Source organism: Macaca thibetana, chromosome 6 (assembly GCF_024542745.1).
Source record: "Macaca thibetana thibetana isolate TM-01 chromosome 6, ASM2454274v1, whole genome shotgun sequence".
Taxonomy (NCBI): domain Eukaryota; kingdom Metazoa; phylum Chordata; class Mammalia; order Primates; family Cercopithecidae; genus Macaca; species Macaca thibetana.
In genome coordinates this window covers 158,912,053-159,200,410 of record NC_065583.1, presented here as the reverse complement: position 1 = coordinate 159,200,410, position 288,358 = coordinate 158,912,053, and the positions used below count along the sequence as shown (strand labels likewise).

Here is a 288,358-nt window from a genome sequence, read left to right as displayed (position 1 = left end):
AGTTCTTACATTTTTAAGCTTGCTAGTTTTTCTGACTGCATAACCCTCATTCTTCGTTTGTTTGGGAAGAACAAATATAATTTACTTGGAACTTTACTTTACTCATCTTCCTCCTCCACTTCCCCCCGCCCCTCATTTATCTATAAGAATAATAAAGATTAAGAGAGACCATATTCAGGATCCAAGGTAATTTGAAATAGTCCTTGATGTACAGTGCTTATTAAAAGAGAATCTTGAAGATTCTACCAGTAGAAACTCTGTTTCAGAAAACAAGGCATCAGCTCCTAAATGTCATACAAATTGACTACATAAGAATTTTCTTGGATGTCTAAATAAAGAGATCCCAGCCCCAAGCTGTGATCCTGATTTTTGTTGTTGCTGTTGTTGTTTTTTGAGACAGGGAGTCTTGCTCTGTTGCCCAGGCTGGAGTACAGTGGTACAATCTTGGCTGACCACAACCTCCGCCTCCTGGTTCAAGCAATTCTCTGCTCAGCCTCCCAAGTAGCTGGGACTGCAGGCGTGTGCCACCACACCTAGCTAATTTTTGTATTTTTAGTGGAGACAAGGTTTCACCATGTTGGCCAGGCTGGTCTCGCACTCCTGGCCTCAAGTGATCCACCTGCCTCGTCCTCTCAAAGTGCTGTCAGAGGCATGAGTCACTGCGTCTGGCCTGATTCAGTAGTTCTTAAGGAAGGTAGAGGGACAGGGCAAGGGTTTCATGAAGCTCCTCTCTGGGAATCTACTGGGATAGTGTGACTCACAAGATTTGAACAAAAAAGCTTGGACTAGAATCAGGGTCTGGTGGATCATACTTTGATTTTAAGTTTACCTCATTAGAAAAAAAAAATGGTAATAATAACAACAGAGTTGCTGTGAGGATTTTCAATAAGACCTGGAAGTAATTGCTTGTGATATACACTCAGTGAACTGCAGCTATTCCAATGGAGGCTTCAGTTCCAAAAAAAAAAAAAGCTGGGGTCATAAGCTCTGGCCTGTCTGTCTACTTCAATTGGGAAGGAATTTCTTAAGGTTTCCTTGGAAATAGAGTCACAAGGACCACAGAATTGAGATCCAAATTTTCCTACAGAGAACAACCCCTCTTTGTAGGAGAAAAAGAAAACACAAATGTATGGCAATCTTTTTAGGGGGAGAGGGGGAGTCAAAATCCAAGATAGTTTTCCTGAGAATATTCAAATTAGATTATGGAGATAACAAGATGTGAACCGGAAAAAGAACGAATTGCCTTTATGTATGGGAGGCGAAGTAGTTGGAACCCCACCTTCGTATCTTAGTTACCTCTGTAACCTGGTGACAGATTTCTTCTCAGAGCCTCGGTGTGTTTACTCAAGAACTGGAGAGCCCAGGCTCAGTGCCTCATGCCTGTAATCCCAGCACTTTGAGCGGCTGAGGCGGGCGGATCACTTGAGGTCAGGAGTTCGAGACCAGCCTGGCCAACATGGTGGAAGCCTGACTCTACTAAAAATACAAAAATTAGCCGGACCCAGTGGCATGCGCCTGTAATCCCAGCTATTCGGGAGGCTGAGGCAGGACAATCGCTTGAACCCGGGAGGCGGAGGTTGTAGCGAGCCGAGATCATGCCACTGCACTCCAGCCTGGGTGACAAGAGCGAAGCTCCGTATCGAAAAACAAACAAACAAAAAAACTGGAGAATATATCTGCCTCGGGGGCTGTGGAGAGGATAGAAGGCTGTGTTTAGCACACAGCCTAGTACACAAGCATTCATTAAATGGATGCAAGACCAAGACGTTCATTTCCTTCTGAAACAAGAGAGCAATCATGAGTGATGCAATCTCATCTTTTCCCTCACCAATTTTTATGAGCAATTTCTCTTAAAGGAACATTCTGATGTTACGGATTAACTGTGGTTTAGTTTTTATTCACTCTGTATATATGACACTTTCCCATATGTCAACTCTCCTGGTGTGTTCTACATTGCTTCATTCATTCATTCACCAAATATTTATTAAGCATCTGCTATCTTCCAGGCACTATATTCCCACAGAAGGTAGGAATATGTTGAGCATAAAAACAGAGCCGGCCGGGCTCAGGGGCTCATGCCTGTAATCCCAGCATTTTGGGAGGCTAAAGTAGGAAGAGCCCTTAAATCCAGAAGTTCAAGACTAGCTGAGGCAACACAGTGAGACCCCATCTCTATTTAAAAATCAAAAAGCAAAAACAGAGCTCATGAGGGAGATGCAAATTAAAACCACAATGAGATATCACCTCACACCTGTCAGCATGGCTATTAGTAGAGAGACAAAAGATAACAAGTGTTAGTGAGAATGTGGAGGAAGGGAACCCTTGTACACTGCTTGTGTGAGTGTAAATTAGTACAGCCATTATGGAAAATTGCATGGAGGTTTCTCAAAAAACTAAAAATAAAATTATCATATAATCCAGCAATCCCACTTCTGGGTTACCCACAAAATTTGAAATCAGCATGTTGAAGAGAAGTCTGTATGCCCATGTTCATTGCAGCACTAGTCACAATAGCCAAGATATGGAATTAGCCTAAGGGTCCATCAGTGGATGAATGAATGGATAAAGAAAATGTGGCAGGCCAGGTGCGGTGGCTCACGCCTATAATCCTAGCACTTTCGGAGGCCAAGGTGGGCGGATCGCTTGAGCTCAGGAGTTTGAGACCAGCCTGGGCAACATGGCAAAATCCCGTCTCTACAAAAAATGCAAAAAACTTAGCTCCATGTGGTGGCGCATGCCTGTGGTCCTAGCTACTTGGGGAGCTGAGGTGGGAGGATGACTTGAGCCTAGGAGGTGGAGGTTACAGTGAACTGAGATCGTGCCACTACAGTGGAAAAAAAAAGTGAGACCCTATCTCCAAAAAAAAAAAAAAAAAAAAAAGGAAAGAAAAAGAAAATATGGCATATATGTGATGGAATACTAGTCAGCCTTATAAAAGGAAGAAGTTCTGTCATTTGTGATGATATGGATAGAATTGGAGAACGTTGGCCGGGCGCGGTGGCTCAAGCCTGTAATCCCAGCACTTTGGGAGGCCGAGACGGGCGGATCACAAGGTCAGGAGATTGAGACCAGCCTGGCTAATACGGTGAAACCCCGTCTCTACTAAAAAATACAAAAAACTAGCCGGGTGAGGTGGCGGGCGCCTGTAGTCCCAGCTACTCGGGAGGCTGAGGCAGGAGAATGGCGTAGACCCCGGGAGGCGGAGCTTGCATGAGCTGAGATGCGGCCACTGCACTCCAGCCTGGGGACAGAGCGAGACTCCGTCTCAAAAAAAAAAAAAAAAAAGAATTGGAGAACATTATGCTAAGTGGAATAAGCAAAACACAGAAAGACAAACACCACGTGCTCTCACTTATACATGAAAACTAAAACAACTGTTCTCAGAAGCAGAGAGTAGAACAATGGTGATCAGAGACTAGCGGGTGGGGGGAACAGGGAGGTGATAATCAATGGATTCAAAGCGTCACTTAGGCAGAATAAGTTTGATTTTTTTTTAGATCTATTGCAGAGCGTGGTGACTATCCCTAACAACTGAGTACTGCACATTTCCATCCGTTAAAAGAGTAAATCTCAAATGCTCTCATTCCAAAAAAGAGTCAAATACTGGAAGTGATGGATAAATTAAGTCACTCATTAATAATTTCATATTATATTTAAAAATCATAACATTGTTTTGTACTCAGTAAATATGTACAACTATAATTCGTCTATTAAAAGACCCAGAGCCCACAACTCTCACTTCAACTCTGGACTCCAAAACATTACCTGCCTCTTGGCCGATGCCCTTGGGTGACCCACAGGCATCTCAGAGGTAATATATCCTGACATGAACTTCTGATTTGCCCAGACCTTGCTCCTTCACCCTTTCAGGGTTCATCTGAGGGTAAATTCATCCTCCAGATACTCACCCCAAGTCATTAACTCCACCCTCGACTCATCTTTTCTTATACTTGATAGTCCACGTGTCAGGAAAGGTTGTTCACTCTATATGTCCCCCATAACCAGGATACAAGCAGTCTTGCCACCCTGGCCCAGGCCAAACGAATCTCTTATTCTTTATTTTTCTGAGGAAGAGTCTCACTCTGTCGCCCAGGCTGCAGTGCAGTGGCGCCATCTTGGCTAACTGCAACCTCTGTCTCCTAGGTTCAAGCAATTCTCCTGCCTCAGCCTCTTGAGTAGTTGGAATTACAGGTGTGTGCCACCACGCCCAGCTAATTTTTTTTTTTTTTTTTTTAAGATGGAATCTTGCTCTGTTGCCCAGGCTGGAGCGCAGTGGTGCGATCTTGGATCACTGCAACCTCCACCTCCCAGGTTCAAGCGATTCTCCTGCCTCAGCCTCCCGAGTAGCTGAGATTACAAGAGCGTCACCATGCCTGGCTAATTTTTGTCTTTTTAGTAGAGACGAGGTTTCACCCTATTGGCCAGGCTGGTCTCTAACTCCTGATCTCGTGTTCTGCCCACCTCAACCTCCCAAAGTGCTAGGATTACAGGCATGAGCCACCGCGCCAGGTCTTGTTTTATTTTTAATAGAGATGGGGTTTCACCATGTTGGCCAGGCTGGTCTTGAACTCCTGACCTCAGGTGATCCACTCTCCTCGGCCTCCTAAATTGCTGGGATTAGAGATGTGAGCCACTGGAATCTCTTAATCCGATTATTTGCAAGAGTTTTCTCACCAACTTCTCTGTTCCTACCCTTGCTACTAAAACTCAACTCTTCTCATTAGAGCAGCCAGAAGGACCTTGCTAAGGTGTAAGTGGGATCATGCCACTCCTCAGCTCAAAACCTTAAATGGGCTCTCTGTCTTGCTCAGAGGGAGAGCCAAGGTCTCCACTAGATTAGACCTGGCAGAAGGAACAGTGACTCACTAGGTCCTACAGGCAGGACTGACTGCAAAATGTGCTGGGCCTTGCTTAAACTCTTAAGAATTTCAAGGGAGCAGAGCATTAGATCCAACACAGGACTGAGTGTGGGGTCCATTGTGACTGTCCAGGTGAAACGCCCATGAAGCTGCTCCTCCCTGCAAGATCTCCACGGGGTCTCCTTCCCATACCTCCCTCTGCTATCTCTGACTCCATCTTCTTCCTTTCTTTCTGCTTAACCAGGCGGGCCAGCAGACTGGTCCTCCAAGAGGAAATCAGGCATCTTGCCACCTTTGGGCCTTTGTGCTTGCTAGTCCCTCTGCCTGGAGCTTTTCCAAATTCCCTCCCTCCTCTCATGACTTTGCTCCAATGTCACAGTCTCACAAGGCCATCCCGATCATCCTATTTTAAATTGCAACCCACTGTACACCCCTTCTCACATACACACCTTGCTCTCCTCCCCATTCCCTAATTATTTCTTTTATAGTGCTAGTCATCAAGATATGAGACCTTTTTCTTAAATAATTAGTTATTCTGTCTCTTTCCATAGACTATAAACTCCAGAGGACAGTGATTTTTGTCTTTTTCATTCAATGTTACTTCCAGCGCCTAGGATGGAGTAATTGTCAATACATCTTATTTGAAGAGATGAGTAGGTCAGTAGCAGAGGATGTAACAATTAGACAAACAATCATCCAACAATACACAATTAAACCAGAATTATGTACTTAGAAGGAAGGTAACTGTATTAGTCTGTTTCCATGCTGCTAATAAAGATATACCCAAGTCTGGGTAATTTAAACAGGAAAATGTTTTAATGGACTTACAGTTCCACATGGCTGGGGAGGTCTCACAATCATGGCAGAAGGCAAGGAGCAAGTCACATCTTACATGGATAGCAGCAAGTAAAAAGAGAGCTCATGCAGGAAACTGCTGTTTTTAAAACCATCAGATCTCATGAAACTTATTCACTATCATGAGAACCAAATCATGGGAAAGACCTGCCCTCATGATTCAATTACCTCCCATCACGTTCCTCCCATGACATGTGGGAATTGTGGGTGTTACAATTCAAGATGAGATTTGGGTGGGAACACAGCCAAACCATATCAGTAACCTTGTTCCACAAAAGACACAACCCCAACCAGCAGCCACCTGGGGAGGGGGAAAGGTGTCCAGGCAGAGGGAACAGCTGGACAAAGGGCCTGTGTGCTGAGGAAACAAGGGAACACTTGATGAACTGAGAGAGGCCACAGTAGCAGGAATGCACAGAGAAAAAACAAAGTTGGAAAAGATGAGTGTGGGCACCTGGCTGAGGTTTGAGCCAGCAGACCCTTGCAAGCCATGCTGAGGATGCCGCCCTTCATCCTTGGGATGATTAGAAGTGACAGGAGGGCTGCAGACAGAAAGGGCATATAAGAGAAAAGAAAAGATAATTCTAGGTTCAATGTAGAGAACAGATGGGGGTGGCCTCAGGGAGACTGGAGAGAAAGTTATTTGCAGACTGCTGGGTGACAGTTGCTTGGATGGCAGAGGGGGCAGAAAAGATAGAGAAAACCAGGCTGTTGAAGCTTTTATTTAGGTGGTAAAAAACACAGAATTGGCTCATTCCTGTAATCCCAGCACTTCGGGAGGCTGAGGCGGGTGGATCACCTGAGGTCAGAAGTTTGAGACCAGCCTGGCCAACATGGCAAAACCCTGACTCTACTAAAAATACAAAAATTAGCTGGGCATGGTGACACGTGCCCGTCATCCCAGCTACTTGGGGGGCTGAGGCAGCATAATTGCTTGAACCTAGGAGGTGGAGATTGCAGTGAGCCAAGAATGTGCCATTGCACGCCAGCCTGGGTGACAGAGCGAGACTCCATCTCAAAAAAAAAAAAAAAAAGAGAAAAGCCTGTTGCAAAGTGATGTCCTCAGGGGCTTCAGTTAAGGCAAGGAGGTGGGAAGGATCCTCCAAAAACAAGGTTGAGGGTAAAAAGGAGTTTGCACGTGATGAGGCAGCAGTTTTAGAGGGCGATGTGGCAGCACTCAGGAGGTCAGCAGAGAACTCAGCTGAATCTGGGGCAAGGAACCATATGATACCTTGTGGATTTGCTGGTATTGCAGCATGAAGTATTTGTTCATGTCAGTTTACTCCGGATGTTTGGTGATGGGAGATAAGGGACACAGAGATTCGATTTCCGCAGTCCCTTGGGGGATGGTGAGCCCTTGGCCTAATGGCTAAAGGTTTTGAATCACAAGACCCAGGGAGAGGTCCTTCTAAGCTTCTGGGTAGGGAAGTGCATTCCACCCCCGCACAGCTCTGGGTCATAACTTCTTGGAGGTTGATGCTATCTTCATGAGCGCAAAGGAGGAAGCCCTGAATTTTCTCTAAGTTGTCCCCTACTTTGTGTCAATCCACCCAGTAGGCTGCCCTCAAACCAAGCACGAGTGGGCAGGTGTACTTTACACTCGGGTTGGCACACATTGTTCTGTCACCTCAAATCTCTTTGAAGAATTCCGTGGCTTTATGCTTCTTGACCCTCCCTCTCTCATGACTAGAAGATGCTAGCAGACCCCTGGCTTGAAGCCTGGCCCTGAGACTCTGGGGCAAGTTATATAACCTCTTTGTGCTTTATCTTCCTTATCTGTAAACTGGGAGTAATAATCTGGCTCAACTCACAGCATTGTCACCAGGATCAAATGACGTCATTGGTCTAAAGCACAGTATCTAAAACCTAGTAAGAGATCAAAGAAAAAGTGCAGCCCCATCTCTTCTCACTTCCTGGTTTGTTCCCTTGATTCCAATGGTACGGGACACTTTCCAGCCCATCGTCCAATTCTCCCTGCTATGCTTTTGAACATGCCTGGAATTCTTTTCCTTCATGAGTCTCCTCTGCCTTCTCCACTTCACTATGGCTCACTGTGTGTCTATAAGTTTCTACTTGTTCTACCCATTCCCGACTCGGGAGTGCTGACACGTAACTACTCTGGTGCTCCTCTGTCGCTCACTCCAGTTTCTTCCTAGCAACCATCAACTTACCAACATCGACTCATGAGCACGAGGGTCTCCTCACTAGGCTGTGCCTGACCTGTGGGCAGGGACCCTCCTCATTCTCTTATGCCCAGTACCTTGAACATTGCCTCATGCTCAGAGTTTCAAAATATCTGTTGAGATGTAAATACTTAAGTAACAGGACTGTCTTTTCTCTTCAGATCTATTTGTCTTTTACAAGGAGACAAAAACTTTAAGTAAAAATGACCTTTGGCCAGGCTAGGTGGCTCATGCTTATAATCCCAGCACTTTGGGAGACTGAGGCAGGAGGATTGCTTGAGTTCGGGAAATTTGAGATCAGCCTGGGTGAGACCCCCATCTCCTCAAAAAACTAAAAAATTAGCCAGGCTTAGTGTCACATACCTGTAGTCCCAGCTCCTCAGGAGGCTGAGGCAGGAGAATCAATTGAGCCCAGGAGGTCAAGGCTACAGTGAGTCGTGATCGTGCCATTGTACTTCAGCCTTGGCGACAGTGTAAGATCTTGTCTCGGAAAAAGAAAAGACACTCAATTGTCCAATTTCAGGCAACGGTTGGGCAGAGGAGAAAGTATTTATCTGGGGAAGAATAGGGTGATTTGCTGAGAAGGGAGAGTTATATTGGTGGGAGTCACCCTAGAATCACTGAAATTGCATTATTACTTATGAACGCTTCTGACTCCTCTCTTAATAAGGCCAATTCTGTATTTGGTAGCAACACAATTTGTTATTTTATGTGAATATGTTTTAAAAATAAAACAATCATATTTTATAAACTTATGCAGATTATTTTCTTTGTATCATAAATTATACTATTGAGCATGCTTATGTAAAATAATGGGATTCTTTCTTTTTAGTAATTAAAAATTGTTATTCTTCATTTACACAACACATACAAAAAGATGCTACAAGAACGTTGTACTTTTTAAAAGACATTTCCAGTGAGACTGGCTTCATTTAAACTGGGAGTATGATTTTAGGGAGACATTCTGGGCAGTTGGGCTATCTACCTAGCTTGATTTGTACTTTCTTATAAACTTGGTCTTCCAGGAAACATTTGCATCTGGCAGGGGTCTGTAATTCTCAGTGGGCTAGATTTGGTCTTGGTTGATTTTTTTGAGGCCACCATCTTGTTGGTTGGTTATTTATACCTGCCCAACCATCTCACTGCCCAACCAGTGAGTTCAGGTGCACTCACTCAAAGTCCTTCTGACATTAGAATCACAATTCTTCCTGTAGATTTCCCCCATCATCTGATTCTCTAAAGCAGGCACAAATTCATACTTAGGAGAGACTTCACACCACCTGTAAGCCTCTCTCAAATGCAAGAGGAGGCCACAAAGTATTGCTGTTGAATCAGACACAGCTTTGTTGTGTTGAGTCTAAAGATACTTTTAACTTGAATTTTGCTTTTTTGTTTTGTTTTGTTTTGTTTTGAGACAGAACTTCCCTCTGTTGCCCAGGCTGGAATACAGTGGTGCAATCTCGGCTCACTGCAGCCTCCACCTCCCGGGTTCAAGCGATTCTCCTGTCTCGGCTTCCTGAGTAGCTGGGACTAAAGGCACGTGGCACCACGCATGGCTAATTTTTGTATTTTCATAGAGACAGGATTTCACCTGTTGGTCAGACTGGTCTTGAACTCCTGACCTCAGGTGATCCACTTGCACTGGCCTCCCAAAGTGCTGGGATTACAGGTGTGAGCCACCGCACCTGACCTCCTTTTTTGTCTTAGATAATGACTCCATGTTGTTCCTTGAGATGGTTTTGGGTTTACGGGAAGAGTTAAAAGAGAGTCTTGTGTGGTCTTTGAGGACTCAGGAAGATCAGGGTCCTGGGGCAATAGTTTCTTGACAGGATAGATGCTGAAAACCAGCAGGGCCCAGAAAGGAGCATACCCCCAGGGAACCAGCAACGCAGAAACTGGTAACCCATGTGAGCACCCTGTCAACAGGCAAGGTCAGAAATCAGAGATCTTTATGATTTGTGAGGCAGAACAGCCAACTACATGTGCATTTGATGTAAATACTCAGTACATTCAACTTTTCCCCAGTGTAGCTCTGCCTTCAGGCTTCTCCCCAGTCCTCCAGGGCTTCTCTTGAACATGTGGGCTGCCCACTGCTGCCTGCACCATTCCTCATTCCAGCTGTGTTTGTCCTAACAGGTTTGCCAAGTATAAAATAATTTTTGTCTGGGCACGTGGCTCACGCCTGTAATCCCAGTTCTTTGGGAGGCTGAGACGGACAGATCACCTGACATCACGAGTTCGAGACCAGCGTGGTCAACAAGGCGAAATCCCGTCTCTATTAAAAATACAAAATTAGCTGTTTGTGGTGGCACGCACCTGTAATCCCGGCTACTCAGGAGGCTGAGGCAGGAGAATCGCTTGAACCCAGGAGGCGGAGGTTGTAGTGAGGCGAGATTGCACCACTGCACTCTAGCCTGGGCAACAGAGCAAGAGACTCTGTCTAAAAAAAAAAAAAAAAAAAAAAAAAAAAATTTCATCTTTTTGAGATGAGAGGGCTGCTGGAGGGTAGAGATAGGGATTAGTGGCTTAGTATACTTACCTTCATTTAATAACTATATTTAAAGGGAACTAATGAGAACTATGATGGAGAGTTTTCTGCAATAGAAGTAAATGTAATTTTCAAAAGTTCTTCATCATTACTGAGTACACTGAAGAGGCAAATGGACTGGCGTATAGCTTAGAGTATTCACTTAATATGTATACAAATCACCTGCAGCTCTTGTTAAATTGCAGCTTTTGTAGGTTTGGATTAAGCTTTGCTTCTAAAAAAGCTCCCAAGGGACATTCATGCTGCTGGTCCTTGATCCATACATTAAGTAGCAAGGTTTTAGGGGACTTCAAATTATTATTATTATTCTATGTAATTGGAAGTTATTTGTTTCTTAAAATATATGTCATAGGTATGTATCTAATTTCTTCCAGCCTGGTAATTAAAAATTATTTCTAGGGCTGGGCGTGGTGGCTCACGCTTGTAATCCCAGCACTTTGAGAGGCCGAGGCAGGTGGATCACTACAGCCAGGAGTTCAAGACCAGCCTGGCCAACACAGTGAAACATAGTTTCTACCAAAAAATACAAAAGTAAGCTGGGTGTGGTGATGCACGCCTGTAGCTCCAGCTAGTCAGGAGGCTGAGGCAGGAGAATCACTTGAACCTGGGATCTGGAGGTTGCAGTGAGCCGAGATCATGCCACTGCACTCCAGCCTGGGCGACAGAGTGAGATCCTGTCTCAAAAAAAAAAACAAAAAAAACAAAAAAACACAAATATATATTTCTAGGCTTTATACTTTGCTGTGTATATTTGAATAATGGTAGGCTTAAGTGGTGAAATGTTGAATGGATATTACTTGGCCTCCAAAAATAAAGCTAAATGACAGCTTTTGTATCTTTAGGTGCTTTTAGAGTTGTTTTCTTTTTCCCAAAGAATGGTTGATAATTCCCTCTGTCTCCCTCTATTCACATAGGACTGAGATAGAAATAGGTTTAAATTAAGGCTGCACAACTTTGATTTGCTCATAAGGAAGAACTTACAGAATGCTGGGGTATGTGCGAATCTTCATCACTTTGAAAAGAGTTATCTTTTCAAAGAGAAGAAATTCTAATGTAATCCCTGCCCTTGAAGAATAACCTAGATTCAGAGCAGAACCCACTGATTTAGACATAGAACGTTGGATCACTGGACCTTACAAGGATATGGCTCCATGTAAGAATGGGAAGATGGCACTGTCATTGTCCATTGCATAGACAGCCCCTGCCCAGTTCTCATCCTGTGAATCCTGCTCTATCTGCCTCTGGGAACACTTTGTTTTCACATAAAGATTCATCTTTGCCCCCAGGATAGAGGACCATTCTTGATCTCAGAGAGTTTGAGGACCTAGGAAGCCCTAGCTCAACACTGAAGTTAATAATGGCATGGTGGGCTGGGTACGGTGGCTCACGCCTGTAATCCCAGCACTTTGGGAGATTGAGGTGGGCAGTTTGCTTGAGCTCAAAGTTTGAGACCGGCCTGGCCAACATGGCAAAACCCCATCTCTACAAAAAATACACTAGACATGGTGGTGTATGCCTGTAGTACCAGTTACTCAGGGGGCTGAGGCAGGATAATCTCTTGAACCTTGGAGGCCAACAAACTCGGGTAATTTTTGTATTTTTAGTAGAGATGGGGTTTTGCCATGTTGGTCAGGCTGGTCTTGAACTCCTGACGTGAAGTTATCCTCCTGCCTCGGCCTCCCAAAGTGTTGTGATTACAGGCATGAGCCACTGTGCCTGGCCTATGCTGCTGTTTTCTAATGTCCTTTCTATGGATTTATGGCTATACATAAACATGTCTCAGTTTAAATCTGACTTAAAACCTTTCTTGGGCCGGGTGTGGTGGCTCATGCCTGTAATTCCAGCACTTAGGGAGGCCCAGGCGAGTGGATCACCTGAGGTCAGGAGTTCGAGGCTAGCCTGGCCAACATGGCGAAACCCTGTCTCTACTAAAAATACAAAAATTAGCTGGGCATAGTGGCAGGTGCCTGTAATCCCAGCTACGCAGGAGGCTGAGGCAGGAGAATTGCTTGAACTGGGAGGTAGAGGTTGCAGTGAGCTGAGATTGCACCATTGCACGCCAGCCTGGGCGACAAGAGCAAAACTCCATCTCAAAAAACAAACAAACAAACAAAACACCAAAACAAAAACAAAACCCTTTCTTGTTCTTGACTGGGTAGCCATTTTATTGAAAAGTAATTTTTCTCTTCCCTGATTTACTTCAAGGGGGAAAGCCATGAGTTCTGGGCATAAATGTGCCCAGTATGCACTCAGCAAGCAGCTGAGAATGTGAGTGTGATGCCTTCTGACTTAATAATCCTTTGACGTTTCCATACTAATGCCTAACTCACTTCTGCATTCATATCTGTGTTCAAGATGGCTTATGCTTCCAGAATAAGATGCTACCAAATCACTGTCTTGAGGAATGCTTTTGGTCTTCATACATTACATTCATTATTCTCAAAGGCAAAAGTCATAATTCAGAAAAAACGGCTACTGTTTGTGTTGGAAATATGGGCTGAAGTTCTGTGCCTTGTTTGTCTAGTTAATCAGACCTCTGAGAGGGTAACATTCCTAGGGAAGTACTAATATGGTTTGGGAGGGGCTATTATCGGTAGATAATGGATTCAGATAAGGGCATGGCTGATACGTCCACATTTATTAGAGATAGAAAGTGGAAAGAGAAATTGGTTGGAGACGTTGCTGATTCAGACACACACACTTTAGATTAAGTTCATATGAGGACAAACAAATGACAATGAGTGGAAAGCATATGTACATTTGCATGTGCATGGATGTGCATGTAAGTATTAATAGGTAGAAAGCAAATGAACATACTGGAGATGTAGACAATTAACATGAGACGGCAGCAATCCTATCAAAGAACTGATAGTGCAGGGCAGGAAGATATTCACAGCTGCTGTCACTCTCTTCCCTTCCTTTCTGAGGGCCCAGTCTAAGAAGTCTAAGAAGTGCCACCTCTTAGAAGTCAGTCGTGACTCTGCCTTCATCCCTAGATTGCCTCTATCGCTAGCTCTGATTCACCCTCACACTCCCTCACTAGGGGTGGGGTGTGGAGATTTCAGGTGCCTGCTGGAGCCAGGTAGGGCAGTCTAAGAAGTATTGCCATGCTAAGGGGAGTTTGGACAAGAACGAGTTTACATTTTTTCCATTAAAAAAAAGAGTAGAAGAAAGAATGGAAATAGGATTGAATCTTCTAAGTTGTTTTTATTACAAATTCGCCTAGCCCTTAAAGAAAATGTATTTGTTATCTTGAATTATTCATAAACTGGGGAAGCATCTTTCATAAGTAGATATTTGGAGTTAAAATTGTAAACACTTATGAACTGAAGCATTTTGGTAGCCATAGCCATGCACATTTCCAATAGTAAAAATTTGCTTTTTAGGCCGGGTGTGGTGGCTCATGCCTGTAATCCTAGTACTCTGGGAGGCCGAGGCTGGTCAATCACTTGAGATCAGGAGTTTGAGACTAGCCTGGCCAACATGGTGAAACCCAATCTTTACCAAAAATACCAAAATTAGCTGGGCGTGGTGGCACATGGCAGTAATCCCAGCTACTTGGGAGGCTGAGGCAGAAGAATTGCTAGAGCCTGGGAGGAGGAGGTTGCAGTGAGCTGAGATCACACCACTGTGCTCCAGCCTGGGTGACAAGAGCGAAATTCTATCTCAAAAAAAGCTTTTTGTTTTCAAAAATACAAAATATATATATATATTTTTTTATGACCAGTGCTACAGGGTAAGTATAGTTTTTGAAGACCAAAGAGCACCCTTCATGGATACACTGGGTACCATGTAGTTTCCTTCTTATCTGGGAATGGAGGTTGGGGATGGAGACTAGGTTGATGGAAACTCATGAGATGTGAACCCAGGAACAAGTCAAAGAAAACAAGGTGCAACAAGCAAAGAAAATCCCTGCCATGGAGCCTAGGTGCTGCTCTCCAGGAGTTCCCAGACCTTCCTTAGACAAATGCCTGTCAGTAAGGGAGTGGTTGAGAAAGACAGTGAGCTGATCGCACGGTAGTGGTTGTCATGGAGAGAGGAGACAGGACGGAGTCTGAGTCCATCAAGCACAGGCGAGAGGTGCCACAGGTCTCAGGAACTCTTGAAAACATCCTTGCGCGGAGGTGCACAGTAAAATATCTGACATGCATAAAAATGACCAAATCACAAAGAGAAGCTTAAATTATGCTCAAGGTCATTCACAGGTCAATGTCTTTTCATTTCACCCACCAGACACTCATTGTTCTCCTTGGTCATGCTGCTATGAGTGCCTTCTTCCTCTCCCTTTGATCATCCTTGAGTTCCCAGATACCGGGGCAAAGCCCCGAGCGGTCTTTGACATTAAGCAGAACCTTCTGGTGCTGCCTCAAATGGTAACATCACGGTGCTATGCACAGTGTATACATGCACAGAACCCTCAGCCATGACTCTGCCTTCATCCCCAGATCGCCTCCATCGCTAGCTCTGATTCGCCCTCACACTCCCTCACTAGGGGTGGGGTGTGGAGATTTCCAGTGCCTGCCGGAGCTAGGTAGGGCTGTGTGGGGACTGGGGCAAAGTGCTCTGGGCCAGCTGCGGCTCCCTTCCCATTCTGCCTGTTGTAAGTGAATGCAGGACTGTAGTCTCCAGACCTTCTACCTAAAAGAAGTCCCCAATTTGAATTTTTATGTGAAATTTCTAATTTTTTTTTTGAGACGTCGCCCAGGCTGGAGTGCGATGATACGATCTTGGTTCACTGCAACCTCCACCTCCCCGGTTCAAGCAATTCTCCTGTCTCAGGCTCCTGAGTAGCTGGAATAACAGGCACCCACCACCATGCCTGGCTGATTTTTTGGATTTTTAGTAGAGGGGGAGTTTCATCATGTTGGCCAGGATGGTCTTGAACTCCTGACCTCAAGGGATCTACCTGGCTCCACCTTCCAAAGTGGTGGGATTACAGGCATGAGCCACCGCCCCAGGCCTGAAACTTATACATTTTTATATGTATGTTAATGTAATACTTAAAAATATGTGGGTCAAATGTGACACTCTGTAGGACCAATCTAGCCCATAGGTTTGAGTCTGCCATATCAGCCTTATCTATCTTTAAAATTCATCCCATCTCTGAGTCTCTCCCATGCCTGAACTGTGTCCAATCAAGTATGTATTAAGGACAAAGACGTGTATTAAGACATAACTTCAAGCTCAATTACAATAATAGTATTATATAATCACATATCATATATAATAGAACAGTAATATAATCTATAATGTGACAATATACCATAATAATAGAACCCTGGACAGCAATGTATTTCTCAAAAGGATTATATAGTCTTCAGTTATAAAGGACATATTAGGGGAAAGAAAGTTTATACATAATTTATTTTTAAAAAGTTGAATTCATAATGAACAAAATAAAGCTCTAGTTAGTATTCTTCAGGGGTTGGAAATCTCTTTAAACTGTTCAGATGTAGCTGGGGGCACATTTAGGATGGAAGAAAGAGAATTCTGTTCAAGTAAAATATAACTACTATCGTGTGCACAGCAAACATGCATTTTAATCAAACCATGGAAATAGGAAAGTCAGAACGGATTCTATTAATCATGAGGATTATATTAATCACGAGAATTTTATAGGCAATTTTGTTTGGTCTATCAAGTTTCTTTTTCAAAGAGTTATTTATTTATTTTTAAAAATTGTATATATTTATGATGTACAACATGATTTAATACATCAACAGTTTCTATTGGTAAAAATGAATGTATCAGTCTCATAGGAAGTCCTTTGTGAAGTTCCTGGCTCCAAAAAACCCTGGAAGAGTCCCATAGTCATCCTGGCTACTAATAACTTCCTTTTATCCCCTTTGATGTATACCTCAAGAACCCCAAATTTACCCTTGGGTAGCCTCAAATTCTTAGGTTGAGATTGTTTTGGGATCCTTTAACAGCTTTGAGTGGGCATTGTGGCATGAGCTTTATGCCAATCTAGTCTAACTGTACAGACTGGGGGAGGGTGGAGGAACTCAAAATACCTTATTCCTAGATGTCAACCCCAGGCTACCCTGATGACTGTCCCCACCTTGAGTCACTGCATGGCATCTGGGTGTGCCATCCCAGGAGGCCCTTGCTCACTGCTGTCACACTCTCTTGACTTGTCCTTGGATCCCTCTCAGCTTTGGGTCATCACTTCTTCACCAGCCTTGCAACTCTGGGTATTTCAAATGATTCACCATAGGCCTGAGACAAATTTGCCATGCTCTTAGCGGAGCAGCCAGTTGTCAGCTTGAGCCACAGGCTTGAGGTCGCCATTGGTACTGCCATTTAAAAACTGAGATCCACACTTCTGCTCTGGCCCCACGGTTTCTGCGTAGACTTGTGTACACTTGCTCTTCTTCTCTGCTGCATCTCAAAACCCTGAATTGTTTGTCTGTAGTGGGGCTGAGAAGTCCTCTTATCATTATCCTACGGCACCTACCTGGAGTAAATTACTCCACGTAGAAGTTCTATGTGGAAGGCCTCTCATTCAGGAGACAGAGTCCAGACTTGCAGAGAGCTGCTCCAAAAGCAATACTGAGTGATTTTCACAGCCTTGTAGCTTGGCTGGGTGGGAGGGTGGAGCAGAGGAGCTACTGCGGATTCTAGTTCAGCTTACAGGAGGCAAGCCTCCTGTTCTCCCCTGGGAACTTTGGGTGAATACTGTGCAGGCTGTTATGCATCATGCTTATTTTACACTTAACAGTGTATCTTGGAGATCGTGCCATATGAGGGCACGTCAAACTGTCTCATATTTTTAGAGACTATGTATTATAATTTATTTAGCCATTTCCTTATTGAGAAATGTTCAAACTTTTGATCACAGACACTGCTACATCAAATGTCCCTGCACACAGGCTATTTCACCCGTGTGCCAATAAATCTTTTTCAGAAACTTTCAACTGACACAATTAAGTAAAACGAAGAAAGAAAGATGCTGTAGTATTCGTAGCAGAAAGGCCACGGGACCAGGAATCAGAAGACCTGGGTTCAAGTCTCAGCTCTACTAATTTGTGAGATTTGGACAAAACAACTTGTCTGCAGCTCAATTTCCTCATAAGTAAAATGGAAATCAAATCTCTTGCTTTGCTTTACTTATGAGGGTTTTATCACTGTTAGATCTCCAAACACCCCTCCCTCGCTCCCTCCTCTCCTCTTTCGCTTCCTTCCTCCCTCCTTTCTTTCTCACCCAGTGTTCTTTCTACTATTCCACAACTTTAGGAAAATTTAATTTTTTATCTTCCAGAAACTACTCAGTAGCATACCCCAAAGGAGCTCTCCTCCCTTTCTGGGGTCTCCGGTGTGGGATGGGCCCATGTGCTCTCTCTGTAGCTCTTATCCATTTTCAGTAGGCCCAGAGGGACTAGACTACCTTGAGACGGGTCTAATATGCTCACCTGAGAATGGCTGAAGGGGTGAGTTGGTGTCTGAAAACATTTCAGCAGGCAGCATTCTTTGCTCCAGAAATTTTAGCAGATCCTCTCGCACTTGAAAGAAATGTGATTATTTCAAAGGCAATTGTTGGAATTCCAATGAAGAACTTTCATACCATTGAAAAACTAATATAGGACATAATGACTCTGAGTTTGCATGTCATGGGGACAGGACTCGGGAAAGACTTTCACTATTTCTAAATTGGGGTGGCCCAAATCTCCCTGGTCCTCTCCATTTCACTTACACTGGGTGGGAAAGAGTGACTTCAACTAAGGATTTGAAAGGAATGAAGCCTCCTTCGTGCAAAACTGTCCGTCGGGAGGTCATTACGTGTCTTTTTTCTTTTTTTGAGACGGAATCTTGCTCGGTCACCCAGGCTGGAGTGGTGGTGCAATCTTGGCTCACTGCAACCTTCGCCTCCCAGGTTCAAGCAATTTTCCTGCCTCAGCCTCCAGAGTAGCTGGGACTACATGTGTGCACCACCACACCTGGCTAATTTTTATATTTTTAGTAGAGACGGGGTTTTACCATGTTGGCCAGGCTGGTTTCAAATTCCTGACCTCAAGTGATCTGCCTCTGTCGGCCTCCCAAAGTGCTGGGATTACAGGCGTGAGCCACCACATCCTGCCTGGTAATTACCTTTCGTAGTAGAGCCCTCATCCCACTTCATTTATTTCATGATTAACTCCTTAAAGATTTGACTTAACAATGACAAAACAGTTTTATAAATTATTATGGAACTAGGTACTTTACTAGCCAGTACAGTTATATAAATGGATAAGATGTACAATAGTTCCCCTTAATCAACAGGGGATATATTCCAAGACCCCAGTGGGTGCCTGAAACCATGGATAGTACCAAACCCTATGTATACTATGTTTTTTCAATCTGATAACTGAGCTGGCTAAGTGAGAAACCAGTGGGTAGCATAGACAGCTTGAAAACATAGGACAAAGGGATGAGTCATGTCCCTGTTGGGACAGAGTGGAATGGCGTGAGATTTTACATTACTCAGAACGGTGTGTGTGAAAATTCCAGCATAAAGATAGAAACATAACTGGAATTTTCACGCATACCATTCTGAGTGTAATTTTGTTCCACTGCGTGGAAGTTTGTTTCACACACACCATTCTCAGTGGAATTATTATTTATGTCTGGAATTTTCCATGTAATATTTTTGGATTGTTGTTGACTGTGAGTAACAAGTAGCAGAAAGTAAAAATATGGATAAGGGGGTACTACCGTAGTTTCTTCCTGGAAACAACTTGTTGTTCAGTGGAGAAGAAAGACAGACTTGTTTTTTTTCCCAGAACAAATCCACTCAATACTCACAATACATTAAAATACTCCTGGTAGTCTGGGCAATACTGGTAACTACTTGTTCCTAGAGTTTTCAAGTTCCAGAAAGGGGAATATATCAAACCTCGTTACTTAGCAGCTAACATGAATCGTGCAACTGATCATTTCCATATTCATTCAGCATCAGACTATGAATTACTAGGCACCAGAGATACAAATCCTTGCCCTTAAACACCTTCTAATGGCAAGCTGGAAATTGTAGCATCACAGACTTGTGTGAAAGACTGCATGCTTGTCTGTATGATACAGTGTCCTGTGTCAAGTTCAACAAGGCTGCAAGGTTAGGAAATATTTTCTTGTAAAGAAATGTTGCTTATAATGGTATTTGTTTTGTTTAAAGTTTGACCTAAGCTGTGACGATAACTCAGTTGGGTCACTCAGCTTTGAGATAACGAAGATCTCTTGTTGCCGTGTTTATCTTTTACCATTCAGGAAAATTTTCTAAAAGGTTTCATCTGTCTGGAAAATGATACATTGAGAAGGTAGAGCTATACAGTGAGTAAAAACAGAGTTTGAATTAGTTTTTGACAAGTGGAGGAGCCCTAATTATACATACATGAATAAGGATCTTGTTTATTATAAAGAGGAATGTTTTGTTTGTTTAAGGAAGACAACATGTCTTTCTTAAAACTGCCACTTCAGCGAGAGTATTAGATTGGCATTTGGTAGGAACAAGAAGTAGCAGAGTTAATTCAGTTGTCACAATTCTCTCTCACCAACATAATTAATATTGTAATAAATGAAAGACCCCTTCGTAGAATTTTTAAAAAAGGTATGGTTAACGGTAGAAACCTAACATCAACATCAACCTTAGTTGTGACTAAGTAGTGACTCATAACCATTTTGACTCAATTGACAGTAATAACATAAATAAATACAGGCTACATTTTGCAACCTTTGTTGAGGTACACAGTATCAGGAAAAATAACCTCCATGTAATGAGGAAGTAGAATGAAGCCTGGGGTTTGTGCTCTTGGAAGTCACAAAAGAAGTCACAGCAAGATTAGGAATATCTCAAGATCTCCTAAACTCCATCTCAGTGCATCCCCCACATCCACATACTTCGTATGATTTGAGCAGCTATTTGGCTCTAGATAGAAATGGAATTTTTATTGTCACAATTCATTTAAATGGTGTTGACTTTGGGTGGCGAACAAGCTGGGATCAGACCAGCTTGATAGTGCTTCAGGCAATGATGTCAGCAGTTGCGTGTTAAACAAATAAATTAGAGATTCCTTTAATGCCAAGTTATGCAATCAGAAAGACAACAATCTCCTTCCATTTGCTTTTTACAACGTTTGTGTAATTTCAGGGCAAAACCCAGAGCAAGTCCACTGGCAAACCTGGGGAGCGGGGACTAGTGATTATTTTCTAACATGGCAGATAAATGAGACAAATGCTCCGACCTACCACCTACCGTAAGTCCCTGAGCCTGGCAGTGGAATGCTCCCCTGAGACCAGGGCCGCCACCCACAGACCACACTCCTGGTGCGCCTGACTTCCCAGCTGTTCAGGGCTGTTTCCTGGGCAGGCTGCAGTTGGCCCTGGCCTGTCTCTGGAGTGCCGGGCGGCCTCGCCTGCAGGCCCCATGAAAGCACACAGCCAACTGGCTTAGGTAGGGCTGCCTCACTCCCTGGCAAGGGAACCCAGCTGGAGCTCGAGGAGATGCTGGTCCCCAGGAAGATGTCCATCAGTCTCCGGGAGAGCTGGCTCACAGCCCGCTGCCTCCTGCCCAGACTGGATGTCCAGACCCCAGGGACTGCGGCTCCAGCCCAATTCTATGAGTGCCTCCCTAGCCAGATGGGGGAAAGGGTCAGGCAGGAGGATGAGAAGGCCTGGGATACATCTCAGATGCAGCACAAAAACGTGTTGAAAACCCGCCAGCGGAAGATGAACCACCACACGCACCGGAAGCGGGGAGGCCGCTGTTCCTGCGGCAGAAGGTCCGGGCAGGACCCCTGAAACGGAAGCCGATCAAGCTCAAGAGAGACCCGAGGCGCATCTGGGAGAAGGCGGGTCTGAAGGAAACCCCTGGAGGCTGGCAGACCCCAAGATCTACCTGAGGGGCAGGTGAGTCTGGTGCCTCCCTTCCTGCCCCGTTGCTGCTGGTGATCCATGGTAATAAGTGCTCAGAGGACTCAGCTGTTAAAAAAAGAAAAAAAAAAAAAAAAAAAAAAAAGAGAGACAAACGCTGAGAAAAACTTCCAGCCTATTTCGTCAACCACCAGGAAGTGTGTGAGGTGAACAGTTGGTTGTAGGGCGAAGGCTGTACGAATCTTCATTCAAGGGACCAGTCCCCACTGACACCTGCCTCCAGATTGCAACAATTCTCTATGAAGTGTGCATTCACATGTATGCTATTTAGCGCTGTGTTAACTGTTATTGTTGGTAATAACAACTATCGTCTATTGAGGGGCTCTTTTTTTTAACTTTTATTTTAGGTTTGGGGGTACAAGTGATATTCCATAGGTAAACAGGTGTCACAGGGTTTGTTGTACAGATTATTTCATCACCCAGGTATTAAGCCCAGTACCCAGTAGTTATCTTTTCTGCTGCTCTCGCTCCTCCCACCCTTCACACTCAAGTAGACCCCAGGGTCTGTCGTTTCCTTCTTTGTGTTCGTAAGTTCTTATCATTTAGCTCCCACTTATAAGTGAGAACATGCGGTATTTGGTTTTCTGTTGCTGCATTAGTTTGCTAAGGATAATGGCCTCCAGCTCCATCCATGTTTCCACAAAAGACATGATCTCATTTTTTTTTAATGGCTGCATAGTATTCCACGGTGTACATGTACCACATTTTCTTTATCCAGTCTATCCTTGATGGGCATTTAGGTTGATTCCATGTCTTTGCTATTGTGAATAGTCCTGCAATGAACATTCGCATGCATGTGTCTTTATAGTAGAGTGATTTGTATTCCTCTGGGTATGTACCCAGTAATGGGATTCCTGGGTCGAATGACAGTTCTGCTTTTGGCTCTTTGAGGAATCGTCATACTGCTTATGTACCAGGCACTCATTTAGGGGCTTGAATATATTTGATTCTTCACCACTGTGGGCTCATCTAAAACATCTTTTAAAATTTCAAAGATGACTTATAAACAGATCCAGAAATGGATTAAGGAGGGGGAGCAAAAAGAATAAACTTGAAAACAGGTACTCAGATAAATAGCTGTACATGACTTTTCATAGGAGCATTGAAAACAGGTACCCAGATAAATACCTGTACATGACTTTTCACAGGAGCATTATTCACAATAGCCAAAACGTGAAAACAGTCTAATGTTCATCAATGGATGAATTGATAAGCAAACTTTGGTATATCTGTGCAACTGAATATTATTTAGTAGTAAATAAAAGAAGTACTGATACATGCTACAACATGGGTGAACTTGGAAAACATCATTCTGAGTGAAAAAAATGCAACACAAAAGGTCTCATATTGCATGCTTTTCTTTATTGCCAGTGGGTACTTGGTTTTCTTTTGGGGCAATGAAAATATTTTAGAACTAGAGAGGGGGGTAGTTGAATGACATTGTGAATTTACCAAATGCCACTGAATTGCACACTTTAAAACTAATTGTATGTTATATGAATTTTACCTAAATAATAGTAACAGGCCGGGCGTGGTGGCTTATGCCTGTAATCCCAGCACTTTAGGAGGCCGAGGCAGGTGAGTCATGAGGTCAGGAGTTAGAGACCAGCCTGGCCAACATGGTGAAACTTTTAGTCTCTACTAAAAATACAAAAAATTAGCTGGGCGTAGTGGTCAGCACCTGTAATCCCAGCTACTCGAAAGGCTGAGGCAGGAGAATCGCTTGAACCCAGGAGGTGGAGGTTGCAGAGAGCTGAGATCGTGCCACTGCACTCCAGCCTGGATGACAGAGTGAGACTCCATCTCAAACAAACAAACAAACAAAAAACAAAACAAAAAGAAAGAACAAACCTAGAATAAAAGTCTCTCTCTCTCTCTCTTTCTGTCTCTGTCTCTCTTTCTCTCTTTCTTTCTTTTCTTGACAGGGTCTCACTCTGTCCTCCAGGCTAGAGTGTAGTGGTGCAATCTGGCCTCACTGTAGTCTCAGCCTTCTGGGCGCAAGTGATCCTCCCACAACAGCCTCTCTAGTAGCTGGCACTACAGGCTAATTTTTGGTTGGTTGTTTTGTAGAGACAGGGTTTTGCTATGTTGCCTAGGCTGGTCTGAAACTCCTGGGCTCAAGTGATCCTCCCACTTTGGCTTCCAAAACTGCTGGGATTACAGACATGAGCCACTGCACCTAACCCAGAAATTTTATTATTTTTATTCGCTGCTGTGCCTTAAACAATGCCCTACACAGGGCGAGGGTGCGGTGCATATTTGGTGAATCAATGTATGGATGAACATCAGTATTGAGTCTTAGTTTTTTTTCAACATCAGGCATCATGGGTACTATATTAGCCAGGGTTCTCCAGGGAAACAGAACATATAAATATAAAGAGATTTGTTATAAGGTATTGGCTCATGTGACTATGCGGGCTGAGAAGACCAAGATCTGCTGTCTGCAAGCCGGAGGCCGAGGAAAGCCAGAGGTGTAGTTCAAAGGCCTGAGGACCAGAAGCACTGCAAGCAGATCAGTGTCCCAGCTCAATCAGGAAGGAAGAGAGGGAGTCCAATCTTCCTCCACCCTTTGATTCTGTTCAGGTCATTAGTGGACTGGATGAGGCCCACCACATTGGGGAGGATTATCTGCTTTACTCAGCCGACCAATTTAAATGGTAATCTCTTCAGGAAACATCCTCACAGATGTGCCAGAAATAATATTCAGTCAGCTATCTGGGCATCCCATGGCCAAATCAAATTGACTCATAAAATTAACCATCAGAGATACCATAAAGGCATAGAATTTTCTAAAGAAAAGGAGTTTTTTTTTTTTTTCCAATGGAGTCTCGCTTTGTTGCCCAAGCTGGAGTGCAATGGCATGATCTCGGCACACTGCACCCCTCCACCTCCTGGGTTCAAGTGATTCCCCTGCCTAAGCTTCCCGAGTAGCTGGGATTACAGGCACCTGCCACCACTCCCAGCTAATTTTTGTATTTTTAGTAGAAATGGGGTTTCACCAGGTTGGCCAGCCTGGTCTCGAATTCCTGACCTCAGGTGATCCACCCACCTCAGCCTCCCAAAGTGTTGGGATTACAGGTGTGAGCCACTGTGCCCAGCCAGGAGGTACTTTTTAATCTTCTACTGCCAACTGGAAATGGATGATGCCGTTTAGATAGTTTTGGAAGGAAACTAAAGACAATCTGGTTGGCAAGATGAGACAGGTAAACAAAAAGATGAGAGTGCAGGAGAATAATATGATGTTATAGGGCAAGAAAAAAACCATCTGAGAATCATTAGATTTCCTTTCTGATTCTGACTGTTTTACTCAGGAGAGGATTTCCATCTCTGTGGGCCTCAATTTTCTCATTGGTAAATTTAGAAGGTGAGACCAGATGGTTTCTCTGACCCATTCTAAACTTTACTTATTATGTACATTTGTTTGGCAAAGGGCAAGAACTCTATGCATTTAAATAAATAGAAAATCCTCCTAGGTCGGGTTAGTTAACTCTTCCTCCACCCTGATCATGTGACAGGTCAAAAGAAGAAGAAAGCTGAGAAAATCTCTTCTAAGCGTGAAATTCTGTTGCTTAGTATAATTTTGTGAAATGTGGACGAGAGTGAGTCCTAAGATATATCCCAAGCTTTTTGAGAAAACAATTCTTATTTAGGAAAGTGGTGAGTACGTGAAATTTGACTTATTGTTGTAAACTTTTTTTTTTTTTTTTTTGAGACAGAGTCTCACTCTGTCACCCAGGTTGGAGTACAGTGGCGTGATCTTGGCTCACTGCAACCTCCGTCTCCTGGGTTCAAGTGACTCTCCTGCCTTAGCCTCCCAAATAGCTGGGATTATAGGCATATGCTACCACACCCAGCTAAGTTTTGTGTTTTTAGTAGAGACAAGGTTTCACCATGTTGGCCAGGCTGGTCTCGAACTCCTGACCTCAAATTATCCCCGCATCTCGGTCTTCCAAAGTTCTAGGATTATAGGCATGAGCCACTGCGCCCAGCCTGCTGTAAACTTTTGAGGAAACTTAATACTGTATTTAAAAAAAATTCTAAAGGCGAATAAGATCGTAAGTGCATCGTTAAGCCTACACATCAGTGAAAGATCTAATTGCAATGATTTCTCCAACTGGAGTTCTAAAGAATGATTTGTTTCTAAAGGTGAGTAAGGCATTTGCAAACTCCACATAAACACAAACACAGAATTGAAGTCTAAGCAAGAACTCTGCTCCTCTTTGCCTGGGGTGTTTGAAATGAAACAACAGCAACATCATACTAACAAAGATCAAGGTTCAGCTGGCTTCTTAAAGAAGCTAGTGGAATTCAAGACACTTGACATGTTTGCTGTAGTCTTTGGAATGTGATGGTAGGATTTAGCAGGTCTGTTTGTTTGCAGTGTTAGTATAGGAGCCGAAAAGGGAGCTATAATAGAGAAAAGCAAAACATAATAATCTTGCAAAGAAAAAAATCAACTGGGGCAGCACTATGAAGACACTTATGAAACGCAGAATAAAAATCTATTTAATGATTTTCCCTCTGAGCACTATGAAAAAGAAATAACCTTGCCAAAGTAAAATAATTTAAATTCAATTCAACAAACATTTATTGAGTGTATACTGCAGGACACATACTATTTTTCAGTGAAAACAAAAATGGGGTTGGCTTTTTAAAAAAGTGTAAAAGTTACTGTATAAATGTGACCAATATATGAGTAATTTCTCCCTCTTAGTTTTTTCTCCTTTTGGGGAATATTTCTGCTTTATTCTCATAGAGAATGTAATTTTCTCTCCACTTCCTGTATTTTTTTGAAATGTGCATGATTATTTTTCTCCATACTTACTTTTTCTTGTGTTCCATAATATTTAAAATTATGTATATTCTTTATATATAAAAATACGATTTACAATTATATATATATCTGTATTATTCTTTTCCCTCTCTCCTTGGTACTAATATTTACTTCCTACTTCCTCCCACCCCAACCTAGAGGAACTGTGGGTGAATATTGGATAAGTGTTCTTCGCCTGGATCAAATAAGCAGAATGAGAGTGAGAACTGGATTATAATCTTTGCAACTATTATTCTGTTGTGCAAATTAAATTCTCTAGGCCTCATTTTTTTTTTTTCTATAGAATATACAGGGAGTAAAATGTGAAAAGGGAACCTTCTAGATTCATTACTGGAATCGTTAGTTGAGTTTGTAATTCAGAGATGTCAGGAAGAATGATGGCATATGACACAGCTGGCCGAGTGGTGGTAGTCTATTAAGCGGGCCCTATATTAGCATATATGGAATGTTTATTCAGTTGCTGGGTGGGCATGCAAGATATAGCTGCTGAGGCTGGGTTTGCGCCTGTAATCCCAGCACTCTGGAAGGCCGAGGTGGGCAGATCACCTGAGGTCAGGAATTTGACAAGCCTGGTCAACATGGCAAAACCTGGTCTCTACTAAAAATACAAAAATTAGCCGAGAGTGGTGGCATGTGCCTATATTCCCGCTACTTGGGAGGCTGAGGCATGAGAATCACTTGAACCCTGGAGGGGGAGGTTGCAGTAAGCTGAGATCGCCTGGGCAACAGAGCAACAGAGACTGATAGGGTTTGGCTCTGTGTCCCCACCCAAATCTCATTTTGTAGCTCCCCTGTGTTGTGGGAGGCACCCAGTGGGAGACGATTGAATCATGGGGGCCGGTCTTTCCCATGCTGTTCTTGTGATAGTCAATGGGTCTCACGAGATCTGATAGTTTTAAAAATCAGAGTTTCAGCCGGTCGCGGTGGCTCATGCCTGTAATCCCAGCACTTTGGGAGTCCGAGGCAGGTGGATTACCTGAGGTCAGAAGTTTGAGACCAGCCTCTAACATGGTGAATCCCTGTTTCTACTAAAAATACAAAAAAGTAGCTGGGCGTGGTGGCACACACCTGTAATCCAGTTACTTGGGAGGCTGAGACAGGAGAATTGCTTGAACCTGGGAAGTGGTTTCAGTGAGCCGAGATCACGCCATTGCACTCCAACTTGGGCAAAAAGAGCAAAACTTTGTCTGAAAAACAAAGAAAACAAAACAACAGACCTTCTTCTTTTGTAAATTGCCCAGTCTTGGGGATGTCTTTTTTTTGTTTGTTTGTTTTTGTTTTTGTTTTTTTTGAGACAGAGTCTGTTGCCAGGCTGAAGTGCAGTGGTGTGATCTTGGCTCACTGCAACCTCCACCTCCTGGGTTCAAGCGATTCTCCTGCCTCAGCCTCCCAAGTAGCTGAGACTACAGGTGCCCACCACACCCAGCTAATTTTTGTATTTTTAGTAGAAAGGGGGTTTCATCACGTTGGCCAGGATGGTCTCGATCTCTTGACCTTGTGATCTGCCTGCCTTGGCCTCCCAAAGTGTTGGGATTACAGGCGTGAGCCGCCCCCATGCTTGACTCTCAGGTATGTCTTTATCAGCATGGTGAAAAGGGACTAATACAGATATCCTGCCTCCAAAAAAAAAAAAAAAAAAAAAAAAAAGAGATATAACTGCTAAATTGTAAAAGGGATCTTGAATTAATAATAAGTCTGAGATAGCTTAAGATAAAATATTTAACTGGGAAGTATTTTTATATCTTATCAAGTAATAAGGCATTAAGGATGCCTGCCTGCTAGCCTGGATAGTCCCTAAAAATCACTGATGATTTGCATTAATCCAGAAGACTCCGGCACGTCTATTGGGAGATTGTCAGAGAGGATGCCTGCTACTAGCGATTGAATTGGAGATCAGATTACACTTGTAAGGACAGGATTAGTATTCTGTATTTTATCATCGATGTGACTTCTGAAATGGAACTGTCGCAAACACATTGAAAGATCCTAGAATAGTAGAGAGTGTCACCTGGATGACACCAAACACAAATCAAGACCACTTAGAATATAAGAAACTGGAAGAAAAAAAAAAACCCGAAACAAAAACCCCCGCACATAACATCCTTCATTGAGGTCATGTTTGTTCTAATCATGCTCACTTGAGAAGCTTGTAAATGAAAAGACAAGAGACTTCCTACTAAACAGCTGTTGTGGTTGAATTGAGGAGCTAAGTGGTGACAAGCAACACTCAATTGCCATGAGAGCAATACACAGATAGGGGTAAAACAGCCAGAATTAGGGTGTTTCCTTAGGAAGGGTGTCAGATTACCTCTGAGTAAAACCAATTCCCAGGAGAACTTTAAATCTGTTTATGTGGAAAACCTGGTGACTTAAGTAGTCTATACCTACCAGCGCCAGCTTTTCTAGTAGATGAAGTGTCTTTGACTAAAAGTTTTACTCATTATTTACCTAAAGAAGTCTTACCCAGATGGAGGAAAAATTAATTTACTTCACCTAGATTTTTACTACTCTGACATTGATGATGGGTGCCCCATCTGAAGATGCATTTGGCTAAATGCTCATGTGTGTCTGTGCAAAAGGCACTATAAATAGGGTTTTTCATATTTCTGTGCCAACGAGAATCAACTATGAAGGAAGAGCTATTTATTTATGTTTATACAAGGCAAGCTGTTTTTAATGAAATCTCTCTTGGGGGTCATGAAACAGCTGTACGTGGCCCAAACAAATGATTATTGCTGACTTATCCTGGCCAGTGTGGGCCCTTCTTTTTTTTTTTTTTTTCTCTGTCATCCAGGTTGGAGTGCAATGGCACAATCTTGGCTCCCTGCAACCTCCATCTCCTGAGTTTAAGTGATTCTCCTGCCTCAGCCTTCCGAGTAGCTGGACTACAGGCATGCACCACCATACCCGACTAATTTTTGTGTTTTCAGTAGAGCCGGCATTTCACCGTGTTGGCCAGGCTTGTCTCGAACTCCTGGCCTCAAGCGATCCGCCCACTTTGGCCTCCCAAAGTGCTGAAATTACAGGCATGAGTCATCACACCCGGCCGTGAGCACTTCTTTCCTCCCTTCTCCATCTTGTTGCTTTGTCTCTAAACCATAGTTCTCCATTTGTGTTCTTTGTAGCATGAGTATCACCTGGGAACTTGTAAGAAATGCATATGGATAGGCTCATCCGAGACCTGTGGGATCAGGAACTCTGGGGTGGGGCCCAAGGATTTGTGTTTGCTCTCATCCTGTCCATGACGGATGCATGCTCAAGTCTGAGAATCGATGCTCTAAATCAGGGGTCTGCAAACTGTGGCTATGGGCCAAGTCAGCTTCTTGACTGATATGGTACAGTTGGTGAGCAAGAAATTATTTTTATATTTTTAAACGTTAGAAAAAGGGGAATAGTATTTCATGACGTATGAAAATTATATAAAATTTATGTTTTAGTGTTTGTCCATCAATACCGTTTCGTTGGAACATGATTACACCCATTCTCTTATAGCTTTGCACTACAACAGCAAAATAGGGTTGTTGCAACAGACACCATATGGCCCAAAGGCCTAAAATGCTTATTATCTGCCCCTTTACAGAAAGAGTTTGCTGACCCAGCTCAAAATCCTTTGTACCTTCGTCCTCCTCCTCTATCTCCACGCCCATCACTCCCCACACCCATTCCCATCTGAGGCCAGGACTCAGTCTGTATCATTCATTGTCACTGATAGTCTCCTATCTTCTTGGAACTCAGGGTCAAAGAGATTGTTGACCTTCACTTTAGCATCTTGTGCAGGGAAGCAAAGCAGCCTCGATTTTCATATGCAAACTGGATTTACTGGTGTCTGTCCAGAGGGAACATTACCCCGTGTAGTTTGCATTCACATTTTTTTGTTTCAGGGTTTAGGACATATATTTTCTTAGCATTTGATTATGGATCTGTTTTTAGAGGAACGTGCTGTGGGGCAAAGACCGGCCTGCTACTGTTTGTTTTGTCTAGAATGCTTTGGCATGCACACGGTAGATTGTTGCAAATTGTTGAAATGAATATTTGTGGTTTAGGAACTCGTTAGTTGTCATTCTAGATGAGGTTATGTGTCTGTCAACTTCGGGTTCTCACTTCCTGAAAAAGATCCTCTCCTAATGTTTCATGAATTAAAGGCTCATAGGCACACTGCAAACTGAAGCAAGAAGTATGAATGCAATTGTACTGCCTGTGGCAAGACAAGGTGCTTCTGCCCTGCAACCATCAGCTTCTTTCCGGGACAGTATGCTTATTTGCTTAATGCTAGCATAATAACCACGGAAACTGTGATCTGTGTTAAAATTAATCTTTTAAATCACTTAATAATGAGCTGCAGGAGCAGCCAATTGTACATGGACTACTTAAGTGAACTACTTCTAACATGAAGAGGAATATTTCATTTTGATTTTAATTTCACATTAATTTAATTATGCGAGTGTCTGAGAATGACACAATTTCACTTATTTTTCCCTGGAGAGATGTCAATGAATTCTCAATTTCCTTCCAAGGAGCCAGTCTTAGAATATTTGTGTGGTCTGTTGCATTGCTTTTCTGTTCCGTTCTAATAGGGCCAGCTGGGCTTTGACTCCGTGTAGCCGAGTGGGGGTGGAGGAGGGGGAACTGAGTGTGTGTGTTTCTGTGTGTGCACGAACGTGTGTCTTATAAGGAGGGAAGGACTGGCTTGAGTTCTGGATTCAGCAATAAAGGGTGTAGAAGAAACAGCACTATGGAAATTTCAAATGGCAACGAATACAAGCGGAGGTCTACATTTCAACAAAAATCATGGTTGATTATTATTAAAAATTTTGTTGTAGACAACCCAGTTCTCTCTACAGAGAACAACTTTCTGAATGTGCACAGTGAGAGGCAGGAAACTGTTTTACTTCCTTGTTGCCTTGTTGCCTGGGCAGAGAAGAAGAAGTAGTATCAGGTGAAGAGACGGCGGGAAGGTGTGAGTAGTGTGGAAGGAGAAAAGACAACAATACTGTGAAAAAGGTCTTTGTTATGTTTATACTAATGACCTTTTTTTCTTGCAACTTTTTAACGAAAATTTTAAAGATACACAGAATTGAAAGAATAGTCCAATGAATACCTGTATATGCACCCAACTGGATTTAACAAATTCTTAACATTTTCTTACTTTTGCTTTATCCACCCATCAACGTATCCATCCGTCCATCCATCCCTTGTCCATCTGGTATGTCTCTCTATCTCTTCATCCATCCCATTCCATCCATCCAAATTAGGGAGACTGAGTAGTGCCCTGATTGAGAACCAGAAGAATGGCTTCTGCTCTTGATCTTCAGAGCAGAAGGATTTTTTTTTTAGACCCACTAAAAGGGGGTTCCATAAAGGAAGTGAAAGATGAAGGTTACTTTTGTGTTGTGATCTTTGTAATAGATTCAATGGGAAGCTACATGTCTGGCAGTGATGATTACTGAGATGAAGGAAGGCAAGGGCTTTCATTTGACTGAATGACCATTACCATGAACCAACCTGAAAATTCGTTGGTGTTAGAAAGCAGGTAGATAATTTTATCTTAAATTGTTGAATTTTATTACCAGGTAATATAGAAAATATTAGCCATCTTTTTTTTTTCTTTTTTTTGGTGGGGGGGATGTGGACAAGGTCTCGCTCTGTTGTCCAGGCTGGAATATAGTGCAGTGATCTCAGCTCCCTGCAGCCTCTGCCTCCTGGGTTCAAGCAATTATGCCTTAGCCTCCAGAGTCGCTGGGATCACAGGTATGCACCACCACGTCGGGCTAATTTAGTAGAGACCGGGTTTCACCATGTTGGCCAGGCTGGTCTTGAACTCCTGACCTCAAGTAATCTGCCTACCTTGGCCTCCCAAAGTGCTGGGATTATAGGCGTGAGTCACTGCGCCCAGCCAGAAAATAATATCTTTCTTTTTTATGTTTGTTTCCTCAGTTTGGTTTACTAGTACAATCCAAACCTCAGGGTTTTTATGTATTCAAGTAAGAAAATGGAATATTAAGACAGATTTCCAAGTACACTTCCCCCAGAGTGATTCCATAGTGACAACAGGAATACATGAATGGAAAATTTGCTTAAAAAAGAAGATGTTGGAATTATCCCGTTTATTTCAATCTCTTATATATCACTTCCATGTGCATGCTGAAAACGCAGGTCTCAGGATCCTGGAAAGAACATGGCCCTGATTCTTCCCGAGTGGCTGAAGACAATTGTAAGCCACAACACTCTCAAGTTCAAATCACGGGATTATATGGATCTTTTAATTCTTACTTGAATCTTCCTTACAAAATTTCTTAAATATGAATGGAGAGAAAGTCCCTGTTTCAAATGAATGTGATTTTGTTTACCACTTAAAAACAATTAGAGACATGTCCTTCGATTCTTTCCTCTGCCTCTTTAAAAGTGCTGTTGAGAAGCAAGGAAGCAGGACAGGACAGGCAAGCATGCACAGTTAAAGAGGATGGAGGATGGCCAGGCACGGTGGCTCATGGCTGTAATCCTAGTACTTTGGGAGGCCGAGGTGGGCAGATCGCTTGAGCCCAGGAATTCGAGACCAACCTGAGCAACATGGCAAAACTCCGTCTCTATTAAAAAAAAAAAAAAAAAAAAAATTTAGCCGGGCGTGGCGGCAGGTGCCTGTCATCCTAGCTTCTCAGGAAGCTGAGGTGAGAGGATCACCTGAGCCCAGGAGGTTGAGGCTGTAGTGAGCCCTGATTGTGCCACTGTACTCCAGCCTGGGAGACAAAGTGAGACCCTGTCCCCCAAATAAATAAATAAGTAAGTAAATAAAGAAAGAGGATGGAGCAGCTCCTAGCCTTGGGCTGCTCTGAAGCCCTCCACCACACATCTAGCTTAGCTCAGTCCAGTGGAGCATTAGCTTATCTTTGTGCACTTCAGTGGAATATGCCCTGTGTCTGGCCTGGTGTTGGAGAGTCTTTGGCATCAGAATTTACAGACTCCTCCATCCCCATCGACCATCTGTAAATTCTTTGCTTTCGACTGTGCTCTTGCTTCTATTCTCCCTGCTGCCATCTTGGTCAGGGCCCTCAATTTCAGCCTGCTCTGGTTTAGTATTCTGTTAAAATTCCAACAAGTTAGAATACTGCCTCTCAGCTCTCCCTACACTTGTCTATGCTGTGTGTGGCACTCCATCAATCCCCCTGGAAACCACATAGCTCAGATGGCCTTGTACTCAAAAGCATAGAATGGCCTCTATGGTGGGTACAGAGAAAAAGTCCTAACTCTCTATTTTTTTAATCTATGGCCTTCAATTCCCCATCCAACTTTATCTGTCTCTTATAACTCACTAATAATAACCCCTCTGCCTTAGTTATATTCATTTATTGTTTGTAACTTGCTGCATGTATCACATTGTAAACATCAAAGCCAACAGAAATCATTATTTTTGTAATGAAATCTCAGGGAAAGGGTTAAAGACAAACACCACTGGATGTAGCAAGCTTACTTAAAGTTTTAATAGCTGTTATAACTCCAGATGAACCTGGCATAGTCCTTATTATAATGAACTTTTTGTTACCACAATAGGTGGTAAGACAGAGTATGTGACTAAATCCCTCTCACCTGGAAGCAGATCATATTATATAGGAAGCTTCATCTTCATATGATGCCTTCCTTCAATTTTTCTGTCTCTGTCTTCTTCTTTTGAACTCTCCTTGTTGACATGTATTTTTAAGAGGGTCTGCAGTCCCATGTTCCTGAATATTTGTCGTCCTCAGAACAGCTGGGTTTATTTCAATTGATGTCCATTGCTCATCATGCAAACACAGCATCTCTTTGAACATGATTTTCAATTTGATGAATATTCTGAGGGTTGATTATGCATGGGTGGTCTTGTCCGTATCGTTTCTGGTGGCTTCCCACATTCACATGCTTATTACTCTGGGGTTCACTTTGCTCACTAATTCTAATCCCTACATTCTTTTATTCTTAAAATCCTTGTGATCAAATCAATACTTTTGAATTCAAATATTATCTATTTATATGTTTGAAATTAATTTTACTGACTGGGCATGGTGGCTCATGCCTGTAATCCCAGGCCGAGGCGGGCGGATCATGAGGTCAGGAGATCGAGACCATCCTGGCTAACACGGTGAAACCCCGTCTCTACTAAAAATACAAAAAATTAGCCGGGCGTGGTGGCGGGCGCCTGTAGTCCCAGCTACTCGGGAGGCTGAGGCAGGAGAATGGCGTGAATCTGGGAGGCGGAGCTTGCAGTGAGCTGAGATTGCACCACTGCACTCCAGCCTGGGTGACAGAGTGAGACTCTGTCTCAAAAAAAAAAAAAAAAAACATTTTTACTTTTGGAGTCTACTTTAGCTGTATATGAGGTACTAATACATTAGTTCATGTTATTATTTGTGAAGAAATAAATGCACACATATATTAAAGATGAACTCTTATCTTTTTTTTTGGCAGTCTAATTTAGTCTGTTGCCCAGGCTGGAGTGCAGTGGTGTGCAGTCTCAGCTCACTGCAACCTCTGCCTCCTGGGTTCAAGTGATTCTCCTGCCTCAGCCTCCCGAGTAGCTGGGATTATAGGCATGCACTCCCACACCTGGTTAACTTTTGTATTTTTAGAAGAGATGGAATTTCACCATGTTGGCCAGACTGGTCTTAAACTCCTGATCTTAAGTGATCCACCCTCCTTGGACTCCCAAAGTGCTGAGATTATAGGTGTTAGCCACTGCGCTTGGCCAACCCTCACATTTTTAATGAGGGGTACATAATATGATATTAAAAACTTGGATACCATTTAATTTATTGATTGATTGATTTTTTTGAGACAGCATGTCACTCTTGTTGCCCAGGCTGGAGTGCAGTGGCATGATCATGGCTCACTGCAGTCTCGACTTCCTGGGCTCAGGTGATCCTCCTACCTCAGCCTCCCAAGTCGCTGAGACTACAAGCATATGCCACCACACCCAGTTAAACTTTTTTGTATTCTTTTATAGAGATAAGGTTTCGCCATGTTGCTTAGGCTGGTCTTGAACTCCTGGGTTCAAGCAATCCACCCATCTCAGCCTCCCAAAGTGCTGGGATTACAGGCATGAACCACTGTGCCCAACCATTTTATAATTTTTTACCATTGGTTTGACATTTATCATGTTTCACAGTATGTAATTATCTTTTTTAAAGAAAACAGCTTTATTGAGATATAATTTGTATTTCATAAAATTCTTTTACTTTATGTATACAATTAAATTATTTTTAGTCAATATGCAGAGTTATGCAGCCTTCAGCACAATCGAATTTGAAAACATTGTTATTGTCTCCCAAACATCCTCTGTGTCCATCTGCAGTCACTCTCTGTTCCCATGCCCAGCCTCAGGCAACTGATGGTCTACTTTCTGTCTCTATAGATTGATTTGCCTCTTCTGAACTTTGCATAGAAATGCAATTATACAATATGTGGTTTTGTGACTGCCTTCTTTCACTTGGTATGTGTTTTTGAGGTTCTTCCATGTTGTAATGTGTCTAAATAGTTCATTTGTGTATGCTTCTGAACAGTGTTCCATTGTATGGATATACCACATTCTGTTCATCTGTTCACCTGTTGCTGGCCTTTGAATTATTTCCAAATGGCTATTACGAATTATGAATAACGTTGCTATGCATGTTCATGTGGACATATGTTTTTATTTCTCTTGGATAAATTCCTATGAGTAGAATAGGTGGGTGTTATGGTAACTTCATCTTTAACTTTTTTTTTTTTGAGATGGAGCCTTCCTCTTGTACCCGGGCTGGAGTGCAGTGGCATGATTTCGACTCACTGCAACCTCCTCCTGGGTTCAAGTGATTCTCCTGCCTCAACCTCCTGAGTATCTGGTATTACAGGCGCCTACGACCATGTCTAGCTGATTTTTTGTATTTTTAGTAGAGACAGGTTTTCACCATGTTGGTCAAACTCGTCTTGAACTCCTGACCTCAGGTGATCCACTCGCCGAGGCCTCCCAAAGTGCTGGGATTACAGGCATAAGCCACCATGCCTGGCTTTTACTTTTAAGAAGTGGCAAAGCTGTTTTCTTTCAATTGCTGATAAGGGTAGAAATATTTACTACCAAGCAGGTACTGAACAGTCATGAGACCTATTCTCATAGCTCAGAAAAGTCTCCTCTCTGGCATTCTGACCGGCGCCATGCCTAAAAGTTACACTCTTAGGCAGATTAAAGGATATTTTGCAGACAGGACCTGGTCCTGGTGAGTTGTCAGCATCCTCCATGAAACAGAGCAAGGCCGGACTAATATGACTCTAGACTTTAAACGCTACACTGACTGTGTCAGCCTCCTGGGCTTCCTGGGTCCTATCCTTAAGACACTGGGTCCCGTCCAATGTTTCTAACCCGTCACTGACTTTGAAAAACACTCATTTCACCACTGAAAAAGTATTCCCTACATCCCAATTGCTACTTAATACATCTCTTAATTGCAAGAGACGTGAAGTAATAAGTAAATGAAGAGTTGGTTCCTTACTGTGATACTTTAAAGGCTAACTGTTCACCCTAGAATATCCATTCTGACCATGGTGCTTCAACTGCCTTTAAGGTGTACAGTTAATTTTAACCAGACGTATTACATTATGTGTACACAAGGAAACATTATCATAATAGCCGACCATAGTTTCCATGGGATATAGTGAGAGGAAAACCGAAGAGTAAGAGTCCATGTATCAGTATCAATGTATCAGTTGCTATAACAAATCATCAATACATTGTATCATTGATAAAAGAACTCAAGAACTACTCAGAAAAACAGTTCTGATAGCCACTACTGCCTACCTGTGTAGAAATATTTGTAGAGTACAAAAGATAATTTGCCAAGCTATAGTAGTACAGTTTCTTGTCCGTATCTATTGGTATAATTCTGTGCTCACCAAGCAAGTTCTTATTCGGTATCCTCACTTTCCGCAGCAGGAGAGTGTCCTAAGGAAAAAAGGCAGTTACAGTTATTCTACTAGATATCTTGAAATTATTACTTAAAAATTGCCATTCTGGTTTTTAAATCAGCACATTGTTAGTGTGAGAGGCTGAATAATGCCCCCCTCCCCTGACCCCTTGACAAAGAGGCCCATATCCTACTCCTAGAATCTGTGAGTATGTTACCTTATAGGGCAAAAGGGATTTTTCAGGTGCGATTAAATTAAGGATCTTGAGATGGGTGGATTATCCTGGATTATTGGCTTGGGCTCAAAGTAATTACTGCCGCCTTTACAAGAGGGAGCCAGGAGTCTCAAAGTCAGGGAAGAAGACGGGATGATGGAAGCAGGGGTCAGATAGTTGGAGAGGATCTGAAGATGCTGCAATGCTGGCTTTGAAGATGGAGGAAGGGGTCCTGAGCCTCCAGAAGGAGCCAGCCCTGCAGATACCTTCATTTTAGCCCAGTGAGTCCGATTTTGGACTTTTAACCTCTAGAACTGTAAGACAATAAATGTGTGGGTATTTTTTTAAAGTCATTATGTTTGTGATAATTTGTCACAGCAGCAGTGGGAAACTAATACAGTTAGTGTGATTTAATTTTCCAAAATTTAATAACCTTTGGATAAACTAAAAGATTAAATTTCTGAAAGATGAAACTGAGCCCTGGGATTGTGATGAAGCCCTATGGCATTTACTCTCTCTCTCTCTCTCTCTCTCATCATGATCATCCTCACAGCCTGAAAAAGTAGAAAGTAGGGATTCATTCTAGAATTGTATTCCTTGAGCATTCAGAGATGACAAAAGAACACATTACTTCAGTAGAGTTTACGTAATATTTTCAATTGCCTGTAACAGAAAACAAAAAGTCCAGAATTGCAACAACTGGCCAAATTAGATATAACATGTTCCATTCACTGAACTGCTTCTACTTGACCCCAGGAGAGTACCTCTGTGCCTACTCACTAAGTTCTAACAAGCTTGGTGATCTATTTGTCCAGCCCATTGTAAGATGGGCTTCCAGATCTGAAGCCACAGATCAGAAAGTGGGGATGGGGAGTGAATTACTAAAAGAGGTCTCATTTCAGCAAAAAGAAGAGAGAGATCCAAACCTGACAGCAGGAATGAGGGAGAAGAATCCTTAAAATATAGACCTCAGAATTTAGAAAGAAAAATAAATAAGGCAGCAGTCTGGTGCAGCCATTTAGTGAAGGACCAGCTAGCCCTACCCACCTCAGTAGGAGGCCCTGGGCACATCAATGTGTTTAATAACAATGCAAAATTTGGGGTTCTTCATGATAAATCTGTCATCAATATAGCATTAGATTGTGGTTTTTACAAAATCCTAATAAGGCAGAGAAGTAAAGATAAATATGTATTTTATTGCTTATTGGCACAAGATGACCTAACGATTTACAAAATGAGAAGCCTCTCACTCCTTAACTATGCCAAATAAAGCAATAAAATATTATTAAAGGCCAGGCATGATGGCTCACGCCTGTAATCCCACCACTTTGGGAGGCCGAAGCAGGCAGATTACTTGAGGTCAGGAGTTTGAGACCAGCCTGGCCAACATGGTGAAACTCCATCTCTACAAAAATAGAAAAATTAGCGAGGTGTGGTGGTACATACCTGTATTCCCAGCTGCTCGGGAGGTTGAGGCAGGAGAGAATCATTTGAACCCAGGAGGCAGAGGTTGCAGTGAGCCAAGATTGAGCCACTGTACTCCAGCCTGGGCAACATAGTGAGACTCAATCTCAAAAACAAACAAACAAACAAAAAATATATTAAAAACTTTAGCCCTAAGCATAGACTTTTTTTCCAAATAAAAGTAAGGTGAATTTATATGACCCTACCAGTTTACAGATGACCCTAAGCCCTTTAAAACAAGAAGATGAAGTCAAATTTTTGGCATATACGGATCTTCACCACTACTAGCCCTGAGTTTCCTTAGGCAAGGATTAAGTTCCATAAACTGATTTGGTAATCGTCACTTTGCATATCATAAAAAGTAGTATGTCAGGTAAGTATTTAATGCTCCCTGGGGACTCTGTTGGAGGAAGTAAATGGATAACCAGGCACAGCCATAAAACAGAGCGAAAAGACCTGTCAGACAACGTGCCTGATGGCTCCACAGCTTGGAGCTTTATCTCCAGATTCCAGATAATATCTCACCGAGCTACTCTAGTAACCCTAATTCCAGAAAAAATGTTAAACTTTTCCCAAGCTTCAAACTCAGAGGAGAATATGAGTGAAAATCATATATCAACCCGGTGGGCCAGTAGATGGGGATTTTATTACATCCTTGCTTGTCAGGCTTAGTGGCTCTTCACCATAATGCCATTCCTCAAGATGATACTATAGAGTCCCTTATAGATCTTTCTCTCCGTGGCCAGAGGCTCTGTTCACTGAGAATATACCAATATATATTGGTATACCAGAATATACCAATAGATAATATCCCCGTAGTCCTCATGCTCAAATAGCAGAGAAACAACGAGAAAAGATGAAATTACAATAAAATGTGAAATATACTCTGGCAAGAGTAATATGAGATCGTATGGGGGTTTTTAGGAGGTTGCATCATATGAGAGCACAGAAGGCTAAGTGGGAGTTACCAACTGAAGGTGTCAGCGAGGGGGTGAGGAATCTTACAGAAGCTGAAACTGCAGGAGCGAAGAGCTAGTGTTGACAATGTGAGCTGGGCATTAACACAACCCAAAAAGGCTCAGGTCAATTCCCCTTAGAGGCCATGTTAGAGCATTCAGAGTTGATCCAAAGAGCAATAGGAGTCTTTGAAGGGTTTTAAGTGTAGCAGATATCAAGAGGGTTGCACTCAGAAAGATGTCCCTGGCTTTGGAACTATGAAAGCTTGAGAAGAGAAGACCTATAAGAAGACTGAAGAATCTCTCCTAGAAGATCCTCATGGCACCAGAGTGAGAAAGAAACACACCCTTGCTAGTGTCTTGACTTCTCCTGAATTAGGTTCAAGGGATGGGTCTGGCGACATCTAACCAAGGGATATCAATCTGACATCTCTACAGGTCAAATCCAATGGCAAATGCATTTTCTTGGCCTGCACAGTGATGATTTTTAAAATAACTTAGATGCCTTTTTAAAGTAGGGCATGCACTCTCCACCACTCTCTATTTTTTTAAAGTTGAGCCAAGTTGCATATTTATCTTACCAGCATGGCCTCTGTGGGCATTTGAGTGTGTGAGCCTATGAGATAAGATATTAAATTCTTTTTTTACATTTAATCTATTAAATCATCATCATCCTTTTAGGCATGTGGACCACTATTACAGGAACAACCCTATCACCTACCAGGAAGCCACATGGAGTTCAAAGAAGTATAAAAACATCATTCCTTTCCTCATGGAGGGTTCACATTTTTGTTTTTGGAAAGGGTATAAAAAAGATAATTAGCAAAAGATCTGAATGAACATTTCACTATTTAAGGTATACATTGAAAAGAGGTTCAATAACATGTGTCGTCAGAGAAAAGCAAATAAAAACAACAATGAAATACGACTCCACACCCACCAGAATGGCTACAATAAAAAAAAACACAGGGATAAATGTTGATGAGCATGATGGGGAGAAACTGGAACCCTCACACATTGTTGATGGGATGTAAAATGGTGAAGCCACTTTCTTTGTAATCTACCACCCGGTATTGGCAGCAGGAACATGTAGCTCCAGAAGGATGAATGACTAGGTCCTTGGCTCTCCAGCTTTAGCCACCAGCATCAGTATCACCTGGGGTTGCTGGTTAGCACACAGGTGGCTCAGCCCCAACCCCCGAGTTTCTGAGTCAATCTGTCTTGGGTGAGAGGTTGAGACTTTGCATTGTTCAGGCCCAGGTGATGCTGCTGCTGCTGGTTGAGGACCACTCTTTGAGAATTGCTGAGGTAGGTTTTGCTGTGGGTTAAAGCAACAAAGTGTTATTTTTTGGCTCGCACAACATGTCCACCATGGGTTGGCTGGAGGCTCTGCTCTGTATCATGGCTGATCTTGCTTTGTGACCCAGGCCGATGGAACAACCACAGTCTGGAGCATTACTATTTGCAGTGCACATGTGGAAGAGTGCTGGCAGGTATGGCCTCGGTCATGTAAAAAGATTCCTCACAACTCAACGTGAGCTGGCCACGTAACTCAACCCAGCAAGTGAGCGCCAGGATGTACAGTGTGAACATGTGTCTCAGAGGATGATAATCTGAATATTTGTAAACAGCACTAATGATTATCACAGGTATCACCCAACTTTAACCAAAAGAACCTGATAACAGCTTAGCAGCCAAATTGATTTGAGAAAGCTCACAATACTTGGGTATGATACAGTGGATGTTACTGTGGCTCAATCATGTTTACTGTTTGGTCTTCCCAAGCAGAGTCAGAAACTATACTAACCTCATTGGTCCCATACTTACAAAACATGTCTAACTTGGTTCCTCTTAGATAAATGGTTAATCTTTCTCTCCTTCCACCCATATCACCTTCACTACCACCTTTTTTGATTTTTAGATTTTGTTGCAGATGTGACCTTTCCTGACTTTCTTGTTAAATTCTGGAGATAGACTTGGCTTTGGAGGCTCACTGCCTCAATGTGCTGATTATAACCATGATGGGAATAAAGTCTGAGAATTCTGGTCATCAGCAACCCTCATTTTGTGAGGCCCTTCCTCCGTCCTTCCCTCCCTCTCTACTCCCTCCTCCCTCCCTTTTCTCTTCTTTCCCAATGCAACTTTGCCATCAGTTTAACCATCCAGAAAATTGACAACATAATGTACAATTTAACCATAAACTTAAATATTTGCTCTAAAATTGTATCTCAAGACCTCTCCCTGAGTCATCACTTCAACCAGTATTCCTGTTAGACAGTCCTATTACAGGTTCTTACTTTCAAGCCGGGCAGAGAGAATAGTTATATTTTCACCCAAGGACGGACTGTGAGGGGAAACATCAGGGTCAATGAAGTCTGCTTGTTTTGCATTCTTTGGTTCAATCACTTCAGTTCATCAGGGAAATAAAACTGTCAGCACAACATCTCTGAGTGCAGAGGATGATGGCACAGTGTACGATTCAAAGGATTGCCCAAGGCTAACGCCACTGTGTAAGCTTTAATTAACTAAGACAGTCAGGGGCAGGTGCTGTGGGAGGGAACACTATCACTATTAATGTTAATTTTTTATGTGAATATAGAGGAACTCCTAGATGGATTATTTCATAATTAATTATCTTATAAGTTATGAATGTCCTAGACATCCCCTCAAGAAGGATTAGAGAGATCAATTCATTTAATGCAGCTAATTTTTTAGAGGCTTTTCTGCCAACCATATATTATGGCTACCATTTTGCTTCACTTTCTCTGTGTGTTTTTTCTGGAGCCTAAAATAGTTCCATCTTTAAGATGGAAATGGTTAATGATTACTACTATGCTTTTTGGAATATTCTAAGTTCCTTATGTGCATTTTAGGGAATAGGTCAAAGTGAGATGAGCAAAAATGATGGCTTTGGAGTTCCTGATATAATCTGGTATTGCAGGAAATAGACAGGTATTTTTCAACCAAATAAATGTTTGCTTTTTTTTTAAGTTGAGGTTATCCTGGCAGTTGGTTTTATTGAATCAAAATAGTTTGCCTTATGCAAAATGTTTTGTATATTTTAGTGTTTTATTATCTTAAACGTTGAGGTTTTCTACCTACCTTTTGTTAATATTGATATTTTTGTGTTCTTTACCACAAACTTAAATGGGAACAGGCAGGACTCAGCTATTTGCATTTGCCCCAAGGTTTAGAAACAAGACTGATAAGACAGTGGTTGAGGTGGTTCAAATCAGTTAAACCAGATTTTCAGGTAGGGCAGAACTGCCAGGATTCATCAGAAGCCTGAACTCAACCCTGGGGGTGGGTGGGGTAATGGGGAGGAATCAGTGGGGTAGAGAAGAAAATTTTTCTTGGAGAACATGCTTCCTTTTGAACACCGGTAGGTTTCTCAAACCACAGCATGCCTGAGATATTTGTTGTGTGGGGGTCGAAAACTCATCAAAACAATTATCTGTACCAACCTGTAGCTGTTAGGCATATGGTGCTAGGGTCAATTGTTTGGCTGAGTTCAAATGCTCCCCCACTGACTAGCTGCAGGACCAGACCACGGTGGGCATGTTCCACCCCTCAGTGCCTTATATCCTTCATATGCAAGATAAAGATAGTAAGAATATCTGCTCTCATAGAATATGGAGATTGAGTGGTACAATATATGTAATCCCAGCACTTTGGGAGGCTGAGGCGGGCAGATCACGAGGTCAGGAGTTCAAGACCAGCCTGGCAAACATGGTGAAACCCCATCTCTACTAAAAATGTGCCTGTAATCCCAGCTACTTGAGAGGCTGAGGCAGGATAATTGCTTGAACCGGGACCTAGGAGGTTGCGGTAAGCCGAGATCTAGCCACTGCACTCCAGCCTGGGCTACAGAGGAAGACTCCATCTTAAAAAAACAAAACAAAACAAAACTAATACTATGCAAATAGTAGCTTGAACAGTAAGTATCTGACAGATAGGTAAACACATAGTGATATGGCTTGACTCTGTGTCCCCACCCAAATCTCATCTTGAATTATACTCTCATTGAAATTCCCACGTGTTGTCGGAGGGAGGTAGTGAGAGAGAATTTGAATTATGTGGGCGGTTCCATCATACTGTTCTCGTGGTAGTGAATAAGTTTTACGAGATCTGATGATTTTATCTGGGGTTTCCGCTTTTGCATCTTTCTCATTTTCTCTTGCCACCACTATGTAAGAAGTACCTTTTACCTCCCGCCATGATTCTGAGGCTTCCCCAGTCATGTGGAACTCTGAGTCCAATTAAACCTCTTTTTCTTCCCAGTCTCGGTATTTCTCTATCAGCAGCGTGAAAACAGACTAACACACTCAGTAAATGTTAACTATTATTGTTATTCCTTTTTTTTCCCATCACTTCTTTCATAAATTAATAATAAGCAACAAGTGTACGTTGTCCTCCTCCCAATTATAAGACATTGCTGGGCTCACAAATAAATATAGGATAAAGTCTTTCTATTATAGAAACGTTCAAAACAATTGGTAAGATCAATCATAAAATAAATTATCCGTTTCCAAATATTGCAGAGCGTGTACTTCAAAGAAATTCAGAAGAGGGAGAAGTGACTCTGGAATGATGTGGTCTGGAAGTCTTTACAGAGGAGGAGCAATTTGGATAAGCACAAAAACTGTAGGTGGGCCAGGCACAGTGGCTCATGCCTGTAATCCCAGCACTGTGTGAGCCTGGGGCGGGTGGAACACCTGAAGTTGGGAGTTCGAGACCAGCCTGACTTACATGATGAAATACTGTCTCTACTAAAAATACAACATTAGCCAGGCGTGTATTTTTCTCTACTAAAAATACAAAATTAGCCATGCCTGTAATCCCAGCTACTCGGGAGGCTGAAGCAGGAGAGTCACTTGAACTCAGGAGGCAGAGATTGTGGTGAGCTGAGATTGCACCACTGTACTCCAGCCTGGGCAACAAGAGTGAAGCTCCGTCTCCAAAAAAAAAAAAAAAAAAAAGTGGAGGTGGAGGTAAAAACGGTGGGGGAGGGAGAACAAGGATTAGAATGTCAGGCAGGGAATGTGATGAGACTGAAAGTGTGGAGGCAAGGAAGTGCAGGGTGTGTTTGAGGAACAGGAAATCACTGTTGGTGGGAAAGTACTTCACTGGCGAGTGTTTAGTGAGGAAAAGGGGTGGTGAGAGTTATTTTAGGGGGAAACTTGTTGGCATGTGGACATTTTTGTTAGAGCTATCTTACAAGTGAAGTTGAAAAAACATGACTGCTAACATTTTAGTTGTGGGTGAGAAAGAAAAATAGCTTAGAGCATTCTGAGTAATGTGAGATATGCAAAATTTATCAGGCTGAGAGAGATGGGAGCATGAGACTTTAATCATTTGCTCCCCATCCCTGCACCCACTGCGGGCAATTGTTTAAAGGCACTTTGTTCTTTCTTTCCTCCTGGTAGTTTCCAAACTAGCTGATAAATTACCTAACATGCCACTGAAAGTTGCACCATGTGACTGTCACTACTGTCTTCATGTTTCTGGAATTTGTGATACAAAGAAAAATGTACAGGCAATCACTAATCAATGTTATTTTTGTAAAGCAATGAGAATCTCTGTCAAGCAAGTTTGTAACAGCCACTTCCTGTCCCCTTTTTTGCCTTTAAAATCCTGCTTGTAACAAAGGCTCATATTTAAGGTTACTTGGGTCTGAGTATTCCAGGCAGCTGTTCTCATCTTGGCTCAAATAAACTTTTTTTTTTTTTTTTTTTTGAGATGGAGTCTCGCTCTGTGGCTCAGGCTGGAGTGCAATGGCATCATCTCGGCTCACTGCAGCCTCTGCTTCCTAGGCTCAAGTGATTCTCCTGCCTCAGCCTCTGGAGTAGCTAGGATTATAGGTGTGAACTGCCAGCCCAGCTAACTTTTGCATTTTTAGTAGAGATAGGATTTCACTATGTTGGCCAGGCTGGTCTCGAACTCCTGGCCTCAAGTGATCCACCCGCCTCAGCCTCCCAGAATGTTGGGATTACAGGCATGAGCCATTCCACCTGGCTGAGCAAACTCCTTAAAATCATATTTCGTGCCCCAGCTTCTTCCCTTAGGTTGACAGGGGTACGCATTTGATTCTTCTCTATGCATTACATGGCCATTGTAATGGTTCATTTTATGTGTCAACTCGACTAGGTTAAAGGATGCCCAAGTAGCTGCTAAAATATTATTTCTGGGTATGTCTGTGAGGGTGTTTTTGGAAGAGATTAGCCTTTGAGTTGGTTGACTGAGTAAGGAAGACTGTGTTCACCAGTGTGGGTGGGTATGGTCTGATCCCATGAGGGCCCAGATAGAAACACAAAGGTGGAGAAAAGGTTGTTTGAAAAAAAGAAAACCCAAACTTTAGACAATATTAATTTAACAGAGTTTGAGAAAAGGACAATTCGTGAATCAGACATCATTTAAAACCAGAAAAAGTACAGAATGCTCTGTTTCAGCGGGGTGGACAGACAGCTTTTATAGGTGGACTCAGGAGTAAGACAAAGAAAATATATTTGGTTGGTTAGAATGGAAAGACCTTAGTTAGAGGGCAGCTGCAGTTTCGATTGGTAAAGTCTCTATTTTCATTTTACTGTTTATATTGGGCTTAGGTAGACACTAGAACTGCCCCAGTCTAAACACCTCCCTGTTAAGAATATTTTAGCAGGGTGAATTCACTCTTCTTGAGCTGGGACATCCATCTTCTCCTGCCCTTGGACATTAGTGCTCTTGATTCCTGCACTTTCAGACTTGGACCAGGATTTCCACCATTGGCCCACCCCCTCCATTCTCAGGTCTTCAGACTTTGACTGGGATTTAAACCGTTGGCATCTCTGGTTCTCAGGCCTTTGAGTTAGCCTGGAATGACACCTCCAGTTTTCCTGGGCCTCCTGCTTGCAGAGGGCAGATCATAGGCCTTCTCAGCCTCCATAATCATGTGAGCCAATCCCTTATGCTCAACCTCTTTCTATGTATCTATACATACCCTATTAACTCTGTTTCTCTGAAGAACTCTGCCTGATATAGTCATAATATGTTCTTTAACATTGTATTAGTCCATTTCCATGGTGCTGATAAAGACATACCTGAAACTGGGTAATTTATAAAGGAAAAGAGGTTTAATGGACTCACAGTTCAATGTAGCTGGGGAGACCTCACACTCATGATGGTAGGTGAAAGGCACATTTTACATGGTGGCAGGCAAGAGAGACTGAGAGACAAGTGAAAGGGGAAACCCCTTATAAAACCATCTGATATCGTGAGACTTATTCACTATCACAAGAACAGTATGGGGGAAACAGCACCCATGATTCAGTTGTCTCCTACCAGGTCCCTCCCACAATGTGTGGGAATTATGGGAGCTACAATTCAATATGAGATTTGGGTGGGGACACAGCCAAACCATATCAAACATGAATATAATCAAAATAGCAGAAGGCCATGGGCATATGCCAACGTCTTCACAGGGAACCCCTTTATACCTTCTCTCCCAGCTTTTTAAACAGCATTTCAAGCCAAACAGCTATCATGTGGCATTTACCTGCTATCATGCAGTATAAAACCTGCTTTTATAGATTGCTCATTCTTTGCACTGTCCATTTTAAGCTCATGAGACATACTCATTGAACTGACAGAAGAAAATATTCAGGCTTGGACTGATATATAAGTACTTGTCTTATATTAAATGTAATTATCTATTAAATCATATCTACTATTGTCACATTTTTTGGGGGCTGACGATGCTGAAATATTATGGAACAACTAGAGTAATTTACATATTCTTTACTTTGGTCACTTTTTTCATTGAAGCCATCAAAATACTTAAAAATAATTTTTACCTTTTAGTATAAAATTATCTTATGTAGATTGACTGTTTTAATAAAAGCATCTAAAGCAGCATTTGTAGCCCAAGTGTCAGAGTTGATGTTTTGCAAGATTAAAATATTTTACTTGTAAAATACCCAGCTAAGCTCAGGTTCAAGAAACATGTTTTTGATGACAAGTGCTTCTTCTTTTAAGATTATTTTTTAATGACCACAATCCAGAGTGATAATGAAAAAGGAAAGAAGAAGGAAAGGAAGGAAGAGAATAATCCAGGGAGAACAAATTTAGGTGGGTTGAATGTTCTGGATGCATATGGGTTTTGTTTTCATTTTATTTCAACATTATGTTATAAAAAATGTAAAACATATTATGAATTTGAAAGAATTTTGAGTCAATACCCATGTACCACCTAGATTGTGCCACTAAGTTTTACTGTCTTGTTTTATCACATATCTATTAATTTCTCTACCTTGGATGTGTAAATGTTTTAATTCTGACTATGTGATGAAAGACTGAATCAATTTCATACAATCAGAGTTCCAGTTGGTTAGGTCTATGCTGTCTGTTTTCCTGTTTCTGTAGTATCTACCATCACTTCCAAGCGAGACAAGCGAGACAGATTAGAAGAATCAATTTAGTTTATCAAAAAGTGCTTCTTGAGCATTTAATGACATGCCCAACGTGCTTCTGTGGAGCTGGGCAGGCTTAGAGGCTTAGCAATCATCTGGGGAGCTTCCTAACTTGACATTCTCATGGGATCTACTCCCCCAAATTCTGAGTCAATAAGTCTGACATGGGGACTTGAAATTTGTATTTTTTAAAGGATATTTTAAAAAGACATCAAACATGATTTTGAGGCAAAAAAAAAAAAAAAAAAAAAAAACTGATTAGAACAACTGTCAGAGTGAAAGGATAATGGCAGGATCTTTGGTGATACTAGTGACTACCCTAAGACAGGGCAGCTGCAGAACTTGAAAACTAATCTCTAATGACAGCAAGCAAATCCGTGGTTGTCAAGTGGTGTGCTTAGAAGGCTTTCCTCTCAGCCAGGCCCACTTCTGGGAGCTAGAGATACAGAAATAGATAAAACTTGCCTTGCAAGTTAACAATAGGATTTAACAGGTGGTTGGATTTGAAAACCATTGACCTTGACACTGTCAAAGAACTGCATGTTACAGTCCCTTTTTTTTTCTTTTTTTCTTTTTCTTTTTGGTGGGAGAGGACAAGGTATTGCTCTCTGTTGTCTAGGCTGGAATGCAATGGCATGATCTCTGCTCACTGTAGCCAAAAACTCCTGGGGTCAAGTGATCCTCTTGCTTCAGCCTCCTGAGTAGCTAAGACTACAGGTGTAGGACTACACCTGCAATTTTTATTTATTTTTAGTAGAGACAGGGTCTTGCTATGTTTCCCAGGCTGGTCTCAAACTCCTGGGCTCCAGTGATCTGCCTGCTTCAGCCTCCAAAAGTGTTGGGATTACAGGCATAAGCCACTGCATCCCTACAGTCTTGAGAGAAGGCAAGACATTTTGGAGGAAAAGTCAATAATCCAGTGTCTAACCAAGTACCCAATTCTGTGGTTTACACAGTAAGTGCTTGTATTAGTCTGTTTTCACGCTGCTGATAAAGACTTACCTGAGATTGGGCAATTTACAAAAGAAAGAGGTTTAATGGACTTACAGTTCCACGTGGCTGGGGAAGCCTCATGATCATGGCAGAAGGCAAAGTAGCAAGTCACTTCTTACATGGATGGCAGCAGGGAAAGAGAGCTTGTGCAGGGAGACTCCTGTATGTAAAACCATCAGATCTCATGAGACTCATTCACTATCATGAGAACAGCACAAGAGAGACCTGCCTCCATAATTCAATCACCTCCCAACAGGTTCCTTCCATGACATGTGGGAATTGTGGGAGTCACAGTTCAAGATGAGATTTGGGTGGGGACACAGCCAAACCATATCAGTACTTGAAATTTCCAGTGGATAGAATGTCTAATGTAGGCTAAAAAGCTGGTCAAAATTTCATGGATAGCAAGTTGGGTAAACTGAGTCAGAGAGAATCAGTAGTACTCGAAGAGGTCATGAAAGAAATAATGGACAATCCAAGTCTGGAAAACACAAAAAGGAGAGTGTCGATGAACTAATGGTGGGAAAATGTCTATGCTCAGGACATGGGGGGTTGTAGGCTTTGGAGGGTATACAATGCTAGACAGTAGCAAATGTAAATTTCTGAACAAATTTTAAAGAATAGCCTCAAGTCTCCAGCCCCTGCCACAGCAGCGAATGACACACTGATTATATTTTGTAACTCTCTCCTGTGGTTTCTGGTAGACACAGAGTTACACGTACTCAATAGGAAGGTCAGTGGAGTCCAGGGCAAGTCATTTTCATCCCAGGAAGAGGCATTCTCCTAAGACTCCAGTTGCTCACTCCCTTTTGTGTATTAGGTACTTGCAGTTTGAACTAGTGAGATCACAGAGGGCTTCTTCTCACTTCGGGATTGAGTTCCTCGTGCCAAAAACCTTGCTTAGCTCATGGAAAAAATGACATTTAGATTTCTTTCCATCTGCATTCATCTCCAAGATCTCCGGCTCCCATCAAACTCATATTCATTTGTTGTTATTTTGTTTTTCACTTTCTGGCCCCCAGTATTAAGCCTGACTACTGAGGCCATGAAATACCTAGATGCTGCACTGCCATCTTGGACCCCTATATACCCTTGCCTTATTTGTAGGACCATAGGAACTTTATTAGTTATTAATTACTGTTCTGATCTCACAGTTTCTAAGGGTCGGGAATCTGAGTGTGGCTTGGCTGGGTGGTTCTGGCTCACTGTGTCTCCCGAGGTTGCACTTGAGATGTCGGCTGGGGCTGCAGCTGTCTCAAGACTTGACTGGGGCTGAAGGATTCACATCCAAGGTCACTCCTGTGTTTGTCAGCAGGCCCCAGTTCCTCATTGGCTGCTGTCAGAAAAAAGTCCTGTTTTCCAAAGTGACACATTAGAGTAAGTAATCTGCCTACCTTGGCCTCCCAAAGTGCTGGGATTACAGACGTGAGCCACCGCGCCCGGCCTCCATTCCCATTTCGAACTTCAGTTATTTTCCACTTGTCTTGATTTAGTTGGATCTACTGGCTCTCTCTATGCTGCTTCATTAGGATGCCAGTTCTTTGCATAAGAAACCCTTCCTAGGCTGTGTTCTGAGTAGCATGGAGCTTGCTGAAATGCACAGGATTTCTAACAAGTCATAATAGTTTCTGACAAGAGCTTTCTTTCAGAGGAAAATGTGAGAAAGCAAGTGAGGTAGAAATGTCTTTGTTTTCACTGAAGTACAGTCAGGATGAATAATTAGGAAATTGATACTGAACTCAGCTGCATTACCTGAGCTGTTAGTCAAAACAAGGTAGATGAGGGTGTGGGTGTGTTGGTGCTTCCAGAAGGCAGGTGGAAGTTCTCAAGTCTTCGAGTCCATGTGTCTGTTAATGGTTCCATCCAACTGGATGATGAGGGCAGAATTCCTGTTTTCCAAAGTGACACATGAGAGTAAGTGTGTATCTAGCTCGTCAAATGGTGTAATTTTAGGAAAGAGATAGGTTTCTAACTCTAAAATAATGCCCTTCGGTAGACAGTCATGTTCGTGCCACTGCACTACAGCCTGGGCAACAGAATGAGACCCTGCCCAGCTGACCCCCGCCAAAAAATAATGCTCTCAGCTCCATGCTCAGTATCAAAATGCCTCGGTCCGAGACAAAATATTTTATTTTAAGGTTAAAAAGAGACAAAAATATTTCTGAAAGATTTAAGATGCTGATGTACATTTATATTAAAATGTTAATAAATCACATCAAATGCTTTCTGGGATTTTTTTTTTAATTGGATGAGTCATGTGCATGGTCGTGTGTGTGTGTGTCTGTGTGTGTGTGTGTGTTTGCGTGTGTGTGCGTGTGAATAAGATTAGGGACATGGACATCAAATTCCTAATACCCAATTTTAGCTAGAGCTGATTCTAATATTAAATTCTGCTTCATACTACATATAATTAATATGTTTGAATGGGAATTCTGTCTGCAAAATAACAATAGAGAGCCAGCCATTGGACTCTTGTAGAATATTTATTCCTTTGACTATTTATTTTAATAATGTGTCTGGATATTTGCATTCTATAAGGTTAGTTCTCTCAAAGCTTAATTCTTAATAGAATTAAGGAACATAGAAGTTAACTTTTTTCCCTCTCAAGTATTTAGTTCAGGAATAGAGAAAAGTTCAACATTCCTTTCCCAATGTGATGTCTTTCACTAGAGCCTTATCGCGTTCCAATGACAAGGTTTGGCTATAATTCAAATCAGATAAGGCATGTTATTTATTTTAAGTCCCTTTAAGAACACAGCCAATTAGAGCCTATCGAATGAGATGCACATCACTGAGGTTTCCTAGAAAGGGCTTGGCCATGGGGTTTTGAAGCCCTGTTACAAAGCATGGCAGGTTGCCTGTTTTAAAAAGGACATTTATTTTTGGAAACCTGTGATCCTCTTGTTAGCCTCAAACTCCCTTGCTTGTAGGTGTTTCAAAGAAATCTGAGCCCTTGCCAGGCTATTTCTATAAAGTCACCTATTATTTTTTTTTTTTCCCCAGAGACTGCCTGGGAGAGGGAATTAAGTAAAAATAGGCTTAATAAAACTGTTCCATGCTTAATTCAACTGACTTCAAATCAATAGTTTATCAAATTTCTATTAATGAATTACTTTATTAATTCATTTATTTGGCAAATATTTATTGAGGGCCGACTATGAGCTAAGTATCACAGTTAATGCAGTTGATTTTGTCTCTTCTTTTATGGCGACATCCAAATATAAAAACACGTATGAACATGAATACACAAATGAACAGCAGATACAGGTAAGAGCGTGGCTGGGTTAGTGCCTGAATTGAGAGGGCTGGAGATACTCTCTTTTAGGGGAAGCCGTTGATATGAGGTCTTCATGGCCAGAAGGAATTAGACTTGTGAAGACCCAGGGTAGAGCATTCAGAGCAGAGAGAAGACTTGGTCCAAAGGCCCCAAGGTGGGAATAAACTCAGTATGTTGGAAGAATACAAAGAAGGTTCTGTGTGACAGAGCTTGGAGGGAGGGGCTCAGACAGTGTGGCTCAGAAAAGTGGGCAGGGCCTAGACCATGGATGAGGTTGTAGGTTGGGGGAAGGAGTTTAGATTTGAGTGCGATGAAAAACCACTGGAGAGTTTTAAGCAGAGAAATTGCAGGGTCTAATTTAAACTTTCTTTGTGGAAAATTGATTATAGGAAATAAGAGTGTGCTGGGCATGGTTGCTCATGCCTATAATCCCACCACTTTGGGAGGCCAAGGCCGGCGGGTCACCTGAGGTCAGGAGTTTGAGACCACAATGGCCAACATGGTGAAACTCCATCTCTACTAAAATACAAAAATTAGCTGGGTGTGGCGGGGCGCACCCATAATCCTCCTGCTTGGAAGGCTGAGGCCGGAGAATTGTTTGAGCCCAGGAGGCAGAGGTTGCAGTGAGCTGAGATTGTGTCACTGCACTCCAGGTTGGGCAACAGAGCAAGACTCTGTCTCCGAAAAAAAAAAAAAAAAAGGAAATAAGAGTGGAGATAGGGAGATCAATTAAGAGGAAATTATATTAAATAGTAGGCTAGGGCCAGGATATACATAGTATAGAGAGTTTGTGGAAAAATCTCACAGTCTGGAGGAAGAAAATGCACACCTGTGTGTGTATATACATTTATACACAGACACACAAAGACACACACAGACACGGCTTAGTCTATTTGGGCTGCGATAACCAAATGCCATCAACTGGGTAGCTTGTAAGCATCAGACATTTATTTCCCACAGTTCTGGAGGCTGGAGTCCAAGATCAAGGTGCTGGCAGGCTGTGTGTCTGCTGAGGACTTGTTTCCTGATTTCTAGATGGGTCTCCTTGCTGTGTCCTCACCCGATGGAAGAGGTGGGGCAGCTCCCTGGGGTTTCTTGTATCAAGGCACTAATTGCATTCATGACCGCTGCACCCTCATGACCTAATCAGCTCCCCAAAGTCCCGCCTCCTAAGAAGTATCATTACATTGGGGGTTGGGCTTCAACAGAAATTTTAATTGTTGTGGGGACACAAACTTTCAGACCGTAGTGGTATATATTCAAACCTTTTCTTTAAAACATTCTATTTACATTTTACAACATACGTAATCTATGGATACTATAATATATATATTATTCATAAATAAATCCGTATATCTAATAGAGAATTGTATGTGCTCAAAAATAATTTATTGGTGGGGCAGCAGCTCACACCTGTAATCCCAGTGCTTTGGGAGGCCAAGGTGGGAGGATAACTTGAGCCCAGGAGTTCGAGATCAGCCTTGGCAACACAATGAGACCTCATTAGTATAAAATAATAATAATAATAATAATTAGGAGGGTGTGGTGGCGCATGCCTGTGGTCTCAGCTACTCTGGAGGCTGAAGTGGGAGGATTGCTTGAACCTAGGGGGTTGGGGCTGCAGGGACTGTACCACTATACTCTAGTCTGGGTGACAGAGTGAGGTCCTCTCTCTCACTCTCTCTCAAAAATAAATATGTATATAAATTTACACACACACACACGTTTATATATCTGTTTTATTGATGTATGTGTGATGAAATGGTTTCAGAAGTCATGGTCTAGGTGTAAGATGATGGTGATTTGGATGTGTTGGTAGTATTAGAAAAGGAGAGAAGCAGATGCATTGGGGATAAGGTTTGAAGGTAAAATTCACAAGATTTGTTGATGGGATGTGCCATACACAGTGTGGGAGCCGTGAGCACACGTATGGCTTAGATGTGGCCCAGCCCTCAGAAAGCCTTGCAGCCCTGTGGTATTTTCTTGACTGAAGACCCAGGACGTAGCAGTTCTCAAGTTTTGTTTACTTTCACATTCATGATGACTCACAGTTTCCCCAAGGAAAATAACTTTTTCTGCACTTCATAGCTACCTCTTTGCACACTTCTAGGGGCCACCATTTTGCCTTACATTGTCTGGAATTGTCCAAACAGTTCAGAGTGATATCCTGAAAAGGTGCTATGTGTGTGACTGTGTGTGCATGCATCTATGTCTGTCTTCAAGAGTCTTTTCCAGTAAAGTGACTCTGCCGTAGGGTTGTGTTTTTTTTGTTTTCTGGAGGCGGGGGTCTTTATTTGAAACTGCAGAAACAAAGGAATAATTGGAGATAAACCATCTCATTGCATGACTAACAGCTCGGGTCTCAAGGACAAGGAGCAGGTTTCTCCTGGTGCTTGGGGCCACATACGGAAGCTCTCATTTGTTTTTACTAAATATGATTATAATAGAATGTAACCCAACTATGGTGATATAGTTTGGATGTGTGTTACACATCTCACGTTGAAGTGTAATCCTCAATATTGGACGTGGGGCCTGTTGGGAGATGATTGAATTAAGGGAGTGGTTTCTCATCAATGGTTTAGCATCAACCTTGGTGCTGTCCTTGCAATAGTAAGTGACTTCTTGCGTGATCTGGCTGTTTGTAAGTGTGTGGTACCTCCCCCCTCTATTTCTTCCTCCTGCTCTGGCCATGTGAAGTGCTGGCTCTCCCTTCCCCTTCCGCTGTGATTGTAAGTTTCCTGAGGCCTCCCCAGAAGCTAAGCAGATGCATCGTGCTTCTTGTACAGCCTGCAGAGCCATGAGCCAATTAAACCTCTTTTCTTCGTTTCTTTTATTTTATTTTATTTTTGAGACATAGTCTTGCTCTGTCGCCCCGGCTGGAGTGCAGTGGCACAACCTTGGCTCACTATAACCTCTGCCACCTGGGTTCAAGCGATTCTCCTGCCTCAGCCTTCCAAGTAGCTGGGATTACAGGAGCGCACCACCAGGCCCAGCTAATTTTTTGTATTTTTAGTGGAGATGGGGTTTCACCATGTTGACCAGGCTGGTCTCAAACTCCTGACCTTGTGATCTACCTGCCTTGGCCTCCCAAAGTGCTGGGATTACAGGCATGAGCCACCATGTTTGGCAAAACCTCTTTTCTTTATAAATCACCTAGTCTCAGGTGTTTCTTCATAGCAATGTGAGAATAAACTAATACATGTGGTGATGTGAGAATAAACTAATACATGTGGCGATTTCTACGTATGATCTGTTTTTGTCTTTGCCAGGCTTTATGCCTACCCCCTTTGTTCTTATTCTCCTGATACACTACAAAAAAACCCACTCACACCAAAGGCATTAGTGAGCACTATTAAACTTACTGAAAATGTTGACCTCAGAAGGTGTCTGTTTTCCCTGAGTTCACTCTCACTGGCCATCCAGGTGCTCTTTTCCTCACCCAGCCCTGAAACCAGCTTCCCTTCTCTCAGCTTTCTTTTTCATTGGAAATTGCTGCCTCCTCTGGGGGACACCCTGCTATGTGCTCTGGAAGTTACCTTCTAGACAAACCTGATCCCTCACTGAGATGGAATTCATGCACCAACTTCTACAAAGACAGCGCTGCCTCTGTGTTGTCACAGGGCAATGACAGTGATCACCAAGTGTGAACAATCATAGCACTACCATGATGACAAAGATTTCTGAGTTCCATATGACTGACCAGCAAGTGCACTTTTGGAATATGATCTGTATTTATGTTAGCGACCGTCTTCTATCTATTAAAATTATCTACTCTTAATTTTTCTAAGAAACAAAACCTGGATGTGAGGGTGATCTGGCTGTGACATCTGTCACCCCATTGATCGCTAGAGTTGAGTCTGCTGATTGGGCTGGCTAGGCAGGCGTCCCCTTCCTCTGTCACCGCTCCACGTGCATCTCTTCCGAAGCTGTGCGCTCAGTCGAAGAGGATGACCATCCCTGATAGAGGAGAACTGCTCTTCGGTCAAGGGTATATGAATAGCTGCCCTCCCCTGCTAGAACCTCCAAACAATCTCTCAAGAAACAAAAAACCTATTTCTTATTATGTCAGAGTGTTTTAGCTTTTCAGGGAAAAACAAATACTCAATAAACAGATAAAGTAGGCTATGTCGTTATTATTTTTATTCTAGGAAGGAGACTCACATTCTATTAGGTTAGGTATTAGGTTAGAACCTTGTTTTTTGAGAAGGATTCTCACTCTTGTTTGCCCAGGATGGAGTGCAATGGCGCCATGTTGGCTCTCCACAACCCCTGCCTCCCAGATTCAAGCGATTCTCTTGCCTTAGCCTCCTGAGTAGCTGGGACTACAGGCATGCGCCACCAGGCCAGGCTAATTTTGTATTTTTAGTAGAGACGGGGTTTCTCTATGTTAGTCAGTCTGGTCTCGAACTCCTGACCTCAGGTGATCGGCCCGCCTCGGCCTCCCAAACTGCTGGGATTATAGGCATGAACCACTGCGCCCCGCGGTTAGAACCATTTTAAAGAAAAACATGGCCAGGCACAGTGGCTTATGCCTGTAATCCCAACACTTTGGGAGGCTGAGGCGGGTGGATCATTTGAGGTCAGGAATTTGTAACCAGCCTGGCCAACATGGTGAAACCGCGTCTCTACTAAAAATACAAAAATTACTAGGCCGTGATGGCAGGGGTCTGTAATCCCAGCTACTTGGGAGGCTGAGGCAAGAGAATCGCTTGAACCCGGGAAGCAGAGGTTGCCGTGAGCCGAGATTGCACCACTGCACTCCATCCTAGGCGACAGGGAGAGGCTCCGTCGTGAAAAAAAAAAGAAAAGAAAAAAAAAAGAAGAAAAACATAAGTCACTGTTTTCTAATAAAGAGGCATGAGAGGAACTACTCTGCCATTTTGTAGCTGCTGCTGTTGTTGGGTGGAAACTAAGTCTTGGGGTCTGGGTTTTGGTCTTGAATGTTTGTTTGCAAAACATAGAAGACTCCTATACTCTAACAAGTGAAAATCAATGTAAGAATGTTGAACATATGCTCACAAAATGATGCACTTAATTCACACTTGGTGAATTAATGGTTAGAGGCTAAGCAGAGAACGTGTCATTTCACTTGACAAATGCTGTTTTGTCTGTGGCTTGATTATAAGAACCACAAAAGCATGTCAGTAATGTAGTTTGAGTGAAAGGATGAAAATACAGGTAGGACATTTAAAATCATCAGTTGTGCAATTGTCATTCTTTCTGACTGCCTGATACATTTTGAACACTCTTAAGATACCTGGAGAATTCCACGACTATGTTTAGTCTTAGTGGCTTAAAAAGCACAAACTTATTATCTTAGAGTTTTGGCAATCAGAAATCCAAACAGGTCTCTCTGGGGTAAAGTCAAGGTGACAGCAGGCTCTGTTCCTTCTGGAGGCTCTAGAATTGGTCTATTTGCTTTTTTCAGCTTCTAGAAACTGCCTATATTCCTTAGGTCATGGCTGTGTTTATCTTCGAAGCTAGCAGCATAGAGTCTTCGGATCTGTCTGTCCTCTGCTTCTCTGTCGCCTCCTCCTCTCCTCCTCTCCTCCTCTCCCCCACCTGCCTTCCTCCCACAAGGAACCCCTGTGATTGGACAAGGCACACCTGGCTTATCCAAGATCATTTTCCCACCTCAAGTTCCTCAGTCACATCTGCAAACTCCTTTTTGCCATGTAAGGTAGTTTATCACTAGTTTCCAGGGTCAGGACATGGATCTCTTGGGGGGCTGTTTTCTGTGTACCACACCCCCCACTCAATTTCCTACCCAGAACCTCATTTTCCCAGCCTCCTGTGCATGGGCTATGGTTAGCATGAGTGAGTGAGGCACTCACCTCACAGGGCAAATTTAAGGGGGCGCCAGAAAATGCAGTAATCAAGATAAATAACTTTTTTATTTTTTTCTGAGACAGAGTCTTGCTCTGTCACCCGGGGTGGAATGCAGTGGCACCATCTCGACTCACTGCAACCTCTGCCTCCCGGGTTCAAGTGATTCTCATACCTCAGCCTGCTGAGGAGCTGGGATTACAGGCACATGCCATCACACCCAGTTCATTTTTGTATTTTTGATAGAGACGGGGTTACGCCGTGTTGGCCAGGCTGGTCTCAAACTCCTGACCTCAGGTGATCTCCCTGCCTTGGCCTCCCAAAGTGCTGGGATTACAGGCCTGAGCCACCGTATCCGGCCTAAGGTAAATAACATTTTAATGCAATATTTCAAAAAATTCAAGAAATCTATGTTAACATTTTCAAACAAAGACAGCATTACAGATTTTCCCTTTTGACTTTGGCTTCAATGTGGCCAAGCATGGCGGTATCCTTTGCAACTCAACAAAGCATGTGACCCAGACTGCACAGATGAGGTGCATTTGTGGTAGGCTTTAACTTAGAGCAAGCAAAAGAAGCAGGGGCCTGGCACACAGCATTCATGCCAGCTTGTTTGGGATGCTCATGGCTGAGAGCAGAAGTGGAAAGCATGAGGCCTCAGAGATGTGAGCTGCTTGCCAGGGCCCTTGCTCTAAACAATCTCAGTGGCCTGTGGGCAGTAGGTTGGTGAAACTTAAGTTTTGTTCCTCGTCACGCTGCCTATAAACCCATTCTCTGATCCATCAGGAGATTCTGAGAGCTACTTGTTACCCTTTATGAAACCTCTTTTCTGCTTAAAGAACCAATCTACTGTTTTTTGTAACTAACAACCCTGAATAATGTAACTTATCAGTAACGACCATCTGAGTTGGTTGGCACAGGCAAGACAAAGCCACAGGTGCAGGTCAGTGTTAAAGGGCATCATAGTGGGTCCTTAATCAAGGAAATAAAGCACACATGCTTCATTTAAAAACTCACCCTTGTTGGGCATGGTGGCTCACGTCTGTAACCCCAACACTTTGGGAGGCCGAGGCGGGTGGATCATTTGAGGTCAGGAGTTCGAGACCAGCCTGGCCAACATGGTGCAACTCCGTCTCTACTAAAAATACAAAAAATTAGCAGGGCTGGTGGCACATGCCTGTAATCCCAGCTACTTGGGAGGCTGAGGCAGGAGAATCACTTGAGCCTGGGAGGTGGAGGTTGCAGTGAGCCAAGATCGTGCCACTGCACTCCAGCCTGGGCACAGAGCAAGACTTTGTCTCAAAAAAACTCAAAACAACAATAACAACAAAAACCTCACCCTAATATTCTCTGGAATCTAGAAAGAAAATCGTTACTTCTCAGTTCCTCACCTGGATACTTCACCAGTTCTAAATCAGTAGCTTATTCAGGGCTTTGTTAGTAATAAGAAGATAATGACTTTATCTTTGCACATTGAATAACAAATCAATTCGTGTTGGAATCATAGGTGCTGGAAGATGTTTCTGATGATAGGAGCCTTGGTGGTCTCTCTCTCTCTGAGTATTCTGAGAGGGGCAAAATTGTTCGTGGTTCCATATTTCAGAATATCCAGGCCTTATATTCTGGCTCTTAATTTGATTTTTCTGTGGAGGGTCAAAGATGGCATTGCGACAGTTTGCTCCAAAATTCTCATGAGATATCTGGCTTGTATAGCCCCTTTCTTTAAGATATTTCTTGTACAGATCCTTTCTTGGAGAGATTTCTTGTCTTTTTGTCCAAGCTTATTTAATTAAATTGACTATGTATTAGAATCAGTTATGCATTTGAAAAATAATTTTCCCTCAATCTTAAGACTCTATTATTATTGAATCACAAATCTGTGTCTAGTAGAAAATAACAGACACAAATAAGCAAATGTTGAGATTAGTACTGAAGGGAGCTTAAGTGAAGTAGACTGTCAGCTTAGTTAGGACAGCATCCTGTGACATTTTGGCAAGCTTGAGATCAGTGAAAATTAGCTGAAACCGGCTGCTGGGCTCCAAGTGTGAGCAGACTCGTTTTTACTGAACTGAAATCATAGATTTTACATGCAAAACCAAGGGTCCTATAGCAGTTCTTCTGTGCTAATTTTTTCCTACCCCTTATTTCTTTCTAACTCCTGCAACTGTTTTACTAAGGTTTAAAGTGGTTTGTGGAAGGTTGACAAGTAGGATTATATAATCAATGACTGTGGCCAAATCAACACCCTTCCACACTGATGTGAGAAGTACTCTTTTATTCCTTTCAAGTGAAACTAACACGTTTATCTATTGGATATTGACAAAATGCCCAATACTGTCGTAGGTATTACCAGAGATAAAAGTAAAAGCTCCGAGGCTTGCCTTCTAGACACGTAAAATATAATTGGAGAGTGCAAATTTGTATTTAAGAAAAAAATACAGAGTAAGATATGACAGTGTGAAATTAGGTGAAAATTGTGGGGTACTGACTACCATATGTAATTTAGGAATTCAGATGAAAGACAGATGAATGCTGGCCAGAGGGAGCCATCTAGGACGGCTGGCTGGCCGGCCGGCCTGCCTGCCTGCCTTCCTTCCTTCCTTCCTTCCTTCCTTCCTTCCTTCCTTCCTTCCTTCCTTCCTTCCTTCGTTCTTTCTTTCCTTCTTTTGAGACAACGTCTCATTCTGTCACCCAGGCTGGAGTGCAATGATGGCACAATCTTGGCTTATTGTGCCTTAACCTCCTGGGCTCAAGCGATCCTCCTGCCTCAGCCTCTTATGTAGCTGGGACCACAGGCAAGCACGACCATGCCTGTCTACTTTTTAAATATTTTGTAGAGATGTGGTCTCACTTTGTTGCCCAGGCTTGTCTTGAACTCCTGGACTTCCATGATCCGGAGAGAGCTTTCTTGAGGGTGGTTGCCTGAGTAGCCTTCTTCCCCACCTGGTAAACCTTAGAATTCAGAATATGTATTAAAGAATATAAATTAAAGTCATATTTAATTGAGGATATGAATTAAAGAACAAACACGCTAAGAAGTAGCTGGTTCTCAGCTTAGATTCAGTCACGAAAATAAAAAGAAAAAACACGTAAGATATTTCCAGCAAAGAGGTATTGAATGTGGAGAATTAGATTACAGTTTACATTAGATTGAGATTTACCCATAGAATTAAATTACAGTTGTTAGAAGGGTTGGAGGAGCAGAAAGGAGAGTGCAGTTTTCAGAGGTCAGGAGCTACAGAAACCTGCTTCAAACTGCTTAGACACCGCGAAGGCTTCAAAAGGAAAGGTGTGTACTCTCCTTCTACCCTCTAATCTCACACAAGAGCCTCCTTTTGGCAGATCCTCGGCTGGAACCAAGCCGGCATGGGCGTCTATGAAATGTGGTCTCCATGCTTCTATCCCCTGCGAAGAACCAATAGACAATATCTAGCTCAGGACTGGTAGGATGCACGTGATGTTTTTTTTTTTTTTTTTTTTTTTTTTTTTTTTTTTTTTTTTTGAGACGGAGTCTGTTTTAGAAGGATTTTTCTGATAGTGACCAAAGTCCAATTTCCCTAAAAATGCTTTTTCTTTTCTTGTCTAACCCATTCTGTATCCCATTGCCACTGCTTTTGGATTTGTTTTTGTCTTGTTAGTTTGTATCATATTAACACTTTATGCTTGCTTCACATATATGAGTTTTATTTCCCTAACTGGATTTTTTTTTTTTTTCCTAACTAGAGTTTTAAAGATTGGGAGCAGGCTGGATGCAGTAGCTCACACCTGTAATTCCAGTACTTTGAGAGGCTGAGGAGGGAGGATTGCTTGAGCCCAGGAGTTCGAGACCAGCCTGGGCAACATAGTGGGACCTTGTCTTTATTTTTATTTTTTCAATTAAAAAAATTAGAAGCAGAACTTCATTTATTAGCAAATAATAATCTGTGTGCACAAAGAACGAGACACTGTTGAGGATGCTGAAGACAGAGCAGTGACCAAAACAGTCCTAATCTTACTGGAGCTTCCATTCCAGCAAGGGAAACCGAGAATAAACAACAAATGCCTTTGTAATATCACATGGAGATAAACGCTCTGCAGAAAAAAAGAAAGTATTACAAAGTGATAGTCAAGGACAGTGTTGGGTGTGGCAGGGGGCTACTTCATAAATAGTGGTCAGGAAAGGATTCTCTGATAAGAGGAGGGTAGGATATGAGAGAGAGGGAACCATGTGCGTTTCTGGGGAAATAGGTTTCTAAGCAGACAAATGAGGAAATATGGAGTGAGGTGGGAAGTAGCACAGCACATTTGAGAAACGGCCAGAAGTCCAGTGAGGATGGAAAGGAGAGAGCAAGGAGAAGTGGTAAAAAATAAGATGACAGACGGGGGAAGACCATATGTTACTTATATCTTATTTCTTCTGTATCCCTCCTAGAGTTGGCCTTCTTTTGGGAAAGCAGCCATGTTTCACTCCAGTCTTCAAACCCAACACCCACCATCTCAAGCATTATCATTTTCCCTTCTGTATTTTATTTTGTGTCTTCTCTCCGATGTGGCTCTGTAGCTACTTTTACTTTTTCTTTTATTAAATTGCAAAGACCGCTTGCCGGAATGATGTATAGATTCGTTATTCCTGTAGGCAGGTTGCCCTAGCAACGGGAAAATCTTACCCATTTCAGCAAATTTTATCAATAAAGCAGTCTAACCGGAGACTAATGTTCACGTAATTAAATGTCTGCTGTACTTTTCCTCTGTTCCTTAACCATGGTAATTTTCGGATTGTTAATTAGCCGAATGCCAATTGATTAAATGGCTCCACAGAAGTGGAAATTAAGAAAGCGTAATAATAGAATGATCCTAAGCAGTCACAGGTGACAGCCACAACTCACCATTTGTTTTGGTTTCCAAGTTAACCACAGCAAATCTTTATCCTTTCCAGGAAGAGGCATACAGGTTCCATGTTGAACACCTGGAATCCATTTAGACTGGCCCGTATCCACTACCTAAAAAGCCTTGGGTGCTCAGGAAGCAGTGTTTGGAAGGAGAACAGAGTGCATCCAGTCGTGCCAACTGCAGTCTAAGAATGATCAGCGATGTGGCTCCCTGAAGGGGCAAACAAAGTGAAATAAATACATGCCAGCCGGGCACAGTGGCTCACGCCTATAATCCCAGCACTTTGGGAGGCCGAGGTGGAAGGATCACTTTAGCCCAGGAGTTCGAGGCCAGCCTAGGCAACATAGTGAGACTCCATCTCTACCAAAAAAAAAAAAGAAAACAAACCAAAAACCCCAAAAATTAGTTGGTCATGGTGGTGCATGACTGTAGTCCCTGCTATTCAGGAGGCTGAGGCAGGAGGATTGCATGAGCCTGGAAGGTTGACGCTGCAGTGAGCCGAGATTGAGCCACTGCACTCCAGCCTGGGTGACAGAGTGAGACTCCGTCACACATAAACACAAAATACATGCCATCCCTCTCAGGTTAAAACTTAAGGTGACCTTGAGCTCAAATAATAATAGTGGTTACACTGAATATGTGGTCACATATTTGTTAGAAAACATAAACTTTTAAGTATAACCCCCTCTATAAGGTCATATATCCAATTCATTCATAACAGAGTTGACCTTCAGAGATCAATATGTCCACTTTCTTGCATTCATAAAAGGTATTATGTACATTTTTCTAATCTTGTCTGCATTTGTGATTTAAAAAAATCCTTCAGAAAAGATGATATCATGGTCTACTATGGCTATAAATGGCATGACTATAGAATCATCTTCATCTTCTTTTGGGGGAAGTTTTCTTTGAAACACAGCCCAAGTCTTTCTAGGTTCTATGTCATGCATAGATACCTAATTTGGCATGACGGATTCTGTGAAATGATTGTTTTGGCTCGCCATTCAATAATAATGTAACCTCCTTATTCTGAGGGACGTAGTTCACCACGATGGGAAGGGGTATATGTAGGTATTGGAGAGAGACTCCTACCTCACCACTTTGAAGCTAAGTTTAAGCAGTCTGTTATCCTCACTGATACTCACTCTCACCACCACTATTTTCCCCACTGTGAAATGACTAAAATGCCATCCACCACTCCTGGCTGCTCTGAGAATTAAAAGATAACCTACACAGAGCCGGGCACATAGGAAGCATTCAGTGAACTTGTTTTCCTTTTCCTTCTCTTGTCCTTAAAAATATACAACATGAAATTAAATAGGATGTAGCCACACTGTAGAAATAAATTTTCTTGTAGCAAATCTTATGTTTTATTTATTTATTTATTTTGAGATGGAGTTTTGCTTTTGTTGCCCAGGCTGCAGTGCAATGGCACAATCTTGGCTCGGGTCACTGCAACCTCCACCTCTTGGATTCAAGCGATTCTCCTGCCTCAGCCTCCTGAGTAGCTGGGATGACAGGCACGCTCCACGACGCCCGTCTGATTTTTGTGTTTTTAGTAGAGATGGTGTTTCACCATATTGGTCAGGCTGGTCAGGAACTTTTGACCTCAGGTGATCCACACGCCTCGGCCTCTCAAAGTGCTAGGATTATAGGCATGAGCCACCGCGCCTGGCCATGTTTTATTTTTATAAAAAGAAACATAAATGTAAGTAAAATGTAAATGTAATAAACAAATGTAAGTTAAAAGAGTAACTAAAAACACAAATGCCAAATGTGATTCCATAGAAAGACTTTAATTTTCTATCACTTTATCCGTAAATGTACCACTATGTATTTCAAAAGATAATTACTCCTTTTTTGATAAAATAACTGCAAACCATTGTTTCATGTAAAAATAGTAACACATTTCTTGGTATTATCCAATAACTATTCAATGTCATTATGTTTTACAATTTGTTTTTTATAATCAGATGCCAAATAAAAAATACATATATTTTGAAAAAATAAACTTAAGATGATCTCATACCATTGAAATCAGTTATTTAGTTATTGGTAAAACAGGCTCATATGGTTTGGCTGTGTCCCCACCCAAATCTCACCTTGAATTGTAATAATCCCCACATGTCAAGGGCGAGGCCAGGTGGAGATAATTGAATCATTGGGATGGGTTTTTCCTGTGCCATTCTGGTGACAGTGAATAAGTCTCACGAGATCTGATGGTTTTATAAAAGGGAGTTCCTCAACAAGCTCTCTTGCCTGCTTCCATGTAAGATCTGTCTTTGCTTCCCCATTGCCTTCCATCATGATTGTGAGGCCTCTCCAGCCATGTGGAACTGTGAGTCCATTAAACCTCTTTCCTTTGTAAATTACCCAGTCTAGGTTAGGTCTTTATTAGTAAAGTGAGAACAGACTAACACACAGCTTTATAAAAGATTTTTTGTTACCATAAGTTGTATCTCTTGTCTAAAATATTTATAAGCAAACCAAGAAAAAAGCTTGCATTAGTCAATGTTCCCAGAGAAACAGTACACACACTGTATTAGTCCGTTTTCATGCTGCTGTATAAGATCTCACGAGACTGACTCACTATCATGAGAACAGCACAGGAAAGACCTGCCCCCGTGACTCAGTCACCTCCCATCGGGTCCCTCCCACAACACATGGGAATTCAAGATGAGATTTGAGTGGTGACACAGCCAAACCATATCACACATGCATACATATACACAGACATATACATACATACATGTGTACATACATTTATCTGTTGATTGATTGATTGGAATTGGCTTACATGATTCTGGAGAGCAGCAACTTCTAAACTGGTAGGGCAGACTGGTAGGAAATTTAGCTAGGAGAAACCTCAGTCTTTGCTTTTAAGGCTTCCAACTAATTGGATCAGGCCCATCACATCATGAAAGGTACTGTGTTTTACTAGAAGTCTGCTGATTTCCATGTTAATCACATCCATAAATACCTTCACAGCAACACCTAGACTGGTGTTTAACCAAACAACAGAGCACCATAGCCTAGCCAAGTTGACATGGAAAATTAACCATCAAAAAGCTCAAAACAAGAGATCTGATATTTTGATAGTTCTGGTTTTCTAATGGTAATTTCTTTTTTAAAATGTAAGGGGATAAAAAAGAAGTGAAACCAGGATGTAAAAGAAGTATGGCCACTAGAATAAAAGTGATTCTTCTCATAATAGCAACTTCCTTATCCTTCATCTTTTTCATTTCCTTAATGATAGCTCTTTTATATGATAAAGCTTTAAGGAAGTTGGGTAGAATATTCAGAAGGTTGCTTCATAATTATTTTATATAATACTGTCAAGAAAAATGAGTAATCATGGCTGGGCGTGGTGATTCATGCCTGTAATCTCAGCAGTTTGGGAGGCCAAGGTGGGTGGATCACTTGAGGCCAGGAGTTCGAGGCCAGCCTGGCCAACATGGCGAAACCCCATCTCTACCAAAAATACAAAAATTAGCTGGATGTGGTGGCTCACACCTGTAATCCCAGCTACTTGGGAGGCAGAGGCAGGAGACTTGCTTGAGCCCAGGAGGTGTAGGTTGCAGTAAGCCAAGATCTTACCACTACACGCCAGCCTGGGTGACAGCAAGACTCTGTCTCAAAAAACAAACAAACAAACAAACAAACAAACAAAAACACAAAAAAACAACAGATTTAAAAAGAAAAAGAAAAAAAAGTAATCACCTTGACAACAGAAAACTATTATATATCCTGGGCAAAATTAAAATTTGTATAATTTGAGATCTCGTTCCCTAAGATAACATTGTTTTGTTAATGTGGTATGGTTTTCATTTATTTTATTTTAGGTTTAGGGGTACATGTTCAGGTTTGTTATACAGGTAAATTCATGTTGCAGAGGTTTAATGTACAGATGATTTTGCCACCTAGGTAATAAGCACAGTACCCAATAGATAGGTTTTTGATCCTCACCCTCCCCCAACCCTCCACCATCAAGTAGATTCTGGTGTTTGTGTTCCCCTTTTTGTGTCCATATGTATTCAATGTTTAGCTCCCACTTACAAGTGAGAACATGCAATATTTGGTTTTCTGTTCCTGCGTTAGTTTGCTTAGGAGAATGGCGTCCAGCTCTATCCATGTTGCTGCAAAGGACATGATCTCATCCTCTTTTTATGGCTGCATAGTATTCCATGGCTTATGTGTACCATGTTTTAAAAATCCAGCCTACCATTGATGAGCATTGAGGTTGATTCTTTGTCTTTGCTGTTATGAGTAGTGCTGTGATGAACATATGCATGTGTGTGTCTTTGTGGTAGAATGATTTCTATTCCTCTGGGTCTATACTCGATAATGGGATTGCTGGGTGGAATGGTAGTTCTGTTTTAAGTTCTTTGAGAAATCGCCAAAGCGCTTTCCACAATGGCTGAACAAATTTACATTCCCACCAGCAGTGCATAAGCAGTCCGTTTTCTTCACAACCTGGCCAGCATCTGTTATTTTCTGACTTTTTAATAATGGTGTGGTTTTCTTAAGACAAATGATTTTTGTTTTGACAGCAAAAGTGTACAGAGGACTAAAATCAATGAATTAATGGGTGTTGGGTTTTGGCCTTGCAGAGATGTCTGTCTTCAGCTTGCGTGGTTGTAGCGTATGAATGTTTATGTAATTTTCCGTGACTGTCAGTTTATATCATGAGATGATCTTCTCTTGCACAGCAGGAGCTATGCCTTCAATGTCTTTGTAACATCCTCCCAATCTGATTTAGACTTTGCTGATACTGGAACTACATTCATCGGGACTGCCACACTGTGATAGTCAACTTTGATGTCAAGTTTATATGTCACTTTTGCTAGGCTATAGTATTAAGTTATTTAATCAAACATTAATCTAGAGGTTGCTGTGAGAGTATTTTGTAGATGTGGTTAATATCTGCAATCAACTGACTTCAAGTGAAAGAGATTAGCCTTGATAATACAGGTGAGCCTCAGTCAATCCGCTGAAGGCCTAAGAGCAAACACTGAGGCTTCCTGTGGGGAAGAAGAAACTTTGCCCTGAGACTATAAAGTAGAAATCTTGGTAGAGTTTCTATCCTGTCCCCCTGCCAAGTATTTCAGTCCTGCCAACTCCCACAGTCACGTAAGACAATTCCTTGAAGTTATTCTCTGAAAAATGTGTATATATCCACTTATATGTATATGTATTTATATTTACACACACACACACACACACACACACCCTCTTAATTTTGTTTCTCTAAAGAACCCTGAATGATACTAACACGAATGCTGCTTTTGTTTGACTCATCTGTTTGCATTATTGAACTTGAAAGATGTCTGTTAAAAATCAGCTATCTTTATGAAATTGCTTTGTCCAATGGACATAAGAAATCATCTAGGCCATACTACTGTGGATGTATTTGTATTTCAAACAGTCTGGGAATGGTTAGTGGTTTGGAAAACGTTTTGCATGTTACATTAAATGTAAGGTTTATCGAATGAAACGGTACCATCTTATAACATTAATTCATTTGACTGTGGGATTCAACTTTGAAAGTATTAATGGGCAAATATTCCTAGGATTGAGCTTCTAGTGATATAATTAGATGAATGAAAGTACCTAAAATCATGACCAATTTCAAATTATATATATAGTTATATATATGATAGATATATCTGTATATATATCTGTTTATATATATCTCTCTATATCTATATCTGTCTATCTATCTGCAAATGAAAGCATCCATGAACACAGGGGTGTGGGAGTTGAGAGCATTTAATCACGACTGATGGGTGAAGTTCAAAGCATGTGGTAAAGATATCTGCACAAAATTTCAGTACCGTAAACAAGGATGTCAGAAATTTGGCTTGGTTTAAGAACAAACACTAGCTGAAGGATGTGGTTTAGTTTTCTGTAAAGGATACTAAAATGGAGAATAGCATGGATGTTTAGGGTATGGACTGATTCGTACACCGTCTCATAATTGCGGCCAGCAGAAATCTGCTTGGGACGAGGCTGGATGTGGAGTTCATTGTTAGCATTTTTCCAGAAAGGCAGCCACAAATATTTAGGCTTTGGAAACTCAACCTGGAGCCACTTTGTGACAGAGAACAGAAAATTGGCAACAAGTGTTTTTTGAAAGTGAATTTTCTGTGTGCGTGTTAAAACATGTGGTTTTACAAATGATCACGAGTATCACCAAACCCACAGTTTTATTACTCACATAAAGTTTTCTTCTGCTTTCTTGAGTTAACCAATGGAACTGGAGGAGTCTGACATATGAGTATTTAGAATAAGTTGGGAAAGCGATGTCAGGAAGTACAGGATTAGAGGGGATGATTTCTGGGTAATTTGCATCGAGCAAAGCATAACCATTCCTTCTGCTGACGCTGCTGTTTTGAAGGTCGTGTTCTCTCTCCTCATTGTCAAGTCCAGTGGTTTTGAATCTCCCCTTGTTCTCTGGGGCTTCTGCTGGAGCTGCTCCTCCAGCACGCTGCTTTCTGACATCACTTTTCTCTGGCCAGTTGTTCTTCTGGTCTGCGGATTTCCCCTTTCTCCCAGGCTAGGTTGCTCGAAATTTCTTTTTTACAGAATGAAATTTAAAAGCCCCTAAGAATAAAATCATTTGGGGAAATGATTATTTCATCACTGGGAAAACAAATTTTCTAGTCTCAACTTTTCCTACCCTCTCCTATCCCTCTTCCTTACCCTTTGTAAAGAAGAGAGTTTTTAAATCACAAGAAAGCATGCTAGGAATCCTTCAAAATTAACCGGAGAAAGGTATTTGCTTGTGTTGTGACTACTTCACTAAGAAAAGTCTAAAAGACCCCTGGTGTTTTCTGAGATAGTTGGGTACCCCAGCTCCAAGAGCTGGCTTCAGCATGGAACCAGGGGACATGGGTCCCGGAGGCCCCAGCTAGCAGCACGTGTTGGGAGGAACAGGGCGGGAGAAACTGGGCCTCGGCAAGGGTAGAACAGAAGGGAAGAAAGAGAGGGAATGAGATGGACACAGGGTACACTTCCTGCAGCCCAGGAGAGCCCCACTGTGCAGGGACTGAAGGTGCCCTTGGGAAAAGTATAGACCTGTTTTCACAGTTCCTTCTTATGTTGCACGTTTATGAAGTTTGCATGTCTGCCAGATTTTCTCCTAGAGAGGACAGAGCCTGCCTACTCTTCCTGCCATCGCAAGGCCACTAGAGATCTCACCTGTGAGACCAGGCAGCACAGGGTCTGGACTGTGGGATGCACTTGAGATGCAGCAGTTGCTGTAATCTCTCTTCTGGCATTTCACCAAAGCATCACACCCACATCCCTACCTATTGAAGCAGCATCTTTGTCTGGGGTAAATACTAGGGGTCCGTCATCTCATGCCAAGATTAAGGACATGGACACACACAGGTGGGTTAGGGAGCAGAAAGTTTACTAGGCAGATGAAAGGAGAGAGGAGAGCAGCTCTTTCTCCTGTGAGAGAAGAGTATGAAAGAGAAAAGCCAGCCTGCAGGGGACCACTGCAAATTTTATAGGCAGGCTTGAGGAGGCGGTGTCTGATTTACATGGGGCCCACAGATTGGTTTGTCCAGGTGTGACATTTACACCCTAATCTTATTATGCAAATGGTCTTTCCACTTGGCCAGCGCCATCTTGTCTGCTCCTTACCGTACACGTGGCTGGCAAAGAGAAGGGCTGATGGGACTGCCATTTTGATCATGCCTAGTCACAGGTAGCCTTTTCCTATTGCCACAGTTGCCGGCATTCACGCGTGCATGTCTGCAGCTTGATTTTACAGGCTGGCTTTGTTAGAAAAGAAACTGATTTGGGGGCTGCTTTTCATTAAAAGGAAAACCTTACCAAGGACTCTTGTATCCTCACTATCCGGCTAAGTAGTTTCCAGAGGTATCACTTAGATCTCTCAATGCCTGGACGAACCCAACCTGCCCAAACTGTATTCTTCCTTCTCTCAATATTTCATCTTATGTTCCTCATTCGAAAAAATATTGTTATTTTTCCAATCAAAGGCTTGAAAATTTAGAGTTTTCTTCGACTCTTCTTTGCATCTGATAACTCATATTTGGCCTGCTTTAAATTCTGTGGCTTGTTGACTTGTGGGTCCATAGTTTGTATCTGCTTTCTTTACAGCTAACTTTGTGAATATCCTTATTCAAGGCTTGTTCACCTTGTGTGACAGCCTTTCAATTGGCTTCTTCCTCTTTCCTTTCTATCCCAAGCTGAAGAAGTTATGTAGACTTTTTTAAAAAATTATTTTTTATTTTTTTTAAGAAGGAGTCTCGCTGTGTTACCCAGACTGTAGTACAGTGGCACAATCTCGGCTCACTGCAACCTCTACCTCCTGGGTTCAAGCAACTTTCCTGCCTCAGCTTCCTGAGTAGCTGGGACTACAGGCAGGAGCCACCACGCCTGGCTAATTTTTGTATTTTCAGTAAAGACAGTGTTTCACCATGTTGGCCAAGCTGGTCTTGAACTCCTGACATCAAGTGATCCACCTGCCTTGGCTTCCCAAAGTGTTGGGATCACAGGCATGAGCCACCGCTGCCTGGCCTAGATTTTTTTTTTTTTTTTTTAAATAATTCCCCTTAGTCTGCCATTACTATTCAAATCTTCTTGGTTTAAATCCATCTGTCTGGTTTCCAGAGTCTTTGGGTCTAACTTCATTCTCCAAGAATTCTTATTTCTCCTGCATAACATTTTCATTCTTGTTAGAATGGTCTTATGGGTACATAGGCTACAAAGTTATCTCTCATCACTACGCAGACCTGGAAACAAGGTGTCATGTTTACTTACAGATACCAAAGAGAGTGTTTCACAAAGCATTAGTGAGCAAGGTGGATTTTACCGAAGATTTCCAAGGAGATACAGGAAAGGGTGTCAATTACACAGTCACTAATTTCATTAAAATCCTATAAGATTAAAAAATCAACATATAATTTCTTGTCTCTGTGTTAAACAATGCTGGGATCACACATACTTTCCTGTGTGTTAAACAACATTGGGAACAACCCCTAAAACCCAAACAAAAGTGTCAGCTACTCACTTCAGGGCTGACAGCTTGCTCTTCAGGGCTTTCTTCAAACACCTCACCCCACTCCCCTTCAATCCACTCCTGTTATGTCAGAAGCTCTGCCCAGGCCCAGCCATTTCCCCACTGTGTAAGACTTACCTTACAATCACCCAGACCCCCAACCCTGTAAATATGCTTTCCCATTTTGAGACACAGCTAAGCTCTGAGAAACATTGTTCACATTTATTACAGGAAGTCTAGTACATCTAGCTATGCTTTCTGATGGTTTTTGGAGAGATCGATGAGATATTTTTGTTCCTTCAAAGTCCTTCATTTTTCAGGCTTTCCTCCCCCATGATTCATGTAGCTCCTAACTACCCCTCTCCCTACCAACTACCCCATTTGTGGGCAGAGCAATTTAGATCTGCTCCCACTACCAAACCCATCAGCCCTGGAGAGCCAGTCACCAAGTAGACTCACCCAAAGCATTCACCCAACTGTGTGGGTCTCCATCTAGGGAGATTAATATGATTGTCTCCCCCCAGCATAACCCAGCTGTGTGGTGGGTTATTTTGTAATCCCAATACCTTGGGAGACTCAGGCAGGAGGATTGCTTGAGGCTAGGAGTTTGAGTCCAGCCTGGGTAAGATAGCGAGACCCCCATCTTTACTAAAAGCTTTTTAAAAAACGCTTAGCTGGGTGTGGTGGTGCATGCCTGTAATCCATGCTACTCAGGAAGCTAAAGAAGGAGGATCCTTTGAGCCCAGGAGGTTGAGGCTACAATGAGCTATGACGGTGCCACTACACTCCAGCCTGGGTGACAAAGTGAGACTCTGCATCTAAATTTTTTTTGTTTTTTTGAGACAGAGTCTTACTCTGTAGCCCAGGCTGGAGTGCAATGGTGCGATCTCGACTCACTGCAACCTCTGCCATCAGGAGTCAAGCAGTTCTCCTGCCTGAGCGTCCCTAGTAGCTGGTATTACAGGCATGCACCACCACTGCCAGCTAACTTTTGTATTTTCAGAGTTTTAGTAGAGATGGGGTTTTGCCGTGTTGCCCAGGCTGGTCTCGAACTCCTGGCCTGAAGTGATCCTCCTGCCTCAGTCTCCCAAAATACTGGGATTACAGGCATGAGCCACTGTGCCCGGCCTAAAACATTTTTTTAAATTAAAAAAATTAATATAAATAAATAGCACAACTCTACCTAAAGTCTGGATGGTGTGGAAGTCTCTGTAGGTTTATTCTTTTTTCCTTTCTTTTACTCTCTACCTATGTCAGGAGACTGAAACAGCTGCATAGCAGCTGTTCAAGAAAGAGTTTGAAAGCATAGAATCAGCAGATGGTAGGAAGAAATCTCCAAAACTCCGACTCTGCCTTACCTCCTTTCTTCCAAGGACAGGAACATTCATTTTTTGTGTGTGGATATAGGTTTACATGAAGATTACGTTCCTTTGCAACAAACTTCCCCTGCTTTAGCACCATGGCGTGGTAACATCTCTGATTTCAAAAAAGAAAAAAGGAGAGAAAGGCTTTGAGGAAACCCAGAAATTCTTTGGGATTAACCAGTGTTTCTGTGAACCTGTCGGAAGCATGGTTGAATTCCTTAAAGCACAAGTGTGCTTTTAAAAGTTCACAATAAAAATAATTTTAATGACTATATAACATTCCATCAAAGCCACATTTAATAATTTTTCTTTACTGTTTCCCATTGATGGACATTTAGGTTGTTCATTCACATATATATATATATATACACACACACACACGTATATATGTGTGTGTATATATATATATGGATTTTGAACATCCCTGAGAATAAGTACTTGTCTGCATTTCTTATTGTTTTCTTTCAGCATGGATTTCTGGTTGTGCAATTACTGGATAAAAGACTATGACCATTTTAAGGGGTTTAAGTATACACTGTGAAAGGGTTTCTTTTTGGAAATTTGAGATGCCCCTTGTGAGATGGATAATTATGGTAGGGAAAAGATATGCAGAGTTAATCATTGGCATTAGCTGCTGGCCATATTTACATGGAAACTGCACTTTGGGCTATCAGTATGCCCCACATTGTATCTTTGTTTTTGAACAGCAAGCTGACCCAACAGATGGTTGTCAGGGTCTGTCTGTTTAGGGGAAAAACTTTACCATTCCAAATGCGAGATTCAAGAAATGCCATGATTCTCTGTTTCCCACTGGAGCAGCCGGGACTCTGGACTCCCTGGAGGACGTTGAGGCCATGAGGGTCGAATCCGCTTTCTGGCCTCAGCTAAAGCATTCATTTCCACTTAGAGGTATTCTCCTCTCTTGAAGTGTTTTTCTGTGTTTTCTTTTTCTCAGAGCTCATTGTACTTTTGAAAAGCCAGGCCCCCTCCTTTCCCCTTCCCTTGCCATGTTGAAAGTGGTGCATTTTTCTAAATTGTCTAACCAGGCAGAGCAATTAGTGCCCAAGGAGGCAGGAGGCCGATTGCTCTGCAGAATGAATTGTTTTCATGGGAACAGCATTGAGAGGACTTTACTGAGCAAGAAAGCTTGCCAGCAACCTTGTTTGGTGCTGGCCCTCCTGTTTGGATTTCTAGAAGTTGTTTATATTTGCTGATGCTCTAATAAACAGACCTTTCATGAAGCAAATCCTTGAAATAGTTTCATTCCCGGCATAAGTCCTTGTCACCAGTCAGATGCTACAGCACAGAACCAGCTGAGATTAACTGTGGTCTCTGCTGTTTTCTGGTAAATAAATTCAGTCATTGCTAAGTCCTGCTTTTTCACCTGATGTGTGAAGGCTTTCTTCAACCACCTGGTCTCTAAACATTCATCAGTTGGCTGAGCGTGTCAGGTCCTGTTTGGACACTGAGGATTGGAGTGAGGGATGAGACAGAGAAGGTCCTGTTTCTCACTGAAGTTACATTCTAGGGCTTGTAGTCAGACAATAAACTGATAAATAAACACAAAACGTGGCAGATGCTGATAGGATGTGCAGAGAATTAGACCAGCCTGCTGTGCTGATGGCTCTCTGTCTCTGATTGGGTGGTCCAGAAAGGCATCTCTGAGCTGACTTCAGAGTGACAGCTCAGACTGGCATGTTGAGAAGAGGGCAAGGATGCCAAGCTGAGGGAGCAATGAGTCAAATCAAGAAGACTGGTGGGTTTAATAAACAGAAAATCAGAAGGAAGGCCAGCATGGAAAGGACTCAATGAGTCTTGTGGTGTGGTATGAGATGGGAAGGCCAGGTCACCATGGGCCTTGCACGTCAGAATAGGGTTTGGACTGGGTTTGAATCTAAGCATAATAGGAATCACCGGAGGGTTTTAAGCAGAGGATATTTTGTAGCTTGAGTTTTGAACAACCCACTCCGCAGGCTGAGTGTTGGTTGTATCATAGGAGCAGCAGAGGAAAGCAAGATTAGTAAGGAGCCCCGTAGTGGCTCACGCCTCTAATCCCAGCATTTTGGGAGGCTGAGGGAGGTGGATCACCTGAGGTCAGGAGTTCAAGACCAGTCTGGCCAACATGGTGAAACCCCTTCTCTACTAAAAATACGAAAGCTAGGTGTGGTGGCAGGCACCTGTAATCCTAGCTACTTGGGAGGCTGGGGCAGGAGAATTGCTTGAACCCAGGAGGCAGAGGTTGCAGTGAGCCGAGATCGTGCCACTGCACTCCAGCCTGGGGAACAGAGTGAGACTTGGTCTCAAAGAAACAAACAAACAAAAAAAAGGATTAGTAAGGAGCCCATTATGTATGGCAGTCCAAGAGATGATGATGGATTGGACTAAAATGGTAGCAGTGGAAATAAAAAGCAGAAAGTAATGTCGGAGTTGGGATATGTACTTGTGTGATTTTTCTCTAACTACCATCAATTCTCCATTTCCTCAACACCAGTTGGGTGTCCAAAAATTCAATTCAATTCAATTCTGATACTAACTCCAGAGTGAGCCCGGATCCCACAGGTCGAGGGTTCAGTCCTACAAGACTGTCCCCGTTTCAGGAGGACAGTTTCATGAATGAGGTGTCCAAGGCTACCCTTAATTCTGCTTGGGCTACCACAAAAGTAGGGGTTCCCATGACCTCCTCCCACTCAGGTTTGGCGATTTGCTAGAATGACACACAGAACACGGGCAGGTGCTCTTCTTCCTATTGCAGGTCATTATAAAGCACACAAATGAGGAGTTGAATGAAGAGTGCCTAGGGTGAGGTGCAGAACGGTCTGTCACACAGGAGCCTCTGTCCCTTTGGAGTCAGTGTGTACCACCCTAAACATGCTCAGAAGCTTCCCTAGCCTGTTATTGAAGTTTCATTATGCAGGCATAATTGATTAAATCATTGCCATTGATGATTGAACTCATTCTCTAGCCCGCTTCCTATCCCCGGAGGTTGGGGGATGATGGTGAAAATGTGTACCCTCTAATCACATGCTTGGTTCCTCCGGCAACCAGACCAGCACGCCTGGTGAAGCAATCCAGGGGCCCTGCCAAGAGCCACCTCACTCACATAATCCCAGGTATAATTGAAAAGAGTTCATTATGAATAACAAAAGACACTCCTATCACTCAAGGAGTTGCAAGGGTTTTAGGAAGTCTGTGCCAAGAACAGGAACAAAAGCCAAGCATATATTTTTTATTATACCACTGTAATTGCAGTAGAATTCACAGACTTCGACGTGGGGAATTTGGAAAAAGAAAGTGTGCGTAATTCCTAGTTTTCTTGCCCAAGTATCACCAAATTGCCCTGGTTGGTTTAGCTTATTCAGTAGGAAAGACATATGACATATCAAAGCTTGTTTAGATTACTCTGCATTTAATTCTGTCCCCAGCATTTTCTGGGAGGTGGTGAGAACAAACTTGGAAGCAGGAGAAGAATTGGAAGTGCTAGTTAATGTATTTAGAAATGTCAAATTGACTGGTAATTCCATGCCCGCCGTAATATGAAAAAAAACCGTGTGTGAGCGTGTGTGTTGGGGGTGCAACATCCCGCCATGTTGCCAGCCTTGGTCTCAGTTCCAGGTCTTGAAACTCCTTCCATTCAGCAGTTTCCTTACCCATGTGCTGATCTCAGGTGTGGGCTCCACTCTCTTGATCTCAATACACATGACAAGAGCAAAGTTTGCAGCAGGGAGGGATATCCAGAGGTGAAGTGGCTGCTGGGGAAGCGAAGTCCCGGCAGGGTGAGGAGGTCAAGGACAGCAGCACCGTTTCTGGACACAGGCGGGGCTCCTGGGGGTGACGGCTGCCGGGGCTGCAGGACACGGGCCACGCAGGTCTCCCGAGGCTTCAGGGGCTCCAAGTCCCTTGCATCTCTCCCACATGGCCACTCCAGGTCCAGTCCTTTCACGAGGAACTCCCAAGCCTCTTGTTTTCTCTGTATGTCTCCTCATTTTCCTCACCTAGAAGAATTGCTTTCTGGTCTTTGGGGGAGAAATCCCTTCTTCGGGGATGTTTCTGCCAGCGATTTCCTTCCCTCTCATTTTGCATAGCCCTCTGTGAAAATTCTAAAGGACCTTTGCTTTAGTTTGGAAATAGGGCTATGGGAAGCTAAAAGATCTGAGCTCTGAGTTCATGCAAGCAGAACTGTCTTTGAAATGGGGTGGATGAGGAAAAGTGCTGGGGGATTTGGAAAGGAAAGGGAAAAACATAAAAGGAAAAAAATTATTTAATATACTGAAAAGAATTAGCTTGACCCATAAGAAACAGGATTTCAACCCAATATTTCTCTTTAATTTAATTTAATTAATTTATTTAGACACGGAGTCTTGCTCTGTCGCCCAGTCTGGAGTGCAGTGGCGTGATCTCGGCTCACTGCAGTCTCTGCCTCCCGGGTTCAAGCAATTCTCCTGTCTCAGCCTCCCAGGTAGCTGGGACTATAGGCAGCCGCCACCATGCCCGGCTAATTTTTGTATTTTCAGTAGAGACGGGGTGTCACCATATTCAGGCTGGTTTCAAACTCCTGACCTCAGGTGATCCACCTGCCTTGGCTTCCCAAAGTGCGGGGATTACAGGTGTGAGCCACTGCGCACAGCCTAATATTTCTCTTTTAGATAAGGAATCTGCTTTCCTGTAATTTTCTGCAAAGGAGGCTCTTCTATGCTTTTGGCTAAGTTTTAGTAAGTAATCTTATTTTATTTTTTTAAATAATGAGTTGAAAGGCTTTCCAGATATCTGAGGAAGCTGTGAAAATGACTGAAATAATCTGTGGCCACAGAGAAGCTGTTTATGAGAAAATATAAACAATAACCTCCATTTAAAAATGTTCCATTCCAACCGGCCACCCTTTCCTCACAACATCGCCTACTCGTGGAGGCTTTACCCCATTGCACATTGTTCTCTCTTTTTGCCTTGAAGCTGGTGGTCTCGAGTGGGGTGTGAGCCCACGGGGTTGATGTGTGGGGAAGCCAGGTGGCCTGTTTGGATGTGAGAAGAAAATATTAGGATTTACAATTATGTTTTCTGTCAACTCCTTTAAATGTTTCTATTTTGTTGATGTTGTAATGTTAACACAATGAACATGGATAGAAGATAAAAATGAATACAACTGTACAATAAAAATATTCAGGATTCCTGACCTAGAAATCTTACAGTTTCACATTTTCTTTTCTAAGCCTGATTCCCTAAGTCATTGGTCCCACAAAGCCAGGGTTGCTTGTTAAAAGTGTTTCTTCTCACCCTTCATTGTGTTTCAGTTGGTCTTGGGTTGGGCCCAGCAGTCTGCATTTTAAGAAGGTTCCTAAATGGTTTTTAAATTGTTCCTTTTTTTTTTTTTTTTGAGACAAAGTCTCACTCTGTTGCCCAGGCTGGAGTGCAGTGGTGCGATCCTGGCTCACTGCAACCTCCACCTCCCAGTTTCAAGAGATTCTCGTGTCTCAGCCTCCGCAGTAGCTGGGATTACAGGCGTGTGCCACCATGTCCCGCTGATTTTTTGTATTTTTAGTAGAGACTTGCTTTCACCATGTTGCCTAGGCTGGTCTTGAATTCCTGAGCTCAGTGATCCACCTGCCTCGGCCTTCCAAAGTGCTGGGATTACAGGGGTGAGCCACTGTGCCTGGCCTTTTCTTTTTTCTAGACAGGACCTCGCTCTGTCGCCCAGGCTGGAGTGCAGTGGTACAATCATGGCTCACTGCAGCCTTGAACTCCTGAGCTCAAGCGAGTCTCCCACTTCAGCCTCCCAAGTAGCTGGGACTACAGGTGTGCACCATCATACCCAGGTAATTTTTTCGATTTTTAGTAGAGACAAGGTCTTACTATGTTGCTTAGGCTAGTCTCAAACTCTCAAACCCCTGAGCTCAAGCAATCCTCCTGCTTTGGCTTCCCAAAGTGCTCGTATTCCAGGCGTGAGCCACTGTGCCTGGCCTTCTTTTCAATTCTTGCAACTACATAGCCTTCCATTACTCATTGCACTGTGAGTGAGTAGTCAGATCTCTGCAGTTGTTCCCTGTAATTATAAACAATGTGACAGTGATTTCCAATGATGTTTTTACTGGCCTTCTGTTCCTGCCCTGCAGCTCGGTCCCCCACATCTGGTAGATGGCCTTTGACATCAGAATCTTTATACTTCTACGCAGTTATGCTCCCAGCAACACTGGCATGGGGCATGCCCATGAATGAACTCAAGATGTGACCTTTTAAATGTTACTCTTAAGACCTCAAGCTGTGGGGTGAATACAAGGAAAATGTCATACTGAATGTTATATGGCCTGACCAGTATAATTTCCTCTATTTCCACCACAGGGAAGAAAACACTTGTGCTTTAGCTGTAGATTATTTCTTATTTTGATAGTGTGTAGAGAAAGAAACACAAAGGAAATAAATGAAGGCGGGGCCAATTGTGCATGAATGAACAATAACCTCACCTTGTGATACTCAAGCCGGGGCGTGCATACCTCATGCAGCCAGTGCACATTTTCCAAGTTTCAAGTGGAGGCCTGGAGAATGTTAATGGCTTTGAGTTCTAGATACTTAATTTCTACACGTCCTCTTTCCTAGAAAATGATTTGCCTCAGAAGGTGTCCATGACAGTGCACGGCCCTTCTCCTTCCCACCTCTCCTTGCAAAATATCATTTTTGCTGCTTCATAAAGGACACCTAGACCCTCTTCTATGTCAGCTTTATTATGTGGCCTTATTTGTAATGCATAAACTTCAGGGAGGCCAAAGAAATGGACAACTCAAAACACTACATTGGTATCGCATAAGTTTTTAAAATTCATGCACCCAAACCTTGCCTAGTTATCTCATTAAGAAATGTATTTCCAATTTTTGTTTTTGCATTTTATTGCTTATTAAGTACCAACATGTATGTATTTCTGTTGTTTGGATCAACTTTGCTTTTTTTTTTTTAAGTTTTGATTTTATATTTTTGAGGCAGAGTCTTGCTCTGTTGCCCATGCTGGAGTGCAGTGGCACAATCTCGGCTCACTGCAACCTCTGCCTCCTGGGCTCAAGTGATTCTCATGCCTCAGCCTCCCAAGTAGCTGGGATTATAGGTGCCTGCCACCACGCCCAGCTCATTTTTGTATTTCAGTAGAGATGGAGTTTTACCATATTGGCCAGGCTGGCCTCCAAATTGCTGACCTCAAGTGATCTGCCCACCTTGGCCTCCCAAAGTGCTGGGATTACAGGCGTGAGCCACCACACCCGGCCTGGATCAACTTTGGACTAATAAATTGATTCCTGAAATTCCTGCCCTCCAAATTTTAACACTTAAAATGATATGAGCGCAATGACTTAAACATTACATAAACTTAAAATTATCTACCTGTGTTTGATCACTTAGGATGATCAACAGAAGACAAACATAAAAATATATTACATTATGATAAATTTTGTGGGAAAATGAAATAAAAATATATTTTCAAGGAGAAAAGAAATAATGGAAAATTCCTGACTTTTTCAAAAGAGCTTTTATATATATATATATATATATATATATATATTTTTTTTTTTTTTTTTTTTTTTTTTTTTTTTTTTTTTTTTAGACAAGGTCTTACTTTGTCACACAGGCTGGAATGTGGTGGTATGATGATAGTTCACTTGAACTCCTGGGTTTAAGTGATTCTCCCTCCTCAGCCTGCCCCGTAAGTAGGACTACAGGCACACACCACCACACCTAATTGTTTTATTTTTCTTTGTAGAGATGGGTCACCTAGGCTATCTCAAACTCCTGTCCTAAAGCAGTCCTCCTGCCTTGACCTCCCAAAGCGCTAGGATTACAGGCGTGAGCCACTATGCCCAACCTTTATTAATATATTTAAAAAATGGATGGTGGTAGAGTTCTAATTGCTTTAATATTTCAAGTAAGAGTCTTGTTTTAAAATATTACAATTTAGATATACGCCAGAAATTATATCCTTTGCAATGGCAACCATTTAAACCAACAATAAAGAATTTTAGATGTCAACTTAAAAATGTATTAGATAATCAAAAGTCTGAAGGGCTTAACCACTGGTTTACAATGTTTTGAGCTGCTGTTGGAGGCGTTATATAATAGGCATTTTTTTTTCCTTCCAATGAGTTCTTTGTTTTTAGTTTATTCATATGTTTAAAATATTTTCATCGGTCTTTAGTCCTATCACAATGGGGGAACGTGGACACTTTTAGGTGCTGAAGGACAAGAGCTGGTAAAGAGGAATCTATGGAAGATACACATGAGACAAAGGGAACATTGATGGCCATGAGCCCTGGAGAGAGGGGGAGCGGCAGGGACGCACCGCTGGGAAATGCAGCTTGGATCGAAGAACGTGAAGAGGTGGGCCGGCCTTTTCCTCTGCCTCTGGTGGGAAGGAAGTGAGAATGAAAGTGGATGTTACTAACTTTGATGGTGATGGTGAAGATAACAGAGTGGAGTTTTGTTTAGCTAATACAAGGCAAAGCGCCTCACTTTTCTTGCTGAAGAAAGAAGTTATTCTTTTTTCTTTTGTTTGAGGGTGAATTAAACAGAAGTTGAGTAGTCAGCATGCAGCATGCAAAGGTTTGGAACTGCCTCCTTTAGAATGGGAGAGGAATCTTTAACCAAAGTCTACCAAAAGATTTTGAGATGGTGCCTAGGGTCCGGTTGTCTTCTGACTATGACTATTTACTTACATGTGAGTCAAATGTTGGGCTTACTCCTTGACAATGAACTTTTATTTAATTTTGCTTGTGAGATAGAATCCTGCTGATTTGCAATTCCCCCTCCCTGCTAAACTGCTGATCTCTAACCATTTTTCTAGAAGTTGGTTCTCTCAGGATTTAGACAACTTCACTGTTTTCTTCTTCTTCTTTCTGTTACAGCAGGAAGAAGAAAATGCAGAGTCTAGTTTGTGTCTGGTGCTTATTCTCCACTGTGAATGAACCCCAAGCCTTTTCTGGTCCTCAGGCTCTGCATCAGCCCGTTTAAATGCGAGAACCAGAGGGACCCTGGAGTCACTAACCGGGAACTTGTGGTGTTGTGATGTAGGAAGAGGTGGCCCACAGGACCATAGGCAGGTCCCAAGCTAACATCTTGTGTCTCAGAGCTTATTCATGCACTTTAATAATGGATGACAGCAGGGATCAAACTGAGCTGCTATTTAAATTGTCTAGTATTTGCAATGCCTAACAGACTATGCCCTGAATATTTGCTACTGCCGTTTAGCCTCTTAAACATGACCTTGCAATGCCCTCGTCCTGTTTTCTTTACCTCATTTACCCCTTTCTTCTGAACGATGCTCTATGCCAAAGATTCACAACAGAAAGTTAGCACCAAAATTAAAGTAATTAACAGCATAGCTTCCTCATCACTCAGGGGCTCGTAAACAAAAACTAGATCTTGGCTTAAAAATGTTTATCTGAGGGTTTTTTCTTTAATTAAAAAATTAAAAAAATTAAAAAAAAATTTCCTAGGTCTTGGCTTAAAAATCTGTGTCTGAGGGTTTTTTCTTTAATTAAAAAATATTTGCACCTGGTGTTATTTTTGGTCGCGAGCACAAACATCTAATAAGCACTTTCAATCAGCTGTGTTAGATTGACTGTTTCTCACTCTGTTATTATTTGCTTACTTCTGTCTCCTATACTTTATTCTCTCCAATGTTATAATGGGGGCATGTCATGGTGCCTAAAAACCATACAATGCAGATCATATTCTTTCTGATCATAATAATCCACTTTTAGAGAAGCGTCGTGAATCTTATTGCTTTGAACCGTAGGCATTTCAGATGAGTGGTAGATTGAGTTTGATTTAATTTTGTAATGGGCTACTCAATCAGCTTGCAGCTGTAAAATGTAGGCTAACCCCCAACTCCCAGCTCCCTAAAGGAAGGGAGCCTAGTGTGGGAGCTCCAACTTGGATACGGCTTTGTGTAGGAGTGAAGCTCTTTTGGCCCCTGGGACAGACTTCCTGAGAGGAAAGTCTCCCTCACCAGCTCTTCTCCATCCACCCTTCTTTTGTAGTCTCTGGCCTTGGAAATAAATCTGAACACACTCTCTCTTTCTCCTCCCTCCCTCCCTTCCTCTCCCTCTCCCTCCTGCCTCAAGACCATGTGAGTGCAAATCAAAAGCCACAGATTCCCGAGTGCAGGAAATGTAACTTAATTTATTTTCCAATAATGGAATATAATTCCTATTACAAACCTTCATTCTGCCAGGCAGCAAAACCTTTATCTAAGTTAATTTCGTCCCCACCCACCCTCCTTATTTTTAATGGGGTCCAGCCTCATTTCCAAGGAGCTTTACCTGGCACCTCTGCCTGGTGGGGATGGGAGGGGGTCTGGCTGTCCCTGTCATCAATCCACAGCACTCATTTCTGCCTGCCTGTTGGTCGTTAGTTCATTCAGATAATGCTCTGGGGTCCCCTGGCTCTAACAGTGGATGCCTGCCAGGCATGACCTCCAGAGAAATACCTGCGTGCCTCCCGCAGGGCTGCTAGATGGACCTCCTGTCTGGGTAACCACCCTATTGTGCTCACTGTGCTGAGGCATTGGGATTTATTTTTTTAAAATGTAAACAAAGATTTTATTTATTTATTTATTTTTTTACTTTAAGTTTTGGGATACATGTGCAGAGTGTGGAGGTTTGTTACATAGGTATACACATGCCATGGTGGTTTGCTGCACCCATCAACCCGTCATTTACATTAGATATTTCTCCTAATGCTATCCCTCCCCCAGCCCCCCACCCTATGACAGGCCCCAATGTGTGATGTTCCCCGCCCTGTGTCCAAGTGTTCTCATTGTTCAATTCCCATCTATGAGTGAGAACATGCAGTGTTTGGTTTTCTGTCCTTGTGATAGTTTGCTCAGAATGACGGTTTTCAGCTTCTTCCATGTCCGTACAAAGGACATGAACTCATCCTTTTTTATGGCTGCTTAGTATTCCATGGTGTATATGTGCCACATTTTCTTAATTCAGTCTATCATTGATGAACATTTGGGTTGGTGTGTGATGCCCACCCCCACACCCTGTGTCCATGTGTTCCCATTGTTCATTTCTCACTTATGGGTGAGAACATGTGGTGTTTGGTTTTCTGTGCCTGTGTTAGTTTGCTGAGAATGATGGTTTCCGGCTTCATCCATGTCCCTGCAAAGGACATGAATGCATCCTTTTTTATGGCTGCATAGTATTCCGTGGTGTATATGTGCCACATGTTCTTAATCCAGTCTATCATTGATAGGCATTTGGGTTGGTTCCAAGTCTTTGCTATTGTGAATAGTGCCGCAATAAACATACGTGTGCATGTGTGTTTACAGTAGAATGATTTATAATCCTTTGGGTATATACCCAGTAATGGGATTGCTGGGTCAAATTGCATTTCTAGTTCTAGATCCTTGAGGAATCACCACACCATCTTCCACAATGGTTGAACTAATTTACACTCCCACCAACAGTGTAAAAGTGTTCCTATTTCTCCACATCCTCTCCAGCATCTGTTGTTTCCTGACTTTTTAATGATCACCATTCTAACTGGCGTGAGATGGTATCTCATTTTGCTTTTGATTTGCATTTCTCTGATGATCAGTAATGATGACCTTTTTTTCATATGTTTGTCGGCTGCATAAATGTCTTCTTTTGAGAAGTTTCTGTTCATATCCTTTGCCCACTTTTTGATGGTTTTTTTTTCCTTGTAAATTTAAGTTATTTGTAGATTCTGGATATTAGCGCTTTGTCAGATGGATAGACTGCAAAAATTTTCTCCCATTCTGTAGGTTGCCTCTTCACTCTGTTGATAGTTTCTTTTGCTGTGCAGAAGTTCTTCAGTTTAATTAGATCCCATTTGTCAATTTTGGCTTTTGTTGCCATTGCTTTTGGTGTTTTAGTCATGAAGTCTTTGCCCATGCCCAAGACTGGGTCTTGCTCTGTCGCCCAGGCTGGAGTGCAGTGGTGTAATCTCGGCTCGCTGCAACCTCTGCCTCCTGGGTTCAAGCAATTCTCCTGCCTCAGCCTCCCCAGTAGCTGGGATTACAGGCACCCACCATTGCCCAACTAATTTTTTTGTATTTTTGTAGAGACAGAGTTTTACCATATTTGCCAGGCTGGTCTTGAACTCCTGACCTCAGGTGATCTGCCTGCCTTGACCTTCCAAAGTGCTGGGATTACAGGTGTGAGCCACTGCGCCCGGCCGGCACTCGGATCTTATGGCTTTCCCAGGACGTGTATGGCTCCTTCCAGGAAGAGGGTGTAGGTTTCAAGCCTATCAGTGCTCTTTTGGGATTGGAAGGAGAGAGGTTGGGGCTTAGGGCTTCTTCTTAGGCACCCATCAACTCTCAATCTTCCTTGTCTCCTCTGAATCTTTCTTTCCCCTCTTTCTTCTCACTGAAGCAAACTTCATCTTATCTTTAGGACAGAAAAAAGAACCTCTGCCTGGTATGAGAATTACTTCCCAGTGTTTTTAGGCTGGGGCCCACCTAGGCTTTTTAAACTCGAAAGCTGACGGTAGCAGCCTGCCTCCTGTCCCTCTGTTCTTTATACCACTATCTTTTTGATTTTTTTTAATTTTTATTTTTTGAGATGGACTCTTGCTTTGTCGCCCAGGCTACAGTGCAGTGGTATGATCTTGGCTCTCTGCAACCTCTGCCTCCTGGGTTTAAGTGATTCTCCTGCCTCAGCCTCTCAAGTAGCTGAGATTACAGGCATTCGCCACCATGCCTGGCTAATTTTTATATTTTTAGTAGAGACGGGGATTCCTCCACGTTGGCCAGGTTGGTCTTGAACTTGTGACCTTACGTGATCTACTCACCTGGGCCTCTCAAAGTGCTGGATTACAGGCGTGAGCCACTATGCCTGGCCCCATGATCTGATCTGATTGTTCTCTACAGCATTTTCATCAACTAGTACTTTACTTTTTTAAATTTTCTAGTTATTTGTTCATTGACTTCTCCCTACTGGAATACAAAAGTCAATAAAGATAAAGACTGGGTCTAATTTGTTCACTGCTTTATTTTTCAGCACTTAGGACAGTGTCTTGCACATACATGGGGCTCAATAAATGTTTGTTAAAAAAAAGTGAATAAATGCGTGGAGCTGATGATCTTGTCCTTTGAGTTATTCCTTTCTTGAGGCAGTGGAAGTGGCCTGAGCTGGGGAAAGGGCTTTAGAGCCACAGATCCCAGAAAAAAATACATGGATAATATCCCAGGATGTTTCCCATTACAAATAAGCACCAGGTAATAACTATATGATTTATAGGCTTATTATGAAAATGGGGTTGTTTTCCTAAAGGTAGAAGCATCTCTGCCCAGTTCCTTCGAGGCAGATATGTTTTACTTTCTGATGTGTGTGCCAGAAGGACCTTGGTGATTTGGAATGTAGCACAATCTTTTGTCTCCAGATAGCTCAGTAGAGATTTTTTTTTTAAGTTACTTTTTAAAAATCTTACTTATTCACTTACTACAAAATTGACCAAAGTAAGTCGAGATATTCTGTTCTCAGTCGTATTCATGTGTTCTAGCTGGAGTCACTGCAAAATCCTTGTTTACATTTTTCTTGGAAACTCTTGATATAGCTGGTTGCAAAACCACTGTGGAATGCAATAAAACATGAAAACGAAGACGCTAGTGGGAAATGGACTTGCAGTTTATGATGTTGTTTTCTTCTGACAAAAATAAATGTACAGATAGATTCATTTTTACAAGCCTAACATATTTTTTCTAAGCTGCTTTGTTCTAAATAGAACTGTCGCTCTTACTTTTTTTCTCCCAAATCTGAACTGAGTATGAAAGAACAGAACTATTTTGAAAAGATTTACCGACTCACCGGTGTATCTGCAGTTGAGATAGCAGACACCAAAGACATCCACTGGGGAAAACCTGTGAAAATTCATAAGGTCACCAAGTCTTTGTGCAGATTCTCTTGGGTTGCAGAGAGGAGAGATTTGGAATTCTCTGTGAAAGTGCAGCTTAGTCATAGATCACAAGCACCGGCAAGACTAATATTTTAAATTATATGTTTATTCTTGGTACTGAATGATTATCCTGAACCTAGGGAGTTAATGTCTTTGCAGTCATTTAAAAATACTTGACAGTAACAGACCCTTCTCTGCCAAATGATCACAAGTTAGATATTGGGGGGTTGAAAGTATAGCTCATTTTTTCAGATTCTTGTGTGTTTGAGGACCTATTTCTACGAGTTACGCTTTCCACATAATTCAAGCCCTAGTCAGGCTTTTCCATTCTGATAGCCTCCAGTTCAGATGTTCCTCAATTTATGCAGTGGCACTCCTTTGAAAATGCAACTAAGCTAGACCATCTTCTAAATGTACTGAAAGCTCTGGCTGTAATAAATCACGAAAGGCGATATCTTCTCCAAACTGAATCACTACCTCTAATGTTGCTGACTTTTACATTTGAATTCCCTGAGGTTTGGCTTAAAGCTTGGCTTTGGGCCAAGCTGCCATTAGGAGATTGTGCGGGTGACTCCAATACACTCTGTGTAATTGCTGTCAGGTTTCTAAATGGTCCCAACTAAAGGGTGAGACACATTTTTTATATAATTTTGTAGACAGCAAAGATACAATATGGAAATTGTATTACAATTTCCACTTTACATTAGCTGTTGCTGCTTATGCGCATATAAGTAAAGTAATAATAAAGGTGTAATTAAATTGGAGAGAGGAGTGTATATCTATCCTGTTGGTGCTTATCCTATTGTAGAGAAAGTGAGAACACGATATAATCTGGTAATGTGGCCACATGGGTCATGACTCTTTGACCATATATACATTATGTGCTTGAGGCCACGTTTCTCATCCATTTTCCCCGTTCACTGTCAAATGGAGCAATTTATGAACCAGATGTCTAAGAGCTGGTGGAAGGAATGTATTTATTACAGGGTCTCTGCAGCTAAGTTCCTGCTATATGGTTTTGTGGCTCATAAAAGAATGCAGGCTTGCCCAAAATATCATTTCCCTGTAGGCGATGATTGTCGGTACTACTCATAGAACTCAGGGGCTCTCTCCTGTTTCTCTGGAATGTGGAAAAATGATTTCCCACTGAGAGCTAAACTTTGATATCATCTCATATGAGATTAGAACTATTAAAAAACACAGAACCCTTAAAAAAGAAAAAAATTACACAGAACTCTTAAAAAAGAAAAAAAAATGTCTGTTAGGACTTTGTAACCCAGTGAAAACATTCTTTCATGAGCTGTGTAACTACCATCATCCTGAATGGAGGTGGAGCCCACTCGGAAGCTTGACTAGAAGGAGAGTCACAGGCAGACATGGTATTACCCGTCTTAGCCCTCTCTGGGGGAAGTTAGTTTAGCCAAGAAGCTTCAAATGTTAAGGACTCCAACTGATGCCACTCTCTCTATTCTAGAGACAGTAGCTCAAAAACATGACATTTCCAGTTCATCTTATTCGTTCTATTCTGATTCCAGTTTCTCTAGGCCACGTACTGAAGCTAGCTGTTTATTTCTTTTACAGGTATGCATGCATTTCTCAGTTCAGTGAGTCAACTGGACCTTGCTGTATATCAGAGGACATACCTTCATCTTGCATCCTTGATTTCTGTGAATGTGCACCTGAAAGATCTCATATCAATCTTACATAAACACACAAACCCCCCTAAAACCTTTGAATACCCAATTTTCTTTGTTCAGTCAATGAGTATTCATTGTGCACCCATGAGGCGCTCATGCCACTCTGTGAGGCCTTTTGAGAGAGGGCAGAGGATGCCTGGCTCAGGGCCACTTTCTTCTTAGAAATATCTACAGGCTTTTTTCTCTGTTCCCTCCTCCACTTGAGCCTTTCTCAGTGTCTGATGTGGCACTGTTGTCACCAGATGGTCACTCAACCTTTCCAAAGCTTTGCTAATTTTCACTAGCTTCCTGCGTGGCAAAAATGGGAGAAAATTGAGCTCTGCTTTGCAGATGCGGTTTGTGAAACCGTTCATTGCAGCCACCCTTCATGATCACTCCTAGGGCTGTCCCTTCTTTGGTGGAAGGCTTTTGGATTTAGGGGAAAGCACCTTAGCGCACAGCAGCATTTTCACTAACAATTGGTTGTGAAATCTTGGGTCACTCTCGAGATGGAAAGAGTCTAAGAGATTATCTGTTGTAGCACTCAGGCTTCCAAAAGGAAATTGAGATCCAAAGAAGCCACATCCTTTGGCCAAAAACATTTGGCCTAATTTTACTCACTTTCTGTGATTAGGGGCTAATTTCCAAAAGTCTTCAGCACTGTGTTTTTTGCTTTTTCTTTTTCTTCTTTGCTTATGGATGCTTCTGACAGTCATTCTGGTACTCCTCAAGTTTTTAAGGTTCAATGTAGTCAAATTCAACTTTACTCAGATTCCACTAGAGGGTAGGTCATACAATTGTAAAGAAGCAGACAGGTTGTGTTGCAGGACATGCCAAGATTGTTTAGTTCTGATTAATACTAAAAATCAGGCCGGGAGCAGTGGTTTATGCCTGGAATCTCAGCACTTTGGGAGGCCGAGGTGGGCGGATAACTTGAGGTCAGGAGGTTGAGACCAGCCTGGCCAACATGGTGTGAAACTCTGTCTCTACTCAAAATACAAAAATTAGCCAGATGTGGTGGCACATGGCTCTAATCCCAGCTATTCAGGAGGCTGAGGCGTGAGAATCGCTTGAACCTGGGAGGCAGAGGTTGCAGTGAGCTGAGATGGTGCTACTGCACCCCAGCGTGGGTGACAGAATAAAACTATGTCCCCCCCCACCCCCAAAAACAAACAAACAAAAAACAGTGAGGCAGCTGCCTCAGCAGGAAGACATGTGGCTCTGCCCCTGTTGTTTCTAGGACCCTGTGCATTTGGTAGCATTAATTTGTCTTCCAGTGTTGTTTGTTTTATTCATCTTTGTTGTAGACAAGTAGTGACCAAGATCCTCTAAGAGACAGCTGTGGTAGGCAGGCTTCTCAGATGGCCCATGAGGATTGCCATCGCCTGGTTTGATGGCCGTGTGCTATTCTCTCTCCCCTTGGGTTAAGCCCAGTGACCTGCTTCTAACCAACCAACTCCAGCTAAGCTGAAGGGATGCCACGGTTTTCAAGCTTCAAGGATTAGCTTACAAAAGACTGTGACTTCTGTTTTGCTGATGGACTCTCTTTATTGCCTTCTTGGCTTGAAGACTTTGAGGAAGCAAGCTGCCATGATGAAGAGGCCAACGTGACAAGGAACTTCTGAGGGTGGCTGCCAGCCAACAGCAGCAAAGAACTAAGACCCTGAGTTCAACTGACTGAGAGGAACTGAATCCTCAAAACAGTCTCATGAGCTTGGAAGAAAGTCTTCCCCCGTTGAGCCATAAGATGGCTACAGCCCAGCTCACCCCTTGATTGCGGCCTCTGGAGAGATCCCGCAGTGGAAGATGCAATTATACCATTCCCAGCTCCCTGACTTACAGAAGCTATGAGATAATAAATATGTGTTGGCTTAAGCTGCCACTTTTGGAGAAATGTATTATGTAGCAATAGATAACTAATATGATAGGGAAAAAGGTAAGACAAAGTTGTAAGCACAAGTTTAAGTGCATTGCCAACCATACTAATTTTTGCATCACACGTGACCTGAATTTGACAATTTCAAAATGTAAAGCATTTTGAATGAAAGTGCATTCACACAAGAACATGTGAGAGTCCTCTGTGTCTTTTAAATCTACAGAGGCAATGAAGCAGCACTCGTGACTTAATATGCAATTTGAATTGCACCAGATTTTTCAGATGAAAGCAACTGTAAAATGTGGAGGGAAGATGAAGTGATACTTGCCATTTTCCTATTAATACTTACACAAATCATGACAGAAACTATATATTGGACACCTGATGTATACTAGGTAATGTGGTAAATGATTTTGCAGCTTATTTCAAGGAATTCTCTCACCAACTCTACGATGGAGGTAGATTATCCCAATTTTTCAGGTGAGAAAAGAATGCATTGGTGAGTTTTCCAATGCCTAGTTGGTGACAGCGATAACATTGGGACCCAGTGTGTCTCACCTGAAAGCCTGTGTTCACAGTTTTCAAACTTAAAAAGTTGTCTGAAGTTGTCGGACGTGGTGGCTCATGCCTGTAATCCCAGCACTTTGGGAGGCTGAGGCGGGTGAATCACTTGAGGTCAGGGGTTCAAGACCAGCCTGGTCAACATGGTGAAACCCTGTCTCTATCAAAAATACAAAAATTATCCGGCATCATGGCACACGCCTGTAATCCCTGTTACTGGGGAGGCTGAGGCAGGAGAATTGCTTGAACCCAGGAGGCGGAGGTTGCAGTGAGCTGAGATTGTGCCACTGCACTCCAACCTGGGCAACAGAGTGAGACTCTATCTCGGAAAAAAAAAAAAAAAAAAGTTGTCTGAAGTGACAGCTATTCCTCTCCTCTGCTTTGTTCAACCAATGGTAGCAGGTCATTACAAAAGCTACCTTTATTGTTTAAAAAAAAAAAAAAGAATTTTCTGAGTCTAAAAGTCACTCTTTTTCCAAGGGTATATTTGCAATTAATCATATTCTGACTTGTGGTTTTTTTAAAGTTGTCCTCCATGTCAGTTTTATTATTACTTAGACTTTTTTCACCCTACAGATTTTTGTGTTATATTCACAATTATATTAGTTTTTTTGAGGACAGGAACAGTTTTTTAATACTTTCATGTCTCCAGCCACATTTGTCACTGTATTTTGCAAATAATAAGCATCTGGTAAATCTTTTTTGATGAATTTGATACACTCTGAAATGAAAACAGTAATAACCTGAGGGATTGTTTAGGAAACCGTCAGCTTCGTCTAAGGGACCAGAGCTGCCAGAAAAGAACCATGATCGGTGTTGCTCAGAGAACCAGGAGAAATTGCTGCAAGACCAGTCTTATGAATTCTCCCTACTGCAGCTTTGCTCCTGGACCACTTCTGAGAAGGATCATGGGTAAATTAGGATAATTAACCATCTGAGTTTACCTGGGACTGATGGGTCTTCACTACAGTCTCAGACAAACGAGGATGAAATGATCTTCCTACTAAGCATATGCATTTCGTGGGAAGGGATGCGCTTTTGCATCTTTATTTGGCTTGTTTTTTCTATGACTTTAAACGTAACCAACCAACTGACCAACCAACCAATCAACCAACCAACCAACCTCTGGGTATCTTAAAAGGTGTACTAGAGCCTACTGTTTCATAAGCATTGTATGTTTTCTATCGTAAATATTAGCTATATTTAAACAGCAGTTTTAGCATGGGAGATCTAGTGGTATTTTGGAGGTCACTATCATCAATATTTAGCCGTAATGTGCAGACAGGGCCCGTGGGTCTGTTCCGTGTCACAGATATTCTTTGAAGTGCTGGAGAGTTTTGCCCACTGAGCCACTATGCAGGGGACGGAGAGGAATAAAGCGGGTTATTTGCATGCACTGCAGGTCCAAGACAGCTGTATCAAAAGCTCACACGCCAGGCTATTTAATTTGTTGGCTGCTCAGTGGAAAGAGGCCTGCTGGGCAGGGTGGGTTGGAAGAATTAAATGGAGAGAAATATACACCAGTATAATTCACACTACTGTTTCTTGGCTGCACTCACATGTGGATAAAAAAATTTTCCTACCCTAGAGCTGGCATATTTGTTTTGCCACTTTGTCTGAGCTAGTACCCTGGCAGCTGAAAGCTGGTGGAGAAAATCATCCAAGTGAGCTGAACTGGTTTTTCACTTCTGGTAATTTTGAACTTTCATTTGGCACTGCCTGGTAGTTGGACTGTGTTTCTCTACTCGGTGGTCATTCCCAAACTTTCTTCTTCCCCTCAAACCACGCACATCCTTTCCTTCAGCAGACAATCTCGCCTCCTGCTTCACGGAGATAAACAAATATGTCATCAGCTTTGGTCCTACGACTTGTCACCGCCAACTACAACAGTCTACCTCTACCTTCTGCCATGTGTGCCTCTCCAGCTCAGTTATGAGGGAAGAACTGTTCCTCCTCTGCCAGGATGAACCATCTTGCGTGTGCTTCGTGTACTCCTTGGTTCTAGGCAGCAGCGTCTGAATTGGCCCTCAGCAATCCCCATCTCCTCCTATTTATGCTCTTCTGCAATCTCCTTACTTAGCGTGTGGACCTAGTGACTTGCTTCTAATGAGAAGAATATGGCAAAAATGATAGGCTGTCACTTCCAAGATCAGGTTATAGAAGACTGTGACTTTCATCTTGCTTGTACTCTGTCACCAGCTGGCTCTGATGAAGCACCTCCCATGTTGCAAGGTGCCTTATGGAGAGGTCCTTATGGCAAGGAACTCAGGGCAGCCTTGGGCCAACAGGAACAATAAACAGAGGTCCTCAATTCAGTAGCCCATGAGGAGTTGCGTCCTGCCGACAACCATCTAGGGTGACTGAATGTGCATCCTTCGCCAGTTAAGCCTTGAGATGATGGTAGCCTCAGGTGACACCTTGATTTCAGCCTATGAGAGACCCTAAGCCAGTAGGCCCACCTAAGTGACACTCAGATTCCTAACACACAGACCTGGGAGATAATAAATGTTGATTTAAGTCACGTTGTTTTACACATCAATAGATACTTAACAGATCTGAAAATTTTCACACCTATATTTGATCCTTGATTCAGGATGAATACCGGCAGAAGTACAGCTTGCTTTCTATCTCTAAAATGGTGCTGTCCAATAAAATAGATCATGAGCCACAGATGTGAACCATGTATTTTTCAGCCACATTAAAAAAAGCAAAACGAAACAGGTGAAATTAATTTTAATAATGTATTTTATTTAATCCATATGTCAAAACTACATTGTTTAAATATGTAATTCATATACCACATGATTAAAGAGATAATTTAGATATATATTTTTTGGACTGAGTCTTTTAAAACCCATGTTTATATTACACTGGCAGACATCTCCATTCAGACACCCAATGGACCACCTGTGGCTAGCAGCTACCATATTGGACAGCTCAGCTTGAAAGTGAAAAACTTCACCGGGCGCGGTGGCTTACACCTGTAATCCCAGTACTTTGGGAAGCCGAGGCAGGAGGATCACCTGAGGTCAGGAGTTCGAGACCAGCCTGGCCAACATGGTGAAACCCCATCTCTACTAAAAACAAAAAAATTAGCCGGGCATAGTGGTGCCCGCCTGTTGTCCCAGCTACTCCGGGCAGAGGCTGAGGCAGGAGTATTGCTTGAACCCAGGAGGTGGAGGTTGCAGTGAGCTGAGATTGCACCATTGCACTCTAGCCTGGGCGACAAGAATGAAATTCAGTCTCAAAAACAAACAAAAACTCAGTTTGCTCAAAAAACACATTTCTCTTCAAACTTTTTTTTCTGTTTTATTTATTTTCTATTATTATTTTTAGAAAGAGTCTAGCTCTGTCACCCAAGCTGTAGTGCAGTGGTGCCATGTCAGCTCACTTCAATCTGCCACCAGGGTTCAAGCGATTCTCCTTTCTCAGCCTCCCAAGTAGCTGGGATTACAGGCCCATGCCACCACACCCAACTAATTTTGTATTGTTATTACAGATGGGATTTCACCATGTTGGCCAGGCTGGTCTCGAGCTCCTGACCTCAGGTGATCTGCTTGCCTTGGCCTCTGAAAGTGTTGGAATTACAGGCGTGAGCCACGGTACCTGCCCTTTTTTTTTTTTTTTTTTTTCCTGTTTTAAAAAAGGTTTCTTTTGCTGGGCACAGTGGCTCACACCTGTAATCCTAGCACACTGGGGAGGCCAAGGCAGGAGGATCACTTGAATCTGGGAGCTAGAGACCAGTCTGGGCAACATAGTGACACCCCATCTCGAAAGAAAAAAGGAAGGAAGGAAGAAAGGAAGGAAGGATGGAAAAGTCTCTGAGAATTATCCAACCAGTTGAGTTTGCTTCTGTGGCCTCCCCGGGTGCCCTGTGGCCGTGGGGACACAACCAGCACGGCATTGAGGGAAGCGCTAGTCCCCTATCCCCACACCGTCTCTAGACGCTGGCTTCTGGGAAATGCCTCATTTTGTTGGTGTGTGGGTTTTCCACCATAGTCACTGTGCCCAGGCTCCCCCACGCCGACTCTCTCAGCACAGGTCTGCCCTGCCCTTGTCAGGAGCTCTGCCATTTTCCCCTTGGTTCCCCCCTAGTTCCGCTGATTCTCCCGGGACTTGGAAGACGCCTCCACTGGCTCTCAGCTTTGGGCTGTCCTTCCTCTGCCTCTGCCACGGGGTCTCCTGGCCTCACACACTTTGGTGACCCTCGGCAGGCATACAACCTACTAATTTTCAGTTGTTTTCCTCCTCAGGGCCTATGAGAAATTTTCAGGGTCTTCTGCAGGCCTCACTGGAAATGAGGGGGCCTGGGTGGGCACCTCCCCGCTCTTCCGCGCTTGGCCCAGCCCCATCCTCTTCTGCTGGAGGTGCTCCGTGTGGGGCAGGCAGTCTGGGAAGCTGCCCCGCCTTAGGATTCCAAATGGAAACAGCTTTCCGCCTTTGGATTCTCATACATATGATGGAGATTTCTCTCCTACCCCTCACACCCATCAGCCTGGATTATCAACCACAGTCTCTCCTTTTTCCCCAACCTGCTGAAACAATCAACGGTATCTGATTTTTTTTTTTTTTTCTCTCTCCAGGCTCTTAACTAAAGAGCAAAATGAGAAACTGAAACAAGCAAACAAAAAGGTGTGGACAGTGTTAATTCCTTTCCCCAGTGTTAGGAGTTACCCTGCAGTCTTCCTTATTCCAGTGTTAACTGAGATAGACTCTGCTCTAGGTGTCCGACCTCTGTCTTCATCTTCCTATCAAAACCCTCTTAGTTTTGAGAGCCATACTTTTCCCTCGCTAGCTCTAAGCTTTTGATAGTTCAAAAGCACTTTGGTTTAAGATCACCACGAAAGTCATGTTAAAAAGAAAAATCATCCTTCACCACTTCAGCTGACCCATGTGTTAGTCTGGGGCCTGACCTCCCAATGAATGTCATTGATCTAGTGGGAGAAGAGAAACATACCTCATTAAAAGTATGTAAAGATATCATTCTCTCCCTCTGCCACCCTGGCATTGCCCCCAATGCAGTCTATCCCTTTCTGCAGGAATTTTTTTTATTTTTTATTTTTTAGACCGAGTTTTACTCTTTTCACCCAGGCTGGAGTACAGTGGCAAGATCTTGGGTCACTGCAACCTCTATCTCCCAGGTTCAAGTGATTCTCCTGCCTCAGCCTCCCAACTAGCTGGGATTACAGGTGTGCGCCACCATGCCTGGCTAATTTTGTAGTTTTAGTAGAGACGGGGTTTCATCATATTGGCCAGGCTGGTCTGGAACTCCTGACCTCAGGTGATCTGCCTGACTCGGCCTCCTAAAGTGCTGGGATTACAGGCATGAGCCACCACGCCTGGCCATTTTTAAAGTTACTATTATTATTTTTGAGACAGGATCTTACTCTGTCACCCAGGCTGGAGTGCAGTGGTGTGATCTTAGCTCACTGCAGCTTCAACCTCCCAGGTTCAAGAGATTCTCCCACCTCAGTCTCCCAAGTAGCTGAGATTACAGGCATGCACCATCACACACAGCTAATTTATGTATTTTTTCTGTGGAGACAAGGTTTCACCATGTGGACCAGACAGGTCTGAAACTCCTGACCTCAAGTGATCCACCCGCTTCAGCCTCCCAAAGTGCTGGGATTGCAGGGGTGAGTCACCATGCCCGACCTCTGCAGGATTATTTACCACTAGCCTGAAAACAGGCTGCAGCAGGGATACCACATTCTGTGATTCTGTGATAACAACTATCCCCTTTCTCCTTAGATTTCTGGTTTTGTAGAGAGAGGTATGCCCAAGTACATTTTCTCGCATCCTTTGCAGAGAGATGAGGCTGATGAGAAACAAATCCAGATCACTACTGTTGCTTCTGGGAAAACTATCTTAAAAATGATTACTCAGCTGGTAGCTTCCCTTTGCCCTCTCTCTCCTTTTTCATTTTTTTCCTTATTTGGAATGTAGAAAGTGATGGCTGAAACTAGCAGCCATTATGTGATCATGAGGCATCCTTAAGAATTGAAGCCTGGTGCTGAAAATGAGGTGACAGGATAGAAGGAGTACAATATTGATGTCTAATGTCAGCCTAGATAGCCTAGATTTATTACCACAGGCCCTGGAATATCTATCTCTATGTGTCATGTTATGTGAGAAAAACGAACTCTTGTCTGGTTGAAGTGATGCTTCCATTTCTAGCAGTCAAATTCCTATCCTAGGCAAGCTTACTTTAACTTCACTTTTACTGTTTCCAACCATTGCAACTTGGACTTTCCTCCTGTCACTTCTTTGAAACTGCTCTTGTCAATTTTTTTCAAAAATTTTTTATTATTTTATTTTATTTTTGAGACAGATCTAGCTATGTCACCCAGGCTGGAGTGGAGTGGCACCATCTCAGTTCACTGCAGCCTCCACATTCTGGGGTCAAGCCATTCTTCTGCCTCAGCCTCCCAAGTAGCTGGGAAGGTGCATGTCACCACACCTGGCTAATTTTTGTATTTTTAGTAAAGATGGAGTTTCACCATGTTGGCCAAGCTGGTCTCAAACTCCTGACCTCAAATGAGTTACCTGCCTCAGCCTCCCAAAGTGCTGGGATTACAGGCGTGAGCCACCACACCCGGCCAACTTTTACTTAAGATAACTAGAAAAAAAAAAAAAAAAGAAAAAGAAAGAAAGCAAAGGAATTGCTGAACTTCAGAATAATTCTTCCCATTTTTTTTTTTCTTAAAAATACTTCTACATTAAGAAAAAAAGATTTGGAAGCAGTTACATAAGTTGAAATCATTGTTTTTTAAACAATCTTTAAATTTTAGGCACTATAAATCATTCATTTATCCTTTGAGTTCTCTCTCATCTTCCGCTTTTTGATGGTTACACTATTATTGTCACATGCAATTCTATAGCATTGCATTTTGTTCTGTACCTGTTATTCTAAAATTGTTTTGCTTTAATTCCAAATTTAAACTCATTCTGAATTCACCCTTATCCTTTTATCATAACTTCTTTAATACTTGGTAGAGATAAAATTTCTGTTTCTTTCTTTGGCTGTCACTTAAAGAAATGACATTAGGGTACATTGCCTTCCTTTTTGGTTCCTATGGGTGATTTTTTTTCTTTCTAGTTTCAATATTTTTGTTTTGATCATTTTTGTCTAAGTATTAGAAGATTCTGTTTGTCAGATCTCTTTGCTTGCAGATTACAGAAAATCAACTTAAGCCAAGCAAGGCATCTTATTTTCTTATGCAAAGGGAAACATTAAGGGGGCATTCTATCTTCAGGCATGGCTGGATCCAGGAGAGCAAATGTTGTCACTAGAACTGTGTCTCTCCATGTGTGGGCTCCGTTGGTGTTATTCTGAGGTACCTTCTATACTTGTGGTAGCAATGCTATCTACCAGCATGACAAGTTTCCATTGTCATCATAGGCAGAGTAGCAGACAACATGGCTTGTAGGACATATTTGGTCTCAGAATTAAAACCTTTTCATTGCATTTGAGAAATACAATGTTAGACATATAACTATGCAATTTTCTGGAATTTTCTGAAAGTGGCCCTTTCCTCCCTATTGTGCTCCCATTTTGAATCTTTCAACCTTATTCCAACTCCGTATGTCTCATCTAGTTGACATGGATGGGAAATTGATCAGCCGCAAACCATTTCCTTGGGAGAGAGAAAGATATGATTATTTTAGAAAAATATACCAGATTTTCTTGATTTTCTAACATCATATTTACCTGACAGAAGGGCAGGAAGAAAGAGCTGGGACTCACCTTGACACCTGTCTGTACCCGATGAGGGGCAGCCTGACTGTGGGTGAATATCATGCCCAGGGCTGAAGTAGTTTTTATTTTAATCATTTACAAAGAAAAAGCTTCCCAAAGAAATCAGAGATGTTTCTCAGGTGCTAGGTCTACAGCCCTGCTTCTGACCTGTTCAGTACCCATAAAAGGTGCTGCAGGCTCCCCTGCAAAGCAATGTGTGGGTTTTAGATTATGTAAGACCCTGAATGCAAATGGGGAACTCAGAGGATGGTGGAAAGCCAGTTCCATGTTGGCAGGAGAATATTCTAGAGTTTTCCTCTTAGATCTCCAACATGTTCATAGCACATAATAAGCACTAAATAGATATGTATTAACTGATTTTGAGTAACCAGGTCATATGTAGAACAGTTAAACAAAGACACAGAGGTAAGAGGAAAAAAAAGGCTGGGTGCGGAGGCTCATGCCTGTAATCCCAGCACTTTGGGAGACCGAGGTGGGAGGACTGCTTGAGCCCAGGGGTTTGAGACCAGCCTAGGTAACACAGTGAAAAAATTAGCCAGGTGTGGTGGCACATGCCTGTAGTCCCAGTTACTTGGGAAGCTGAGGTGAGAGGATCATTTGAGCCAAGGAAGTGAAGGCTGCAGTAAGCCGCGATCTTACCACTGTACTCCAGTCTGGGCAATAGAGTGAGACCTTGTCTCAAAAAAAAAAAAGTAAAATTAAAAAATTTGACCTGAATAACTAGCTACTTGCTAAATGTAATCCTTGCACCCTGAAAAGACTTAGTACATGTTCCTTTATACCATTAACTGATATCCAATTAACTTGTAATAACTATCTTAATAATTCTACGGCAGCAATTTGAATCTCCTTGAAAGTTGTCAAGCATTTTCTTTTGTTAGTCTGCTCTGGGGTGATGAGTCACAAGTAGTAATTACTGGGTGGGAATTCATTTTTTTTTTTTCTTTTTAAATACAATGTTAAGCATGTTGTATTAATATTAAATAATTCTAAAGAGTGTTTCAATAATTTGGAAGTTATTAATGATTGGTGGATGAAAAGATTTTATCCAGTTGTCCAAGCATATGGCGAAAGAAAACTGGCTTAAGTTGTCAAATTCCTGTTTTCATTTGCCATTGAATCGCTGTTTAAAAATGAAACTGGAGAACATGTAATTACTCCAATGGAATGATTATGGGACGTCAAAAAACTTGTTGCTCTAGGTGGTTAACTGCATGACTAAGAGACCATAATGGTGTGGATAAGGTGAACCTTGTTCAGTAGTGATCTCAATTGCATTTTGGTTCTGTAAAGCACAAATAGGTTAACCGAATACCAAAGAGTAGTGAACTGCCTATGATTTGTATCTTTATATGATGGTGAAGAATTCAAGAAATTGGAATATAGTATTTATAACCCTATATGACCACAATGTCCCATCAATTTCCTAGACTTCTGAGGGTAGGAAAACAGAAAGGGCCATATTCTCAACTTATGTAATTGATAACTACTAATTTTCTAACAATTTTCCAATGATTTTCCAATGATTCCAATGATTGCTTGCTATAAAAATGTAAAATGGAGCCAGAAGCTTTAGCATATATTATTCACACTGTAATTTTGGTTTATTTCCTTCTAGACTTTTTTCCATACTTTTTAGAACAGTTGTAATCATGTCGTACATATAATCTACCCTTATTTTTTAAAACGTACTGTTATAAATGTTACTTATGTTTAAAATAGCAAAAAACAAAAATAAACAAACAAAAAAACTAGAAACAAAGTAAATAGGTGTCATACTCAATGGCCACATCATACTCTTAAAGATATTGGTTATAAAGATGATATAATTTATTTTATAATTCCATATGGCTGGCTATCTAGATTATATACTTTTTATTTTTGCAATGAGACAAATACTGCTATGCATTGATTTTTTGCACACTTTTTTTTTTTTTTCCAGGAGTTTGCCTGTTTTCTTAGAAGAACATTCTACTAGGAAAATTCAAGGGTGGAAATTTATAAACCTATTCATAATGACTCTTGAAGCAAATATTATTCAGGACCTTTTTTTTTTTGAGATAGTCTCACTCTGTTGCCTAGGCTGGCGTGCAGTGGCATGATCATGGCTGACTGCAGCCTTTGCCTCCCTGGGCTCAGGTGATTCTCACACCTCAGTTTCCTGAGTAGCTGTGACTACAGGTGTGTACCACTATGCTCTGCTAATTTTTGCATTTTTAGTAGAGACAAAGTTTCGCCATGTCGCCCAGGCTGGTCTTGAACTCCTGGCCCTAAGACATCCGCTCACCTCAGGCTCCCGAAGTGCTAGGGTTAAAGACATGAGCCACTACACCTTGCCAAACCTATTAGAAGCAAACAATTATATCTTATGTAACGGGACAAAGAGAAAGCACATCTAGATGGCTAGAACCAGAGACTTAAGTCCACCAGAACTTTCTCTGACTCTAATTTCTTTACAAGGCTCAACAGTTGGCCTCATTTCATTCATTTGCTGGCCAGAATTACTGCTGTAGAATTGAAGTGGTTATTCCACACCTGGTGCCTCAGCTGGAATATCTACAATGTCTGTGGGCTTGCCAGATCTCTCTCTCTCCATGTTTCCTCTCATCATTCCGTAGCCGAACTCAAGATTCTTTACACACTAGTTGTCTTCTAAAAGTGCAAAACATGGGAGATGCAAGATCCCTTAAGTCACACAATACCACTTCAGCTCTGTTCCATTTGTCAAAGCAGGTCACAGGCTAGGCCAGATTCAAGGGGAGGGGGAATGGGCTTTACCATCTGATGGGAGGAATGGCATGGATGATAGTTACTTTTATGTGTTGACTTGACTGGACCACAAGGTGCCCAGATACTTGTCTCTGCATGACTCTGGGTATATCCGTGAGGGGTTTCTGGATGAGATTAACATTTGAATTGGTACATCACATAAAATGAATTGTCCTCCCTAATTTGTATGGACCTCCGCCACTCAGTTGAAGGCCTGAACAGAACAAAGAAGCTGAGGTAAAGAGAGAACTAGTCCTGAACTGTGGGGTCAGGAAAGGCTGGGATGCCATGGAAATTAGCTTCAAAGGTTTTTCAAAGTTTATTGCTTGGTGTAGTTAATGGTGTTGATTCTCTGTAGAACGACTTTTTCTTTACTATATTCCTTCGACATAGTACGTTTTCCCCTGGTCTGGAGCAGGATGCTTTCTTAGTTTATGATGCAATGACTTAACAGCGGAGGTCTGCTTTATTTCTTTTTGAAATTCCATGAACTTTGAAATGAATTCTTTTTACTCTGAGTTCTTCATATACACGTAAACAAAATGTTCCACTGAATCCAAACAACCAGAGCTTTAAATTTTGAATAACTGTGAGAAAATTGAGTACTTGAGATTCAAGGAAAAAACACAGGCAAAGTCTCTGACATCGTTCCCCATCCCAAAGCTAACTCTGATGGTTAGTCATTAAACTGAGATTCTCTCAGGATCTGGGGCAGAAAACGGCACTAGCATGTTTTTTGTTTGGTTCAGGTTGGGTAACATTGGCATGTGATAGAAGTTATCTTTTTAATTATCTCAAGAATAAGAGCTTCACTTTTATGAGCAGGGAGTTTCAGTATGGTTTGTGTCATGAATAATCCTGCCTGACACGGACCATGACCCTTGAACATTCTGAAATGCAGGAAAATTCTAAGTCTTCATAAGATAAACAAGGAGCAGCATCTTGTTACTTTTTCTTTCAAATTTAAAGTATTATACTTCTGACTCTATGTTATGCATAGAATTTTAAATGTGGGTTTATATTTAGACTTGAATATGGTAGAAGACAAGGCTCGATATGTTCTGCTTCATAATGACACATCTACATATATATATATATACACACACACATATATATATTTTGTAATAAACTTTTTATTTTGGAAAAATTTGGGGTTTACAGAAAAGTTCTAAAGATAGCACAGAGAGTCCCTGTATAATTCTCTTGCAGCTTCGCTTTCCCTTCATGTTATCAGCTCACATTACTGTGGTGCATTTGTCAAAACTGAGTAACCATCATTGGTGCATTACTAATAGTTAAACTCCTGCCTATATTTAAGTTTCATTAGTTTTTTCCTAATGTCTTTTTCTATCCCAGGATCCTAACCAGGATACCACATTACATTTAGTTGTCACATCTCCTTTGTTCTGTGACAGTTTCTCAGTGTTTTTTCTTGGTTTGTTTTTTTTTTAAGCTGGAGTCTCACTCTTTCACCCAGGCTGGGGTGCAGTGTTGCAATCTTGGCTCATTGCAACCTCTGTCCCCTGGGTTCAAGTGATTTTCCTGCCTCAGCCTCCTGAGTAGCTGGGATTACAGGCATGTAATTGGCTAATTTTTATAAGTTTTTTTTTTGTTGTTGGTTTTTAGTAAACACAGGGTTTCATGATTTTGGCCAGGAAGGTCTCAAACTCCTGACCTCAGGTGATCCACCCGCCTTGGCCTCCCAAAGTGCTGGGATTACAGGTGTGAGCCAGCACGCCCAGCCTCTCAGTCTTTTCTTGTGTTTCATCATCTTGAAAGTTTTGAGAGTATTGGACAAGTGTGGTATAGACTATTCTTCAATTTTGGTTTGTCTGATGTTTTTCTTAAGATTAGATTCAGGTTATGGGTTTTGGGGTAGAATAACACAGGGCAAAATACCATTCTCATCACATCTTATCAGGGGTTACGTGATATACACATGATTTATCACTAGCAATGTTGTCCTTGATCATTTGGGTAAGATTGTGCTTACCAGCTGTCTACACTGTAAAGTTACTATGTTTCACTTTCTTTGAAGTGAGTCAGTATGTCCTGCCCACACTCAAGGGAGTGGTAGGGATTGAGCTTTACCCCTTGCTTATTTGGAATGCAAAATAATATTTTGGTAATGTTTTCAATTTCAGTGGACCTGTATTTTGTGTGTTTGAAGACAGGAAATAAATAAAGGCCTGGTACAAGCTCTTCCTTTTTGTTTCTGTTCTGAGTAAAGAGCTTGTGTCCAATGCCTCGCTGACTCTCTTATATATTTTGTCTAAAACACCCAACAATGTTGACCTATGCAGGATTATGATGGAAGTAAGTGGAAAGAGGTTTGCATATTCTTTTGAATGTATTTTCATCTTCCGATGAAGTAAAGATGAATCCCATACTAGTCTGTTCTCACACTGCTATAAAGAAATACCTGAGACCGGGTAATTCATAAAGAAAAGAGGTTTAATTGGATCATGGTTCTGCAGGCTGTATGAAGCATGATGCTGGCATCTGCTCAGCTTCTGGGAAGGCCTCAGGAAACTTACAGTCATGGCAGAAGGTGAAGGAGAAGCAGGCTCCTCTTACATGGCTGGAGCAGGAGGAAGAGAGAGGGGGGAGGTGCCACACACCATGAGAAAAACAGCTCTTGTGATAATTCACTATCACCACAACAGCACCAAGTTGGATGGTGCTTAAGCATGACAGACCCCCCCATGACCCAATCACCTCCCCACCAGGACTCACCTCCAACACCAGGGATTACAATTGAACATGAGATTTGGGTGGTGACACAGACTCAAACCATATCAAATTCTACATATGGAATGTAATAAACTCATTGATTTATTTTTTATTTTTGAGATGGTGTCTCACACTGTTGCCCAGGCTGGAGTGCAGTGGCGCCATCTCGGCTCATTGCAACCTCTGCCTCCTGAGTTCAAGTAATTCTCCTGCCTCAGCCTCCTGAGTGGCTGGGATTACAGGCAAGCACCTGGCTAATTTTTGTATTTTTAATAGAGACCAGGTTTCACCATGTTGGTCAGGCTGGTCTCAAACTCCTGACCTCGTGATCCACCTGCCTCGGCCTCCCAAAGTGCTGGGATTGCAGACATGAGCCACAGTGCCTGGCCAACTCATTGATTTTAAACCAAAGTTAGGGTTTGACAAACTCCATCTAGCTACACAGTTCTCTGTCTCAGTTTTAGCTTTGTCTTCCTATACATGCTCAGTTGGCAAACAGGTTCCTAACTGGATGAGCATTCTTGCCTCCTCCCTCAGACCTTAGCATGGACCCCCAGGGTAGATATTAGGGGTTGAATTGTGTCCTTTCTCCCCCAACTTCATATGTTGAAGCCCTAAACCCCTGTACTTCAGAATGTGATCTTACTTGGAAGTCGGGTCTTTGCAGGTTAGTTAAGATGAGGCCATTAAGGTGGACTCTAGTCCTAGGTGACTGTTGTCCTTAACAAAAGGGGCAATTTGGTGACATAGATGGGCACACAGGAAGAACCTCATGTGAGGATGAAGGGAGAGATTAAGATGATACTTCTGTAAGGCAGGAGAATCGTTTGAACCCAGTATCAGGTGTTTGGCAAGAGACGTTGAGCAGGTTCTGTCTCACAGTCCTCAGAAGAAGCCAACTCTGCCAGTACCTTGATCTCGGACCTCTAGCCTCCAGAACTGTAAGACAATACATTTCTGTTGTTGCAGCCACCTAGTTTGTGGTACATTGTTGCAGCATCACTAAGATTAGCAGATAATGGAAGTTGAACTGAGCAACCCCGTTTTTGTGACCCCAAACATGGTTGGTGGTAGGGCTTTCTCTTGGTCACAGGCTCTAGAAGGAATCTGCAACTTGTCATTTACTATAAGCCCTTCACAACTGGACTCTTCTACTCAATGTTTATTCAAGATTTTTTCAGGTGCTTATTTTATTGAAATTCGTAGTATTAATATTCTAGAACTGTACATAATGTCTTTACTTTCCAAAATTTCCTTCAATACCTGACAGCTTTCTGTCTACTGACCCAATTGTGATGACAAACCAATGCTGGCTTTGGTAGTCAAATTCCTGACCACATGCTAATTGTTGACTCATTCAGTTTTGCCTGCAGATTTAGTCTCAAGAAAATGAGCCACCCCTTTTTTCTGATAAAGCAGCATTATCTTCTGGGGAGAATGAAATGTGGTTTTTCTTTGACAGATGAGTGGGAAAACCATTTGTGCATTTCCCATCTGAATCAAGCTTAAGCCCCTCCCGTAGTCAGCCAGGGCTGCATTAACCATGGACTACTGGTGCCCCAGCAAGGAGAGGCTGTGGATGCGGATAACTCCACACAGCTGTGCCTGGAGGCTGACGGATTATGGCAGATACTTCTCAGTTTTATTCAGGGACCAGAATGTGTTCACTTTGCATGGAGGAACTGATTAATTAAGTGATGGACTGGAGAGCAAAGAGGTAGTGGTTGATTATATTCATTAAAGGAAGTGGAAAATTAACTCCTTAAGAGGCATTATCTTGTAATACTTCAATATCATATATTCTGCACTTCCCTAGAATAGTTCAGTGTATTTCTTTCGTGTGCCTGGTAATAATCTCAGGAAACAGGACTGACTGAGTATCATGATGTCTATTTAGCATTTAAAGGAACTGAAATGTGGAAATGTACACATCTCTTTCCCCCCTACTCTAAAGTCTAATTCAAATGCAATTGCAACCAACATTTCACTAGGAAGGTAGAATAGACAAATGGATATTTGGCACTTCTGTCCATTTTTCAACAAACTTGTCAAGTACAATTTTGGTAGCTTGAAGGTTGCAGAAGATGCAACAGGTGGCTGCAGCCCTCAGCTCTTCCTTCTCTAAAGGAAGAAATGCAAGATTGGGAAGGTTGGTCTCTAACTGTGGCAGCTAAACACAGTCTGGTCCCAAAGTGAGTTGAGACTACTGGGGAATGGACTCTGTGCCCATCACTGTAGAATTGAGGTTACCAGTTGGGAAATTAGAAGCAACTTTCAGGTAGCATATAGTTTGCTGAATCCAATTCTTATCTATCCTATATATTAGGATTTTCATTTTTAGAGCAAAAATTTGAGTTCATCCCTCAAAATGCTTATTTCATCTCTTTTTTTGGAGTTAATGTATTTTTAGGGAAGTGCTGCCGGCTCTGATTTCTCCAACTGTCAATTCCTTATCTCCTATCTGGAAATCACTGCAGAGCCTGGATCATCGGAGGCAGTTTGGGGGCCATCTCCCATTCCCAGAATGGCATCAAACCTTAAATTGGAAGGTGTCGAGGGAGGGGAAGAAAGTATTTCCAGCAGTAAAATGAACTAGGATTAAACAACTCCCCAACAAAACAAAAACTGAAAAAATGAGAACTGGGACCTAAATGCCTTGAGGTGGTGAAATTGTCACTTATCAGAGCAGAACCAAACAGCACAGCCTTCAGCTACAGCCAGCCTGAGAGCTGAAAGACCAGCAGTGAAGGGAAGGAAGCTTCGAGGAGGGAGCAGAAACAGAATAAAATAAGTCAAAATAAAATAAAAGCAGCCGAGACTAGTGGAAAGGTACAAGCGTGGTGACTGATTGGCTGCAGATGGAGACCGTAATTTTCTTAGGCTATCAGTGTCTAGCAGGCAGTGACAGGGAGGAAGGGTGTCAGGTCTGAGGAGGAGAATACCGGAACCATTTTGTTGTGTAGAAAGTCACCGTGCTATGCGTCATGGCCCATGAAGGGCTGATTATATTACAGCATAAAGAAATAGTGGCTGAGAATTATGATCTTCAGCTATCAAGAAAACTTCGAATCATGTTTGTGCTTTTTACTAAGGAAGGAAAATAAGTTTATAATACATGAGGTGTTTCATTTGAAAGTGCAAGTTTGAGTTAAAAGGTTAAATTCAGTGATCTGGAAAAGTGTTATGTAGAGCCACGTATCCCTTGAAATATTGGGAAATTGATGTGCAAGTTATGCTGCGTCTCATCATTGAGATGAAAAGATTGAAAATTAGATTTCACAGAACAAAAATCATTGCTGGAGGCAGTTTGTGAGACAACAATGTTGAAGAATGAAAGGAGTAAAGATAAAGATGAACACACACACACAGATACACATACACACACACGCTCACAGAGACATACACCAACTCACATAGACACACACTCATACACACAAACATACACTCCCATATTCACACATACACTCACTCACGATCAATGCCCTCCAGATTCACTTTATTCTTTTCCCTCCCTTGCCTTTTTCTAGAAAGAGCTGCATTTGCTACCCTTCCTGTTTCAGAATTGCTAATGTGAAATTTACCCAGGTGGAAGGACCAGGAGGACAGACGTGTTTGCGGAGTGAAAATTCGTGGCAGAATGTGGGCTATTCTCTCCCTTCTGTGTTATCAAGTGACTTCTCTCTCCCCCACTCCCCATGTCAAGTTGGCCTTAGGCACACATTTCAAGGGCTTTCTGTGCTCATGTATTATTAACAAGTAATCCCTTTCTCCATTCCCACGGCGCGCCGAATGAGTCCTGCGGTGAGCTAGCACTTTAGCAAGGGGAAGTTGGGAGTAAGAGTCTGTTATTTCATCATCCCAGCAAGCAGAACAACTAACTGCCTCCCTACCTGTTTGTTTACTAACTAAATGGACACCCACAAAATGTCAGTAGGACGGGAGGTCTGGGATCTTGCAGTTTCAAGCCACTGCATCTCTAGCCCGTTCAGAGGAGAGATTGCTGGGCCCCAGGAGATGGTTTTGGAGGAGGAGGGTCGGTTGAAAGGGATCAAGGCCACTGCAGTAGGGCTGGGTGGAGATCACCTCGGAGATCCCTGGAATGCATGATTTGTCTTCTCACTTTCAAAATACAGGGTTCTAAGGCACATGTCTGTGAGGAAAGAAAAATAGAGTATTCTGAGCTATGTGAGATATGAGAAATTTATCAGGCCCAGAGAGACAGGAGTATGGAACTTCAATCATTCTCTCCCCACCCTGCACCCCTGCCTGGGGGTAAAGTTTTAAAGGCATTTTGTTCCAGATTAGCTGCCTAACACATTATCTTCTTGTTGCTGGAATTTGCAATACAAAGAACAGTGTATAAGCAATCAATAGCTTATGTTATTTTAACATAAGTTCTTGGTAAACAACTCAGGAACTTCTTTCTTCTTTTTCCTTTAAAAATCCACTTGAATGCTCTCCAGGGCAGCAATCCTCAAGCTTGGCCCAAACCAATTCTCTACTTATGTTAATTTTGCCTCAGCTTCTTCCTTTTAGTTGACAGCTGAGATGCCCCGAACGTTGAAGGGACAGGTAAACATTTAGACAGTGAACAGATAAAGTAACGAGAATTACAATGTCTTGAGTTTAGAGAGAGCTTTGTTTGCTCTCTGACATTTGTTTACTGTGTGTGAGGCTTTTACAAGTGAATCCCAGGGTGGGATAATAATAGTGAGCCGTGTGGTACCAGCTGCCTGCAAGGCTTTGGGTGCCGAAGAATTGGTGGACATTTTACAGGCTAATAGATTTTTTTTTTTTTTTTTTTAAACTGCAGTAGTTCTGTGGGAATTCCTCTGCAAATTTTAAAATAAGTTGTAGGAGTAGGAAAGTGAGACTTTCTCTTTCTCTCTCTCTCTTATTTTTTTCCAAAGAGCAAAAATGAGCCAAATTTAGAGCTAGTTTTGAAAGCATTTTCTCACTTTGCCTTAGGAACAGAGAGTGAGGAAAATCAAGTGTCATCAGCACCGGCTCTTTGAATGCGGGTGAGAGGAAACACAAAGCCCCAGTTTATTTCAATTGAGCAAGACAATGCGAGAGATTTAGAGATTTTAGGTCAGAAAGGACCCGTGAGCTCCTTTGTTCCAAAGTTTGTCCTGTTGCTTTTGAGGCATCTGTTTTCCAGTGACTATAACCCAGGTTTCCTGAATCAGGGCTGCCTGCTCGGGTGGCTCATAGAGGGAAGGGATCCTGGGCCCAACTGTGGGCGTTGGGAGCCACATGGTGGGTTAAGAGGAAGATGAGGAGGAGGAAGAGGTTCAGTTGGGCTCAGGGATCTGAGCAGGCAGAGGAGTTTTCAGGGAAGTTGAGATGCAGGACAGAAATACCATTCAAAGAGTCAACCTTGTAACCCTGGAGGTGGGGACAGATTCTGCCAAGGTTATCTCAGGACTAATCTCTCATTCCACTTTCAGACTTCAAACTAGGAAAAACGTGTTCTTTTTCCTTTGAGCTAAGGTGGGCTATCAGCTTAGCACACCTGCCCTTGTTTCATCCTTTCTTGCATGTCCATTCCAGGACCTGCCAGGATTGTTGTGAAAGGCTCAAAATAGGACCCTCTGAGCTAGTTTTCCAATTCCCTGTCCCAGAGTTTTGGGGTGTGCCTGGAGGGAGAGAGGGAGGTTGAATCTTCTCCGTCCTGCCTTTCAGGTTTCCTGTCTCAGGATTCCTGGTAACATTTCCTTTGGGAAAAAGAAGGGAGTTCTGTCAATTAACAAAACATTTGAAAAATCACTCATCCACTCTCTTCTCCTCATTTTACACATGAGGAAACTGAGATCAAAATAGGTTAGTAGACTGACCCAGGATTCTGCCATTAATGGCACAGATTGAGTTACAGCTCAATTTTTCAACCACTAGGGCACTGGTGATGATTTTAAAGAACTAAGATAAGGAGAATAAGTCTAAGTGTTAAATGCACTAGCTGCATTTCTATTTTAAACTACTAATACTTACATGGTAGTAATCCTTCATGTTTCTGTGATATATCTATTTAATAAGGGTATAGTAACATGTGGACTGGAGGAGATTAATAAATTCTTTTTTTTCCTATAGGGTTATAATATAGTAATTCCAAAGACCTGTTTTGCTGGTTTGCTTCTTTCATGAAAGCGGAATCAAAGTCAGATTTCTTGTTTTAAATAATTCAGTTGATAACTGAAATTTAACCAAGTGGTGAGTTTTGTTCACATTTTTCAGAACAGCCCTTAAGAAACAAAAATAATTATGTTTGTTGACTTTAAAAATTTATAGGAATACTTACTTTTTCCCACTTTCTCCCTTTTTCTCAACTTGAAAGCTTAACCTCATTTGATCATCTTCCATTCAACTTTCCAACATTGTCCATACTGTCGTGTAGTAACCATGCAGTGTTTGTCTTCGATAGGGGATAAAATGCGACCACTATCTAGGGGTGAATAAAAATATCTAACGGTATTAGCACACCAGTATAAAGTATACAGTAGAAAAAATGTAAAGTTGGAATTATGTCCTCTTTTCCAGTTTCTCTGGTGTTAATATTTTCTGGAAAGCATCCTCAAGGCTTGTCCTAGCTACCGTCTTCCTAACATTGTCCCAGGTGATGCAGTTACTAATGTGAGCAAGACGTCCTCCTAGCCTTCGCAAGTGTACCCAAGAGTTATATAAAGGATATTCTGGGAGCCAGGAGAAGGAGCAAATAAAGCAGACTGCACAGATGGAGCATGGAAAGTCTTTTAACAGAAACGAATACTTTCAGACCCGTTTTGAAGGACTGAGTAGGAGTAAACTAAAAGAGAAAAAGCAGGACAAAAGAAGCAGCACTTTGGAAGCTCAAAGCCGCACTGGAAACACAGCCTTTCAGGATGTCTGAAAGAAAGGGGCAAGTCTGTTTGTGTGGGGTAAGAAATGCGGGGAGACAAACGGACAGTGGACAGATTGCAGAAGGCTCTATGTGCTGAGACGAGGGTGCAGACCAGAGTTTTAAACCGAGAATGCAACAGGGAAGGATTTCAAGCTTGGAGTGAGAGGGAAGACTACGAGCGTGCAGTGATAAGGCAAAGCTGAAGATTTCAGAGCAAAGGCCACGCCCTACAGTTGCCATGGAATGGGGTGGCTCAGTGGGCTTTGGAGGTAAAGTCTGCAGTTGAGAAGTTCAAGGGTAGTAAGTACTTAATGCCAGGGTATAAGGTCAATCATCCCTTTTAAGACACAGATATCATCTGCAGCATTTTCAGGAACAGAGATAACAGAAGAAAAGCAGGCAGCTACTAGATATTCAAATCTTCCACAAATGTCAGAGAGAGAGTCAGGCAGTTGATAGAAGAGACTGGTAAAGCAGGGTACCATCAGCCTCAACACGGGTGTTTTTATTTCAAGGTAGGGGAGCTGTGCTTTGGAAAAGCAATGAGGAGGTAACAGGAAGTCTCTTCCCCTCCTAAATCCTGTGTTCGTGGAGGAGGGTGGGAGACTGAGTTTTCTCGTCTTGAGAGGGAGTTACATACAGGTTTAAGGGAAAAGAGTCTGTATTTTCCACCTAAATGGTTCTGAAAGAATCAGGTAAGTAGTTGCTTAGAAATAATTACTAAATGTTGCATAAAGAGATATAGCTCTTCTATGGTGTAACAGATCCTGGCTACTCAATAGCTTTTTGCATTTTTTCCTGGGCTATGGAAATATTTACAGCTTTCCTTTACATGTTAATGTCTCTCATCTTACCACTGACAGTTTATTTCTATCAATTTGCCTTCAAGTGAACTGGAGTTTCATATTTGTGATTTTATTTTTACCAAAATGAAATGGCTTATTTTTATCAAAAAATACTATTAAAAAATACTATAGAAACAGTAAAAAATAAGATTTTACCAAGAATACTATTGTGTGCTAGATGCTGGAGGCATAAAAGGGAAGAAGTTATGAACTGTTGCTTTTCGTGGACAGTTGGTGTGGAGTTTTAGTAAGAATTTTGAACACTTATATATTTATATCTTTCTTTTAAGAACCAATAAAAAAAGAGCAACTCTTTATAGCAGCATTATATGACATCATCTTCAAAGATCAATGTGTGTACAACATTTAAATAAATCAATATCTAGGTGTGATCATTAATCCTTAACCATGATCAACTACTGCTTAATCTAACCTGTGTTTACTTTTAATTCTTTTACTATTTGTTGACATTTTAGAAATACAGTTCTTGTTCTCTAAGAAATATGGCACTTAAAGTTCCTGAAATTACTTGCCAAATTGTTGGGCTTTTGTCTCATATATTTCTTAGGTCTTTGGAACAACTAGAGATTTATCTTTACCCATGTTCCGGTTTTATCTTTTTGAGTCTTTTTTTTCTCACAGTGGTCTGTAGTCAATTTAGGCAAATCTCTGTGTGAGTATTATGTGTGAGTATTATATATCGCTATGCCTCTTGGCAGAGGTGAATAACTTTTCCTTTTTATAAGAAGAATATAATTTTCCTCATTCCCAGTAGACATTAAGCTTATTAGCTACTTACCTTTTTGATAATTTGCATTCATTTTCTCTATAGCAACAAAATGTCTGACTTGGAAGGAGAAAAAATTAGTTTACACCCCAAGTTACCTTTATAAAAGGTTATATATTTCCTCTAATAATTATGTAAAAAGCAAACACTGAAAAATAGTGTGATAAGTCATAAAAATAAAACTAAAAATGGCGTTAATCACAGGTGTAGTCAAACCCCAGTGATTGTTACAAAATCTGTCAAGACTCATATGACTAAAATTGTGATTACTATATACATAGTTTTATTATTTTTAAGCACAGTGTAAAGTTTAAGGAACATTTAAGAGTAATTGTTATTAGCAAATTATTAGCAAGTTATTTCTAAAGTCATCTTAAAATGCTTTATTTATTTATTTATTTATTTATTTATTTATTTATTTATTTGAAAAGGGTAGAAATCTCTGGTCACATTTACTTTGTTCCACTCTACTAAAAGGGAATAAGTATCCCATTATTTTATGATCAAAACATATGTGTGACTGTGTGCACACAAGTATAGACATGAATTCACACAGTTCCATTAATAACAGGGTATGTCCTTGGTGGGTACTGTTAGCTGAATATCAAGCAGTTGAATCATTTCATTTTCTTCCTGGAAAAGTTATTTGTCAAGGATTGGTAAATGATTGCCCTCGCAGCTCAGGGCAACCATGTTCCCAATGAGATCTAAGGAGAATTCCACTTAGGGGCTTCTAGGAAAGGTGTTTCTTTCTGTAGAAAGGGTCAGGTGCAAAAAGACAGCTCTTTGGTTCTGCCCCTTGCCCCATTTTCCTGCCATGAATGCAATTCTGTGAGAGAATGATTGTGGCTCTGTGGCAGCTATCTTGGTTGAGCCGGTGAGGCAATAAGCCTAAGGGAAAAAAAATTCATCACGTATCTTGGATGATAGAAGATAGAGAAATGATACAAAGGATGAAGGGAGAATAAGAAGAAGCCTACATCTCTGATAACATCAGTTCGTTACTGCACCAAATCTGGAACCATTTACCTAGAGTTTCACTGTGTGTGAGATAATTAAAAGTTACCCGTGCTGATGTCCCTATTGGCAGCTGAATGCTAACTGATACATTACCATACTTTCTGACTCATTCCTGATGTCACGTTTCATTAGTAAGTATAGCAGATATCCAAACCCAGGCTTTTGGATTCAAAGTCTGGGGTTTTCCTGGCCTTGCTGTCTCCCCATATTGTCATAATCTGGGAAATAAATCTACATACTGTGAAGTAATAACATACACTACTTATTTTGAAGAATTTCCCTACTCTGATTTAAAGCCCTGTTTCTCTCTTCACCCCTTCTGGACTTACCCTGCTCATGATTTGTCCAACAAATTCTGGGTGTGAATTTCCCTTTATAGTCACTTGTAACTGAATGTCCATTTGCTGTATTATGACTCTGGGCATGTACCAGACATCACCTTATATTTCCTCCTCTTTATAAGAGGATAATTTATATTAACCTCTTCACATATTTCATACTCTTGTTGGGTGGGGAGGAGCTCATGGGGTAGGGCTTAACTCATTATCAACATTTGGCTTTTTAAAATTATTTTTATTTATTTATTTCTTGCGACAGAGTTTAGCTCTTGTTGCCCAGGCTGGGGTGCAGTGGTGCAGTCTTGGCTCACTGCAACCTCTGCCTCCTGGGCCCAAGTGATTCTGTTGCCTCAGCCTCCCGAATAGCTGAGATTACAGGAGGGCACCACCACACCCGGGTAATTTTGTATTTTGAGTAGAGATGGGGTTTCACCATGTTGACCAGGCTGGTCTCGAACTTCTGACCTCAGGTAATCCACCCGCCACAGCCTCCCAAAGTGCCGGGATTAAGGCATGAGCCACTGCGACTAGCCATTTGGCTTTTTTAAACTAGTGGATGTTCCATAGGTGTTCACGTGTTTTTGTGTGTTGTAAACATTTAATAACCACTACTAATAAGAACACAGATGAGTTTGTAAAGCTTGTGAAATTGCCCTGCTGATGGAAATTTGGCTTGCAAGCATTCATGCGGGAGAGAAGGTGGAGATTGAAGCAGCTCACGATTGCCTGCCAAAGTTGTCTGCATCTCAGTTGGAGGGGATTCGAAGCGTGCTTTAAATCTTTAACTAAGAAACTTTTAAATATAAAAGTAAAGTATATATGAATTTAGCATTTGAATTTTTTTTTTCTAATTTACTGTCTACTATATGACATACGTATAGAAATTACATACTGAATCAGGGCCATAATGAAATGTTACATTTCCTCTTGGCTTTATTTGTAGAGAAATGGGCGTGTTCAACATTTTTCTTCAATGTCTTTCTAGATATGAAATGTTGAAGATTACCATACTTTCTGACTCATTCCTGATGTCACGTTTGATTAATAAGTATAGCAGATTTACTTCTGACCTCAGGTGATCCACCTGCCACAGCCTCCCAAAGTGCTGGGATTAAGGCATGAGCCACTGTGAGTGGCCATTTGACTTTTTTAAACTAGTGGATGTTCCATTAGTTTAATGGAACGTTTGATATAGATGTTTGCCATGTGTGTGACTGAAATCTAATTATAGAGTTATTTGTGTACTCAAAGAAACTACAGTTTCTCCAGTCAGAGCTTATGACCAAACGACACTACAATGCACTTGTTAAGAACGCTGCATTAAGCTGGCGTGGTAGCTCACGCCTGTAATCCCAGCACTTTGGGAGGCCTAGGTAGGCAGATCACGAGGTCAGGAGATAGAGACCATCCTGGCTAACACAGTGAAACCCCGTCTCTACTAAAAAATACAAAAAATTAGTCAGGTGTGGTGGCAGGCCCCTGTAGTCCCAGCTACTCGGGAGGCTGAGGCAGGAGAATGACGTGAACCTGGGAGGCAGAGCTTGCAGTGAGCCGAGATCGCGCAACTGCACTCCAGCCTGGCGACTGAGGGAGTCTCCGTCTCAAAAAAAAAAAAAAAAAAAAAAAAAAAGAAAAAAAAAAAAAAAGAATGCTGCATTAGGAAACACGAGAAAGCCCTCTGAGTACACTGTAAAACTGAGTTATAGGGAAGCAGAATAGGGATTTGCAAAGATACTGATTAGGGGAAAAATGATCCTAGGGCAGTGGGACCTCAAGTCTCAGTCAATGAAATGTATCCATATATTTAAAGAAAAATGCGTGTCCAACAGATGGGAGATTGAGAAGCCAGAAAAGCATAAGAAATCATAGAAGAACTATTTGCTGTTAAACCAAGACTTGTCTGAAGGAGATGATGCTCAGAACCAGGGTAGATTTCCAAGGGCAGGCATATTATTATTGTTGTTAGTATTATTAGCTTCTAGTATATATTGGTTGTTTTCTACATCAGATGCTACACATTTTATGTATCATGTAACTTAATGCTCATAAAAACTCATGAATGTAGGCACTACTATTTACTTTATAAATGAGGATATTAAGGTGAAAGGAGATCAAGTTGGTTATCTAGGAGACTAGAACTAGTAAGTGGCAGTGTTAGTATCTGAACTTAGCCTGGAGAGCCTGTACATATAACCACAATTATGAGAACTTACAAGGACAAAAGAAGATTCTGTCCTCGATTTTGCAAAGAGGATCAGAATTTGTGACTAACTCAATAGTATGTGTCAGAATTAAGACAATAACTCAGGTCTTGTGAATCTTAGTTCGATGTGTTTCTAGCATACCTGAATTCTTCTCCATAGGCAAGTCATTAAAGATAGGCCAGTAAAGAGTAGATTGCCTTCAGGTTTGGGGCAGCAATGGAGAACAGTATTCTCTGGAAGAAAGTCACTATGCATTGCTCACACTTAAGGAGTGGAGAGTTATTCTCCACTTTCTTGAGGGCAGAACTGGAGATTTGTCTGTTTTTCCCCATTTATTTATTTTTTCAATCATTTATTTCTGTCAGTATCGACTCATGGGTATTCATGTTATATTTTGAGTTATAATCCAAAAGATTTTATTTATCTTTTTGCTCAAATTGTGCCAGCATTAGCTGTTGGGAGAATGTTCTCTTGGCCCCTTTGTCCTCTTGACATGCCCATAATTGTGGATTCTTTTTTATCTTAGCACTTATAAAAAGAACTTTTAGTTTCAGGGGTACATGAGCAGGTTGGTTCTGTAGATAAATTGCATGTCTTGGAGAGCTGGTGTACATATTATTTCAGCCCCAGGTAATAAGCATGTACCCAGTAGGTAGTTTTTCGATCCTTATCCTCCTCCCACCCTCCACCCTCAAGCAGGCCCTGGTGTCTGTTGTTCCCTTCTGTGTGTCCATGTATACTCAGTGTTTAGCTGTCACTTGTACATGAGAACATGCAGTGTTTGATTTTCTGTTCCTGTGCTAGTTCGCTTAGGATAATGGCTTCCAGCCCCATTCATGTTGCTGCAAAGGACATGATCTTGTTCTTCTTTCATGGCTGTGTGATATTCCACAGTGTACATGTACTGCATTTTCTTTATCCAGTATACCACTGATGGGCATTTAGGTTGATTCTGTGATTTTGCTATTGTGACTAGTACTTAGCACTTCTTTGTTTTCTGGCATTATAGGATGCCCTAGGTGTTCCTGCTTCAGTCTTAGAGCTAGCCATTTCTCCAAGGAGCCCTGGTTCCTTTGACTGAAGAATGGCATTAGAAACCAAGGTTGAGGCACTAGGTGTGAATCTTATTTTAAACAGTAACTAATACTCAGAAGTGAAGACAGTGGTTGCCCTTGGCGGGGTGGTGGTGACAGGGAGACGTCCCCAAGAGGCTTCAAGGGTATCTGATCTGTTTCTTGATCTCAGTCCTGGTTGCCTGGGCTTCTTCATTCAGTGAAATTCATCAAGGGTACACTTAGGCTATGTGTACTTTCCTGCCTTCATGTTGTATTTCAATAAATACTTGTTTATTTAGAAAATAAAGAAAAACAAAACAAAAACTAACAGTTAACTCTTAACTGAGTATCAGGTAAACATGCTCTGGATTTCAAATCCCTGGGTTTAAAGACTTGGCCAGCTTTATAGCTTTCAGCTAGATACCTAACTTTTCCATCCCGCTGTTTATAAAATAGGGATAGCAGTATTATCTGCTTCAGTATTATCTGCCTCAGCATTAGGTATCTCCACATACTCCCTCCTCTGGACATGTGTATATGTGTGTACTTATACACACACAGTCACTTACCATAGATTCCATATTTGCAATTTTGCCTACTTGCTAATATTTATTTCAAACCTCCAAATTAATCAATCAATTCTTGTGGCATTTTTGTGATCATTTGTGGATATGCACAACATAGCAAAACATTGGAGAACTGCCTGACGCCCATTTCCCAGTGAGCTCAGATAACTAGATGTCCTGCCTTCTTGTTTCAGCTCTCGTGCTGCCAACAAGGGCTCTTTTCTCTCTCTATATATAATGCCACGTTTTCACATTTCTGGGCTTTTTGTGGGTGATTTTGATGTCTAAAATGCCCCCCCGCAATGTGCAGTGCTCATGTCTTGTCTAGTGTTCTTAAAGGTGAGAAGTCTATGATGGAATCCCTGTGGAGAAAATATGTGCGTCAGAGAAACGTCATTCAGACATGAGTTACAGTGCTGTTGAGTTTAATGTTAGTGAATCAACATTATATATTAAATAAGAAATATAACTAAAACAAAATCAATTATGAATTGATTGGTTAATCAAAATGTTGTGACCAGATGCTCTTAGGAACCTAATTGTGTTATTTCCCAAAGGAGCAGTAGTTCAATATTTGCTAATTTAGTGTTTGTGGCAACTTTATGGAACATAAAAACTACAAATGATGAGAATCAGTTGTGTATATGTGTAGATACATACACATCTATATAAAAAATATCTGTGTATGTCTGTCTACCAATATAAGAACAGTGCCTGTTAGTATATTATTAATATAATAAGCCCTTAACAAATGTGTTTAGCTATTATTATCCAGATATCTGAGTAGAATTGCTCTGCACTCCACAGTCACTCCTGGGAAAGATAATGATGTTTTTTGGATCTCAGTGAAATGTCTTCTTCGTGGTATGAAAGGAACAGCAATAAAGGAAGCACAGCCCTTAACTCTTATGGAATTTACATTGCAAAATAACTCAGGACAGACTCAGTGTTTTTTGCACTATCTAGAGATCATAAGGAAAAAGTGGGAGTATGATGAAAGAAAGTTCAAAATGAAGTCACTATATTAGCCTAAAATAGACAAGCATACAGATGAGCAATGCGTAGGGGTTTTTGTAATGACTTGTCTGTATCCTGAAACTTAGTAGCCTATGGATAGATGCCTTGAGTTTTACATAAACAATGAGAAACCTGCCTGATGTAGGAAATGAACACATGTTCTAGCTTTCAAGTCAATTAGTGAGATATTCCTATTTCTTTTCTAGGTTAAGAAGCAAATCTGTTCTGATGTGATGCCAACTAAGTACATGATCTGATTGTTCCAGTTATCCTGTGCCAAAAAGAAGCAAAAAATGGGCTTTCCACGGATTATTGAACACAGCGTCAGTGTGCCTGAGGAACAAGCCACTATTAAAAGCTTTCTAGGCAATTTGAATCAGGTTGCTGAGTTTTGAAAAACATTCTACAGCCAAGTGTAGGAGACCCAAGGACTTGGAGAACATACACGCTCTAAGCTATTTCAAAAAATACAGCACTTAAGCCAACTGAGCTGTAGTCAGGGCAGCACAGACATGAATCACATGAAGGTAGATTTTTGTAGAAGAGAAGAACAGGCAAAGGATGGAGTCATGTGCATTTGGAACATAGGACAAACATAAGCCCTGTTTATCTCAATAAAGTAAGCGCGGTTTGGGGGCATTCTGTGGGGCGAGATCATTGGTTGGAATTTAGATGAGGCCCAGAACGATCCATTGGATATCAAATTCACACATAAGCCTCTGCTAAAATTGTGCCAGAGTAAAGGCAATCCTGGAATTCCTCCAGGCAGTCCTACCACACCACCCACATGTCTGGTTTCTAGGTGAATGAACTGAAGAAAGATCAAGAAATACATGGTGGGTAAGAGGTAGGAGAGAAAGCCTGTGTAAATTAAATCAGATCTCCTCATACATAAACCAACTCAATTCTAAAGCCTCCTTTTATTTCTAACGTACAATAAGTGAGTTAAAGAAATATAATATTCTTGTTTCAGGAGTAGCAATAATTTTCTCAGCCAAAGAATGAAAGATAGAAAGTATTACCAGTATGCCTACGTCATGTGCTGCTAATGCTATTTTCTTCTTGAGGTGCTGAATTGTTCATTTTCCCGGGCAAAGCTCTAGGGTAGAGCTAGCAAAATATCAAGATAGCAGGTACACATGTGGAGCCATGAGGTGCCTTGCTCAGCTCTCCCTTCAAGAAAACGTGCTTTAAGGTGGGAGGCTGGGGAAAGCCCTCCACCTGCTCTGTCTTCAAATGCACTGGGGCATTCATGTGGAGGCTACGTTTTCCCCAGGGCTGCTCCCAGCCTGTCACTGAGCAAGGCGGAAGTGCTAGCCCCATGCCGTTCCTGCAGCTGGGTTTCCTCTAATGGGTAAACTTGGCTCCAGGGCTCGCCATCAGCATGGACATAACGCTCGCAGAGCTTGCCAGAGGCTGAGGCCCCTCCTACCACATCCTGCAACTTTGTCTCTTCTGTCACAGGTGTCAGAACTGCTCTCAGTCTGAGGATCGTCCCCCACATATTCCTGTTCCCTCTCTCCTCCTCTCCCCTTTATCCTTCCCAGGTCCCCCACCCCAGTCTCTCAAATCTACTTCCATCTTCAAATCTGCTTTTTGGAGATCATGAACAAAAGAGGATTTGCATTTGATAAGATCCCAAAGAGAGAGGAAGGGGATAATCCATGTAATTCTGACACTGGTCAACAGGTGCTTTTTTTTTTCTTTTGACCGAACACCTGATGGAGCTGTTAGAGTTAAGTCACATACGAGGTGAGGTGACACAGACTGGCTTCCCCTTGTGGGGCAGTGCCTGGGAGGGACAGATGACTCATCATATTGTGGACGGGAGAGGGGTAGATCCTGGCTCCATCTTGGAACATAGGCTAATTAGGGGTGAGAAGGAATAGAAAGGTCTGCACAAACAACCTCCCCCACCTCAACATTTCTCAACTGAGATCGAGATCGAGGTAAGAAATCAGCTCAGCAGAGAAAGACAAAGGTTGTGTGCTCAGTTCATGCCAGTTCCCTTTGCACTTTCCATTCAGGTTTCAGGGTCTACTTCTGGGACTCCTCATGTCTTTCAGGGTTGTCCTGAATGTTCATTTGTCCAGGATCCTTGGAGGGAAAAAATGGGGGACTGTGCCTGGTTTCGTACCTCTGAAATGGAATATCAGCGCTTCAGACCATTCCCTTATTTGTAGCTGGGAGAGTGTCAGTGCTAAAAGCAAAGGGAGGTGGGGCAGAGGGACCATGGATAGAACCCAAATGTGAGTCACACCTACACCATCAGGTTTAGAACCGGTGAACTAAAAATCTTGGAAAATAATAATAAAATTATACTGTCTTTTCTGCCCTGTAGAAGGACCGTAGAGACAGATTCTCGCAGAAATCTTGCCTTGCTCCCACCCAGCCCACGACTTTTCTCACCACAAGGAAAGCACCGGTTAAGGAGGTGATTCAGGGAGGTCCATCGATGAGTGACCTCTCCTCGGCAACAGGGAAATACTTTCATCATTCAGGAAGGAACACTGAGTTAGGAGGCAGAAGCTCTGGGTCCTGCTTTTAACGCTTCCACAAACTTACTACGTAGCTTTGAGCAAGGCATCAGGCCTCTCACCCTCAGTGTCCTGTGCAGCCAAACTGATTGATCTGTGAGGCAATGTGAGGCCCAGCTCTGCCATTCACTATATCACCATGTATTGTCCCAATAAAAAACTGGCACACGAAATATAACAATACGATTGCATGTTTGACATTGGGGTTGTCGTTATAAATCTCGCTGGCCATCTTTGCAGCACTGGCTCTTTCAAATGAAAACTCTTTTCATAAATATTTCATTTGAAACTCCCCATTTATCTGGAAGACTTAGTAACGCATCTTCTGTAGACACAGAAGCACATTATCACCTGCTTACTTCAAAGTTGGGTTACCAGGCATGTTCATAAAAATATAATAAAGCATATTACTTTAGTCAAACTTGACAGAGAGGATAGATTGCCTACAAAGAGGTTATTCTAATATAGCTCATAATTTTTTCAGGAGTATGCTAAATATATATATATATAAAATGTGTGTATATGTGTGTATATATACACACATATATACATAAACACATATACATGTTTATACATACATACACAAACATACACACATTTATATATTTATTAATGTATTTAACATCTCCAAAACATTAGCTACCGATCAGAATATTAGATTAAAATATCTTAAATTAAAAAGTTATTTAGAGAAAAATAATGGAACTCTCAAATAGCTTATGTTGACCTCTTCCCTGAACTCTAAACATTAAACTTTATTAAGAGGGAAATAGTGCATATGCAGGACAAGCATGAGAAAGACAGCGACCCAGGAGTACGTAGTAAACAGAGCAGGCTCATTGTTCAAGTTCAGTGAGTGTAATTATCTGATAGCCATTTGTAGTTCCCATAAAATATCCTTTTTTCCCCCACATTTGTTGCTGCTAGTATTGAAAGAGGGGTCTAATCTTTTCTGCTTTTAATCCCTTTGTCAACCATCAGCAGCTAGTGGAAAAAAAAAAAAAAGGAAGAAAAAGAAAAGAAAAAAAAAGAAAACAGAATCACTTAGGTTTGGCCTTCATGTTATCCTGTCCCCAGTTGCACTGAGAGGGGACAGATGGGTGACCAGCTGTCGTGACACAGGACCAGGGTCACGGGGCCCCCTGCACACAAAGCAGCGAGCGCTGCTGGGTCCTCAAGCCGCCTGTGCCTCTGAACAGCCTCGTTGGAGTGAGGCTCTCTCAGGCCGGCATCACCCACACTCACCAGCGAGGCTCTGAACATTTTGTCTCAAACCAGGAATGTTAAAGGCTCTGGTTCTCTGCAGACAGTTAGGAACCATTTCACCACTGTTTGCTTCTATGCAAACCCTGTTCAGCAGCCACTCTGTGAAGAGGAAACCTCAGTAATAGGAGGGGTAAGGACACTGCCGTGGGTGCCTTTCTACCCTCCAGGGAGGTGATGTAAGAAGAAGGACTTGATAAATTATAATATCCCGCTGGAGGGGTACCCCATTAAGAGAATAAAGAGGACAACCTTCGGGAATAAAACCGCCTTGCGAAAACTGTAACAGAAAATTATGAAAGTTGCAGAGGCCTGACCTAATCAACGCCATCTTGCTTCTAACCTCCAAGCTGCCTTAGTTCATTCCTGGGCAAAGGCTGAACTAACTTTGGGAGAAACTTAGTTTTTTGTTTGTTTGTTTGTTTTTGTTTGTTTATTTAATTTAAGTTCTAGGGTACATGTGCACAATGTGCAGGTTTGTTACATAGGTATACATGTGCCATGTTGGTGTGCTACACTCATTAACTCGTCATTTAAATTAGATATTTCTCCTAATGCTATCCCTCCCCCAGCTCCCCACCCCACGACAAACCGCAATGTGTGATGTTCCCCACCCTGTGTCCAAGTGTTCTCATTGTTCAATTCCCATCTATGAGTGAGAACATGCGGTGTTTGGTTTTCTGTCCTTGTGAAAGTTTGCTGAGAATGATGGTTTCCAGCTTCATCCATGTCCCTACAAAGGACATGAACTCATCCTTTTTTATGGCTGCATAGTATTCCATGGTGTATATGTGCCACATTTTCTTAATCCAGTCTATCAATGATGGACGTTTGGGTTGGTTCCAAGTCTTTGCTATTGTGAATAGTGCCACAATAAACATACATATGCATGTGTCTTTAGAGCAGCATGATTTATAATCCTTTGGGTATATACCCAGTAATGGGATCGTTGGGTCAAATTGTATTTCTAATTCTAGATCCTTGAGGAATCACCACACCATCTTCCACAATGGTTGAATGGTTTACACTCCCACCAACAGTGTAAAAGCATTCCTATTTCTCCACATCCTCTCCAGCATCTGTTGTTTCCTGATTTTTTAAAGATCGCCATTCCAACTGGTGCGAAATGGTATCTCATTGTGCTTTTGATTTGCATTTCTCTGATGACCAGTGATGATGAGCATTTTTTCATGTATCTGTGGTTGCATAAATGTCTTCTTTTGAGAAGTTTCTTTTCATATCCTTTGCCCACTTTTTGATGGGGTTGTTTGTTTTTCTCTTGTAAATTTGTTTAAGTTCTTTGTAGATCCTGGATATTAGCCCTTTGTCAGATGGGTACATTGCAAAAATTTTCTCCCATTCTGTAGGTTGCCTGTTCACCCTGATGGTAGTTTCTTTTGCTGTGCAGAAACTCTTTAGTTTAATTAGATCCCATTTGTCTATTTTGGCTTTTGTTGCCATTGCTTTTGGTGTTTTAGTCATGAAGTCCTTGCCCATGCCTATGTCCTGAATGGTATTGCCTAAGTTTTCTTCTAGGGTTTTTATGGTTTTAGGTATAACATTTAAGTCTCTAATCCATCTTGAATTAATTTTTGTATAAGGTGTAAAGAAGGAATCCAGTTTCAGCTTTCTACATATGGCTAGCCAGTTTTCCCAGCACCATTTATTAAATAGGGAATCCTTTCCCCATTTCTCGTTTTTGTAAGGTTTGTCAAAGATCAGATGATTGTAGATGTGTGGTGTTATTTCTGAGGCATCTATTCTGTTCCATTGGTCTATATCTCTGTTTGGTACCAGTACCATGCTGTTTTGCTTACTGTAGCCTTGTGGTATAGTTTGAAGTCAGGTAGCATGATGCCTCCAGCTTTGTTCTTTTTGCTTCAGTTGTCTTGGCAATGCGGGCTCTTTTTTGGTTCCGTATGAACTTTAAAGTAGTTTTTTCCAATTCTGTGAAGAAAGTCATTGGTAGCTTGATGGGGATGGCATTGAATCTATAAATTATCTTGGGTAGTATGGCCATTTTCATGATATTGATTCATCCTATCCATGAGCATGGAATGTTTTCCCATTTGTTTGTGTCCTCCTTTATTTCTTTGAAGAGTGGTTTATAGTTCTCCTTGAAGAGGTCCTTCACATCCCTTTTAAGTTGGATTCCTAGATATTTTATGGGAGAAACTTAGTTTTTAGTTTAACTGTGAAGCAAAGATGATAGCAGCCCTTTCCCAAAACAAGCCCTCTTCTTGCCTGGGGGCCAGACTCACTATGTAGGATTAACAAATTAGCCACAAGATTAGAAATTGTGGTTTAGGAGTCATGCTACTAAACATGCAGCCAAACAAATTCAGAGTGATTTGAGTAATCATAAAACTCTGGTCTCCTCTACAGCCAGCTCTGCATGAATTTGACTCTTTCTCTATTGCAAATTCCTGTCTGGATAAGTAGACTCTGTCTGGGCAGTGGGCAAGGAGAACCTGCTGGCTGGTTACAGGAGTACGTAGCAACAATGTGTACTCTTTTCTTCACAACTCAAGACAATTTATCAATCCCATTTTACAAATTCATTGAATACAAGACTGTCTTAACTGCTTATTCCAGTGGTTTTCAGTGTAGTCTGTGCATATTTATACACTGTTGGTGGGAATGCAAATGAGTCCAGCCCCTGAGGAAAGCAGTTTGAAGATTCCTCAGAGAACTAAAAATAGAGCTACCATTTGACCCAGCAATTTTATTGCTGGGTATATACCAAAATGAAAATAAATCGCTCTACCAAAAGACACCTGGACTCATATGTTTACTACAGCACTATTCACATTAGCAAAGACATGGAATCAACCCAGGTGCCCATCAATGGTTGATTGGATAAAGAAAATCTGGTACATATATACCATGGAATACTATGCAGCCATAAAAAATGAGATCACATCCTTTGTAGCAACATGGATGCAGCTGGAGGCCATTATCCTAAGTGAATTAACTCAGAAACAGAAAACCAAATACCAAACATTCTCACTAATAAGTGGGAGCTTATCATTGGGTACACATGGACACAAACACGGGAACAATCAACACTGGGGGGCCAGGTGCAGTGGTTCACACCTGTAATCCCAGCACTTTGGGAGGCCAAGGCAGGCGGATCACTTGAAGTCAGGCGTTTGAGATCAGGCTGACCAACATGGTGAAACCCCATCTCTACGCATCTGTAGTTCTAGCCAATTGGGAGGCTGAGACAGGAGAATTGCTTGAACCCAGAAGGCAGAAGTTGTAGTGAGCCAAGATCGTGACACTGCACTCCAGCCTGGGCGACAGAGTGAGACTCCATCTCAAAAACAAACAAATAAGCAAACAAACAAACAAACACTGGGGATTCCAAAAGTGGAGAGGGTTCCAGTTGGGCAAGGGTCAGCAAACAACCTATTGGGTACTATGTTCACTACTTATGTGACAGGATCATTAGAAGACCAAAAGGATCATTAGAAGACCAAACCTCAGCATCATGAAATACACACATGTAACAAACCTGCACATGTACTCCCTGACTCTAAGATAAAACAAAACAAAAAACCAAACCAAAGTGGGGTCCCTGGACCAGTAACATCAGCAATATCTGGAAGCCTGCTAGAAATGTAGATTCTCTGCTGCACCAAGACCTCCTGAATGGAAGACTTTGGGGTGATACCCAGAAATCTGTATTTTAGCAAGCCTTCCAGGTGACTCTATGTATGCTGAAGTTTTTACTATTTTAAGATTTTTGCTGATGTCTTAATAACAATATTGGTACTTTCAAATTCATATTATCAACACTCATATTTTCATATTCGTATTTGTAAAATGTTTCATCCTACACATGAGAAAACATACCTAAGATAAAGTGAGTGGCCTAAAACCACCCAGCCAGTGGGTGAGAAGCCAAAATCTTCCAGTCCGGAATGTTTTTCATTCCATTACATTGAAATGCAGAATTAATGTTTCCTTTACCTAGGCATTAAAGGAGAGAATAGGATTAAGCTCACCCAGGGAAGGTCACCTGGCTGGCTAGAGAGGTGGCCCTCACCTTGGGAAATTTACTGTTCACAGCAGCCACACAGTCTTAGAGGTCTATATTGTCTGAAATCCAAAAGGAGAATCCAACCCTTTCCCAGACAGAGGGATATTAACCAGGCCCAGGGCCACCAGTGCCAGCTTCTCTCAGCAGCTCTTCCCCACTTGATGCCCAGAAAGCCAATTCATAATGGGAATTCTGTTTTTTCCTGCAAAAGGTAAGGAGAAAATGAGAGAGAGAGAGAGAGAGAGAGAGAGTGTGTGTGTGTGTGTGGGTGGGTGGGTGGGTGTGTGAGCTTCTGTGTGCGTTTAGTTACATTACTAAAATGTTAATCAAAATCAAGTTAAAAATGGCCCGATTTGTCTACCTGATAACTGAGCCATTTTGAGGAGCAGAGCAGAGAATGCAGAAAACAGCTCTTTGTAAACTAAATAAAGGCAAGCAGCAGTATTATTATCATTTACCTGTAGACATTCACGGTGTTGTAAGTTTTTTTGACTAAATTTTACTACATTTATGGTACATACCCTTCGGAATTCAAGAAAGCTTTCAGCATTTGGTGTTTAGAGTTCTTTTAGATCTTTTAAACTGTCCTGGAGAATGAGCTTGTTAACAGAACGTTACATCCACACACATTCACTCTTAAATATGTGTTATGGAGTGTCTACCAAGAAATCCCGTTGGCTTAGTCGTGGCTGCAACAGCATGGTTTCGGGAAAAAGGGAGCCTCTGCAGAGAGCAAGGGTGCTCAGATCCGGAGTCCCTGACTCTGTTCTCTGTCACAGCTGTGATTCTCCACAGCTGCACTGGGCAACTTCCTTCCCTTCCCAGTCTGGCAAGTCCTACCTGGGTTCATTTCTTTCTCATTCATGGTGTCTGGAGCACTTTGAGTATTTTGTGATGATGATGATGATGATGATGATGATGATGATGATTGTTTTTCTTGTTCAGGGAAAATTTCCCTTTCTGCCCATAATACTATTAGTTTTGGGCCACTTGTCCAGACTGCCACTATTCCCACCCATTCCCTACCCACCCATTCCCTCTCCAGTCCCTGCACATTGAGGACACCCCACTTCCCTGACACTAGCTTTCCTTGGTTAGAAGTCACACATTTGGGTTTTCATCGTCATTATTTTTTACCCTTCCTAAATGTTTTTTGAGTGCAGAAATGTGCACAAAATTTAGAAAAGATAAATTGTCTACTTTTATTTTGAACCAACTAGTATTTAGTTTATGAAAGTTGAGAATTCAAAACTCCAGTTGTTTTTGAATCTTTATAGTTCAGTTTACAAACTTTCTTATTCTATTCTCTTCTACTTAGCAGATTTTCACAATAATTTCTAAAGGGCCTGGGAATAATGTTGCTTCCTTTTACAGACCTAGATAAACCCCATCCATCCTGGTATATTACTCTACTAAGTTAGCATTTCTACATCTTATAGTTTTTACTTTAATTTTGTTATTTGTCTTAACAAATAAAACTTTCCCCATCCTAAATAACTACTGTAATATAAAAATACACTTAATAAGGAGGGCCTTAATTATCTTTGATATTCTAATATAATGCCCAGACTTAGCATGATTTTATCTTAAGACCTGAAGTTTAAGTCAATGACTCAAACATACATTTTAAATGAACATTATAAGGTTGTCGGTTCAACAGGCCAAATCATTCCAAGTACCTCAAAATGTTTGATTTGAGAAGTTTGTCATGAGAAGCACATTAAATGCATATAGATTCCAGTTTAATATAATGATGGCCAATGTTTATTGAACACCTTTTTTTTGTGCCAGGCATTCTTCTACATCGTTATTATTATTATTATTCTTTGAGACAGGGTCTCACTGTGTCACCCAGGCTGGAGTGCAGTGGTGTGATCTTGGCTCACTGCAACCTCCGCCTCCTGGATTCCAGTGATCCTCCTGCCTCAACCTCCTGAGTAGCTGGCACTACAGGCATATGCCACCACACCCAGTGATTTTTTTTGTGCTTTCTTGTAGAGATGTTTCACTATGTTGTCCAGGTTGGTCTCAAACTTCTTGACTCAAGCAATCTGCTTGCCTTGGCCTCCCAAAGTGCTGGGATTATAGGCATAAATACATTATTATTTTTTTAATGATAAATTTTTAAAGAAAATTTTAATGGTGGGATCTTGCTATGTTGTTCAGGCTGAACTCGAAATCCTGGGCTCAAGTGATCCTTCTACCTCAGCCCTATGAGTAGCTGAGACTACAGGTACATACCACCACATCTGGCCTCTAGATTCTGTTTTAACACAAATAATATGCAACGATTTTCAGGCTCTTAAAATTTTCTTTGGTAATGCTATATTTTCCCAAGGTTAAAAGATGCTTCCCAATTTATGGAAGATAGTAGGCTCCTTCCCTGTTAATTCAGGTTACTTAAGACTGGAGTCTTGTGAATGATCACAATGGAATACATGGAGCCTTTTGTTACAGTTGTCATTTCATGGACTTTGAAATGTAATAAGGGTGGGCCTCTTTGGTCCTGTAGCTCATTCCTCTGGCTTGAAGTTTTATTCACATAGCTCCCCAGTTCTTCTCTTTATTCACAGAAATCTGCAGATTTTATCCAGGTTGATCACCTGATGGAACTTAATTTTTTTGTTTGTTTGTTTTGTAAGAGTTGTAAATATATTTTTTCCTTGACTTCTTAAGACTCTTGTACCACCTAAAGACAATTGATGGAATCTCAAGATATTTAAAAGTATAGTTTCTATTAAGTGGTAAAGATTTTTTTTTTCTTGATGTGATTCTGCATGCTTTCATGGTCTTAAGACCTTACAACTCTGATGAATATTTAAGATGATATTCAGTTGAATTTTGGATAGTATTTAAGATGACATTTAGTTGAATTTTGGATAGCTCACTTGGCTTTCTCTGACTTGCTGTTACAATTTATGAGGCCATTCTAACAACAGATACACATATGCAAACATTTATGCACAGTGGGGAAAATTTGAGCTCACAGGCCTAGTTTCCACTTTCTCTCCTCAAAAAGTGTAACTTTGGTTGGAATAGAAAGAGAGGAATTGAACCTTCTTTTATTCCCTTGTGGATTATGTTGGAGAGGTAAATCAATATTAAGAACTGTATGTAAGAAAAAGGAAATTCCAAAATTTGCAATGGAGTATCTTGGTAAAGGATAGCATAATTTTAGCCATTTCCAACTCGTCTTTCTTTCAACATTCATTACCAAATATTTACTGAGCCCCTACTATGGGTCAAGTATGGTTCCAGGTGATTTGAGATATACAAGTGAACCAAATGAACAAAGGCAGATGATAACCAATCACCATAATACAATGGTAATTTGTATAATATCCCAGAAAAGACGAATTGCTATGGCAACAGGGAACAGTGGAGTGGGGTAGTGGGGGAAGAAGAAAGGCAGTGGTTACCATTTAAATAGGGATGTCTGGGAAAGCCTCACTGAAATGGGATAATTTGAGCAAAGATATGAAGGAAGTAAAGGGAGTTAGCTATGCAGATATGTAGAGGAGAGGTTTCTAGGCAGAGAGGAGCTGCAGCCAAGGCATAATTGAGGACAGCAAGAAGCCATTATGCCGGATCAGGGATGAGAAGGAGAGCTCTAATGGGGGCAATTCAAGGAGGGCCTGGTGGCCTTTATGGGTGTTGGCTCTTCCTCAGAGGAAACCAGGGAGCTATTGTAGGGTAGTGGGCAGAGCAGTGACATGATCTGACTTATGTTTTCAGAGGGTCATGTGTTTGGAATAGACATTTAAGGGGCTACATGGAATCACAAATTGTCTATGATCTAGGCGAGGGAGAATGGTTTGAGCCAGTATGGAAGCAGTAGAAGGAGTGAGCAGCGATTAGGTCTGAGGTAGCCTTTGAAGGTAGAGCCAAGAGCATATTTGACATTGGATATGTGATATGATGTGTTTTATTTATAAAACAAACATATAGTTTGGTGGAATATTTCCAACTCTGTCTATTGAAGGAATTTCCAGAATTAAGACAGATTTTTCAGCTTTTGAATGAAAGGGTCAAATTGCAGTGCATGCAATTTTACATTTTACTCGTTTACAACTTGTCATTTTATTCATGGTTGTGAATGGCTCAGACTTTATGATATGCGACACAGAAATGGTTTCAAAGACCTAACAAAACCTACTCGTATTCCACATTGAGATAATCATTTAAATTGAACAGAAGCACATTCTTCATGGTCTTTGGAAGCAGCTCAGCCCTTCATGATTGGGACTCAAACAGAGGCAACACAGTTTTCATTTGAACGTGTTATTCAGATATAGCAATGATAAAAAAAGAATATTGAGCTGGAGGTAATTTTTAAGCATTATTATTATTTTTTTCTGATAAGAAGGATATCTGCTTACCATTTAAAGAGACTCAAATTGTTACAGAAATATATAATAGGGAAAGGGAGACTGTCCTGTAATCTTGCCCAACAGTTTGTTGAAGGTGCGGAAGGGAGAAAAGACAGCTGGGCTGGAACGCGTCTTCCTGCAGACGTTTTGAAACCCCTCTAAAGTTTAATCAAGGGAGTCGTTGGGATTGCTCTGGCCACACACAGACTGTAATTCGTTTGCGCTTCGGCCTTGATTTGCTGGCCCAGGCTGATGCATTTCTGAGTGCCCAGGAGAAGCACAGCAACTTAGCCCCCGCTAGGCGAGGGATGCCGGGCAAGTCCCAGAAAGGTTCTGTTCCCTGCGGTGCAGGCAGCGCTGTGAGGCTCAATCTGACTGCTGCTGGCTCTTCTCAGGCCCACCGCCTCTCTGCTGCAGACCGGGAGGATTTGATGCCCTTCAAAATGTAGAGTCTATTGATCTGTTTTCTAGGCAACGAATGCCGAAGCCGTGTCCACTAATGTGACTGCAGAAGGTTAAATATGGATTTGGCAAGAATTATGAGCTGCCCACAAATGTTTTAGAGATGATCTGAAATGCAGACATAGAGAAAGGGGCAACTCAGGGGCGGGTTTTGTGGGCACGTGTGCATCTCCCAAGGCGAAAGTTATGTCCTCTGTGTTTAATTGGCTTTGCAGTATGCTGGATCTTCAAAATACAATACCCATACCTGAAAAATTAGTATAAATGGGAGGAACACAAACAATGTCAAAGACAAAAAAAAATTCTCTTTACACATGTCTTACACATTTTTGATATTATGCGTGTATTAATCAGTCACCCTGTCATTCTTCCATTGCAATCGAGAAGGTAGAGTATTGAGAGACAGAGAAAGAACATAAAATCTTCTGTAGAAGGCAGACTTTTAACATGTTGGGACAAAGAGAACAAGAATTTAGCAATATGTTACTAAGTGACAGATTTAGAAAGTTCTTTGTCATTTGATCTTCAGGCTCTTTTCTCCTCTTGCTTTTTATACAAAGCGTGGGCAATAAAAATAGTTCTGTTGGTTTTCAGTTTGAGTCTGGTTTCACATCTGTCTTTTATGTGGTGGTAGCTGTAGTATGCTTGAATTCGTAGAAAATACCTCAGGGAATGCTTACAATCTACTCTTGGGATATTTTCTAGATTTTTGTTTAATAAAATGTGTGTGCATATGGCCTGATTCATATTAAAGTGGATTTTTGCTGAACATTTCAGCCTCGGAAAACCTAGGTATGAATCTTGACTGTAATATCTCCCAGCCATGTAACCAGTAATAATATTACATCGCCTCTCTCAGGTCACATTTTTTATGTGTAAAATGCTGATAATCACAAGTCACTCACATAACATGTCACAGGGTTGCTTGGTGTGTTACAAGAAAACTATATGAGGTAGTAAATTGCAAATGATAAAACCCACTAAAGACGAATTATTAATATTGAAACATTTCTACCTTTATTTGAATATTACCATTAAGAGAACCTGTTTGAGAAAAAGTCCTAAAATGGAGTTTGGAGCTCTCCTTGAGTAAAAGAGATGTGGAGATGATGGGAAAGTTCAGGCTTCTGGATTTAGGCATTAGCCCCTGGAGACAAACTAAACAGGGAAGGGAATTTTTTCTAAACAGGCTTATGGATAAGCAGATACCTCAGAGATGTGTCTTTGACTTTTCAGGCTGCTGTAATTGATTTATTGTGCCTGTGTGAAGTTTGTGTGCAAATGTGATATTAACCCGTAATTATACTCTAAAAGTGTGAATTATATAGGCAATGAAATGTTATGAGACTGAAAGGTGATGCTGTCCCAGAGGAATGGTTTTGTAGGATCAGACTTCTCTTGTGTGTGTTGGTTTCCAGAATTAAAAACAGCACCTTACTCCCTCGCCAGCTCCGCTGGAAAAAGTAACATGGGTCTGCGTGATTTAGAAACCTTTCTCTTCTGCTGGTTGTAGGGTGGGGCTTAAAATGAAAAATGAAACACTGCTTGTCTCGATGATCGTATCTAAAAGCATATGATGTGCCAGCAGACACGGGAACAAGAAGTTCTGCTGGCTTTTTCTCTGGCTTTTTTAAGAGGGTGAGGTAGAGATAATATTCTTTCATCTTCTGTACAGTTCTAAGGGCATTGTGGATTCTCAAAAATTACTGAACTACCCATGACAGTTTCAGATCTGTGGCATGGATGGTTTAATAGATTTCACCAGTTATGTGCTTCCTGAATGAATATTCAGCTTTTGTCAAGTTCAGGAGAACAGAGCACTTTAAAAATCAGGAGAGTGACAAAGCATATTTAGTTTGTGGATGAATGACAGTAACTGCAGATGCAGCAAGTAGAACCAAATCAAAAGTCATTAAAAATGCTAGTTGATGCTAATTGATTTAATGTGTTGGAATATCTGAGAGTTCAAAAGTAGCTTCGAATAAGCTGCTTTGTGATTGTAAGCCAGCTTCATCACTTACCAGAGGGAAACTTTGGGAAGGTTGCTTAGTCCCTCTGAGCTTCAGTCTCCTCATTTGCAAAATGAAGGTAGACCTATTGTAAGGTTTCCATAAATTATTACAGTTAAGGTACCTGAAAGTATACCTAGAACATCACACTCACTCATTAATGCCAGCTATTATTTAAATATTTTAGCAAAATAATTTAAGCAAGGAAATCTCTTCATATACTGAAATTCCTTGTAAAGCCAGAATAAAAACAATGTGTTCAAATTCTTTGGTTGGCTTTTTTTTTTTTTTTTTTTTTTTTTGGACAGCGCCTTGCTCTGTCACCCAGGCTGGAGTGCAGTCATGTGAGCTCACTGCAGCTTTGAACTACTGGGCTCAAATGATCTTCCCACTTTAGCTTCCTGAGTAGCTGGGATTACAGGCACATACCACCATGCTTGGCTAATTTTTATTTTTTTATTTTTAGTAGAGATGAGGTCTTACTATGTCACCCAGGCTGGTCTTGAACTCCTGAGTTCAAAGAATCCTCCCATCTTGGCCTCCCAAAGTGCTGGGATTATAGGAGCCCCCGTGTCCAGCTGTCTGTTGGCATTTGTATTGTGACATTTGGCACAATTGTTATGTTAATAGAATTGCTGAGAAAAAGGTATTGTGCTAGGTGGACCCACGCTTCATTTTTCCTGCATCCCAGCCCTCACTGTGATTTAAAGAGGGACACTGACATGTAACAATAGAAGATAATGCTGATGTGTAACCACTGGGCTTGAAATGTTCCTCACACATAGCGTAAGATAGGCGTGCAGCAAATTCCCATTAGACAATTCATTTTCAAAACAACCTCTGCTATTGCTATCCCAGTTGCATATACAACATATATGGCATCTGGCAAAAACCATATCCCAAGAGTCTCTCTATCTACGTGGAACTGACTCCTTCTCCATCCTATCAGACACACCTCTTTCTTTCATTTTTTCTGTTTCCTCCTTTCCCTCTCACAGTTTTACCATACTCTTTGTTTTCTTTAATTTTTTGTTCTTTTTCCCTGTCATGTCTGAAGTTTTCCAAAAAAAGTTGTAGCCATCCTCTACTACCAATTAAGTGACAGAAACACAGAAATCAGGCTTTCCTTGGCAGAGTATGCTTTACTCAATAAAGAAAGGAGAGCATAATTTGGCCCTTCTAAATGTTAAAGTCATTGCACATATCTTTTGTTTGAATTAATCATGGTTTCCGGTAATTGTTGAAGTGAGGGTTAACTTATTTATTTCTGTAATTCTTCCTGCCAGCATACGAAGACAGCAAATGGTAACTTGATCCTAGCCAAAGACTCCAAAAAAAAAAAAAAAAAAAAAAAAAAGGAAGTAGTGGTGGGTTGTGCTTCTGTTGCTCTGGGGTTATACATTTCTTAGTGCTCTTTGGAAAAATAAATGGAGATACCAATAGGCATAATTATCACAAAGCGAAGGAGGGAAGGAACAATGAAACTGACATGAGAAGAACTGCGCATAGGTTGGCACTTCCGAACGTGGAAATGTTGCTGCTGGGGAGGAACAGAACATACGGCTTTGGGCTGAGCTCTAATCCTGCAGAACAGGAGACCCGGGGAGAAGGGGAAGAAAACGTGGGTGTAGCACAAAAGAAGCAGAAAGAAAATGAAGCAGTTTCCAAGGAACAGGTGACTAGGACTCACCTAGTTGTGAAAACAGATCAGCTTCTCTTCCGAGTTCTGTTTTACTGTTGAGTAAAGTACAGTGACTCCTTAGACACTGCCACAGAACCTTGTCATGATGAATTGTCCTTCTTAGCTTGCAGTAATGGGATTGTATACTTCCTTCTGTAGCTAGACTGGCAGCCCATCCCCATGTGCTATTCCTCAAGTTGTGCAACTGCACAGCCATGTTTTCTTCCTTGTTCAAAGGGTGTGCATGTGGCCTTGGAGACTTCACTGTTTTGAGCTAAAGTCAGTGCCTCTTACTCTGGTCTCAAGTTTCAGTGGGTATCTCCCTGTATTCCAGGCACATTTTCCAGTTGTAATTTTTCTACTTTCTACGATGCTTAAAAGTCAATGGGAATTGATCAAGATGTAAGAAAAACTGAGTTGTCTTTGGAATGCTTTCACGCTTTGTGATGGCCTTCTTAGAATTAGGACATGGAGAACGTGTCTGCCTCTTTAGGGCCCACACTAGGATGTGTGGGACTCTGGGCAAGTATTTTTTTGTGTGGGTCTCCCATTTATACAAGCAATTCCTTTGAAAAATGCTTTGCAAAATTTTAAACGTATATGAGGTTTAGTGATTGATCACTGAAGATTTAGAATGATAGATAAAGAGGTACTGATGTATTTGTTTATTGTCCAGACTACTTGATAATTCTTTGTACCATCCCGACACTACTTCTTTCCTTCTGGATCCAGAAATCATCTCTTCATATTAGTTATTGTCAAGTGTGCTGTTCCTGGATAATTCATATTTCCCACTGTGAGAAAAGGGTAGCAATTGTGTTATTATTCAAGACCTATAGCTTGTCAGAACCTGTCCGTGTTGAGACATTCTGATTCTTCTTGCCTCTAAAGTCCCCAATGCTATTTGTTTCATGCTGGCTACATCATTACTCACGATGCTGTACCATCCATCCTGCTGCCTGTGAATACTGGCTTCCGATGGCTTTTTCAGAGGTTGTGCCCGTATTTCTTTGAAGATGACCACAAATGCACAGAGTATGCAGGAAAATGTGCATAGTCATTTATTTTATGGTCATGTTAAATTTACCCTTTGGAACTTTATGGTATAAATATAGAACAACACATTTTCCAACCATGTCGTCTCTTGAACCCTTGAGGCTGTAATGACAGCATTCCTAAAATGTGATCTCTTTTCATGTTGACTGCACCCCTGGTTTCCTCACACTGTTTCCAGTGGTGGAGCAAGAAGAGTGATCCCATTTATGCAAGGAATCCCTGACCCTTATCTCGCTCAGCTTAACCTGGGAGGGCCAGGCACCCCATCAGCTGGAGGAAAGAATGAACATGGATTGGAAGAGCCTGCTGGTGTTGCAGAACAACCATCTGGAAAGCCCTTGGAGGAGGTGGGTGAAGCCACCCTCGAGCACTGTGGTGCAGCCTGCAGAGGGGTGGGGCGATGGCCCTGGGTTTCAGCAGCAGCAGGTGCACAGCATAAACCTTGCCTGCCGCCGCGGGTGCTGCAGAGCAGAGGCAACACCACAGTAGCAGCAAGGGGGATAACTGAGGAGGCAGGAAACCTCACATGCAGCTCGAACCCAAGGGCTGGTGGATGGCTGTTGGGAGCCCAGAGTCCTGAACTCATCCTGTGACCGAGTGAGTGAGAATCATTCAAAATCAGGATGTCAGCACCATTCTGGTGGCCCAATCACACACCATCCCATGACAGCAACCCTGTGCCAGTCAGCAGAATCAATCCACTCCCTAGGCTGCTTTTCTGGAACTGGAGGTCAGCCCCAGGGCCCCAGGATGACCTTGCAGGCACGATTTCTGGAGCTCTTTGGAATGTCAAGCCCATCTCGTGCATAAGAAAGTGGGTTGGAAAGAACTCTAAAGGAGAGAAAGGGGGACTGGGTACAAGCAAATCCCCATGTGGGCTCAGGAAACCTGCCCAGACCACACTACCAGCTCCAGCCAGGCCCAGGAACCAGCCAGGCCCAGGGTGGGAGGGGGGTTCTCAGAAACTATCATGAAAGACATTTTCATGGGCCCCTGAATCGTGAGGACTGAGGGAGGAGCCCAGCTCACCTGGGTCTAAAGCGAGCCCTGCTGTTTGTTTCTTTCTGCAACAAAAAGGAGTGGAAAGGATAAAACAGAGGGTAGGCATGGAAGAGATGAGGTCAAGTATGAACTGCTCTTGGAAGCCTGAGTCCTGATAAGGGCTATCCACAGGTTGGCCCCTATTCAAGGGCTAACAGTTTTTCATCAAATAATTGAACTAATATATAAACAGTTACAGCAGCAGCAACAGCAGCAACAAACGCTTCTATAATGAAGCTCTACCAATTCTGCACTGGTGGGAGAAAATGCAAGAAAGGACATTATTCAGTCAATGGACAAAACTAGAATATGATTGTTAGAGTAGGAAAATTATTGTATCAATGCAAATGTATGAAGTTGATAAGCCCATGGTGGTTGTAGAAAAGAATATCCCTTAGGATACACTGAAGTATTTAGGGATAAAAAACAATGTTCAGAAAAAAATTACCTATTTATCTGTCTGTCTATCAATCATCTGGCAGTCTATTAATCTACTGATCTATTGATCATCTATCATCTATTGCAAATGACAAAGCAAATGGGAATAAACTGTTAACAGCAGCAAAATCTGGGTAAAGGCTAAATGGATAGATGATCTTTGTACTATTTTTATTTTTATGACTTTTTGTAATGTTAAAAATTATTTCCAAATAGAAAGTTAAAAAGGTTATCTCAACACAATGTATCAATTCTGGTAAAATAGTTATAACAATGTTTTCTTTCCTTCCCTTCCCCCATCCTCCCTTTCTCATTCCCCACCCCCTTTCTTTTCTTCCTCTTTCCATTTTCCCTTGGCATCATATAAATGAATACAGTTAGGAAACTTCTGGCATACTGGCATGTTCCACAGATTAAAAGAATTTAAAATTAAAGGAAAGTATTGGCTAGATCCAGGATGGGTGAGATGGCAACAGAGTTGCAAGCAGAGGCAAGAGGATTCAGAACTTGACTTTGTGTTTCTGTAGCTAATACAAAAGTTGTATAGAGAACTTGAGTAAAAGAATAACAATAGGCTGGGTGCAGTGGCAAATCCCAACACTTTGGGAGGCTGAGCTGGGTGGATCATCTGAGGTCAGGAGTTCGAGACCATCCTGGCCAACATGGTGAAACCCCATCTCTACTAAAAATACAAAATTAGTTGGGCGTGGTGGTGTGCGGCTTCCCTTCCCTTCCTTCTCCCTTCCCTTCCCTTCACTTCCTCTTCCCTTCCTTTCCCTTCCCTTTCTTTCTTTCCTTTCTGGCTCTATTGCCTGGGCTGGAGTACAGTGGTGCAGTCTCAGCTCTCTGCAACCTCTTCCTCCCGGGCTCAAGCAATTCTCCAGCCTCAGCCTCCTGAGTAGCTGGGATTACAGGCATGCACCGTCATGCCTGGGTTCTTTTCGTGTGCATTTTTAGTAGAGATGGAGTCTCGCCATGTTGTCCAGGCTGGTCTCGAACTTGTGAGCTCAGGTGATCTGCCCACCTGGGCCTCTCAGAGTGCTGGGATTATAGATGTGAGCCACCGGGCCAGCCTAGAATGTCCTTATTTCTAATCTAATGGTTGCCAAGGGCATCACAGCATGCCATAGTGGTTAGTAATGTGGGCTCTGGGAAAAAAGAGTTTGAGTTTAAGCTAAGCTTTTGCACTTCTCACCTGGGTGATCTTGGATAGATGGCTTCATTTCATCATGTGTCAGCTTCCTCACCAGTAAATGGCATCTGATAGGAATATCTTCGCCTGAAAGTACCAGAAAGTATGACTTACAGTAGCTTAAACAAAGAGAAACCCAAAGAGCAGGTGCTGTTGATCAATAGTGTGAGAGAAATGAGGTTTTTTGTCTCTGCCATACCGTGTGTGCGATTCTACTTTTCATACAAGAAGAAGAGAAAAGAGACATGGGAGAGTTTTAGCTGAGTCGGCCTTTTTATCAGAAAATCAATGCTTTTCTCAAATTTCCAATAAGCAGAAACTCACTTATGGGCCTGATTTGTGTCTTCTGACCACCTTTGCTTGAATTTGGGAGAGAAAGGAGATTATAGATATGGCTTAAATCAGACAATCAAGAGTATGGGTTATAATGTGTTGCAGGATTCTGAATATTAAATGAGCTAATGGCTGTAACGTTCTTAGAAAAATTCACAAGTACTCAATTGTTAGCTTGTTATCATATTCGTAATACTAATAGAAGTAGAATTTTTGTGTACATATTGAAAATATCATCAGAAATAATTTTGATAAAACCTATGGAAACAGGGAAAAAGGATGAAGTCAACAGCTCCCTCCTTAGTTTCACCCTTGGAGAAGGCTTAGAAGGAAGTGAAGCATTGAGGTGTGAACCACCTGCGTGCTTACAAACACCAGTGGTTGACCCCCTCTTTAGGCCAGGTAGGAGTGTGGGACCTGCTACGATTGAGAAGGGCTTGTAGATTTCAAAGAGGATGCTGGGATTCCAGAGTAGCACAAGTGGCTGCACTTATTTACTTATTTTGATTATAATAATATATGTGGTCATCAGTTTCTCCCTGATTTTCCATGTGGATGGGCTATATTTATTTTCTTGGGGTTGGCTCAAAGTAGACACAACAATCTTTGCCTTGAACATTTTCAGTGAGCCACGTTGCCCCTCCTGGAAGTGGGGGTGCTTTGTCTGTCCACTGGGGTTCCATGGACACAAGTACACCCACATTTTATTGGTGGCTCTTTTCCAAGTTGCTAGCTTGGCGCTTTTCAAAATGTGCTGAATGGCTGTTTGGAACTTGTCTCTGCTGACTCCACTGGGCTCGGTTTCAAATCTCTCCTAATCCACTAATGAACCTTTATTAAAGTGGGAGACAGAGGGTGAATCAGTCTTTGGACGCATTATTAAAATAAAGTAGGAGCTGTGAAATGATCAAAAGAGAACAATAACAAAGGAAAGCTCAGTCTCTCCACCACCCTCTATTCAGTTCTTTAAAGCTGATATTTTGGGGGAAGAAATGTCAATATTATTAGATTAGTTTTCAGTAGTCTTTAATTTTGTTTTATTTTAACTTTAATTTTGTTTTATTTTTCAGGGAAGCTCACGAAGAGACTGTCATTCACCAGCAAACCCCTGCCCCCTCACTTTTTCTTTTTTGCAATTGGAAGTTCAGGTTGAACTGCTCTGTAGTTATTCACCCACTTCTGCTGGTCAAAGGCCCACGAGGATTTAAATGACTAAATAGGCCATAAAATGCCAACCTTTTAGAAGTCTCAAAAATGTCTGCTGGATCAAACAGTCAGCATGAACCACCCTTAGATTCCTCTGCCACCCACTTTGCTCCCTGTGTCTGGGACACCCTGAGTCCACAGTGACTCTGTGCCAAACTATAAAGAAACCACCATGTACCTTTTCAAAAATGTCCACTTGTCCTTAAAGTCACGAATCACGGAAGAGATGGCTTCCAGATATGCAACTTGACTTCCGACGCCATCACCCTCTAAAATTTCCCTGTGTTTTCACTGAAGTCATGCACCCACTTCTGCTGGTTCCTGGCTCACATAAACATTGAGCAAGTAACTTTCCATTAGACCCAGAGGATGGACTAGGATAGACTTCTGAATGCCTGAAAATTCCTGGTCCTCAACAAACCTGTGTTCTGCTCAATAATTTATTTTGTAAGAAGAAGTTATAATAAGTCTAGTCATTAAATCAAAAGAGAAAAACCTTAATTAAGTATAATATTGTTGGTACTTGTATTTGTCCGTTCCATTTCTTCATTAACTTTTTGATTGGTAAAATAAAGATCATTACACAAATCTATTCTCAAATGTAGCCATGGATGATTTGATTTCTCTTTCTCTCTTTTCTCTCCCTGTGCATACACATACACACACACACACACACACACACACACACACACACACACATACACACACTCAGAGAACAGAGTTGTCTCTCTATACACACACAGAGCATGTATATATGTGTGTGTATATATATGTATATGTGTGTATGTGTGTATATACATTTATATGGAGAGAGAGAAAGAGAGAGAGAGAGAGAAAATAGAGAGAGAGAGAGAAAGAGGCTCCTCAACTTACGATGGGGTTATGTTCTGATAAACCCACCATAAGCTGAAAATATTCCAAGCCAAAAATGCACTGAATGCACCTAACCTTTTGAACACCGTAGCTTAGCCTAGTCCACTGCAAATGTGCTTAGACACTTAACATGTAAATGCGCAATATTTACATTGGTCTACAGTTGGACAAAATCATGTATCACAAAGTCTATTTCATAATAAAGTGTTGAATATGTCATGTAGTTTATTGAATTCTGTACTGAAAATGAAAAACAGAATGGTTGTACGGGAACTTGAAGTACAGGTTCTACTGAATGTGTTTCACTTTCACACCGTTGTACAGTTGAAAACGTCGTAAGTTAGGGACCATTTGTGTATATACCTATATGAGATATATGTAAATAAGATATATATGTAAACAACATATATGTCAATGAGATATATAAAAACATATAAATAATACATAGATCTCCTTGTTGAATCCTACTGTGTACAAGACATAATTTTTTTATGCTGGGATTCATCAGTGAAGAAAAGGAAGGAAAGCTCTCGGCTTCACAGAGCTCATACTCTGGTGAGGAAGACAAAAATTATATAGAATATAAGAAGGTGAGGGCCGGGCACGGAGGCTCATGCCTGTAATCCCAACACTTTGGGAAGCCAAAGTGGATGGATTACTTGAGGTCAGGAGTTCAAGACCAGCCTGACCAACATGGTGAAACCTCATCTCTACTAAAAATACAAACATTAGCCAGGTGTGGCAGTACATGCCTGTAATCTCAGCTACTTGGGAGACTGAGGCATGAGAATCACTTGAACCAGGAGGTGAAAGTTGCAGGGAACCGAGATTGCGCCACTGCACTCCAGCCTGGGTGACAGAATGAGACTCCATCTCAAAGCAAAAAAAAAAAAAAAAAAAAAAAAAAAAAAAGAGAAGGGGGTAAGTACCGTATGCAAAAGCAGAGCCAGGTGGGGGACAAGAGTCTTGAAGAGTTGTCATTTACCCATTTAGATGATATGGTCAGAGAGGCCTCCCTGAAAAGGTAATGTCTGAGCAGAGACTTACGGGCGGAGAGAGAACAGGGTGAGAAGATCTCTGGGGGAGGAGTAGAAAGTGCAAAGACACAGGCAGCGATGAGCCCCATTCGGTTGGGACAGAGTGAAAAAGGGGTTCAGCTGGAGGGACCTGAGAGGTGAGGGTGGCAGGGTGGGTGGCGGTGTAAGCTCAGCAGATGGTGGACACCCTGGACGCCACTGTGAGGCTCTGGTTCTCGCTCTGAGTGATTTCAAGGTCCATTGCGTGGTTGCAGCAGAGAAGAGAACAAGCCTTATGACCTGGTTTCTCTTGAAGAGGATCATTCAGGTAGGCACTTTGAGGAAAAAAACAAAAACAAAAACAAAAACAAAAACATAGGAGGGTCTGGGAGGATGTAGAAAGCCCTATTTGTAAGGCTTTGTGATCTGGGTGTATGTCCACTGAGCAGTGAACTTACCGTCTCAAGTTCTGTATTCTAGTTGGGACTCTTCTGCTAACTGCTGAAGGGTATTGGCACAATCCCCTTACTGTTTTATTCAGAAGGGAAATAGAAGTGAACACTTAGTATTTAAGTTTGAGCCAATTTCTTCTTAATCCCTGTGATCTGGAGCCTGCTAGGATCCTCAAGTTTGTTTTTCTTTTTTTTCCAACACCAGAGCCTGTGTCTTTGCTTGCCCCACCTCTGTCCTCCGTTTCTTTACTAACAGCGCTGACTTCCCTTCCCAATCCTCTCAGCACATGCAGAAGACAAGAAGCAGAGGACAACGGCTTTGCTAAACCCTGAATTGTTCCAAAGTTCGAAGTTGTAACCCATGAGCTATCTCTTTGATGAATGCAGTGAAAACTGGATGTTAGAAATATTTTGGAGGTTAAAAGAAGAGCGACTTGCACCTCCCTACCACTGAACTGTTTAATGTTCTAGAATTGATGTTACACCGTAAAAGACAGACAACTCTCTGCAGTTCTGGGACTGGGATGTGCCTGTGCATACACGCATCTGCTCTGTTTTGGTTTCACTTCACTTCAGTTATTTGATTTGGTGTCTGCAAAACCCCGTGTGCACATTTTTATGAGCCTTGGGACAATTTACTGCCAAGCTTGCTTGAACTCTAAAATATGCCTCCAGTTTTGGAAAACCACAAATTATTTACCAAGGAGGCAAGGAAATGGAGGTCACTGGGCTCATTTCTTACATAATTTTCAACTTCCCTTTTGAGGCCTGACATCTCCTGGCAGTCACAATGATGTCTTCCTTAGATAGATTCAATAATGGGGAAGAACAGGTGAAAAGTGGTGAAAGTTGCTAACTGCTGTGTTCCTCTGCTTGCTTTTCATGCTGTGTGCCAGGAATCAAAGCTGCAGGAATGGAAGGTAGATGTAAAGTAACCCCTTTTCCTAGGTTATTGTGTTTATAAAGCGTTAAATAAGAAATGCTAAACAAAACAAAACGAAACAAAACCCTCTACTTTGTGGGAAGCAAAGTTATTCAAGGTATGAAAACAACAGTATTAACCTAAAACAATAGAATAAATGATCACTAAAGTGAAAGTACAAAACAGGTATAGAAAGTCAATCTTTGAAACATCAGCTGGTATCAGTTTCTTTCAAGATAATTCAAGGGTGATTAACATGTAACTAGCAAATACATTCAACATACAAGAGAAAAAGTGTGAGGATAAAAGGGGGCGATAAAATAAGTAGGGGAATGAGGGATGACCACAGATCAAATGGAAAGGATAAGGAAGGAGGAAAAGATAGCTCCTATGTGTCTAGCTTGGAAAGATAATGACTCAATTGAGTGAATAGGGGAGACAAATTGAGGGTTCAGGAATTTTTATTTTTATTTATTTTTGAGATGGAGTGTAGTTCTGTCGCCAGGCTGGAGTTCAGCGGCCTGATCTCGGCTCACTGCAACCTTTATCTCCCGGGTACGAGCAATTCTCCTGCCTCAGCCTCCCGAGTAGCTGGGATTACAGGCATGCACCCCACACCTGGCTAATTTTTGTAGTTTTAGTAGAGATGGGATTTCACCTTGTGGGTCAGGATGGTATCAATCTCCTGAACCTCATGATCCACCTACCTTGACCTCCCGAAGTGCTGGGATTGCAGGCATGAGCCACTGCGCTTGGCTGGAACTCACGAATTTTTAAAGACATGGCAACATTCTTGTTGTATGGGTTTACTTATGACAGATGGGTACATAGGTCTGTCCAAAGGGGCTGGGACACTTTGTTAGGTTTTAGGAATTTTTTTCTGCTAAATTCTCTTTTTCCTTTCTTCCAAGGAGGCAGGGTAAGGAGAGGTACCAGGTGCTGGTGGATTGTTTACCTTGGAGATTACCGCCTTACAGAGGAAATAGCTGGTACCTCAGCAGGGACCTCTTGGTGGGCTTCAGAGTTGTGAGTTGAACACTTGGAGCGGGGAAACATTGGATGTTTTCATGACATCGGTAGGATTTAATTCAATCAACGAATAGGACCCAGAATTAAATTAGCTGAGACAGTGGGAGAACAGGGGCAGAATCCCAACTGTGCTTAGTTATAATTTCAGATGTAGAATAAAGAGTGCTCCAGGAAGCACAGCTTCAGGCCAATGATGAGATTTTGAATCCCTTCATGTTTATGATTTCATTTTTTTCCCTTCATGCTTATGATTTTAATTATCTCTGTTTCCCAAAGTGATTAGCAGAAACAATTTAAGATGAAATGAATATATGTGCTGGAAGGGGAGGCAAAAATAGGGTGACATCCCATTTCATAGTCGGGCTTGTGGGTGGGGAGAGGGGATGGTGCAAGTGAAGAGAGAGAGGGCTCAGTAGTTTCTGAGAGGAGGGAGGAGAAGAGGAACACAAGCTTAGTTCCTGAAGAAAGAAATCGATGGGAACCCAGGCTGATTCCACTTGGGTCTGCAACACTCCAGACAAATCCAGAAGCTGGCAGCTGGAATGAATGTTTATTTCTCAATAGAATGAAAAAAGAAATGAGATGGAGCTGAAGATATTGTACTGTCTGAAATGATTTACCTTATGGGCATTCAGGCTAATGAATGGGTTCATTTCCACATCCATGTGTGATCTATGTGAAGTTCATTTCATATCTGCAGTGCTCTCTGTAAGAAAGGTAGTCTAATGCCTGGCACTGTTAAGGGCTCAGTAAATGTTGATTTCTTACTTCTGTTTCTACCCACAATGACACCTGATTCTCTATTATTCTGGTATGTGAGCAATCTCAGTCAAGCTGTCTACAGTGTATATCTGTGCTTTCTAAAGTCAACATACAAAGTAAGAGTTAAGGCCGGCTGCGGTGGCTCACGCCTGTAATCTCAGCACTTTGGGAGGCCAAGGCGGGTGGATCACCTGAGGTCAGGAGTTTGAGACCAGCCTGACCAACATGGTGAAACCCCGTCTCTACTGAAAATACAAAAATTAGCTGGGCATAGTGGCACATGCCTGTAATCCCAGCTATTCAGGAGACTGAAGCATGAGAATTGCTTGAACCCAGGAGGCTGAGGTTGCCATGAGCCGAGATGGCACCATTGTACTCTAGCCTGGACAACAAGAGCGAAGCTTCATCTCAAAAACAGAAAACAAAAGACAAAAAACAAAGCACAAAACAAAGTAAGAGTTAAGATGTAAAGTTCTAAACTCGACTTCTTTTGAATTGTTTTCTCAATGTTCCAATTGACTCATACTTGTCAGGCATAAAGTTTCTCCTTAAAATTGGTTTTATTTATCTCAGTTATGAGACAATTAGAAACAAATGGTTTCTATCTGGTTTGAAAAGCAGCTACAACCTTCAAATGATAAACACAATTTATCCATCTTTCATTTGTCCCTTGTTTTGACTTTGTTGAAATGAATTTCCTTTTTAAACTAGCGATATTCAGATAATTTGTGAAATATTTTATATGGGTTTAAAATAAGGACTGTGGCACATTGATCATCTAGCCCATTAGAATCAGCAAGTCTTTCGTTTTCAGCAGTTTAGTTGTGAAATGCCTAGTTGTGGTTTTCTTTCTTTCTTTTTTTTTATTATACTTTATGTTCTAGGGTACATGTGCACAATGTGCAGGTTTGTTACATATGTATACATGTGCCATGTTGGTGTGCTGCTCCCATTAACTCGTCATTTACGTTAGGTATATCTCCTAATGCTATCCCTCCCCCCTCCCCCCACTCTACAATAGGCCCCAGTGTGTGATGCTCCCCTTCCTGTGTCCAAGTGATCTCATTGTTCAATTCCCACCTATGAGTGAGAACATGCGGTGTTTGGTTTTCTGTTCTTGTGACAGTTTGCTGAGAATGATGGTTTCCAGCTGCATCCATGTCCCTACAAAGGACACGAACCCATCCTTTTTTATGGCTGCCTAGTATTCCATGGTGTATATGTGCCACATTTTCTTAATCCAGTCTGTCATTGATGGACATTTGGGTTGATTCCAAGTCTTTACTATTGTGAATAGTGCTGCAATAAACATACGTGTGCATGTGTCTTTAGAGCAGCATGATTTATAATCCTTTGGGTATATATCCAGTATGGGATGGCTGGGTCAAATGGTATTTCTAGTTCTAGATCCTTGAGGAGTCTTTATAGCTATCCTGAGTTGGCTGAGATTCTTGAATGTGAAGATTGCTAGCTTTAAGAGTTTTGGGAAATATTGACTATGTTTTCTTTACATATTTGTCCTACCCTATTCTTTCTTTTTTCTTTAGTAACTCCAATAATAGGAATAAAGGGGTTTGCAGTATGACTTGCATGTGACTGATATGTGTATTCTTTTGCATTCTCTGTGCTCTAGTCAAATATTTCATGTTGATCTGTCTTTGGGATCATTGAGCCAATCTTCAGCTATACTGTTCAACTCATCCAATGACGTCTTCATTTCAAGTATTGTATTTTTCAGTCTTAGAATGATTACTTTTACAGATTTTGATTCAATGATTAAACCCCACATCTTTTCATAACTTTCATTCATATTGTCTTTCAGTCTCTTTAATATACTGATCATTGTATCAAAATGTAATCTTAAGATGCTAAATAAAATATCATTTTCTTTCTTTGCATCTACTTATATTGTTTGTTTGTTTCACCTGGTAGTTGATCACAATCTCCTGCCTCTTTTTATGTTAGTAATTTGTGACTGTATGCCAGACATTGTGGAAAAAGCACAAGTCAAAGCTCTGTATGATGCTACTTTGACCAGACAGGAATCTGTGTTTTCTCTGTGGAGCAGATAAGGTGAGGAGGTCATCACCCCAATCCAAGAGGCTGAGCTAGATCAAGACTGGGTTGACATTTTAGTAAGATCCCCTCCACCTCTAGTTCTGTTTTTATTTCTCAGGCCTGTCTCTTCTACACTGTTGATTGAGAGCTCTGAAAGACAGTGGAAGGTTCAGGCTGTTTAGCATCCTGCCGTATTCTCCATCCAAATTTGATGAGCATCTTGGGGAGACCAGCCATGTTCTGAGCAGACTCCTTTTCTCAAGTGGAACTTCTCCTCCCAATTATTATGGGACTTCTGAAGATTTTAACTTACTTTGCAGAAACTCCTAACCTTTTACTCAGTCTCAATTTAGCAAGGGTGCTATAGGAAAATTGGCAAGGCATGTGGGGATACTTTTGTTTCCAAATTGTTGTGGTTGCTTCTATGAATGCCACAAGCTTTGCTCACTCCTCTTTCCTTCCTACAGTGCTTCTGCATGAACCAGATCTGATCTGTGTTTCAAATCAGCAAATATCCCAGGAAAGAAAATAGCCTGTGAAAGGTAGCTAACCTTGCCAAAACACTCTGCTCTCTGGAATTTTTGTTCTTCTAATTCTTTTTGTTTCCATAATTCACTCATCTCTTTAAATGGATTTTTTGCAATTAATTTGTCTTCTTTAGTTAGTCTAACAGGATTGTGTTCTCCTGCAACCAACGGCATTCTATTCATAACCACAAGTCCCCTTAGGGTCAACTTTTAGGAAGTCTTGGGCAGTTATGTCTTTCCAATCTAACAGTCCATAAGATCTTCCCCTATTTTTCCAGAAGCTTCAGATGAGACTATCACAAAGAACATTATGGATATATGTGACAAATAGAGATTACAAATTAAATTCATACTGTCCAACATGAAAAACTTGACTGTCCTTTTTTCTGTGTGTCCAGAGATACAGGGAGTCTACAGAGCATCTCCTGCAAGCATCAGTACAGAAGTCGATGATAATCTGGATGCAAGTCCAGGAGTGTGGAGTCCACTGACTCAGAAGACCTGCATCTAAGGAATTGACTGTCCTTATCCTTAAGTATGATGACTATGTTTCCAATTCCAGTAGACCCTTTGATGTATTCTGAATAAATATTCCTTTTGGAATTGAACTTCTAGAGCTCTTAACTTTGGCCCACTCCAGTTTTTTTTCTCTCTCTCTCTTTTCTTTTTTAATGATTTTTTTTTGTAAAGATAAGGTCTTGCTTTGTTGCCCAGACTGGCCTCGAATTCCTGGACTCAAGCAATCTATCTGCCTTGGGCTCCCAAAGTGCTGGGATTATAGGTGTGAACCGTTGTGTCCGATCGCTTTCTGGTTTTTCTAGCATTATGTTATCCCAACTCTGTTCTCTATGTAAATTTCCCTGATGACATGGTTGTATCTTGGCGTTTCAAAATACTTAACAGACTTCATTTTGTTTGAATTTTACAATGAACTTACATGACTAGGCATGGTCCCCAGTTCAGTTTAATAGACAAGGATTCTGCAGGTCAAGAAGTGAAACACAACCAATAACAGCAGGTGACAGGATTTAAACCTGGGTCACTGTACTTATTTTTTTCTACTCTGTCATTATGTGTATCTATCCTACCTCTGCAATGACAGATGGCCTTAGAGCAAGAACACTTCCTTACATCTGGTATACAGTTGGAAAGTAAAAGTTCCACACAAAGAAATATGGAAAGAAGTTTTACCTGCTCCTATAGCTTCCTTTCAGGGACCTGGCACCCACAAAGGTTGGGTAACAGAAAGGGGACTTATGTAACTTAAAGCAGAGAAAGTTATAGTGACTGTCTTAGCATAATACAGCATGGAGTGGTCATGCTTGGATGTGCAAAATGTCTGATGGTCTCGGACGTGGCTTGACCCTGAATTACAGTAGTGAGGCAAGTTGCCTCGGGCAAAGCAAACTTATTGGACCCAAAGCTCTCATTTGAGAATTTTGTTGCCTAAAAATTATAAAATATCAGCAATTTCATATGGTTCAGCCTAATATTTTATCACTCTTCCTTTTTCTATTCTAAAGCAATAATTTTTAATAATGTAAGCTATACACATACATGCTTTCAACATACAACGCCCTGACTATCATGTAATGGATATTTCAAGCAGTAAATGTTCAGCATGTCTTCACCCCCACTTGAAGACATAATGTATCAATTAGGCTGTTCTTGCATTGCTATAAAGAAATACCTGAGACTGTGGAATTTATAAGAAAAGCGGTTTGATTGGCTCATGGTTCTGCAGGCTGTACAGGAAGCATATTCGGTCCACTTCGTCTACTTCTGTGGAGACCTCAGAGAACTTTGGCTTATGGTGGAAGGTGAAATGGGAGCAGGCACCTCGTGTGACTGAAGCAGGAGCAAGAAAGAGAGAGTGACGGAGGTGCCACACACTTTTAAACAACCGGAACTCTCTTGAGAATTCACTCACTGTCTTGCGGACAGCACCAAAGGAATGGTCCTAAACCATCCATGAGAAATCCTCCCCCATGATCCGATCACCTCTCACCAGGTCCTATCCCCAACACTGGGATTACAGTGCAACGTGAGATTTGGGCCTGGACACAGATCCAAACCCTATCAATATATTGGCCAGACGCTTGCAACTATGTGAAGAATACCCTGGTTACCCAGCCACAAATGCAGATGTTATTGATAAGGGAGGGGGGCAGGGAAGTGCTGGGAGGAGAAAGGCAGGTCTCTGGCCAGGGCTCCACCCTGGGGCCTGTGCCCACAGACCTGGGTGAGGGCAGGCACTCCTGCCTTTGCGTCCAAATGTTGCTTTTCCCAAGACCACCCTGGCCCGCCACGCCCCCATCCTCTGCCTATGAAAACCCCGAAACCCTAGTGGGCAGTCACACAAGCGGCTGGACATCCAGAGGACGTCAAGAAGAGCACGTCCACAGGCACCGGCAGACCCTGCCAGGCCACCGACTGGTGGAAGGACATGGAGTTCGGCTGGGCAGTCGGAGGAGATCCAGGCCGCTAAGTGGCCTGACCCCAGGAAATACACCTTCCCACTCCATCTCCCTTCTGCCTCCCCTGCCTGCTGAGAGCTACTTCCACTCAATAAAACCTTGCTCTCATTCTCCAGGCTCACGTGTGATCTGATTCTTGCAGTACAACAAGGCAAGGACCTTAGGATACAGAAAGTCCTCTGTCCTTGAGATAAGCCAGGGGTCTAATTGAGCTGACTAACACAAGTCGCCTACAGATGGCAAAACTAAAAGAGCACCCTGTAACACACGCCCACTGGGGCTTCCGCTGCAATCGTTCACCCCTAGACACGGCTGTTGGGTTAGAATCCCACAACCCAGCCGTCTGCCTGCTCCTCTAGAGGTTTGAGCAGTGGGGCAGGGAAGAAGCGAGCCCCTCCTGCTGTTGCACACCCTGCGAGGGGGCAAGGGAACTTCTCCTGTTTCATCATCAGGGATGTTGTATTGGTGTCTTAAATAACACTAGCATTTTGCCATATTTGGAGCTGCTACTGGGCCAGCTCTGTTTCCAGGCCTGCCTTTCAATCTTTTCCTTGCTTCTGGCATGAGTTCCCTTCTCTCTTGAGAAATCAGTTATGCATTTGAAACTACGTGTAGCTATACATACTTTAAACATACCATTTAGCAAGGGTGCTCCTTATTGGATGGTCTTTCACGTTGCTGGGAACAGAGAACACCACAGTTCCAGGTGAGCGAAGTAGTGCGATCTCATACATGATGAAAGCTAAGCAGGCCACAGCTTTCCCGTAAGTAAGCATTTCAAAATGTATTTGTAGAAAGGCAGTAAAAGAATAAGATGCAAATCAAGCTATTTTTAAACCATCCTTTTCAGGGCCAAGGAAGAAAAATGAATTCTTTTAAAAAAAATATTATAAGGTCTTTAGTGGTGTTTTTAGTTGAAGTAATTTGGAGATGATTAGGTATTGTTATTTTTGATTCAATTCTTTAGAACAAAAACTTACAGAAATAGAAAGCTTTGCCATTTCTTTTCCTCACAACTTTAAAAAGTAAACCATGAGTGTTGGGTCACAAAAACCTTTCTTTTTTAGTCTCCTTTTTGTGCAGATTCATCCACCGTCAAATTACATTGTACTCCTTCCTCCTCGGACTACCTGTGGAAGAATGTTTATATAAATAAACCCAAAGTCCTGTCTTTTTGTCTGTCGCTCTGAGTAAACGGTACAAAATAGATGCCTTAGTCTGGTGATTTGATTTAATACAAATGGATATTGTTAGAACAATTCTTTACACCTGAGCTATTGGGAGATTTACTTGTAACTTTCCTTGCTACGTGAACAGCAGTAGTATTTGTTGTTTCTAAGATGTGTTGTAGTTCGAAAGATTTTGTTTGTATCATGCCCAAGTGACTGCATTAAGAAGTACCTAGTTGATTAAAACAAAACAAAACAAAACAAAACAAAAAACTCCTTTAAATCATTCAGCTGTTTGACCTATACTAGTGTATAGGTGTTATACTTAATTATATATTTTGGTGCTGTCTGTTTTATTATGTGGCAGTGTGTAGTCCCAGTATTTATGCTAATTGTATAGTTCTTTGGACTCCAGTTTTTCTCTTTGTAAATTTGGATTAAAGTCTATCATGGCTCCTTTCAAAGACAGCACTATATGTACATGGAGGGTACTTTGATACCACTAGAGGGATGGGACTGAGATCTCAAAGAAACAGGATACACTGTAAACCTGGGAGGCGGAGCTTGCAGTGAGCTGAGATCCGGCCACTGCACTCCAGCCTGGGCGACTCCGTCTCAAAAAAAAAAAAAAAAAAAAAAAAAAAAAAAAAAAAATAGGATACACTGGCTCTGGGGTGAATGGGTCCTATGACTTGTAGGGCTTCGGAGTAGGACATACAACTCTGGGGCTAAAGCTCAGGGCACTGGCCAGGCAGTTGAACACTTCTGCCAGTTCTTTCCTGGTCCTGCCCTGTGCAATTTCCAGCTTCTTCTCTAAATAAATGTTGAAGGTATGCATACATAGCAAAGGTGTGCCAAAGTGTACAGTTGCCCAGATTATTTGCACACCTTGGTTTGGCCCTGGCCAGTTGAAGGAGTTATGAGGAAATACATTGCTGCGGTGACCTCTGTCATTCATTTCTCTGTGTATATTCGTATTAATTGATTTTTTTGGCAGAGTTTAAAGTACTTTTGAACTTTTCCCTTTTCTTCTCTCTTCTGCTTCTTTTTCCAGACTGCTTCCGAGATTGGATGAAGAGAATCTATTGACAACGCTGTGAAGAGAGGTATTTGGAGCGTGTAGGGGGAGGTAGTGTTGACTTCCTTGTGCAATCTAGGATTGAGTGGGGGATGCAGTTGGAAGGGAAGAGAAGTAAGACTCCTCCATCTTCCTGGTCCAGAGAAATTATGCTGGAGCCCCCTAGCCTTAACGAGAAAGCAGGTGTTTGCGTTTCCACCATCTTTGAGATCTGATTGCTAATGGAGCTACCTTTAAAGAATTCTGCTGTTTACAATAAAAGTGAGATCTCCCTCCTCCATCCTGTGTTACACAGCTTGGGATTGCACCCTTGTTCCTGGCACCTTTGCATTGCAGGAGCCTGCCTTTGACTTTCTTTCCTCTCTGCACATCTTCTATTCTTGCTGCTTCTCTTTACAGAAAGTGCTGAGCTTCTTGGTGAGTGTCCCTCCCAACAGATGAATATTCAGCAGAGAATGGAGAGCTTTCTACTGTAAGAATCAGGATGTGGCTGTTTGTAAAGTTATTGCATTTTTTTTGAAGAGTGGCTGCAATTAGTTTTGGTGTTAGGCAGCAAAAACCCCAAAATGTTCTTTTTGATTTCACATTGCTTGCATAATACAGATACCCATTTACTGGAAGAAATCTTTGTGGGTAAGTGTATGAGTGCGTATGCATAAGTATGTGTGTGTGTGTGTGTGTGTGTGTGTGTGACTCCACATATATTTCTGGAGTGCCTTCTATGTGCCAGGCATGGTGTTAGTCAACATATATAATTGAGAGTAAAACAGTCATGATCTCTGCTCTTAACCAATTTACAATCTAGGATAAAAGAGACCTTCCATGTTCAAATCCACAATGACATTAATTGCAATATGATCACTGTTGTGTTTGAAGAATAGCTAAGAAAAGCACAAAGAACTTACAAGATGGCTTAACAGAAGAACTTCATCTAGCTTACAAGTATGGATAGCCCCTTTCTAAGAAAGCGGTGTGAGTAAGGATGAATAGGAATAGGCCAGATAAAATACTAAGCCAGGAGTTGGAGGTGGACACGGGGGAGGGAGGTGACATTGTACTGATAGGTGTAGAGAGCTGAGGAGGCGGATGAATGTAGAGAAAGTAGAAGTGTCACTGGATTGCAGTTCTTGATAGGTAGAAATGTTGTATGAGGGGACGAAAACAAGGCCATTGGAAAGGGAAGCTGAAGGTGGTGGTGGTGGTGGTGTTTGTGAAGGTATTCATATTATTGCAGAATTATCTGAAGTGCAGTTTCCAGTGTTGACCAAATTCATGGTGTGACTGTGGAAGTTGGTGCTTGGGGTGAATGATGACAACTATCAGTGGGTATCAGGGTAGGGAAATGCTGGTCAAGGTGTTGATGGTACATCCAAGTGATGTTAAATCTGCTTAGCATGATGGTAAGGTTGGGTGAAAAGAAGACGACGAGTTGGGTGCTAAATTCTTTAAGGAGTGACCAAATGATTAAGTGAGGACTGGAGAGAGAAGAGGCTCTTATTGTCAACTACTCAAAGGAGCAGCTTACAAAAGAGAGTGCAGTTTTTGTCTGCAAGTGGCATTGGGTAGTCAGGAGGACACTGCCTTGGTTCTGATACTGGGATATTTCGAGTTTGATGGAAAACGTCTCCCAGCCCCTGCTTGAGAGGAGAAGCAGTATCCTTAGGGGACAGTGGGTTTCAGTGAAGTCAAGAAAGGGTGTGGTGTGTGTGTGTGTGGTGTGTGTGTGTGTGCGATAACTTTAAGATAATTACGGGTTAGAAACATGTGGATTAAGGTAAGAAGAGACTACCCTCAGGCATTCATCCAAACTTTGAATTTCTTCTAGAAACCTCCTCTCAAGTCACAGTCAAGTGACTGATTGATTGATCCAGCAATTGCAAAATCACTCTCTTCTAATGCATACCGTTTAAGTTAATTTAAAATGTAAGTTTTATTTTCTTTTTGGATGGGGTCTTGACTGCATCCTGAAAACATAGCTGGTGTTTTTGTTACCTTAGTGTAAGCTGTGTAGTCAAAAGAATAGTGGGAATGGTCACTGTGTGTGGATATTGTTGTTCCTGAGGTAAATTCTGTCCTGGCTACTAACCAAAGGATCTTTCAGAAACGCTCTCCCAAACCACTGCCCATTGGATAGCAAACACAGTATCTATTTTAGAGAAAATGATTGCATCAGATTAAAATGGTTAAATTGTCTTAACATGCCAGGATCTTATCTTTTCATGAAAATATTTTTTATTAACTTTTTTTTAAAGGAGGACAACTGCTCTTCAGATTTTTCCCATGAGAACTGGAGATTAAACTTTGATTTTTCTCCTTTTATCCTCCCCAATAGAAGCTGTATATTTTGAGGATAACCACTTGGTTAAAAGCAAAATAGCCTTAAATAAACACACATACCTTAAAATGAATGAGCATTTTTGGTATAGTCTTAGATTTCACAGTGTCATACTGACTGGGTTGAGAAAGCCACCAGAATTTCATAGCTCAAAGTTCAGGTTTTATACAGGATTTATATGTCCTGTAGAATATTTTGTTTGCTGCAGTTTGAAATGATAGTATCTTCTTCTCTAGGAAACTAATGTTTAACAGGTAAGTGCAACCAGATTGCTAACAGGAGATGGAGGAAAAAATGTCACCATTTTGAATGGGGTTTGTGTTTACCAGTACACAAAACGTATGCTTGTATTATCGATTGTGTGAAAATATCTATAATTGTTAGAAAGATAAAATCCATGTTTGCCAAGAAAATCAATTTTTTCCATATCTCTCTTTGTGCACTGTGGTTTTAAAATTTCCTTTTCATTTTTAATGATGTTTTCTGTTTAGAAAGCTTATTTGAAAAAATTAAACAAAAATTATATACATTTATTGTGTACAATGTAATATTTTAAAATATGCATACATTTGGAATGGCTAAATGTAGCTAATTATCATATGCATATTTATGATTTTTGTGGTGAGGACGCTTAAAATCTACTCTTTTAGAAATTTTCCAGAATACAATACTGTCCAATGTTATTAACTGTAGTCACCATATTGCACAATAGATCTGTTGGACTTCCTACTCCTGTCCAGTTGAAATTTTGTATACTTTGACAAACATCTCTCCAACTCCACCTTTCTCCCCACCAGTCCCTTGTAACCACCATTCTACTTTCTGCTTCTGTGAGTTCAACTTCTTTAGATTCCACATGTGATATTTGTCTTTCTATGCTTGGCTTATTTCACTTAACATAATGTCCTCCATGTTCAGCCACGTCACAAATGACAGGGTTTCTTCCTTAAGGCTGAATAGTATTCCATTGTGCATATATATCACATTTCCTTTATCCATCCCTCCATTGTTGGACATTTAGGCTGATTCCATCTCTTGGCTATTATGAATAATGCTGCAATGAACATGGGAATGCAGATACCTCTTTGACACATGGATTTCGTTTCCATTGGATATATGTGGTATGCTCAGAGGCGAGACTGGTGGATCATATGGTAGTTCTTTCCAAATTTTTTGGAAGAATCTCCATATGGATTTCCATAATGGATGTACCAATTTACATTCCCACGTGCATTGTTTTCTGACGTCGATAAACGTCACAAACCTTTATTTGTTCGTTTCACAAACCTTTATTGTGTGCTGACTATGCATCAGCATAATGGGAGGTGCAGTTGATACAAATAAAAGGCACAGCCTTGCTCGGAAGCAGATATAATAACTATTTATTAAACAAAGATGGCAGAAGTGGGCAACTGACCGCATGTGAGAAGAGTGACAAGGAGAGTGGAATCTAGGATGATGTATATTTTGGCTTGGGCTGTTGAGCTGATGAGGAATGTATATTTTTTGAAATGCAGTATACTGTCACCTTATTTCTAAGTAGGGTCAAGTTTGAGGCCAAATAAAACTTTCCAATATTTGTTCTTCTAGCACATTAATAAAATGTACTTTGTGATTATGAGCAGCTGATTTGAAGATTGATTAATTTCTACTCCTGTTACCTCGATAAATAAGAAATAAATTTCATGGACAAGAACTCATCATTTGAAATAGATGGTAACAGTTGGATTGTCATTGATTACATGAGGTGATTTACAAGGAGGTCCAGCACATGCATGTAGTGTGCTATTCCTTGCCATGTCTGTTTTCTGTTAATTAATACAAATGTTGTTGTGTAGTTTTTGGTATTTTGACTCAAATTGAGAAAATGTATGCACTTTTATATACACGTATTAGTGTAAAACTTGGACCTGGAAAAGCAGAGGTTTCTAATAAATTAGCCAACATTTTCTTTGAAGAATTCAAGGTACCCTGAAGTACTTTCCTAATGATTAAATTGTTATTGTTGGAGGTCAATTCTCCACAGACTTTTTGTATTTCTGCGTCTCTTGTGAGTGAGCAACTAACTGCCCTTCATTCTGAACTATCTTTTCAGGGATATTTGTGTTGTGAACAGTCTTGGAACATAGAGACAGTGTTTCTGGAGCAAAGGCCAGGCATGCTTACTGCCCATTATAAAGGATTCGGGTTCCCTGAATTCAAGATTCCTCTTCTACAGCACAATCACTGAAGGTACCATCTGGTTCTCTTTGCATCACCTTGCAAAAATGGAGGCCTGGTTAACTGGTACAAAAAAATGCTAATACTTTGGCTACTGCTATTGTCATGAGCACTAAACTGTTATTTTTCTGTGACCCGGGAGTCTTGTGTCTTCTACCAGCATTCATGAAACTTTTGTCTGGCTAACTGGTTAGTTTGCGAGAAGGGTGAACTCTCAGACCCTTTGCAGTTTTTTGTTTGTTTGTTTGTTTGTTTTTTGAGATGGAGTATTGCTCTGTCGCCCAGGCTGGAGTGCAGCGGCGTGATCTCAGCTCACTGCAGCCTCTGCCTCCTGGGTTCAAGCGATTCTCCTGCCTCAGCCTCCCGAGTAGCTGGGACTACAGGTGTGTGCGACCACGCCCAGTTAATTTTTTGTATTTTTAGTAGAGACGGAGTTTCACCGTGTTAGCCAGGATGGTCTCGATCTCCTGACCTCGTGATCCACCCGCCTTGGCCTCCCAAAGTGCTGGGATTACAGGCGTGAGCCATGACGCCTGGCCTTCTTCACAGTTTTTGATGGTTAATGCACTTCAGTGTCTTATCTTCCAATCTGTAGACTTTATTCTACCATAAAATATGAAACATTCCAACTTTTCCAGCACTGAGAGGATGGAACTCTAAGTTGTAGATTGACATGGTTTGGCTGTGTCCCCACCGAAATCTCAACTTGAATTGTGTTTTCTAGAATTCCCAAGTGTTGTAGGAGGGACCTAGCGGGAGGTAATTGAATCACGGGGACCGGTCTTTCCTGTGCTATTCTTGTGACAGTGAATACGTCTCACGAGATCTGATGGGTTTATCAGGGGTTTCTGCTTTTGTTTCTTCCTCATTTTTCTCTTGCTGCCACCATGTAAGAAGTGCCTTTCGCCTCCTGCCATGATTCTGAAGCCTCCCCAGCCATGTGGAACTGTTTGTCCAATTAAACCTCTTTTTCTTCCCAGTCTTGGATATGTCTTTATCAGCAGTGTGAAAACAGACTGATACATAAATGAAATAACAAAAAGTCAAAAACTATTATATCTGCTTTTCCTTGTGATTGCAAATGAATATGGTGCCTGTGATACCTCACATTTATTACATATCACGATTTTTGAAACCTCACTGAGAAATATTGGAGTGTAAGTGTACATTTAAAGCAATGACTTTTGTGAAATGTGAATATTTGCTATCACTTATAGTTCATTTATTTTCACTGCACTTAACTTTTATCTAGGGATTGTAAACAAGTGTTTTGCTTTCTTATTGTAATCAAGTTTATTGAGGTGTAATTTATGTGTAACAGATTGCATCCAGTGTACAGTTTGATGAATATTGACAGTTTAATATGCCTGTAAGATCACCATCACCATCAAGATACAAAACACTTCCATCACCCCAAAGGCTTACATGTACCCTTTGACTAAATGAATTTCGATAATGTGTGTAAGCCCTTGATATTGAGCAATTTGGGAATAATTTCTGCTGAGGAGTTTTTGCTAGTTTCCTTATTTTATTTACTTTTTAAATTATCATAAGCATTAATATCTTATTTTTTTCCCTTGGTTATTTGCTTTGATTTCTGTTTTCCCATTAAGGGTCCTCTGTTTGGTCTTTCCTTCTCTTTCATATCTGTTGGAGCAGAAAGACCAAATAATGTTTTCGTGAGCTCACATAAATGAGATAAATAGAACACATTTGAAAAAACATCAAGACTAAGTTGCCTCGAAGGAAAAAAAAAGTCACACCAAAAAGAAGGTGGGAATTAGTGTACTTGAGTATGGAAATTGATTAAGCAATAAAAATATGATGACAATTACTTTTGTAATTCAGTTATGAATTATGCTTAAAATGTGTACTTTATTCACTTTAATTATGACATTTGATTTTAGAGTTTTTCCTTCTCTCAATTATTGATACATTTTCTAGGGAAGGCTTTCTCAAATATTTGTTTTCATCTGACTTTTTATAATCATGGCTCTCAAAATCGAAGGATGGATTTTGAACAGTCGATTTCTCTCAGCAGTGTAAAATGAGTCACATGGGTCACATTTGTCTTAAGTCCCTTCAAAGACTGGAATGTGAGTAGAAATTGCAGAGCAACTTTCCCACGGCACTAATTGCATGTGAAGGACAAGACACTTCCATATTGTAATACCAAATATAAAATAGTGCCAAAAAAAAAAAAAAGTCTCTGGTTAGAACTGTTCCATTTGTCATATGCCTTCTAATGTATAAAACAAGAATTTTCTCTCTTCTCTCACCCGGTTGGAGGATCAGCTTTATTTTTCAAAATTTGGATGGAAATCAGTCTTCAGTCTGCTCTGTCTGAAAAGAGAAAAATGCTTGCAACAGTTTGAAACACTATAAATTGGAATATTTGATGTCAGTTATCTAGGATTTTTATATCACTCCTCTTCCAACCTCCCGCTTCTCACTGATGAGGGTTTCTTACTTTGGGGGGAAGAATACATAGCAACTGTAAAAATGTAAAATAAAGCGAGTTCATCTGATTAGTCTGCAATCTCTCTCTTTTCGTTTGCATCTGGAAATTCTCAAGTAGACACATGGAAACTTGCAGCATGCACGCTTTCTCCCTGTGTGTCTGCATATTCCATACCATTTTCCAGCCATGCTTGTCTTTTATTAAGAATTAGATGGTCTGAATGAGAATAATTTAAAACATTTTTTTAAAACTTTATTTTTTTAGGAACAGTTTTAGTTCATAGCAAAATTGAGATAAAAAAACAGAGATTTCCCATATATCCCTCCTGTCCCCCTCACCTGGCCTCCCCTATTATCAACACCTCTGACCAGAGTGGTACCCTTGTTGCAATCCATGAGCCTATACTGACACATGATTATCACCCAAAGCCCAGAGTTTACTTTAGGGTTCCCTTGGAGTTGTATATCCTAGGGGTTTAGACAAATATGTAATGACATGTACACAGAAAAATAAAAATTTGAGGTCAACATCTCACTTTTCCTGTTCAGTATTAAACATGAAGCAACTGTTGTGCCTTTTCCAAAAATAGTCTGCCACAAGGAGCAATAAGTAATCAGAATTTAAGGGGGAGGAAAATGGAAAACTCAAGAGGCCTGCCTTACATGAACACACACATATTTTATAACTTCTCTTATACTTTAGAACATTATTCCACTGGATTCTGGATTTCTAGATATCATATGAAAGTTCAACTGTAATTAGGAAGTACTTAGCTTAGGGTGAGGCAGGGTAGCTTGGGCTCTGTTTGATAGAATTGAATTGGGTCAACTTGCGATGCATCAAACACTCAGAGCGAGTATTTTTTTGGGAATCATCCACCTGAACAGGGAAATTTTCTAATTTGCACTAAAGTGCAGTACATGCTCTCAGAACATGAGGAATTGAAGACAATCACACTTCCCCTCTTTTGCAGCAAAAGGATTTTTTTACACTGGAGATCTCTGTTGAATTATGCCTAGTCGGTATTATCCATGCAGGTTATAAGTATGAGATGTTTCGATCCAAGAAAAAAAGCATTTTTTTGCCTTTTTCTTGTTTTTGTTTGCTTGCTTATTTTTACTTGTTTGTTTTCACTGCTGTACCAGTTCAAGGAATCACTGGCCAAAAAGGAGGACAAATTTATAATTAGGAAATAAAGGAGGCTGGCGGGAACTGGAAAGACCTGAATAAGTGGTTCATTAAACTGAGAAAACTGAGAAGGCAAAGCTCAGGGAAAGCAAAGCTCACTACTGAGAAAGCAAAGTTCACTACTGAGAAATTGTAGTGGGGGTGGGAATGGGGTTGAAAGAGATGCAACTGTATTGTAGACAAGAGAAAGGCCACTTCAGGCACTAACTCATAAAGGCAGTGCATCTGCCCTGGTTTTCCTTTCATGAACAGCTAAAATACTAGGTGACACTGGACATAGTAAAAGCGCATAATAGGATGAGGAGGTTGGTTTTGAAATTTGGACTAGGTCAAGATTTCTGGCTCATAGAAGTTAGTTGATCATGGAGCAGTCAACGTTCACAATGGGTCTCAGCAGCTAAGGCAGGCAACGGGGAAGTCAGGCAACAGGGATCAGAAACCCAGAGGAGAGGTGTGGAGAAACCAGAGTCTAGACCTATAGGCCTGGGAAGAAAAGATCAATATGCCTGGTCAAAGATTCCAGGAAGGAAAGATTTGGATCTCAGCACAGGTCCTGAGTTGTGGGGTGTCAGGTACAAGAATGAAGCTTGATTCCAAGCTCAGTGCCACAGGATCTTCTCTTTTCTGTGTATGCACAGAACTGATGTGCAATTTTGACAAGGCCTGAGCATGCGGTTTGCAGAAAGTAAGTTCTGCCTGACCCAGGTGTGGTGCTTGAACAAATGGAGAGAAATAAATATCTCATGCATAATTCAAACTGGAATATATTTACAATTACAAAGGAAAGCCAGAGGGGCACTGTCAAAGTGGATGGTTATGCTCAGGTAAGAAAAAGGTGTAATCCTCCTCAAAGTATCATTTCTTTATATTAAAGTCTAGAAATATTTTCTCATTCATTTATTCATTAGTTCATTTATTCATTCATCAAATGTTTATTAAAGGTCTACTACTTGTTGATATGTTTAACATCTTGCAAATCACTTTAATAACTTTCACTATCTGTCTGTTTGAATTTTCAATAATGAAGTCCATCTCTCTAATAAATGTTAACAATTAAAAATGGAGCCACTGTTGAGGCAAGTTCAAGCTCTGGGGAATTATGAAATTTACCAGAAAACCTTGATGACAATGGAGAGAAACAGGATAAAATTGTAAGAGCCTGAGGTGATGGTTTATAACTAAAATATTGATTTGAGAATGAATTAACTGAACCACTCAGCTATGATAATAGTGAGGTTGGACATCCATAATGGGAGTCATGATTGATTGTACAGTCATATAGAAGTTGGTCAAAATCCCCAAACTGGATGAAGAAATCAATTTGGTGGCTTCCTTTACATTTATTATTTGAAATAATTTTAGCAGGGAATACTAGACTAAAAAATGTAATGGCGTTTTTTCTGGGCTCTGGCTCAAGTGGTTTGCCAGAAATAAAGTCTAAAAGGCTCTCCTTACTGTCGTATTTGTGACTTGTGGTTTTTGAGCCAGTTATTTTATTCTTCTGCAAGAATGGCTGTTATTATTCAGTTCTGATTTTACCACAATGTGTGTGTGTTAGTGTGCATGAAAACAGCATAGGATGTGTTGGGGTTGCAAGGAATAAACTTAGAACTGAGGCAGGCTCCTCTATAAGCAAAGACTATCTGCTATTATGAGTAGCAAATTATTTTAAACTACAAATTCTACCCAGGTGGTATTGTAGTATTTTTCTTGGCCGAACTAAATGTGAATTATTCATCAGATAAAAATTCTATTGAAAGGAGTTAAGGTAGGGATTTGGAAAGATAAATGTTGTTTGTTTTTGTTTTGTTCTGGTAAACATGAAGGACTTTGGACAGCAAGAGGGCAAGATGATAATATGCAATAGGAAGAACTATAAAGAAGAGGGAAGGGAAGTGGAAGGTTTCAGAAGGGAAAGTGAGAGGATTCATGTTTTCCTTGGAACTGAAGTGCCACTACACACTGACTCTTCTTTCCAGGTGAAATTATGAGGAGAATTTTATTTATACATTTTGGTGTCCTTCAATCTAATCCTTTATACCAGAACCATGTTAATTCAGCCCAGTCTTTTTCTGATGGGTTTCTCCCTATCTTCTTCTCCATTTGGTGGGAAGAGAAGAGGAAAAGACAAGAGGAAAAACAAACTAAAACTAAAAGAACTATGAGAAATTTATGGCTGGGCGTGGTGGCTCACACCTTTAATCCCAGCATTTCGGGGGACCAAGGTGGATGGAACGCTTGAGTCCAGGAGTTTAAGATTAACATAGACAACTGGCAAAACCTCATCTCTACAAAAAATACTAAACATTAGCCAGGCATGGTGGTACATGCCTGTTGTCCCACCTACTTGGGAGGCTGAGGTGGGAGGATCACTTTAGCCCAAGAAAGTTGAGGCTGCAGTGAGCTGTGATCACACCACTGCACTCCAGCCTGGGTGACAAAGTGAGAACCTGTCTCAAAACAAACAAAAAAAGAAAATTCATGGCTGGGCTTGGTAACTCATGCCTGTAATCTTAGCACTTTTGGAGGCCAAGGTGGGCAGATCACCTGAGATCAGGAGTTTGAGACCAACCTGTCCAACATGATGAAACCCCGTTGTACTAAAAATAGAAAAATTAGTCAGGCATGATGGCACACGCCTGTAAGTCCCAGCTACTCAGGAGGCTGAGGCAGGAGAATTGCTTGAACCTGGGAGACATAGGCTGCAGTGAGCCAAGATTGTGCCACTGCACTTCAGCCTTGGCAATAGAGTGAGACTCTGTCTCAGAAAAAAAAAAAAAAAAGAAAAAAGAAAAGAAAAGAAATTCATACGAAATATTTATCTATATTTTCTTTGTTGTTATTGTCCTTAATTGTTCATGAATACATGGACCTTTTCCTGATTTCTAGGAACCAGTGAATGCTAAAGCTATGCTGTCAAGAATGAACTCTGTTGACACAATGGATTCATGTTATATGCCCATTGCAGACATGCAAATTCTACTATAGCTTGACAAGAAAATAAGAATTTACATATAGAAAATGACTATGCCTTTCATGTCACCCAGTGAGCATGTGCTCTGCTATGAGAATGAGATGGGTGATGTAAAGCTGTAATCTCAGCCTCAATTTCTGGATGTTATTCATGGCATGAGCATCTGAGTGTGCTGAGATTCTGGTAGTATTATTTAACCAGCCAGCTAATGGACTGGCCAACCAACTGACTTTTAAAAACTGCCCCTTGGCTGGGCGAGGTGGTTCACTATTGTAATCCCAGCACTTTGGGAGGCTGAGGCGGGCAGATCACCTGATGTCGGGAGTTCGAGACCAGCCTGACCAACATGGAGAAACCCTGTATCTACTGCAAATACAAAATTAGCCAAGTGTGATGGCACATGCCTGTAATCCCAGCTAGTTGGGAGACAGAGGTGGGAGAATCGCTTGAACCTGGGAGGTAGAGGTTGCGGTGAGCTGAGATCGTGCCATTGCACTCCAGCCTGAGCAACAAGAGCGAATTCCATCTCAAAAAACAAAACAAAACAAAACAAAACTGACCCTTATTTGGTCATTATTGCCCAAATACCATTTCCTGTGCTCTTTTATTCTTTTTAAAAATGTTTTATTTTTATATATTTATTTATTTTTTAGACAGAGTCTCAGTCCATTACGCAGGTTGAAGTGTATTAGGGAGATCTCAGCTCACTGCAACCTCTACTTCCTGGGCTTAAGCAATTCTTACACCTCAACCTCCTGAGTAGCTGGGATTACAGGCATGCACCACCACACCCAGCAAATTTTTGTATTTTGATTTTGATTTTTAATTTTATTTATTTATTATTATTTTTCTTTATTTCTTCTATTAAAAAATGGGATACATGTTCAGAATGTGCAAGTTTGTTACATAGGTATATGTGTGTCATGGTGGTTTGCTGCACCTATTGACCCATTCTTTAAGTTCCCTCTCCTCACCCCCGACTCCCCAGCAGGCCCTGGTGTGTGTTGTTCTTCTCTCTGTTTCCATGTGTTCTCACAGTTCAACTCCCACTCATGAGTGAGAACATGCAATGTTTGGTTTTCTGTTCCTATGGTAGTTTGCTGAGGATGATGGCTTCCAGTGTCATCCATGTCCCAGCAAAGGGCATGATCTTATTATTTTTTATGAGTGCATAGTATTCCAAGGTGTATATGTACCATATTTTGTTTATCCAGTCTATCATTGATGGGCATTTGGGTTGGTTCCATGTCTTTGCTATTGTAAATAGTGCTGCAATAAACATATATGTGCATGTGTCTTTATAGTAGAATGATTTATATTCCTATGGGTATATTCCCAGTAATGGGATTGCTGGTTCAAATTGTATTTCTGGTTCTAGATCCTTGAGGAATCGCCATACTGTCTTCCTCAGTGGTTGAACTAATTTACATTCCCACCAACAGTGGAAAAGCATTCCTATTTCTCCACAGCCTCACCAACATCTATTGTTTCCTGACTTTTTAATAATCACCATTGTTGATGGGCATGACATGGTATCTCATTGTGGCTTTGATTTCTCTGATGACCAGTAATGATGAATTTTTTTTCATGTTTGTTGGCCACGTAAATGTCTTCTTTTGAGAAGTGTCTGTTCATATCTTTTGCCCACTTTTTGATTTTTTTTTTTTTTTGTAAATTTGTTTACATTCCTTATAAATTCTGGATATTAGACCTTTGTCAGATGGGTAGATGGAAAAAATTTTCTCCTATTCTGTACTTTGCCTGTTCACTCTGATGATAGTTTCTTTTGCTGTGTAGAAGCTCCTTAGTTTAATTCGATCCAATTTGTCAAGTTTGGCTTTTGTTGCAATTGCTTTTGACATTTTTGTCATGAAGTCTTTGCCCATGCCTATGTCCTGAATGATATTGCCTAGGTTTTCTTCTAGGGTTTTTATGGCTTGGGGTTTTACATTTAAATCTCTAATTCATCTTGAGTTAATTTTTGTATAAGGCATAAGTAAGGGGGTCCAGTTTCAGTTTTCTGCATATGCCTAGTCAGTTTTCCCAGCATCATTTACTGAATAAGAGATCCTTTCCCCATTGCTTATTTTTGTCAGGTTTGTTGAACATCAGATGGTTGTAGATGTGTGGTGTTATTTCTGAGGTCTCCGTTCTGCTCCATTGGTCTATATGTCTGCTTTGGTACCAGTATTATGCTGTTTTGGTTACTGTAGCCTTGTAGTGTAGTTTGAAGTCGGGTAGCATGGTGCCTCCAGGTTTGTTCTTTTTGCTTAGGATTGTCTTAGCTATACAGGGTCTTATTTGATTCCCTACGAATTTTAAAATAGTTTTTTTTCTAATTCTGTGAAGAATGTCAACAGTAGTTTGATGGGAATAGCACTGAATCTAAAAATTACTTTGGGCAGTATGGCCATTTTAGTGATATTGATCCCTCCTATCCATGAGGATGGAATGTTTTTCCATTTGTTTATGTCCTCTTTTATTTCCTTGAGCACTAGTTTGTAGTTCTCCTTGAAGAGGTCCTTCACATCCCTTGTTAGCTGTATTCCTAGGTATTTTATTCTCTGTAGCAATTGTGAATGGGAGTTCATTCATGATTTGGCTCTCTGCGTGTATATTATTGGTGTAAAGGAATGCTTGTGATTTTTGTACATTGGCTTTGTATGCTGAGACTGCTGAAGTTGCTTATCAGTTTAAGGAATTTTTGGGCTGAGATGACGGGGTTTTGTAAGTATAAAATTATGTCATCTGCAAACAGAGACAACTTGATTTTCTCTCTTCCTATTTGAATACCCTTTATTTCTTTCTCTTGCCTGATTGCCCTGGCCAGAACTTCTAATACTAGGTTGAATAGGAGTGGTGAAAGAGGTCATCTTTGTCTTGTACTGATTTTCAAAGGGAATGATTCCAGTCTTTGCCCATTCAGTATGATACTGGCTGTGGGATTGTCATAAATAGCTCTTGTTTTTGAGGTATGTTCCATCAATACCTAATTTGTCGAGACTTTTTAACATGTAGGGATGTTGAGTTTTATCAAAGGCCTTTTCTGCAACTACTGAGATAATCATGTGGTTTTCGTTCTTGGTTCTGTTTATGTGATGGATTATGTTTATTGATTTGTGTATGTTGAGCCAGCCTTGCATCCCAGGGATTAAGCTGACTTGATCATGGTGGATAAATTTTTTGATGTGCTGCTGGATTTGGTTTGCCAGTATTTTATTGAGGATTTTTGGATCATGTTAATCTGGGATATTGGCCTGAAGTTTTCTTTTTTTGTTGTGTCTTTTCCTAGTTTTGGTATCAGGATGATGCTGACTTCATGAAATGAGTTAGGGAGTAGTTCCTCTTTTTCAATTGTTTGGAATAGTTTCAGAAGGAATAGTACTAGCTCCTATTTGCATTTCTGGTAGAATTCAGCTGTGAATCCATCTGGTCCTGGGCTCGTTTTTGTTGGTAGGGTATTAAATACTGCCTCAATTTCAGAACTTGTTATTTTCTATTCAGGGATTCAGCGTCTTCCTGGTTTAGTCTTGGGAGGGTGTATGTGTCCAGGAATTTACCCATTTCTTCTGGATTTTCTAGTTTATTTGCATAGAGGTTTTTACAGTATTCTCTGATGGTAGTTTGTATTTCTGTGGGGTCAGTGGTGATATCCCCTACATCATTTTTTTTATTGTGTCTATTTGATTCTTCTCTCTCTTCGTTTTTATTAGTCAAGCTAGCAGTCTGTCTATTTTGTTATTTTTTTTAGAAAACCAGCTCCTGAATTCATTGATTTTTTAGAAAGTTTTTCCTGTCTCTACCTCCTTCAATTCTTCTCTGATCTTAGTTATTTCTTGTCTTCTGCTAGTTTTTGGATTAGTTTTCTCTTGTCTCTGTAGCTCTTTTAAATGTGATGTGAGGGTGTTGATTTGAGATCTTTCTAGCTTCCTGATGTGGGCATTTAGTGCTATAATTTCCCTCTTAACACTGTTTTCATTGTGTCCCAGAGATTCTAGTACATTGTCTCTTTGTTCTCATTGGTTTCAAAGAACTTCCTGATTTCTGCCTTAATTTCATTATTTACCCAGGAGTCATTCAGGAGCAGTTTGTTCAATTTCCATGTAATCATGTGGTTTTGAGTGAGTTTCTTAATCCTGAGTTCTAACTTGACTGCACTGTGGTCTGAGAGATTGTTTCTTATGATTTCAGTTCTTTTGCATTTGCTGAGGAGTGTTTTACTTACAATTGTGTGGTCGATTTTAGAATAAGTGCCACATGGCACTGAGAACAATCTATATTATGTTGATTTGGGGTAGAGAGTTCTGTAGATGTCTACTAAGTCCACTTGATCCAGAGCTGAGTTCAAGTCCTGAATATTCTTGTTAATTTTCTGCCTTGTTGATCTAATACTGACAGTGGGGTGTTAAAGTCTCCCACTATTATTGTGTGGGAGTCTAAGTCTCTTTGTAGGTCTCTAAGAACTTGTTTTATGAATCTGGGTGCTCCTGTATTGGCTGCATATCTATTTATAATAGTTAGCTCTTCTTGTTGAATTGTTCCCTTTACCATTATGTAATGCCCTTCTTTGTCTTTATTGATCTTTGTTGGTTTAAAGTCTGTTTTGTCAGAGGCTAGGATTGTAACCCCTGCTTTTTATTTTTTTGCTTTCCATTTGCTTGGTAAATTTTTCGCCATCCCTTTATTTTGAGCCTATGTGTGTCTTTGCACATGAGATGGGTCTCCTGAATACAGCACACCAATGGGTCTTGACTCTTTATCCAATTTGCCAGTCTTTGTCTTTTAATTGGGGGATTTAGCCCATTTACATTTAAGGTTAGTATTGTTATGTGTGAATTTGATCCTGTCTTCATGATGCTATTTGGTTATTTTGCACACTAGTTGATGCAGTTTTCTCATAGTGTTATTGGTCTTTATATTTTGTTGTGTTTTTGCAGTGGCTGGTACCAGTTTTTCCTTTCCATATTTAGTGCATCTTTCAGGAGTTCTTGTAGGGCAGGCCTGGTGGTAACGAAGTCCCTCAACATTTGCTTGTCTGGAAAGAATTTTATTTATCCTTCGCTGATGAAGCTTAGATTGGCTGGATATGAAATTCTGGGCTGCAATTTCTTTTCTTTAAGAATGTCGAATATTGGCCCCCAATCTCCTCCGGCTTGTAGGATTTCTGCTGAGAGATCTACTGTTAGTCTGAAGGGCATCCCTTTGTAGGTGACCTGGCCTTTCTCTCTGACTGCCCCTAACAGTTTTTCCTTCATTTTGACCTTGGCGAATCTGATGATTATGTATCTTGTGGTTGATCTTCTCATGGAGTATCTTAATGGTGTTCTCTGTTTTTCCTGAATTTGCATGTTGGCCTGTCTTGCTAGGGTGGGAAACTTCTGGATAATATCTTGAAGTGTGTTTTCCAGCTTATTTTCATTCTCCTTGTCTCCTTCTGGTACTCCAATCAATTGTAGGTTTGCTTTTTTTATGAAGTCCCATATTTCTTGGAGGCTTTGTTCATTCCTTTCCATTCTTTTTTCTCTAGTCTTGTCTGCATGTCTTATTTCAGCAAGGTGGTCCTCAAACTCTGATATCCTTTCTTTTCCTTGGTTGGTTTGGCTACGGATACTTACGTATGCTTTACGAAGTTCTCGTACTGTGTTTTTCAGCTTCATTAGTTTGTTTATGTTCCTCTGTAGACTGGTTATTCTAGTTAGCAATTCCTCTAACCTTTTATAAAGGTGCTTAGGTTCTTTGCATTGGGTTAGAACATGCTCCTTTGGCTCAGTGTAGTTTTTTATTACCCATCTTCTGAAGCCTACTTCTGTCAATTAGTGTATCTGATCCCCTGTCTAGTTCTGTGCCTCTGATGGAGAGACTTTGTAATCATTTGGAGAAGAGGAACTCTGGCTTTTTGGGTCTTCAGCATTTCTTCACTGATTCTCATCTTCGTGAGTGTGTCTAGTTTCAGTCTTTGAGGCTGCTGACCCTCAGATGGGGTTTTTGTGGGGGCTTTTTATTGTTATTGATGCTGTTGTTGTTGTTTTTTGCTCGTTTGCTTTTCTTTCAATGGTCAGGTCCTTCCGTAGGGCTGCTGCAGTTTGCTGGGGGTTGACTTCAGGCTCTATTTATCTGATTCACTCCGGTGCCTGGAGATGTCACTCAAGGAGGCTGGAGAAGAGCAAAGATGGGTGCCTGCTCCTTTTCCTGGGACCTCTGACCTCGAGGGGCACTAACTTAATGCCAGTAGGACTGCTTCTGTATAGGGTATCTGACAACTCCTGTTGGAGGGTTTCATCCGGTTTGGTGGCACGGGGAGCAGGACCCATTAACAAAGCAGTTTGTGTCTTGGTGGAGGGGCTGTGCTTCTCTGGGGGGACACCCACTGGTCTAGGCTTCCTGGATTCCTCAGAACTACTGGGAGGAAAGGATCGCAGAGACTGTGGGCACCCCTTTCCCTAGGGGCTAGGCCCAGGGAGATTCAGCTTATTTCCCTGAGCCTCTGGCTGGAGTTATTGGAGTTCTGCAGGGAAGCCCCCCACCCAGTGAGGAAGGATGGGTCCGAGTCAGGCCTGAAGAGGCACTCTGGCCGCTGACTGCCACAACTGGTGTGTTAGGCTGTGGATACAAGTCTTGGGAGTAAGCTGTCCAGTCTCCTTGGCTCCAGCAGGAGAAAAGAGCAGCCTGGAGCTATAGAGATGGATGTCACCCTTCCCCCACCCAGGGAGCTTTGCATGTTAGACAGTTGCAAGTCCTAGTGCTGGCTGCTGCCCCTCCTCCAAGGAGCTCAAATGGCTTAGACAGCAGGCAGCCTCAGCTGTGTTGCTGGTTGCCCCTCCTCCCGGAGGAGGTTCAGTGGGTTTAAGCAGATTCCAGCTGTTGAGAATCTGTGTGTTCTGGGGTTGGGACACTAGGCCCCGGTTGCATGGGTTCACAAGTGGGATCTTCCAATCCATAGGTTGCACAGTTTTGTGGAAAAAGCACGGTTTCCCTGGCTGGGTAACACACTCACAGCCTCCTTTGGCTGGGGGGATGGTGCTCCCCTGCCCCACGTGGCTGCAGTGCCACACTGTTCTTCCCCCTTTCCAAGGTCACACCAGCCTCCTAGTCAGTTCTGTTGAGAGAACCTGGATACCTTGGTTGCCAGTGAAGGAGTCACACACTTATTATTATTATTATTATTATTTTTATGGGAGCCACCCAATGCTGCTGTTTCTAGTCTGCCATCTTGGCCCCTCAAACTTCTGTATTTGTAGTAGAGACGGGTTTTTGCCGTGTTGGCTAGGCAGGTCTCGAACTCTTGGCCTCAAATGATCTGCCCACCTCGGCCTCCCATACAGATATGAGCCATGGCGCCCAGTCATTCTTTTATACTTTTCTGCAGATTGGACTTTTCATATGTTGTCATTTCCTTCAACCTGAGGAACTTGCTTTAACATTTCTGGTAGTGAGGTTTTGCTTACAATAAAATTCTCTAAGCCGTTGTCTGAAAATGGCTTTAATTTACCTTCATTTTTGAAAGATGAACAGTTAACATTTTTCATTTAGCATTTTAAAGATGTCATTTCATTATCTTCTATCTTTCTTCTCATGAGAAGTCAACCATCATATTTATTGCTATCACCCTGAATATAATGCATAATTTTTTCTTTAATTGTTTTTAATATATTTTATTTTAATCATTAGTTTTAACCCGTCTGGCGAAAAGGTTCCTAGATGGGTTTATCTTTGTGTTTGTCCTGCTTGCAGTTTGCAAATTTTTTGGATCTGTTGATGTATTTTTATCGGTTTTAGGTTTTAGCCATTATCTCTTCAAGTATTTACTCTGTTTCATTCTAATCTCTTTCTGGGACCTCATTTACATATGTTAGATGATAAAATATTGCCCCAGAAGTCTTGTATGCTCTGTTCCTGTGTGTGAATTTATTCTTTGTTTCTATATTCCTGTTTTTAAGTTAATTTGCTTATTCTTTCTTCTGTAAGTCTGGCCTGCAATTAAACTGATTTAACAAACTTTTTAGTTATGGTGATGTATTTTCAGTTTCATAATTTTGACGATTTGGTTGTTTTTTTTTTTTTCTTTTAGGTTTCTACATCTGTGCTGAGATTCCACATCTGTTCATCTATTTTGTCCACCTTTTTCCCCAAATTTTTAGTCAGAATTCTATTAACTGTTTTAAAGCCTTTGCTGATTTCAACATCACAGTCAACATGTCAATATCACCAGTGAGGGTCTGCTCCTATTTACTTTTTTTTTTTTTTTCTGTTAGCTGTGGGTCCTATTTCTATGTGTTTTTGTTGGCCTAGTAATTTTTGATTGTGTGATAAACACTTAAGATGATAAACCTTTTGTTATCTTTTTATAGAGTGTTAAATTTTGCTTTGGATGGTGACTAAGTTACTAGCATATTCTCTTGATCTTTTGGAGGCTTGGTTTTAGAGTTTTTGAATGAGCATCTGTTTTAGTTTTCCCCTTAGTTCTGTGCCATAGACCTTAGTCATGATATGTGTTTCTTACTCCTGATGTGTGGTCCTTGTAGAGTCTTAATGAACAGCAACGGTGTTTACCAAGCTCCTCTAACCTAGCCAGACTTGAGCTGTACCCTGGAGAGACAAGGATAACTGCTGATATATTTTCTCAGTTATTCATTCTTTCAGGTGCTGCTTTCTTCTGGATTGCTTAGATTCTCACCATGAAAATAGACAGTTTAGGTAACAGCCAAGGATTCGAGGAGCGTTTGTATGCAGATTTGGCAGTATCCCCTCTGTGTCCTCCATTTTTCTGAATATTTTTCTTCCAATTTCATGTTCTGCTAGAATCTCTGAACTTGTCTCCCTGTCCTTTTCCCAATAGGATGATGTTTCTTGGTTGATTTTCATTTTCTCCTTGTACTGCCGTGAGCCTGAATGTGTTATCGGGAAAAGCCAACTAATTACGGAGCTCATCTACTGTGCACCTTCAGTTTCTGCCTGCTTTGGATTGTACACCAGCGCCTTCACACAGTTTAAGGAAAATTTGTCTGGAGTTTATAATTCTTATTATAGGAGATTTAGTCTGATACAAGCTATTCTACCACAAATGGAAACAGAATTTTTGCATAAACTAATGTCTAATATTAGTTGCTTGCCAGTCTTTTGTCATGTGCTGTGGGAGAGATTTATGTACCTTAGCGATGATCCACATAACAACAATACAAGGTATCATTGTCATCATCATCAATCATCACCATCATATTACTGAAAAGAAACTGAGGCACAGAGTGATAACAAACTTGCCCAAGTTTACAAAGTAAGGGACAGATGCAGGATTCAATGTTGTGTGTGTGTGTGTGTATATATATATATAAGTTATATATATATAAATATATATGTTTTATATATAAATATATATTATATATATTTATACTTATTCATATTTAAATTAATTAAATTATTAAATAATTACATTTATTAATCTTATTAAATTATCAAAGCATTTAAATTACTTTTTATTTTAATAAATTAATAAATTTATTAATAAATTAATAGTTTAATAAATTAATAAATTTATTAATAAATTAATAGTTTAATAAATCAATAATTTATTAAATTTTAAATTGATATTATTTGTATATTTATATATTTATATATAAAATATAAATGTATTTATATATTTACTTTTATATATTAATATTTATATATTTATATATTAAATATAAATTAAATATATTTCTATTTATATATTTATATATTAAATATAAAATATATATCTATATAAATATATTTGTATATTTATAGAGCTATATATAAATATATATTTATTTATATAGAGCTATATATAGATATATATTTTTATATGTAAATAAATATTAATATATAGTTATATATATAAATATATATATATATATTCCTTTTTTTTGAGATGGAATCTTGCTGTGTTGCCCAGGCTGTAGCGCAGTGGCACGATCTCCACTCACTGCAAGCTCCGCCTCCTGGGTTAGCACCATTCTCCTGTCTCAGCCTCCTGAGTAGCTGGGATTACAGGTGCCGTCACCATGCCCGGCTAATTTTTTGTATTTTTAGTAGAGATGGAGTTTCACTGTGTTAGCCAGAAAGGTCTCGATCAGCTGACCTTGTGATCCGCCTGCCTCAGCCTTCCAAAGTGCTGGAATTTCAGGCGTGAGCCACCACACCAGGCCCCAATGTTGTATATATTTTATATAAAGCTTGTAATTATGCCAGTGATTATCAGACTTGGCTGAAGATTGAAATTTCTTGGGGAGTTTTAAAAGTACTGGTGGTTTGATCCCAACTCTATAGATTTTTTTTTTTTTAAAACCAGTTGTAACTATGACTTGGCTATTGAGATTCTAAAAGTTCCTCAGATGTTTCAAATGTGCAGCTGAGACTGAGAACCATGGTGCTATGCAATGTTCCCATGATACCAACTAAATCCTGTAACCAGGTCCGTTGATGCTAATTGAATTTTTTTCTTTCTAAATAATTACAGAATAAAAAGATGTTTTATATAGTTACTATTCTGATATCATAATGATTAACAATGAAAGAAAGACTTTTTGAGTATCTCAAATTAGTTGCTTTAAAAAAACCAATCCATTGCTAAGGGTTTCAGTTGCTGTTCTCTATATATGAGTGATAATGTTTATGAATGTAGTGACTATTTCTATTTATTATATAATAAGAGCTTTATCCTTGTTCACTTGTTTTGTGAATAAGAATAGGAAATAAAATTTACAAGACCTATTGGATTACTTTTTTATCTTTGTTACTTAATATGAAGAAAATAAATAGCTAATAATGGGAGTAAAAGCCAGCCCATCATGCGAGTCACTAGCTGGTAACTAATGACCAGTTGCTGATAGCGGCTGCTTTATGTTGATAGTGCAATAAAGGGCAACACATTTTGGCGATGAAACGTTTCTACAGAGAGTCTGGAGGCCTCAGTTTCAGTTTGAGATATTAGCCTGGTTTTCTAGTGTGGCCTGAAGGTGCCTCAACTTCTCCATACCTTCTCTATACTGAGGTAAAGAGACAATTCCAAGACAGAAGTTGGAATTGAGGCCCTTCTGGCTCCAATGTTTCATAATTATCAAATTATTTCCTCCTTGAAATACTCTTTCTCTGCTTTCTCTCAAGACAGTAGAACAGTTACTAGAATTAGGCATCTATGCAAATATCAAAAGTAAAAAATCTACCATTTGAATATGTTTTTAACTGCACCTATTTTGGTGAATAAATCCTGTAATAAACTGATGATTTGGAAGTAGAGTGGATGCTGCTAAAAGCTCAGTTCATCTGAGAAAATTCCAGATGGAGGAAGCTTGATGTAGGCAGAGAAAATGAAGAACTGTGGTAAAATTTAATGAATAGCTCACGAAGCCCATCTGACGCTCTGTGTCAGGAGGTAACAAAATGTGTCTTTGTTGAGAAGTCCTGTGACCCAGAGCTGTGCTTCCACCTGGCAGGAGATACTGGTACTGGTGGCTGCCTACATTCAAGACCCTCTTTCCAGAATAGTAACGTGATTTGCTTTAGTCATCGTTCCTATTCTTGCTGGGGGAGGTATGGCTGCAATAGAAAGGCAATAAACCCACCAGGAAACGCTGATTTGCGTTGGCTGGCTGCAGCGTTGAATTGGGAACAATAGATGGGATAATAATGCAGTGGTTGGAGGCCATTTGGCTTTGACCTCGGTATCATTCATAGATGGAACACAAAGCTATTTTTACTGGTAGTTAAACATTTGGCAATTGCTGATCAGTAAGAATGTACTAGACGTCCTACTGGAGTAGCATGGTTCAGTGGGCAGAACACTGACTGAACTGGAATGTAAAAATATTTGTACTTAAGTGTGTCTGTTTTGTTATTGATTGGTCTTGTGAATTTGGATTCATCCTTTGCCATCTTGGCATGAGTGTGTGTGTGTGTGTGTGTGTGTGTGTGTGTGTCTGTATTCATTTGTTTTGAGATGTGGAGTCGGGAGAGGGTACCTTCAGTAAGATGAGTTTGAAGTACTTAAAGGAATGAACCAAAATGAAGGTCAAAATTAAAAAAAAAAGTTAAGAAAAAAAATGATCAAGCTGAATGACAGTATATTTTTATGTAAAGGTTTTCTAGACAGAGTATTTGAAATATTGAGGCCCCAAAAGCTTCAATGGTTAAGACCCCCAAACACCAATGGTTAAGAACACCAATGCAATGAAAGGACAAAGGATTGTTGACTCATAGATTTACTAGGTACATTACATATTACTTTACTTTTTACAGTCTTTGGGTAGTGTTAATTATGTGAGTATATTACCCTGTTCTCTTGTTTGTAAATCAAGGTTGCCAGCTTACAGGTGGAATTTGAGGTCATATTCCATTCCTTGAAGAAGCCCTCTGACATATCAGAACTCTACACATTTTATTCTCTTTTTGCTAACTCTTACTTGGCATAAGTACATGCATTCTGGAAGGAATCTTTAGTGTGTGTGTTTGTGTGTGTGTGTGTTGATTATACTTAAGCAGCATTTTTATATACCTTCATTTTAACAAGAAAACACATATACACGATAAAGGTAGCATAGGTGATGTTGGGAGGAACATGAGTAGAGAGTATGAATTCCAGGAATCTTCAGACCAGAAGTATTTAAGGGTGAGATATAGGTGTAACCCTGTTTATGTTCTACAGAATAGGGGAATTTATTTTCAGCTTGGACTAAATGAGTAGTTCCTCTCTTGATTACCTGCCACAGGAGTTCAAAGGTTCAAACTTTTAGAATGGTGGTTTGTAGCACCTGGAAGGGGGAGAGGCATGGGGAATGGAGGAGATGCAGCCTCAGAGGCAGGTAGTCAGAACCAAGTACTCTACCAAGAATAAGGAAGGTGCAGGATTGTGTGAATAGAACTCTCATTCACAGTCCACTCCCAGGAAAATACAGCATATGAGCTGAAGCAATTCTTTCATTGGGAAAGAGTCAATGCTTTGAATAAACCTTGCGAAAGTGCATAATCAGTAACAAATTTTCTATAAAAGAAAACCCTACAACACAGTGAAGGGGCAATCTAAATATAGAGGCCAGGTTGTATGAGACAGGAATTACATAAGATACATAAAAGGGAGGATAAGAAATCACTGAAAGAAGCTGTATCCAGAATGCAAGCTCTGATAATTTACTGTACTGGGACCCAGTTCTAAGCTGTAATTCTCACTCTGGCACATGTGTTACAATATTTCACCTACTGGGAGTGCAGCTGCTCTCCCTAATCCAGAGGCAGTACAAGAGACAGAATAAGAGTTCAAGCTGTGCACAGTCTCTAATGCTGATTCCTCCACCTATTACCCATGATACTGGGCAAATTTCCTAAACTCTCTGAACCTCAGTTTATTAAATTGTAAAATGCAAACATTAAAGTACTTCCCTTGTGCATTTTTATAAGTACTAAATGAGATAATTCATGCCAGGAATCAGGAGAGTGCTCAATCAGTGTTAGCTATTAGTAAGATGGTGGTTTCCTCTGAGAGAATGAGAGGCAAAAGGATTTCGATTGTTGAAAATGTAACTGGGCCCTGGTGAGCCAGGAGATGGCTCAACATGAAGACATATCACTGTATGAACAGACAAAAGGATGCAGGCAACTAACAGTACTTGGATTGGAATGAGAAAATTGAGACAGTTTCGAGAGTTTCAAGAAGTATTGAGATTATTCTAACTTCTAAATTTCAGGCTCCATTGGAATTTAGCACTTTTCTTATAGCTACAGATACAGGTTGATATATAGATATAGAAGTATCTATTTTGGTTTTGCTTCCTGGAGTGTAAGCTCTCTGAGGCAAGGTCTTGTCTGACTCTTCATTCTATCCTGCCCTGTGCTTGGTGAAATACAGTGCCAAGATAGAAATACACTTTCGGTTGTGATAACATTCTGTAAAGGACTCTTGTTTCCTGGAGTTGCTTATTGTGGAATGCTAGACTTTGATGGCAGAATTTATACAGTGATCTACATTACTCTCTGTAACTGTGATTACACATTTTTTTAAACCTCATGGCATTTTGAGATGACTAAAAGTTTGATTGAGTATGACTGAATTACACCATGTAATATAAACTACATTCATTTTACTAGGAAGTTAATGGAAGCTTAAATTGCTATAAAACCTTAAAACATTATTGCATATGATAATAAACTCATTTGCCTTCTAATTAAAGAATCAGTGAAAGCCCTTCAGTTGGATACGATATAGACAAATTTCTGTTCAGATTTATCCTAGAATCCACTTCTTGTGTTCTACAAGTTATTTAGAACGTATTTCTCTACTACTTATTTCTCTCATTGTTTCTGTTTTGAGCCATGATAAAATCCACTGGCTTAAGACTAGAAAACCCAGAAATAAATCTATACATCTGTAGTGAAGTCATTTTCGACAAATGTGCCAAGAACACACACTGGGGAAAGGACTTGTTTCTTCAATAAGGGGTGTTGGGAAAACTGGGTAACTGTATGCAGAAAAATGAAACTAGACCCCTATGTCTTGCCATATACAAAAATAAAATCAAAATGTATTAAAGACTTAAATCTAAGGCCTCAAACTGTGAAACTAGTAAAATAAAACCATTGGGGAAACTCTTCAGGACATTGGTCTGAGCAAAGATTTCTTGAGTAATACCCCACAAGCACAGGCAACCAAAGTGAAAATGGACAAATGAGGTCATATCAAGTTAAAAACCTTCTGCAAAGCAAAGGAAACACACAAAAAAGTTAAGAGACAACCCACAGAATGGAAGAAAATAATTGCAAACTATCCCTCTGACCAGGGATTAATAATTAGAATACCCAAGGAGCTCAAACAATTCAATACGAAAAAAATCTAATAATCCAATTAAAAAACGGGCAAAAGATTTGATAGACATTTCCCAAAGAAGACATACAAATGGCAAACAGGTATATAAAAACCTGCTCAATATTATTGATCATCAGAGAAATGCAAATCAAAAGTACAATGAGATATCACCCCAGTTAAAATGGCTTATATCCAAAAGACAGGCAATAATGAATGTTGGTAAGGATATGGAGAAAACCCTCGTACACTGTTGGTAGGAATGTAAATCAGTATCACCACTATGGAGAACAGTTTGGAGGTTTCTCAAAAAACTAAAAATAGAACTACCATATGATCCAGCAATACCACTGCTAGATATATACCCAAAAGAAAGGAAATCAGTATATTAGAGAGAGATCTACAGTCCCATGTTCATTGAGGCACTATTCACAATAGCACAGATTTGAAAGCAACTTAAGTGTTCATCAACAGACGAGTGGATGGGGAAATCTGGTAATATACACAATGAAGTGCTATTCAGCCATAAAAAAGAATGAGATCCTGTCATTTGCAAGGACACGGATGGAACTGGAGGTTATTATGTTAACTGAAACAATCCAGGTACTCAAACTTTGCATGTTCTCACTCATTTGTGGGAGCTAAAACTTGAAACAATTGAATTCATGGAGATAGAGAACAGAAGGATGTTACCAGAGGCTGAGAAGAGTAGTGGGGGTGGGGTTAGGGGGAAGTGGGGATGGTTAATGGGTACAAAAATATAATTAGACAGAATGAATTAGACAGAATGGTGGCAGAATAGGGTGACTACAGCCAGCAATAATTTATTGTACATTTAAAAATAAAAGTATACTTGGATTGTTTGTAACACAGAGGAAGGATAAATGCTTGAGGTGATGGATACCCCATTTACTCTGATGTGATCATTATGCATTGTATGCCTGTGTCAAAATATCTCATGTACCCTGTAACTATATACAGCTACTATGGACCCATAAAAATAAAACATAAAAAATTATTTTTAAGCCAGGTGCAATAGCTCACGCTTGTAATCCCAGTACTTTGGGAGGCCAAGGTGGGAAGACTGCTTGAGTTCAGGAGTTCAAGACCAGCCTGGGCAACATAACAAGATCCTGGCCTCTACAAAAAAAAAAAAAAAAAAAAAATTAGCCAGGTGTGGTGGTACATGCCTATAGTCCCAGCTACTTGTGAGGCTGAGGTGGAAAGACTGCTTGAGACAGGGAGGTTGAGGCTGCAGTGAGCTGTGATTGTACCACTGCAGTCATCCTGGGGGACAGAGTGAGACCCTGTCTCGAAATTTTTTTTTTTTTTTTTTTTTGAAATTTGTTGGTTTGAATGCTTCCTTCAGTGTTTCTGTCAGGTCTCTCCTTAGTATCCTATACATATAATACAGAGTTCCATATAAAATGCAAAAACTGGAAAACTTAAAAGAGATGGATAAATTCCTAAACACATACACTCTCTCAAGACTGAGCCAGAAAGAAATTCATTCCCTGAACAGATCAATAATAAGCTCTGAAATTGAATCAGTAATAAATAACCTACTAACCAAAAAAAAAAAAAAAAAAAAAAAAAAAAAAGACCAGAACCAGGCAGTTTCACAGCTGAATTCTACCAGATGTACAAAGAAGAGCCGGTACAATTCCTACAGAAACTATTCCAAAAAATCGAGGAGGAGGGACTCCTCCCCAGCTCATTCTATGAGGCCAGCATCATCTTCATACCAAAACCTGGAAGAGACACAACCAAAAAAGAAAACTTCAGGCCAATATCCTTGATGAACATTGATGCCAAAATCCTCAATAAAATACTGGCAAATCAAATCCAGCAGCACATCAAAAAGCTTATCTATCACGATCAAGTAGGCTTCATCTCCAGGATGCAAGTCTGTTTCAACATATGCAAATTAATACATGTGATTAATCACATAAACAGAACTAAAGAGAAAAACCACATAATTATCTCAATAGATGTAGAAAAGGCTTTCGATAAAATTCAACACCCATTCATGTTAAAAACTCGCAATAAAATAGATAATGAAAACACATACCTCAAAATAATAAGAGTCATCTATGACAGGCCAACATTATACTGAATGGGCAAAAGCTGGAAGCATTCCCCTGGAAAACTAGCACAAGACAAGGATGTCCTCTGTCATCACTCCTATTCAACATAATATTGGAAGTCCTAGCCAGAGCAATCAGGAAAGAGAAAGAAATAAAGGGCATCCAAAAAGGAAGAAAGGATGTCAACATATCTCTGTTTGTAGATGACATGATTCTGTATCTAGAAAACCTTATAGTGCTGGCCCAAAAGCTCCTCCAACTGATAAACAAGTTCAGCAAAGTCTCAGGATACAAAATCAACGTACAAAAATCAGCATTCCTATATACCAACAACAGCCAAATCTCGAGCCAAATCAGAAAGACAATCCCATTCACAATTACCACAGAGAGAATAAAATACACAGGAATATAGCTAACTAGGGAAGTGAAAGAATTGGCAAAATATTGTTCAATTACAAATTATAAAGAGAATTACAAAACATTGCTCAAAGAAATCAGAGAAGACACAAAGAAACGGAAAAACATCCCATGCTCATGGATAAAAAGAATCAATATCATTAAAATGGCTATACTCTCCAAAGCAACTTACAGATTCAATGCTATTTTTATCAAACTACCAATGACATTCTTCAGAGAACTAGAAAAAACTATTTTAAAATTTATATGGAACCATAAAAGAGCCTGAATAGCCAAGGCAGTCGTAAGAAAAAAGAACAAAGCTGGAGGCATCATGTTACCCAATTTCAAACTATACTACAAAGGCTACAGTAACCAAAACAGCATGGTACTGGTATAAAAACAGGCACATAGACCAATGGAGCAGAATGGAGAGCTCAGAAATAAGGCTGCACATCTATGACCATCTGATCTTTGACAAAGCTGACAAAAACAAAAAAATGGGGAAAAGACTCACTATTCAATAAATGGTGCTGAGATAACTGGCTAGCCATGTGTAGAAGATTGAAGCTGGACCTTTTCCTTAGACCATACACAAAAATCAACTCAAGATGGATTAAAGACTTAAATGTAAAACTCAAAACTATCAAAACCCTAGAAGACAACCTAGGCAATACCGATCTGGACATAAGAACGGGCAAAGATTTCATGACAAAGACACCAAAAGCAATTGCAACTAAAAGCAAAAATTGTCAAGTAGGATCTAATTAAACTTAAGAGCTTCTGCACATAAAAAGAAACTATCAACAGAGTAAATAGCCAAGCTACAGAATGGGAGAAAATATTTGCAAACTATGCATCTGACAAAGGTCTAATATCAAGCATCTATAAGGAACTTAAGCAAATTCACAAGAGAAAAACTAACAACCCCATGAAAAAGTGGGCAAAGGACATGAACATACACTTCTCAAAAGAAGACATACATGCAGCCAACAAGCATATGAATAAAAGTTCAATATCACTGATCATCAAAGGAATGCAAATCAAAACCACAATGAGATACCATCCCACACCAGTCAGAATGGCTATTATGAAAAAGTCAAAAAATAACAGATGCTGGCAAGGTTGTGGAGAAAAAGGAACATGTATACACTGTTGGTGGGAGTGTAAATTAGTTTAACCATTGTGAAAGCAGTATGGTGATTCCTCAAAGAGCTGAAAGCAGAACTACCATTTGACCCAGCAATCCTATTACTGTGTATATAACCAGAGAAATAAAAGTCATTCTACCATAAAGACACATGCACATAAATGTTCATTGCAGCACTATTCACAATAGCAAAGACAGGAAATAAACCTAAATGCCCATCAATGACAGATTAAATAAAGAAAATATGGTATATATACACCATAGAATACTATGCAGCCGTAAAAAATGAGATCATGTCTTTTGAGAGAACATGGGTGGAGCTGGAGGCTATTATCTTTAGCAAACTAAAATAGGAACAGGAAACCAAGTGGGAGCTAAATAATGAGAATTTATAAACACAAAGAAAGAAACAATGGCCCGGTATGGTGGCTCACTCCTGTAATCCCAGCACTTTGGGAGGCCAAGGCAGGTGGATCACTTGAGGTCAGGAGTTTGAGACCAGCCTGGCCAACATGGTGTGAAACTCCATTCTACTAAAAATACAATTAGTCAGGCTGGTGGTGCACGCCTGTAATCCCAGCTATTCAGGAGACTGAGGTGCAAGAATCACTTGAACCTGGGAGGTGGAGGTTGCAGTGAGCCGAGATTGCGCCACTGCACTCCAGCCTGGGTGACAGAGTAAAACTGTGTCTCATAAAAAAGAGAAATCAAAAAACAAAGAAGGAAACAACAGACACTGGGGTCTACCTGAAGGTGGAGGGTGGGAGGAGGACGAGGAGCAGAAAAGATAACTATTGGGTACTGGGCTTAGTACCCAGGTAATGAAATAATAAGTACAACAAACCCCCATGACACGTTTTTACCTGTGTAACAAACCTTCATTTGTACCCCCAAACCTAAGATAAAGGTTAAAAAAAATGCATTGGTCTAAATGCTTCCTTCAGTGTGCCTATGAGGTCCCTCCATAGTATAAAATACACATGTATTGGCTGGATGCAGTGGCTCGCGCCTGTAATCCCAGCACTTTGGGAGGCTGAGGCACGCAGATTGCCTGAGCTCAGGAGTTCTCGCCCAGCCTGTCTCTACTAAAATGCAAAAAATTAGCCAGGCGTGGTGGTGGGTGCGTGTAGTCCCAGCTACTCGAGAGGCTGAGGCAGGAGAATTGCTTGAACCTGGGAGGCGGAGGTTGCAGTGAGCCGAGATCACATCATTGCACGCCAGCCTGGGTGACAGAGCAAGACTCAAAAAAAAAAAAAAAAAAAAATCTCCACATGTATTACATACACAATCATATATAAGAAAATTTATATATGCTAATTTTATAAAATATTAAATATATTACATAAAATAGTATTGTATACTAATACACACGAAATTGTAGTATACACATGTAATATATAGTATTTGGCAGTATTTAAATGCTATGGGATAAAGATAATAAGGAGAAAATGGCTAAAAGATAGATATACATGTACATGTACATAAATTTCAATATATTAGCATATACATATTAATATGTTTGATATTGTTACTGTGTACTAATATCTATCTATATTTAGCTTGTTAATAAATATGCTTCCTCAAGGCTAGATTAGAGTCTTTGTTAATTATGTTGCTAAGGCGCTTTTGCTTTCCTCTGATAGCCATCACCAGGCCCAGCTTCAGTTTATTTCCCATCACTGTCTCTAATTATCTGGGAGACTCATTGTCTCTCATTCCGCTCTGAGAGGTTCTGTCTTCACCAGCCACGGTATTCTAACCCTGGGTCTCCGCCACACTGAGGTATAGGGGAAACTTGTTCCAGTTCTGCCCCCCCTTTTTTTTTCCTCTGGGAGAGTCATCTCTGAAGGTTTTTCCCTGACAACACGCTCTCCTTGAACGGAGTATGTCCCAGCACAGCTGGTTTCACAGACATTGTGTCTGCGCAGTTGCACAGGCTGCCATTCTGCGAAGAGCCCGGTACTCGACTTAATTCTCTGCTGTTTTGATATTCTGGGTAATTTTTGAACAAGAAGCCCTACATTTTTATTTTTCACAGGTTCCTGCCAATTATGGAGGCAGTCCTGTTTCTAAGCGCCATTAAGCATCCTTCTGAGCCGCAGAAAGTCATACACCAGCCTTCAGCCGTGCCCATCACAGTAGCAGTGACAGCACACCACTCTGCCCACGATACAGATCAGTACGTGTTTAAGTGAACGCTGCTCTGTCTGCCGATGTTAAGCACTCACTCCACCCCTCCTCTCACACGGAGGCCCATGCAGTGAAGAGTAAGGGACCTTCTCACAGCCGCATGTGATGAATATTGAAAACTCTAAGACTGAATCTTTACTTGATGCAAATAAGTTCTCGAAGGAATCCTCTTAAAGTCTGTCATCATGTTATTAGAGACACAAATTCTCTTCAACTCTAAGGTAGCAGCCAGTAGCGTGTTGCATAGCTGAGTAGCTTTAACAGAAGGAAGGAAACGTAGCGCCGCGTTAGTTTCCGAGGGCTGTCGTAACACATTGGCACACACTAGGTAGCTTAAAACAACAGAAATTACTTTTCTCAGAATTCTGGAGTCCAGAAGTCTGAAATTAAGGTATCAGCAGAGCCTTACTCCCCAGAGGCTCTAGGGATGAATGTGATCCTTTCTTTTACCAGCTTCTCGTGGCTGCAGCTGTCCCTTGGCTTGTGGCTGTGTCTCTCTGTGCTCCATCTTCATGTTACCTACCACTTTTATGTGTATCTCTCCTGTGTGTGTCTGTCCCCAAACTCAGACCCTTTCCTGAAAGGATACAGGTGGTTGCACTGAGAGCCCAGAACATATGATTGCACTGAGAGCCCAGATAGATAATACTGGATGCCATCTTTTTTGGTGCCACCATTCAGCCCACTACAGGCATGTATGTTGATAGGAGTGCTTAAGATATTCAAACAGGAGGACAGGTGCATTGGCTTATGCCTGTAATCCCAGCACTTTGGGAGGCTGAGGAGAGCAGATCACCCGAGGTCGGGAGTTTGAGACCAGCCTGACCAACATGGAGAAACCCCGTCTCTACTAAAAATACAAAAATTAGCCAGGCGTGGTGATGCGCACCTGTAGTGCCAGCTATTCGGGAGGCTGAGGCAGGAGAATCGCTTGAACCTGGGAGGCAGAGGTTGTGATGAGCCGAGATGGCGCCATCACACTCAGCCTGGGTGACAGAGCAAGACTCCGTCACAAAAAAAAAAGAAAAAAAAAAAATTTCCAGCAGGCAACATGGCAACATTTGGGAAGGTGTTCAGTGCACAGGCAAGGCACCTTCATTTTTAAACTAGGAGTTCCTCAAAGCACAAAACCCAAAGCTGTCACCTCCTCAAAGCTGATTCAGAGATCCATGTTCTCAGGAGTGGAAGGTTTTTGTGGTATGCTCCTTTCTCTGCAATTTTTATAGTGAACCTTAAAGATGTCTGCCCTAAATGTTCTACATTATTCTAGTTTGTTCACTGGTTCAAAGGCTGTAGCATAAATTTTGCACAAATGGTTAATCTCAATTCTCTTGACCCTTGGAAAGGGCTCAGTACACAGTCAGCTCTGGTTAAATTTCATATTTAATACATGGGTCTACATGCTGTCATTTTCAGCAATACCTTGGTGTAAGAAACTAGGAAACATGAAAAGTCACTTAGTTTCTCTAGTCTCATTGAAAGGTGGTGGGATTAGGTTAATTTTTGGTTCAATTCCTTTGAACTTAGAATTCTGTGAGTATTTTGTAAAGTAGCATGTGAGCACTATGAGGGTAGAAATTAAAAAGAAACTTTTTATTATGGAAAACTTAAACACATGCTAGATAATGTATCCCTATGCACTCATTACCCAGATTCAACATTTAATAATTCAGTTCAAAGTTAACATCATCTAACCCCCCTTGTCGTATTACTAAACATGTAATAAGCAGTTTGTTGACAATTTAATCTCCAGTTTAAAAACAAATACTGTGCATTGAATTTTGCTTTTATCAAGACCTTCTCAACCAAAGCCTGTAATGCAACATTTAGATGCATAAATGCTACAAAGTTTTGGGGAAATAAAACAACTTCAAAGTTGGCGCCAGACCTATGGTGTAAGGAATAAATGTTTTAATTCCTCTTTCCATTGTGTTTCTTCAGTTTTTGAAATTCTATAAGCTGAAAATGAAGAGAGAAAATGGGAGGTGCATTCATTAGCATAGAGATGGTTGTAAGAGGCAAGAATGGATGAGGTTGTCAGGAGAACCAGAGAAAGGAGGAAAGCAAGAGACTGAGAGAGTGACCCTGATAATTGATGACCATTCAGGCAACTAGGAAAAGATGAGCTCAGTAGGAGACTTAGAAGTATGTCGGCCTGGGGTGGTGCTCATGCCTGTAATCCCAGCACTTTGGGAGGCTGAGGTGGGTGGATCACAAGGTCAGGAGTTCGATACCAACATGATGAAACCCCGTCTCTACTAAAAATACAAAAAATTAGCTGGGCATGGTGGTGTGAGCCTGTAATTCCAGCTACTCAGGAGACTGAGGCGGGAGAATCACTTGAACCCAGGACGTGGAGGTTACAGTGAGCCAAGATCGCACTATTGCACTCCATCCAGCCTGGGCAAGACTCTATCTCAAAAAAAAAAAAAAAAAAAAAAAAAAAAAAAAAAAAGAAGAAGTATGTCAACACTGGGAAATCAACCTAGAATAGCTTGGGGACCTGATCCAGAAGCCACAGGAAGAGGATTTTTTTTTTAAAGGAAGTGAGTGGTGAACATTGTCAAATCCTGCATTTGACATGTGAGAGGAGTGTCAGTGGCATGATGAAGGCAGAAGCCAGACTTGAGAAGTCAACAGAAGTTGACCAAGAGGAGACAGGACGGATTAACAGCTCTCAGAAGGAGCCCACTTCTTACGTGGGAGGAGAATAGCCAACAGCTAGTGGGTAGATGAGGAGAGCGAAGCTAATTATTTTCAAGACAGGAAACATTTGACAGTATTTAACTGCTTCTGGGATAAAGGTAGTAGAGAGGAAAGACAGAAATAAATCAATAAGGGACTTTTCAGAGAGGCTACTGTGGGACTTAGACCACAGGCAGAGAATAATTTATAGGTGGGGGAGGAATCATCATTGTGATGAAAGGGAAGGGAGAAATCTGAAAAATCTGATCTGGATACAGATATAGGTACCTTTAAGGGTAGGAACTGATGGGTTTCCATCTGATATATATGTGCTTTTATATATCTGATTTTATATATTCCATCTGATATATATGTACTTTTACACACACACACATATATAGGTGTGTATATATCTATATAGGAGTATAGATATACATACCAATATATAAAAATTATATATAAGTGTAATATATAAAGATATAAATACCATATATATTATACATATATACAATTTTTTGAGGGAGGTGACAATGTGGTCTGCTGAGAAGCAGGAGACTATTGCTATAATTTCAGTGAACACTATATACTTACAGAATAAATGTTAATAAGCAATGTTAAAAAAACAGACGTATTCTGAACAATTTGTTGGTAATCATCTTTTTCTCCCTTTTATTTTCTTTTTAGCTTGCATTTTTTCCCTTTTTAATAACACTCAGTGATGGTACCTAAACAGAAATTATAAAATAAAACAATCATTTATTTTTATGGAGAAAAAATAATAAAATCAACCAACTAACTGAAGTGTTAAATCTATATTGGCCTTACTATATTCCGGAGAGTTTTAGTGGTAATACAATTCTTACACAACACATACATGCTCACACGCACACACACACCCCAGAAATCAAATCATTCAAGATAAATGCACACTACAGTCAACCTGAAAGTCTTTAGGAATAAATACGTGTTTCTTACTATGCTCTGAGACTGTCACCCCCTTGGATCTCATGCCCAATTCTAAAAACAAGTGAAGCATATAAATCTCTAAGACCCAGAGTTTGTCAGCTGATTCTCATTATTCAAGGATGGGAGGAGAGCTGTTAGAGGAACAAGGCAGGGGAAAGTTAGCACAGCATTGTTAGAGATCTCAGTACAGTGGTTCAGAGGAGCCAGCTTGCTTCGATAGGGAAGGGTTAGGGGACGGAGGGGCATAGTTGGGTTTGAATTTTCTTGTTCCACTTCTAAGGAAATGCCAGTTCCTATAGAGCATACCTCTCTTTCTTTTCTGTTCCCTTGCCCCTTTTTTTCTTCTTTTATTTTCTTCTGTCTTGATCTTTCCATACCCCGAAGTTAAAGGATGGGGGTGCTCACGGGAGAGCAGAGTCGATTCAGGTCTGGTAGGATGAAGAGTCGGAATGAATCTTCCCAGTCCATGTAGCTTCTGTGTTCTACCATGCAGGGAACTCATCTTTCTTTTCCAGTTCCTTTTTATATTGTTCAGCTAAAAAAGGAAGCATCAAAATAGCTTGTAAGCACCGTGCTGGTTTTTGTAAACTTCAGATTCATTTTAGAGTCCTCAGAGACCTAACTTCTGCTTGTACCTATTTGATACCCAACAAGAAATTTTGCGACAATAAAATGAAACACTTATGCTCTCTGAATATCATAAACATTGTCAATTATGTGTTTAAATTCAGTATCTGTGTAATAATTAAAGAAGTTACAACAGGATAAACCAAGTAGGAAATAAATGCCTGGAACTATACTTGGTAGATTTAGGGCATCTAAAGCATTGACTGGTTTGCTGAAAGACCGTGACAGTTAAGAAATTCCCCTGCCAGGGTAAAATTAAAAAAATAAAAATAAAAAACTTTAAAATACCAGATCTTTCATGTCTAGGATGGAAAAGTTTAAATTTTGTACATATTCACACCATTTCCTCCACGATACACAGCATGTAGAAAAATGTGCAATAGATATTTGTTGAAAATATTTTTTTGAGTATGTATTCAAAAAAGAGGATACGTCTAAAAAGAACGTATCCTGTCAAGGATCTGAAAAACAGCCACCTAATTGGTATGTTTCTTTCTTATTTTTAATTTGAAAACCAGAGGCACGTCACTGTTTTGGGGGAATAACAGTTTCACCAGTTTCCTCTGCCAGCACCTTTATAGATGTATCCAGAAAGGCTCTGATTGTCATGAATGCTTTTGCAAACATTCTGCAAAATAACAATGGCAGTTCTGACATAATTTTTTAAAAATTTAATTGGCCATAGAATAGAAATGGCAGAAATGCTTTAAAAACATTACAAGGGATTTCAGAGTAAGAATAATGCTCTGAAATAAGCATAATGGGATGAAGAATGATGAGACTTTTTAGTGGAAAAAATTTTAAGTGCTTTTATCTTTTTAAAAAGCAATTCAAAAATTATCCTGACACTGATGCTTAGAAAGTGTCTGTAATTTTTCTCTGGAGCACTATAAAATATGAGCTGGTTCTCCCCGATCTGTGATAGTTTACATGGAAGGTTATCTAATCTGTGCAGAAGATCATGTACTTTTTTTTTTTTTTTTCTTTGAGACTGAGTCTTGCTCTGTCACGCAGGCTGGAGTGCAGTGGCGTGATCTCCGCTCACTGCAACCTTTGCCTCCTAGGCTCAAGCCATCTTCCCACCTCAGCCTCCCAAGTATCTGGTACCACAGGCACGGACCACCACGCCTGGATAATTTTAGTATTTTTTGTATTAGCTTGGTGCAAAAACAATTGAGGTTTTTGCAGTAAATACAGGTTTTCACTATCTTGCCTAGGTTGGTCTCCAAATCCTGGGCTCAAGTGATCTGCCCTCCTTGGCCTCCCAAAGTGCTGGGATTATAGGTGTGAGCCAGTAAAATATTTTTGAATAACCCAGCATATATCTTGTTATTTATAAACTTTATGTGCTATATTTTGTCTATTAAATATTAGAAATTTAATTCTTGCTTTTTAGATAAAAATAAGCATAAATGGACATTAATTTTTTCTTTATGCCTCAATTATCTTGCATATTTCTTGGGGTATATAGCCTTTTCATCCCCACTTCATTTTAAAAATCATAAATACAGGCCTTTCTCTAGCCTGTAGGTAAAGAACCACATAGTCTTTAAGAGAGAAATGGGGGATATAAAAAGCTTAGATACATTCAGTCTCTCCTTAGAGTATAATGAGAGATAACTGTATACAGTAGTTGATTTTTATTAACAGATTATGTATCTGTGTTTGTTTCATTTCAGGGGTTAATTTTCAAGTATTGGATGGTTCTCCCTCTTTGAGTTACCATTTGTTTCTGCTTATAACCTACTGATCATGCCTTTAGTACTAGTAAATATTGAAAACGGAAAGCCTTGGGTGGCTTGGAAAGGCTTTGATGTAAATACGTGTTGCTGAGATGGGGAAGTGAAGGTGTCGGATTACGCATGACTTTCACAGGTGTTCTTGTACCACATTCATGCCTCCTCAGATGAGTTAAGTGAAACTGGCTATTCAGTATCAAGGTATAATAAGGTCTCAGAACTTTGAGTCACTCTTTTCATTGACTGTCATAGACTCCAGTTTAAGCTCTATTTATTGAAGACTATCACTATGTTAGTTTTATTCCTGAAGCACCAGTAATCCAAGTGATTAGATTATTCTTAATGTTACAGCAAGGAAAAACTTTCAACAATGTTAATATTAAATGAACTTGTATTCAGTATCGTTGTCACATGAGTTCCAGGTATTGCTATCATGTTCTGCATTCAATAAAATACCAGAAGACAAGTCAAAGAAGCCCATATCAAACGTGGGCCAATTTTTACTTTGAAGTATTAAAATCTAGTTTCTTTAATACTTAGTATGATGTTAATTAGAGGCTAATTAACAGTCAATGTTAATTAATTAATGAAATTAGTTAATTAAAAATAAATTTATTTTTATTTTCTCAATAAAAAATAAAGAAAACCCATCAAAAGAATGCTTCAAGTATTTGATTCAAGTACAGACTCATATCTTCATATGCAGTGAAGTGCTGCCAAGTTCTCAGATTCTTTTAGGACCTTTGATTTTGTACCAGCAAAATCAGAATTAGGAAAGAAATGTTGAGAAGGTAAATTGCTTAGAATTTGAGTAATTCTAAGTTTAATATTTATATTAATTTATTGAACTGAGAAGTTGAGTAATTCTCAGTTTAATAATTAATGGCATAAATAAAGTATGGGGGTATTGGTCTTCAATCTTTAAAAGGTTTTAAATTTTTATGTTTCTCATTTATTTTTATGTAGACATCTAAGTTTTCATTACAAGTTTAAATAGTTGCAAAAGATGTTTGACATACTGCAAATTTTGTTATTTAAAAATAAAATAACTAGATCATTATTTTAAATATGTTCAACATAATGGCAATAATGTAGTAATTTAATATCTTCTACCAAATATTTAAAAATACATGAAAGCTCTTTAAAAGTCAGGTATTTTAGTGTCTACTTTATCTTCTAAACTAATTTTATGCCTTTTACCCAACATAGTTTTCTCCAAATGTGATACATATTTTTGTGCTTGAAAAACTTTATCCCTTCTGTGCTTCTCTGCAACCTATGTATACATAGATGTATATAATGAAAACATTGAAATAAATATTTCCATATTCTCCTTACCAGCCCAGTTTACCCTCAGAGTACCTGATAAATGACTCGTTGCCAAATCAGTTGGGGATTTTTCCTCAGACATTTAAATTGTCTAACACGCAGCTTCATAAAATGTCAAATTTGCACAGAAAATACGCTTTTTATTATTGTGAAATGCAAACATTCAGAATATCTGAGGCAGACAGAATTCTGAAATGTCCCACGCATTTCCTGTCCCTCAGAGGCACACCCCGCATCTGCCCCTCCCTGAGTGTGGGTGACACCATGAAATTAACAGGCCTACAAATCCCTGATGAGGTTAGGAATGCCCTGCAGCAATGGACATTAAGTACTGGGTCTAATTCAATCATCTGAGCTATCATAATGACAGAGAACTGTATATAGGAGTTGATTTTTATTAACAGATTATGTATCTCCGTTTGTTTCATTTCAGGGGTTAATCTTCCAGTTTTGGATGGTTTCCCCTCTTTGAGTGGCCATTTGTTTCTGCTTATAACCCCTGAAATGACAGGGCTCTCCAGCCTGAGGGAGCTTTGCCTCCTTTCCCCCATGCGGGAGATTTTCCTGTGCGGGCTCTGCAGATCCGGGGAGTCCCACGACCAGACCTGGGAGAAACTTTGGGAGCTGAGAGCATCCTCACAGCAGCAGGCAGACAGACAAGCGGGCCTGGGTCTCACAGCCCTAAGGCATCGAATTCTACCAACCAACCTGAATCAGATCACAGCCAGACCTTTCCCAGGTCAAGGCAATGTCCACACAGCCAGGCCCACCCTAGAGGTTCACTGTGAGCAGGAGGCAGTCACTCGGCCTAGCGGGACTTCTGATCTGTGAGCTGGGGTTTGTTTTAAAGACCCCAAATTTGTGAGAATTTATTAGGCATTGATCTAAAACTAATATACTTTCCATACACAAGTTTCTTCACATTGTGGAAGTCAGAAAAACCAGTGTGTGTGTTTACGTGTGGGAGCAGGAGGCAGGGACACACTTTCTGTGTCCAGCTGTGGCTAAACTATGGCTCAGCAGAAACACCGCAGCCAAAATCTTTGAAAGGTTCTCATTGAAGATCCATAATCAAACCACCCCAGCCGGAACTTCCACCTCTACAGCGCTGTCAGAGAGCAGACCTGAATCCCACCCATGGAGACGGGCAGGCAAGCAGGTGTGTCTGCTGAGATGTTCGCCCTGCCCCGAGGTCTGAAGGGCAGCAACATGGATGGAATCCCTGAGGACCTAGATGGGAACTTGGAAGAACCCAGGGATCAGGAAGGTAAGCTCAGGAGTCAGGATGTCATGGACCTCACGGAAGGTGACAATGAAGCCTCAGCCTCAGCTCCTCCTGCAGCCGAAAGACTGAAAACAGACACCAAAGGAAAGAAGGAGAGGAAGCCCACCGTGGATGCAGAGGAGGCTCGGAGGATGAGCACCCTGCTGTCCGCCATGTCTGAGGAGCAGCTGGCCCGCTATGAAGTGTGTCGTGGGTCAGCTTTCCCAAAAGCACGCGTTGCACATCTGATGCGGTCTATCAGTGGCAGCTCGGTGTCTGAGAACACGGCCGTTGCCATGGCTGGAATAGCCAAGGTCTTGGTTGGAGAGGTGGTGGAAGAGGCCCTGGACGTGTGTGAGATGTGGGGAGAAACGCCCCCGCTTCAGCCCAAGCATTTAAGGGAGGCTGTTCGCAGGTTAAAGCCCAAGGGCCTCTTCCCTAACAGCAACTACAAAAAAAATCACGTTCTTCTAGGCCGAAGGCCAGAGGGAAAGGTCTGTTTGTGCAGGAATATACTGCATCCAGTCTTGGTATGATAGGACTATGTTTGCTGGAGTTTCTGCATCTGTCTACCCTGAATTTGCCACAATCTTAACGTCTTTTTCAAACTGTGACACTGTTTCATAATCGCCTTGAGTAAATAATTGGGTCGCCTAAGACATATTGAGTCATCTTTATGTGTCTTCCTAGTTGGAAGAAGAAAGGTCTATGGGTCTTGATCATTCTGTGGACAGATAGCTGCTTTCAGAGAGGGAAATTCCTTCCAAGAGTCTTGTATGGTTTCATACTGAAGCCTGGAGTTGCTGTGTTTTAGCTTTTATGCTTATGTCTGGGTTTCAATAAGTGAAGCCTCCAAAAACTTTTCTCTTGTGATATTCTGCCCTGAAGGCTGTGCCTGAGCAGGGGCACTGGAATTGTTGTCCTTGTATGTATTTTAAATTCTGGTATGGATTTTGATGAGTCATCATAAAAACAGTTAAACTGTTAAACTGTTTTCCAGCCTGCAGAAATAAAGATAAAATCACAAAGCATTTTTTTCTCTCATTTGACTGTTCTCATATTCCTACCTACTGTGCTTTATGTCAGCTAGTGATCCTTTACTTTATTATAAAGTAACATAATATAAGAGCATCTTATAAGACTAGAGTGACAGAAACAGAATTCAAAAACCACCTTTCTGCAAACAGCCATTTGTAATGATCATCTAAGCTGTTTAAAAGACACAGAAAGAGCACATTGATAGCTCAGCTATGCTGTGGTGCTTCTATAGGTACCCAAATTTAGTTCAAAACATTGCTTTAGAGTATTCTTTTTTTTTGTTTTGTTTTTGAGATGGAGTATCGCTCTGTCGCCCAGGCTGGAGTGCAGTGGCACGATCTCGGCTCACTGCAAGCTCTGCCTCCGGGGTTCACACCATTCTCCTGCCTCAGACTCCTGAGTTCCTGGGACTACAGGTGCCTGCCACTATGCCCGGCTAATTTTTTGTATTTTTTAGTAGAGAAGGGGTTATACTGTGTTAGCCAGGATGGTCTCGATCTCCTGACCTCATGATTCGCCCGCCTTGGCCTTCCAAAGTGCTGGGATTACAGGTGTGAGCCACAGTACCCAGCCTAGAGTATTCTTGATTTTATTCATTCTACCAGTGATCCGTTCAGAAAATCAAACCCGAGTACAGCAACAGAGGAAAAGAAGTTATTAAAGTATCAGAAAAAGTAGGTTCATCAGGAGTTACAAAGTTATTCCACACTCCACTTGTTCATCCTTTACTTTACCTTTACTTTTTCATCATAGAATAAAGACCTGAGATTTATTATGGAATCACTGTGAACCTTCCCAGCACAGCTCCCAGATATCCACGGTGCTATTTCAGGATCTGTTTACCTTTGCCATGTGCCCCCTGAATCACAGAGTATAAGCAAAAAGGATCTAAAAGCCCCCACAGTTCAGTTCTCATATCGAGTAGAGAATAACATCTATTCTTTCTTCTTGAAGCCAAAGATACCTCCACAAAATGTTTTATTTCCTCATACACTCTGCTTTTGCTCTTAAAATAGAACTTATTGTACATAGGATCTATCTTTGGCTGAGCATTACATAAATTTCTAAACTTTACCAAGCATGGGGAAATTCTGTTTCATACCTCCATATTCTGACATTGTTTAGCTTTCCTTTTATTTTACCAACTTCCCTGTAGAGGCGTATAACAAGTTAGACCAGTGTGTCTTAGAGAGACACAGGAGGGTACAGGTCCTTGGAAGAACTGATGGAGATAGGAGGGCTCTCTCAGGAATTAAAGTGCTTGAGCAACCAAAAGAAGTAAGATCCAAGAGACTCAATATCTCCCAGTCTTTAGATGGCTGTCAGCTCATCCCTTTCCCATGGCATTGAGCAATCCTGGGAGCTGTGCTCTGGCAGACGTGGCAGGCCGAGCAGTCTCTTAACACCAGAGTAAAGAAAACCTGGCCCAAGCAGCCTGAAGTGGGAATGAGCCACTGCAGAGAGCAGTGACAGTGGTGACTGGACACATGCGCTCAGAACGTTTTTCCGGCCCCCCATAGAACTGCATGCTTCGAGTGGGGTCTGAGTAAAGCTGAACTGCTGAAGACAGAAACAAGTTCCCATCAATATCTCAGAGGTCAGCTCAGGAGCAGGAACACAGTGTGTTTCTCAAAGAGGAAAAATGGATTAGCTGGGAAGTTTCAGTTTCCCTACACATTCAAAATCTTCTCAATATATAATATCATACAGCCACAGCTCTCAAGAAAGGAGTCTGTTGAACGTGGTATCTTTCCAGGAGAAATCTTTGATATCTTTCATGGCTGGTTGTATTACATGTTAATGACAATAACGTTTTTCATGGAGCTTCATTACCATCCTTAATGTCTATCTCATAATGTGCCTTTGGAGACTGCCTAGAAAAATGTGGTGTCTGATTGGTGCTGGTAAGGTGGTGATGAAATTTCTAACAAGTAAAGTGACTGTACTTGACTATTTTCAATAATTTAGTATTGTGGGATAAGTTTAGCATCCTCATTGCCTGCCTTTGCCCTACAAAAATACTTACCATATGTCCAAATAAAGCTTAAGCAATCTAGCTCCACTATTCTGAAGCACATATGATCTAGGGTCTAGTCTTTAAAAGTACAAAGTAAAAAGTTTAAAAGTATAACTCACAGAAAGTTGTACCCAAACTAAAAAAGCAGAAATGATAAATTGATGGATTTGTGTTTTCTACGGAAGACAGTACAACGCAGAGTGCTAACATACATATGTAGGTGAGAAGAGGGCAGGGCTCTTATAAAATGAATGTAGTCAAATCTTTTATAATAGTTTCTTGAGTAACATGAATATTAGAGAGATGATTCATGAAATTTTAAGTCAGTGCCATGTCTAGGAATATCAAGACATAGTAAGACATTGTAAAGAGTATTTTTTTTTTCTGAACGAATCTATAAAAGGGATATATAAGGTGTTTCTTTTTTTCCCCCTAATTACTTAGTTTTTCTTAGTCACATATTCAAGGGAACATACTAATGTTTGGTAAAATGGTGTTTGTCAAATTCTACTTCTCACTTTCACCTACCATGCCATGTTCAACTATTGTATATGTAAGTATCGGAAATTCGAGTATTGTTAATTTTAATATACTTTCACCAAAGTAGTATTTTTAATGAGAAAGTCATAATCTCATCAGTAAGCCCTTTCTAAAAATTCCAACAGAAAATATCAACTAGTAATTGATTATGATAAGAAAAGAAAACCCAGAAATAATCCTAAGGCAGAACAACTTCAGGCTTCAATGTGAAACCATCACAGTCCCTTGGGAGGTGTTTCTCTCTCAAAGCAGCTGTCTGTTCCAAAGGTTCTCAGGGACCATGCACTTTTCTTCTTCCAACGGAGAAGACGTAGAAAAATGATTCAATTCACTCAAGGAGGAACAAATATTTAGTCAAAGTGATTATGAAAAAGGCTGCTTCCATGATCTAGGTGAGACCATGTCAGAGTTTGAGGAAGGTGTTAAAAATCTAGGGTGGGTCCAGGATAGACTGAGATGCGGAAGCTCCAGCATACAGTCTTCTGTCATTGGAAGACGGAGCCAGTACTTCTTCCCTCAGGAACAGGATTACTTTTCTCGTCTTGGGCTGAAAATCACATAATTTTTTGTACTTGATAAAAATGTGGCCCTTAAACTTAAATGTGCAGGCAAGCTTTCTCAGGGGCATCTCTTTTTCAAATCTCACACATGTCCAGAGCCTCTTCTACAACCTGTGTGACCAAGGCCTTGACCATTCCAACCAAGACAATGACCACACTCCGGGATATAGGCCACCAGAGATGGACTGCATCAGACTCCCAATGGGTGCCTCTGACTCCCTTCAAATCACAGATATACTCCACTGGATTCTACTCACACTGCTTCCACAATGTGCAGTAATTTGTAAATACAGAGTTTATTCAAATTGTAGACAATGAAGTTTAACGTATTTTCATAGCAAACTAGTGGAAACATCACAGGAGACAGGGAACATTGAAAACACAGTTGCATACATAAAACCTCCAAGTATACCTGGAATCTACTGTTTCACAAAATGCAATAAACATCTTTTAGCTCTCATTAATAAGAAATTTACTTTGTTTACGGAACCCATATGCAGACATAGTAAAGAAAGAAACAGATTTCTTTATAATTTTACAGAGTTGAACTGAAACTCGCTCACAGACACATTTCCACTTGACACTAGTGCCTTGGGAGCCTCAAGGTAGATGAGACGTTTCCTAACAGAAGCACACACAGACACAACCGCCACCTGATTTCTGCCTACGTTTCCACTGGCAATCCTATGCTTAGCTACCTTTGGACCCCAGGAGGGAAAAGAAACCAAAACAGAACAAAACTTCTCACATCAGAACTACCAGTTACAGGGGGAAGAGAAAAAAGAAAACACAACCAAATAGAAAAGAAGTCCTCTAGAGTGCAACGTTTCCCAGGAGCGTGGGCTCTTAAGCACCCTCTCCGCGGATGCGGCGGGCCAGCTGCATGTCTCTGGGCATAATTGTGACACGTCTGGCATGGATGGCACACAGGTTGGTGTCTTCAAAGAGGTTCACCAGGTAGGCCTCGCTGGCCTCCTGCAGGGCGCCAATGGCCGCGCTCTGGAAGCGCAGGTCCAGGCTGATGACCTGAGCGATCTCGCGCACCAGGCACTGGAAAGGCAGCTTGCGCAGGAGCAGCTGCGTGGACTTCTGGTACTTTCTGATTTCCCGCAGCGCCTGGGTGCCAGGCTTGTAGCGGTGAGGCTTCTTGATCCCTCCTCTAGGCGGCGCCCTTTTGGCGGCTGCTTTGGTGGCCAGGGGCTTCCTGGGGGCCTGCCAGTTGGTGGCTTTCCGGGCGGTCTGCTTGGTGCGCGCCATGTTTCGGGGTCTTAGCCTCTCCGCTCTCCTTGGGCTGAGCCTGGCCTGCTGCAGGCGGTGCTGGAGTCTGAAAACGAGGGCAGTGGTGCTGTGGACAGGATTCAGAGAGCCTGTGAGTTGAGGTCCATGCGCATGACTCTCCCACACACTTAGTCCCTGCAAACCCAGCCCCAGACTTACCAGCTCTCAGGTCTGTGGGTCGGAGGCCGGGCTTCTAGTCTTCCTGGAGTGTCGTGGGTTTCCTTGGTCTACACAGCAGCAGCCAGGAATCTCCCTCGCAGGCAGTCTCTTTCTGACTGGAGATCTCTGTGGTCTCGGTAAAGCCCTGCCTCTTATAAGGAGCTCAGATGATTGCATTAGGCCCTCCCTGCTACCTTCCATTGTATTCCTTGCTTCACTAGATCCTCAATCTCACCAGGGCTGTGAAAACCCAATCAAGTCCCCGGATTCTGCACACACCCCCAGGGAGGGAGGAACCTCTGCTGTGTGCATCATGGGAGGGATGGTAGGTGCGAGTTAGATAAAATTCTGGGTTCCAAGGAGATTCTGAAAGTTTACATGGAAGTCATTACAATGAAAAAGACATATGAGTAAAGTTGCATGTTACAAGACATTGGTTACTGCTGCAAAACACCAAGGGTGCGATCATGAGGTGTCTCTCAGGTTCCCGGAGGATGAGGTGAAACGGGGAGGGAAAGATAGAAAACCTCTAACAGGGATGCTCTTGGGGGCATTTTTCTCTCCCAAAGTGACATTCATGGGAATCTGCGGGTAGCCTTCAGGCGAAGCTGTGGCTTTTTGATCAACTGGTCCTATGGGCCTGTCACTGAGGCCGCCTGTTTTTTTTCTTACCTTGGTACTGGGGCTGAGCTTTGTTTCCATTTGCCAACTTTGGAAATGCCATGAGGCCCAGTGAAGACCCTGAGTTTACTGAGCTGCTGCTGAACCGAGGCCACAGCTGCTACCTTCATACCTTTGGCTCCATGAGAAAAGGCAAAGCAGAAGAAACAACACACAAACAAAAGGCCCCTATTTCAATACACGGTTAACAGGCTTCTCTGATATGTGTAGTAGAAATTTAATGCCCATGTATGCAATGCATATATCTCGCACCAAACAGGAAATTCCAGGATAATCAACACTCACAAAATAAGTTTACATTACTGTTTTAAAAATAGAGCTCATTTCATAGAAAACCTTTAGGTTCATGCCAAAATGGGGCAAAAGGAACAGAGGTTACAGATATCCTCTCCCCCAACATATTCATAGGCCCCCTTATTATCAACTTTCTCTCCTAGATTGGGACTTTGGCTACAATCATTTAGCCTACACTGACACGTCACTCTGACTCCAAGACCATAGCTCTTCTTAGGATTCACTTGGCTGTTGTATATTCCATGGATCCGAGCAAAGGCATAATTACACGTGTCCACCGTTATTGTATTCTATGGACTAGTTTCACTTCCGTACAAATGCACTGTGTCCACTCTCTGCACTTTTCCTTCACCGTTGGTCCCTTGCAACCACTCAACTACTGATTTATTTATTCATATTTAAAATAGATACATCTCATTGTCTATATTTCCTCTTTTTTTTTTTTTTTTCAGACGGAATCTAGTTCTGTTGTCCAGTCTGGAGTGCAATGGCGCGGTCTCGGCTCACTGCAAGCTCCGCCTACCGGGTTCACGCCATTCTCCTGCCTCAGCCTCCTGAGTAGATGGGACTATAGGCGACAGAGAGCATTTTGGGAGAGCGGGGTTGGCGGATCACTTAAACTCAGGCGTTCCAGACCATCCTGGGCAACATGACGGAACTTCCTCTCTACAATTAAAGTGGAAAAAAAAAAAGCTAAATGTGGTGGTTGGTGCCTGCTCTTTCAGCTACTCCAGAGGCTGAGGTAGGAGGATCTCTTGAGCTCTGGAGGTGGAGATCCCAGTGAGCTGAGATGGAGCCACTGCTCTCCTACCTGGCTGGCAGAGGGAGACCCTGGCTCAAGAAAATAACAATCACCGTCATCGTCATCATCATCATATTTGGGTCCCTGAGGTCCATGTATGAGCAGGCATTGTTCTAGGGCTTCCTAGTTGGAAGAACAAAGGTACATGGACCTTGAGCCTCCTGTGGACAGGGAACTGTTTTTAGAGAGAAGAAAGAAACCCTTTTAGGAGACTATGGTGGATTCACACGGAATCTTGAAGTGGATATAACTTAGGATTTTTGCTCATATGTGATTTTAAGGAGATACAACAAAGTCCTCCCTTACAATACTCTATCCTTAAGGTCCTGGGCTTTCTAAGAGTACTGGAGTAGTTGCCCTTGTAAACATTTAGCACGCTTCCGTAGCTTTTCCTGGGGAATCAAGCACCTCTTTTCCAGCTTGTAAAAATAAAAGTGAAATTGAAAAACAGTTTTCTTCTTGAAAATGACTCTTTTTACTTTCCTACCAAGACTGTTTCATGTCAGGGAGTGATATGTGATGATGTTAGAATGGTAACACACTCTAGGAGCCGCATGGAAAACTGAGAGAAGCACAGACCCCAGATACCCCGTCTAATCTGGGCACTCCTTTCCACGCCTTCACCTCCAAGGAACTGGCCCCATTGTAAACTAGGTTTATGGCCGAAATAACATATTTGTTTCTGTTTTGTGCTTCTCTAAAACAGATATACATATGATGACAATACATTTTCATACAAGATAAAATTCAATTGTTACTTTATTTTCCAAATTATTCTATAAGAACACAAAAATTAAAAATAAAATTCCCTCTCAGTGTAGGATTTGACCATTAAGTATTTTGTGTATTTGAACATTATTTGTAATTATACCGATGTGTAATTGATCCAATACCATGAATATAAGATAAACGGTAACAAATGTATAATCACAATAAAATGGAGTTCCAGTATCAGGGTGGCTCCTAAGGAGATTCAATATCATCACCTTGTCTTGAAATCAGTAAACACTAGAAAAGTGAAGTATCAACATCTCTCTGAGTGGTAGTGTCACAAGGCAAACTACAGAGAAAATAAAAAGATTCATGCTTTCCTATCTTTAAACTAAGTAATATATGTATATTAGCACTGTGCTTTGTTCCCTCTTCCATAGGAAACACAAATCCATCAATTTATCATTTAAACCTTTCTAGTTTGGATATATCTTTTTATGTAGTTGTACATTTTTTTTTTTTTAGACAGAGTCTGACTCTGTCGCCCAGTCTGGAGTGCAGTGGCACAATCTCGGCTCACTGCAAACTCCACCTCCCAGGTTCACGCCATTCTCCTGCCTCAGCCTCCCGAGTAGCTGGGACTACAGGCCCCCGCCACCATGCCCAGCTATTTTTTTTGTATTTTTTTAGTAGAAACGGGGTTTCACCGTGTTAGGTAGAATGGTCTCCATCTCCTGACCTTGTGATCTGCCTGCCTTGGCCTCCCAAAGTGCCGGGATTACAGACGTGAGCCACCACACCTGGCCGGTTGTACTTTGAAGCTTTGAACTTTATACTTCTAAAGACTAGACCCTAGATAATATGTGCTTGGGAATAGTGGAGCTAGCTTGCTTAAACTTTATTTAGGCATACGCTAATTACTTGTGAGGGGCAAAGGCAGGCACTGAGGATGTTAAGCTTATTCCGAAATAGAAAATGATGGAAAATAGTCAAGTATACTCACTTTGTTAGGTATCTTGTCACCACTTTACCAGCATCCAATCAGAGACCACATTTTTCTAGGCAGTCTCCAAATGTACATTATGAGATAGTCTTTAAGAATAGTAATGAAGCTCCAGGAAAAACTTTATTGTCATTAACATGTAATATAATCAGCCATGAAAGCTGTCAAAGATTTCTCCTGGAAAGAAACCACTTTCTACAGATTTCTTTCTTGAGAGCTGTGGCCATATGATACTATATATTGAGAAGATTTAGTATGTAATTATTACAAAGTCAGGAAACAACAGATGTTGGCAAGGCTGTGGAGACATAGAAACACTTTTACAATGTCTGTGAGAGTATAAATTAGTTCAACCATTATGGAAGACAGTGTGGCAATTCCTCAAGGATCTCGAACCGGAAATACCATTGAACCCCGCAATCTCATTACGGGGTATATATCCAAGGATTACAAATCATTCTACTATAAAGACACATACACATGTATGTTTATTGCAGCACAGTTTACAATAGCAAAGACTTGGAACCAACTCAAATGCCCATCAATGATAGACTGGATAAAGGAAATGTGGCATATATACACCATGGAATACTATGCAGCCATAAAAAAGAATGAGTTCGTGTTCTTTATGGTGACATGGATGACACTGGAAACCATCATTCTCAGCAAACTAGCACAGGTACAGAAAACCAAACACCACATGTTCTCACTCATAAGTGGCAGTTGATCAATGAGAACACATGGACACAGAGAGGGGAGTATCATACACCGTGGCCTGTCAGGGGGAGGGAGGCAAGGGAAGGGAGAGCATTAGGACAAATATCCAAAGCATGTGGGGTTTCAAGCCTAGATAATGGGTTGATAGGTGCAGCAAACCACTACGGCACATGTATACCTTTGTAACAAACCTGCACGTTCTACAGATGACTCCCAAAACTTAAAGTGAAAAAAAAAAAAAAAAAAAAAGGTGTAATTACACTGAACCTTCTCAGCTAATCCAGTTTTCCTCTCTGCGAAAACAATGCTGTGTTCCTGCTCCTGAGCTGACCTCTGAGACCTTGATGGGAATTTCAGGTCAGCTTTACTCAGACCCCACTCAAAGTATTGAGTTCTATGAGGGGCCAGAAAAATGTTTGAAGCTTGTGTGTGCAATCACTGGTACTGTTCTCTGCAGATGCTTGTCTCCAAATCAGGCTGCTTGGGCCAGGTTCTCTTTTCCTCTAGTGTTCAGAAAGTGCTAGACCTGCCATGTCTGCCAGAATACAGCTTCCAAGATTGCTCAATGCCATGGGAAAGGAATGAGCTGACAGCAATCTAAAGACTGGGAGATATGAAGTCTCTTGGATCTTATTTCTTTTGGTTGCTCAAGCACTTTAATTCCTGAGAGAGCCCTCCCATCTCCATCCGTTCTTTCAAGAACCTGTACCCTCCTTGTGTCTCTCTAAGACACACTGATCTAACTTGTTATACGCCTTTACACGGAAGTTGGTAAAATAAAAGGAAAGCTAAACAATGTCAGAATACGGAGGTATGAAACAGAATTTCCCATACTTGGTAAAGTTTAGAAATTTGTGTAATACCCAAAGACAGATTCTATGTACAATAAGTATTAGTTTAAGAGCAAAAGCTGAGTGTCTGAGGAAATAAAACTATATTTTATGGGGGTATCTTTGGCTGCAGGAAGAAAGAGTACATGTTACTCTCCATTCAATATTACAGCTGAACCTAGGGGATTTTACATCCTTTTTGCTTATACTCTGTGATTCAGGGGGCACATGGCAAAGGTAAACAGATCCTGAAATAGCACCGTGGATATCTGGGAGCTGTGCTGGGAAGGTTCACAGTGATTCCATAATAAATCTCAGGTCTTTATTCTATAATGAAAAATTACTCTTTTCCATAATAAATGGAAAGCAGAGTATGTACAAGTAGAGGATGGAATAGCTTTGTAACTCGTGATGAACCTATTTGTCTGATATTTTAATAACTTCTCCAATGTCTCTGTACTCAGGTTTGATTTTCTGAGTGGATCATCGGTAGAAGGAATAATAGAATCAAGAATACTCTAAAGCAATGTTTTGAACCAAATTTCAGTGTCTGGAAGTACTGGTAAAATCACCATGTGTAGCAAACACGAAGTATCCATAGGCTTTCCCTGTGTCTTTTGAACCGCACATACGACCATTACAAATGACTGGTTGAGGAAAGGTGGTTTTGGAATTGGTTTCCGTCTCTCTAGACTTCCGTGAAGCATTGATACTATATTACATATTAAAAAAGTAAAGCATCACTTGCTGACAGAAAGCACAGTAGGCAGGAATAGGAGAAGAGTCAACTTAGAGAAAAAAAATGCTTTGTGATTTTATTTTTATTTCTGCAGTTTGGAAAACAGTTTAACAGTTTAACTGTTCTTGTGATGAGTCACGAAAATACATATGAGCATTGAAAATACACAGAAGGACAACAATTGGGAAATATTTCTGGAAGCTTCACTTACGGAAACCCAGACATAAGCATACAAGCTAAGACACAGCAACACCAGGCTTCCGAATGAAACCATACAAATCTCTTGGAAAGGCCTTGCCTCTCTGAAGGCAGCTACCTGTCCACAGGATGCTCAAGGCCCAGGCACCTTTTTTCCTCCAACTAGAAAGACGTAGAAAAATGCTTCAATATGCCCTTGGAGGCCCAAACATTTAGCCAAGGCTACTATGAAAATCTGTTCTCTTCATCTAGGTAAGGCCAACTTCACATTGTAAGACATCAAGATTGAGGGTAAATCCAGGGTAGACTGACATGCAGAAGCTCCAGCAAACACAGTCCCGTCATGGGAAGATGGATATGGTACTTCTTCCTTCACGAACAGACCTGTCCCTCTGGCCGGGGGCCTAAAAGAACACGGTTTTTCCGTCGTTGCTGTTGGGGAAGAGGCCCTTGCGCTTTAACCTGCGAACAGCCTCCCTTAAATGCTTGGGCTGAAGCGGGGGCGTTTCTCCCCACATCTCACACACGTCCAGGGCCTCTTCCACCACCTCTCCAACCAAGACCTTGGCTATTCCAGCCATGGCAATGGCCGTGTTCTCAGACACCGAGCTGCCACTGATAGACCGCATCAGATGTGCAACGCGTGCTTTTGGGAAAGCTGACCCGCGACACACTTCATAGCGGGCCAGCTGCTCCTCAGACATGGCGGACAGCAGGGTGCTCATCCTCTGAGCCTCCTCTGCATCCACGGTGGGCTTCCTCTCCTTCTTGCCTTTGGTGTCTGTTTTCAGTCTTTTGGCTGCAGGAGGAGCTGAGGCTGAGGCTTCATTGTCACCTTCCGTGAGGTCCATGACATCCTGACTCCTGAGCTCACTTTCCTGAAACCTGGGTTCTTCCAAGTTCCCATCTAGGTCCTCAAGGATTCCATCCATGTTGCTGTCCTTCAGACCTCGGGGCATGGCGAACATCTCAGCAGACACACCTGCTTGCCTGCCCGTCTCCATGGGTGGGATTCAGGTCTGCTCTCTGACAGCGCTGTAGAGGCGGAAGTTCCGGCTGGGGTGGTTTGATTATGGATCTGCAACGAGAACCTTCCAAAGACTTTGGCTGCTGTGTTTCTCTGAGGCACAGTTTAGCCACAACTGGACGCAGCTCCCTGCCTCCCGCTCCCACACACAAACACACACACTGGTTTTCTCACTTCCTCAATGTGAAGAAATTTGTGGATGGAGAGTATATTAGTTTTAGATCAATGTATAATAAATTCTCACAAATTTGGGGTCTTTAAAACAAACCCCAACTCACAGGTCAGAAGTTCTACTGAGCCAAGTGACTGCCTCCTGCTCAGAGTCACACGAGGGACCTCCAGGATGGGTCTGACTGTCTGGTCGTTGCCTTCACCTGAGAAGAGTCTGGCTTCGATCTGATTCGGGTTGGTGGAAGAATTCAGGCCCACTTGTTTGTTCTGCCTGCTGCTGGGAGGATGCTCTCAGATCCTACAGGTGTTGACCGGGTCTGCGCTGTGGGACTCCCTGGGTCTGCACAGCCAGTGCTGAGGAATCTCCCTCAGGGAATGGAATCTCAGGGAGGTTCAGTCCCTTATAAAGAGTTCAGATGATTGAATTAGACCCAGCCCTTAACAGCTATTGGTTCAGGGTATCCTTAATCTAATCAGGGATTTGGGCGGCTCCTCAATTCATGGCTCCGCCCACACTCAAGGGAGTGGCAGATGGAGGGCGAGTCTCTGAGGGGCAGGAAATGCAGGGGGCATTTCAGAATTCTGTCTTCCTCACAGAATCGTAAAGTTCACGTCTCACAACAACAACCACAACAAAACATTTACAGTAAAAATGAGACATTTTATGAAGTGGCACATTAGAACATTTAAATGTCTGAGAAAAAAATGTCTAACTCATAGGGAAACGAGTGGTTTATGAGATACTCTGAAAGGAAACTGGGCTGGGTGAGGGGAATTTGAAAATATTATTTCAATTTTATTTTATTTGTTTATGTATTTAGTTACTTATTTATCTTTCAGACAGAGTCTCGCTCTGCGCCCCAGGATGGATTGCAGTGGTCTGATCTCAACGCACTGCAACCTCCACCTTCTGGTCTCAAGCGATTCTCCTGCCTCAGCCTCCAGAGTAGCTAGGAATCAATGTGCACACCACCACGCCGGGTTAATTTTTGTATTTTTTAAAGTAGAGACAAGGTTTCACCATGTTGGCCAGGATGGTCTTGAACTGCTGACTTCAAGTGATCTGTCCCCCTTGGATTCCCAAAGTGAATGGGAATGTTCACAATGATTTGATAATAAATCTCAGATCTTTATTTTAAGATGGAAAAGTCTTCTTTGCCATAATAAAGGTAAAGGAGAGTATGTATAAACAGACGTTGGGATAACTTTATAACTCCTGATGAACCTACTTTGTTCCATATAATAAAGGTAATCTGGAACACAATAAAGGTAAAGTAGAGTATATACAAGGAGACTGTGGGATGACTTTATACCTTCTGATGAACCTACTTTGTTCCATATCTCAATAATTTCTTTTCTACGTTGCTGTACTCAGTTTCGATTTTCTGCGCAGATGGCCTATAGAAAGCGTAAAATCAGTGTTTTAAACTGAATTTGGGTGCCTATAGAAGCACTGGTAATATGACCACATGAAGCAAACCTGAAGGATCAATAAGCTCTCTCTATTTGTGTCTTTTAAAGTGCAGATGATCATTACAAATGGGTGTTCACAGACAGGTGGTTTTCGTACTCTGTTCCTCGCTCTCTAGCCTTATAAAATTCTCCTATGCTATGTTAATTGCCAATAATGCAGATGACCACTTGCCGACATAAAGCAAAGGAGGGAGGAATGTATATGAGAAGAGTCAAATAAGAGAAAATAACGCTTTGTAATTTTGTTTTTATTTCTTCAGTTTGGAAACAGTTCAATGATGAATCAAAAAAATCCATACAAGAATGTAAACGACATACAAGGACAACAATTGCAGGGCTCCTGCTCAGGCACAGCCTCCAGGGCAGAATAACACAAGAGAAAAGTCTCCGCAGGCTGCATTGATTGAAACCAGACCTAATCGTCAAAGTTAAGACACAGCAACTCCAGGCTTCAGCATAAAACCATACAAGTCCCCTGGAAGACGTGTCCCCCTCTGAAAGCATCTCCCTGCCCACAAACAACTGAAGGCCCGCGCACCCATCTTCTTCCAACTACGCAGACATGGAAAGATGCCTCTATACGCCCTAGGAAGCAGAAATATTTAGTCAAAGTGATTATGAAACAAGTCACTGTCCTCATCTGGGGAAGACAAATGTCAGTTTGTGAAAGATGTTCAAGTTCTACGTAAACGCAGGGTGGACTGAGATGCAGAAGCTCCAGCAAACACGGTCCCGTCACGGGAAGATGGATGCAGTACTTCTCCCTTCAGGACCACACCTGTCCCTCTGGCCGTGGGCCTAAAAGAACATGGTTTTTCCGTCATTGCTGTTGGGGAAGAGGCCCTTGCGCTTTAACCTGCGAACAGCCTCCCTTAAATGCTTGGGCTGAAGCGGGGGCGTTTCTCCCCACATCTCACACACGTCCAGGGCCTCTTCCACCACCTCTCCAACCAAGACCTTGGCTATTCCAGCCATGGCAATGGCCGTGTTCTCAGACACCGAGCTGCCACTGATAGACCGCATCAGATGTGCAACGCGTGCTTTTGGGAAAGCTGACCGGCGACACACTTCATAGCGGGCCAGCTGCTCCTCAGACATGGCGGACAGCAGGGTGCTCATCCTCTGAGCCTCCTCTGCCTCCAGGGTGGGCTTCCTCACCTTCTTGCCTTTGGTATCTGTTTTCAGTCTTTTGGCTGCAGGAGGAGCTGAGGCTGAGGCTTCATTGTCACCTTCCGTGAGGTCCATGACATCCTGACTCCTGAGCTCACCTTTCTGAAACCTGGGTTCTTCCAAGTTCCCATCTAGGTCCTCAGGGATTCCATCCATGTTGCTGCCCTTCAGACCTCGGGGCAGGGCGAACATCTCAGCAGACACACCTGCTTGCCTGCCCGTCTCCATGGGTGGGATTCAGGTCTGCTCTCTGACAGTGCTGTAGAGGCGGAAGTTCCGGCTGGGGTGGTTTGATTATGGATCTGCAATGAGAACCATTCACAGATTTCAGCTGCTGGGTTTCTGCTGAGCCACAGTTTAACCACAACTGGACACAACTCCCTGCCTCCCGCTCCCACACACAAACACACACACTGGTTTTCCCACTTCTGCAATGTGAAGAAACTTGTGGATGGAGAGTATACCAGTTTCAGATCAATGCATAATAAATTCTCATAAATTTTGGGTCTTTAAAACAAACCCCAACTCACAGGTCAGAAGTTCTACTGAGCCAAGTGACTGCCTCCTGCTCAGAGTCACACGAGGGACTTCCAGGAAGGGTCTGACTGTGCAGTCGTTGCCTTCACCTGAGAAGGGTCTGGCTTCGATCTGATTCGAGTTGGTGGCAGAATTCAGGCCCACTTGTTTGTTCTGCCTGCTCTTGGGAGGATGCTCTCAGCTCCTACAGGTGTTGACTGGGTCTGTGCTGTGGGGCTCCCTGGGTCTGCACAGCCAGTGCTGAGGAATCTCCCTCAGGGAATGGAATCTCAGGGAGGTTCAGTCCCTTATAAAGAGTTCAGATGATTGAATTAGACCCAGCCCTTAATAGCTATTGGTTCAGGGTATCCTTAATCTAATCAGGGATTTGGGCGGCTCCTCAATTCATGGCTCTGCCCACACTCAAGGGAGGGGCAGATGTAGGGCAAGTCTCTGAGGGCGGGAAATGCAGGGGGCATTTCAGAATTCTGTCTTCCTCACAGAATCGCAAAGTTCACATCTCACAACAAGAACAACAAAAAATTTACAGTAAAAATGAGACATTTTATGAAGTTGCACCTTAGAAAACTTAAATGTCTGGGAAAAAATGTCTAATTCATAGGGAAACGAGTGATTTATGAGATACTCTGAAAAGAAACTGCGCTGTGTGAGGGGAATAGTAAAATATTATTTCAATTTTATTTTATTTTATTTTATCTTATTTATTTATTTATTTTTGAGATAGCGTCTCGCTCTGTCCCCCAGACTGGATTACAGTGGCCTGATCTCAACTCACTGCAACCTCCGCCTCCTGGGCTCAAGCGATTCTCCTGCCTCAGCCTCCAGAGTAGCTGGGACTAAATGTGTGCACCACCACGCAGGGCTAATTTTTGTATTTTTTAAGTAGAGATGGGGTTTTGCCATTTTGGCCAGGCTGATCTTGAACTGCTGACTTCAAGTCATCTGCCTCCCTTTGGCTTCCCAAGTGAAGGGATTACAGGCATGAGTCTGCGCCCAGACTTCAATTTATATATTGCAGATATATATGCATACAAAGGTCACAGAGAAGCACCAAAGACACAGAAAATTATGTCATGCACAAAGATATAAATCATATTTAGGGAAAATTATGTTGTGAAATGGCATAAAAAGTACTTCAGAAGATAAAGCAGACACTCAAATATCTGACTTTTATATAGCTTTTGTTTATTCCAAAATAGTTGGTAGAAGATATGAAATTACTGGCCAGGCACTGTGGCTCGTACCTGTAATCTCAGCATTTTGGGAGGTCGAGGTGGGTGGATCTCCTGAGGTCAGGAATTCGAGACCAGCCTGGACAACATGGTGAAATCCCTCTTTTCTAGCAACATATGTTTACATCAGAACCTTTGTAAGTCACACACGGCCTTTGCTTTTCAATATTTACTAGTACTGAAGGCATGATGGGTAGGTTATAAGCAGAATCAAATGGCAACTCAAACAGGAAGAACCATCCAAAACTTGAAAATTAACCCCTGAAATAAAACAAACACAGATACGTAAACTTCTCATAAAAATTAATTACCACAAACAGTTATCTCTCACTATACTCTTAAAAGACACGGAATTTGTCTAAGCTTTATATACTCCTCATTTTTCTCTTAAACCCTAGTGGGTCTTTATCTAGAGAGGTAGACACTCTAGAGAGAGGACTGAATTAATGACTTCTTAAATGAAAAGAGAAGAAGGCCATATACCCCCAAAATATGCAAGCTCATCGAGGCATAAGGAACAAAATTTGGCCGGGTGCGGTGGCTCACGCCTGCAATTCCAACACTTTGGGAGGCCGAGGTGGGCGGATCACAAGGTCAGGAGATCGAGACCATCCTGGCCAACAGGGTGAAACCCCGTCCCTACTAAAAATAGAAAAAATTAGCCAGGTGTGGTGGAAGGTGCCTGTAGATCAGGCCTTTCTTTCTGGACTGGGGCCCAGAGGAAGATGACTTTGTTTTGTAGTAGGTGTTTGGGAAATGGCCACAGGGCTGTCCCGTGAGAAAGGTTTCCCTCCAATGCTTGGGCTGCAGTGGGGCATGTCTCCCCACATCTCAAACACGCCCAGGACCTCGTCTACCACTCCCCCAACCAAGACCTGTATCATTCCAGCCCTGGCCACGGCTGGGACCACGTTCTAGGACACTGAGCTGCTGGTGATGGACTGCATCGGACTTCTGATGGGTGCCTCTCTCCCTTTCCCACCCACAAACAGACCCACACTGGTTTTTGCCTCCCATAATGTGAAATGACTTGTGTATAGAGATTCTATTCACATTTTAGAAAGTAGGATGTAATGTATGTTCACAGCAAAGATACATTCAGGAACAGCCCAGGAGACAGGGAACATTGAGAACACGGAGCTGCATATAGGAAAAGTCAAAGTGTGGATCTCATGCGCTGTTTGATCAAATGCAGGAGACATTTTCTCTTTGCCACCAATAAGAACTTTATTTGGTTTTTAAGAATATTAATGAACACATTTTTTCACAATTGTTCCTGATTTGAACTGTTGAAAGGCGTTCAGTGAGAAATTCCCCGTTGACATGAATGCATTAGACCCTCAATGTAGATGGAAAGTTTACAGAGAAAAGAAAACAGAAACACAGTCCTACCGGTTATATCTGCCTCTGTTGTTACTCCTAATCATATGCAGGGCTACTTTTGGACCCAGTGAGGGACATAAAACCAAAAGTGAAGAGAACCACTAATATCAGAACTATGATTAACACAGAGAGGAAGAAAAACACAACCAAGGGAAGCGAAGCCGTCCACAGTGCAGCGTTTCCCAGGAGCGTGGGCTCTTCGGCACACTCTCCGAGAAGGCGGCGGGCCAGCTGTATGTCTCTGGGCGTAACTGTGTCGCGCCTGGCATGATTAACACACGCGTTGGTGTGTTTAAACCAGGTAGGCCCCGCTGTTCCCCTGAAATCGCCAATGGCCGCACTCTGGAAGCTCAGATCTGGCTGGATGGCCTGGGCGATCTCGCGCACCAGGCGGTGGAAGGGCAGCTTGCGCAGAAGCAGCTGCGTGGACTTCTGATACTTTCTGATTTTGCACAGGGCCAGGGTGCCAAGCCTGTGGCGGTGAGGCTTCTTGATCCCTCGGGTAGCCAGGACCCTCTTGCCGGCAGCTTTGGTGGCCAGGGGCTTCCTGGGGGCCTGCCAGGCGGAGGCTTTGCAGTCGGTCTGCTTGCTGTGAGCCATGGTGTAGGACTGTGGCCTCTCCCTTGTCCTTGGGCTGAGCCTGGTGAACTGGAGGCAGCGCTGGTAGCCGACAGCAATGGTATTGGGGATATGGGGCAGGATTCAGAGAGGCTCTGTGTTAGGATCTATGCAGAAGATGCTCCCATACACTTAGCCCCTTCCCACCCAGTCCCAGACTTACCAGCTCACTGATCAGTGGGTCCGAGGTCCCTGTATTCAGTCTCTTTGACTGGCCTTGGGATTCCTAGGTCTGCACACAACAGTGGAGAATGTTTCTCCCAGGCAGTCTTGCTCTGGCCGGAGATCAGTGGAGAATGTTTCTCCCAGGCAGTCTTGCTCTGGCGGGAGATCTCTGTGATCTCAGCCAAATTCAGTCATTTATAGGAGGCTTGGATGATTGGATTAGACCCACCCAGCTACCTTCCACCGCATTCTGTGCTTCAGCAGATGCTTAACCTAATCAGGGCTGTGAAAGCTCATTAAGCCCCTGGGTTCTTCCTCCCCCACTAGAGGGAAACACCTCTGGATTGTGCATTGTGGGAGGGATGGTAAATTAAGGTTTTGGGTGCCAAATGGATTCTGAAAGTTTACGTTTTATTTACATCAAGGAAATAGTTCCTTAAAGTTGCATGTTAGGCCAGGCGTGGGGGCTCACACCTCTAATCCCAGCACTTTGGGAGGCCGAGGCGGGCAGTTCATGAGGTGAAGAGATTGAAACCATCCTGGCTAACACGGTGAAACCCTGTCTCTATTAAAAATATAAAACATTAGCCAGGCGTGGTGGCGTGCGCCTGTAAGCACAGCTACTCGGGAGGCTGAGGCAGGAGAATCACTTGAACCTGGGGTGCGGAAGTTGCAGTGAGCTGAGATAACACCACTGTACTCCAGCCTGGTGACAAAGTGAGACTCTGTCTCAAAAACAAAAACAAAAACAAAAGATAAAGTTGCACGTTACACAACTAACGTGTCTGCAGAAAAACACCAAGGCTTGAGATCATGAGGTCTTCATCAGGTCCCACGAGGATGAACTGAACAGGGAAGGGGAATGTAGAAACCTGAAATGGCCACTCCACTGTGAGGGATTCTCCTGGGGCATTTTTCTCTTCAAAAGTGATGCTCCCGCAAATCTGCTGGTAGCCTCCTGGGGAAGGCAAAGCTTTTCTAAGAAAACAGTGACATGTGAGTGTCACTGATGCCCCCCCTTGTCTTCTTTTCCACTTTGAACGTGGATTTGATGCCTGAACTGAGCTATCCTGTTGTTGCCCAGGATGAAAACACCATGAGGTCCTGAGAAGTCAGCCCCGACCTCACTGAACTGCTGAACTGAGGTCACAGCTTAGCGAAGTAAATATTGAAAACATTTCATTATTTGAATAGCTTTAGCAGTACCAAATTGTTTTAGGTACCATAAAATGAGATACGTTGTTGCTGTATGACCTAGGCTGGAGTGTAGTAGTAAGATCTCTGCTCACTGCAACCTCTGCCTCCTGGGCTCAAGGGATCCTCCCACCTCAGTCTCCCAAGTAGCTGACACCACTGTCACGTACACCACCCCTGGCTAATTTATGTATTTTTTGTAGAGAAGAGGTGTCGCTCTGTTGTCCGGGCTCATCTTGAACTCCTGGGCTCAAGTCATCTGCCTGCCTCAACCTCCCAAAGTGCTGGGATTACAGGCATGAGCCACCATGCCCGGCCAGTAAAACATTTTTGAATAGCCCGACACATATATCTTGTTATTTACAAGCTTTATTTATGGAATATAGTCATTTTGTATATAAAATTAGTTAATTTAATTCTTTGTCCTTAGATAAAACTAAACATAAATCAACATCTAATTTTGTTCTTTATGCCTTGATTATCTTGCATATTTTGGAGGTATATGGCCTTCTTCTTCTCTATTCATTTAAGAAGTCATTAATTCAGACCTCTCTCTAGAGTGTCTACCTCTGTAGATAAAGACCCACTAGAACTTAAGAGAAAAATGAGGAGTATATAAAGTTTAGATAAATTCAGTGCCTTTTTAGAATATAGTGAGAGATACCTATATATGGTAATCAATTTTTATGAGAAGTTTATGTATCTGTGTTTGTTTTATTTCAGGGATTAATTTTCAAGTTTTGGATGGTTCTCCCTGTTTGAGTTGCCATTTGTTTCTGCTTATAACCTACCAATCATGCCTTCGGTACTAGTAAATATTGAAAAGCAAAGGCCGTGTGTGACTTACAAAGGTTCCAGTGTAAATATGTGTTACTGGAAAGGAGGGGTTTCACCATGTTGTCCAGGCTGGTCTCGAACTCCTGACCTCAGGAGATCCACCCACCTCGGCCTCCCAAAATCCTGAGATTACAGGCATGAGCCACTGTGCCTGGCCAGTAATTTCATATCTTCTACCAACTATTATTGCATAAACAAAAGCTCTTCGAAAGTCAGATATTTGAGTGTTTGCTTTACCTTCTGAAGTACTTTTTATGCCATTTCACAACATAATTTTCCCTAAATGTGATTTATATCTTTGTGCATGACATAATTTTCTGTGTCTTTGGTGCTTCTCTGTGACCTATGTATACATATACATGTAATATATAAATTGCAGTCGGGGCGCAGTGGCTCATGCTTGTAATCCCTTCACTTTGGGAATCCAAGGGGGGCAGATCACACGAAGTCAGCAGTTCAAGACCAGCCTGGCCAAAATGGTGAAACCTTGTCTCTACTTTTAAAAATACAAAAATTAACCTGGCGCGGTGGTGCGCACATTTATTCCTAGCCACTCCGGAGGCTGAGGCAGGAGAATCGCTTGAGGCCAGGAGGTGGAGGTTGCAGTGAGCTGAGATCAGGCCACTGCAATTCATCCTGGGGCACAGAGCGAGACTCTGCCTCAAAGATAATAAGTAAATAAATAAATGAATAAATAAATAAATAAAATTGAAATAACATTTTCATATTCCCCTCACCCAGCCCAGTTTCTTTTCAGAGTATCTGATAAACCACTTGTTTCCCTATGAGTTAGACATTTTTTTCTCAGACACTTCAGTTCTTTAATGTGCAACTTCATAAAATGTCTCATTTTTACTGTAAATGTTTTTCTGTTGTTGTGAGATGTGAACTTTGCGATTCTGTGAGGAAGACAGAATTGTGAAACGCCCCCTGCATTACCCGCCCCTCAGAGACTCGCCCTACATCTGCCCCTCCCTTGAGTGTGGGCGGAGCCATGAATTGAGGAGCCGCCCAAATCCCTGATTAGATTAAGGATACCCTGAACCAATAGCTGTTAAGGGCTGGGTCTAATTCAATCATCTGAACTCTTTATAAGGGACTGAACCTCCCTGAGATTCCATTCCCTGAGGGAGATTCCTCAGCACTGGCTGTGCAGACCCAGGGAGCCCCACAGCGCAGACCCAGTCAACACCTGTAGGAGCCGAGAGCATCCTCCCAGCAGCAGGCAGAACAAACAAGTGGGCCTGAATTCTGCCACCAACTCGAATCAGATCGAAGCCAGACCCTTCTCAGGTGAAGGCAACGACCGCACAGTCAGACCCTTCCTGGAAATCCCTCGTGTGCCTCTGAGCAGCAGGCACTCACTTGGCTCAGTAGAACTTCTGACCTGTGAGTTGGGGTTTGTTTTAAAAGACTCAAACTTTATGAGAATTTATTATCCATTGATCTGAAACTGGTATACTCTCCATCCACAAGTTTCTTCACATTGCGGAAGTGAGAAAACCAGTGTGTGTGTTTGTGTGTGGGAGCGGGAGGCAGGGAGTTGTGTCCAGTTGTGGCTACACTGGGGCTCAGCAGAAACCCAGCAGCTGAAATATGTGAATGGTTCTCATTGCAGATCCATAATCAAACCACCCCAGCCAGAACTTCTGCCTCTACAGCGCTGTCAGAGAGCAGACCTGAATCCCACCCATGGAGATGGGCAGGCAAGCAGGTGTGTCTGCTGAGATGTTCGCCCTGCTCCGAGGTCTGAAGGGCAGTAACAAGGTTGGGATCCCTGAGGACCTAGATGGGAACTTGGAAGAACCCAGGGATCAGGAAGGTGAGCTCAGGAGTCAGGATGTCATGGACCTCACGGAAGGCGATAATGAAGCCTCAGCCTCAGCTCCTCCTGCAGCCAAAAGACTGAAAACAGATACCAAAGGAAGGAAGGAGAGGAAGCCCACCGTGGATGCAGAGGAGGCTCAGAGGATGAGCACCCTGCTGTCCGCCATGTCTGAGGAGCAGCTGGCCCGCTATGAAGTGTGTCGCGGGTCAGCTTTCCCAAAAGCACGCGTTGCACATCTGATGCGGTCTATCAGTGGCAGCTCGGTGTCTGAGAACACGGCCATTGCCATGGCTGGAATAGCCAAGGTCTTGGTTGGAGAGGTGGTGGAAGAGGCCCTGGACGTGTGTGAGATGTGGGGAGAAACGCCCCCGCTTCAGCCCAAGCATTTAAGGGAGGCTGTTCGCAGGTTAAACCGCAAGGGCCTCTTCCCTAACAGCAACGACGGAAAAACTATGTTCTTTTAGGCCCACGGCCAGAGGGACAGGTCTGTTCTTGAAGGGAGAAGTACCGTATCCATCTTCCCGTGACGGGACCGTGTTTGCTGGAGCTTCTGCATCTCAGTCTACCCTGGGTTTGCCTAGGACTTGAACATCTTTCTCAAACTGACATTTGTCTTCCCCAGATGAGGACAGTGACTTGTTTCATAATCACTTTGACTAAATATTTCTGCTTCCTAGGGCGTATAGAGGCATCTTTCTGTGTCTGCCTAGTTGGAAGAAGATGGGTGCACGGGCCTTCAGTTGTTTGTGGGCAGGGAGATGCTTTCAGAGGGGGACACGTCTTCCAGGGGACTTGTATGGTTTTATGCTGAAGCCTGGAGTTGCTGTGTCTTAACTTTGACGATTAGGTCTGGTTTCAATCAATGCAGCCTGCGGAGACTTTTCTCTTGTGTTATTCTGCCCTGGAGGCTGTGCCTGAGCAGGAGCCCTGCAATTGTTGTCCTTGTATGTCGTTTACATTCTTGTATGGATTGTTTTGACTCATCATTGAACTGTTTCCAAACTGAAGAAATAAAAACAAAATCACAAAGCGTTATTTTCTCTTATTTGACTCTTCTCATACATATTCCTCCCTCCTTTGCTTTATGTCGGCAAGTGGTCATCTACATTACTGGCAATTAACATAGCATAGGAGAATTTTATAAGACTAGAGAGCGAGGAACAGAGTACGAAAACCACCTGTCTGTGAACACCCATTTGTAATGATCATCCGCACTTTAAAAGACACAAATAGAGAGCTTATTGAGCCTTCAGGTTTGCTTCTTATGGTCATATTACCAGTGCTTCCATAGGCACCCAAATTTCATTTAAAACACTGTCACAGAGCATTCTTGATTTTATGCCATCTGTGTAGAAAATCGAACCTGAGTACAGCAACATAGGAAAGAAATTATTGACATATGGACCAAAGTAGGTTCATCAGGGGTTATAAAGTCATCCCACAGTCTCCTTGTATATACTCTACTTTACCTTTATTGTGTTGCATATTACCTTTATTATATGGAACAAAGTAGTTTCATCAGGAATTATAAAGTTATCCCAACGTCTCCTCATACATACTCTACTTTACCTTTATTACGGCAAAGAAGACTTTTCCATCATAAAATAAAGATCTGGGACTTATTATGCAATCATTGTGAACATTCCCAGCACAGCTCGCCAATACTGATCCTGCTAGTTCAGCATGTTTATCTCTGCCCTGTGCCCCCTCAATCACAGAGTAGCAGCAAATAGGGTCTAAAAGCCCCTTCCAGTTCAGTTCTAATATTGAACAGAGAGTACCACCAATTATTTTTTCCTGAAGCCAAATATACCCCCTCAAAACTGTTGCTTTATTTATTTTGAAACTTAGCTTTTGCTCTTCAAATGGTACTTACGGTACATCGAACCTGTCTTTGACTGGGTCAGTGTTACAGAAACTTTTAAACTTTACCAAAAATGGGGACATTCTGTTTCACACCACCATATTTTGACATTACATAGCTTTCATTTTTTTTTTTTTAATCAATTTCCTTGCAAAGGCATATAACAAGTTAGACTCCTGGGTCTAAGGGAGGCAAGTGGAGGGTACAGATTCTTGGAAGAATTCATGGAGTTGGGAGGGCTGTCTCAGAAATTGAAGTACTTGAGCAACCAAAATAAGTAAGATCCAAGGGTCTCAATATCACCCAGTCTTTATACTGCTCTTAGGTTGTTCTTTTTTCCATCGCACTTGGGAGTCTCAGAAGCTGTGTTCTGGCCGATGTGGCAGGTGTAGTGCTCTCTGAACACTAGAAGTAAAGAGAACCTTGCCCAAGCAACCTGAGGTGGGGCAAAAATCTACAGGTAGCAGTGAGGGTAGTGATTGGACACACAAGGTTAGAACATTTTTCTGGCCCCGGCATAGAACTCAATGCTTTTCGTGGAGTCTGAGTAAAGCTGAACTGCTGAAGACAGAAGCAAGATCCCATCGAGGTCTCAGAGGTCAGTTCAGGAGCAGAAACACAGTGTTGTTTTGTCAAAGAGGAAAACCGCATTAGCTGAGAAGGTTCAGTGTCCCCACAAATTCTAAATCTTCTCAATGTGTAATATCACATAGCCACAGTTGTCAAGAAGAAAATCTGTAGATAGTTATATCTTTCCAGGAAAAATCTTTGACAGCTTTCATGGCTGGTTGTATTACATGTTAATAACAATGTAAGTTTTCCTGGAGCTTCATTGCCATTATTAAAGTCTATCTCATAATGGACATTTGGAGACCGCCTAGAAAAATGTGGCCTCTGGTTGGAACTCGTGAGGTAGTGAGGAGATGACTAACAAATGAAGGGACTGCACTTCACAGCTTCTCTCTCTCTCTCTCTGTCTCTCTTTCTCTCTCCTTCCTTCCTTCCTTCCTTCCTTCCTTCCTTCCTTCCTTCCTTCCTTCCTTCCTTCCTTCCTTCCTTCCTTCCTTCCTCCCCCCCCCTCCCTCCCTCCCTCCCTCCCTCCTTTCTTTTTCTTTTTTTTATGGAGTCTTGCTGGGTTGCCCAGGCTGGCATACAGTGGCATGATCTTAGTTCACTGTATCCTCTGCCTTCCAGGTTCAAACAATTCTCCTGCCTCAGCCTCCAGAATAGCTGGGATTACAGGCATGTGCCATCACACTGGCTAATTTTTGTATTTTTAGTAGAGATGGAGTTTCACCATGTTGGCTAAGCTGGTCTTGACCCGCTGACCTCAAGAGAGCCACGAAAGTGCTGAGATTACAGGTATGACCCACTGTCTATGGCCTACAACTTCACATTTATTTTCAATAATTTAGGATCACTCTGGAATAACCTTAACATCTGCTCTGCCTGCCTTTGCCCCCCAAAAGTACTTAGCCTGTGTCCAAATAAAGTTTAAATAATCTAGCTGCACTGTTTCCAAGTGCAAACTATCTAGGGTTTGGTCTTCAAAAGTACAAGTAATCAAAAGGTTGTACCCCAATTAAACAAGTTTTAATAATAATTTGATGGAATTATGTTTTCTATGAAGAAGGATACAAAATAGAGTGGTAACTTTCATATATAGCGGAGAAGGGTGCCATGCTCTCACAAAATGAATGGAGTCAGATCATTTTAATAGTTTAATAAGTATCACGAATATTGGAGAGACATGTCATAAATTTCAAGTTAGTGCCAAGTCTAGGAATATCTAGCAGTCTATTTGATAAGGAAATATTTTCTTTTATATGAACCTATTAATGAGATAGATGAAGTTGTTTTTAATTTTTAATTAGTTTTCCTTAGTCACATATTCAAGGGGGCATACTACTGTTTGGTAAAACGAGATGATTCAACATCAGGTTTTCGTTTTTAAAAATGAAAGAGCTGAAAAACCTTGTTTTGTCACAGCAATGCCATCCAATTATTCAAATTTTTTGAGATCATAATTCAAAAATTACATTGTGATTTAGCTTCAAAAATTTTTTTGTAATGACCTTTGAATTGACAACTCATTAAAACTTTCTGTAGTTTGGATAAAAACAAAAAATTTGAAATGATCTAAACTAAAAAAATCATGTTTCTCAAAATCTACCTCCTACTCCTTCAGCTACCATGCCACGTTCAACTCTTGGACGTGAAAAGCATTGAAAAATTTAAGTTCTGTTAATTTCAATCCACTTTCACCAAAGAAGTATTGTTTGTGAGAAAGCCATAATCTCATCAATAATGCCTTTAAAAAAATTCAACAGAAAATATGAACTAGTAACTGATCATGATAAGAAAATAAAACCCAGAAAAAGCAGTCCTAAGGCAGAGCAACTTCTGTCTTCAGTGTGAAATCACCATCGTCTCTTGGAAGGGGTTTCTCTTTCAAAGCAGTTTGCTGTCCGGAGGGTGCTAAAGGCCCATACAAGTTTATTCTTCCAAATAGGAAGATGTAGAAAAAAACTCAGATATCAGAAATGATCCAAGTATTTAGCCAAAATGATTATGATATAGGTTGCTTCCTTCATCCAGATGTGGCCAATTTAAGGGTTTGAAGAAGATATTAAAATTGTGGGTAAATTCAGGGTAGATTGAGACACTGAAGCTCTGGCCCACAAAGTCTTCTGTCATAGGGAACATGGAGCAAGTACTTTTCCTCCCAGGATTTCTTTTCTGGCCTTGAGTCTAAGATCACATGATTTTTTGGTACTTGTTAAAAACGTGGCCCTCTGTAATCCCAGTACTTTGGGAGGCCAAGGTGGGCAGATCATGAGGTCAGGAGATCAAGACCATCTTGGCCAACATGGTGAAACCCCGTCTCTACTAAAACTACAACAAATTTAGCTGTATATGGTAGTACTTGCCTGTCATCCCAGCTACTTGGGTGGCTGAGGCAGGAGAATGACTTGAACCAGGGAGTCGGAGGTTGCAGTGGGCCGAGATCATGCCACTGCACTCCAACCTGGCTACAGAGTGAGACTACATCTCAAAAAGAAAAAAAAAAAAAAAAAGGAAAAATTGGGCCGGGTGTGGTGACTCTCGCCTGTAATCCCAGCACTTTGGGAGGCCGAGGTGGGCAGATCACAAGGTCAGGAGATTGAGACCATCTTGGCCAACATAGTGAAACTGTGCCTTTACTAAAAATACAAAAATTAGCTGTGCCTGGTGGCGCTTGCCTGTAATCCCAGCTACTCAGGAGGCTGAGACAAGAGAATCGCTTGAACCAGGGAGTTGGAGGTTGCAGTGAACCGAGACAGAGGGAGACTCCATCTCAAAACAAAAAGGAAAAAAAAAATAGACCGGGCGCAGTGCCTCCCGCCTGTAATCCCAGCACTTTGGGAGCCCAGGCGGGTGCATCACGAGGTCAGGAGATCTAGACCATCCTGGCTAACACGGTGAAACCCGTCCCTACTAAAAACACAAAAAAATTAGCCGGGAGTGGTGGCACTTGCCTGTAGTCCCAGCTACTCAGGAGGCTGAGGCAGGAGAATGGCATGAACCCGGGAGGCGGAGCTTGCAGTGAGCCAAGATCTTGCCACTGCACTCCAGCCTGGACGACAGAGCCAGACTGTGTCTCCAAAAAAAAAAAATAAATAAATAAAATAAAATAAAATAAAAATAATAAATAAATAAAAGTGTTCCTTAAACTTGATCGTACAGTCTGCCTGCCTCAAACGGTTTGGCTGCAGTGGGGGTGTGTCTCCTCACATCTCATAGACTTCTAGGGCCTCTGCTACTACCTCCCCTACCGAGACCTGGGTCATTCCAGTCATGGCCATGGATGTGACCACGTTCTAGGACGCTGAACTGCCAGAGATGAACAGCATCAGACTTCTAAAGGCTTCCTCTTTCCCTTTCCTACCCACAAACACAGTCACACTGCCTCCCATAATGTGAAGTGCCTTGTGGATAGAGAGTCTGTTCGTATTTTAGGAAGTGGAGTTGAATGTGTGTTCATAGCAAACTAGTAGGAACAGCCCAGGACACAGGGAACATTGCAAACACAGAGCTGCATACGGGAAAAGTCAAAGTGTGGATCTCATCTACTGATCAAGTTAAACAAACATCACCGAGTTGCCATCAGGAAGAGATTTATTTGGTTTGAAGTAGTCTAAACAGAGGCGTAGTCCAGTGAAAATGAACAGGTTTCTTGCAAATTGATGTAGAGTTGAAGTGCTGAAACTCGCTCACTGAAACTTCCCACTTGACACTACTAGTGCCTTATGACCCTCAAGGTAGATTAGACATTGACAAAAGCACACAGAAACACCACCAAGACCTGATTTCTGCCTGTTTCCACTCCCAATCCTATGCTTAGCTACCTTTGGGTTCTTAAGCACCCTCTCCGCGGATGCGGCGGGCCAGCTGCATGTCTCTGGGCATAATTGTGACACGTCTGGCATGGATGGCACACAGGTTGGTATCTTCAAAGAGGCTCACCAGGTAGGCCTCGCTGGCCTCCTGCAGGGCGCCAATGGCCGCGCTCTGGAAGCGCAGGTCCGGGCTGATGGCCTGGGCGATCTCGCGCACCAGGCACTGGAAAGGCAGCTTGCGCAGGAGCAGCTGCGTGGACTTCTGGTACTTTCTGATTTCGCGCAGCGCCTGGGTGCCAGGCCTATAGCGGTGAGGCTTCTTGATCCCTCCTCTAGGCGGCAACCTCTTGCCTGGGGCTTTGGTGGCCAGGGGCTTCCTGGGGGCCTGCCAGTTGGTGGCTTTCCGGGCGGTCTGCTTGGTGCGCGCCATGGCCTGGGCTGTAGCCTCTCCCCTCTCTTTGGGCCGAGCCTGGCTGGCTGCAGGCGGTGCTGGCGTCAGAGAGCGAGGGCAGTGGTGCTGTGGATTCAGGAATCAGAGAGCCTGTGAGTTGAGATCCATGCGCATGACCCTCCTACACACTTAGTCCCTGCAAACCCAGCCCCAGACTTACCAGCTCTCAGGTCTGTGGGGCAGAGGCTGGGCTGTTTAGTCTCCCCACAGGGTCCTGGGTTGTTTTGGTCTTCACAGCAGCGGCCAGGAATCTCCCTCGCAGGCAGTCTCTTTCTGACTGGAGATCTCTGGTCTCAGTAAAGCCCTGCCTCTTATAAGGGGCTCAGATGATTGCATTAAACCCACCCAGCTACCCTCCATTGTACTCCCTGCTTCACTAGATCCTCAAGCTCATCAGGGTTGTGAAAATCCAATCAAGTCCCCGCGTTCTGCACACACCCAAGGGAGGGGCAAACCTCTGGCATGTGCCTTGTGGGAGGAATGGTAGGTGGGTGGGTCACCCAAAGTTCTAGGTGTGAAAGATAATCTGAAAGTTTACATTTTTCCATCGTCATGGAAATATTGACAGTGGAAAAAATTTTTTAGCAAAGTCGAAAGTTAGCCAACGTACACATCTGCTCCCAAACACCAAGGCCTGAGATCATGAGGTTTTATCAGTTCCTTTGAGAATGAAGTGTGTCGGGAGGGGGGTTGGAGGGGGTATGGAAATTGGAAAAATTTGAAATGGTCACTACTCTGTCAGGGATTCTCCTGTGACATTTTCTCCCCAAAAGTGACACTCATGAAAATCTTCTTGTAGCCTCCAGCAGATTTGACTCCGGATAAGCCAAAGCTTTCCTGAGAAAAGAATCACATGTGACTGTCACTGGTTTTCCCCTCAGCCCCCTCAAGCTCCTTTTCCCCTTTGAAGGGGGAAGGGAGCCTTAGCTGAGCTACCCTGCCATTGCCCATGATGGGAATGCCATGAGGTCCTGAGAAGCCAGCCTTGACCTCACTGACCTGCTGACCCGAGGTCACAGCTGAGCTAAGAAAACATTGAATGTATTTTGTTATTTCAATATTTGTAGGGGTACCTGTGGTTTTAGGTGCCATAGATAAATTGTGTAGTTGTGAATTCTCTTCAAATACACCGTTAAAAGACTTTTGTGATACCTGTAGTAGACATTAATGCTCAATTCCATGTAGGTACGGCACACAGAACAAGAGATTCCATGATATCAGTACTTACAAAATAAGTTCATATGAGTGTTTCAAAATTCGAGCTTCTTATTATTACTGTTTTGTTGTTAAATTTTTTTAAGTGTGTTTCAATAGCTTTAGGAGTACACGTTGTCTTTGGTTCCATAGATGAATTGTATAGTGTTGAAGTCTGGGATTTGAGTGCACTCATCACCCAGTTAGTTTACATTTTACTCAACGGGCAGTTTCTCCTCCGTCACCCTCCTCTCACCCTCCCCACTTCTGAGTCTCTGATGTTTAGTATACTACACTGCATGCCTTTGTGGACCCATAGCTTAGCTTTCACTTCTAGGTGAGATGGTGCACTATTCGCTTGTAGATTCCTGAGTTACTTTTCAGAGAATAATGACCTCCAGTTCCATCCAAGTTGCTGAAATGACATAGTTTCATTCCTGTTTATGGCTGAGTAGCAGTCCATGGTGTATATGTTCCTGTTTTCTTTTGGTTTGTTTATTATTAGTATTATTTCAGTAGTTTTTGGGGAGCAGGTAGTGTTTGGTTACATGGATAAGTTATTTAATGCACAGAATTTCGGAAATTTTGGTATGCCTGTCACCTGAGCAGTGTACACTGTACCCAATGTGTAGCCTTTTATTCCTCACCCCCTTCCATCCTTCCACCCAAGTCCACAAGTTTCATTGTAACATTCTTATGTTTTTGTGTTGTCATAGCTCAGCTCCCGTTTATAAGTGAGAACATATAATGTTTGATTTTCCATTCTTGAGTTACTTCACTTAAAATAGTGGTCTCCAATTCCATCCAGGTTGCTGGGAATACCATTATTTCTTTCCTATTTTTGGCTGAGTTGTATTTAGTGGTATGTGTGTGTGTGTGTGTGTATGTATACATATATAAAATATATATATGCATATATATATAAAACATTTTCTTTATCGACCCGATTGATGGGCATTGGCTGGTTTCTTTCTTTCCTTTTCTTTTTTTGAGACGGAGTCTCACTCTGTCACCCAGGCTGGAGTGCAGTGGAGCGATCTCGGCTCACTGCAAGCTCCGCCTCCCAGGTTCACGCTATTCTTCTGCTTCAGCCTCTGGAGTAGCTGGGACTACAGGTGCTTGCCACCATGTCAGCTAATTTGTTGTATCTTTAGTAGAGACGGGGTTTCACCATGTTAGCCAGGATGGTCTTGATCTCCTGACCTCATGATCCACCCACCTTGGCCTCCCAAAGTGCTGGGATTACAGGTATGAGCCACCACGCCCAGTCTGGTTTCATGTTTTTGCAATTGTGAATTGTGCTGCTATAAACATGTGTGTGCAAGTGTTTTTTTCATATAATGACTTATTTTTCTCTGGGCCGATACCCAGTAGTGGAATTGGTGGATCAAATGGTAGATCTCCTTTTAGTTCTTTAGGGAATCTCCACACTGTTTTCCATAGTGGTTGTGCTAGTTTACATTCCCACCAGCAGTGTAAAAGTGTTCCTCACCTCATCCACCATAACATCTATTATTTTTTGATTTTTTAATTATGGCCATTCTTGCAGGAGTAAGGTGGCATTGCATTGTGCTTTTGATTTACATTTCCCTGATCATTATTGAACATTTTTTCATATGTTTGGTGGCTATTTGCATATCTTCTTTTGAAAATTGCCTATTTATGTTTTAGCCCACTTTTTGACGGGATTATTTGTTCTTTTCCTTGCGGCTTTGAGTTCCTTGTAGATTCTCAACATTAGTCCTTTGTAAGATACATAGTATGTGAATATTTTCTCCCACTCTGTAGGTTGTTTGTTTACTCTGTTGATTATTATTAAGATTTTTGTTGTGCAGAAGCTTTTTAGTTTAATTAAGTCCCATCTATTTATCTTTGTTTTTCTTGCATTTGCTTTTGGGTTCTTGGTCATTAACTCTTTGCCTAAGCTAGTGTCTAGAAGAGTTTTTCTGATGTTACCTTCTAGAACTTTTATGGTTTCAGGTCTCAGATTTAAAGTATTTGATCCATCTTGAGTTGATTTTTGTATAAGGTGAGAGTTGAGGATCCACTTTCATCCTTCTATATAAAGCTTGCCAATTATCCCGGCACTATTGGTTGAATAGGGTGTCCTTTCGCTCCTTTACGTTTTTGTTTGCTTTGTCGAAGATCAGTTGGCTGTAAGTATTTGGCTTTATTTCTGGGTTATGTATTTTGTTCCATTGGTCTATATGCCTATTTTTATACCAGTACCATGCTGTTTTGGTACCTATAACCTTGCAGTATAATTTGAAGTTGGGTAATGTGATGCCTCCATATTCCTTCTTTGTACTCAGCCTTACTTTGGCTATGCAGGCTCTTTTATACTCCCATATAAATTTTAGAATAGCTTTTTTCTAGTTCTGTGAAGAATGATAATGGAATATTGATGGAAATTGCATTGAATTTGTAGATCGCTTTTGGCAGTATAGTCATTTTTACAATATTGATTCTACCCATCCATGAGCATGGGATGTTTTTATATTTGTTTCTTTCATCTATGATTTCCTTCAGCCGTATTTTGCACTCTTCCTTGTAGAGGTCGTTCACATCCTTGGATAGGTATATTCCTAAGTACTTTATTTTTTGCAGCTATTATAAAAGGGGTTGAGTTCTTGATTTGATTCTTAGCTTGGTCACTGTTGGTTTTTAGCAGTGCTACTGATTTGTATACATTGATTTTGTATCCTTAAACTTTACTGAATTCGTTTAACAGATCTAAGGGCTTTTTACATGAGTCTTTAAGATTTTCTAGGTATACAATCATACCATTGTAGAGAGTGACAGTTTAACTTCCTCTTTAACAATTTGGATGCCCTTTATTTCTTTTGTATGATTACTCTGGCTAAGACTTCCAGTACTATGTTGAATAGGAGTGGTGAGAAAGGGCAACCTTGTTTTGTGCCAGTTTGCAAAGGAAATGCTTCCAGCCCTTGACCATTCAGTATGATATTGGCTGTGGATTTATCATATCTGACTCTTATTATTTTGAGGTATGTTCCTTCAATACCTAGTTTATTGAGAGTTTTTAACATGAAGTGATGTTTAATTTTATGAAAGGTCTTTTCTATATCTATTGAGATAATCATGTGGTTTTTGTCTTTAGTTCTGTTTATGTGATGAATCACATTTATTGATGTGTGTATGTTGAACAAGCCTTGCATCATGGGGATGAAGCCTACTTGATTGTGGTGGATAAGCTTTTTGATGTGCTGCTGGATTTGATTTGCCAGTATTTTGTTGAGGAATTTTGCATCAATGTTTATCAAGGATATTAGCCTCAGGTTTTCTTTTATTGTTGTTATCTCTGCCAGGTTTTGGTATCAGAATGATGCTGGCCTAGTATTTTGGAATAGTTTCAGTAGGAATGGTACCAGCTCCCTCTTTTTTTTTTTTAATTAACCTCTGATAGAATTCAGCTGTGAATCCTCTGGTCCTGGGCTTTTTTTGATTGGTAGGCTATTAATTACTGCTTCAATTTTAGAACTTATTATTGGTCTATTTGAGAATTTGATTTCTTCCTGGATCAGTCTTGGTAGGGTGTTCATGTCCAGGAATTTATGTATTTCTTCTAATTTCCTAGTTTGTGTGCATGGAGGTGTTGTTTATAGTCTCTGATGGTTGTGTGTATTTCCCTGGGGTTAGTGGTGATATCCCCCATGTTTCTGATTGTGGTTTTTTTTTTTTTTTTTGAGACGGAGTCTCTATCACCATGCTGGAGTGCAGTGGCACTATCTCGGCTCACTGCAACCTTCACCTCCTGGGTTCAAGCGATTCTCCTGCCTCAGCCTCCTGAGTAGCTGGGACTACAGGCATGCGTCACCATGTCCAGCTAATTTTTGTATTTTTAGTAGAGATGGAGTTTCATCATTTTGATCAGGGTGGGCTTGATCTCTTGACCTTGTGATCGACCCCCCTCGGCCTCCCAAAGTGCTGGGATTACAGGCGTGAGTCACCACACCCACCTGATTGTGTTTATTTTAATCTCCTCTTTTTTCTTTTTTATTAGCCTGGATAGAAGTTTATCTATTTTATTAATTTTTTTCAAAACACCCGCTACTGAATTCATTGATTTTTTGAAGGGTTTTTAAAAAATGTCTCTATCTCCTTAGTTCAGCTGTGATCTTGGTTATTTATAATCTTCTGTTAGCTTTGGCATTTGTTTGCTCCTGTCCTCTAGATTTTTAGTTGTGATGTTAGGTTTTTAACAAGTTCTTTCTAACTTTTTGATGTGGGTGTTTAGTGCAACAGATTTCCCTCTTAACACTGCTTTAGCTGCGTCCCAGAGATTCTGGTACATTTTATCTTCATTCTCATTAGTTTCAAAGAACTTCTTGATTTCTGCCTTAATTTCATTATTTACCCAAAAGTCATTCCAGTGCAGGTTGTTCAGTTTCCGTGTAGTTGTATGGTTTTGAGTGAATTTCTTAATCTTGAGTTCTAATTTGATTGTTCTGTGGTCCAAGAGACTGTTATAATTTCACTTCTTTTGCATTTGGTGAAAAGTGTTTTACTTCCAATTATGTGATCAATTTTAGAGTGACTGCTGTGTGGTGATGAGAAGAATGTATATTCTATTGTTTTTGGGTGGAGAGTTTTGTAGATATCTGTTAGGTCCATTTGATCCAGAACTGAGTTCAGGTCCTGAATATCTGTTAATTTTCTGTCTTGACGATCTGTCTAATATTGTCAGTGGGGTGTTAAAGTCTCTCATTATTATTGTGTCGGAGTCTAAGTCTGCATTGTTTTATCATGATTCTTAGCTTCTTTCCATTGGGTTACAACATGATCTTTTAGGTCAGTGAAGTTTATTTTTATCCACATCCTGTCATTTTAGCCATCTCATTCTCAGCCCACTTCTGAGCCCTTGGTGGAGAGATGTTGTGGTCATTTGGAGGAAAAGGGACCCTCTGGGTTTTTGAGTTTTCAGGGTTTTTATTGTGCTAATTCTTTCTTTCTTTCTTTCTTTTTTTAAGAATTAAAAGAGGCCCACGTTTTGATGGGGTTGTTTGATTTTTTTTCTTGTAAATTTGTTTAAGTTCTTTGTAGATCCTAGATATTAGCTCTTTGTCAGATAGGTAGATTGCAAAAATTTTCTCCCATTCTGTAGGTTGCCTGTTCACTCTGATGGTAGTTTCTTTTGCTGTGCAGAAGCTCTTTAGTTTAATTACATCCCATTTGTCAATTTTGGCTTTTGTCACCATTGCTTTTGGTGTTTTAAACATGAAGTCCTTACCCATGCCTATGTCCTGAATGGTATTGCCTAAGTTTTCTTTTGGGTTTTTATTGCTTTAGGTCTAACATTTAAGTCTTTAATCCATCTTGAATTAATTTTTGCATAAGGTGTAAGGAAGGGATCCAGTTTCAGCTTTCTACATATGGCTGTCCAGTTTTCCCAGCACCATTTATTGAATAGGGAATCCTTTCCCCATTTCTTGTTTTTGTCAGGTTTGTCAAAGATCAGATGGTTGTAGATGTGTGGATTATTTCTGAGGGCTCTGTTCTGTTCTATTGGTCTATATCTCTGTTTTGGTACCAGTACCATGCTGTTTTGGTTACTGTAGCCTTGTAGTATAGTTTGAAGTCAGGTAGGGTGATGCCTCTAGCTTTGTTCTTTTGACTTAGGATTGTCTTGGCAATGCGGGCTCTTTTTTGGTTCCATACGAGTTAATGGGTGCAGCACACCAACATGGCACATGGATACATATGTAACAAACCTGCACATTGTGCACATGTACCCTAGAACTTAAAAGTATAATAATAATAATAAAAGATTTTAAGGGAAAAAAAAGAATTAAAAGAGGCAACATGAATTTCTTTTCTTTTTTTTTCAAAATTGAAACTGATGAATATCAATATCACTTAGTAAAGTTCAGGAGAAAAAATCAAGTTAGACATGCAAAAATGTGATATGAATGTGATAGGACATGTTATTCTGTGAATGTGAAGCTTAATTTCATCTGAAGGAAATATAAGAGAAAATAAAAAGCATTGTCGAATTCTTTCTTATCTTTGTGGATTTATCTGGCTTCAAGCTTTGAGGTTGCTGACCTTTAGATGGGGTTTTTAGTTTTGTTGTGGTGGTTGTTTGCTGGTTTTTTTTTTTTTTCCACTCTGGCCACTCTTCTGTAGGGCTGCTGCAGTTTGCTGGGTGTCTGCTCCAGACTGTAGTCACCTGGGTTTTTCCCATACTTGGAATTATCACCCTTGAAGGCTGCAAAACAGCACAGATGGCATCTTGCTTCTTCCTCTGGAAGTACCCAGGAGGGTACTAAACTTGTTGCTGGCTTGAATGCATCTGTAGGAGGTTCCTGGTTACACTGCTTGGGAAAATCTCATGCAGTCGGGAGGAATGGGATCAGGAACATACTTAAGCAATCTAACTGCTTTTTGGTAGGGCGGCTGTGCTGTATTGGTGATTCCCTCAACCCCTGATCCATTAGGGCTTTCCAAGGCCCACAGACTGGACCAGCTGAGATGCCTGGACAGTCATGGTGGCAGCACGCCCTGCCCCATGGGCACTTAGACTCAGGGAGAAATTAGAACTCTGTCAGGCAGGTGTGACTGGAGGCCCTGGCTGGGAGTACCCACCCCAAAAGGAGCAGTGGGTTGGGGCCCTGCTTAAAGAAGCAGTCTGGCCACGTTCTGGGAAAGCAGCTGTGCTGTGCTGGAGGTACCCTACCTCATCCCGACCATTTGGACTCTCCAAAGCCCGCAGACCGAAACAGCTGAGCTGACCAAACAGCATAGATAGAGTGTGCCCCTTTCCTGGGGTCTTTGTCCTATCTCGGGCAGGCTCCACCTTGTTTCTTGTGGCTGGCTGGAATTCCAAGCCAGAGGGTCTTATCTTGTGAAGTGCCGTGGAAATGGGGCCTGCAGATTGATGCTGCCCAGCCCCCAGGATTTAACCCCTTCCTAGGGGTATGCACAGACCTTCTGCCTTGCCTGAGCTGCAGATGCCCTTGCCAGGGATCCCAAGGCCAGAGTATGTAAAGCTCCTGGGTCTCTGTACATGTTCCAGCAGCTGCTCTGCGGAGACTCCACACAGCTAAATGTATCGGACCCAAGGCCCTGGAGTCATGGGCCTATAAGGGGACCTCCTGATCCACAGATCGCAAAGATCCACAGGAGAAGTGTGGTTTCCCGGGAGCATGCAATCACTCACTGCTTCCCTCGGCTGGGGGTACGGGTTCCCTTGGCTCTGTGTTGCTCCAGGTTGGGCTGTTTCTCCACCCTGCTTTTCTTCATTCTCTATGGGTCAGATTGATTTCCTACATAGTCTCAATGTGAGTACATGGATATTTCAGTTGAAGGTACTGCATTCACTCGCCCCTCTTCCTTTTTGTGAGTGCCACAGACCACAGCTGCTTCCGAATGGCCGTCTTGGGACCCACTCATCAGTGGATGGGCACTTAGGTGGGTTTTTTTTTTTTTTTTTTGACAGAGTCTCGCTTTGTCGCCCAGGCTGCAGTGCAGTGGCGCGGTCTCGGCTCACTGCAAGCTCCGCCTCCCGGGTTCCCGCCATTCTCCTGCCTCAGCCTCCCGAGTAGCTGGGACTACAGGCGCCCGCCATCACGCCCGGCTAGTTTTTTGTATTTTTAGTAGAGACGGGATTTCACCGTGTTAGCCAGGATGGTCTCGAGCTCCTGACCTCGTGATCCTCCCGCCTCGGCCTCCCAAAGTGCTGGGATTACAGGCGTGAGCCACCGCGCCCGGCCAGGTTGATTTTATATCTTTGCAATTGTGAATTGTGCTGTGATAAAAATATGTGTGCAGGTTTCTTTGATATAATGACTTCTTGTTTTTAGGTGTGTACCCAGTAGTGGGATTGCTGGATGGAATGGTAGATCTACTTTGAGTTCGTTGTGAAATCTCGGCACTGTTTTCCACAGAGGATGTACTAATTGACATTCCACCAGCAATGCCTGAGCGTTTCCTTTTCACCACATTTACGCCAATACCTACTGTTTTTTGACTATTGAATAATTAGTCAGTAATTATTGACTCTTGAATAATTAGCCATTCTGACTGGGGTAAGGTGGGTGAGAAACTCAGCTGTTTCTCATTGTGGGTTTAATTTGCATTTCCCTGATAATTAGAGATGTGGAGCATTTTCCCCTGTTTATTAGTTATTTGTGTATCTTCTTTTGAGAAACGTCTATGCATGTCATTTGCTCACTTTTTAATGGGATTATTTGTGTTTTCTTTGATGATTCGTTTCAATTTCTTGTAGATTCTGTATCTATTAGTCCTTTGTCAGATACATAATTTGCAAATAGTTTCTCCTATTCTGTAGGTTTTTTGTTTACTCTGATGATTTATTTTGCTTTGGGGAAGCCTTTTCTTTCCATTAGCTCCCACTGATTTATTTTTGCTTTTGTTGAATTTGCTGTCGGGGTCTTTGTTATAAGTTTTTTGCCTAGGCTGATGTCTAGAAGAGTTTTCCCGGGTTTTCTTCTAGAGTTTTTATTATTTCAGGACCTAGATTTAAGTCTTGAATTCACCTTGAGTAAATTTTTGTGATGATGAACGATAGGGATCCAGTTTCCTTCTTCCGTGTGTGGCTATTGTGTTCCCATCACCGTTTATTCAATAGGGTGTTCTTTCCCCAGTTGATGTTTCTGTATGCTTTGTTTGAGATCAGTTGGCTTTAGTTTTGTTTTCTCTATTTCGTTTCATAGGTCTGTGGATCTACTTTTATGCCAATACCACATTGTTTGGCATACTGTAGCCTTTTGGGATACTTTTGTAGCAGGACCAGCCACAGACAAAACTTATCAGACACGGGATTAAAGAAGGAAGAGGTTTTTTTATTCAGCCGGGAGCGTCAGCAGTCTCAAAAGCTGAGCTCCCCAAAGACAGATTTCCTGGCCCTTTTAAGGGCTTACAACTCTGAGGGGTTCCACGTGAAAGGGTCGTGATAGATTGAGAGCACATGTGGTTAGAGTGGGGCGGGGTTAATCTTTTAACGTCAGGCCTGGTCATCAGTGGCACCAGCTGGTCTTGCCATTGACTTCATTCGTGTTGTTTTTCAACTTTTCCTTCCTCCTCCTCTTCAGAGACAGGAGACAGTAAGAGAAATGACTTCTCTCCTCAATTTGAAGTCCGGTAATGTGATGCCTGCATATTTATTCCTTTTCCTTAGGATGGCTTGGCTATTCTAGCTGTTTTTGGCTCCGTATGAACTTTAGAATTTTTTTTCTAACTCTGCATAAAATGATGTTGGTATTTGGGGAGAAACTGCATCGAATCTGTAGTTTGCTTTGGGCTGCATGGTTGTTTTTTTAAACAATACTGGTTTTTCTAATCCATGGGCATGGAAAGTATTTCTGTTTGTTTATACCATCGATTATTTCTTTCAGCAGTGCTTTGTGGTTCTCTTTGTTGGGATCATTCACCTTCTTTTTAAAGTATATTCCCATATACATATGTAACTACTATAAAAGGGATTGAGTTTTTGATTTAATTCTCATCTTGGTTGTTGTTGGTTTATAGCATGCTATTAATTTGTGTGCAAGACTTTTGTAACCTGAGATTTTACTGAATTTACCTATAAGGTCTGGCTGTCTTTCGTAGGAGTGTTTAAGGTTTACTACGTATACCACCAGATCACTGGGCAACAGAGATAGTCTGACTTTCTCTTTTCCAGTGTTAATACCTTTTATTTCTTCCTCTTGCCTGGTGGCTCTAGCTAGGACTTTTGTGCTCATTTTATAGAAAAGTTTTAGTTTTATGCAAAATTGGGCAAAAATTAGAGAGTTCCCCTATATCCTTTCCCCCACATATACATCGCCTCCCTCCGGAATCAACTCCCTATCCCAGACTGTATGTGAGTTACAATCATTGAACCTACATTGACCTATTATTATCACTCAAAGTCTGTAGCTTATGTTAGGGTTCACTATGTTTTTGTTGTACATTCTGTGGGTTTGGACAGATGCATCATGACAGGCATCCACAACCATAGTGTCCTATGAAATAGTTTCACTTCTCTAAAAATCTTTTGTCTCTAGCTTCTCTATTCCTTCTCTCAACACCAACCCCTTCCAACCATGGATCTCTGTATTTACTGATAAATCTTGTCTACTTCATATTGTATATACTTCTTATGTACAACATGATGTATTATATACATTTTACGATGTCAAAATCTAGCTAATTTTTACATAGTTATTGTAGTTTTGTTAAGAACACTTCACATTCACTCTTAGCATTTTTCAAGAGCATGATATATTGTTAGGTGGAGTCACCACGCTGTAAAATAGATCTCTTGAACTTATTCCTCCCATGTGATTGAAATTTTGTATGTTTTGACTGTCTCTTCAAATACCCTGCCTTTGCAACCCCAGCCCATGGTAACTGCCATGCTACTGTCTACTTCTATAAGATCAACTTTTTTAGATTGTACATAAGATTGAGGTCAAGTAGTATTTGTCTTTCTCTGCCTTGTGTATTTCACATAGCATAATGATCTCCAGATTCATCTATGTGTCCTTATCTTTTTAGGCTATTCCTTAAGTAGCCTTAAAATATAAGAACACATAGATGAACCTGGAGATGTATTTTGTTGTGTATACATATCACATCTTCTTTATCCAATCATGTATTTTTGGACACTTACGTTGATTTTATATCTTAGCTATTGTAAATAGTGCTGCAGTAGACATGAGGGTACAGAGAGCTCTTCAGTATACTAATTTTATTTCCTCTGGATATATATTTAGCCGTGTGGCATTGGTGGGACATATTGTGGCTCTATTTTTAGTTTTTGGAGGAACTGCCGTACTAATTTTTGTAGTGGTTGTACTACTTTGTATTCTCACCAACAGGGCAAGGGGTTTCCCTTTCCTTCATATCTTCATCTACAATTGTTATCTCTTGATGTTTCCGTAACAGTTATTCTAATGGGTGTGAGGTAATGTTTTATTTTGGTTGTAATTTGCATTTCTGTGATGATTAGTGATGTGGAGCATTTTTCTATACACCTACTGGCCATACCTTTCTGTCTTTTTTTCATAAATGTCTCTTTAGTTCTTTTGGCCATTTTTATTTTGGATTTTTGTTTTCTTCCTATTGAGTTGTTTGAGTTTCTTACGTATTTTGGAAATTTATTCCTATCAGATGTATGGTGTGAGATCTATAGTAACAAAATAACACCATTACATTTTGTATGTGTATTATGTCTTTTAATAATGATTTGATTGAAAAGAATGTATTATTAAAAATAAATCCTATGTCATTAGCTCCAAGTGCTTTGGTAGCTGAAGCTGTAATTTTTGATCAATACTTAATATCAAAGAAGGTTTAGATTTTTATAAATCTATAGAAAACTAATTGAATATGTTTATAGAGAGAGTGAGTATAGATAAATTGTTAGAAATAAGAATAACTCAATATATATAGTGGTGTATGAGTGATAATGATTTGAGTATTAGACATAAGTTTGTGAGTATTAAATTGTGTAATCTAGAGGATTGAAATGTTATCACCAAGAAATAACTCTTGAAAATAACCCTGGAGAATCCAGAGAGATTAGATTCTGATTGTCCGTGAGTCAAAGGAAAGGCTGCCAATGACATACGCAATGGACACCATTACAAGGGCCATGGGGTGGAGTATTGAGTTTAAAAGACATTAATACATCACAGAACAATTATTTTTGTTACTTGTCGTCCAGAATTCTGCCAAAACAAACTGAAGGCACCAAATGGATATGAAAAACTCATTTAATACAGCAAAATATTTCTTACCTCTTTTTTCGCCCGTAAGTTGACTCAAGTACAAAATTAATGAGGTCAAGATTGTATCTTATATCCCTGGATAGCCTAGTTAATTTGCACAAAGAAAATTACATTTTATGACTATGGACCCTATGACTAACTTTGTCAGGTCACTTATGAAAATATGTGTCACTGATCACAGGTACAATTAGGTAAAAGTGCACAGATGTTTTAGAGAAAAATCTGCATTGTTACTAAGAAACTGAACATCTGAAAATACAGGATGGCAGAATGTAAGTGTATGTTATTCATTTTAGAGCTTAGTGGTTTTGATAAATATTTCTAATTGCAGAATTCTTTATTCATATACTTGAATGCCCAGTGTGTAAAACAGAAAGTTGTACTGGTTGATGAGGGAAAAAATTGGGGTCTGTAAATCAACATTATAAGAATTCTTATGCCTTCCTACTTCACTAACTCATGTCCTTTCATCTACCACCAAAACTACCCTCTGAAATAATTTAAAAAATGTGAGAATTAGGGTTCTGTGAGACACTGTTGTCAAAGCACTGATGTGGCCAGATACTCTCATTTTAGGAATTAGGAAATGACAGCTTGTCTGAGATCACCCAGTCAGGCAGTGGCAAATACGGGACTTAAACTCAGGTAGTGACATTCTTTCTATATAGTGTAATTCAACAATTCACATTTATTTATCTCCTGCTTAACAGACTGAGTTGAGTATTCCAGGCTGATGAGTAGCTCTGCTCCACACTGTTATTTATTCAGGGATCTGGATTTGTTGCAATTCAATTATTCCATTGCTCTCTTGTCATCATTTTCGTGAGGAAAATTTGTCTGCAAAACACTCTAATTGACACTGAGGAGAAGAGAGTCTGGGAGGGGACTGCCCATGGAATGTTGAGCTAGGCCTGAGAGTGGAACTGGGCGTGAGAGTGGACACATGGCTGAAGTTAACACCAAATGAGGCTGGGCAGCCATGTGCCAAGAAGACAGGAAGACAGATTTTGATTAACATTTGGGAATACCTGTCATTGAACCCTATTAATTCCTACAATTTGTGGAAGCGTTATCTTCAGTTTTAATAATAAACTTACTAAATAGGTTCAGGAATTCTTTAGAGTTCTTTCACGTCAGTTTTCTCCTGTGTCTTAGCCCCTTTGCAATGCTGTAACAAAATATCTTAGACTGGGTAATTTATAATGAACAGAAATGTATTTCTTACTGTTCTGGAGGCTGGGAGTTCAAGATCAAGGTGCCAACAGTGGTGTCTGGTGAGGGCTACTCTCAGGTTTCAAAATGTCACCTTAGGACTTTTTCCTCATGTGGCAGAAGGGGAAAGGGCAAGAGTGGCCTGTGACCTTTTTGTAAGAATGCTAATCTGCTCCTGAGGGTGGAGCTCTCATGGTCTAATCACCAACCTAAAGGCCCCATCTCTTAATACCAACACAATGGGAATTAAGTGTCAACATGAATTTTGGAGAGCACATAGTCAAATCACAGCATGAAAACCTAGTAAAGTTCAAAGAGCGGGAGTATCCTTACAATCTTAAAAGTGAGCTTTAGGAAGTACAGCAATAAAGACATTTTAAATCAAGTGTTTGTCAAGCCTCTAACAATGGCAGCTCATTAGTAGAAACTATCTCTTTGGCCAGGTTACAAAATCTTTCCTCTTCCTTTTCGTTTCTATTGCCTTACACATATTTTAGACACCGTAGATTTTCTGATTCCCTTGGTAGAGGAAAGTATAAGGTATTCTCTGTTTTAGTATTCATATGGTCCGTTCAGATCTCCTTATACATAGATATTGAGTAAATCTCATCTAAGTTTTAATATTGATTAAAGTGGTAATGTCTAAGTGGTAATGATTGAACCAGAGTAATATTCTGTTGGGGTCTTAGTTGATTTATTTTTGGTGCTTTCTTATTACTTGAATGTGTTAAGTCTGGCCAACACTTTCAACATAGTGAAAGGACATAAAATGGACATTAACATAAAAATAGCTTCAGACAGATTAGTTTTTGAATAATATGAAACTCACAGATGAAAATCAAATACTACGATACTATGGGTCAAGAACTGACTGATGTGAGTAAACCTCTTGCTTTCAAAAAGATAAATGAAACACATGGCTGAGCTCATATTTGCTTTTCTGGTATTAATATCTTATATGTGATAAAATATCAAATGTGAGAACATAACTTGGTGAACTGAAAACAATAAGCAAAACTTCTCTGTTTCTCTGTATTTATATCTCCCATTGCCTTGCTACAGAGGAACTTTATGGCAGTTTTGAAGGTTAAGAAAAGTTATATTGTAGGTAAGAGACTCCTAGATTCTGCTCTGTGAAATCATTTTTTTTTTTTCTTGCACAATGTTTAATAGGCATGGGAAAAATTTCTCTCATGTCAAAAAGAAATTGGAAAATGATGCATACTTTAGTTTCTTTTAGAGATTTGCAATAAACATCAACATAGTAAATTATATAAGGTGAACTGACTAAAAATATTCTGTTTAACTTTAATGCTGTGTCTTCTGCACTGGTTTGACTATGAAGCACTTTTCTCCTCTCAAAACATCTATTGTCATTGTACAGATTATGGATTAATATTTGCTGTTATTTTTTAACCATTGATAAGACTAATCTCAGACTTTTGAAAACAAGATTAAAGGCATATATAAAATGTCACAAATACTTAATTTTTATTTAATTGTTGAAATATACAAAATGAGTGCAATTATAGAAATCTATAATATTGCCTGAGAATTTCGAATTTCATTTTCAAAAATAGCACTACCAAAGTTTCAAAAAGCAAAAGTATAGTTATTCTTGGGAATAAATTTTTCATTGTTCTTTGCTTGCGTTTCAATGTTTCCTCTTACACATATGTGATATTACATAAATGCACAAATATGGCATGCCATTTATGCTTCTGGTTCTCTTCTTGTTTTCCCTGCTTCCCACCCTGCCTTTCTTTTTCCTTTCAGCCGCATTGGCATTCCTGTCTCTACTCCAGTGAATGCACATCAGCCTGTTACATATTATTCCATATATTTCATCTGGACTCATATATAAAAAGACACACACACACGGGTGCACACACACACACATACACATTTAAGGACGAGCTTCTGGAGGTCAACTTCTTGGATTTGCACCTTGGCTCTGACACTTACTGTGTGACCTTGGAGAATCTTTCTAACCTCTCAGTTACTCAGCTGATTTGTTTGAAAACTGGGCTAACAGGGATGTTGTGAAGATTAAGGGCGTTATTTCACGTTACGTGCTTAGAAAGCTACCTGGTGTGTAATGAGTGTTCAATAATGTCAGTGACTAGTATAATTTTTACTATATTATTTCATTTGTTGGTAGCTTGCTTTTCATAAGGTGATCATATATACACAATTTTCTTCATCTTACTTTATTAATTTATAACAGTTTTACTTTGTGGAAATTATTCCAGATCAACTAATTTATCTTAAGTAAATGTCTTCATATTATCAGATGGCAAATTATTCAGCCCTTTTCCTTGTCATGACATTCACTTATTTCTAGAGTTTATTGCAAATGATGCTGCATAACTACACCTAGCTATGTAAGTCCTTCTGCATCGGTTTATTTTTCCCTTTAAAATTAAAAAAAATTGGCCAGGCGCGGTGGCTCATACCTGTGATCCCAGCACTTTGGGACGCTGAGGCGGGTGGATCACCTGAGGTCAGGAGTTCCAGGGCAGCCTGACCAACATGGCAAAACCCTGTCTGTACTAAAAATACAAAACTTAGCCGGGTGTGGTGGTGTGCGCCTGTAGTTCCAGCTACTCAGGAGGCTGAGGCAGGAGAATTGCTTGAACCCGGGAGGGGGAAGTTCCCAGGAGGAACTCCAGCCTGGGTGACAGAGCCAGACGCTGTCTTAAAAAATAAAAAATAAAAAAATTAAAAAAAAAAAATCCTGGTGAAATACACATAACATAAAGTTTTTATCACCTTAGCAGTTTGTAAGTGTACAGTTCAGTAGCGTTAACTACATACACGTTGTGCAACCAATATTCAAAACTTTCTTCATCTTGCAGTCCTGAAATTCTATATCCGTTAAATATCAACTCATTTTTTTCCTCTTCCCCACAGCCCCTGGAAACCACCCTTCTACTTTCTGTCTCTACCAGTATGACTAGTCTGGGTGCCTTGTGTGAGGGGAATTATACAGTATCTTTCTTCCTGTGATCGGTTTATTTCATTTAGAATGATGTTCTCAAGTTTCATCTGTGTTGTAGCAGATGACAGAATTTTCTTCCTTATAAAGCCGAATCATATTTTATTGCATGCATATATTACAATACCTCATCTTCTTTATCCATTCGTCCCTTGGTTGCTTGTTGTTAGACACTTGGGATGCTTTTATCTTTTGGCTGTTGTACATAATGCTGCTAAGACCATGGGTATGCAAAGAACCTTTCCAAACTGCTTTCAGTTCTTTTGAGTACGTACTCAGAAGTGGAATTGCTAAATCATGTGGTAATTCTATTTTTTTTTAGGCACGGCCATACTGTTTTCCATAGTGGCTGTGCCATTTTACTGTATTGTTTTTATTTCCGTTGGTTTTCTGTTAACATTTTGATCCTAGTGTAGATTAATAACTTTTAGAGATTATTTGGATAGAAATAAGAAAAAATGGTTTTAGTAGTGAAATCCACTGAAACCTATGGAATCATCTAGGAAGGAGTGTAGAAGGACCAGGTTTAGAATTGATGTAGTTACTGTCTAACACATCATAAAGAGTTTTTGATAATTATGTAATAACTGCTGTAGAAACTAAAAGGTTAATCTTTTGACATTTAAGTGTATAATAATTATATTGTCATATGTTCATGGGTGTCTTCAGGAGCTGAAAATTCACCTTTCTATCTGAAAATGTCAGCATCTTTGCTATTAATAGACGTAGTTTCTTATCAAGATCCAGAAATTAGTTTTGAAACAGATGTTTTATTTTTCCTGTTCATTGTCTTTCTATTCTCTAGGTTTTAAATGTACAAGTTATCTAATAAATGACCTTCATTAGCACCCATGGTCTACTTATTATATCTCAGTTCTATAGAAATTATGTGATTTTCATCATATTACTAAATTATGTTATGAAAATAATTTATATTCGTGGCTACCAGAAATCAATAATATGACAGATCCTAGTGTTACACATACTTGTTTTGAACTAGTAGGTGTGGAGTGGAGCCTAGGATTCCTCATTTCTTTTCTTTTTTTTTTTTTTGAGACAGAGTCTTGCTTTGTCGCCCAGGCTGGAGTGGGAGTCCTCATTTCTAATGGGCTTTCATCTGAGGCTGGTGCTGCTGTGGGGCTGGTGTGGTTCACACCTTGTGTAACAGGGGACTAGAGGACCAACAAGAGTCTGGCTCCTATGGCACCAAACAAGCCAGTTTTGTAAAAGTGGCTTTTCATCTAAGGCATTACCTTTGTTGAGAATGCGTTTTTTCTAAGGTCAAAAAATTTATTCAGTTTTAAGTGGCTGAATTGATTCTTTTGATTTTGTATCTCTTCGCTCACACCATAATCAATGCATTCGTTTACTACAGTCAACAATTTTCCTTCTTTGCATCTTTTAATGTTTCCTCTTTGGCACTGAAGCACTTTGTTTTTCTGAGCCCCTAGATTGAAAATATCCAGTTACCAAATCTTTAACTTTTAACAGACTTGACATATTGAACTAATATATACCTATACATACTATAATTATATGTAGACTATTTAGTATTATAATATAAAGTATTATGGTAATTAGAACTCTTCTATGTCTAAACACAGGAGACCATGTAGAAATGATGAGAAAGTAATGACTATTGCATTATCATTTATCTTATGGAAATACTGTATTCCATCAAACATACATGTGGTATGTGTCCAACATATAATTATTGCATTTAGAGAAATATTATGTCACCACTGATACATATGAAAACAAATACAGTCTTCTTTTAGCTAAAATGAGATGCCTTGAAGGGAAGGAGCATAGTTTACTAGAGCATGGAGCTGGCTATCAGGAATCAGAATTTTACGACCTACACCAGGGTCCCCAATTTCCGGGCCATGGACCTGTACTAGTCCGTGGCCTGTTAATAATCAGGCTGTACAGCAGGAGGTGAGCAGCAGGCAAGTGAGCAAAACTTCATCTGTATTTATAGCTGCTCCCCATCACTCACATTAATGCCTGAGCTCTGCCTCCTGTCAGATCAGCAGCAGCATTCGATTCTCGTAAGGGCGCAAACCTTATTGTGAACTATGCATGCGAGGATCTAGGCTGAGTGCTCCTTCTGAGACTCTACTGTTTGATCACCTGAGGTGGAGCCGAGGCAGTGATGCTAGTGCTGGGGAGCAGCTGCATCAAAGGTGAACATTAGCAGAGAGGTCTGATTGCACAGAGAGCATAATAAATCAATTATTTACAGATTCATATCAAAGCCCTATCAGTGAGTGGCAAGTGACAATTAAGTTGCATCTGTTGGCAGGCTTTAAGTCAGAAGGTGACACTTATTTTAGTCCACATGTGGCCCTCTCATTATTTTATTTACCACTTCTGCCCATGCCTCTTTATCGCACTGCACACTTGTCTCAGTCAAGTTTTGGCAAACTCATGAGCTAACCCTAGCCAAAATGAGTGAAAAACAAACATCACCGGAGAGCTGCTTTGAAAAGGAGGAAAGACCCAATGACGAGACAGAAGAAGACTCTTTAAGATTGCCAACAAAAAGAAAGCTGCATTTAAAAGAAAATACCAAGAGTCCTACTAAAACTACGGGTTCAATGCAAGAGGTGATTCACGTTCTCCAAACCCGTTTTGTATAATATGTGGTGATCACCTATCCAATGAAGCCGTGAAACCTTCAACACTGCTTTGTCTCATGGAGACCAACAACTCTGCATTAAAAGACAAGCCTTGGAGTTTTTCAAATGAAAAAAAAATGTGAACACAAAGAAGAGAAGCAATTATTGGAGGCCACCACTTCATCAGATGCGTCTGCACTGACAGCATCATTCTTGTGGCTAACCACATTGCTAAAGCTAAGAAGCCCTTTACTCTTGGTGAAGAGTTGATCCTGCCTGCTGCTAAGGACATTTGTTGTAAACTTTTAGGAGATACTGCAGTTCAAAAGGTGGTACATGCTCCTCTTTCAGCCAGCACCATAACTAAATGAATTGATAAAATAGAAGATATTGAGACACTTTTGTTAGAGAGGATTAATGAGTCACTGTGGTATGCAATCCAGGTTGATGAGTCTACTGATGTTGACAACAATGTAACAATACTTGTTTGTTTGTTTGTTTTTGAAATGGAGTCCTGCTGTCACCCAGGCTGGAGTGTGCTTCCTGGGTCCAAGCAATTCTCCTGCCTCAGTCTCCTGAGTAGTTGGGATTACAGACACCCGCCACTGCACCCAGCTAATTTTTGTGTTTTTAGTAGAGACAGGGTTTCATCATCTTGGCCAGACCGGTCTCGAACTCCTGACCTTGTGATCCACCCGCCTCAGCCTCCCAAAGTGTGGGGATTACAGGCATGAGCCACAGCCCCTGGCCAACAGTGCTTATTTTTGCGCAATATATTTTCAGGAGAATGTGCATGAGGAAATGTGTGTACTTTTGCCAACCAACACCACAGCTGCAGCACTAGTCAAATCTTTGAATGATTACATATCAGGAAAACTGAAAGGTCATTTTGTGTTGGTATATGCATGGACAGAGTGACCATGACTGGACAGCTTTCTGGTTTCACTACTTGGGTTAAAGAGGTTACTTCTGAATGTGACTCTATGCACTGTGTCATCCGTAGAGAAATGCTGGCTAGCCAAAAAATGCCACCTGAACTTAACATCATTTTGCAGAATGTAACTAAAATTATCGACCACATTAAAGTACATGCCCTTAACTTATGTCTGTTCACTAAGCTCTGTGAGGAGATGGATGCAGAGCACACCTGTCTTCTCTTATACGTAGAACTGAGATGGCTTTCTAAAGGTAGATCACTGGCCAGAGTGTTTGACTTATGAGAGCTACTCCAGAGATTTCTTTTAGAAAAAGTCACCATTGGCAGCACATTTCGGTGACACAGAATGGGCTGCAAAACTTGCTTACTCGTGTGACATGTTCAACCTGCTCAACAAACTCAATCTGTCACTTCAGGGGAGAATGACAACTGTGTTCAAGTTGGCAGATAAAGTGGCTACATTCAAAGCCAAATTGGAATTATGAGGGTGACGAGTGAACATTGAGTTTTTTTTTTTTTTTAACATGTTTCAAACATTAGCAGGGATTTTGAAAGAGATTGAGCCAGAGCCTTCTTTTTCCCAGGTGATACATGATTACCTACCTCAGGTTTCAAAAGAGTTTGAGCATTACTTCCCAGCGATAAAATACCCCTGAACTGGGAAGGAAAGGATCTGCTTCCCATTTGTAAATAGACCTGGTGAATCCATTTTGTCCATGCTAGAAGAGGATCAATGGCTTGAGATTGCAAATGTCAGTGGCCTTGAAAGCATGTCTGAGACAACTTCAAATCTCCATATGTTCTGGGTTAAAGCCATGGTGGAATATCCTGAGATGGCCACAGAAGCACTGAAAAGCTTGTTTCTATTTTCAGTTTCTTTTTTTTTTTTTTTTTTTGAGACGGAGTCTTGCTCTGTTGCCCAGGCTGGAGTACAGTGGCCGGATCTCGGCTCACTGCAAGCTCCGCCTCCCGGGTTTACACCATTCTCCTGCCTCAGCCTCCCGAGTAGCTGGGACTACAGGCGCCCGCCACCTCACCCAGCTAGTTTTTTTTTTTTGTATTTTTTAGTAGAGACGGGGTTTCACCGTGTTAGCCAGGATGGTCTCGATCTCTTGACCTCGTGATCCGCCCTCCTGGGCCTCCCAAAGTGCTTGGATTGCAGGCTTGAGCCACCACGCCCGGACTATTTTCAGCTTCTTACTTTGTGAAGGAGGGTTTTCTGTAGTGACAGCAACCAAAACAAGATTTCAGAGTAGACTGGACATAAGCAACAGACTTGGGATGTCACTGTCTTCCATCACACCCAGATGAGACCGTCTAGTTACCAGCTCAGGGCTCCCACTGATTCTACATTATGATGAGTTGTATAATTATTTCATTATATATTACAACATAATAATGATAGAAATAAAGTGCACAATAAACTTAATGTGCTTTAGTCATCCCAACACCACCCCCACCACAGTCCATGGAAAAATTGTCTTCCATGAAACCAATCCCTGGTGCCAAAAATATTGGGGACCACTAACCTAGACACTTTCAGACACCTGGAGGAGTCCATATATTGAATCATGAATTAGGGATTTGTTTGCCTTACAACTGGGGGATACAGAAAATTAGATGGTATGTAGTTGAAAGGAAATAAGACCCAAGACTGCCATTGACCTCAGGAGTGAATTCGAGGCACCAGAAGTGGAGTTGAGCATTTTACTAAAAAGTGAGTAGGAGTTAAGCTCACTGATAGAAGAAAAGCCAAAGGAAGACTTAGAGTGGCTGCCTTCTCAGTCCCGAGCTTCGCCTTCCCTGTGCAGATTGGTCTCTCTATTATTCTTTCCTCCTTTCCTTTTCCCCTGTGACTCTTGATCTTTCTCATTCTGTTCTTCTTTTTATTTATTCTCCTCTTCAACTCCAGCAGGCATCATTGAGACCTCCATATGCTTCTCATTATTACAAAGAAAATCACAATTCTGAAATTAGATGCGAGTCTGATGGAAGTAATTTTGATTAATTGATTCTAGCAGCATGAATATGTTGCACATAGACCTCAGCTTGAAATGCCTTGATTTGGAAGTTAATACTAGGTAAGAAAATGCTTATAAATGTTCACTTGGGGATTCAGAACTCAGAAGTATAGCTGTAGTAGTGTCAGCATTTTACACAGAACACAAACTTTTTTTTTTTTAGTAAAAATATTATTTTTCACTAAAAATAATTTTTGTATTTTTAGTAGAGACCGGGTTTCACCGTGTTGGCCAGGATGGTCTTGATCTCTTGATCTCGTGATCTGCCTGCCTCAGCCTCCCAAAGTGCTGGGATTACAGGCATGAGCCACAGTGCCTGACTGACAAAAACATTTTTATGGAGGAAAAAAGGTAGAGGTAAAAGACCCCTAATTTAAGCAAAGTATTTCTATTTCTGTAGGCTGGGCACAGTGGTGCACGCCTGTAATTCCAGCACTTTGGGAAGCAGATGGCTTGAGCCCAGGAGTTCCAGACCAGTCTAGCCAACATGGTGAGACCCTGTCTCTACAAAAAATAAACAAATTAGCCTGGCATGGTGGCACATGCCTATAGTTCTAGCTATATTTGAGGGACTGTGGTTAGAGGATTGCTTGAGCCCAGGAGGTCAAGGCTGCAGTAAGCACTCCAACCTGGGCAACAGATTGAGACCCTGTCTCTAAAACAAGCACACACGCACACATACACACGTGTGTGTGAGAGTGTGTGTGTGTGTGTGTGTGTATATATATATCCTACTTGGTGAGTATGAATATAAACTACCATAGTTAATATTTTTATATTGCTATTAGAGCTGAAAAATGTTTAGAAGCCAACCATTTCCTACTTCCCAATTATCCCATTTACAGGAGAAGATATTAAAGTCATTTAAAGACTACATGAACATTAATCCTAGCCCTCATTTTCTTTTTTGTTTCTTTTTTTTTTGAGACGGAGTCTCGCTCTGTCGCCCAGGCTGGAGTGCAGTGGCGAGATCTGGGCTCACTGCAAGCGCCACCTCCCGGGTTCACGCCATCCTCCTGCCTCAGCCTCCCGAGTAGCTGGGACTACAGGCGCCCGCCACCACGCCCGGCTGATTTTTTGTATTTTTAGTGGAGACGGGGTTTCATTGTGTTATCCAGGATGGTCTTGAGCTCCTGACCTCATGATCCTCCCGCCTCAGCCTCGCAAAGTGCTGGGATTACAGGCATGAGTCACTGCGCCTGGCCTCTTATTTTCAATATAATTTTTTTTACTTATCTGTGCATGTTTATAGGTAAATAATGATAATCAAAACAATTATAAACCAGAATTAGATACACATACATACATACACATTATATTTTAGTTCAGAGTGATTTAGATCACTAGGCTTGCTAAAATATTCTCAAGAAGTATGTATATATGTGTATGTATATATATTCGTATTTGTATTCACTTTTAAATATTAAAATGTCTGTAGAAGAGTCATGAGACTTTAGAATAAAAATAACGAAAATAAATACCAACGCATTTATTGTAAAGTCTGCAAGTCATAAAAAAGATCCGTTTTCATGAGTTCTGCTGTGCTGACCTGTGGAAAACAAAATATGAGCAGGGTTTAACTTCTGCAGTTGTAATTAATCTTTCTAAATTTAACATCATTCTACAAGAATAAAATTTTTATCGGTCCATGTTAAGTGTGTAAATAAATTCAATGCAAAGTAATGTTTAAACATTTTTGGCTGTTGCTTTTCTAAATTCATCAAAGGCATTTTCATTTAGGTCTCAGTTCATAAGTTCTTCCCTGATCTCCTTTTTAAAAATAGCCCTGCCATTCTCTATTAAATCAGCTTATTCTCATTCCTGTGGAGCGCTTGTCAGTACCTGAAAGTATCTTGTTTATTTATATTTTTAGTTGTTCACTCTTATCTAATCCAAGAGCAAATCCAGGTTTCGTGGGGTCTAAAGCTAACACGATTCTGGTGATCCTTTGAAATAAAATGATTTGAAATTATGAGTACAGCAAGTTCTTGAATAATGTTGTTTTGTTCAACATCATTTCATAATAACACCGATGAGAAAAACACTGACTCCCAGAGGGACCACGGTCTGCGTGGAGCTGGCACCTTCTCCCCTGATCCGCAGGGTTTTCTCTGGGTGGTCAGGTTTCCTTGAACTGGCACGTCCACATTGTCCCGGTGTGAGCAAGTGCGGGTGTGAGTGTGAGTGAATCCCGTGATGGCTTGTTGTCCTGTGTAAGCCTGGCTCCCCCGCCTTGTACCCTGAGCTGCTGAGATTGGCTCTGGCTAATCACAACCCTGAACTGGAATAATTAGGTAAATAATTATTTTATTTTTATTAAATATATTTATTATTAAATATATGTATGTCTATTAAATATATGCATAGCTAACATTTATTTGGTTAATAGTAGGAGTGTTTTGGTTTTTATTTAGGAGTTTGGTGATGCTTTTGTGACTAGAAATATGCAGTAGAAACTTACATCTTGTTTACATCAATTGGTCAGTGTAAAGTTGGATTTGTGATATGTCATTTGGCTTAAAGTCGCTGTTTTCAATAACTTACTGACTTACTGTACCAAATGAGGTAGAAGACGTCGCAGAAAGCACTGTGCAAGGGAGTGGACCTGAAGCTTTTCTTCGCTGGCTTCAGAGTAAATCCAGCCCTGGTCTTACCCATCAGCTTGTGAGATTTCCTAGGCGTAGAAGCTTTGTTTCTTGCTCACTGCTGAATCTCCAGCACTTCACAGACACTTAATACATGTTTTTTTTTGAGTGAATTAGTGAAGGTGCATGCTACAATCATACTTCCTTTATTGCCCATAATTGCTTTTCTCATAGCAAATACAAATTTCTTCTGTTCTAAATAATGAGGCATAGTGATCTCATTATTTCATTGTTCCATTTGAGTTCCTGTATTTGTTTGCTGTGGTGCTTTATGGAAAAGTAATTTTGTTGTAATAAGGACTTCATTTTTTCTGTTTAAATTGCTATCCAGCATGACGTCTCTCAGGATATAATATTATATTTCACTGTTATATAATTGTGAAAGGCTTAGCAAGATCATTCTCACTTTCCCTTTTGAGAATTTTATGGGTACTTGTATTTATTTATTTTTGACTTAATTTTGTTTTCTGAATTTTGCCTCCATGAGCATATACTGATTTTTACAATAAAAATAATGAAAAAAGTTTTTGGGAAAAAAACAGAGTAAGTTTTGTTCTCACTGTTTGCCTGAAGCCTATCACCATTTTGCAGAACACTTTTACTACATGAAATTCCTGTTCATATTCCCTACTCACCTTATCCTAATTTTTTTTCTTTCATAGTGGTGGTAGTTTATTTACCTAACAGGGGGATGTCTGCTAAGAGTTGAAGTGTTTCTCAATGCATAGCTTTCAGGCCTGAATTTTGTAAATATGTGTACTTCTTCTTTTTTTTTTTTTTTTTAAGAGATGGATTTTCACTCTGTCGCCAGGCCGGAGTGCAGTGGTGCGATCTTGGCTCACTGCAGCCTCTGCCTCCCCGGTTCTAGCGATTCCTCTGCCTCAGCCTCCCTAGTTGCTGGGACTACAGGCGTGCACCACCATGCTCAGCTGATGTTTTGTACTTTTAGTAGAGACAGCGTTTCACCATGTTGGCCAGGATGGTCTCCATCTCCTGACATCGTGATCCACCTGCCTCGGCCTTCCAAAGTGCTGGGATTACAGGTGTGAACCACTACGCCTGGCCATATGTGTACTTCTGTTGTTCACTTGAGACATCCTGAAATTGCAGGTGAATTATAGTATTATTCTTACTTGTTTGAATATTAGTAACTACAGGAAATAGTCACTGTGTGGGCCCACAGATACTCTTCTTTCATTTTTTTCTCTGAGATTCCTACATTTTAAGGGCTTACATTCAAACAGCCTGGGTGTATTTGATTGTAATTAATTAATTAATTTGAAAGCATCTGGGACAATGTGGTACAATAGTCTGATCAAAGAGTTTCAATGTGCTTTCACTGATGCAAGCAAGATACATTATTTTAGGAAGTGTCTCAAATGAAGAGTTCTGCATCTGGCATGAGTGTGGAGGTGGATCAAAGCCAGCCGCTGGGCTACGTCCCATCGTAGAATACTGACTGGCTAGAGTGAAACTATTAAAAGCTCAGTTTAGCCTCAGTTTTCACAAATGGTTTATACATTTTAGGAATTAATTGTAACTAGTTTTAGGGCTCTCTTTTCTTGTTAGTATGACTCAGAATGTTCCAGGTTAGCTAGTCCCATTCTAGCACTGGGAACTCCTGCTAATATTAGCCTAAGAAAGGATAATTAAGAAGAAAATCTGTCCTTAAAATAAACAAATGAAAGATCATGTGCTTGGCTGTAGGTTAAATAGAAAGGACTCTGAGATTATGGATTCGATTTGAATTATCCATATCAGAGTACTCTGTTCATCACGGAAATGAGCAGGTTTTCTTGAGAAGTTCTAGCGTTAAACAGGGAAGTATGGAAAAGTATAATCAATGAATATTTACTGAGGGAATTATAAGGTAAGGATGTAAAATTAATCCCAATCGCAAAGTCGGTGATTTTCAAACACTAGTTGAACATAATTATAATGTGTATCAAGGAATCAGACTTTGTCTACATTCAATATTCTTCACGGAATTTCTAAGAATTGTTCTAAAATTAGCAATCAGAGTTCTGTGACCTGGCAGGATGGGCTTGAGTCTTCAGGGATTATCAGGAATTCACATATTTTGGAGGCACAGCAGAGAGGGTCCTTCAGCACAGATTAAAATTGCATGTCTGTCTGTAGTGCTTTCTCTTTTTAGTGTGAACATTGCCAGATATCTTACAGCAATGATGGTGTAGAGCATTGGTTCTCAAATCTTACTGTACATCAAAATCGTCTGGAGGATTTTTGTTAAACATACATTCCCTGCCCTTCCTCAATCCACCAGGAGTAGGTCTGGGAGGGACAGAGAATTTGCATTTCTAACAAGTTCCCTGATACAAATGGTTGGGGAGCCCCACGTAGAGAAATAATGATGCAGGGTATTGATGGACTAAAAAATCACTTATCTGTATAGTTTGAGGGTTATAAATCTGTCAGAGTCATCATTTTATATACCTTCATGAAAAAAATGAGAAAAGATTAATTCTAAAGCTTTTCTGTTGACAAAATGACAAAGCTGTTCATATAGCCTTTGATGCTGGAAAAATTAAATATAGCAACTTATGACTACTAATTAGCAAAAGTAAAGGTCTTTAGGATTTAGAATAAGTTCCCATGTATTCTTCATCCAGTCACCCTCAGTGGTAATCTCTTGCCGACTATATATCCAAACCAGAAAATTGACAGTAGTCCAATCCAAAGAATTTATTCATATTCCACTAGTTTTACAGGCACTCGCTGTGTGTATATAAAGTTCCAAGAAATTTTTATCACATGTGCAGATTTGTGTAACTACTACTGCAATCAAGATACAGATAGTTCCATCATAATGAAGATCTCTCTACCCCTTTATCGAAACATTTACCTTCCTCGTTCCTATTCCTCAACCTTTAGCCATTCCTTTTTGGGAATGCACCTATTTTTTGCTGTTCAGAGCTTACACTCTTCCTATGCTGGCTAAGGTGGAATTTAGAGCTATGGGATTGTGGAAAACCATATTCCTAATGGCCATTAGATGAGCAGCTTTTAGTGCTATTTAAGGTAAAATCTCTAGTTTTTACAAGATGGATCTTTGTTTACATAGCATAATAAAGCGGTGGTGATTCCTAAATGTAGGCCATGCGTTTCCCTATTTTGCCACTAATAGGGAAAGAGGTAATATCCGTTTTGAAAGGTCTGGCCAATGCTTTAGCTATAATTTCTAGAAAGGTTTTACCTTCAACTTTTCTACACTCTTCCAAAACTTTCCAGATAAATGGCGCCAGAGGACTCTGTAGGTCTTATGTGTCAGATGGTTGTAATTAGAGAAAAATGCCTGCTAGCCGTGTCCACATTTTAAGGAGAGCCTTATAAGCTGTCTCCATGGTCTGGCACTTAAGTGAGAAATGACTTATTGGTATTTGAGTCCAAAAGAAAATAAGATCTTAAGAGTAAGAAGTCATTAAATGATTGGCGCCATTGTTTTTGTGTAGTGAGAGGTGTAGCCCAGTTAAGGTATTGCAGTGGTGTCTCCTGATATTTACGGTTACAGCAGAATGCAAAAGTTGAGATACTTGTTTCTTTCATCTTTACAACCAAAACAAATCTATTAATATTATAGTGGCTTAACATGAACAGAAATGGACTGAACCTGGCAGGCAAAAGAGAACATTTAAAATTCTCTGCCTATTTTCTAGCTATTCTCTAGAGCTTGGTAGCGTTCTTAAATACAGAATGCTTTGAATGCCTGAAAATACACGTATAGATTTCTCTTTTGTTCTTTCCATCTAGCTCGGTCGTTCTTAACATTTAGTTTGCCTCAGAATGAAAGTACAGGTTTAGGCACAAAACCTCGTATGTTATTCTTTATTGAAAATTTAAGAAATTTTCAAGAGTAATGTATTTTAACCATATAGAATTTTTACCTTGTTCTTTGGGAACCAAATCCCTGCCTAATATGAGGCTCCACTTACATATGTACACATGAATTATTTTAAGTTAAGTTTTTAAAAAATTTCAATAGTTTTTGGGGAAGAGGTGGTTTTTTTTTTTGTTACACGGATAAGTTCTTTAGCGGTAATTTCTGAGATTTTGGTGCACCTATACCTGAGCAGTGTACACTGTACCCAATATGTAGTCTTTTATTTCTCACCCCCATCTATCCTTGTCCCTGAGTCCCCAGAGTCCATTGTATCGTTCTTATGCCTTTGTGTCCTCATAGCTTATCTCCTACTTGTAAGTGAGAACATATGACATTTGATTTTCTATTTCTGAGATACTTCACTTAGAATAATGTTCTCCACCTCCATCCAGGTTGCTGCGAATGCCATTATTTCATTCCTTTTTATGGCTGAGTAGTATTCTATGGTGTATATACACCACATTTTCTTTATCCACTCGTTGGTCAATGGGCATGTAGACTGGTTCCATATTTTTACAATTGCGAATTGTGGAAGTGTCTTTTTCATATAATCACTTCTTTTCTTCTGGGTAGATACCCAGTAGTGGGATTGCTGGATTAAATGGTAATTCTACTTTTATTTCTTTAAGGAATCACTATGCTGTTTTCCATAGTGGTTGTACTCATTTACATTCCCACCAGCAGTGTAAAAGAAGTGTTTCCTTTTCAACTCATCCATGCCAACATCTGTTCGTTTTTGATTTTTTAAGATACTTTTATGAATTATCTCTTGTGACTGTTGCAACAATCCCATGAGGCAGAAAAGGCAGATATTTCAATTTTTAAGATGGGAAAATAAGACTGAGAACTTACATACAAAGGAAGATAATCTTTGAAATGCTGTCTATTTATTAATGTGCTTTTCTCTTCGGCACTTCCTTGTACATCCACTTTACCTTGAGATAAATTGTGATTATTGTATCAAAAATTCAAAAGAAAGAATCCATCAATGTCTACAAGAACCTGATTTTGCTGAGAAGAAATGCTCTTGAGCATAAAAAGGGAAGATACTTGAAGGAGGCAGGATATAGAATTTATATTACAACAATGCATTGGAAAGGTGACGGAAAAATTCTCAAGGGTCTAACTTGCTAGGGGATGAGGTGAGAGTATGCTGGCCAGGGCTAGGAAAGAGATTTGGGTGGGATTTGACCTTGGAGGTTGGTGTGTCCTTGGAGGTGTAGACCAACCTTGAGGCTCACTTGGAGAGTCAAGTCAGTATTAAAGGACTTCCATGCATTGTTTGTGACCAAAAGTAGGAAGTGAGTCTACCAATACCCAGTCAATGACTTTGATGCCCTATAGTCATCCAGAAGAAGCCTGCATGTTAGCTGTGTAAGGACCTACAAAACTTTTCTTCATGGCTGCCTGATATGATCCTTTCATGAGAATTGTTGACTTGTGCCTTATTTTTCTGAATTCCATCTAAAATGACCTATATGGATACTCCTCTTTTCAATGGCCCGGATGGCTGATAGCTCTACCTGTCACTCCCAGAGGGATAGTGTAATATGAACAGAAAAAAGTTCCCTAATGCTGCTATGTAAGTGGAACTAGATGGTAGTGAAAGCCATTGCTTTTTCACAGTTTGACAACAACAGGGGAGGCAATTAAACTGGGCTCTAGAGCCCGTGTTCTGTCCACTCTACCACACCAGCTCTCCCTATTTTCTGAATATCATGCAAATAATGAAGTAACAGGTCATGAATGCGAGATGGGAAACAGAAAGCAAGAATCAAAGGAAGCAAAATAAGACATTTATGTTAATGTTTCAAAGACTCAGACTAGCTTAAGAAGTCATTATCTCTCTTAGAATAGTGGTGAACAAAAAGCACAAAATTTTTTCAGGTCAGAAAATGCAAATTATGTTAGCCCTTATTGCAGAGAGTTTAAAACACGGAATAGATTATCACTATTTTTTTGATGTAATTCATACAGTTTGCATCTGCCCAAACAAATAATTTTTAGCCCATTAATAATAATCTCTTGCCTACAGATGTGTCATCTTCAAGGAATGTTTATTGATTACTTGCCAAGACTAGGCGTTGAAGATACAAAGATAAATAACGTGTGGTTCAAAAAGAACTAGAGAAGATCATATTTTAGTCGCCTATAAAAGGTCAATTACATATATATTGCAGCAAGCATGAAAATAGAAGTATAAACAAATGTTATACTACAGATACCAGAGGATGGAAGCAACCACCTCTGCTTGCTATTTGGGTTAATGCTTGAAAGATGAGAGAAAGACTGAAAGGTAGAGAAAGGGGAGTAAGAGAATAGGGCATTCCAGCAAAGGGAAAGAAGAGGTACAGCATAGGGTGTACTGGGGAGTGGTAGGAGATCAACCCACAGAGAAAGATGGAGGCAGGTGGGAAGGGCCATCTAGGCCAAGCTGTGAGTGGGCTTCAAGGTCACGGTGAGCTGGGAACACCCTCATAACCTCATTCCCGCTTCCTTTCCAGCCTTACTGGGTGCCACATGTTCTCTCCTTCACATGCACTTTTTCTGTCTTTCAAGCCTACTCTGACCTTTCTCACCTTGATGGCTTCATCCATGCTGCATTTCTGTCTGAAATAGTTTTCTTTTTCACCTGACTCTTCTTGCCCTTGTCCAAACACATTACCCTCGGAAACCTGCTCCTTCTCTCTTAGGTTTATCTTGATTTGAGAAAAATGTTGCGTGGCTCTCTGAGAAACTAAAAAAAAAGTAGGTTTCTGCTTGTTATTTTATCTTCATTTTTCTGATAATACTTACCATGGTTTAGAAATATAGAAATGACCATTGACAAGGCACATAATCTGTAATTGTAATTTTTGGTAGCTGGGTTTTTATTTGCCAGTTTGACTTCAAATTCTGCAACACATTCCTAGAATACTCTCTCATTTCTTCATGTGTTTCAAAATACTACCACTCCCTCCAGATCCTGGTGCCCTGAGGAGAAATCAGCCTGGAGTCTGAAATTTAGGACTGTCTTTTTGAAGACATAGTTTAAAACCAGAGAAGAGGAAGAGATCACCTGGGAAGAAAGTGTAAGTGGTGAGAGAATTAATGCCATAGCTGAGGGTCATAGAGACTCTGGTGGAAGATGGTGAGCCCCAGCTTGGGTATGACCAGCTTAGACCCTAAGTCATAAAAACTCCTGATCTGATCTCCCCCTGCACCTCAGACCAGGACATCAAACCTCTTATCTGATCATCTCATTTGCTTGTCATAAAGATACCTCAAACTCCACATGTCCAAGCCTCAATTCCTGACCTTCCTCATCCAATCTTTTCCCTCTTCTGAGTTCTTTCTCCCATTTGATTACTATGCCAGGCAGCAATATGGGGATTGTTTTTGACTCTTCCTTCTCTGGCATCCTCTTCATTCTTTATTCAACTTCAACTGTGATAGTATTTACTAAAGTAGTATATAACCAGGAGAAGTGATCTAGTCTGGGTAGTCAGGCAGGTCTTCCCCGAAGAAATGACTTTTGACGTGAAGTTTGAAGAATTAGGTTCCTGGGTTATGTGGGATGATGGGGAAGGAGGAAAGTTCCTGGAAAAGGCAACAGCTTCCTTGAGTCAGGAGGCGAAGCTGAGGAACTAAAATAACTCCAGCTTGCTTCGAGCAGAAAGAACAAGAGAAAGTGTCTTATGAAAAGAGGTGGAGAGGAAGAAGGATCAGATCAAGGAAACCGTCATAGGGCGTGTTAAGGATTCCAGTCGTACGGTGAATATGATGAAGCTTTTTTTTTTTTTTTTTTTTTTTTTTTTGAGACGTTGTCTACCTCTGTCTCCCAGGCTGGAGTGCAATGGCGCGATCTCAGCTCACTGCAAGCTCCGCCTCCCGGGTTCAAGCGATTCTCCGGCCTCAGTCTCCCAAGTAGCTGGGACTACAGGCGCCCGCCACTACGTCCGGCTAATATTTGTATTTTTAGTAGAGACGGGGTTTCATCGTAATGGTCTGACCTCAGATGATCCGCCCACCTCGGCCTCCCAAAGTGCTGGGATTACAAGCATGAGCCATGGCGCCTGGCCCAGTGAAGCATTTTAAACAGAGGGATGACTGGGTTGAGTTAAAAATTTAGAAGATCGTGCTGGTTGTTCTGTGGAATAGAATGTTGATGGTACAAAAGAGAAGCTGTGGGGAGACTCGTTCGAAATGTAATGTGATAGATCATGGGTGAGCTCTCAGATGTGGAGAGAAAGAGAAGCGGATAGATTCAGATGTGAGTGGTCAACATTTTGCTTGATCTAACACATTTGTTTGGGCTTCATATCGCTTCCACAGTCTCCTTCTCCTAGATTACCAGATTTCTTGCTATTGTGTCTGTACATTGCATGAGCTTAACATCCATCACTTGGTTTATACTTTGAGTCTCTCCTTAATATACAATCTCTTCTCCCAATCACTTCCAACATTTCTGTCACCTTCTTTACTCATTGACTTGGGCTATTCATTATTCCTGGACTTTTTTTTTTTTTTTTTTAATCTTAAACTCTGTAACTTTTCTCGCTCTCTGTCCCACCATATTATCCTTTTTCCCCCCTATATGTTTCTAAAATGCTATTCAAGGCTTACATCAAAGACCATTTTCACCAAAAAGTCAATTCTGTCTTAGCATAAAATGACTTTTTCTTTCTGCAGCTCCCAAGTACTATAATTTTTCTTTTTTACTTTTAATGAAATTGGGCTACTTCATTCAGTTCTTAAAATGTCCTGTTCCTGCAGAGACTCGTGTTCCACTCTTTCTCTGCTGTGTTCTCTATCTCAGAGGGCTGGCCTTTGCAAACTGTTTTTTTACCAGACTCCCTTGGCAAATGGCTTTCCTCCATGTTGTGCCAATGGGAGGTGTTGGAGGGAGGCTGGAAAGGGAGAGGAAGTGAAGAGCTGACAGCACATTCTCATATGGTTGTCTAGCCCGCTGATGTTGAAGTAGATGTTACTTCTATGAGAAATCAGCTGTAGCACTGTTGTTCTGTATCCCACATTCACAGTGACCACAAAGGGGACACCATAACCACAATCTTGAGTGTACAAAAAAGAGTGCTTCTTGCAGAGACCACAATGGTCAGACCAGAGCTTATACAATTGCTAATTAATTAGTCCAGACATTGCCATCCAATCCATAGCCCTTGGAGATTTTGATTTCCTAATCTGCACAGAAATTGTTTATGTTTCAGTGATAAAAAAGGGATTTCTATTTTTCTTCTCGAGACTCGGCCCCTGGAATGTTACCTCTGTGTTGGATTAAGTTTACCTCTTGATACTTCTACTAATACTCATTCTATGGTCCCAGAGTCTTACTTAAAAAAAAAAAATACCTCTAGACTCTCTTCCATCTGATTCAGGTAATAACTACTCTGGGGTTCCAGCTTCCTTCAGGCAGCCCATCTCGTGATCTCAGCCCTACCAAGCATCTTCCACCATAGCACTCGTTCCCTCCAGTGGGCCCCAGGCAACCATAATTTGGCAACACCATCTCCATTTCCAAGACGCAGAGGTGACGTTGGCTGTTGCTCATCTTCAGCATGCCTCACCTTTCCCTGTTGGCCATCATGCTCTTGCAACACCTTTGTAATCAGTTTTGCCGATCAAATTCCTTCTATGAACTTTCTTGGCATGATCTCTATTTTCCTGACTAGACTTTCCGTAGAGTGATATAATAGGGGGAACCAAACTATATTTGGCACTGAAAGAACTTAAAAAAATTAAAAAAACAATTCTAGCTTTGCTGTTTATTAACTATGTCTTTGAACAACTCACTTCGCTCTCTGAATCTTAGTCGTTTCTTTTGTAATATAAAGTTGTCTCTCTTATGAGCTTAATGTGTAAGAATTCAATATAGTAATGGATGTGGGAGTACTCTGTAAAGTGCTACGTAAATACAAGGCTTGATACCCTTCATTTGGCACTCATGTTGTTTATCTTTTCGTGAATTTGTTTCTTATCCTCATACACAGATAATCAATTTTATAAGAGCACAGATCTTATCTTGTATTTGTTGCATAACCTCCCAATGACTTCTACATTGTGGTTGTTGCTTGATGCATAATAGTTGTTTGATAAATACATACTGAGTCATCTGTTAAGAGCAAGTAATGATGTTATCTACTCAATGCAGTTCCTGTGCTTTCGAACATTTCCCAAAGAAAACAAGTTACTATGTTATCCACACATTGTGAATTCGAAATTTTGAAACTACAGCATCCTACTTTAGCCCCTCTGTGAGTTGTGATAGAATGCAACAAGAGAAAAAAGGGTTTTTGATCATTGGAAAAGACATCTTCCATGTTACCTCCAAAATGCGTCATTTTTTTTCTGATTTTAACTTTATGAAAAAATGCAGAATGTTTTCTCTGACAATCATCGCAGAAGGCGTTTGTAAAACATGTTTCCATTCCACAGAAATTACTCAGGATCGTCATACCTCTTGTGGTTCTAGCATTGTACAGGTTTCCTAATTGTCGTAATTAGAAATAACAACAAAAGGCAGCATCAAAAGAAACAGAAATAGAAAACAAGAGCTATTGGCGGCTAAGGAAGAAAGCATATACTTAAGCATTGGACTTAGAACAATTTCCGACAAATGATAACATGTTGGCTTAATACAAGGAAGTGGTTAGTTTGGTGTGGAGGAGCTAAGCAGGAAGAAGGAGACAACGGGAGACAGAGATCAACCAGACCCATGCTGTAGAAAGAAGAGGATCATGCTGAGATGTTACTTTCTCTTTGCAGGGGAAGACTCTGACTGCTGAGCTGGGTGAGAGAAACCAGTCACTAACCCCAGAACCTCATTGGACTTATTTTCATGTACTACTTATTATTATTTTTGTACTATTTATTAAAAATAGCAGTATGTGTGTGTGTGTGTGTGTATATGTAAATATATATATATATTTATATATATATTATTCCTTTTCTTTCTTGAGATAGGGTCTCATTCTGTTGCCCAGTTGGGAGTGCAGTGGCAGGTTCACGCTAACTGCAGGCTTGACCTCTGGGGCTCAAACGAGTCTCCGAACTCAGCCTCCTGAGTAGCTAGGACCACAGGTGTGCACCACCACATCCAGCTAAGTTTTTGACTTCCGGTAGAGACAAGGTCTTGCTGTGTTGCCCAGGCTGGTCTTGAACTCTTGGGTTCAAGGAATACTCCCACTGGGATTACAGGTGTGAGCCACTGCACCTGGCTTCAGCATATTTTAGTGATGTGTATACAGTACACTCAACAGTCTTCATTCAGCTCTCAAGTAATCATCCTGCTCTGTCTACATGATTTCACATTAAACAACCCATTCAGGAGCTGTTTTTATTAGGATCCTGGCATGATAGATTCAACTAATGTTCCATTTTTGGCTATTTCAGTTTTGTATGACTTGTTTAAAATTCTGAGTATGTGGTTTAGTGCCTATTTGTGTATGTTTTGTATGTCTATATATGAATGCATATATTTCCTTAGATATTTTCTGAATTTTTTTTTCCCCTGAGTTAATGGCATTTAAGCATGTAGTGGCTGCTAACTCAGCCCCTTATGAGATGTTTTCTTAACCAGGCAAAATCCAGTGGGGATGAGGTGATCTAAGAATTTTGTTAACTTTAACATTTTCTGGGTTGGGATTAACATATGTTCCTGGAATTAGGTAGAAAGTTTGAGTAGAATTTTAGCCTTGCCTTCTTTGGCATCAATGATTTAATAAAGGCTTTTCTTTTTTTTTTGTTGTTTTTTTTAATTTGTAGATAGCAGAAACCAAGTTTATAACTCAAAAGTGCTGACAGAGCACTAGGCTTATTTCTAGATTTATGAACATAAGCAGCTGTGGTTACTGTTAAAAATAGGTCAGTTGAAGTCTGAAGTGTAATTAATTGAATGCAAAAATAAATCACTTTCCACAACTAAATGTATCTTATTGGGTATCAGTACAATTACCAGTTTGAGACTTGCACAATTAAAGTGTTTCCTGGTTACTGAGAAATCTTCATCATTCTTTCAGGCTTTGATTTCTCTTTTGTTAAAGTCCATCTGCCCAATTGTTATTTCCTATATAAAGTTTTTTTTTTTCTTTCCTTATTAGGTCCAAAAAACATTACTTTGCCCTTTCAAGATGGGGATTTATTTTTCGGTATATTATAATAAATCACCATATTAACCTCTGCATAGTAATATATTTAAAATATTATTTGCAGCCATTGTTTTGAATATAAGTGTTCAATTTAATGGTGGCATGGCTAAAGCAGGAATGTGGAGGTAAACTGAATTTGGATTTGGCTGTATTTCCAATACCATGAGCTAGAAGAGCTTCCTTAAGCCTCTTTCCAGCTGAAGGTAAAACAAAAATTGGAATACCAAAAATCGTCACAGCACCGTTGCTCCATTGACTTGGTGCTAATTGATTTGATTAATTCATTTGTACTTAACTAACTTTTTAGTTCTGCTGACTCAGTATACAGTTCGTATTGATATAATATAGGAACGGCCTCTTCCTCTGCTTATCCTAATTCAAACATGCACATGTGTTATTTTGTCTATCTTGTAATAGCCAAGTGGTATGATTTAAGAAATTTATTTTCTTTTCCAATCACACATTAATATTCTCCCTGCTGAAGTGTGTGGAACCATTTGGGGACAGTTATTCTCATTAGTTGCAAACTAATTTGAATCAAGCCATGTAAATCGATGCCCATTATTATTTCTGCTTTTTACATCTACCCCAGTTTTTTAATCTCCGAAAGTTTCATAGAGGTCTCTTATTGAATCTAGGACAGTTCCGATCCTGGTGTTCCCTTGCTCCAAGGTCTTTCACGGTTTCCAGTTGCTGTGGCAACGAGACATAAATTTCTGTCTCGTTGTGTGAATGTGTGACTGTGGTTCAGAGAAAGACATCATTTGAAACTTGCTGCTCCATCTCCCCAACTTTCCTGGGCTCCAGGGGGGTCAGAGGACTCCTCTTCTCCCAAACACACCTTCCACATTCCCGTGATCCAGCTCTCGTTAAGTAGTTTTACTTAAGCTTTATGGGTCTCCTTAAATTCAAGGTCTTCTTATAAGTCTTTTCTAAGCTCCACAATAAGATGCAGTTATACTCACCTTTGAATTACAAGAATGTGTTGATGATACTTTTAAAGATCTTATTCTGCTTGGAATTAAGAGCAACTTGTGTATAAACTACTGGCATCTTCAGGATAGGGACTGTGTCTCTCTCATCCTGGTTCTCCTTTCGCATCTAGCACAATGCCTCATACGTAACACAAGGAAAGACCTTCAACTCTGAACGTCAGAATATGTGGAGGGCAATTTCAATTCTGTCATGAATTAGATGCGATGATACTATGTATAGCTTTGGTAAGTTGCTCTTTCAATGTTCATTTTCCTTAATTGGGTTATTAGACTACATAAACACTGTAGGCACAGTCTGGTGGTTAATGAATCAATTAACCATCAAAGTGGACTTTAAAGCCACTGGTGTGTATTCTAATGTTAGCTTCTTACTTGCTAATTGTCAGAGCTTAGGGAATTCACTTGAGTATCTGGTGACTCAGTTTACCCATCTGTAGAATGAGGATGATAATAATAGCATCTGCCTTACAAGGACAGTTGGGGTGATTACATGAGTCAATGCTTTTAAAGTGCTTAGAACAGTAGTGGGCACATGGTAAGTGTCATGTAAGTGTTTGTTAAAAAGGAGATTTAAAAAAGTAAACAATATTTCCTTCTTTCTCGGTAATAGTTACTTCATGATCCATTATAAATTCAAACACATTTGAATCTACTGCTAGTACAGTTTCAATGTACTGTAAGAGTTTCTGTTCTCAACCAGAAAACACTTTGGCTTTCACAGAGGATCAGTGCTCTTATGAATAGGTGGGCGAGCTAGTGTAGCAGTTCACATACCCTCCGCCCCCTCAGACATGCATCTTTCTCCTTATGGATCTCACTTCTCATTAATTCATTGACTCATTTATTACTCTACAAACATTTATTGGATTCTTATTTGGGGAAAAAAAATGAGTAAGAAGTCCTGTCTCCAAGGATCTTCCCGTGGAAAGGGAGACACAGATATGTAAGGGGTTATCTAGAAACATTATCTAGAAATGTGATGAATGCCATAGAAGGATATGTGGTGGGTGGGGAGGGGACAGTGTGGCCATTTTTGCTTAGAGGAGTTGTGGAGGGCCCAAGAAAAGTTGTGAAGTTTGAGCAGAGTTGTGAAGAAAGAGCACACATTTTACAACAAGGAGCAAAGATGGTGATTTTATTCCTGGTAGAGATAATAGACTGTACAGACAAGTCATAAATGGACAGGAGGGCCATTTTGGTTATGGCTCAGGTTTTGTAAAAAATATGTTAATCTTGGGGGGTGCAATTAAAATGGCAAGTTTGGGCCAACTGTGAAGGATTGTGTTTGTTGCATTAGGTTTGGAATTCATCCTTAAGGCCATAGGAAGGAGGGGAGGGCTTGTAAAGTGAGTGTGTGATGCAATCAGATTTGTTTCTTTGGGAGATCGGAACTCTGGAAACAGTGCGGCAAGAAAACCAGTGTCTGCGGGATTGGCTCCCAAATCAGAATCTACAGTTGACAATTTTCATCCAATCTACATTGCTAGCATGCAGCAGCATAACAGCTAATTAAATTAGCACCTATAATCACCTAGAAAGACATACCCATTGACTATTAGAGTCTAGAAGACGTTCATAGAAGGGCAAAGTGCATTATCTGAGAATGACTGGTGTAGATTGACACATTACATTTAATATAATTGTATATCTCCAAAAGCAGAAATACCTATATTTTGTACAATTCTGTATTAAATGAAAATATGAAACTTTATTTTTTATATTTGTTAAAAAACCCACTTCACGGAAGTATAATTGACATGAAATAGCTGTACATATTTAATGTATATAACTTGATAAATTTGGAGATAAGTATACACCTGTGAAGCAATTACCATAATCTATACCATAAATAGAGGATATGAGATTTTGATGTTTGTAAAAAGGGGATTTGCCTCTTGAAAGCCTGATCCTCAAGGATCTAGAACCAGAAATACCATTTGACCCAGCAATCCCATTACTTGGTATATACCTGAAGGAATAGAACCCATTCTATAAATAGAATGCAGCGCTATTCACAATAGCAAAGATGTGGAATCAACCCAAATGCCCATTAGTGATAGACTGGATAAAGAAAATGTGGTACATATACACCACTGAGTACTATGCAGCCATAAAAAGGAATGAGATCATGTCCTTTGCAGGGACATGGATGGAGCTGGAAGCCATTATCCTCAGCAAACTAACACAGGAACAGAAAATCAAACACGGCATGTTCTCACTTATAAGTGGGAGTGGAACAATGAGAACACATGGACACAGGGAGGGGAACAACACACCCTGGGGCTTGTTCGCTGGGTGAGGAGAAGGAGAACATCAGGAGAAATAGCTAATGCATGCTGGGCTTAATACCTAGGTGATGGGTTGATAGGTGCAGCAAACCACCGTAACAGATGTTTACCTATGTAACAAACCTGTGTGTCCTGCACATGTATCCTGGAACTTAAGATTAAAAAAAAAAAAGAAAAAGAAAAGCGGTATAGTTCTTTATTATTTCTGAGTTTTGACTTCTTTCAACCAAGGAGCCCCCACAAATTGCATGACTGGTCGGTTCTCTGAACCAGTTTTCATCTTGGTAAAATGGTTGTAAATGATTATTGTCACCGTGGAGACTGCAAAGGTGATAGGACGCAGGAGAGGGCAGTGGCTTCCTCTGTGTGAGATGACCGTTGTGGCGATGGATTCCGGACCAATGAAAGGTTCCTTTATGGTCCTCAAGGTCTCCCTTGGGTCCACTAGCTGAGCTGTCTTTAAGTCTCTCTGACAAGTTACTTATAAAATGGCTGAGCTCACATTACTAGTGAGGGGTTTTGCTTCAGATTATAACTAGGACTTTAAATGTTTCTCATGTATTTTTTGACTGCAATAGACATTCTGACTGGTGAGAGATGGTATCTCACTGTGGTTTTGATTTACATTTCTCTAATGATCAGTGATGCTGAGCATTTTTTTCATATGCTTGTGGCCTCATGTATGTCTTCTTTTGAAAAATGTCTGTTCATGTTCTTTGCCCATTTTTAAATGTGGTTGTTTGTGTTTTGCTTGTTGATTTGTTTAAGTTCCTTACAGATGCTGGGTGGGTATGAGACCTTCGTGGAATGCATAGCTTGCAAATATTTTCTCCCATTCTGTGGACTGTCTTTTACTCTGTCAATAGTTTCTTTTGCTGCCCAGAAGCTCTTTAGTTTAATTATGTCCCACTTGTCTATTTTTGTTGCAATTGCTTTTGGAGACTGTCATAAAGTTTTTGAGGTTGCAGAGAAAAGGGAATGCATATACCCTGCTGGTGGTAATGTATGTAAGTTCAGTCATTGTGGAAAGCAGCTTAGACATTTCTCAAAAACTGAAAACAGAACTACTGTTCCACCCAGCAATCTCATTGTTGGGTATATGCCCAAAGGAATATAAATCATGCTACCAAAAAGACACATGCATCTGTATATTCATAAAGAAGATGTGGTACATATACACCATAGAATACTATACAGCCATGAAAAATGAAATCATGCCCTTTGCAGCAACATAGGTGGAGCCAGAGGCCATTATCCTAAGTGAATTAATGCAGGAACAGAAAACCAAATACCCCATGTTCTCACTTATAAGTGGGAACTAAACATTGAGTACACATAGACACAAAGAAGGGAACAACAGACATTGAGGCTTACTTGAAGGCGGAAGGTGGGCAGAGGATGAGGATAAAAAAATCTCACTATGCTCACTACCTGGTGATGACATCATTTGTACCCCGAACCCCAGCGACACACAGTTCACCTATGTAACAAACCTGCACATGTACTCCCTGAACTTAAAATAAAAGTTGAGAGAAGAGAAATTTTAAAAAAAGTCTGTCATTTAAAGATGAGAAAGCCCAGCTCAAGGCTGACTAAGAGAGAGGAGGAAAGGAGCTAGCTCACTTTCAGGCTCATCTAGAAAGAGATGACATTTTGTTACTTTCTCTGTGGGAAAATTTTTATTTATAGCCATACCTTCCAGTGAAAATTTGTCCTGTCTGAACATCTACATCACTGCCAAGCGAACGGGATTCAGACATCGCTCCAAGCCTTTAGTTTCTATATTTACAACAAAATCTGCCCATAGCTGCCTGTTTACATTACTTTCATCCTATCTGGGCTTGACAAATGCTGTAAATTAGAATTGAAAAAAGGAGATAAGGAATAAGGATAGGGAAACTGAAGTATGTCCACAAATTCTAGGTCTCTGAAGAATTTCTGAGGGTGTATGTTTCAAAAGACTAGCAGAGTTTTCAGAACTCCAGGCCTGCATTCTGAAATAAATTTCTTTTCATGTGCTTTTAAAAGTCCACCTTTCCTAAGTAATTCTGAGTTTTCATTAAAATGTAGATCAATAGGTTTCTATATATAGGGGATTCTTTCACATGACTTTTATTAACTTCAAATTTTATAATCACTTTGAACACTTTGGTTTCATGATCACATCAGAATGTATTATCATTTTTTATCCAGGAGTCAGTGCTTTGATCTGTAGGAATTTGTGATTTCGGGGATATAAAGTTAATTTTATATAGTCACAGTGACTGGGTGCTTTTTCTGCTGTGTAGTAATCCTTTAGATTACAAGTAAAGGTCAAGTGACAGTAATGGAAAAGAATTTGTATTAGGTGGCAATTTTTACTGTGTGAGAAAATATATTCATCATGTTATGGAGAATTCAGTTGTTACTGTGCTGAGTGTCTTAGGGATTAAACTAGTAACTTGGCAACTCCTGAGTTAATAATTTGTATTGTTTTCATTCCTGGTTAGTTTATTTTCTCCCAATAATCGAGAAAAAAATGCACACATGCACAGACACACACAGACACACACAGACGCATACACACACACACACACACACACACACACACACACACACACACACACACACTGCCTTCACCATGAAAATCCCAAGCAAGTAAATGACATGCATGTGGGAAACTTTATCAACGAGAGCTCAGAAGATAGTGCTAAAAAACGGTTTCCAGGAACCAGTAGCTAGGAAACCAGGGCCACTTATTCTTGCCCTTAAACTTATGTGACGTTGGTCTCTTTCCTGGTCATCAGATGTGAATTTCTAATATTTTCTTTAATATTCTATTTTGATGCCTTGGCATAATGTATTTCAAATTGTTCAAAATATTTGCCTCCTGAACTTCCCAAGTTCAAGTACAGCCTACCTGGGTCCATGGCATCACCACTGGGTTTCATTGAGGAGAATCCTCAGCATTGACTTCACCTTCCCCAGCTTCTCTTGTAGTGCTCAACTCTGAGTGTGCTCCCCTGCCACTGCTTAGTCCGCCCTTCAGATCCCTCACCTTAATGGTGGTAATAAACTCGTAACTGGTCTAGGAATCTTAATTTGAATTCTTGTATTCTTCCAAACCATACATAGTTTTTCTCTAAAAACACAGCTTGGAGAGGTTGGATCTCCATGATGCCATTCAATGCTTCTGCATAAAGTAAAACTTCTAAGTTATTCTAGGAACTCTTGGATGTGGCCTTAAAATATTTTTGCCATATTTTAAACTATGTTTCTGTGCAGCTATCCTTGAGCACATCTGTTTCTCAGCTTTTTCTAAAGGGGTCAGATGGGACCTCATGGTTGCATGCCCTTCACTTTATTGCTGGGCCATTAGCTTCATCTTTAAACACTGTCTCAAGTGCTTCATGATACTTTACTTGGTAATTTAAGTTGGAATTAATGCTAAAAATTGCTATGGATATTTTAAAAGGTAAAGCTACGTGAAACAAAAAGAACAAACCCTATTTTTGTAAGGGAAAACAATTTTCAAATTCTATTTTACGGTTATCTTTTCTACTAAGAGGAATGATCTTCATGTTAGAAAAAATAGATTAGAAGAGAAATGATCTACAACTTGTAAATAATAGAGATAATTCGTAGATAGATTAGAAGAGAAATGATCTACAACTTGTAAATAATAGAGATAATTCGAATCCTTTTCATGAGAATATCTTCTTACCCAGATAAATTACCTTCATCATGATAGAATAATTCAAGGTATTATTGAAGACCTATTATTTAATCTTTATGTTGGATCATATGAATTGGATAATATTTCCAAATACTTACCAGATCATTCCCCCTCATTAAAATAATTCCATTGTTTTTTTATAAATTATCATTACAATAGAGTCTTTCCTCATCTGCTTCCTTCTTATTTCTTATTTCTCAAACCTTGTCTTCTGCTACTCTTCATATTCTTCTACGCCAAAATCTACTCCCATAGATCCAAAGTCTATCTCAATTGTAGTAATTATTATACCATAATTTTTACTCAGTTCACTTGTCCTCCTCTATAAGGTCCCTAGAGTAGGGACTCCTCTTTTCTGTAGGCATGATGGAAAGAACATGTGTTCTAGAGTTACATAGATCTAGGTTCCAGCCCTGGATTTTCCTTTTACTACTAGTCTTGGCTAAGATGGTCAGCCAAGTTGGTTTTGTTGAAAAAGAGGGGAGAATGATGGAACAGTCGTCCAGCCAGTGACTAAGGAGATTTGCTGGCCTGCACATATCTAGGTGTGGTTATATGATTACTGATTATGATCGTCTGTAGAATTAATGTACATCACTGTCTTGGAGGCTTTAAGAAGCAGGTGCCTTCTCTGTGCTTTCCTTCCCTCCCCTTGCTAGATGAAAATGACTATGAGCCTATAAATTGTGGAAAGGACCTTGTCTCTGAATCACTGCATAGAGGAGAGCTGTCTGATGACCAGGGATCCTTCAGCTTGGGCTGTCATATATAAATGACAGATACTTTGCTGTGTGTTTATTTCTTGCATATATTTTAAATAATTTATTATGTGATATTATCTGCAAAGATGGCCACCAGTAATTTCTTCACTTTTGTATACACTTGTTTCACATCTTGATGTTTCACATCAAAGGGTAGAGCTTATTTCCCTATTCTTGAATCTGTGCTGGCTTTGATTGGCTTTGACTAATAGGATGCAGCAGAAAAAAATGTTCGAAGTCAGGACACAAATGGTCTGACACATTTCACTTCTTGCTTCTTGCAACCCAGACGCCATACTCTGAGGAGCACATGCCATGTGGAGAGACCAAATGGAGAAGAAGTGAGGCTCTACTGCAGCCCATCAGGGATCACAGGGAACAGGAGAATCCACCAATCTACCCACAGAATCCTGAGATAACATAAAGTAGCTGTTAATATGTACCAAAGATAGCGGAAATAGCTAGCTATTTTCTATATTTTGGCCAGTTACCATTTGTGCCCATTTTTTGAGTAGTGAGCATGACTCTAAGTAATATACTTGCTTTGTGATACTGGTACTGTGACTTAACTCCCCTTAGCTCTCATTTTATGATCTATAAAATGGAAGGAAAAAACCCTACTGAATTCATACTGTTGTTGCTATTGAATGAGACAATGATGGAGGGTTCCTTACCCAGTGCCTGGCATATAGTAGGTACTCAATTGAAGCGTATTTGAGTTAATATTACTCTTTGCTAAGTCATCAGAGAAGTGCTGAATTAGACAGAAAACCATTAATCTCATTTGTATTCTGAAAATTCAAAATGATAGAATATATCTCAATTCTATACCTTATTCCTTGAAAGTAGATTTAAATTTTGTGATTTTATTTTTGGCTTCTTCAGCCAGCTCCTTTTTCATCTTTACATTCCTCTCAACATAGTTTCTTTTATGAATCCCACTCCTGTTTCTTTTTTTTAAATAATGCATCTATTCTTACATCTTAGTGAAAACACTGAGAAGATATTACTACTTTTTGGTTTTAATGTATATATTTTTTCAAATGCATTCTTTTATGTTAGGTGTGGGATTATTCACGGATCTTGCACATAACTTTCCTACTTATTAATTCAACAAACATTTAGTGTGCACCCACTGTGTGCTAGGCAGTAAATGAAATTTAATTTTCTTCTATACATACCTGATTCCTCACTAGTCATCAGTTCTGTTTTTCAGATAAAGGTAAATTATAGTAAAACTATAATTTATAACAAACGATAGCCCATGGCCCAAATCTGGCCCACTGTCTGTTTTTGTAAATTAAGTTGTATTGGAACATAGCCACATGCATTTGTTTTCAAATATCATCTAGGGTAGTTTTATGCTCCAATGCCAGAGTTGAATGGTTATGACAGACTTGACCTAACCTACAAAGCCTAAAATACTTACTTCTGGAACTTTATAGAAAAAAAGGTCCAGCTCTTGATTTGTAGTAATATGAACAGTTTTGGTTGGCATATTTAAGAAATATTAATAAACTAGAGTTAGCTATTATGACAGTGAAAAGTCTGAAAACGATGCTACACAGTAAAGTGTACAGAGAATTTTTAGTCTGGAAGAAAGAACTTTTAAGGAGTTTATAAAATTAAAAAAAAAACAGATTAGCTCGATGCATACTACTTCCACTGATAGCTGGTTTACTAAAGGTTGGAGAAAAAGCTAGGAAGACATTTAGAAAGACAACTTGGAGTTCACTGGAAGTATGAATACTTTTGGACTCAGTAATTACACTATGAAATTAATCTGAGAGGGATATTTCTATATGTATAGAAAGAAACACCGCTGAGGATGTTGACTGGGGCTTTTGTTTATGATAACTAGAGCTGTGACACAAGCTTAACAAATAGAGGTGGTTAAATAAAATATGGTGTACACACTGTCTATATATGCTATTTTAACTAAACAGATGTGGCCATTTAAAAGAATGAAGTAGCTCTATATTGTCCATCCTAGAAACGTTGTCAAGATATATTGTTATTCTCCAGGTCAATATATTATGATTCTACTTTTCAATTAAAAATATATTATGTAAACATTTGCATATGTAGTTAAGACTAAATTAAACTACACGTGATAGCAAAATCTTAAATTATAGTGGCATAAGCAAGATAGAATTTATTGTTCTGTCAAAGTCCAGTCAGGGAATCCAGGGCTGGGATAGTGACAGCGTCATGGCATAAGGGTGCCAAGCTCCTTATTTCTTGTTGCTTGGTCTTGGTTGGCATCTGTGTTCCACGCAGCACAATGAGGAGCTGGGGAGTGTTCAAGGAGAGGGTTGATTAAAAGTCACTTGTGGATTTAAAGGTTCCCATTGTGCAAAAGAAAAGCATTACTTGGTCACTGTGGAAGCTAAAAGATGAAGAGAAGGTAAGAAGGTCATTTGTTAAGAAGGGTTTTTCTAACAGGAGGTAGTGGGCCACAGAATTTGAAAAATAATAAGTAAAAACGGCTACTAGAGATTCATAGACTAAAGACTAAACCTAGAAGGAATGTCTGAGATTATCTGATTTGAATCATTCATTTTATATCTTTTATTAGACTCTTCAAAGGCTAAGAAGAGAAAAAAGAAAAAAGTTAATATTCTAGAATTTGTGAAAGACAATCTTTTGTGCCCAAAGCATCTTTAAAAATGATGCATGTTCCTACAGTTTTTTATTTACTTATTTTTAGATTATCTAATATATTATTATACTAATGTATTATATATATTAGAAAATGTTCACCAAAAATAAATTAATTAGGATTAACTTGAGTTGATAAATAATATAAAAATATTATTAATTATGATGACTTCATATTATCTTGAAAAACATTTATAATTAGGACAAGGTTCACTATTATATATGCAGATGCATATGTGTATGTGCATAGTATATGTACCTATACTATATCTCGAATAGTCTTGTTGGTAATTAAATCGCTTCCCTCAAATTCCCCATCAGATCTGTTAGGTCATCACTCACCCGGATTTGTGGCTGAAGACAAACCTGTATCGAGGATGGAAGAATTGGTTTTTATCACTTGCCATGGTTCATTTGTGCTTGAATTATTGATATCTACTCAACTCGATTTATTTGCTACAGTCTTTTAAACTAGGTGCCTATGTTAAAAATTTTAATGTAGTTAACATTATATATTTCATAAATCCATGCATTTGTAATAATGGTTACTCTATAACCCACAGGGCCAGTGTGTTGTAATTTGCTGCTAGTGAATGAAGAGGGTTCTGCTGTCATTCCCTGCATGCCATGGAATTTCTGTAGTTTTCCGAGGCCACTTTATGTATTGGGTGGAACGAGTCACTCTCTGACATAGGGGCTGAGTGAGGATATGAAATTTAATGTGTTATAAATACTGTCCAAACTTAATTTCTCACTCTCTCTCTGTGAGATAAAAATACATAGAAGTAAGTAGTCTAATACTCCATTCTCATATCCTATAAGCCAACTTGTTCCATCTCTAGAATGTATGCAACAGTTTTTCCAACTATAATCTTAAAATTACAGCTATAGTCTATGTATCAGTTGGAGTTCATCCAAGAAGCAAAACGAGTAGATACATATTTTAAGGGGATTATGATGAGGAATTGGCTTACATTACTATGCAGCTAACTAAGCACATCCAAAGATCACAGGACACGTAGTCGGGAAGGGAAGAGCCCCTGGGGCCTGGGTGAATGTTTAACAGGCAGGCAGGCAGGCAGGCAGGAAGATTCAAGGGAAAGGGGGAGCAACTGCAGCTGCTGGTTGGGGTCTTTGGGTTTAGGGAAGACCTAAGCCATCTTTTGAGAGACTCACAGCTGATTAAGTTGGGATCACCCATTTAGGGACTATTATCTTAAAGTCCCTAATTGAGTGGTCCTGACCTAATCAGGATAATCTCTTTATTGGTTAACTTAAAGTCCGATATTGGGGACCTTAAGTACATCTGCAGAATCTATTCACAATGGTACCCAGATTAGTGTTTGGTTGAATACCTGGGAGAAGGTGTGCCTCCTGAAACCCTGCTGCTTCCTCTTCTGTCCTCCAAATCTTGTGAGACAACATCTCTTGTAGTTCATTCCAACCAGAAACGTACTAGAAAGGGAATTCTGGGGCCTGTAGTTTAGCATAGCTCAGTCTATGCCTCATAAAGCTATCACATTCCATTACTTCTAACAGATAGCTATCTACCAGGCCAATGCCATCTTACCTTGGAGTTGTATATTAGCTGTGAGGTCATGCAGACTTTCTCTTGTACTCACTGTTCAATGAACTAGTTTTTGCTATAGGAGTTATTAAAAAGCTGTATCATTTTTCAGACAACTTTTATTTTGTCTGTGTATGACCTTTTTACCCCAAAGTTCTTTAAACAAATATGCTATAAGCAATTTATACTCCAACATTCATATTCCAAGCAAAGACACATTCACCTGCTACTCATCACAACAGGCACTAGTTACAAAATAGTATATGAAATGCACTGGAAATGTGCATCTAATATGTTTTCCTTTGTATATGTGACCAAATGAGGAAGATGAAGCAAACATATCCTCTCTGACTAGTCAGTCTGATGTAAACACGCACTGTTTTATGTGTTTCTAAAGTCTGTATGTAGCTTTTATTTTTTCTTCTATTTTTTTTCTGTGCTATAACTTTAAGTGTACTTTGAATGCACGATATAATAGTGAGCCGCCATCCCTGGGTCAAAAAATTTGGTGACTAAAATGGTGCATAAGAAGGAACTGACCTTTGAGGTATGCCAACTCATTCCTTCTCTGCATCAGCCGTCAGTCACATCCTGCTTTCTTGACTGCAGTAAACCTTTATGATAGCACATGTCAAGCATCCTGTATTTTCTCACAATATTTTATGTACATACTAAATTTATTTTCTTCCAACTTGCATTTTTATTACTTACATAAACTTATTTTCATTGTTCAATTATAAAAGTATTTGAATATCTTATGTTGGATGAAATATATTGTGAATCTTCCCATTGAAATAAATGGAAATATTCTTTTTTTTTAAAATTTATTTATTATTATTATACTTTAAGTTGTAGGGTACATGTGCATAACGTGCAGGTTTGTTACATATGTATACTTGTGCCATGTTGGTGTGCTGCACCCATTAACTCGTCATTTACATCAGGTATAACTCCCAATGCAATCCCTCCCCCCTCCCCCCCCATGATAGGCCCCGGTGTGTGATGTTCCCCTTCCTGAGTCCAAGTGATCTCATTGTTCAGTTCCCACCTATGAGTGAGAACATGCGGTGTTTGGTTTTCTGTTCTTGTGATAGTTTGCTAAGAATGATGGTTTCCAGCTGCATCCATGTCCCTACAAAGGACACAAACTCATCCTTTTTGAAGGCTGCATAGTATTCCATGGTGTATATGTGCCACATTTTCTTTTTTTTTTTTTTTTTTTTTTTTTTTTTTTTGAGACGGAGTCTCGCTGTGTCGCCCAGGCTGGAGTGCAGTGGCCGGATCTCAGCTCATTGCAAGCTCCGCCTCCCGGGTTTTTACGCCATTCTCCTGCCTCAGCCTCCCGAGTAGCTGGGACTACAGGCGCCCACCACCTCGCCCGGCTAGTTTTTTCTTGTATTTTTTAGTAGAGACGGGGTTTCACCGTATTAACCAGGATGGTCTCGAACTCCTGACGTCGTGATCCGCCCATCTCGGCCTCCCAAAGTGCTGAGATTACAGGCTTGAGCCACCGCGCCCGGCCTGTGCCACATTTTCTTAATCCAATCTGTCACTGATGGACATTTGGGTTGATTCCAAGTCTTTGCTATTGTGAATAGTGCTGCAATAAACATACGTGTGCATGTGTCTTTATAGCAGCATAATTTATAATCCTTTGGGTATATACCCAGTAATGGGATGGCTGGGTCATATGGTACATCTAGTTCTAGATCCTTGAGGAATCGCCATACTGTTTTCCATAATGGTTGAACTAGTTTACAGTCCCACCAACAGTGTAAAAGTGTTCCTATTTCTCCACATCCTCTCCAGCACCTGTTGTTTCCTGACTTTTTAATGATCGCCATTCTAACTGGTGTGAGATGGTATCTCATTGTGGTTTTGATTTGCATTTCTCTGATGGCCAGTGATGATGAGCATTTTTTCATGTGTCTGTTGGCTGTATGTATGTCTTCTTTTGAGAAATGTCTGTTCATATCCTTTGCCCACTTTTTGATGGGGTTGTTTGTTTTTTTCTTGTAAATTTGTTTGAGTTCTTTGTAGGTTCTGGATATTAGCCCTTTGTCAGATGAGTAGATTGCAAAAATTTTCTCCCATTCTGTAGGTTGCCTGTTCACTCTGATGGTAGTTTCTTTTGCTGTGCAGAAGCTCTTTAGTTTAATGAGATCCCATTTGTCAATTTTGGCTTTTGCTGCCGTTGCTTTTGGTGTTGTAGACATGAAGTCTTTCCCCATGCCTATGTCCTGAATGGTACTACCTAGGTTTTCCTCTAGGATTTTTATGGTGTTAGGTCTAACATTTAAGTCTCTAATCCATCTTGAATTAATTTTCGTATAAGGAGTAAGGAAAGGATCCAGTTTCAGCTTTCTACATATGGCTAGCCAGTTTTCCCAGCACCATTTATTAAATAGGGAATCCTTTCCCCATTTCTTGTTTCTCTCAGGTTTGTCAAAGATCAGATGGCTGTAGATGTGTGGTATTATTTCTGAGGACTCTGTTCTGTTCCATTGGTCTATATCTCTGTTTTGGTACCAGTACCATGCTGTTTTGGTTACTGTAGCCTTGTAGTATAGTTTGAAGTCAGGTAGCGTGATGCCTCCAGCTTTGTTCTTTTGACTTAGGATTGTCTTGGAGATGCGGGCTCTTTTTTGGTTCCATATGAACTTTAAAGCAGTTTTTTCCAATTCTGTGAAGAAACTCATTGGTAGCTTGATGGGGATGGCATTGAATCTATAAATTACCTTGGGCAGTATGGCCATTTTCACGATATTGATTCTTCCTATCCATGAGCATGGTATGTTCTTCCATTTGTTTGTGTCCTCTTTTATTTCACTGAGCAGTGGTTTGTAGTTCTCCTTGAAGAGGTCCTTTACATCCCTTGTCAGTTGGATTCCTAGGTATTTTATTCTCTTTGAAGCAATTGTGAATGGAAGTTCATTCCTGATTTGGCTCTCTGTTTGTCTGTTACTGGTGTATAAGAATGCTTGTGATTTTTGCACATTAATTTTGTATCCTGAGACTTTGCTGAAGTTGCTTATCAGCTTAAGGAGATTTTGGGCTGAGACAGTGGGGTTTTCTAAATATACAATCATGTCATCTGCAAACAGGGACAATTTGACTTCTTCTTTTCCTAACTGAATACCCTTGATTTCTTTCTCTTGCCTAATTGCCCTAGCCAGAACTTCCAACACTATGTTGAATAGGAGTGGTGAGAGAGGGCATCCCTGTCTTGTGCCAGTTTTCAAAGGGAATGTTTCCAGTTTTTGCCCATTCAGTATGATATTGGCTGTGGGTTTGTCATAAATAGCTCTTATTATTTTGAGGTACGTTCCATCAATACCGAATTTATTGAGCGTTTTTAGCATGAAGGGCTGTTGAATTTTGTCAAAAGCCTTTTCTGCATCTATTGAGATAATCATGTGGTTCTTGTCTTTGGTTCTGTTTATATGCTGGATTATGTTTATTGATTTGCGAATGTTGAACCAGCCTTGCATCCCAGGGATGAAGCCCACTTGATCATGGTGGATAAGCTTTTTGATGTGTTGCTGAATCCGGTTTGCCAGTATTTTATTGAGGATTTTTGCATCGATGTTCATCAGGGATATTGGTCTAAAATTCTCTTTTTTTGTTGTGTCTCTGCCAGGCTTTGGTATCAGGATGATGTTGGCCTCATAAAATGAGTTAGGGAGGATTCCCTCTTTTTCTATTGATTGGAATAGTTTCAGAAGGAATGGTACCAACTCCTCCTTGTACCTCTGGTAGAATTCAGCTGTGAATCCATCTGGTCCTGGACTTTTTTTGGTTGGTAGGCTATTAATTATTGCCTCAATTTCAGAGCCTGCTATTGGTCTATTCAGGGATTCAACTTCTTCCTGGTTTAGTCTTGGAAGAGTGTAAGTGTCCAGGAAATTATCCATTTCTTCTAGATTTTCCAGTTTATTTGCGTAGAGGTGTTTATAGTATTCTCTGATGGTAGTTTGTATTTCTGTGGGGTCGGTGGTGATATCCCCTTTATCATTTTTAATTGCATCGATTTGATTCTTCTCTCTTTTCTTCTTTATTAGTCTTGCTAGTGGTCTGTCAATTTTGTTGATCTTTTCAAAAAACCAACTCCTGGATTCATTGATTTTTTGGAGAGTTTTTTGTGTCTCTATCTCCTTCAGTTCTGCTCTGATCTTAGTTATTTCTTGCCTTCTGCTAGCTTTCGAATGTGTTTGCTCTTGCTTCTCTAGTTCTTTTAATTGTGATGTTAGAGTGTCAATTTTAGATCTTTCCTGCTTTCTCTTGTGGGCATTTAGTGCTATAAATTTCCCTCTACACACTGCTTTAAATGTGTCCCAGAGATTCTGGTATGTTGTATCTTTGTTCTCATTGGTTTCAAAGAACATCTTTATTTCTGCCTTCATTTCGTTATGTACCCAGTAGTCATTCAGGAGCAGGTTGTTCAGTTTCTATGTAGTTGAGCGGTTATGATTGAGTTTCTTAGTCCTGAGTTCTAGTTTGATTGCACTGTGGTCTGAGAGACAGTTTGTTATAATTTCTGTTCTTGTACATTTGCTGAGGAGTGCTTTACTTCCAATTACGTGGTCGATTTTGGAGTAAGTATGATGTGGTGCTGAGAAGAATGTATATTCTGTTGATTTGGGGTGGAGAGTTCTATAGATGTCTATTAGGTCTGCTTGCTGCAGAGATGAGTTCAATTCCTGGATATCCTTGTTAACTTTCTGTCTCGTTGATCTGTCTAATGTTGACAGTGGAGTGTTGAAGTCTCCCATTATTATTGTATGGGAGTCTAAGTCTCTTTGTAAGTCTCTAAGGACTTGCTTGATGAATCTGGGTGCTCCTGTATTGGGTGCATATATATTTAGGATAGTTAGCTCTTCCTGTTGAATTGATCCCTTTACCATTATGTAATGGCCTTCTTTGTCTCTTTTGATCTTTGATGGTTTAAAGTCTGTTTTATCAGAGACTAGTATTGCAACCCCCGCTTTTTTTTGTTCTCCATTTGCTTGGTAAATCTTCCTCCATCCCTTTATTTTGAGCCTATGTATGTCTCTGCGTGTGAGATGGATCTCCTGAATACAGCAGACTGATGGGTCTTGACTCTTTATCCAGTTTGCCAGTCTGTGTCTTTTAATTGGAGCATTTAGTCCATTTACATTTAAGGTTAATATTGTTATGTGTGAACTTGATCCTGCCATTATGATATTAACTGGTTATTTTGCTCGTTAGTTGATGCAGTTTCTTCCTAGCCTCGATGGTCTTTACATTTTGGCATGTTTTTGCAATGGCTGGTACCGGTTGTTCCTTTCCATGTTTAGTGCTTCCTTCAGGGTCTCTTGTAAGGCAGGCCTAGTGGTGACAAAATCTCTAAGCATTTGCTTATCTGTAAAGGATTTTATTTCTCCTTCACTTGTGAAACTTAGTTTGGCTGGATATGAAATTCTGGGTTTAAAATTCTTTTCTTTAAGAATGTTGAATATTGGCCCCCACTCTCTTCTGGCTTGTAGAGTTTCTGCCGAGAGATCTGCTGTTAGTCTGATGGGCTTCCCTTTGTGGGTAACCCGACCTTTCTCTCTGGCTGCCCTTAAGATTTTTTCCTTCATTTCAACTTTGGTGAATCTGGCAATTATGTGTCTTGGAGTTGCTCTTCTCGAGGAGTATCTTTGTGGCGTTCTCTGTATTTCCTGGATTTGAATGTTGGCCTTCCCTACTAGGTTGGGGAAGTTCTCCTGGATGATATCCTGAAGAGTGTTTTCCAACTTGGTTCCATTTTCCCCCTCACTTTCAGGCACCCCAATCAGACGTAGATTTGGTCTTTTTACATAATCCCATACTTCTTGCAGGCTTTGTTCATTATTTTTTCTTCTTTTTTCTTTTGGTTTCTCTTCTCGCTTCATTTCATTCATTTGATCCTCAATCGCAGATACTCTTTCTTCCAGTTGATCGAGTCAGTTACTGAAGCTTGTGCATTTGTCACATATTTCTCGTGTCATGGTTTTCATCTCTTTCATTTCGTTTATGACCTTCTCTGCATTAATTACTCTAGCCATCAATTCTTCCACTTTTTTTTCAAGATTTTTAGTTTCTTTGCGCTGGGTACGTAATTCCTCCTTTAGCTCTGAGAAATTTGATGGACTGAAGCCTTCTTCTCTCATCTCGTCAAAGTCATTCTCCGTCCAGCTTTGATCTGTTGCTGGCGATGAGCTGCGCTCCTTTGCCGGGGGAGATGCGCTCTTATTTTTTGAATTTCCAGCTTTTCTGCCCTGCTTTTTCCCCATCTTTGTGGTTTTATCTGCCTCTGGTCTTTGATGATGGTGATGTACTGATGGGGTTTTGGTGTAGGTGTCCTTCCTGTTTGATAGTTTTCCTTCTAACAGTCAGGACCCTCAGCTGTAGGTCTGTTGGAGATTGCCTGAGGTCCACTCCAGACCCTGTTTGCCTGGGTATCAGCAGCAGAGGCTGCAGAAGATAGAATATTTCTGAACAGCGAGTGTACCTGTCTGATTCTTGCTTTGGAAGCTTCCTCTCAGGGGTGTACTCCACCCTGTGAGGTGTGGGGTGTCAGACTGCCCCTAGTGGGGGATGTCTCCCAGTTAGGCTACTCAGGGGTCAGGGACCCACTTGAGCAGGCAGTCTGTCCCTTCTCAGATCTCAACCTCCGTGTTGGGAGATCCACTGCTCTCTTCAAAGCTGTCAGACAGAGTCGTTTGCGTCTGCAGAGGTTTCGGCTGCGTTTGTTATTGCCCTGTCCCCAGAGGTGGAGTCTACAGAGACAGGCAGGTTTCCTTGAGCTGCTGTGAGCTCCACCCAGTTCGAGCTTCCCAGCAGCTTTGTTTACCTACTTAAGCCTCAGCAATGGCGGGCGCCCCTCCCCCAGCCTCGCTGCTGCCTTGCCGGTAGATCACAGACTGCTGTGCTAGCAATGAGGGAGGCTCCGTGGGTGTGGGACCCTCCTGGCCAGGTGTGGGCTATGATCTCCTGGTGTGCCTGTTGGCTTAAAGCGCAGTATTGGGGTGGGAGTTACCCGATTTTCCAGGTGTTGTGTGTCTCAGTTCCCCTGGCTAGGAAAAGGGATTCCCTTCCCCCTTGCGCTTCCCAAGTGAGGCAATGCCTCACCCTGCTTCAGCTCTCGCTGGTCGGGCTGCAGCAGCTGACCAGCACCGTCCGGCACTCCCCAGTGAGATGAACCCAGTACCTCAGTTGAAAATGCAGAAATCACCGGTCTTCTGTGTCGCTTGCGCTGGGAGTTGGAGACTGGAGCTGTTCCTATTCGGCCATCTTGCTCCGCCCCCGAAATATTCTTATATAATTGTTTTTCACTTGGTGGTAGGGTTTTCAGGAATAAATTGAAGTTGGTTAGTGAGGGATGATTACATTGCATTTCTATTCAGAAATTCTATTTCCTGGGTCAAGTCAGTTGTCCTTTCTCTGTTTAGTTGTTTCATCTATTTAAAAAAAAGGAGCACTGCCTCGTAAGGGTGTTATGACAAATGAGACCACACACGTAAAGCACTGGCAATATTTCATAAACAGTAATCCCTCAACCAATATTAGTTCAAAAATAATTCATTTAGGTGAAAACATACCCTTGGTAAAAAGAATGCAATTAAATTTATAAGCCAGAATAATGAAATATTTTATTGTTTACAAATGGAAGCATTCAATGCTGAAGGTGACTGTTTTCCTCTTACAGAGATCATAATTCTGATGGCATTTTCTGGCTCTGGTAATATATACATTTTACATTGGAAATCATACAAAGAAACCGGGTTTGCACTGGAAGAAATCTTAGAGATGACTTAGACCACAGTCCTCATTTTATAGGTTGGGAAGTAAAGACTCAATGTTCAATGACTGATCTGAAATCGCAGATGTAATTGGTATCAGAATGTGGATAAAAAGGTAGATCTTTCACCTTCCTGACTCTGACTCTAAACATTAGTTATCATATAACAGGGAGAAAGGTATGAAACACAGGGCTTTCAAATTTTAGACTAAAAAAAACCCTGAGATTTTACTGGAAATAAATGTTCCTAGGACATTTTAAAAGACATTGATTTATATTTATTTATTTATTTACTTTCTTCTCTTAAAATCTAGCTGTGGTTCGTCTCTTTTCAATGGATAAAGTGGCCAATTTCTTACTATTTTTTTTGTACAACCTTTGCTTATTTTTACCTAGACTCTTTGCTTTGTGTTGCTTGCTTTGTTAGGCATGGCAAGTAATAGAAGATGTGGGTTCTAATTTTGGAAGAAAATTATCCTTGGCAGGCATAAGGAACTAGAAATTTGGTGCTTAGGGAGCCAATTTTTAATCAAATAGGAAAATCAAAACATTTGAGTTTAAAAGTGTCTGAATTTTCTGCCTCATTGATTTAAGTTTAAGAAGTTTGGTGAGCTGAAGATAGTACATGCATGGTTCATTGGATTTGAGTTGAACTAATTTTACTTAGTGTCTGAGACAATTTATTTTTCATTTAAATTGTTTTTATCTCTTAGAAAAATATACACTGGAAAGAAACAGGTTGGATACGGAGCATCATTGTAACTAATCTGCAAATTAACACCTGTATCTCTCATGGTGTTCACTGCAAATAATAATTTCCACTCTAGCTGATTACAGCAGAAAGGGATGTATTATGGGATATAAGGTTGCTTATGTAATTTCCTGGAGTGTCAGGTAACCAAGCGTGTATACTGTGCTATGACATGGGACTCTTCCAGTGGAATCCACTGTTGCTGCTGTACCTGCTTCTTGGCAACCAGAAAACTAGGGAGTGAACCTTAAGAAACCTCTTCTGCCACCACCATCACAGGAGACCACAGAAGAGCTTGAAGCACATGGTGCCGACTTCCGTCTTCCAAGTCTCAGCGGCTGTATCTGCTTAGTAGATGTTAGTTCACATGCAACATCTTTGCTTCAGGGGAGACTATGAAATGCAGTTTGAAATTCTCTGGGCTCTAATCTTCAAAAGGCATACTATGTTGGAATGGTGTTGACCTCAGCATGACTGTTGAGGAGTTATACAATACCATGTGCATGCTGTCTGGGAGAGAGTATGGGCCTCAGGAATTGGCTTTTTCGTTCTCTATGATATGTTAGTATGGATAAGTTTATTAGAATATTAATATTATTTTGGAAAGGGAGAGGGATGAGGAACCAAGATAATATATTTTGTATAAAATATGTTTTGAATGATAATAGGAGAAAAATCTGCTAAATTCAATTACGTAACTTGTTGTATATTCAGTCAATTCTATTTTAATGCTAGAAGTATTAAACAAGAGATTAGAATATAGGCAGTTCTTACTTTGCATAGTTCCAATATGGATGAATTTCCGTTACTTCCATTACCATAAGTAACACTCACAATATGGCTCAAACTTCAGTTACCACAATATATTAACTGTGCATAACCCCATAAAGTACACACTTCACTGCTAGCTCTTTAGTCCATGAAACACTATGCAAATAAAAGATGATCAATGACCAATCACATCACTTCTTTTGAAATCTGCTGGTGATTGGTCACCATGCATCAGTTAAAAGGGTTAAGCATGTGGTTATGTTACCTCCTCGTCTTCAGTGATAAACCCACATGATATTTCACAAAACTAGATAATAGGAAGTGGAAACTGACCAACAAATATCAAAGTCCAGAGGAGAATAGAAAGTGATGAGGTAAAGAGTAAAGTTTGTATCAGAAGTAAATGGAATTTTAGAAGGTGTAGATATGGCCATCTCCACCGTTTATCCACTACGTGGAAACTGCAATCAGGGGAACTTAGTGACCGAGAACTTACCAACATAAATGAGGAAAGTGGTTGTCACAAAAAGGATGACTATGTCCCAGAGGAAGTGATGCTGGCAAAAAACTTTACATTAGAGGAACTCTTGGAGATACTTCATGACCTTGGAAGCATAAAGAATAAAGTGTTCAAAGCCCATCCAAACTTCGAAAAGATTATGATAATTCACTAAGACACAGCAAAGATACTCACTCTGTGTTGTCAATTATCAGATGAGAAGGCAAGTACTGTTTAAACTACTCTTGGTAAACTTTTTTTTTCTTTTCTTAATGGTGGGTGATTATAAGTAGGTTTTTTATTTCGTTTTAAAATTATATATAAGTGTACAACATAATGTTTTGATAAAATTATATATATTTAGGTGTACAACATAATGTTTTGATAGACATAGTGAAATGGTTATTACCGTCAAGTAAATCAACATATCATCATCTTACATAGTTACCTTTTTTTTTTTGTGATAAAAGCACCCAAAATCTACGCTCTTAGGAAATTTCCAGTGTACAATATTATCGTTATCCTCATGCTGAACATGAGGTATCTGGACTTATTCATCCTACATAACTACAAGTTTGTACCATTCCACCCCCATCACATCTCTGCCAACCACCATTCTACTCTCTATTTCTAAGTATTCAACCTTTTTTAGATTCCATGTATAAGTTAGATCATGTAGTATTTTTCTTTCTTTGTCTGGCTTATTTCACTTAGAATAATGTCCTCCTCCTGGTCCATCCATTTTGTGACAAATGGCAGGAATTTTTTTAAGCTGAATAATATTGCATTTTATATATATCACAATTTCTTTATTTGCCCATCAATGAACCCTTAGGTTGCTTGCAAATTTTGGCTATTAGGAATAATGCTGCAATAGACATGGGAGTGCAGATTTATCTCTATGAGGTGTTGACTTAATTTCCTTTGAGTATATACCCAGAGAAGTAATTGCTGAAGTTGTTTTATTTGTTTTTGTTTGTTTATTTTTACAAAGAAATAACATTCTCCATGTTTCTGTTTCAAATAAATAGTAGCTTAACTTATTTTTTATTTCCATATACATTTATAATCAGTAGTAGGAAAGTTTTAAATATTTTATTTATCTTTTTATTATGATACTTTAAGTTCTGGGATACATGTTCAGAACATGCAGGTTTGTTACATAGGCATACATGTGCCATGGTGGTTTGCTGCACCCATCAACCCCTCATCTAGGCATTAGGTATTTGTCCTAATGCTCTCCCTCCCCTTGCCTCCTACCCTGTGACAGGCCCTGGTGTGTGATATTCCCCTCCCTGTGTCCATGTGTTATCTTTGTTCAACTCCCACTTATGTGTGAGAACATGTGGTGTTTGGTTTTCTGTTCCTGTGTGTGTTTTCTGAGAAGGATGACTTCCAGCTTCATCCATGTCCCTGCAAAGAACATGAACTCATTCTTTTCTATGGCTGCCTAGTAATCCATGGTGTATATGTGCCACATTTTCTTTAACCAGCCTATCAGTGATGGGCTTTTGGGTTGGTTCCAAGTCTTTGCTATTGTAAATGGTGCTGCAGTAAACATATGTGTGCATGTGTCTTTATAGTAGAATGATTTATAATCCTTTGGATATATATTCAGTAATGGGATTGCTGGGTCAAATGGTATTTCTGGTTCTAGATCCTTGAGGAATCACCATACTGTCTTGCACAATGGTTGAACTAATTTATACTTCCACCAACAGTGTAAAAGTGTTCCTATTGCTCCACATTCTCTCCAGCATCTGTTGTTTCCTGACTTTTTAATGATCACCATTCTAACTGGTGTGAGATGGTATCTCATTGTGGTTTTTGATTTGCATGATGAGTTTTTTTTCATATGTTCGGTGGCTGCATAAATGTCTTCTTTTGAGAATTTTCTATTCATTTCCTTCGCCCCAACATTTTAAAAGTCATTGAACAATCATAATTTTTCACATTGATTATTAAGATTGCATTGCATGGTTTCAGGTTGTATGTTTATTTATACTGTCCATACTAATATGCAGAAAAAGGACTATCTCTTTGTAAAATAAGGCAATCAAACGTTCCATATTTTCACCTTGAAAGACAACTTTCTGGCTAAGATGTTTGATGTGTGTTACAATTTAAGACACAATCTTAGACGTCATGGAGGCATGGCTTGTCCATACAGCATTTTAATGTAAAGTAGAAAAAAATCTCTTTATGAAGACATTTTATTTCTATTGGTCAGAAAATTGCGTCTATGATGGTAGCAACATAAATGGTGTGTTTTTAGATGTAGCTCTGCTGTGCCCTCTGCAGCCTGATGAGGGTGGTGGCCATGGACTGGTTTCAGGGTGTCTCTGTCCAGCTTACAAGGATAACCATGCACAGCGACTGAGCCACAGGAGCTGAGGAGTGTATATCACTGTTACTGAGCTGACAGGAAAAGCTTCAAGGTGACACAGGTGTTCATCAGTGTCTCAGAGGTTAACAACCAGGGCTAGGATTAAGGACAGACAAGTGAGGAGTAGTCATGCAAATACTTGCGCAGATCCTATTTTGATTCCAAGTTTTGATATTTTGTTCATCATGAATTTTTTGCATTAATTTTGATTTTAAAATATATTTGGTATTTACCCAAAGGAGCTGAAAACTTATAACCACACAAACACTTGCATGTGAATGTTTATAGCAGCTTTATCCATAATTGCCAAAACTTGGAAGCATGCAAGATGTCCTTCAGTAGATAAATGTATAAATCAATTGTAATACATCCGGACAATAAACTATTATTCAGTGCTAAAAAGAAATGAGCTATCCAGCTATGGAAAGACATGGAGGAAACTTAAATGCATATTACTGAGCGAAAGAAGCCAACCTAAAAAGGCTATATGCCATAATTCCAACTATATGACATTCTGGAAAAGGCAAAACTATGGACACAGTAAAAGAATCAGTGGTTGCCAAGGGTACGGGAGAGGGAGGAATGAACAGGTGGAACAGAAGGGACTTTTAGGGCAGTTAAACTACTCTGTATGATACTATAAGGGTGGATGCATGTCATTATACATTTGTCTAGACACGGAGAATGAACCACACCAAGAGTGAGCACTCGAGTAAATTCTGAACTGTGGGTGCTCATGATGTATCAGTTGTAAGCCTCGTACCATATTCCAGTGGGTGGATGTTGTTAATGGGGGAGGCTGCACATGCATGTAGGCAGGGGTCCGTGGGCTATCCCTGTACCTTCAACATTGCTTCGATTCAATATTGCTGTGAACCTAAAACTCCTCTAAAGAATCAAGATTAGTAACAATATTACATTACAATGTTATTTATTTCGATTATTGAATTTTTGGGTATCCTCTTCTAAATTTTGTACACAATGTGGCCCACTCACTTTATCCGATTCACGCCCTGGAACTTCATGAGGCAATTTTACCCTGAAACTGCTGATTCACTGTAGAAAGCAAGAGAGAGAGCATGGCCAGGACTCAAGCACTGAAGGGTGAGAAGAATTCTGATTATTTTTTTCCTAATATGCTCTGTTGCCATCACTTTAAAATACAGGAAGTAATTGTGGTTCAATTTTTTTTTTTTTTTTGCTGCAAATGGCAGGAAACTGTGTATTAGCATCTGAACAGCTGTCAGAGTATGGGCATTTGAGTGTGATTTTATGACAAGCTGAATGATATTTTTGTATGTGTTTAGAAATTCAGATATAGATGGACACGTAAGTAGGATTGCTGGATTTAGCGAGTGAAAATGCAGGATATCCAGTTAAATCTAGATTTTCTACAAACAATAAAGACTATTTTAGTAGAATCATACCTCATGAAATATTTGGGAGAGACTTAGACTAAAAGAATCATTGTTTTTCTGTAATTGAAATTTAACTGTGGGTCCTGTATTTTATCTAACAATCCTACACTTTGTGCAATTGCAGTTGTTTGGGGAAGGCTAATTCCTATCTTTTGCTTTCGTTATTGCTGCAATGTATAGACCTCAACATGTTATCGCCTTGAATGTGAGTGATTTTTTTTTTTAACAGTAAATTTCTTTATATGCTAACTTCTATGTCTTTGAACAAAATAGCTTCTTTCAATTGGGTGTCCTCCTCTTTTTCTCTTTTCTTATTATTGTGATTTCTCTCCCTCTTTGGACTTTGAGCACATAAAGGTTAGGTTACCAGGGGTCAGCTTTTTGTTCGTTTGTTTGTATTGTTTGAGACAGAGTCTCGCTGTGTCACCCAGGCTGGAGTACAGTGGTGTGAGCTCACTGCAACCTCCACCTCCCGGGTTCAAGCGATTCTCCTGCCTCAGCCTCCCTAGTAGTTGGGACTACAGGTGCGCGCTACCATGCCCGGCTAATTTTTGTATTTTTAGTAGAGACGGGGTTTCACCATGTTGGTCAGGCTGTTCTTGAACTCCTGACCTCGTGATCCGCCCCCCTCGGCCTCCCAAAGTGCTGGGATTACAGGCGTGAGCCCCCAAGCCCAGCCTTCAGGGATCAGCTTTTATGTTTTCATCTCATTTCTTTGACAGTTAAGAACTGAAAGGGAAGCCACATGAGACAAACATATGAAACAAAGCGCTCACATCACATTCAAAGTCGTTTGCTCCCTCATGCCTGAGATCGTCAGTGTGGAATTACTTGATTTCAAGCAGCTTTTCTTTTTTAGTCCATGTAATCATACTGATCCCGCTATTGTTTTGAAGTTAAGGCAGATCATCTGTTTATCCATCCGTCCACTCTTACACATATCATATTTAATATGTATAGTATAATTAACTGGATGGCTAATAGCTAATCCAGTATTCAAATAGTGGCAGAGTTAGGAAAATTGCCTTATGTTAACCACAGTGATTTACCCTTTCTGCTTACATCAGAGAAACCCTGTATTTTAAAAATATATTTTCTACCTTCTCTTTTGTTTTTGAGGTTGGTTATTTCCTTTGCTTTTAAATTTTCTTAGTTTGAGAGCCAGTGCAAGGCATGGCATGAATTTGGGGAAGCCTATCTTGCCAACATTTCTTCTCTGGCTGACCCTCCTGCCCAAGTTACCAGGCACCTTCCCTGCCTGGTAGGAGACTCACACCCTTTGTAATCTTTGTAGGCTTATACTTGCCATTTAAATACAAGAACATTGGAAATAGCCAACGCTCTGTCCTGCACATCTCCTCTGATATTTAAATCATGGGGGAGAAGTCACTCTTTTCCTGCTCCGGATGGATCCATAGCCTGAATTTCATATCCTTTGGGCCTAGGGAGTCACTGGGTAACTTAGGTGGACTGATCACGTATCTTACACAGAGAAGAATCAGCACACAATATTTAAAGACCCCTGGATCCA

General features: G+C 40.9%; 4 protein-coding genes and 5 long non-coding RNA genes across 10 annotated transcripts; 6 read left to right on the top strand and 3 right to left on the bottom strand.

The window, feature by feature from the left end:
* Positions 1 to 87,499: 87,499 nt before the first annotated feature.
* On the bottom strand, positions 87,500 to 95,862 carry LOC126957192 (uncharacterized). Its single transcript, XR_007726689.1, has 3 exons — positions 95,755 to 95,862; positions 93,423 to 94,018; positions 87,500 to 89,093 (listed from the first exon to the last, which is right to left on the bottom strand). It is a non-coding gene; the product is annotated as an uncharacterized LOC126957192 (long non-coding RNA).
* Positions 95,863 to 111,708: 15,846 nt separating this feature from the next.
* LOC126957191 (uncharacterized) lies at positions 111,709 to 151,361 on the top strand. The gene is made up of 2 exons (XR_007726688.1): positions 111,709 to 111,934; positions 149,168 to 151,361. It is a non-coding gene; the product is annotated as an uncharacterized LOC126957191 (long non-coding RNA).
* Positions 112,201 to 141,845, top strand: LOC126957187 (uncharacterized). Its single transcript, XR_007726680.1, has 3 exons — positions 112,201 to 112,360; positions 137,099 to 137,267; positions 140,995 to 141,845. It is a non-coding gene; the product is annotated as an uncharacterized LOC126957187 (long non-coding RNA).
* Positions 151,362 to 151,718: 357 nt separating the features above from the next.
* Positions 151,719 to 191,468, top strand: LOC126956505 (uncharacterized). The gene is made up of 3 exons (XR_007726401.1): positions 151,719 to 151,952; positions 185,146 to 185,286; positions 191,255 to 191,468. It is a non-coding gene; the product is annotated as an uncharacterized LOC126956505 (long non-coding RNA).
* On the top strand, positions 153,085 to 160,662 carry LOC126956506 (uncharacterized). Of its 2 annotated transcripts, none has more exons than XR_007726402.1 (3): positions 153,085 to 153,521; positions 153,893 to 153,965; positions 157,924 to 160,662. It is a non-coding gene; the product is annotated as an uncharacterized LOC126956506 (long non-coding RNA). The 2 variants fall into 2 exon arrangements; XR_007726403.1 differs by having other exon boundaries at positions 153,893 to 155,416.
* Positions 191,469 to 193,695: 2,227 nt separating the features above from the next.
* LOC126956199 (TATA-box-binding protein-associated factor 11-like protein 12) lies at positions 193,696 to 194,645 on the top strand. The gene is made up of 2 exons (XM_050793009.1): positions 193,696 to 194,401; positions 194,598 to 194,645. Exons 1-2 carry the CDS (start codon positions 193,781 to 193,783, stop codon positions 194,643 to 194,645), a joined length of 669 nt encoding a protein of 222 aa, XP_050648966.1. The 5' UTR covers positions 193,696 to 193,780.
* A 10,880-nt stretch (positions 194,646 to 205,525) lies between these two features.
* Positions 205,526 to 207,033, bottom strand: LOC126956434 (TATA-box-binding protein-associated factor 11-like protein 12). The gene has a single exon (XM_050793391.1). It carries the CDS (start codon positions 206,476 to 206,478, stop codon positions 205,879 to 205,881), a length of 600 nt encoding a protein of 199 aa, XP_050649348.1. The 5' UTR covers positions 206,479 to 207,033; the 3' UTR covers positions 205,526 to 205,878.
* Positions 207,034 to 216,756: 9,723 nt separating this feature from the next.
* Positions 216,757 to 217,573, top strand: LOC126956198 (TATA-box-binding protein-associated factor 11-like protein 12). The gene has a single exon (XM_050793008.1). The coding sequence runs from the start codon at positions 216,974 to 216,976 to the stop codon at positions 217,571 to 217,573; it is 600 nt and encodes a 199-aa protein (XP_050648965.1). The 5' UTR covers positions 216,757 to 216,973.
* A 5,540-nt stretch (positions 217,574 to 223,113) lies between these two features.
* Positions 223,114 to 224,093, bottom strand: LOC126956436 (histone H3.Y). The gene has a single exon (XM_050793392.1). It carries the CDS (start codon positions 223,780 to 223,782, stop codon positions 223,372 to 223,374), a length of 411 nt encoding a protein of 136 aa, XP_050649349.1. The 5' UTR covers positions 223,783 to 224,093; the 3' UTR covers positions 223,114 to 223,371.
* Between the last annotated feature and the right edge of the window lie 64,265 nt (positions 224,094 to 288,358).

Excerpts from the sequence above, each read along its gene's own strand:
- LOC126956199 (XM_050793009.1), top strand. The coding sequence starts at position 193,781 with ATGGAGACGGGCAGGCAAGCAGGTGTGTCTGCTGAGATGTTCGCCCTG. Across the intron at positions 194,402-194,597 it reads GCCGAAGGCCAGAGGGAAAG|TTGGAAGAAGAAAGGTCTAT; the intron begins GTCTGTTTGTGC and ends GTGTCTTCCTAG.
- LOC126956434 (XM_050793391.1), bottom strand. The coding sequence starts at position 206,478 with ATGGAGACGGGCAGGCAAGCAGGTGTGTCTGCTGAGATGTTCGCCATG.
- LOC126956198 (XM_050793008.1), top strand. The coding sequence starts at position 216,974 with ATGGAGATGGGCAGGCAAGCAGGTGTGTCTGCTGAGATGTTCGCCCTG.
- LOC126956436 (XM_050793392.1), bottom strand. The coding sequence starts at position 223,782 with ATGGCGCGCACCAAGCAGACCGCCCGGAAAGCCACCAACTGGCAGGCC.